The sequence below is a fragment of the Schistocerca americana genome, chromosome 2 (genome assembly GCF_021461395.2).
Source record: "Schistocerca americana isolate TAMUIC-IGC-003095 chromosome 2, iqSchAmer2.1, whole genome shotgun sequence".
NCBI classification, from domain to species: Eukaryota; Metazoa; Arthropoda; class Insecta; order Orthoptera; family Acrididae; genus Schistocerca; species Schistocerca americana.
In genome coordinates, this window is record NC_060120.1 from 1,063,958,547 (window position 1) to 1,064,246,904 (window position 288,358).

Consider the following 288,358-nt stretch of genomic DNA (forward strand, 5'->3'; position numbering starts at 1 on the left):
AAGAGATGTTGTTCAGACATGGAGGAGATACAGAGAGACAGGAACTGTTGATGACATGCCTCGCTCAGGCCGCCCAAGGGCTACTACTGCAGTGGATGACCGCTACCTACAGATTATGGCTCAGAAAAACCCTGACAGCAAAGCCACCATGTTGAATAATGCTTTTGGTGCAGCTACAGGTCATCGTGTTATGACTCAAACTGTGCGCAATAGGCTGTATGTAGCGAAACTTCACTCCCAACATCCATGGCGAGATCCATCTTTGCAACCATGGCACCGTGCAGCATGGTACAGATGGGTCCAACAACATTCCAAATGGACCGCTCAGGATTGGCATCATGTTCTCTTCACCAATGAGTGTCTCTTCAAACAGACAATCGTCATAGACGTGTTTAGAGGCAACCCTGACTGGGTACGTCGGTCCCACATAATGCCACCCCAAAACAGCAGGGAACCTCCACCTTACTGCACTGACTGGACAGTGTGTCTAAGGCGTTCAGCCTGACCGGGTTGCACCCCAACGATTGTCTGGTGGAAGGTATATGCGACACTCATTGGTGAAGAGATCATGATGCCAATGCTGAGCAGTCCATTTGGCTTGTTGTTGAGCCCATTTGTACAGTGCTGCATAGTGTTGTGGTTGCAAAGATGGATCTTTGGAGTGAAGCTGCGTATCATGTAGCCTATTGCGACAATTTAAGTCATAACATAACATCCTGTGGCTGCACGAAAAACATTATTCAACGTGGTGGCATTGCTGTCAGGGTTCCTCCGAGCCGTAATCCATAGGCAGTGCCCATCCACTGCAGTTATAAGTAGCCCTTGGGCGGCCTGAGCGAGGCATGTCATTGACAGTTCCTGTCACTCTGTATCTCCCCCATGTCCGAACAACATCGCTTTTGGTTCACTTTAAGATGCCTGGACACTTCCCTTGTTGAATATCGTAGACACACTATCCAGCAAGTGCAGCAAGGTAGAGGTTCCCTGCTGTTTTGAGGTGGCATTATGTGGGGCCGACATATGCCACTTGTGGTTGTAGGAAGCGCCATAATGGCTGTACTACACGTGAATGCCATCCTCTGGCTAATAGTGCAACCATATCGGCAGTATATAGGCGAGACATTTGTCTTCATGGATGACAATTCACACACCCATTGTGCACATCTTATGAATGACTTCCTTAAGGATAACAACATCGCTCGACTAGAGTGGGCAGCATTTTCTCCAGACGTGAACCCTATCGAACATGCCTGGGATAGATTGAAAAGGGCTGTTTGTGGATGATGTGTCCCACCAACCACTCTGAGAGATCTATGCCAAACTGCCATTGAGGAGTGGGACAGTCTGGACCAACAGTGCCTTGAGGAACTTGTGGATAGTATGCCATGACAAATACAGGTATGCATCAGTGCAAGACGATGTGCTGCTGGGTATCAGAGGTACCGGTGTGTTCAGCAATCTGGAACACCACCTCTGAAGGTCTCGGTGTATGGTGGTACAACATGAAGTGTGTGGTTTTCATGAGCAAAAAAGAGGGTGAAAATGATGTTTATCTTGATCTCTGTTCCAGTTTTCTGCACGGATTCCGAAACTCTTGGATGCGAGGTGACGCAAAACTTTTTTTGATGCATGTATTAAGCTCTTTGGAAATGGGCTTGGTGGTAGATCATATTGGTTGTTGTTGTTGTTGTCGTTGTTGTTGTCTTCAGTCCTGAGACTGGTTTGATGCAGCTCTCCATGCTACTCTATCCTGTGCAAGCTTCTTCATCTCCCAGTACTTACTGCAACCTACATCCTTCTGAATCTGCTTAGTGTATTCATCTCTTGATCTCCCTCTATGATTTTTACCCTCCAAGCTGCCCTCCAATGCTAAATTTGTGATCCCTTGATGCCTCAGAACATGTCCTACCAACCGGTCCGTTCTTCTTGTCAAGTTGTGCCACAAACTCCTCTTCTCCCCAATTCTATTCAATACCTCCTCATTAGTTACGTGATCTACCCATCTAATATTCAGCAAGCATTCTTCTGGAGCACCACATTTCGAAAACTTCTATTCTCTTCTTGTCCAAACTATTTATCGTCCCCGTTTCACTTCCATACATGGCTACACTCCTTACAAATACTTTCAGAAACGACTTCCTGACACTTAAATTTATACTCGATGTTAACAAATTTCTCTTCTTCAGAAACACTTTCTTTGCCATTGCCAGTCTACATTTTATACCCTCTCTACTTCAATCATCATCAGTTATTTTGCTCCCCAAATAGCAAAACTCCTTTACTACTTTAAGTGTCTCATTTCCTAATCTAATTCCCTCAGCATCACCCGACTTAATTTGACTACATTCCATTTTGCTTTTGTTGATGTTCATCTTATATCCTCCTTTCAAGACACTGTCCATTCTGTTCAACTGCAATTCCAAGTCCTTTGCTGTCTCTGACAGAATTACAATGTCATCGGCAACCTCAACGTTTTTATTTCTTCTCCGTGGACTTTAATACCTACTCCAAATTTTTCTTTTGTTTCCTTTACTGCTTGCTCAATATACAGATTGAATAACATCGGGGACAGGCTACAACCTTGTCTCACTCCCTTCCCAACCACTGCTTCCCTTTCATGCCCCTCGACTCTTATAACTGCCATCTGGTTTCTGTACAAATTGTAAATAGCCTTTCGCTACCTGTATTTTACCCCTGCCACCTTTAGAATTTGAAAGAGATTATTCCAGTCAACATTTTCAAAAGCTTTCTCTAAGTCTACAAATGCTAGAAATGTAGGTTTGCCTTTCCTTAATCTATTTTCTAAGATAAGTCATAGGGTAAGTATTGCCTCACGTGTTCCAACATTTCTGCGGAATCCAAACTGATCTTCCATTCATCTGTAAAGAATTCGCATTAGTATTTTGCTGCTGTGACTTATTAAATTGATAGTTCGGTAATTTTCACATCTTTCAACACCTGCTTTCTTTGGGATTGGAATTATTATATTCTTCTTGAAGTCTGAGGGTATTTCGCCTGTTTCATACATCTTGCTCACTAGATGGTAGAGTTTTGTCAGGACTGGCTCTCCCAAGGCCGTCAGTAGTCTCAATGGAATGTTTTCTACTCCTGGGGCCTTGTTTTCGACTCAGATCTTCCAGTGCTCTGTCAAACTCTTCACGCAGTATCGTATCTCCCATTTCATCTTTATCTACATCCTCTTCCATTTCCATGATGTTGTCCTCAAGTACATTGCCCTTGTATAGACCCTCTATATACTCCTTCCACCTTTCTGCTTTCCCTTCTCTGCTAAGAACTGTGTTTCCATCTGAGCTCTTGATATTCATACAAGTGGCTCCCTTTTCTCCAAAGGTCTCTTTAATTTTCCTGTAGGCAGTATCTATCCTACCCCTAGTGAGATAAGCCTCTACATCCTTACATTTGTCCTCTAGCCATCCCTGCTTAGCCATTTTGCACTTCCTGTCGATCTCATTTTTGAGATGTTTGTATTCCCTTTTGCCTGCTTCATTTACTGTGTTTTTATATTTTCTCCTTTCATCAATTAAATTCAATATTTTTTCTGTTACCCAAGAATTTCTACTAGCCCTCGTCTTTTTACCTACTTGATCCTCTGCTGCCTTCACTACTTCATCCCTCAGAGCTACCCATTCTTCTTCTACTGTATTTCTTTCCCCCGTTCCTGTCATTTGTTCCCTTATGCTCTCCCTGAAACTCTGTACAACCTCTGGTTTAGTCAGTTTATCCAGGTTCCATTTCCTTAAATTCCCACATTTTTGCAGTTTCTTCAGTTTAAATCTACAGTTCATAACCAATAGATTGTGGTCAGAGTCCATACCTGCCCCTGGAAATGTCTTACAATTTAAAACCTGGTTCCTAAATCTCTGTCTTACCATTATATAATCTATCTGATACCTTCTAGTATCTCCAGGATTCTTCCATGTATACAACCTTCTTTTATGATTCTTGAACCAAGTGTTAGCTACGATTAAGTTACGCTCTGTGCAAAATTCTACCAGACGGCTTCCTCTTTCACTTCTCTCCCCCAATCCATATTCACCCACTATGTTTCCTTCTCTCCCTTTTTCTACTCTCAAATTCCAGTCACCCATGACTATTAAATTTTCGTCTCCCTTCACTAGTTGAATAATTTCTTTTATCTCATCATACATTTTATCAATTTCTTCGTCATCTGCAGAGCTAGTTGGCATATAAACTTGTACTACTGTAGTAGGCATGGGCTTCATGTCTATCTTGGCCACGATAATGTGTTCACTATCCTGTTGGTAGTAGCTTACCCACACTCCTATTTTTTTTATTCATTATTAAGCCTACTCCTGCATTACCCCTGTTTGATTTTGTATTTATAACCCTGTATTCATTTGACCAAAAGTCTTGTTCCTCCTGCCACCGAACTTCACTAATTCCCACTATCTCTAACTTTAACCTATCCATTTCCCTTTTTAAATTTTCTAACCTACCTGCCCGATTAAGGGATCTGACATTCCACGCTCCGATCTGTAGAATGCCAGTTTTCTTTCTCTTGATAACGACGTCCTCTTGAGTAGTCATCTACATCTACATCTACATTGATACTCCGCAAGCCACCCAACGGTGTGTGGCGGAGGGCACTTTACGTGCCACTGTCATTACCTCCCTTTCCTGTTCCAGTCGCGTATGGTTCGCGGGAAGAACGACTGTCTGAAAGCCTCCGTGAGCGCTCTAATCTCTCTAATTTTACATTCGTGATCTCCTCGGGAGGTATAAGTAGGGGGAAGCAATATATTCGATACCTCATCCAGAAACGCACCCTCTCGAAACCTGGCGAGCAAGTTACACCGCGATGCAGAGCGCCTCTCTTGCAGAGTCTGCCACTTGAGTTTGCTAAACATCTCCGTAACGCTATCACGGTTACCAAATAACCCGGTAACGAAACGCGCCGCTCTTCTTTGGATCTTCTCTATCTCTTCCGTCAACCCGACCTGGTACGGATCCCACACTGATGAGCAATACTCAAGTATAGGTCGAACGAGTGTTTTGTAAGCCACCTCCTTTGTTGATGGACTACATTTTCTAAGCACTCTCCCAATGAGTCTCAACCTGGTACCCGCCTTACCAACAATTAATTTTATATGATCGTTCCACTTCAAATTGTTCCGCACGCATACTCCCAGATATTTTACAGACGTAACTGCTACCAGTGTTTGTTCCGCTATCATATAATCATACAATAAAGGATCCTTCTTTCTATGTATTCGCAATACATTACATTTGTCTATGTTAAGGGTCAGTTGCCACTCCCTGCACCAAGTGCCTATCCGCTGCAGATCTTCCTGCATTTCGCTACAATTTTCTAATGCTGCAACTTCTCTGTATACTACAGCATCATCCGCGAAAAGCCGCATGGAACTTCCGACACTATCTACTAGGTCATTTATATATATTGTGAAAAGCAATGGTCCCATAACACTCCTCTGTGGCACGCCAGAGGTTACTTTAACGTCTGTAGACGTCTCTCCATTGATAACAACATGCTGTGTTCTGTTTGCTAAAAACTCTTCAATCCAGCCACACAGCTGGTCTGATATTCCGTAGGCTCTTACTTTGTTTATCAGGCGACAGTGCGGAACTGTATCGAACGCCTTCCGGAAGTCAAGAAAAATAGCATCTACCTGGGAGCCTGTATCTAATATTTTCTGGGTCTCATGAACAAATAAGGCGAGTTGGGTCTCACACGATCGCTGTTTCCGGAATCCATGTTGATTCCTACATAGTAGATTCTGGGATTCCAGAAATGACATGATACGCGAGCAAAAAACATGTTCTAAAATTCTACAAGAGATCGACGTAAGAGATATAGGTCTATAGTTTTGCGCATCTGCTCGACGACCCTTCTTGAAGACTGGGACTATCTGTGCTCTTTTCCAATCATTTGGAACCCTCCGTTCCTCTAGAGACTTGCGGTACACGGCTGTTAGAAGGGGGGCAAGTTCTTTCGCGTACTCTGTGTAGAATCGAATTGGTATCCCGTCAGGTCCAGTGGACTTTCCTCTATTGAGTGATTCCAGTTGCTTTTCTATTCCTTGGACACTTATTTCGATGTCAGCCATTTTTTCGTTTGTGCGAGGATTTAGAGAAGGAACTGCAGTGCGGTCTTCCTCTGTGAAACAGCTTTGGAAAAAGGTGTTTAGTATTTCAGCTTTATGCGTGTCATCCTCTGTTTCAATGCCATTATCATCCCGTAGTGTCTGCATATGCTGTTTCGAGCCACTTACTGATTTAACGTAAGACCAGAACTTCCTAGGATTTTCTGTCAAGTCGGTACATAGAATTTTACTTTCGAATTCAATGAACGCTTCACGCATAGCCCTCCTTACGCTAACTTTGACATCGTTTAGCTTCTGTTTGTCTGAGAGGTTTTGGCTGCGTTTAAACTTGGAGTGGAGCTCTCTTTGCTTTCGCAGTAGTTTCCTAACTTTGTTGTTGTACCACGGTGGGTTTTTCCCGTCCCTCACAGTTTTACTCGGCACGTACCTGTCTAAAACGCATTTTACGATTGCCTTGAACTTTTTCCATAAACACTCAACATTGTCAGTGTCGGAACAGAAATTTTCGTTTTGATCTGTTAGGTAGTCTGAAATCTGCCTTCTATTACTCTTGCTAAACAGATAAACCTTCCTCCCTTTTTTTATATTCCTATTAACTTCCATATTCAGGGATGCTGCAATGGCCTTATGATCACTGATTCCCTGTTCTGTACATACAGAGTCGAAAAGTTCGGGTCTGTTTGTTATCAGTAGGTCCAAGATGTTATCTCCACGAGTCGGTTCTCTGTTTAATTGCTCGAGGTAATTTTCGGATAGTGCACTCAGTATAATGTCACTCGATGCTCTGTCCCTACCACCCGTCCTAAACATCTGAGTGTCCCAGTCTATATCTGGTAAATTGAAATCTCCACCTAAGACTATAACATGCTGAGAAAATTTATGTGAAATGTATTCCAAATTTTCTCTCAGTTGTTCTGCCACTAATGCTGCTGAGTCGGGAGGTCGGTAAAAGGAGCCAATTATTAACCTAGTTCGGTTGTTTAGTGTAACCTCCACCCATAATAATTCACAGGAACTATCCACTTCTACTTCACTACAGGATAAACTACTACTAACAGCGACGAACACTCCACCACCGGTTGCATGCAATCTATCCTTTCTAAACACCATCTGTACCTTTGTAAAAATTTCGGCAGAATTTATCTCTGGCTTAAGCCAGCTTTCTGTACCTATAACGATTTCAGCTTCGGTGCTTTCTATCAGCGCTTGAAGTTCCGGTACTTTACCAACGCAGCTTCGACAGTTGACAATTACAATACCGATTGCTGCTTGGTCCCCGCATGTCCTGACTTTGCCCCGCACCCGTTGAGGCTGTTGCCCTTTCTGTACTTGCCCAAGGCCATCTAACCTAAAAAACCGCCCAGCCCACGCCACACAACCCCTGCTACCCGTGTAGCCGCTTGTTGCGTGTAGTGGACTCCTGACCTATCCAGCGGAACCCGAAACCCCACCACCCTATGGCGCAAGTCGAGGAATCTGCAGCCCACATGGTCGCAGAACCGTCTCAGCCTCTGATTCAGACCCTCCACTTGGCTCTGTACCAAAGGTCCGCAGTCAGTCCTGTCGACGATGCTGCAGATGGTGAGCTCTGCTTTCATCCCGCTAGCGAGACTGGCAGTCTTCACCAAATCAGATAGCCGCCGGAAGCCAGAGAGGATTTCCTCCAATCCATAGCGACACACATCATTGGTGCCGACATGAGCGACCACCTGCAGATGGGTGCACCCTGTACCCTTCATGGCATCCGGAAGGACCCTTTCCACATCTGGAATGACTCCCCCCGGTATGCACACGGAGTGCACATTGGTTTTCTTCCCCTCTCTTTCTGCCATTTCCCTAAGGGGACCCATTACGCGCCTGACGTTGGAGCTCCCAACTACCAGTAAGCCCACCCTCTGCAACTGCCCGGATCTTGCAGACTGAGGGGCAACCTCTGGAACAGGACAAGCAGCCATGTCAGGCCGAAGATCAGTATCAGCCTGAGACAGAGCCTGAAACCGGTTCGTCAGACAAACTGGAGAGGCTTTCCGTTCAGCCCTCCGGAATGTCTTTCGCCCCCTGCCACACCTTGAAACGACCTCCCACTCTACCACAGGTGAGGGATCAGCCTCAATGTGGGCAGTATCCCGGGCAACCACAGTCGTAGTCCGATCAGGGGATGCGTGGGACGAGCTGGCCGTCCCCGACAAACCTCCATCCGGACCCCCACAGTGATGCCCATTGGCAACAGCCTCAAGCTGTGTGACCGAAGCCAACACTGCCTGAAGCTGGGAGCGAAGGGATGCCAACTCAGCCTGCATCCGAACACAGCAGTTGCAGTCCCTATCCATGCTAAAAACTGTTTTACAAAGAACGTCTGAACTAATCTACAGAGAGCGCAAACAAATCGACAAAATTTAAACGGTTATTAAAATACAAGATTGCCTAGTAAATGCAGTAATGCTGCTACTTGCGCACTGCTGACACTGCTCGGCGGCGGAAGGAGACTAAGCGAAATTACACTATTCAGGTACTAAAACGCGATGCTACACTCTCAAATACTATAATACGCCCGAAATTTATGAATTAAACAATGCAAGTACCAAAAACACGCAAAGAAATTAAGAATTAAACTATGTAACAAATGAGTGAGCTAGGAGTATACGACTTGCTGCTCAGCTGCTTATCCAACGGCGGCAGGGAGCACACTGACTGTGACTAACCGACACTGGCCGTTCAAAACAAAAACAGTAGACAAACGACTACGCGAATTTACACTATTCAGGTACTAAAACGCGGTGCTACATCTCTCAAATACTATAATACACCCGAAATTTATGAATTAAACAATGCAAGTACCAAAAACACCCAAAGAAATTAAGAATTAAACTATGTAACAAATGAGTGAGCTAGGAGTATACGACTTGCTGCTCAGCTGCTTATCCAACGGCGGCAGGGAGCACACTGACTGTGACCAACCGACACTGGCCGTTCAAAACAAAAACAGTAGACAAACGACTACGCGAATTTACACTATTCAGGTACTAAAAACGCGATGCTACAACTCTCAAATACTATAATACGCCCGAAATTTATGAATTAAACAATGCAAGTACCAAAAACACGCAAAGAAATTAAGAATTAAACTATGTAGCAAACGAGTGAGCTAGGAGTATACGACTTGCTGCTCAGCTGCTTATCCAACGGCGGCAGGGAGCCCGGAGATCCGAATGGGGGACTATTTTACCTCTGGAATATTTTACCCAAGAGGATGCCATCATCATTTAACCATACAGTAAAGCTGCATGCCCTCGGGAAAAATTACGGCTGTAGTTTCCCCTTGCTTTCAGCCGTTCGCAGTACCAGCACAGCAAGGCCGTTTTGGTTAGTGTTGCAAGGCCATATCAGTCAATCATCCAGACTGTTGCCCCTGCAACTACTGAAAAGGCTGCTGCCCCTCTTCAGGAACCACATGTTTGTCTGGCCTCTCAACAGATACCCCTCCGTTGTGGTTGCACCTACGGTACAGCCATCTGTATCGCTGAGGCACACAAGTCTCCCCACCAACAGCAAGGTCCATGGTTTATGGGGGTAGGTACACTCTTCATTATTTTTATTATTCTTTTTCCATATGAAGGTTTTTATTTCATGACCCTAGGTATGAGACGTGGCCAACTGTACTGTACATCTGTACCCTAGGGTGCTAGTGATACAGGGCTGCCAAGATACAGCATGGAACCCACCATTTCTTATTCATGTAGTTATCATGGGATTCCATTCAACACATGCAGCAGTACTGAAGACCTATAAACTGCGTTCTCGATATGCTATGGTCTTATTGCTGGCAATTTCTGACATCTCCTATTAGATATTTCTCCTTCCTACACAAGACAGAAAAGGCTGTTCTCATGAACAGCTGATGCTCAAGTGAAAAGCCTGCTGTATCATCTTCATCTTGCCTTACATACATATGTTGCTCCTACCTGCTTTCTGCAGCTGCACTATAATTATAATCATTTGCATACCCTACCATGTACTACATTGTTTGCGCATTTGTCATTTGTCGCATCCAATGTGTGTGTTTGTAAAATTTTAATAACTTTCAGTGTAAATTGAATGGATCAAATGGATAAACACTAAATTGAATAAACTGAGAGTTGTGTTGGAGTACCCCACAGAGTTATGAAAGCAACTTCTAATATAATAACATGTTGAAATCTTTGTCCTCAATAATTAATTAACCATTTGAAAAGATATTTATCAGATGCTCTAAGATGTTACCATACAAATGAGTTATACAAAAAGGAGGTAATGGCTCAAGACCCTGAAAAGATGTAGGAGACTACCAACTAATATCTCTTTCTTTTTTTCTCAAGCTTCTTAAGACAAAACAAAAAGAAGATTAAACATTTCTTTCAAGGCAAGACCTCACTCTGTTACATCAACAGATTTATAAAAAATTGTCCATACCAAAGGCCTCAGTGGTAGAGGAAACATCTATTACCATAAACAGACATTTGAGTCTTTGAACTACTCTGCACTCATCATCAGAGCTTCTTTCCAGGAAGCCAGGTATTGTGTAGCCCTCTTTTCAACCTCTGCTCCCAACCCCCTGCACTATGTGTGTGTGGGGTGAGGGGGGGGGGGGGCTCTTAACTGAACGTAAATGTGATGTATTTCTACATACATGTGCCCTTATAGTTCTTACACAAAATGTACGTATATGACAGTAGAATCATTCTGCAACGAAGATCAAATGCGATTTCTCTAAATGTTCCCAGTAGCACTCCTTGAAAAAAATGTCACCTTCACTCCAGAGATTCCCATTTGAGTTCCGAAAGAATCTCCATAATACTTGTGTGTTCTCAAACTTAACAGTAACAAATATAGCAACTTGCCTCTGAATTTGTTTGACGTCTTCCTTTAATCCAACCTGGTGTGGTTCCCAAATGCTTGAGCAGTACTCAAGAATAGGTCCCACTAGTGTCCTATATGTGACTTCTTTACACTTGGACCACACTTTACTAAAATTCTCCCAATAAACTGAAGTCAGTCATTCACCTTCCCTTGCTACAATCCTGACATGCTCATACCATGTCATAATGGTTTGAAACACTGTGCTCTTACGTTTAAACAACTCAACAGTGTCAAGCAGGATATTAATAATGTTGTAATTCTTGAGTTTCTCCCGGCGTATTTGATAGTCAAAATATCCACGGGTGTGCTGCCGGTCTATAGTGTCCAACGGGCACAATATTTCGGCGATCATACATGTCGCCATCATCAGATGATGGCGACATGTATGATCGCCGAAATATTGTGCCCGTTGGACACTATAGACCGGCAGCACACCCGTGGATATTTTGACTAATAATGTTGTACATGAACATCATGGTTTTTTTCTCATACTCATCCACATTCACCTACATTTATCTGTACTTAGAACTAGCTTCTATTCATCAAACCAAACTAGAAAATTTGTCTTACGTCATCTTGTATCTGCCCACAGTCACTCAAGTCTAACACCTTCCCATACACCACAGCATTATCAGCAAACAGCAGCAGATTGCTGCTCACCCTGTCCACCACATTGTTTATGTATGTAGAAGTTAATAGTGTCCCTATCTCACTTCTCTGGGCCATTCTTGATGATACTCTTGTCTCTGACGAGAACTCACCAGCAATAATACACTGGATTCTATTACTTAAGAAGTATTCGAGCCCCACACATGCACTATGTTATCAAAAGTATCCAGACCCCCCCCTAAAAACATATGTTTTTCATATTAGGCAGCATTGTGCTGCCACCTACTGCCAGGTATTCCATAGCAGTGACCTCAGTAGTCATTAGACATTGTGAGAGAGCAAAATGGGGCACTCCACGGAACTCACAGACTTCAAATGTGGTCAGGTGATTGGGTGTCACTTGAGTCATATATCTGTACACAAGATTTCCACACTCCTAAACATCCCTAGGTCCACCATTTCCAGTGTGATAGTTAAGTCTAAACATGAAGGGACACACACAGCACAAAAGCGTACAGGCTGATTTTGTCTGTTGACTGACAGAGTCTACCGACAGTTGAAGAGGGTCATTATGTGTAATAGGCAGACATCTATCCAGACCATCAAACAGGAATTCCATACTGCATCAGGATCCCCTGTAAGTGCTATGACAGTTAGGCGGAAGATAAGAAAACTTGAATTTCATGGTCGAGCGGCTGCTCATAAGCCACACATCATGCTGGTGATTGCCAAACAACACCTCGCTTGGTGAAAGGAGCATAAACATTGGATGATTGAACAGTGGAAAAACATTTTGTGGAGTGACGAATCGTGGTACACGACGTGGCAATCCGATGGCAGGATGTGAGTATGGCGAATGCCCATTGAACTTCATCTGCCAGTGTGTGTAGTGCCAACAGTAAAACTCAGAGGTGGTGGTGTTATGGTGTGGCAGTATTTTTCAGGGAGGGGGCATGCACCCCCTGTTATTTTGCATGGCACTATCACAGCACAGGCGTACATTGATGTTTTAAGCACCTTCTTGCTTCCCACTGTTGAAAAGCAATTCGAGGATGGCGATTGCATCTTTCAACATGATCAAGCACCTGTTAATAATGCATGACCTGTGATGGAGTGGTTACACAACAATAACATCCCTGTAATGGACTGACCTGCACAGAGTCCTGACAAGAATTCTATAGAACACCTTTGGGATGTTTGGGAATGCAGACTAGCTGTCAGGCCTCACCGACCGACATCGATACCTCACCTCAGTGCAGCACTCTGTGAAGAATGGGATACTTTTGATTGCATAGTGTATCTGCAAACCTATTCCACATGTTTGGAGCTTAGTTAACAGCCTGCAGTGGGGCATTGTGTCAAATGCTTTGTGGAAATCTAGAAATATGCAATCTGCCTGTTACCCATTCATCCATAGTTTGCAGGATGTCGTGAGATAAGCGCAAGTTTGGTTTTGCATGAGTGATGCTTTCTAAATCCATACTAATTCATGGACATAGGCTTTTAAGTCTCTAGCAAATTTATTACATTCAAGCTCTGAACATGTTCTAGAATTTCGCAGCATACTGATGTTAAGGATATTGATTTGTAATTGTGTTGATCTGTTCCTTTACCATTCTGATAAACAGGAGCAGGAGTCACTTGCACTTTTTTCGAGTCACTTACTTGGAACATTGTGCTGGTGACAGGTTCACAATAAATACAAGCTAAGTAAGGAACCAGTGCTGTAGAGTATTCTTTGCAAAACCAAATTGAGATTCCATTCGGACCTTGTGATTTGTTTGTTGTCAACTCTTTCAGTTGCTTCTCTATGCCAGGGATGGTCATTGAAATTTTATGCATACAGGACTGTATGTGATGGTCAAATGATCCACTTGGTGACTTTACAGAGGACTATAATTTTCTCTGGTTCTCAGACAGATCTTCTGCTAAAGTCTGACTGGTAGTTGTCGTATACTTCGTGCATAGGTATTTTCACAGACACACAAATCTCTACTAATCTATGCCTGTCATCATTTGCATGTTCTCTTTAGGACAGAGAGTGCAACAGCCTTTGCTTCCTCAGAATTTTCCAAATTTCATTGTTAAACCACTGTTATTGACAAATGTGGAAGATTTGTCCCATATATCCTCCCACTGCCACTTACCCCAGTCTTTACATGGGCATGACCACTGACAAGCTGTATGTCTGCACAAATGTCCACCATCAAACTGTAGCAAAGATACAGCTAAGCCACCCAGTTGCCAAGCATGACATCCAATCTCATGTGTGACAGCTCTACAGCCTGTGCCATCAGGATTATTCCCAGGAACAACGGCTTTTGTGAATTGTGTAGGTGAGAATCTCCCAACAACATATCATTTCTTCCAGCAACTCCCCAGTGCTCAAATATCACTAGTCAGTGCCCCCAGTCTCTGTCCCCTTCTCTGCCCCCTCTTGAGCGTCAAATACATCTTGTGTCTCCTGAGCACACCTTTGTAATCCCCCCCCCCTCCCTCCTGCTCCTCTCCTCTCGCTTTCTCACTCCCCGGCTCAGGCTTCCAGTGCTGCATCTAGCAGCCCACTATACTGTCCCCACCATGCCCCTGCACACTCGCAAAGGCAGCACTACAGCATCATCCTTCACCTTTAACCCTGCTCTCCCTCACACTCTTCTCATCACAACTCTTGTGTACCCCCACTATTCACCCCAGCTGAGACTGCTGGGAACCACCGTTGGCCTTAGAGCCCATGCACAACAGCAGCCTTGTATCAGTGTGTGAACTGTGCTTGTGTGCATGTGTGTGAGGCGATTCTCAGTTCGTACAGGCCGCTGGCAGATTTGGTGAAGACTGCTGGCCTCACATGTGGGGTGCAAGCAGAGCTCTATATTTGCAGCATCGTTCCCAGAGTGGATCGGGGTCCTTCGGTTCGGAGCCGAGTGGAAGGTCTCAACCAGAAGCTTCGTCGACTTTGTGATGGTCTTGGCTGCAGATTTCTAGACTTGTGCTATTGGGTGGGGAATTGTAGGATGCCCCTAGATAGGTCAGGGGTGCACTACACAAAGGAAGCGGCTACTCGGGCAGCAGAGTACTTGTGGCGTGCACATGGGGTTTTTTAGGCTAGGCAGTAGTGCGAGGTGTCCTGATGAACACTCACCAGTCATCGTGCAGGCAGGGAAATCAGGACGTGCTTAGTGTAAAGACACTTCAGCTATCAAGATATTAGCAGTAAATTTTCAGAGTGTTCGGAATAAAGTTCCTAAATTTACTGCCCTCCAGGAAGCGTGTGGTGCGCAAATTATTCTCGGGACTGAGACCTGGCTGAACCCTGAGATAGGAATTTCTGAAATATTTAGTGAGGGTTGGAACGTGTATCGGAAAGACAGATTAGACACCGTAGGAGGTGGTGTCTTCATTGCAGTTGACAAAAGTATTGTGTCAACTGAGGTTGAAGTAGAGTGTGATTGTGAAGTTATCTGGACACGTTTAACAGGGGTAGGAGAAATAAAATTAATTGTTGGGTGTTATTACTGGCCACCAGGTTCCACTGTGACAGTTCTAGAATCATTCAAAGGGAGTCTAACTCTGTATCGCAGAAGTACCCGGATCATGCTATATTAGTCGGAGGCGACTTCAACCTACCTAGTATAGACTGGGATGTCTATGGATTCATTACAGGTGGTACAGACAAGCCATTGTGTGAATTACTTTTGAACACATTATCCAAAAACTGTCTTGAGCAGCTAAATCGACAGCCAATGCATAATGGAAGTATTTTAGATCTGGTAGCCACGAACAGACCAGACCTCATCGACAGTGTCAGTGTTGAGACAGGGATTAGTGATCATGATGTTGCCATTACGACTATGGTTACGAAAGTTAAAAAGGCAGTCAAGAAGGCTAGGAGAGTATTCTTACTAGAAAGAGCAGATAAGCAGTTGTTAGCATCCCACTTAGTAAATGAATCGACTTCATTTACTTCAGGTATGGTGGATGTCGAATTTTAAACACATTGTAAATCATGCATTGGAGAAGTATGTGCAGAAAAAGTGGGTTACGGATGGAAAAGACCCACCGTGGTTTAACAGCGCAACTTAGAGAATGTTTAGGAAGCATAGACAGTTGCACTTGCGGTGCAAGAAAGACCGGGAAAATGAGGACAGGCAGAAGTTAGTAGAGATTCGTGCTGCTGTAAAAAGAGCGATGCGCAAAGCATACAACCACTACCACCATCATACCTTAACAAAAGATCTTGCTGAAAACCCAAGGCAATTCTGGTCTTACGTAATATCGATAAGCAGGTTGATGGCTTTCATTCAGTCACTCACTGGTCAGTCTGGCCTGGCAACGGAAGACAGCAAAACAAAAGCTGAAATTTTAAATTTAGCATTTGAGATATCTTTCATGCAGGAGGATCATACAAACATACCGCCGTTTGGGTCTTGTACAGATTCTCATATGGAGGACATAGTGATACACATCCCTGGGATTGTGAAGCAGCTGAATGGGTTGAAAATAAATGAATCGCCAGGTCCTGATGGGATTCCAATTCGGTTTTACAGAGAGTACTCTACTGCATTGGCTCCTTACTTAGCTTGCATTTATCGTGTTTCTCTTGTCCAACGTAAAGTCTCGAGTGACTGGAAAAAAGTGCAGGTGACGCCTGTGTATAAGAAGGGTAGAAGGACGGATCCTCAAAATTACAGACCAATATCCTTAACATTAGTTTGTTGAAGGATTCTCAAACATATTCTCAGTTTGAATGTAATGAATTTCCTTGAGACAGAGAAATTGCTGTCCGTGCATCGGTACGGCTTTAGAAAGCATTGTTCCTGCAAAACGCAACTTGCCCTTTTTTCACATGATATCTTGCAAACCATGGATGATAAGGTACAAGCATATGGGATTGGTTCCCAAATATGTGAGTGGCTCAAAGACCTCTTAAGTAATAGAACCCAGTACGTTGTTCTCAATGGTGAGTGTTCATCGGAAGTGAGGGTATCATCTGGAGAGCCCCAGGGAAATGTGGTAGGTCCGCTGTTGTTTTCTATCTACATACCATATTTACTCGAATATAAGCCGCACTCGAATCTAAGCCACACCTGAAATTTGACATTCGAAATTCAAGGGGAGAGAAAAGTTTTAGACCGCACATCAAAATCAAAATAAAGTTGGTCCATTGTAACATGAGACACAATTTAGGTTGAATGGATGAAGATACAGCTACAGCAGTTTAGTTTGAGTCGTAAGCTTAACAGTTAAGCTTTACCAAGTAACCATTGCCCGTATTTGTACGGGTACCCTTCCTTTTCCATGTGCTTCGTCTGGTTTGAATCAGTTGCTTATTTTACTTTGATCTGATAAGTGCCATTCTCTTTGTAATAGGTGTTTACGTCACTCTGCATTAGTGTGCTGTGTCATGCATTGTTTGTCGCATTATGGTAATGAGTATTTACGACCTGTCGCTGCTCACGGCATGGCTTGCTTTTGTGCGTGCAACCGCGAGAGAGAGAGAGAGAGAGAGAGAGAGAGAGAGAGAGAGAGAGAGAGGAATTGTCTCATAAGCAAAACAATGGCAAGTGACTGCCATTTGTTGTTACTTACACTGCTGCTTTCTTTGATAATGATCAACAAGAACCAAATAATAGACTGCGTATGATGTTCTGAACAAGAGTTTAGTGAAAATTTTCCTCTGTTTAAAATCTTTGCAGACACCTCTTTAGTACATTACGTTCTGCGCAGAAATTAGAGTCATCTTAGATTTAAAAATCTAGTCAGTTGCCTTGCTTCATTCTTGACTGTATCACTATTCAGCATAAGAATAATACTAATACAAACAAGATATTTACATTCTTCCGCGTTTGCTGTTGTCTCACTCTAGTTTCTTAGTTTATTGGGCAGACAGCATTTAAATGAGATAGCAGCAAACACGAAAGAATACATGGCATAATGTTCACATTCTTCTACATTTTCTTTTAATTTATTTACTGACACAGAGTTTTTGGCGCCATTATTTATCTTTGTGCCTGCAAAGTATGCCTGTGTAGCGCTACATATATTCGACGGCAGAAGTTAGTTGTGGCGGCACCTTCCAACCTTCTTCAGAACATCCGCTTACTTTGCACTCAATTCTAAGCCGCAAGCAGTTTTTTGGATTACAAAAACCAGAAAAAAAGTGTGGCTTAGGTTCGAGTAAATACGGTAAATGATCTTTTGGATAGGGTAGATAGCAATGTGTGGCTGTTTGCTGATGATGCTGTGGTGTATGGGAAGGTGTCGTCGTTGAGTGACTGTAGGAGGATACAAGATGACTTGGACAGGATTTGTAATTGCTGTAAAGAATGGAAGCTAACTCTACATATAGATAAATGTAAATTAATGCAGATGAATAGGAAAAAGAACCCCATAATGTTTGAATACTCCATTAGTAGTGTAGCTCTTGACACAGTAACATCGATTAAATATTTGGGCGTAACATTGCTGAGCGATATGAAGTGGGACAAGCATGTAATGGCAGTTGTGGGGAAGGTGGATAGTCGTCTTCAGTTCATTGGTAGAATTTTGGGAAGATGTGGTTCATCTGTAAAGGAGACCGCTTATAAAACACTAATATGATGTATTCTTGGGTACTCAGCAGTTGAGTCCCATAGTGCTCAGAGCCATTCTTGGGTACTGCTTGAGCATTTGGGATCCCTATCAGGTCGGATTGAGAGAGGACATAGAAGCAATTCAGAGGCCGGCTGCTAGATTTGTTACTGGTAGGTTTGATCATCACGCGAGTGTGAAATGCTTCAGGAACTCGGGTGGGAGTCTCTGGAGGAAAGGAGGCATTCTTTTCATGAATCGCTACTGAGGAAATTTAGAGAACCAGCATTTGAGGCTGACTGCAGTACAATTTTACTGTTGCGAACTTATATTTCACGGAAAGACCACAAAGATAAGATAAGAGAGATTAGGGCTCGTACAGAGTCATATAGGCAGTCATTTTTCCCTTGTTCTGTTTGGGAGTGGAACAGGAAGAGAAGATGCTAGTTGTGGTATGAAATACTCTCTGCCATGCACCGTATGGTGGATTGCAGAGTATGGATGTAGATGTAGACGTGAGTGCTTTTCTACATCTGAAGAAGGATTTTGTCTGATAGCTTTTAACAGTCTTCCATTAACAAACTATTTCTTCAGTTTATATGTATGAAATGTTTATTCATTGTTCAGTAATCTACATTTGTGTGGAGCAAACTGGTTTCAAAGTGTGTACCATAACAAAAAGGAAGAAAATTTCATTTTTCATATCACAGATTAAAATGCTGTCCACAAATAACACAATATGTGAACATGGAAATATATAGTAAATTAAGAGACTGAAATTCCCACAATAAGATGTTAATGCTGCTTTTTTCCTTCGTGCAGAAATGCTGCTACTCAAGAAGGAAAAGTGCTTAAAGTGCTAATTCCTCTGTCTGGGTGATTCTAATAAATTAAACTTAATTTAGTGTTTCAAATGTAAAGGCCTTAAATTCAACTAAATACCTGGGAGTTACATTTACAAACAACTTAAAATGGAAAGAACATGTAGAAAGTGATGTGGGGAAGGTGAAACAAAGACTGTGTTTTTATTGGCAGAACACTGAGAGGATGCAACAGATCTGGTAAGGATCCTCAGTACTCCAAAAGAGGATGGACAAACATAGTTTAGGTAAAACTACCTACACTATGCTTGTTCCAAAGAAGATGGACATGCATAGTGTAGTAGTTTTACCTACACTATGCTTGTCCATCCTGTTTTGGAGTACTGCTTCATGGTGTGGGATCTTTACCATATACGGTTAATGGAGTGCATTGAGAAAGTTCAAAGAAGGGCAGCACATTTTGTATTATCGAGTAATAGGGAAGAGGGCATCACAGATGTGATACAGGATTTGGGGGTGGACATCATTAAAACAAAGGGGTTTCTCGTTGGAGCAAGAACTTCTCATGAAATTTCAGTTGCCAACTTTCTCCTCTGAAAGCAAGAATATTTTGTTAATGCTCACCTACGTCAGAGAAATGATCATCATAATAAAATAATGGAAATAGAGCTCACACAAAAAGATATAGGTGTTTGTTTTTCTTGTATACATTTCAAGAGTGGAGTAATAGAGAATTCCTGTGAAGATGGTCCAATGAACCCTCTGCCAGACACTTTGATGTGATTTGCAGAGTATCCATGTGGATGTAGGTTTAGTTGTCTAATTGTGTTATATTTCTGTCCCATATGTTGCAGATCACATTACACAGATCACTGTTTGTCCCTGTTAGCCTGTACACTACATCATAGATTTAAATTTGCATATAAGAAGAAATTAGCAAAATTCTTATGTAATGGATTACTTAAGTTCTGATACATTGTCATGTTACAAGGGGGGCGGGGGGGGGGGGGGGGGGGGGTGACTGAATGAAGTTACAGAATGTGTTTTACAATACTGTGAAAGTACACACTCTTAATTTATTTTTCCACACAGTTTACAGCCACAGAGAAATACTCGTTGTAGGATTTGATGCACTTTGATATTCTGTGTCATCACCAGAGCGCTTTAAACTGAGCCACTCCTTCATGTGCATTATCTTAATCCCTAGACGCCAAGTCAGGGTTTAGAGGGAGGTTATCCAATATTTCCCATTGGAACTTTCACAATTTAGTCACAGTGCGAAGTACTGGCGGGTGTTGAAATCAAGCCAGAGCTCAACACACCGTGACATTTGTTGAATGGCCCTTCTCAAGTTTGTTAATGTGTTGCAGTAACTTCCAGCATTAATTGTGGTAATTCTCTCCAAGAAATCCTATTCTGTCCCAGATTGCAGTTGCCACAAGTTTCCTGCAGGAAAATGTTTGACAACTCTTTGTGGCTTTTTCAGTGATCCAGTATGGCCCCATTGCATTGATTGAAGTTTCATTTCTACATTCATGCACTGCACTCACATAGCATCTCCTGTCACATTCTGGTCAAGAAAAGCTGCACCTTCCCTTTTGTAATGCACTATAAAGGACAGTGCTGCTGAGCCTTTTGTCCTTCAGAAAACATTTAGGTACACATTGTGAATTAAATTTCTGTTAGCCCAAGTCTTTGATAATCCTTTGTACAGAGGAGTACAGCTAATCTGTGGAAAACAAATACAAAGCTCTGACATGGTGAATCTACAGTTTTCTCTAAACCTTTTGTCAACCAAATGTATCGGATTTGCATTCACAATACTCGGTCAGCCATTGTTCATTTTTGAACGTAGGGCACTGTTGTAGTATACCACCTTCACTTTTGTTTCATAAACTTCATGGAGATTGTGATGGATGTCACTAATTTTACAGTTTATTGCCACAAGAGATCTTACACTGACAGAAAAAAATCCATTCACCAAGAAGGAGATGTGAGAGACAAACAAACATGGGTAGGCATTTTTTCCACATATTATGCCAGTTGCATAAGAGTGGTACTAGTGGCACCACTATGAGGACACAGATCAGGTTTGCTTCAAACACATGTTGCAATGCTCATGAGCATTAGTTACCTTTGAGATTGGATGTAGTCAATGGATGTTAGTCAAGAATGCCTTTAAAACTACAAAGGTATTGTTATGAACAGATCACTTACTTTTAACAATCTAGCGTAATAGGGCTATCAGAAGCTGGATGCTCCTTTGGCAACATTGCAGAAATACTTGCCAGAAATGTACCCGCTGTACATGATTGCTGGCAGTGGTGATTATGGGAAGGTGTGGTTGCAAGAAGACCAGGCTCCTGATGGCCTTGTGGTACAACCAAGACGAAAGACAGTAATTTTCAGTATACGGCTGTGGCACATCTTACTGCATGTGCAGCAGCGCAGGGGCATCATGAACTGTTACAAATTGGTTAATTTAAGGACAGCTCTGAAACAGGCTCTCTGTAGCACGCACTCCACTGACCACAAACCGTCACTGTTTGTGACTTCAGTGGTGTACAACGAGAGCTTATTGAAGGGCAGAGTGGAAGTTTGTTGTGTTTTCTGACAGAAGGCAGCTTTGCCTCAGTGCCAGTGATGGCTGTGTCTTGGTTAGGAGGTGACTAAGTGACAGCTTTCAACCAACCTGCCTACAGCTTAAACACACTGGACCTACACGTGGAATTACAGTCTGGGGTCTGATTTTGTGTGACAGCAGGAACACTCTCATGGTTATCCCATGCACCATAACCCACTAATTTGTACAGTAGTCTGGTGATTCAGCCATTTGGGCTGACATTCATGAACCGTATTCCAGGGGGTGTTTTCCAACGGGGTAACACTTGCCCACATACCACCATTGTAACCCAATATGATCTACAGTGTGTCGATATGTTGTCTTGGCCTCTCAATCACCAGATCTGTCTGCTATCAATCATATACGGGATGTCATTGGACAAGAACTGCAGCATCATCCACAACCAGCATTATCCATCCCTGTATTGACTGACCAAGTGCAACAGGCATGGAACTCCATCCAACAAACTGACATCTGGCACCTGTACAACACAATGCAGGCTCGTTTGCATGCTTGCATTCAACATTGTGGCTAATACACCTGTTAGTGTACCAACATTCCACATTTTCAATGGATTTTCTCATGCTTACATTAACTTATGACATGTTACATATGTTACCTAGACAAACGTATTTCCAAAATTTCATTATGCTACATTAATTACGTCTTGGTGTTGAGACTTTTTTCCATCTGTGTATTACAGAATGTACCATACAGTTCAAGGGGCTTGTGTGATTGCAACACACATTTTGAAAACACATGGCTTGGGCAGGAACAAATATATGACCTTGATTCTCCGGTGCTCACAATGTAAAGGTTCAAGGTGCTTCCTGTCGCAAGAGTGGTGCCACTATCTCAATAGTTATACATGCTGTATGAAAACTGAAGTTATTTTACAAATAGCCCTTACATTTAAATGTTTAGTAACTGGTCACAAAATGTTTCTCTTCTCCTTCTCAGTAGTACACATAAGCTGAAACTTTTATACCATCTCTTGCAGGGTGTCAATGATAAACATCTACATAATGTAATATTTGCTCTAGAAAGTAATGCAGTGAAACAGCAGGGATGAGCAAGCATTTACTAGTAATATTAAGTTACTCTCCATGAATGTAGCACAAAATGTATTGAGCAATTGGTCTGTGTACAGCAGTTCTAATAATGATCTAATATATCAAGAAACACTAGCCAAACAAGCCTAAAGAAAGACACACACAGATTGTCAGAAACCTTTGTTCCTTATAGCTTGTTACAGAAGTTGGTCTTCACAGGCATATTTGCTTATGGCAAGGACCATGGTTTTAATCTTCAAAAAAGTTCTTAGCATCTGTGAAAAAGAAATTTGTTCACAGATTCTGAACAAGAAAATCTGAAGGAAGGTAATATTTGAAATGCAAGACAATCTCATTGCCGGGCCATAGACTGGGAATGTGTGCAGAAAAATGTTTTATGAAGTTTCTTTATCAAGAAAACAAGCACACTGCTGGTTTGGGAGATTACACATAAAATTTATGCTGTAAGAAGATAAAGGCACTCCAAACACTGCAGTGGAAGAATTAGAAATTGCAAGACCAGAGTAAGACATCATGATCATCAATCACATGTAATGTCTTATTTGGTATTTAAAGACTTACTTATGGCTGCGAGAGTGGTGTGCTGACCACATGCCTCTCCATATCCACATCCTGTGATGCCTGTGGGCTGAGGATCACAGGGCCCCAGTCAGTACCGTTGGGCCTTTGAGGCCTCTTTCGGGCAGAGTTAAGTAGTTGGCTTTTAGTATCAACTGTAGAATATGTTGGTTTTATTAATAAATAATAATTATTATTATTTTGGTAACCATTCTCTCAGCCTCAGTATTATTAAGTGACTTTTATTTATACATTTACCAGTACGAAGTCTTGAAAGTCAAGAGCAGAGAGATCACTATGTGAACCACACTATTTTCTTAAATAGACAGCAGACAGATGTACCATAGTTCATATGTAAAATATGGGTAGAAGTTACACCAGTTAAATTTAAATATAACTATTATTTCTTCAAATTAAAAAAAAATATGTATATAATTTATAAAGAAACCATTGTGCAGTTACGATTTGGTGAAAGTCGCACTATACAACATGATACATTTTATGATTTTTTCTCTGTACTTTGTCTCCCATGCCATCTTGTTATGGATGATGGAACTGATTTACATTTGGAAAGGTATCTGTAACGCATTTTGTCAAAACACCTTATGCTTCCACAGGTTTGTATTACCATCTTCAACAATTATTTATTTCTGTGTACAGGACAAGGATCAATTTGACATTCCTGCGGAGCAAACATATTACACAATATCTCACCTGGAGCTGCATCATCGATACGAATTTTGGGTAACAGCATCCACATTGGTTGGTGAAGGAGCAGCTTCTAGACGTGTCGTACAAGTGCCAGCAAGCCATGTACCTGCTCGTGTGGCCTCCTTCGGTAACCATATCACTGTAGCATTGCAAGAAGATTTACAGTTGCACTGCATTGTTGTCGGACAGCCAAGTCCAAAAAGAATATGGACAAAGAAGTAAGTTTTACTCCGTAGCTCAGATATCAAGGCATATTAGTGTGTTCCCGAGTAGAACATCAAGTTTTTATAAATTAAAATTTTACCTGTGGTATTTTATGAATGTTAGAAAACAAGGATCTCAGACACCAAAGACATTTGAGTTTTAGTTAATTAATTCACTGACATACAGTGTTTCATGTCTCACCAAGAAGGAAAAAATCCCCAGGGGTTTGGAATGGGTCAAAATATGTCTACCATACAAGAGAAAGGCAAAAAATTTTCATCCTGGCAGTAAAAAGTGTATTTTTTGATTCATTAAGCTACTTATTTCTAATCTAGTAACCCTGTAAGTCGATAAACAGGGTGTCTCATGAAAGACATCCAGGAGGGGTCCATGGATCACGCAGTGCATTTGCCAACAGTTGCCACTGCGTCTGCCAGTTGTCACTATGTGTAGTTCTCAGACATACTTTGCGCATGCCCCGTACACTGTACTGATTGTGCTGGTGTCTTCCTTTGAGTTTTAGTCAAGTTTAATCACTTCAGATATTGTTGCTAGATGCCATTATTGCAGCTCTGCAAAATCCAGTGCTTTCCCTGCCCCTATGTCGCTGGGCCTGGGCCTCAAACAAAAACACCATGCACGTGACTTCTATACTATGCTATCGAGTGTTTGGGTGTTTTGTTTTTGACTTTCAAGTCGAGTTTCCATTTGGTATGGTATACCAGAAGGGATCAATGAACTTTCTTGTGTTGAACTATGCAAAAACAGAACCATATGCGGAATGTCGGCTTGAATTCATACGGAAATTTCCCAGTATGCATGTTCCTAAGTTAAGGACAAAATTTCAAGAGACTGGGTCTGCGTTACACAAACAACGGAGTAGAGAACCTAGTGTTTTAACCAAAAATAAACTAGAAGAGATAGGTGAGGCCTTGGAAAGAAGTGCAAGAAAATCTCTGCACTGTTTGGTATTTCAGACTAACGTGTCACAGAACTGTGCACAAACTAAAATTGAAACATTACTGGTCTTTACCCAGGTTTCAGCTGGAGTAATCTAGCCTTCTACAGAAGCATAAAATAAACTAAGACATGCCAGAATAAGGCATGGTCAAACATAAAAAGCTAAAGTACTGTGGTACCATGTCAAGCTACATTATTTAGCTGAGAAATAGCCCCGGCCACCCCACTTTGTGGAAAGCAGTTGGTTAGCCACGGATGGTACGTTGGAACAGGCTTTGGCACGTGGATATGTACCAAACAAGATGGCGGATCACACAGATGTGTGTGCAGAAAGTCACAAGTGCCTGGCATTGGCTGTCTTTATGTTATGTACTGGGAAATTACCTATAATGTTAAACCATAATTTGTGAGAGAACAAGGCACTAAGTAGATAGAATCCCAATGGGCATTAACTGTAAACCGAGACCTTATTAACTGATAAGAAATTTACTTAGACGTTATGTTCAGCTTGTTAGATTAAAAAACCACATTTGATTATCGCTATGTTGTACGGTTCCGCATGATCTCGTGAGAGCATGAGCGAGGTTTTATGTCTGTAACATGAGAACATCTCAGAATTAGGAGAAAGTGGAAATAACATCACCACTCTCAGAACTCACCAACTGTGAGCTGTATTCTGGTTGTTAACTTGCAGCTTTGCTCTGAAGTTCATAAATATTTCTCAGATTTTTGACATTCTAGTATCCTAGGTTGAGGCAATACAAGTTCTGAGTGAGTAACAATATAACCATAGTTGATAAATATGTAAGGAGAGGACAGCTGAGCATAACAACAGAGAAGCATGTAGGCAGGCAAGAAAGTGTCAGCAGCAGAAAAGAATTAGTTTTGAAAAGAAAATTATAAGTAGAGAGTATACTTACCAAGACTCACGATTAATAGAGAAGCTGACAAATATATTGCACTTCTTTGCCGCAAGAGTACATATACTGTAATGGGAACTGAGAACCATGGTACACGCCTCAATTTTTCACATCCACTGTCAACAGTCCATTACGGGAAGTGGAAGTAATGTTAACTGGCAGCAAGAGTTGTACTACAATCCATCAAGTGATTGTTAATCACATTATAATTGTTATATACAGTTGTTGTTGTTGTGGTCTTCAGTCCTGAGACTGGTTTGATGCAGCTCTCCATGCTACTCTATCCTGTGCAAGCTTCTTCATCTCCCAGTACTTACTACAACCTACATCCTTCTGAATCTACTTAGTGTATTCATCTCTTGGTCTCCCTCTACGATTTTTACCCTCCACGCTGCCCTCCAATGTTAAATTTGTGATTCCTTGATGCCTCAAAACATGTCCTACCAACCGATCCCTTCTTCTACTCAAGTTGTGCCACAAACTTCTCTTCTCCCCAATCCTATTCAATACCTCCTCATTAGTTACGTGATCTACCCATCTAATCTTCAGCATTCTTCTGTAGCACCACATTTCGAAAGCTTCTATTCTCTTCTTGTCTAAACTATTTATCGTCCATGTTTCACTTCCATACATGGCTACACTCCATACAAATACTTTCAGAAACGACTTCCTGACACTTAAATCTATACTTGAAGTTAACAAATTTCTCTTCTTCAGAAACGCTTTTCTTCCCATTGCCAGTCTACATTTTATATCCTCTCTACTTCGACCATCATCAGTTATTTTACTCCCTAAATAGCAAAACTCCTTTACTACTTTAAGTGTCTCATTTCCTAATCTAATTCGCTCAGCATCACCCGATTTAATTGGACTATATTCCATTATCCTCGTTTTGCTTTTGTTGATGTTCATCTTATATCCTCCTTTCAAGACATTGTCCATTCTGTTCAACAGCTCTTCCAAGTCGTTTGCTGTCTCTGACAGAATTACAATGTCATTGGTGAACCTCAAAGTTTTTACTTCTTCTCCATGAATTTTAATACCTACTCCAAATTTATCTTTTGTTTCTTTTACTGCCTGCTCAATATACAGATTGAATAACATCAGGGAGAGGCTACAACCCTGTCTTACTCCTTTCCCAACCACTGCTTCCCTTTCATACCCCTCGACTCTTATAACTGCCATCTGGTTTCTGTACAAATTGTAAATAGCCTTTTGGTCCCTGTATTTTACCCCTGCCACCTTCAGAATTTGAAAGAGAGTACTCGTCAACATTGTCAAAAGCTTTCTCTATGTCTACAAATGCTAGAAACGTAGGTTTGCCTTTTCTTAATCTTTCTTCTAAGATAAGTCGTAAGGTTAGTATTGCCTCACGTGTTCCAACATTTCTACAGAATCCAAACTGATCTTCCCCAAGGTCCGCTTCTACCAGTTTATCCATTCGTCTATAAAGAATTCACATTAGTATTTTGCAGCTGTGACTTATTAAACTGATAGTTCGGTAATTTTCACATCTGTCAACACCTGCTTTCTTTGGGATTGGAATTATCATATTCTTCTTGAAGTCTGAGGGTATTTTGCCTGTCTCATACATCTTGCTCACCAGATGGTAGAGTTTTATCATGACTGGCTCTCCCAAGGCTATCAGTAGTTCTAATGGAATGTTGTCTACTCCCGGGGCCTTGTTTCGACTCAGGTCTTTCAGTGCTCTGTCAAACTCTTCACGCAGTATCTTATCTCCCATTTCGTCTTCATCTGCATCCTCTTCCATTTCAATAATATTGTCCTCAAGTACAACGCCCTTGTATAAACTCTCTATATACTCCTTCCACCTTTCTGCCTTCCCTTCTTTGCTTAGAACTGGGTTGCCATCTGAGCTCTTGATATTCATACAAGTGGTTCTCTTCTCTCCAAAGGTCTCTTTAATTATCCTGTAGGCACTATCTATCTTACCCCTAGTGAGACAAGCCTCTACATCCTTACATTTGTCCTCTAGCCATCCCTGCTTAGCCATTTTGCACTTCCTGTCGATCTCATTTTTGAGACGTTTGTATTCCTTTTTGCCTGCTTCATTTACTGCATTTTTATATTTTCTCCTTTCATCAATTAAATTCAATATTTATTCTGTTACCCAAGGATTTCCATTAGCCCTCGTTATTTTACCTACTTGATCGTCTGCTGCCTTCACTACTTTATCCCTCAGAGCTACCCATTCTTCTTCTACTGTATTTCTTTCTCCCGTTCCTGTCAATTGTTCCCTTATGCTCTCCCTGAAACTCTCTACAACCTCTGGTTCTTTCAGTTTATCCAGGTCCCATCTCCTTAAATTCCCACATTTTTGCAGTTTCTTCAGTTTCAATCTGCAGTTCATAACCAATAGATTGTGGTCAGAATCCACATCTGCCCCTGTAAATGTCTTACAATTTAAAACCTGGTACCTAAATCTCTGTCTTACCATTATATAATCTATCTGATACCTTTTAGTATCTCCAGGATTCTTCCAGGTATACAACCTTCTTTTATGATTCTTGAACCAAGTGTTAGTTATGATTAAGTTATGCTCTGTGCAAAATTCTACAAGGCGGCTTCCTCTTTCATTTCTTCCCCCCCCAATCCATATTCACCTACTATGTTTCATTCTCTCCCTTTTCCTACTGACGAATTCCAGTCACCCATGACTATTAAATTTTCATCTCCCTTCACTACCTGAATAATTTCTTTTATCTCGTCATACATTTCATCTATTTCTTCATCATCTGCAGAGCTAGTTGGCATATAAACTTGTACTACTGTAGTAGGCATGGGCTTTGTGTCTATCTTGGCCACAATAATGCATTCACTATGCTGTTTGTAGTAGCTAACCCGCACTCCTATTTTTTTTATTCATTATTAAACTTACTCCTGCATTACCCCTATTTGATTTTGTATTTATAACCCTGTAATCACCAGACCAAAAGTCTTGTTCCTCCTGCCGCCGAACTTCACTAATTCCCACTATATCTAACTTTAACCTATCCATTTCCCTTTTTAAATATTCTGACCTACCTGCCCGATTAAGGGCTCTGACATTCCACGCTCCGATCTGTAGAATGCCAGTGTTCTTTCTCTTGATAACGACGTCCTCCTGAGTAGTCCCCGCCCGGAGATCCGAATGGGAGACTATTTTACCTCCGGAATATTTTACCCAAGAGGACGCCATCATCATTTAATCATACAGTAAAGCTGCATGTCCTCGGGAAAAATTACGGCTGTAGTTTCCCCTTGCTTTCAGCCGTTTGCAGTACCAGCACAGCAAGGCCGTTTTGGTTAATGTTACAAGGTCAGATCAGTCAATCATCCAGACTGTTGCCCCTGCAACTACTGAAAAGGCTGTTGCCCCTCTTCAGGAACCACATGTTTGTCTGGCCTCTCAACAGATACCCCTCCGTTGTGGTTGCACCTACGGTACGGCCATCTGTATCGCTGAGGCACGCAAGCCTCCCCACCAACGGCAAGGTCCATGGTTCATGGGGGGTTATATACAGTATCATCCCTTTACTAACCAAACATAACTGGTCATGATATTTTACAGTAAAATCAAACAGTTGAAACTCCTGGTTGGAATGTCAGCAATGGAATGAAAAGGATAGACTGCTACTCATGGTAAAGATGGCAAATCAAGTTGCAAACAGGCACAACAAAAATATTGTTACAGATTTTGAGTAGCCTTCTTCAGGAAATAAAACACACAAACACACACACACATGTTCACATAAGCAAGCACACCTCAAGCACAGGTGAACGCCACCTTTGGCTGCTCGGACTGGACCAATCTAAGCTGCAGAAGATGTTAGCTATGTGTTCTTGAGGTGTGCTTGCTTGTGTGAACATGTGTGTTTTCTTTTGTGAAGAAGAAGTCTTTTGTCGAAAGCTAAATCTGTAATGTCTTTTCATTGCCCCTGTCTGTGACTTCACATGTATTTTTTCACAGTAACTATTTGATAATTGACATCTGATAAACAATTGTTTTATCATTCAACAACCTATACATCTTTCTTTCAATTTTTGTTCCTACAAACATGATTTTTAAGAAATCTCATTTGATGTGAAACAGATATCTAATATCTTTCAAATTTTTCAATTTTGATGTACTACTTACTAAATGATGTTCACTCTTATTGTATTTTGTTCTTTATACAATTTTGTTTTTCCAGTGGGAAAGCTGTAACAGAGGACTCCCATGTAAAAATTAATGATGAGTACTCACTGTTTGTTAGCTCAGTACAAACAATGGACTCTGGGAACTACACATGCTCAGCCGAAAACATGTTTGGGAAGGATGAAATAACATACTCGGTAAAAGTTCAGGGTAGCTATCATGCTTTGATCTGTTGTTGAGCAACAAAAACATTAAAGTTGACAGTAATGGTTTAAGTTTTAACTCAGAAGTTTATTATTATTAATCATAATTTTTATAAATTTATGATATTCGTTACAGTCCTTACTTTTCTGTTTCTTACATGCTCAACAGACAACAGAAACAGAGGAAGTAAGTAAAATAGATCCTTGTGTATGGTAAGTTAAGTACTCTTATAGTTATACAGTTTTCAGAGCTTTGTTGCTTTTTGTGTAGATGAATTGCCAAATTTTTATTTTGTTGGTAGTCAGCAATAGTCAGTACTAGTAACCCAACCTGACTTTGCAAGGGCAGCTCTAAGAATCTATGGGTGGACGATTTGTCTGATGCAGCAGTTATTTTGTTTATGGGTACTGCATATAACTATGTTAAAAAAATCAGAGAACAATTTTAGGTAACTGAATCTCATCACTTATGTGTAATTTAACCAATTTAAGCAGTACACAGCACTTGCCAGTGTACTGCTGTGCCTGAAGGCATCACTGAACTGTCCAACTACAACCTGCTAACCATGTGAGCCATGCATTGATGGCACTACTGCTGCTTCATGGTCAGCACTGGCTATGACCACCAGCTATTAGCTGGCAATCACCACCTGGCCTCCTCCTGCCATTGCAGGTGGTGCGGTAGCTTACGGCTTGCATCATTGCCATGAAATGTTACTCTGAACACCAATTAAATAAAGAACAGATAACATTCGTACCTCCTGAGAACTTAATGACTGTAATGCTTGCAGTGATGTGAAATTCCTGGGCATCTATAAGTTGGGGAAAATGCCCAGGATAAATGCCTGGGGAAATACCCAAAATTCATAAATTATCAGGCATTTATACATTTTAAAGATTAACTGATAAACAGTGCTCATAAAAATATATTAAGCTGATATTTTGTGTTTGAAAAGGTATTTTGTGACTTTATTTTTAGTTATTAAATATTTTTTATGTTAGTGTTCTTATTTTATCTTCACAGTAGTGTAGTCATACAAAAGTAGGTAAAGAAAGGAGCAGAGTAGAAAGCTATAGTCTGTCTCAAATGTCACTATATCTGACAATAAAACACTTATTTTCCACTGAAAACAGTTTAACATTTAAGAATGATTTATTATCAAACAATGCATGCTAGCCTTTGAATGCATTCACCGATAATTGTGTCATCAATACTCAATCTTCAATAATATTTATTTAGTGTATGTGGTGTGTGTGGGGGGTGGGGGGTGGGGGGGGGGGTGGGGGGGGGGGGTTGTGGACTGTGAGATATGAGAGAGAGAGAGAGAGTGAAGAGTAGAACTGTTTAAAAGTAAATGGGCATTATATATCATGAACATCTGTCAGCAACATGTGCCTTTCTTTGGTACAGAAAGTTGGAAAGCAAGTGTAAACATTTACTAACTGTTAATATCAGGTGCATCATCCCATCCCTTACTGCAATTCATAAATTATACAGTCTAGCAGTAAAAACTTTAAAAAGTACTTTTTTTTTATAAATGCCCAGAATTTGGGCATTTTAAAATACTTTAATCAAATTCCCAGGCAAATGACCACTTACAAATGTCCTGCCCACTAGACATGTGCCTGGCCCAGGTTTCTAAGTGTCTTCTGCTGCGAGTATCAAAACCTGTGCAGCAATTCCTGACAATAGCCTTTACATACAGACAGAAAAACATGTGGGGGACTGTGACGTATCTTAGCTCAACCAGTTCGACCAAATATTTATAAATTATGTACAGAAACCTTCCTTGTGGATCAGTGTGTCTATTAGTGAGGACCTTATCAAATTCCATGCAGTGGTTCCTAAGAACAGCCTTCAAATATAAGTGGAAGAAGGTGGCGGGGAAATTAAATTTGAAATATGTATATAAGAAGAATATTTATGTAAGTCCTGGTAATAATAATTTCACATGGCTCAGTGTCCAGGTGCAAGCCATTCAGTTGGATGTCACTTAAGTGAGTTGCATCTCCTTTGCCAGTTATCCAACCAGTAAAAGGTGATCCACAATTTAACATGGAATGCGGAATATGTTTCATTTCGGATGAATCTCCACACCATTGAGAGTTGATAAAGATAAAGGTACGTGTTCCAGCCAGGATTCGATTCCATGATCTTCCAGTTACTGGACACGTGCCTTACAGCTAGACCACCAAGCTTGGCACTGATGCTGCTTCAAGAAAGGAGACAAAAATTTTTAACATGGAATCTGAGCCAACTTCACTTCTGATGAATGTCCAACTGTGGAGAGGTAAATGCCTCGTAAAAAGACAAGAGTGAAAAAATCTATGGTCTAAGAAAAATTCGATCCTGTGACCTTTTGGTTTTCAGGGACGTGCTTTACCGCTAGACCACTGGGCCTGAGCCTGATTCTGGTCAAGCTTCCCTGCTCTCTGGAGTTGCTGTGACATTTGCACTGGATGGTAGTGTCATTTTTCTCACATTGACAGTGCCTTTTTTTTTTTTTTTTTGTCACGGTTCAGCAAATTTCCACAAAATTTTGATAAATTATATAGCCAAACATTCCTCATTAATCATAGAGAGAGAGAGTGCCTATGCATGGGTGTCTGTCGACCCTGAAAAATTTTACATCTGGTTTAAACTCACCAGAAAACTGTGCCTAATTCATCAAGATACCAACACTGTGGAGGATAGCCAAACACAGCATTAACATGGAATGCGGAATATGTTTCATTAAAATCTGGGAAAGATTGAAACAATCTAGAAAATTGTTGGCTAATTTTTGTCTTATGGCATCTTTACAGTTTTATGAAGATTGGCTCATTTCTGATACCACAACAAGCAGCATGTTGGATAGGAAGGAAACTGCACGTTTTTATAATCAGTCTGGTGTAACATATAGAAGGTGTATGAATGAAATCATATTACAAAAAAATTTTCAAATATGTGTGAAATCTTATTGGACTTAACTGCTAAGGTCATCAGTCCCTAAGCTTAAATAATCCTAAGGACAAACACACACACCCATGCCCGAGGGAGGACTCGAACCTCCGCCGGGACCAGCCGCACAGTCCATGACTGCAGTGCCTTAGACCGCTCGGCTAATCCTGCGCGGAATCATATTACAGGAACAATCACCGTTTCGCTGTGGATGGAACGGAGGGGCCATGACATGCATGACGCCGTGACGGGCACAAAAATCCGCAAAATCGGAAGAGGCAAATTGTGGACCATTATCAGTAACAAGAGTAGAGGAAGGCCTTCCAAAGAGAAAATGCGAGCGAGAGTATTGGTGGTTGCCACAGCGGTAGGCAACGTGCAACGGACAATGAAAGGAAAGTTAGTGTAGGCATCAATAACGAGAAGCCAATAAGTACCTAAAAAAGGTCCCGCGAAGTCAGCATGAACACGCTCCAGGGCTTCTCAGGCGAAGGCACCGGTGCCAAAGGTGACTTCGGGGCAGCGCCCTGTGACGCACAAGGGCCGCAGGCAGCAACCATGTATGCGATTTCAGAGTCGATGCCAGGCCAGTACACATGACGGCGCACCAGAGATTTTGTGCGAGAGACACCCCAGTGCCCCTGGTGAAGGAGGCGCAAGGCCCAAGCATGCAAAGACGCAGGTACCACAACACATGGCGAAGCATTTTCGGTGGAAAGGAGGATAACACCATCCCTAGCCGTGAGGCGGTAACGCAAAGCGTAGTAGCTCCGCAACGGATCAGAAGTCTTAGCGGACGGACAATCTGGCCAACCCTTCTGAATAAAGTATAAAACCCAGGAGAGGGTAGGGTCAGAACCCGTAGCAGCCGCCAGCCGGTCCCCGGTGATGGGGAACCCATCCACAACCCACTGCTCAGCAACACCCAGTTGGAAACACAAAAGTTCATCCCTATCGAATGCCAGATCAGGAACAATGGGAAGGCAAGGCAGTGCATCAGCATTTGCATGTTTAGCCGTTGGCCGGAAATGAATCTCATAATTGAAACGAGACAAATAAAGAGCCCAATGCTGGAGGCGGTGTGCAGCCTTGTCGGGAAGTGACGTTGATGGATGAAACAAGGAAACAAGTGGTTTGTGATCCGTAACAAGATGAAATTTGGATCCATAGAGAAAAACACCAAACTTATGAAGAGCATAAATAATGGGCAAAGCTTCTTTTTCAATTTGAGAATACTTTTGCTGGGCATCTGTGAGTGTTTTGGAGGCATAAGCATTGGGTTGTTCAATACCATCAGAAAAATGGTGCGCAAGGACTGCACTGACCCCGTATTGAGAGGCATCCGTGGCAAGAACAAGATGTTGGCCAGGTCGATAAGTAGCCAGGCACGGGGCCTGTTTCAGCATAGTCTTCAATTTCTGGAGAGCCGCATCGCATGACGTGGACCAGTGAAAAGGCACGTTTTTATGCAACAGGCAATGCAACCGCTGAGCCACCGAAGCAGCAGACGGTAAAAACTTGTGATAGTATGCTATTTTCCCCAAGTAGGGCTGTAGTTCCTTAAGAGATGTAGGGCGAGGAAGAGCATCGATCGCAGCGACAGTTTGCTGAAGCAGACGAATACCATCCCGAGAGAGTTGAAACCCCAAGTATGTGACAGATGTCTGAAAAAATTTTGATTTCTGAAGATTAGACTTAAGACCGGCCGTCTGTAAGACATGTAAAAGTGTGCGGAGATTTTGAAGATGTTCGTCAGTAGTGGAGCCAGTGACAACAATGTCGTCCTGGTAATTTATACACCCAAGTGAGCAATAATTGTTCCAAGAATCGCTGAAAGAGAGCAGGGGCGCTGGCAACCCCGAACGGCAATTGTTGGTATTGATAGAGGCCGAAAGGCATGTTAAGGACCATAAATTGGTGGGCAGTAGTGTCAAGAGGAAGTTGATGATAAGCTTCTGACAGATCAAGTTTAGAAAAATACTGGCCTCCAGCAAGTTTAGTGAACAATTCTTGAGGTCGAGGCATAGGGTAAGTGTCGAGAAGGCATTGAGCGTTTACAGTGACTTTGAAATCGCCACAGAGATGAATATCACCATTTGGCTTAGCAACGACAATGACAGGAGAGGACCACTCACTGGAAGTGACAAGAAGGAAGACCCCTAGAGCAGTGAGATGATCCAGCTCTCGTTTGCCCTGATCATGAAGGGCCACAGGAATGGGCCGATCCCAAAAAAACTTAGGCTGAGCAGTGGGTTTGAGCGTGATATGAGCTTCAAAGTCGGTTGCACAGCCTAACCCAAGAGAAAAAAGGGACGAAAATGTCATCGACAAGGAATCCAATTGAGCAGAAGGAATTGCATCAGAGACGATATTGACAGAGTCATCTATGGAGAACCCAAAAACACGGAAGGCATCGAAACCAAAAAGATTCTCCACGTTACTATGGTCGACCACAAATATGGTAACAGTGCGAACGACAGATTTGTAAGATACCTCAGCATCAAATTGTGCCAAGAGAGAAATCTTCTGTTTATTGTAAGTCTGTAATTGCCTAGTGACAGGTGACAGGTTTGGAGAACCCAACTAAAGATACGTCTGAGAATTGATGATAGTGGCAATAGACCCAGTATCCACCTGCATGCGAATATCTCTACCAAGTATTTGGACAGTGAGGAATAACTTCCCTGAAAGAGAAGAAGTACAATTGACAGACAATACAGAATCAGAATCAGCGTCATGTTCATGAACATCATGTATGCGGCTGGATTTGCAAACGGATGACACATGACCCCTTTGTTTGCATTTGTGACACACGGCCCAACATTGTGGACAATCTTCTCTTGAATGTTTCGTAAAACACCACGGACATGAAGGGAGTTGCCTTGGGTTTTGCTGCAGTTTCTTAGAGGTTTGCATACGGTTAGGCCAAGGTTGTGCTTGGGAGCGTACTGCGGCCACAGCGGCCGGCGGGGACATGCCACACGCTTTGTCAACATCACACAGAGGTTGTATTTCCCCGACGTCGCCCCATGCCTCTATTTGCACTCCAGCGGCGCGAGAAATTTCAAAAGACTGAGCGATGGATAGGACTTCATCTAGAGTCGGATTTGCCAACTGAAGGGCACATTGCCTAACTTCTTTGTCGGGCGCCGATCGGATAATAGCATCCCGTACCATGGAATCGGTGTAGGATTCTATGTGAACTTCAGTAACAAATTGGCAATTTCTACTGAGGCCGTGAAGTTCAGCAGCCCAAGCGTGATAGGATTGATGCGGTTGCTTTTGACAATGATAAAAGGCAACACAAGAGACTACCACATGCATTTGCTTTTGAAAATAGGCGGACAGAAGTGAGGACATATCAGCAAAGGACAAAGACGCAGGATCTTTCAAAGGAGCCAATTGTTACGACAACCGATACATTTGAGGTGAAATCCATGAAAGGAATAGAGACTTACATGTTTGTTTGTCCATGACATGAAATGCTAAGAAGTTCTGTCGAAGACATTTTTTGTAATCAGACCAGTCTTCCACCGTCTCGTCGTAAGGAGGAAAAGTAGGTAGAGACGACAACGAGAGATGCCCCGCATTTGATGCCGCAACAAAATCACGAATTGCATTTGTGAGAAGTGTTTGCTGTTCTATGGGACCTTGCAATATTTGCTCTAAAGTAGCCATGGAAACATGTGGGTCAATGATGGAAAAGAAAAATCACTACCTCGTCGCCAATTGTAATAACGTCAAGTTGAACAAATCTAATTCAAGGATGACACAATACATGAAAGTCACAGATCAACTAAACAGAGTAAGACGTGTGTACACTTTAACAGTGAAATCATAACTCAGTCCAAGTCTAGCGGCCGCTGGCTGGCTGGCCGCTTAGGTGGCAGACAGCGCCGCATGTAGAGGACGCGCGTAACTGCACGGCGGCACTTTGAAAGATTGGCGAGTCACAACACCTTCCATTACTTGTGAAGACCTGAAAAGTTCAGTTGCTATGATTTTGTCGTAGCTTAAAACTTTCATGGTGATATTTAAATGTAGATTCGAAAAACAGGAGTATAGCTGAGGCAATCATGTAAATAAGTCTGACCAAGTGGTTGATAGTTTGGACAATCCTTCTGAGGAGCTAACAGAAAACACCTGCACACCTACATTGTTACAGCCAGTTACTTTGCTCTGGCACTGCACATAGACTACAGTGCCAGCCTGTGCATAGTAGGCTGCACATATTTTCTATGTGTATTTTTTTGTCCTCTTACTGCACTTGGCATCAGATACTCATTCCCAAGCACTTCCAGCATTGGAGATTATGCAGTTGGTGTTGGAAGACAGCTGTGTTTTTCATGAGGAAAAGAGATGCCTTTGCTGACAGATGGAAATACTCCATCCCATGCTAGTCGTACCCATTGTTGGTATCCATGTGTGTAGACATGAATCAAACAGTTTATATATGACTTTGCATAGCACTTTTTAGTTAACCATTTGTCCAAATTGATATGTTTGAGTCCACTGCTACCTTGGTTGTGTTTACTAGGTCACTGGCCAAAAAAAGCTATTAAAAGGAAAATTGACTCAACACATGCCGACTGCAGGTGAAAGGTATAATACTATCAAATGGCATACATAAAAATGTATTACACACTATATCCTATCTGTTGTGAGGATGAAAGGTGGGCGTGAGTGACTGCACTTCCTTTTTCACCTTCACCAACCTATTCCTATCTCCTTCCCAAAGGAAGAAACAATAGATCTGAAAAGTTGAATATTGTGTGCACTTTTGTGTGCGTCTGTCAGCGTTACTATATGTTCCACCTCTTTAAAGTAAGTACTTCCCAGCAGTTATGTCCTGTACATATTTAGAAGACATATCAATTTAGTCTGTGCTCTCTTCCTTCCATTCATTTTTAATATTACATTTTATTATAATCTGACAGCAATTTGTGAGAAATTTGTTGTTATCATTAATTATAAATAACTTGAAAATTGTACATTAGATATCAACAATTGGATATTCGCTTTATCTAACAATCATAAAATCCTTTATGAGATTGCTGTTTTTCACTATTTATTTATTTCATGTTGTTGGATTTTGAATAATATGTTATTTGATTACTATCTTTCCTTGTCTATATCTGTTTTTCTTTTCTCTTTTTTATTATTGAATCTGAAAGTCATATGGTGCAAATTTTTTTCCCTTGCATGATGTTGTACGTTTATTTAGGATTTGTACTTTAGCCTTATTGATGTCCATAATAAATGTATTTCATCATTCATTTTAGATTTTATTATATAAAGTTTACCTCTATAACGAATCAAGGCACTTTGTGTATTATTGTGAATTAACAATGGAAGGATAACATATAATCTCTGTTTCAGTTCTTTCATCACCAGTGGCATTACATGTTTCATCGACAACTGTTTCGAGTATAACACTGCAGTGGCAGTCACCTTCTGCACATGTGAACCTCATCCAAGGTACGAATCTTGTTGTAGCTGGAATTGTGTGTAAGCCATATCAGTTCAGAATCATTCAAACCTATACAAGCTGAACGCAATAGGAACATCAGTAAGACACCTACATCTGTCAACACTTGACCTGTAATATGAACTGACATGAAGTGGCAGTGAAAGGCATTGTGTCTTACTATTTGTTATATTGTAAAGAGCCCACCCATTTGGGAGTTAATGACAACAAGATTGTAGAAAGACATGATTATTATGAAGCTTTTATTTAAAGAGGATTTATTTAGTTATGGGTGGGGATGTGGGTGGGGCGGAAAGAGGTGCCAACCAGTAGTTAAGCAAGGGAAGTAAGAGTAATTTGTCCAACAGAAAACTATTTTGCATGCACTTACTATGTACTGTGCCTCTGTCAGATTGTGAGTGGAGTGTTTGTATGCTCATCACATTCCAGAATTTACGCTCGGCAGATAGCTAGACTTCTTGCATCTTGATATTGGCCTGACTCTGAGGATTTGTTATGAAGACTGTTGGCAGTGTGAGCAACCTGGTGATGTTCATTGAACAAAACAAGTCGTGAGATAATAAATATACATTAATACTTTTACAATGGTTCTCATCAATATGAACAAGAATCAGCTGTGGAGTTCAAATGTACCATCCAGTTGCTTGCACACTTACCTGAAGGTTCCAGTACAGAGGAAAGCCGTAAGCAATTCCAATTAACACACCAAAAAATTGTGGCTTAGTAAAACAAATATCAGAGCTCTTTTTGCATGAAGCATTGGGAACTGCCATTAGATACAGTTCTGATTAGGTAATACAATAATATACATCTAACAGTCAAATGTCCAGGATGGAATATCAACAATATTGTGGGAAGGATAAATTGCAACTTACTGTAAAGATGGCACACTGAGTTGCGGACAGGTATGACGAAAGGACTGTCACATATTTGAGTTTGCAGCCGAAGTCTTCTTCATAGGGAAAACAAACAAACAAATACACACATGCACTCATGCACAAGCAAGCACTCCTTATGCACTAATTACTGCTACCTCCAACTGAATGCAACTGTGTTTCATCAAACGGAATCTGCAGTCTAGAGTGGGGTGGGGGAGGTGGAGGGATGGCAGGGTATGGTTGGAGAGGAGAGAAGACAGCACTACTGTGTGTGTGTGTGTGTGTTTGTGTGTGTGTGTGTGTGTGTGTGGTTTGAGGTTTTTGGGTGCTAAACAGCATAGTCATCAGCGCCCAAACGCATAGAAACAGGAACACATGCGGTGAAGGGACGAAGACGACAGCAAACAAGGAGAACGGCTAAAAGACACAGACCTGACACAGTTCCAAATCCTCACACACACAGGCAAAACAAGAGGAGAAGAAATGCACTAAAAAGGAAAGGAAACACAAGTAAAAGAGAACAGAAATCGAAGTGAAACAAGTAAGTAATCGTGACTGGCGGACCTCTTACCTAAAACCTGGGTGAGCCAGTCACCCAGCAGCACATTAAAATCCTCTCCCTAAAATCCGAGGAAACAAATTGGACAGGACACAAAACTGTAAGACCTTAACCACAGTCGTTGCGTCGTCTTGCAAGATAGTGGGCAAATCCGGTGGCAAGGAAACCACCGCCCTCTGGTCAGAGAATAAAAGACAGTCAAGTAAAATGTGGCGGACAGTAATCTGGACACCACAAGCACTGCAGATTGAGGGGTCCTCCCGCCAGAGTAAAAAAACAGCGTTAAGGGACTGTGCTCGATGCAGAGGCAAGTGAAGAGAACCTCATCCCGCCTGCATGACTGGTAGGACGACGCCACGGCCGCGTGGTGGCCTTGATCAGATGCAGCTTATTTTCACCGACTGCCAGCCACTCCTCTTCCCATTGACGCATAACACGAAAACGCAAAAGGGAGGTAACAGCATAGAGGGGGACGGCACATTCAACAACGTGAGGGAGGGAACATGCATCTTTGGCAGCCGCATCCGCCAGTTCATTTCCCCTAATACCCACGTGCCCCAGCACCCAGCAGAAAGAAACCTCCTTCCCCTGCCGTTACAGGTGGAGTAGGTCATCGTGGATGTTCTGGACGACTGTATCCGCTGGGTGCAAGTGGTGCATGGTCTGAAGGGCACTCAGGAAGTCAGAACAGATGAGAAACTTAAGACTGGGAACACATCTCATCTGCTCCAGTGCCCGCAAGATCGCAAACAATTTGGCATCAAAGATGGTAAATGCCGTGGAAGCCGTAACTTGATGACTCGATCAGAGAAAACAACAGCACAACCAACAGAGTGTTCCTGTTTAGGGCCATCCGTAAATACTGGTACATGGTCGGGATGCTGGTTTAAAATATTGTAAAATAAGGAGGTAAAATCAAACGGAAGAGTGCAGCTCCACTGGTACTCTGACAAGTCTAAAAGGACGCTGGGCCTCTGGAGCAACCAGGGAGGCAGGCGGGTAAAACCCTGGAGTTGAGGTGACACACGCTCCACACCAAGGGACTCTAGCAAATATTTGGCACAAATACCAAATGGTCTCGTTGCCCTGGGACGACTGGAAAAGAGACGTTCCATAGGCAGTCGGGCAACGGTAGGGTACGCAGGGGAGGTAGGACAGGCAAGGAATTGACACACCCGTCGCACCATGAGGAGTTTCCGCCGGATGGCGAGCGGCGGTTCCCTTGCCTCAGCACACAGGCTGGGGATGGGACTGGTATGGAAGGTACCAGTGGCCAGCCTGGTGCCCTCATGGTGTACTGCGTCAAGAATCTTCAGATATGAAGGCTTCACTGACCCATACACGGTGCATCCATAGTCAAGACACGACTGGACGAAAGCCCTATAAAACTGCAGCAGATACGCCTGATCTGCTCCCCAGGACCGATGGCTCAGATACTTCAAAATATTCAGTGCCTTCAGGGTCCACACCTTGAGGTATTTAAGGTGCGGCACCCACGACAACTTGGAATCAAAAGTGAGGCCCAGGAACCTCACAGTGTCGCTAAAAGGAAGAATGGTGTGCCAGTGAATCGAGTGAACTTTTCCGCTTCTCTGCGCCTCTGCTTCTCTGCTCTACATTCCTCCTATCCCTCTTACCTCTCCCACAGCCCCCTGATGTTGCATGAGGAAGCCTTTTCCTGCCACCATCTAATCCCTGCATGCTCTGCCAGGCAGCTGACCTCTCTGCTCCCACCCAAACCCTGCTGTTCCTCTTTCTTCTCTGTTCCAATCTAAATTGCTGTTTCCATTTGATGTGACACAGTGGCATTCTGGCAAGAGAAGTATGCATGAGGTGTGCTTGTTTGTAGGAATTGTGTGTGTGTGTGGTTTTTTTTTTTTTTTTTTTTTTTTTTTTTTTTTTTTTTTTTTTTTTTGCCAAAAGCTCAAATGTGTAACAGTCCTTCCATCATACCTACCTGCAACTCGACGAATCATCCTTAACACAAGTAGCAATCCAGCCTTTTCAAAATATTGTTAGTAACATTCGTCAGTAATTTTTATTGTGTTGAAGGAAAATTCAGTTAAGAAAACAAATAAATTGTCAGAATTGTTGACAAGCACCTAGCTACAGGAAGCAACATGTGTAGTACTGCTGACAAAAGTAAAAAGGGGAACACTGCCTAGCTTTCAGTTACTGCTTTCTCTGTATATCATCTTCAGATTGACTGGGGAGAGGCCACTAGATCTGAATTTCTTTTTTAAGTCTGAATTCTTCAGCTTTATTTAAAGTTCTCAGTTTAATTGATATCAATTGCAGAACTGAAAAGTATTGTCTTGCCCCTCAGTGATAAATCGGATAAATCGTGTACAAAACAGATAACCAGCATAATATATCTCAATAGAGGGCACAATCAAATCAATGTCCCTAATGGTGAATTCCTTCCTTCCTTCCTTTCTGCCTATCGTATTGACAGCATCAGCAAGTCATCTACATTGTAGAGAGCTTGGCTTTATAATCCAGATTACGAAGATGGACTGACCCTCTAAAATAATGGTTTTAATTTCAAGATGTCATATGTGACAACAGATTGTATGGATACTGAGTTGAAACATTGTCATTAGTAGGGCACCTCAGGGATATCTGTCACATCTTCTCGGTATTATGCTTGCTAAGGTATGTGAGGCTGTGACTGTGTTGACTTGTCCTTTCAGAGAACACTGTGATAATAGTGCCATACTTAGCAATCAAATACAACCTCTCGCTCATGGAAAGGTCTGTACCTAAAGATTGGAAACTTGCACAAGTCATACCAATACTCAAGAAAGTTTTTGTATCCCGCCTGGAAGGTGGTGCGTGGGTACAAACAGGAGCAGGAAAAATACCTCGGTACTGCAAGTAAGTAAAAGTGGTTTACACAAACAAACACAAACATACACACAAAATTCTAGCTTTCGCAACCAATGGTTGCCTCGTCAGGAAAGAGGGAAGGAGAAGGAAAGACAAAAGGATATGGGTTTTAAGGGAGAGGGTAAGGAGTCATTCCAATCCCGGGAGCGGAAAGACTTACCTTAGGGGGAAAAAAGGACAGGTATACACTCGCACACACACACATATCCATCCACACATACACAGACACAAGCAGACATATGTGTATGTGTGGATGGATATGTGTGTGTGTGCGAGTGTATACCCGCAACCGAGCGCCTCCCCAGGTGGTGGATAGGGGAATGCCTCCTAGATATAGGTGGTACCGAGGAAATGAAATACTCGGGGCGGACCAAAACTACTAGTAGCGTCTGTTCCCACAGTGGGCGGCTACAAGAGGCGTCTGCTCCACATGTCAGTGGCGGCCTCAACCAACCTCCTGATCTGGAAAGTCAGGTTGTACTCGGCAGCATGCCATACATCCAACTACTAAACATCATGATGGTACAACGAGAAAAATCTCATTACCCCGGGCCCCAGTCAATAGACTGGGATTGTCGTGAGCATCGGATTCCGGGGGCTCACGGACATCATGAGAAGAATCGGAGCTTCTCAAACTCCCTCAAGACCAACTGCAAACACTACATCGGCACACTCAACGTGAACACACTGATGAAGACAGGAAAGATGAAACGACTGACAGACACTCTCGAAAAATTTCAAATCAAAATATGTGCACTGCAAGAAACACGATTCACAGACGAAGACCATTTCAACACGGAGAATTTCAGAATATACAAAGGAAAACCATCGAGACAACTGAAAAACCTAAGGCTTTTTGGCACAGGATTTGCAGTACACAGGTTCATCACGGACAGCATAATAGACTTTTCGTCACCAAACGAAAGAATCAGCACCATCACAGTGAAATCAGCCAATAAATCCTACACAAAAATCAACGCACATGCACCGACTAATGACTACAACAGGAAAAACCCGGACGAAATTGATGACTTCTGGACCACAATGGAAGAAACTATCAGAAAAATTCCTGCACATAGAGTCAAAATAATACTGGGAGACTTCAACGCCAAACTCGGAAAAGAAAAGATATACAGACATATCACAGGAAAACATACTCCACACAAGGACACCAACAAAAGCGGAAAACATCTGATAGACATTTGCAAAAGCCACGACCTCGCCATTATGTCAACAAAATTCAAGAAACCAACACGAAAACTTACCACATGGAAATTCCCCAGCGGAAAGCAAGAACTACAAATCGACCACGTAATAGTGCAGAAAGACTCACAAAAAGAAATTTTGAACATAGACACCCGTAAAGGCTACTTCGACTCAGACCACCACCTACTACAGATTAGGATTTGTCTTTTGCCCAAGAAAAAGCTCCAGAAGAACAAAATTGTTAGACCAGACCCAGAATACGTTACTTTAAACCAGACACAAATATTACACAAAATGAAAATGGAGAAAACGACAGACTGGACACAACTTTCACGAAGAATCCGAGAGGCCATGAAACTAGCACAAGCACCACGAACACGGAAACACCGTTGGTGGAACCACACATGTGACCAAGCTATTGACCAACGAATCAGTGCATGGAAAAAATTTAGTTGCCATAAATCCCAAGAGAATTGGATGAACTTCTTGAAAACACAGAAGCAATCAAGCAAAATCATTCGCAGTGAAAAACGACGGTATGACAAACGGCGACTGACAGAGATCGAATCGGACTTCATGAAGAACAATACAAGAAACTTCTACAGAACGTTCAGAGAAAATATGACTGGATATCAACCACCCAACTTGTGCTTCAGAAGACCGGATGGAACCCTAGAAACCAATACCAAAAACAATTGTGACATTCTGGCAAAGTACTTTGAAAAACTGCTCAACACGGACCCCCCCATGGAAGAAATGATAACAGAAACGAGCACATACAATCCAGATAGTGAACCTCCAACTCTAGAAGAAGTTAAAGAAATAATAAAGTCACTCAAGAATCGTAGAGCACCAGGAGAAGATGGCATCATCGCGGAAATCTGGAAGTTACAAGACCCAGAACTCACCAAAGACATCCACAGGATCTTGGAAGACCATGAAAATTCCTGACGACTGGAAAACTGCCCTGATACACCCACTACACAAAAAAGGTGACAAGACTAACCCGAACAACTACAGAGGAATATCGCTACTACCGGTCACATACAAGATCCTCTCTAAAGCTTTACTGAACAGAGTAGAATGCCAAACCGACCACTTGATTGGGGAATACCAAGCAGGCTTCCGTAAAGGGCGGTCTTGTGCGGAACAAATTTGGAACCTGAAAATGATTTTACAACACAAACAGAACCTGATCATTACCTTTGTTGACTTCAAAAAGGCGTAAGACTCTATCGACCGGAAAACTCTCTTCAAAATTCTAGCAGAATACAAAGTAGACAACAAAACACGGGCTATCATAGAGCAAACTTTAACCAACACGACCTCCAAAGTAAAGTTCTGTGGGGAACTATCAGAGCCCTTTGAAATTCGCACAGGTGTCCAACAAGGCGATGGCCTCTCACCTCTCCTTTTCAATCTGGTGTTAGATAAGGTCATAAAAGAATGGGAAACATCACAACAGGGGATAACCTTAGGAAACCTACAGATTAAATGCCTGGCTTTTGCAGACGATTTGGCGATTGTCACGAAAGGTATAAAGGAAACAAAAGACGCTATTGAAAAACTGCACGAAATCGCTTCCAAAACTAGACTACAGATCTCTTACGAAAAGACACAGTTTATGAGCACAAAGAAACTCTCATCTCTGAACACAAAGTATGGCACGATTTACAAAACAGCAAACTTCAAATACCTCGGTGAAACACTACAAATGAGTGGACATAACAGAGACTCAAATGAAGAAAGAAAGACTAAACTGGACAAGGCATACAAAGTAGTGTGGAATCATTACAACAAGAAGTCTATCTCACAAAAAGCCAAATTACGCCATTACGACATGGTGGTGCTTCCCGAGGCACTATATGCAGCAGAGACCACACCAATCCGAGGGCATACACGTATCAGACAATTAGAAAAAGTAGAACGGAAAATACTTAGGAAAATATTTGGCGCAACTAACAACAATGGGATATGGATCAAGAAACCTACAGAGGAACTGTTCAAACATACGGAGACAATCACAGAAAAGATTAGAAAACGCAGACTACAATTCTATGGACACCTATACAGAATGCCATCACACAGGCTGACCAAACAGATCTTTGACTGGGTAACCACTAGAAACAACAAATGGGTGGCAGAGGTAGAAAACGACCTGAACCAGCTCAACATAATAGCAGACACAATAAACGACAGAATAAAGTTCAGAAACATCATTAAGAAAAGTAAACTACATGAGATACAATGCGACAAACGAACAGGCATAAAATGGACCGAAGAACGCAAGCAAGATCACAGCCAGTAGATGAAAGAAATATGGGCAACCAAAAAGGCAATCAAGATGAAGCCAAAGACACGAAGCCGACAAGAAGCATGGACAGAGGACCGGAAACAGAAACACAGCGAGCGAATGAGGGAAGTTTGGGCAGCAAGGAAGGCAGCAAAAGGAACTGGCCATGTAGTTTAGTCCAAATGCGCTCTTTAAGGGCAAAACACCAAAATATATATATATATATATATATATATATATATATATATATATATATATATATATATATATATATATATTTTTTTTTTTTTTTTCTTTCCTCATTACCTTAGCCAGCTTCATCCTGACCCACAACTTCTTCACTTTTGAAGGCCAGACATACCAACAATTAAAGGGAACAGCCATGGGTACCAGGATGGCCCCTTCGTACGCCAACCTATTCATGGGTCGCTTAGAGGAAGCCTTCTTGGTTACCCACGCCTGCCAACCCAAAGTTTGGTACAGATTTATTGATGACATCTTCATGATCTGGACTCACAGTGAAGAAGAACTCCAGAATTTCCTCTCCAACCTCAACTCCTTTGGTTCCATCAGATTCACCTGGTCCTACTCCAAATCCCATGCCACTTTCCTTGACGTTGACCTCCACCTGCCCAATGGCCAGCTTCACACGTCCGTCCACATCAAACCCACCAACAAGCAACAGTACCTCCACTACGACAGCTGCCACCCATTCCACATCAAACGGTCCCTTCCCTACAGCCTAGGTCTTCGTGGCAAACGAATCTGCTCCAGTCTGGAATCCCTGAAGCATTACACCAACAACCTGACAACAGCTTTCGCATCCCGTAACTACCCTCCCGACCTGGTACAGAAGCAAATAACCAGAGCCACTTCCTCATCCTCTCAAACCCAGAACCTCCCACAGAAGAACCACAAAAGTGTCCCACTTGTGACAGGATACTTTCCGGGACTGGATCAGATTCTGAATGTGGCTCTCCAGCAGGGATACGACTTCCTCAAATCCTGCCCTGAAATGAGATCCATCCTTCATGAAATCCTCCCCACTCCACCAAGAGTGTCTTTCCGCCATCCACCTAACCTTTGTAACCTCTTAGTTCATCCCTATGAAATCCCCAAACCACCTTCCCTACCCTCTGGCTCCTACCCTTGTAACCGCCCCCGGTGTAAAACCTCTCCCATGCACCCTCCCACCACCACCTACTCCAGTCCTGTAACCCGGAGGGTGTACATGATCAAAGGCAGAGCCACGTGTGAAAGCACCCACGTGATCTACCAACTGACCTGCCTACACTGTGACGCATTCTATGTGGGAATGACCAGCAACAAACTGTCCATTCGCATGAATGGACACAGGCAGACAGTGTTTGTTGGTAATGAGGATCACCCTGTGGCTAAACATGCCTTGGTGCACGGCCAGCACATCTTGGCACAGTGTTACACCGTCCGAGTTATCTGGATACTTCCCACCAACACCAACCTATCCGAACTCAGGAGATGGGAACTTGCTCTTCAATATATCCTCTCTTCCCGTTACCCACCAGGCCTCAATCTCCGCTACTTTCAAGTTGCCGCCACTCATACCTCACCTGTCATTCAACATCATCTTTGCCTCTGCACTTCCGCCTCGACTGACATCTCTGCCCAAACTCTTTGTCTTTAAATATGTCTGCTTGTGTCTGTATATGTGTGGATGGAGATATGTGTGTGTGTGCGAGTGTATACCCGTCCTTCTTTCCCCCTAAGGTAAGTCTTTCCGCTCCCGGGATTGGAATGACTCCTTACCCTCTCCCTTAAAACCCACTTCCTTTCGTCTTTCCCTCTCCTTCCCTCTTTCCTGATGAGGCAACAGTTTGTTGCGAAAGCTTGAATTGTGTGTGTATGTTTGTGTTTGTTTGTGTGTCTGTCGACCTGCCAGCACTTTCATTTGGTAAGTCACATCATCTATGTTTTTAGATATATATTTCCTACGTGGAATGTTTCCCTCTATTATAACCATATATATACACTCCTGGAAATGGAAAAAAGAACACATTGACACCGGTGTGTCAGACCCACCATACTTGCTCTGGACACTGCGAGAGGGCTGTACAAGCAATGATCACACGCACGGCACAGCGGACACACCAGGAACCGCGGTGTTGGCCGTCGAATGGCGCTAGCTGCGCAGCATTTGTGCACCGCCGCCGTTAGTGTCAGCCAGTTTGCCGTGGCATACGGAGCTCCATCGTAGTCTTTAACACTGGTAGCATGCCGCGACAGCGTAGACGTGAACCGTATGTGCAGTTGACGGACTTTGAGCGAGGGTGTATAGTGGGCATGCGGGAGGCCGGGTGGACGTACCGCCGAATTGCTCAACACGTGGGGCGTGAGGTCTCCACAGTACATCGATGTTGTCGCCAGTGGTCGGCGGAAGGTGCATGTGCCCGTCGACCTGGGACCGGACTGCAGCGACGCACGGATGCACGCCAAGACCGTAGGATCCTACGCAGTGCCGTAGGGGACCGCACCACCACTTCCCAGCAAATTAGGGACACTGTTGCTCCTGGGGTGTCGGCGAGGACCATTCGCAACCGTCTCCATGAAGCTGGGCTACTGTCCCGGACACCGTTAGGCCGTCTTCCGCTCACGCCCCAACATCGTGCAGCCCGCCTCCAGTGGTGTCGCGACAGGCGTGAATGGAGGGATGAATGGAGACGTGTCGTCTTCAGCGATGAGAGTCGCTTCTGCCTTGGTGCCAATGATGGTCGTATGCGTGTTTGGCGCCGTGTAGGTGAGCGCCACAATCAGGACTGCATACGACCGAGGCACACAGGGCCAACACCCGGCATCATGGTGTGGGGAGCGATCTCCTACACTGGCCGTACACCACTGGTGATCGTCGAGGGGACACTGAATAGTGCACGGTACATCCAAACCATCATCGAACCCATCGTTCTACCATTCCTAGACCGGCAAGGGAACTTGCTGTTCCAACAGGACAATGCACGTCCGCATGTATCCCGTGCCACCCAACGTGCTCTAGAAGGTGTAAGTCAACTACCCTGGCCAGCAAGATCTCCGGATCTGTCCCCCATTGAGCATGTTTGGGACTGGATGAAGCGTCGTCTCACGCGGTCTGCACGTCCAGCACGAACGCTGGTCCAACTGAGGCGCCAGGTGGAAATGGCATGGCAAGCCGTTCCACAGGACTACATCCAGCACCTCTACGATCGTCTCCATGGGAGAATAGCAGCCTGCATTGCTGCGAAAGGTGGATATACACTGTACTAGTGCCGACATTGTGCATGCTCTGTTGCCTGTGTCTATGTGCCTGTGGTTCTGTCAGTGTGATCATGTGATGTATCTGACCCCAGGAATGTGTCAATAAAGTTTCCCCTTCCTGGGACAATGAATTCACGGTGTTCTTATTTCAATTTCCAGGAATGTGTATATATATATATATATATATATATATATATATATATATATATATATATATATATATATATATATATATATAGACACACACAGAGGCATACATAACTTGTACAGATGAGCACAGTCTCAAGCTGAAGCTAAGTGTCTTGGCCGTCTGCTCTTGATCAAAATGGGCAGAATCTGCAGCCGAGCTTGTAGAGAACAGCGCCAGGTAGAGGGTGCTGTCGTTGGTTTCGTCGTAGTGCCAACTTATGAACTTGCCATGGCATCGTTGCTATTGATACCACATCCCTCCCCCCTGAAATGATGCACCATCGTTGAGTATGGCTTCCGAGGGTGGGTGGGGGGACTCAGGGGCGGTGCAGCTGAGGGGGCAGACAGCAGAACTGCCGGCGTGCGCTGTCCACCCGCAACCCCGAATTGCTCGCGAGGGGGTGAGGAAAACGCCACGTGGAAAGCATGCCCAGGCCATGCACCGCTACTGGTTATGCTCAGATGAGGAGGTGGAGCAATGACGTCCTTGGGCAATGGCGGTGGCATGACGGCAACCTCAGCGTCCATTGTTTCTAGCACCGCAGAGGAACACAGCAGCGGCGGTGGCGGCCGCCGCTGCCAGAGGTGGGGCCATGGTAGCAAGAGGCGCCCGTCTGGTGCAGATGACCAGACTGGTGGCGGCAACAATGGCAGGCATGCGTGTTGAGATGTGAGTGGCGGACGCGGCATCAGTAGAGTCATGGACTGAGGCGGCAGAAGCTGCGAAGCCTCCAATTCTGCCAGGAAACAGCCAGCAGCAGAAAAGGACGGCACAAATGTATCTGGTTCCAGTGTTGCTTGACAGTGCTGGAGGGACAAGAAATGAGAAATAAATTGCAGCTAAGCTGGCAAAGAATGCAACCCTGCTCCCAGCGCTGCCTGCCAGAGAAAATGTGAAACAACACCAAATCATGCGGTGCCAAGCCAGAACAAGGCAAAGCAGCGGGAGCTTGCGACGGCGGGTGCAATAGCTGCAGGAGCGACCAATGGGCGCGGCCATGTAGCAATTCTGCTGGAGAATGTGTGCTGTGTGGCTGAGAGCAATAGGTAACAAGGGAAGTTCAGAGCACACACTCGCAAGAGTGCGTGGTGCGCAACTTGCTCATTTGTGATTTAAACGTATTCACAAAGTGTTAAGCCTTGCTGTTCAGCTGGGGGTGCAATGAGGTTGAGGTCAGATGGCGAATGCCATTAGCAGCACAGAATGCTTCAAACTCTGAGGACACGAATTGGGGCCATTGTCGGAGACAATAACTTCAGGAAGCCCCTCAATGCAAAAAATAGACGTCAAAGCCCGAATAGTACTGACAGATGTTGCAGAAGACATAGATAGAACAAAAGGAAAGTTGCTGTACGCATCAATAACTATAACCAGCGGGTGTCCCAGAATGGACCCGCAAAACCAATATGAATGTGCTGCCAAGGCACAGTAGGAACCGGCCACACAAAGAAGCGCAGGTGGGGAGCAGATTGATGCTCCGTGCAAGAGCGACAGTTTGCAAGCAAATTCTCAATATTTTTATCAATGCCGACCTAAGTGCAGTGACGATGGGCTAATTGCTTCATCCGCACTATACCCCACTGACCAGTGTGCAGTAAACAGAGAATTTCCGACTGCAACGAACAAGGTACAACCAGACGAGACTGATCATTGTCAGTTTGTAACAAGATAACACCGTGGTGTTCAGACAAGTTGTGACGTTGCGCAAAGTAATGTCGAACGAGTGGATCCCGAATCTGCATAGCAGATGGAGGCAATTGAGTACGAATATACTGCAAAAGAATCTGCAAAGAAGCATCGGCAGCTGTCGCAGCAGCAAAGCAATGAAAATCCACCGGAAAACCATCCGCTAATTCCTTATTTTGTGAATCAATAAACATGCAGGACAGTTTGGAAGAATCAAACACTTCGTCAGGACTGATAAGGAGACAAGACAAAGCATCAGCATTGCCATGCCGGGCCATAGGCCAAAACAAAATTTCGTAATTGTAGTTAGACAAAAACAAAGACCAACATTGCAATTTTTGTGCAGTACGGGCCGGAACCGGCTTTGACGGGTGGAACAACGATGTCAATGGCTTATGGTCGGTGACCAAATAGAACTTGCGACCGTACAAAAAATTGTGAAACTTTGTCACTACATAGACAATAGCTAAGGCTTCTTTCTTGATTTGAGAATAGTTTTGCTGGGCAGAACTGAGCAACTTAAGACGCAAAAGCGATCGGGCGATCGACAGCATTTAATGCAGTGTGAGAGAACGGTTCCAATGCTGAGAGAAGATGCATCGACAGCCAAAACAACTGGTTTGGAGGGATTGAAAGGAATCAAACAGCGATCGCTCAACAAAGCAGATTTGAGCTTGTGGAAAGCAGCATCACATTCCGAAGACCAAACAAAGGGAATGTTCTTATGCCGAAGGTGATGCAAAGGTGCTGAAATCTGCGCTGTATTTGGTATAAACCGAATATAATATGTAATTTTGCCCAACACAGACTGAAGTTCTTTCAAGTTCCTGGGTGCTGGCAACTCTCTAATTGCACTGAGATGTGACGGTGAGGGGTAGATATCCTGTCCAATAATCATATGTCCTAAATACTGAATCTCAGTTTGAAAAAAATTGCATTTGTCTCTGTTACACTTTAGTCCTGCCTGCAAAAGTACAGTAAATAAGGCATGCAAATTGCACAAATGTTCGTCAGGGGTTCGACCTGATACAACTATATCGTCCAGATAATTGGAACAACCAGGGACAGTGGCACACAACTGCTGCAAATAAGACTGAAAAATAGCATGAGCCAAAGCAGAACCGAATGGAACGCGGCAAAACTTGAAAAATCCAAGGTGGGTGGTGATCACAGAATAGTGCTGCGACTGTTCGTCGAGCGGAATCTGGAAGTATGCATCCTGCAAGTCATTCTTGGAAAAGAATTTTGCCACACCAAGCGTATCAAAAATGTCTTCAGGATGCGGTAAGGGAAACGTAGCTACCACTGTTTGGGGATTTACTGTAGACTTAAAGTGAGCACAAATACGGAGACGGCAGTTTGGTTTCTTGGCACACACTATAGACAAAGCCCATGGCAAAGCTGAAACAGGTTCGATGACACCACTGTCTTGCAAATGCGTAAGTTCGTAGCATCACTAGAGCGGAGCACATGGAAAGACACTGTGCGGGTCGTCACACCATATATGACTTGCAAACTACACATGCCGAGCACTGAGAATTCCTGTCCAGTAAATACAGTCAGCATGGAATGCGAATAACAAAGCGGGAGCGAACCAAGCAAGTCATACGTTGATTTGCTCAGTAAAGAAACTGACACATCAGTGTCCAGATGCATGCCAACAGAATGTCCAGAAATGTTCAAAGTCACAAAAAGTTTCCTCACATCGCGCTGAATGCAAGAGGAGGTGTCTGGCAATGCTTGATTCATACAACGAACTGTCGAAGCATATGAAGCAGAAGGCTTTCAATAAATGGCATTAATGTCCATAAGCTGATGTAAATCATGATCATGGCGGTTGCCATTTCGGTGACACCCATGCGAGTCACGCGAATGGGAGACAAATTCGTAATTCTTGTTTCTCTTACTGCACACAGCTTGTGCATGTCCTTTCTTATTACAAAAATAACACTTTGCTTGATGGGATGGGCAACTGTCCCGTGGGTGGGCACGAAAGCTGTCCGGGCAAGATTTCAGTTTCTTAGTGGGTGCCTGATATGAAACATGTTTACTTGCGTGCGAGCAGTGTAGTGTGGCTGGCTGGGCTGGGCGGAAGAGCACGTATTGTGCTGCACTAACAGTACACACACCTGGGGTCACATCGAACGTGGAAGTAGTCATGTCTAAAGTATCTTGTCTGTCTAGCAAGTCTACTACTTCCTGCAAAGATGGGTTTTTAAATTTGAGGATTTGTTCACAGATGCGGTGATTCGCCACATTCTGCACAGTAGCATCTCTAATCATTATATCCACATATAAGCGTCCACATGAGCAATTAAAGTCACAATCAGATGTTAGTCGCTGAAGGTCTGCTAACCAAGATTTATTCAACTGGGTAGGGCCACGCCAGAGGCGAAAGAATTTGTAGCGTGCAGCTACCACATTGACACTATCACGGAAGTGGGTGTTCAAAGCATCAATCACTTAGTCGTAAGTTTTAGTTTCTGGGCGGGTGGTGGGAAACAATTTGATGAGCACACGGTATAACACAGCACCCACATTGGCAATGAAAAAGGCAAGCTGCTCTGTACCTTGTATGTTGTATGCTGTGAAGTTTGCCTCGAGCTGGGCTATGTATTCTGGGCAGCGTTCAGCGTCAGGATTGAAGGCACGAACTGGCGGCACTGTTGGCGGCGCCGAAACAGCTGCAGTTTGTAGCATGACCAGTCCATTTATGGCAGCTGCGTCTTTTGCTGAGACTGAAAACGTACAAGATCAGATAGTGAAGCATGTTCCTGTGGTGAAGCAAAAAAAGGAAATGGTAGGGAAAACCTCGTCGCCAACTTTTGTATCCCATGTGGAAGGCGGCGCGTGGGTACTAACAGGTGCAGGAAAAATACGTCGGTACTTCACGTAAGTAAAAGTGGTTTACTGGAGCCTGAATATATATACGGAGGCATACATAACTTGTACAAATGAGCACAGTTTCAAGCTGAAGCTAAGTGCCCCGGCCGTCTGCTCTTGATCAAAATGGGCAGTATCTGCAGCCGAGCTCGTAGAGCACAGCAGTAGAGGGCGCTGTCATCGGTGTCGTCATAGTGCCAACTTATGAACTTGACGTGCCATCATTGCTATCGATACCACAAAAATAAATATGAGCAATTCACTGAATTACAGACCCATATCACTCACTTTGATTTGCAGTAGGATTTTGGAAGATTTAATGTGTTGAGCACTATGAATTACCTTGAAGAAAATGATGTATTGTCATACAGCCAATACGGATTTTGAAAATATTGTTCCTGTGAAACAAAACTAGCTCTTAATTCTCATTAAGTAATGAGCGCTATCAACAGGCATTCATATCTTATTCCATATTTTTGGATTTCCAGAAGGTTTATGATACCATTGCTCACAAGGAACTTCTAACCAAATTGTGTGCATATGGACTGTTAACTCAGTTTCATGACTAGATTAGTGATTTCCTGTCAAAAAGGTCACAGTTTGTAGTTAATTGACAGAAAGTCACCTTGTAAAACAGAAGTAATACATGGCATTCCCCAAGGAAGTGTCATAGGCCCTCTGCTGTTTTTGCTCTACATAAACGATTTAGGTGACAATCTGAGCAGCCCTCTCAGATTCTTTGCAGATAGTGCTGTCATATACCATCTAGTAAAGTCATTATATGGTCAAAATCAGTTGCAAAATTATTTAGACAAGTTATCTCAGTGGTGCAAAAAATGGCAATTGACTCTAAACATGTGTGAAGTCATCCATATGAATAATAAAACGAACCTGCTAAATTTTGGTTACACAATAAATCACAAAAATCTAAAGCCTGTAAATTCAACTAAATACTTAAAGATTACAATTATGAATAACTTAAACTGGAGCGATCACATAAATAATGTTTTGAGAAAGCAAACCGAAGGCTGTGATTTATTTGCAGAACACGTAGAAAATGCAACAGGTCAACTAAAGAGACTGCATATCCTACACTTGTCCACCCTCTTCTGGAGTATAGCTGTGCTGTGTGGAATCCACATCATATAGGATTGATGGAGGACATCGGGGCAGCATACTTTGTACTATTGCAAACTAGTGGAGAGTGTGCAACAGATGTGATAATGGAATTGGGGTGACAGTTGTTAAAACAAAGCTGTTTTGTGGCGGTATCCTTCATGAAATATTAGTCACCAACTTTCTCCTGAGACAATGAAAATATTTTTTTGGTCCTCACCTACATAGGGAGAAATGATCATCGCTATAAAATAAGAGAAATCAGAGCTTACACGGAAAGATTTAAGTGTTTGTTTTTCATGCACACTATTTGGGAGTGGAGCAATAGAGAAACAATATGATGAAGGTGGTTTGCTGAACCCACTGCTAGGCACTTAATTATGAATTTTAGGCACTTAATTATGAATTGCTCAGTAATCATGTAGATATATGTATGTAGTCTTATGTGAACCAAATGTCTGTTATGAGTTACCAGGAAATCTCCATGCCAGCGGCTTGGAAAGGCTGTTGGGTAGTACTAAAACCAAACTGATTAAACATATTCATATGAACTGTCAGCCTGAAGATGAACTATCTAAGAAGGCAAAAACCTGTAGCAGTACAACATGTCATGTCTGAGAAAGGATTTAGAAAGCTTGGGAAAGATACATGTTTGTACATACTAAAGATACTTCATGGTTTTGATGGAAACTGAACTTAGGTCTTAAGAATGGGATGGTAGTTGTAGAAAATATCAGGACTGAAACATTACTTTCATTGGAGATATCTGATGATTACCGAGTCATACAACAGACTAAATTATATCAATGGAGTTGTAATATGCAAAGAAATCATATATCGCGGTAGAGATGAACGGAAACAAGAGTGGGAGTGTCTGTTTTTCACTGATGTTGGAAGTGATACCAAGGAGGGAAATGATGTGCTATGTAGGATAGTAATGTTTGCATTGACAGTTGTCATTCTGGTATTTCCAAGTTGTATTACAGCAAGTCTTATTTGCCTAGCTCTTTGAGATGTTGTATAAACCACATTTTGGTTATAGCACACTTGCATGTAATGGCCAAGAAATTTATGGCAGTCATGCAGAAGCTGTTAATGAAGCAGAAATGATATATTTATCAGTGAACCAATGGAAAGTCAAGGATGGAAAACAATAGTATTGTGAAAAGGATAGATTGCTACTCAGCATTCAGATGAGACTTTTAGTTACAGACAGGCACAAAGAAAAGACCGATATACATTTAAGGTTTTGGCCGAAAGGCGTTCTTCGGAAGTAGAAAACACACATACATTCACACAAGCATGACCCAGACACACATGACCACTGTCTGTGTCTGCTATCCTGGACTACTCCAAAAACTCTACAAACCCTACCCCACTGTTCTCCCTACCGGCCACTCCATTGTATCCACATGTCCAGAGAAGGCATTCTCTCTCTTTGTTTATCAGCATATCTTCAACCCACCACTTGTCCCAGTCATACACATTGACTATGGCAGTGGTCAGTAATGAGACAGTGCATTTGTGTTGTGAAGTTCAGATTCTTATCCAGCAATCCAAATTTAGATTTTTCCTAGCTTCCCAAAAATCATTGAGGCAAATGGTAGGATGGTTCCATTGAAAAGAACACAGTTAATTTTGTTGCCTATCTCTCTATAATCCAAGCATGTGATCCATCCAGAAAAATCTCATCATCTGTAAGACATTAAATCCTAATCTATAAACGAGAAATGCCTCCCTTCATAGCTTTTAATAATAAATATTATGAATTTCTAGCCACTAAGTCTCGTACCGGCACATGGCAGTTCCTACTGGCTCAATTGCACAAATAAAGTTTAGTTTGATGATGAAAATAATCAGTTTACTGGTTCTGTTACCAGTTGTGGAAAACCTGTTGTACAACTGACAACAGAACCAGTAAATCTATTGTTTTCATCTTTCCTTTTATGTGTAAGAATATACATAATCTCATCAAAAGAATCTGGAGACACTTATGTAATGGAGAATTTACAAATAGATATCACGAGAATCAGACCCACCAGTATAAAAGGTGGTATTGAAACAGTAACAGCAGAATGTGTTGGCCAGAAGATCTCAGTAATTTTGAAAGTGGGCTAGTCATTGAATGTCACCTGAGTAACACATCAATTGGACATTCAAACTCTTCTAAAACTTCCCAGTTCAACTGTTGTTTATGTGATTGTGAAGTGAAAATGTGAAGGAACTACCACAGCTAAACCAAGATCAGGTAGATTTCATGTGCTGACAAACAGGGACTGTCAGATGCAGAACATGGTTGTAAAAAATTACATTAAATGAGCAAAAGCAAACACTTCTGAGTTAGTTACCAATAGTCTCGTTGGCACAATGACTGTGTGTGGAAGTTAGAAAGAATGGGGTACAGCAGTCCAGCAGCTCCCTGTAAGCTACATATTTCTGTACTCAGTGCTAAGTGATGCTTGAGGTGGGATAAAGAGAGATGTCACTGGGCCGTGGATGACTGGAAATGAGTGATTTGGAGTGGGAACTGTGCTATATCATGTGGCATCTGATGTAAGGGTTAAGTTTGGCAAATGCCTGGAGAACATTACCCACCATCATGTATAGTGCCAACAGTGAAGTTCTGATGAAGGGGATCATGTTACAGTATGGGCTTGTTTTTGTGGTTAGGGTTTTATCCCATTGTTGCACTTAAGAAAACACTAAACATGGAAGGACATGACCGAATTCTAACATCATTATATATTGTGTGTAGTAGAAGAACAGTTTATAAACAGTAATTGTTCATATCAATATTACAATGCACTTTGTCATTCTGTGTGCCAGTGATTTGTGGACAATAACATTTGAGGAGTGTTTTTTGAAAAATTGATAAATGCTCAAAATTCAAATTTTTGCAGTTACAGATCAAGCTTCTTGCCACACATGACCTGTTGAAACAGTTTTGTTAAAAGCCAATATTTGCTGTTGTTACTGGGCATTGTAAACTACAAGTTCTTGCAAAACTTGATATTTGCCCTCAGCCAGTTAGGCAGAAGTCAATGAACACAAATTTGCTTTCTTGCTTAGAGACATCAATGGAGAATAACAATACAGGATGGCATTGTCAGTGATAATGTGAGAGTATTTTTCAGCAAAAAAGGAAAAAAAAAGTTTAAGAAGAAGAAGAGGATGAAGAAGAAGAACATGAACTGTAGCCAAGCACTAGCCACCAGAACCAACAATAGAAATAAATTAGTGGTTTACACAACAACATTAACTCCAGATTATTGCTCAGTTTGAGCTGGCTTTATCAGGGAGAAGGAACATGAAGAAAGAAATTAAAATGGAGAATATTATTTTGATTAAGTACAGTGTAGGGAGAAAAGGTGGCCAGACAGTACCTGTCAGTGCAGCAATGTTTCAAGCAACATCAAGGATGTTCAAAGGCAGACTCTCAAAAGAAACAAGATCTGGATAAAAATATCCAGTTAAAGAACACACCATATGTTGCACAAATTTTATGCAAAAAAAGCTTTTTGCAGTAACAGAGGAAAATCCAAATATGATTAAAATATTTTTTTTATATATAAAACAGAACTGGCCAGTACCAGAGCTCTCTGTAGGTGAAGTATTCTGTTCAGAGCAGGTTTGGCTATACAATGTGTGCATTATGTTTTATTGCAGACCACAGAAAAATTAAAAGGATTGCTTTTTATACTTGGCTTAAAACAAAAGGACCGAAAGGCTGCAACAGAATAGCGTCTCCCCTGTTAGATTTTTTCAGAAACCTGGAAGTGTTCCAGCCACAAAATGGTCTACGTGAAATTAATTTATTTCTGACTCAAAATAAAACTACAGTATTGAAGAGCACACTGATGGCCTTTACGGAAGAAAGCAGAAAGTTTAACGAGCTGGTACATTGCTTCCCTATTTGTGGTTACAGCTATAATCCTGAAAGAGTGTATGGTAGAGTAGATAAAGACTGCCAGAAAAAGGAAGATAGTCTTTCACCAATTGAATATTATAAAGTTTTAGATCAATATGACATCATCAGAACAATAAAATAAAGATTGGCATGCACAGGATCTCAATTCCATTGCACCAAAAGCAGTCCAATCTAAGACACGTTTCAAAGTAACTGCTCAGTGAGTTATGGTCTGTAGAAAGTCTAATAAGGATGTATTGTATTCAGTATCAGCCACTTAAAATGGAAGTCCTGGAGAGGTTGAAGTACAGAAATAAAAAAAAATACAGCCAGGAAGTGATGAAAGCTGCCACCCTGGAAAGGAAGAATGTGCTCAGAAAGGAAAAGAAAAAGTGTCCCATAAAACTTATGGTATGAGGCATTTTAAAATACCAGAATGAACAGAAGAGTTTTATAAGGACACTGGTAAAAGTAAAATATAGATTGTCAGTTTAGTATTGTTGTAGCCAATATATTGTGTTGTATTTCAATAGCGTTTGTTGCTACTGTGCACTTGTGCTTAAGAGTTGGATACTAAAGTACTATATTGTAGTACAATAATGTATTTATATGCAAAATGAAGAACAAAGTAGCTTTCTAATTAAATGTAAAAGTTAAAAAAGAAATGGAAAAAATCAATTCAAATGTGTATGTTAGCAAAACTTTCGTCTTTACATTTTTTACCAACTTTTGAAAAAAAATTGGGAACTTTGTGAATCTGTTCTGAAATAAACAGTGAAAATTTTGGAAAAGGCAAACACTCAGTTGGAATTATGCCTGCAAAAGCTCTGTAGATCTTAAATTATCTTCTTTATGTAATTAATATTTCAGTATGATATTTTAAAAATGCATTTTCCAAAAAATTTGCTTTTTTGCATTTATCAAGTTTTCAAAACATGCTCCTCATATCTGGAAGGGATAACCTGCCCAATGCCTCAACTTAAACCAATTGGAACACCTTTGGGATGAGTCAGAACATTGACTTGGCTCCAAATGCTAGTGTCTAACATCATCACTACTTTGCCTGGTTTCTGCTCTGGAGCTAAAATAGGGTGCCATTCCTCCACAGATGTTGAAACATCTCACTGAAAGTGTCCCCAGCAGAGTTCAAGCCATCTTAAAGGCAAAGGGTGGACACACCTCATATCAACATCTAGTAATAGGTGTTCTGATATTTTTGATCAGATAATGTACATCTGCTGTTGCTCTAACAGTAACCATTAAAGATAAAATTAAATACTAATCTCCCTCAATTTTCCCCTTCCCACAGCTAAGACTCTAATTATTTTTTCCTTTACTATTCCACAATTCCTGTCTCCTTACAGGTGGTGTCCTTGCTTCCCATTGTGGATGCCACCTTCGTGTACACAAATATCTCCCATTTCCATGGCCTTTTCTGCTATGGAACGTTACCTGTATCAGTATCCTACTGGCACCTGCCCCACCACCTTCCCCCTAAATCTTTTGCACAATTAAATCCTGACACACAATTATTTCTGCTTTTAATTACAAATCCATAGAACTTCAAGGTTACTTCCATGCCATCTCCCTATGCCAGAGAGGTATGGGCCACCTTGAGCAACCCTTCCTGCTCTCCTTGAATCTTTTGTTTGTTCAGATTCATTGATTAAATCTCCATAACGAGTATCCATGCCAAAGATAACCTGTGATCTTTCCTCCAGAACCCGAAAACTTACTCTCTTAATAGGCTACAACTGACTCTTCCCAATTCTACAAGGTACCTTGCTTTGACGTTGACCACCATCACTATTATGGTTCCGTAATAGAATCTTTCCATGTCAAAAGCACCAATTGTGGACTTGCAAATTCATTTAAGATGCAACACACACACAAAAGTAATTTTAACACATAGCAAACATTTCAAGAGTCACTGTCTCATCATGAGCTGTCATTGTTTAAATTATCGGTCAGAAGTACTTTAACATGCAAAGAAGCAATCATAAAGTAAAGTTATGTGGAGAAACAGTTCTTGTCTTACTTTAAAATTTCCACCTTGAGGGCACCTGTTCCATCTCAACACAGTACCACTTCTTCACCTGAATGCCTTCTTTCTTCAGGACTTTATCCCAATGCATCTGCTTTTTGTAAAACCAGCTGATTTTGGGTACAATGGAACAAATAGGTTATTACATTCTTTTGATGTTGTGCCCTTACTTTCCAATGCACAGGACACCAACTGTATAAAATTATGAGACAGTATTGGTTGCCAGGACTTATGTCAAGGAGAAATGTCAGTACTGTCGATAGACATACACCATCCTAGATTTTGGAACAAATAATTCCTTTCTCAGGGAGGAGAGAGTGACGAATTTGGGAGGGTAAAAAGGAAGAGCAGCTCACTCTGGCCCAGGATTAAGACAACACTTCCATTGCAAGGTTGAAGATCTGCCCTCAGATCTCTCCCAAAGGTGAGCAAGCAATTGTGTATCATGATTTTATAGTTTTATCAAGGGAATTTTTCTTAATTGTACTAAATATGCAGGGATCACTTTACTATCACACTGTCTAAAGGTCTTGGTAAATTCCCTGGGAAAGATGATGAGAGGTATTCTGGATCTGAATTTGAAGAAGAACAATGTGTATTTTTGTTTCCTAGAAGAGCAACTGATTTTATGTTTGCACTCAGATCAGTAAAGGAAAAATATTCGGAGAAAAGAAAGGATGTGATAATAGTGTTCTTGATTTTCAGAAGACATATGACAGTGTGCTGGGAGGGCTTAGAAAAATTAAATGCCCCATAGGCTCTAAGCAAAAATTGAGGTGCTTTGTAATAACTGTGAGGGATAGAAGGTCAAAGTTTTTTAGAGCAAAGAGAGAGATTCTCCCCATTACTCATTGTCACCCTCTTGGATACCTTAGTGAAGGACATCAAAGAAATCATCTTGTATTCGCAAATGAAGTTGCTATTCGGGATGAAACCAACATGAAGGTACAGAGAAAATTGGATCTGTGGGACAGCATGTTGAATTTGGATTAACTGTATGGTGATGTGGAGGGGTGGGAGTGGAAGAAAATGGTGGCAATGTGAATAAGTAGAACACTCTCTCCATGTAACCTATTTTTGGAGAGGAGAAGATATAGAGAATGTGAAGAATATCAGTACTTGTAATTTTGTGGCAAGCGATGGAAGAGCCAATCTTGAGGTTCTTAACATGTTAACCAAAGGATCCCAATTCTTCATCCTAGCACAAAGACATCTCTGGGATAGGCAGTTCCTCTAAGAACAAAACAGACCTTGTTCAAGGCTTTCTTTCTGCTCATCACAATCTAAAGTCTGTTGAGGAGTGTCATAACCAAACATGTGTAAGTCACTTACAGGTATGTGAAATTAAATGCATTAGGTCTGCTCTACAAAAGACAAAAAGAGACAAGATCACAATCAAGCACATAATAAGAGATCTGCAAGTGGAAGTGACCACGGAGGAAAGGCTAAGTGCAGAGAGACCGAAGTGGTTTGGTCTGTGTAATGGACGCAGCCTGAATTCCCCATTACTACTTGGAGAGGAATGCGCCAGGACAAACACCATCCAGGAAAGAGGTGGCCAGGTGAGTTTAAAGAAGACTTTGAAAAAGAAGTAGCATGAGATGCTGTGGTGAAGGTGGGAACCCACCAGGACAGAAACAGCAGTTTTTGAACACACACACACCAGCTGGAACAGCATTATGCAGACTTGGCATCCATATAACATTTCTGTCAAATTCACGTCTAAAAGGCATAGTTCTGTAAAATCTTAGTCGTGGTGAGCCATTCTTCAGGAAATGTCACAGAATACCATAAAAACTTCTGCATAATTTTTTTACTGTACTCTTCAGCCAAATGGTGTGACTGGTAGGACTGAGATACACATTTCACAATAATAATCATTTGACATAAGAACAGTACTCAAACGCAGTGTCTCTGGATGAATATCGCACAACTGAAATACAAACAGAAATGTCTCTCTTAGACATTGGCTGAAATGTGCCTACAATATGAAGTCCACAAGTTGTGCTAAGCAGCAAACCAGGAGTTGAGAGTGGTTGATGGCAGCCTCCAACCCGGAACTAAGAATATGTCCTTGAGGATGACAGCACTTCTTGCACATCAGCAATTTGCAGAGGTGTTGGCACAGTGATAATAGCAGCTGATGGGACAACAGCACTTCTGGGATGTCAGATGTTGGCACACGCCGGAGGTGTGGCTCGATGACACTGGCTGCCAGCGGGATGATGTGCGGTGTGACATGTCACCAGGGAGTGGTGGATGATACTCTGGCATAGCATCAGTGACAGGTGCTTCCAGTGAGGGTGATGACTGTGTTTGGTGAGCTGCTGGTGTGGTTGGTGTGAAGCCCGAACTGCCTGCAACATGCTCAAGTGGCAGCCTAAATAGGTCCTGCATAAGGATATCCTTGTGGTGCTGTTTGCACACACAACACAGTGTAGTAAAGTGGATCCTAGACTACAGTGGTCTCTGCTGTGACAGACACACTGACTATTGGTGAAGTCAGTGTGGCCAGATCGCATGGAGGCTGTGTGAAGCTGCGAAGTAAACAGCTGTGTGAGGCTAGACTTGTAAACAGTCTGGTGAATTAAATTCGTGAGAACCATTTATGTGCATCCTCTAGGAGAGGTAGCAGCCCACCTTGTGTTACAAAGGGCTCAAAATGTGTTAACCCATTTAATAAAAACTATGATCATAACAGATGGGAAATAATTTTCCTTTTTGTGTTAAGAATGTACACTATCTTATTAAAAGAAACTGAACACACATTTGACCACTAGATATCATAAGATGCAGACCTACCATTATAAAAGAGGTGGGGGCTATTGTGCTCAGTAGTGAAGCAGTAACAGCAGAATATTTGTTATGTGGAGCGGCATAGTTCCAGGTGGATACTATAAGTTTTAGAGGTGCATTCCATGTTCTCAATCTCTCTAATTAGATTTCGGGTGTAAAAGTGCCATGAAAAGTTGGGTGATCCCATCCTGTTCCGTAAAGATACGATGAATATCTGAGATAAATTGCAGACAGTTATCCATCACAAAAAGTATGGTAGTGATTGGTTGGTGTGTGTATGGTGCTCAACCCAAAAGTTTGGGAAGGCCTCTGATGGTGAAAACATTGAAAAGTGGCAGAATTGCTGTCCCTGAGGTTGCAGCACCGATCCTATGTTAGGCATGGAAAACAAAAATATGATAAATAATGTTAAGCTATATGCGATTCAACAAGGTGCCCATGGATCAAATGATGTTCTCTCACAGTTTAGTAGGTGTGAGTCAGGGGTGGATAAAACTTTCACTGACACAGCCTGGTTGGAAATGCAGTCCATGCAGCAATGGCCCAACTATCCATTCTGCCAAACCAGTGCTTTCATAGTTTTCATGAGATTAACTTCTCAACTGTCAAAGTGTAAGAGAATCAAACTCTGTGAATGAAAAAGAATTTCTTCAGAGAGCAACAAGATGGAGATGTAAGGAAAAGTAGCACCTAAGCAATGGGTTTGCCCAAAGTGGAATTAAACAAGGGAAACTCCAGGTTGGAATATGAACAATCTAAGGAAAAGATAGATTACTACTTACTATACAGATGACACTTGACACTTAAGTTGCAGACAGGTACAACTAAAAGACAGTTACACATTGCTTTTCGACCACAGTCTTTATCAGTAAAAGAAAGGCACAGCATTCATACACACACGTGAGCACACCTCGCATGCGCATCGCCAACCCCTCTGGCAGCTCAGACAAGAATTGGCATTCCTTCACTACTGCTAGAAAAGGGGAAATTTCTTTCACATATTCTATGTAGAACTGAATTGGTATTCCATCAGGTCCAGTGACCTTTCGTCTGTTGAGTGATTTCAGTTGCATTTTTATCCTTTAGTCACTCAGTTTGGTATCTGTCATTTTATTATTTCTGTGATGATTTATGGAGGAAACTGCAATGAAATAGTTTTTTAAAAAAAAGGCGTTCAGATTTTGGGCTTTTCTTTATTGTCTTCCATTTCAAAGGCTCTGTGATCACAGAATATCTGGACACATGGCTTCGATCTATTTACTGAATTGACATAAGACTAAAACTCTTTAGGATTTTCTATCAGGTTGACAGATAAAATTTTACATGCAAATTCGTTGAATGTGTCATGCCTGGGCCTCATTATGCCAATTTTGGCTTCATTTTATTTTTGTTTGTTTATGTGGCTTTGGCTACATTTAAATTTGGAGTCCAGCTCTCTTTGCATTATTATCAGTTTTCTAAAATAGTTGTCAAACCACAGTGTGTCTTTTCTGGCCCTCACAACTTTACTAGACACATGCCAGTTTAAAGCATATATTTTGTGCCCCTCACAACTTTGCTTGATACATGCCAGTCCGAAGCATAATGTATACCGTATTTACTCGAATCTAAGCCGCACTTTTTTTCCGGTTTTTGTAATCCAAAAAACCGCCCGTGGCTTAGAATCGAGTGCAAAGTAAGCGGAAGCTCTGAAAAATGTTGGTAGGTGCTGCCACAACTACCTTCTGCCTTCGAATATGTGTAGCGCTGCGCAGGCATGCTTTGCAGGCAGAAAGATAAATACTGGCGCCAAAACCTCTGCGTCAGTAAAAAATTTTTAAAAAAAGGTGGAAGACAAGCTTTTTTCTCCGCCCCGAGTTTCAACCACTTCATTTTCATACATTATCCAACGAAGCAAATACAAATTCCGTATTGTTCATCTTTGAATGTAGCAACATTTCAATTTGCTACGAAAATCCGACTGGCAAGACTAGGATGTTTCTCAATATGGCCAACTCTATGTTCTGAATTTTTCCCTACCTGTGAGAAGAGATGGTTGCTAATAGGAACTTCTATGAATTGTGAATCACACGCAGTATTCTCTTCATCATAAGAATAATACGAATATAAACATTTTACCATGCATTCTTTCGTATTTGCTGCTATCTCATTTAAATCCTGTCTGCCTAATAAACTACGAAACTAGTGTGAGACAACAACAAACGCGGAAGAATATACATATCATGTCATGTTTATATTCGTATTCTTATGCCTAATAGTGATACAGTCAGAATTGAAGCACGGCAGTTGACTAGATTTTTAAATCTAAGATGAGTAATTTCTGTGCAGAATATAATGTACTAAAGAGGCGTCTGCAAAGATTTTCAAACGGAGAAAAATTTTCGCTAAACTCTCGTTCAGAACATCTTCTATCATACGCAGTCTATTATTTGGCTCTTGTTGATCATTATCAAAGAAAGCAGCAGCGTAGTAACAACAAATAGCAGTCTCTTGCCATTGTTTCCATAATGAGATGATTCCTCTCTTTTTAAAATTGTAAGCGGCGGCAGCGCGCACAAAAGCAAGCCATGCCGCGAGCGGCGACAGGCCGTAAACTCATTATCAGAATGCGATAAATAATGTATGACAGTACAGTAATGCATTTTCAGCTTAGAGTGACGTAAACACCTATAACAAAGAGAACGGCACTTATCAGATCAAAGAAAAATAAGCAATCGATTCAAACCAGACGAAGCACGTGAAAAAGTAAGGGTACCCGTATAAATACGGACGGAGCGACTGACGCGTAGCAACGGCTACCTGGTACAGCTTAACTGCTAAGCTTATGACTCGAACCAAACTACTGTAGTGTACCGTCATTTATTCGGCCTAAATTGTGTCTCATATTACAATGGACCAACTTTGTTTCGATTTGGAGGTGTGGCCTAAAACTTTTCTCTCCTCTTGAATTTCGAGTCTCAAACTTCAGGTGCGGCTTAGATTCGGGAAAATTTTTTTTCCTTGATTTCGAGCCTCATTTTTCATGTGCGGCTTAGATTCGAGTGTGGCTTAGATTCGAGTAAATACGGTAGTGCTCTTGAACTTTGTCAGTGCTTTAGATGAGATCTTCTTGATGACCTGTCAGTAATCTGAAAACGTTTTCTTATGGCTCTTGCAAAATAGAAAGAGCTTTTAGCCTTTCTTTGTTTTTGTATTTATAACTGTATTGAGTGATGCTGTAATGGCCTTACATCACTGATTCCCTGTTTGACACTGAGTCAAAAAGTTTGGGTCTGTTTGCCACAGCAGGCCCAAGATGTTACTTTCTGTAGTTAATTCTCTGATTAGCTGCTCAAGGTAATTTTTGGACAAGGCATTCATAACAATTTCACATTCAACCTATCTTAACAATATACAATACAGCTAGAGTTTAGAGTTCCAGTACTATTTACATATAGTTTCAGTCGGCTTTTTGTCTCTAGTACTATAAGGGTGTTGTTTGCATATATAAGTACAACTACTATTGGGGTCTTGGCAATGCCCTTGCTGTAGTGGATACACCTGTTCTTGTCAGATCACCAAAGTTAAGCGCTGTCGGGCGTGGCCGGCATTTGGATGGGTGACCATCCGGCCCACCATGTGCTGTTGCCATTTTTCGGGGTGCACTCAGCTCGTGATGCCAATTGAGGAGCTACTCGACCGAATAGTAGCGGCTCCAGTCAAAGAAAACCATCATAACGACCAGGAGAGTGGTGTGCTGACCACACGCCCCTCCTATCCACATCCTCAGCTAAGGATGATACAGCGGTTGGATGGTCCCGATGGGTCACTTGGCCTGAAGACGGAGTGCTTTTACTGGGGCTTCCCACATCCCTGCAGTTAACTAATACTATATTAACATTGACGTGTATGAATATCAAGAGCTCAGATGGAAACCCGGTTCTAAGCAAAGAAGGGAAAGCAGATAGGTGGGAGGAGTATATAGAGGGTCTATACAAGGGCGATGTACTTGAGGACAATATTATGGAAATAGAAGAGGATGTAGATGAAGATGAAATGGGAGATATGATACTGCGTGAAAAGTTTGACAGAGCACTGAAAGACCTGAGTCGAAACAAGGCCCCCGGAGTAGACAACATTCCATTGGAACTACTGACGGCCTTGGGAGAGCCAGTCCTGACAAAACTCTACCATCTGGTGAGCAAGATGTATGAAACAGGCGAAATACCCTCAGACTTCAAGAAGAATATAATAATTCCAATCCCAAAGAAAGCAGGTGTTGACAGATGTGAAAATTACCGAACTATCGGTTTAATAAGTCACAGCTGCAAAATACTAACACAAATTCTTTACAGACGAATGGAAAAACTAGTAGAAGCCAACCTCGGGGAAGATCAGTTTGGATTCCGTAGAAATGTTGGAACACGTGAGGCAATACTGACCTTACGACTTACCTTAGAAGAAAGATTAAGGAAAGGCAAACCTACATTTCTAGCATTTGTAGACTTAGAGAAAGCTTTTGACAATGTTGACTGGAATACTCTCTTTCAAATTCTAAAGGTGGCAGGGGTAAAATTCAGGGAGCGAAAGGCTATTTACAATTTGTACAGAAACCAGATGGCAGTTATAAGAGTCGAGGGACATGTAAGGGAAGCAGTGGTTGGGAAGGGAGTAAGACAGGGTTGTAGCCTCTCCCTGATGTTGTTCAATCTGTATATTGAGCAAGCAGTAAAGGAAACAAAAGAAAAATTCGGAGTAGGTATTAAAATTCATGGAGAAGAAATAAAAACTTTGAGGTTCACCAGTGACATTGTAATTCTGTCAGAGACAGCAAAGGACTTGGAAGAGCAGTTGAATGGAATGGACAGTATCTTGAAAGGAGGATATAAGATGAACATCAACAAAAGCAAAACAAGGATAATGGAATGTAGTCTAATTAAGTCGGGTGATGCTGAGGGAATTAGATTAGGAAATGAGGCACTTAAAGTAGTAAAGGAGTTTTGCTATTTGGGGAGCAAAATAACTGATGATGGTCGAAGTAGAGAGGATATAAAATGTAGGCTGGCAATGGCAAGGAAATCGTTTCTGAAGAAGAGAAATTTGTTAACATCCAGTATTGATTTAAGTGTCAGGAAGTCATTTCTGAAAGTATTTGTATGGAGTGTAGCCATGTATGGAAGTGAAACATAGACGACAACTAGTTTGGACAAGAAGAGAATAGAAGCTTTTGAAATGTGGTGCTACAGAAGAATGCTGAAGATTAGATGGGTAGATCACATAACTAATGAGGAAGTATTGAATAGGATTGGGGAGAAGAGAAGTTTGTGGCACAACTTGACCAGAAGAAGGGATCGGTTGGTAGAACATGTTCTGAGGCATCAAGGGATCACCAATTTAGAATTGGAGGGCAGCGTGGAGGGTAAAAATCGTAGAGGGAGGCCAAGAGATGAATACACTAAGCAGATTCAGAAGGATGTAGGTTGCAGTAGGTACTGGGAGATGAAAAAGCTTGCACAGGATAGAGTAGCATGGAGAGCTGCATCAAACCAGTCTCAGGACTGAAGACCACAACAACAACAACATATTAACATTTTCTTTGTGCAGTCTGCTATGCGGACTACTACTCTGTCAGGCTCATAACGCATCTTATGGGGCCTGTGGAGATATTTCTCTAGTCTAAAAAAACCACATGTCCTCACGATATGTACTCCACTATCCTAGTAGCCACTTCCTGCATGTAGTGCATGGCTGACCTATTTAGGCAGACCTATGCCTGTGCCCTAGATTGTCACAAAGGATATTAATCCAGACTTCACAAGGAATCATCTACAGTCAAGAAACGGCACAGTGAACCAGATATATTTCAATATGCAACACCACATATGGAAATATAAATAACAATATTGAGCCATAAACAGTTTAGGTCATATAACACTTGAACACACACAATCCAATCAGTGAGCCAGAGAGAGCATCAAATAATGTTTGCATAGTTCATCTTAGTGTTTGATGATGTGTAGAGCACTGGAGCAGATCACTTGATGCTGATACACAGAAGAATGCAGGTGTCTTGAAGAGCTCCCGGTTCAAATGCCGGTTAGCACATGTGATGGCATGTGGTTGGCTGGTTTCTGGAGGCACGGCTCGGATATCATGCCACTGCCTGTGGGATCTGGCGTGTGCTATAGAGGCTCACTATTCTTCATTACAGCCTTTGCCCATGCTGTATTCACAGCAAGGGCTGTGCACGCTATGTGAATCTGCAGCCACAATAGGGGCCAGCAAATTATGCATCAGGAGCTGACACGACATCCCGCCCCTGCAGGTGAGTGGAGAAGAGAGCTTAGTTGCATAGATTGTCTGCTGGCAAGCTGCTGTTGCTTGAATGATGAGGCCAACTTGGAGGAAAGAGGGTCCTCATCCAGCACAGGTCAAACCCCAGTACACTGGGAAAGCTGCCAAAACTGACATATCCAGGGATGCCAGTGGCAGTGGCATGAGATGCAGCTGCACTGTCAGGCTGCAGTGACTCAGGCAGCTCGTGTTGAACTAGTGTGCTAGCCTTGGGCAGGGAACCCATGAAGACATCAGGAGTGTATAACACATGTGACAGCAGTGGCAATGACAGAAGGTGAACCGCTAGTGGAGATGGAGATGGTGCTACCAAAAACATGAGGTGCAATGATGCCTCCAAAATGTGACTGTCACTGAAGCTGCAATGCTGGAGGACTCTGGTGGTGACATCATCACGACATCATGCAGTCGTGACCCCAAGCTGCAGGTGTGGCAGCTGCATTGGTGATGGCAACTGTTATCGCAATGGGAGTAAAGTGGGCAGCTGCCTAGGTTATGTGGTAGTCCCAGCTCCTAAGGTTTACAGACCCAAAGTCTGACAGTGCTGCAGCAGCTGGTTCTTGTTGAGATAATACTATAGGCAAAGTCAATTTGGCAGCAGTATTGGAGCAGAAGGAAGACCTATGAATGTGATTCTGGTCCCGCAGCATCCTGCTAGAAGGGCCTAATATGACATACATCAAATGTCTACTGTAGCCCCAAGGTCCCACTTTTCGACAGAGAAACTGTAAACTTCAGATTGGTTACCAGGTGCTCTTTGCTAGACAAATGGTGCAAGAGATTAGCAATGTCCATTGTTGCCATCCGTGCAGTAATTCAGCTGCTGAATGCTGTCTGATGGGAATGTAATGCTAGAAACCTAGACAAATCAACAAAGCATCTTCTTTAGTGTGGCATTCCTTAACCTTGAGCTTTCGCTGGTTGAACATGTGAATGAATCGCTCTGCCTCGCTGTTCGACTGAGGATGGAAGTGTGCGGTACACACATGAAAAATGCTGTTGTGGTTGCAAAAATCTGAAAATTCCTTCAACATAAATTGTTGACCATTGTAAAAATATGAAAATTCCTTCAACATAAATTGTTGACCATTGTCTGATATGACGATGGTGGGCAGTCCTTCAACGGCCAAGACTTGAGCTACAATTCTGGCAGTAGCAGAGGATGTTGTCAACTGCATTGCTACAGCAATTGGAAATTCTGTATATGCATTGACAAGTACCAACCAGCATGAACGTAGAAAGGGTCTTGCATAATCATTATATATCCTCTGCCATGATGCACCTGACAACTGCTGCTACAGCATAGCCTGAGTCTGTTGATAAACATTGCAGCTAATTGTTATTGCTTTAGCCAGACTGTCCATGCGCATCTGTGACCCATGCTTTCTAGCTAGTAGCTTAGTGTGTACCACCCCACTATGGCATGAGTGAAGGACTTTTGAAACTTGGTGTTGCTGCCAAACAGGGATGAGTATGCAAGGCCTGTCCTGTGAGGTGTGCAGCAGAATTGTGAATCAATAAAGAATGCTGAAAAGCAAAGTATCTTCTGGCAGTGGCAACTGGAATATTGATTTTTCTGGCTGGTCATTCTGTGAAAACATAGTGATGGACATGCAGAAGTGTCTCATCAGCACATGTCTCCCAAGCCGCCAGGGAAGTATCCAGTGGAAAATCAACCAACTGATCATGGATATGGTCATCAATTTGAAGACATTTGTGTTCAGTGTGGTCAAACTCATCATCACATCCCACTCACAACCATGTTACAGCATCTACATTGGCATGCTTTGTCGATGGGTGATACATGTTGTCACAGTTATACTCATTTAAAATCAAGCCTAATCATTGCAATCTGTGTGCCATTCTTTCTGATATCATTCAGTCAGGGCCAAACAACATGACAAATGGCTTATGGTCTGTAATCACGGTGAACTTGCAGCCATTAAAATATTCGTAAAATGACGGACGGCACACATGATGGCTAGGGCATTTTCATCCGCCTGACTGTATCTGATCTGGGCTTAGTTCAACATCTCAGGGATGAATGTTGTCAGCCTATTGTGACTGTCAACTTTGTGTGATTAGATGGCACCAATGCCGTACTGGGAAGTGTAGGTTGCTAGCACTTGTCGGATCAAAGCGAACTGAGCAACATTGTTGCAGAAGCACTCCCTTCAGTCCAGTGTGCTGTGTTCTTTTGCTTTGTCTCTGTAATTTGTTAATAGGTGTAGCAATTTGTGCTGCATTTGGAATAAACTCATATAATAAGTGATTTCGCCCAAAAAAGCCTGAAGTTATTGTAAGTTCTTTGGGACTGGTAGATCTGTGATTGCTCAAAGATGCATGTTGAGTGCCCACATGCTGTAAATGTCAATGATGTGGCCCAATTATCCAATGTATGGTTAAAGTCTGACACTTGAGGCAGTTAGATCAAAAACATAAGTCTTGCAATAGCAGTAACAGTTTCTGAAGATTGGTGATGGGTTCTGTTGGTCCTTGCCACACACAATACTGTCATCCAAGTTTCTGGAACATCAGGAGCCTTCTTGCTGACTTATTCAAGATATTGTTGAAATTTTGCTGGGGCAGGGGAAATTCCCGAAGGCAACTATTATATCTGTATAAACCTATGATGTGTTAATCACCAGCTTCTGCTTTATCTCATTGTCCACCTCCATTGGAGGCATTCATCTTTCAGATCGATTGATAAAAAATATTTTCTCCTACTCAGCCTGGCTGCTAATTTCTTGGGCTTTGGTATCGGATAGGTATCCAGAATAGCTTGCATCTTGATTGTGACTTGAAAGTCAGCACACAACCGAATGTCATCATTTTTCTTGCGGCCAATCACTGGGGGCAGGGGGGACCACTCACTTTATGTCACTGTTTCAATGACCCTAAAGCTCATAATCAATACAATTTTGACAGTGTCCAGAAAAGTGAAAGGCACATTACATGCTTTGCAGAACTTAGACTGAGCATTTCCTTTCACTGTGATGTGTGCTTGGAAACCTGTCGTCATTCGGAATGGCCGTTGACACAAGGTGCACCACACCTGTAACAAACAGGCAAATTGATTGAGCACTGTCACTTCTGGGTCTTGCTGCAACTAATTATAAGGAGAAGAAACAGTACAGAATCCTTTTGTGGGAATGACTGTATTGTTATATTCAACCAAATCACCCTGCCTAGGTTGCAAAAATTGTGCGTCTATGAGCTAGCTGCAGCTCCAATGTTTAGCTGAAAGGCAATGTCCTTGTCATTAATTTGCATGATGAACAATTTCTTCTGATTTTCTGTGATTGTTGTTGCAGTAATGGGTTTGGCTGCATGGAATTGACAGGACTGACAGCCTTGTGACATGCCAACATTCGACGGCTGCTGGAACAAGCTACACATTTTGTGCATCGCATGGAAGTAGCCTGAGCTTTGCCTGAGTGATTGCTGAGCTTGCCATTGTGACCCTGGTTCACTTGGTAATCGAATTTATTGGGTCATTTGCCAGCACTTGCTCCAGAAAAACATAAATATCCATAATTTCCTCAGACAACAATATATGCTTCTTAGCTTGCAAACACACAGACTTGGGTATACAATGATTCACACAAATCTAGGGGCTGTCAATTCGATTAAATACCTAGGAATTACAATTACAAGCAACTTAAATTGGAAAGACCACATAGATAATGTTGTGGGGGAGGCAAAACAAAGACTGCGCTTTGTTGGCAGAACACTTAGGTGATGTGACAAACCCACTAAAGAGACAGCTTACATTACAATTGTCCGTCTTCTGCTGGAATATTGCTGCACGGTATGGGATCCTTACCAGGTAGGATTGACGGAGGACATCGAAAAAGTGCTAAGAAAGGCAGCTCGTTTCATGTTATCATGCAATAGGGGTGAGAGTGTCACTGATATGATACACGAGTTGGGGTGGCAGTCACTGCAATGAAGGTGGTTTTCTTTTCGGCGAGATCTATTTACGAAACTTCAATCACCAGCTTTCTCTTCCAAATGTAAAAATATTTTGTTGGCACCCACCTACATAGGGAGAAATGATCATCATAATAAAATTATAGAAATAAGAGCTCGAACGCAAAGATTTAGGTGTTCCTTTTTGCCACGCATCATTCGAGAGTGGAATGGTAGAGAAGTAGTATGAAAATGGTTCGATGAACCCTCTGCCAGGCACTTAAGTGTGAATTGCAGGGCAACCACATAGATGTAGATGTAGAGCTTGTTCCAGTAATCACTTATAGTATTCTGAAATTTGCAGTCTCTATGATGAAGTTTAAAAAACGCGTTACTGATGCCCAGAACCCGATTACATAGCGTCTGGTCAGGAAAGTGCTGAATAACCAAATACCAACTCATTTTATCCATATGTAACATGATACTGTGACTGGACACACTTAAATTTGCATTGCAGTGATAACCCTTCTAGTTCCATGAACCACTGCTTAAAAATTTGCACAGGGGTCTCAGAAGCTCAGAAGAATTGAAAGCACACCATTCTGATGGCCGGCTGGGGTGGTCAAGCTGTTCTAGGTGCTACAGTCTGGAACCGCGTGACTGCTACGGTCGCAGGTTTGAATCCTGCCTCGGGCATGGCTGTGTGTGATGTCCTTGGGTTGGTTAGGTTTAAGTAGTTCTAAGTTCTAGGGGACTGATGACCTCAGAAGTTATGTCCCATAGTGCTCAGACCCATTTGAACCATCCTGATGTGTGATGAAAGTGCATAGTAATCATGAAATGTTCTGGAGCAATTCATCATAACCAGATGTAGTAGGGTTCTGAAGGGGGCACAATTTCAAAGCTAATTTGTAAGTATCAGAACCAGCCCACACAAAGAGGCAGGTGCGGCATTGCGACTCACAAATTCCATACACCATGGAGTGCTGGTGTAACCTGGATATACATTTGTCCCTGTCCTCCAAATCAGAATTAAATGGGACAAAAGGAGGCAGCAGAGGGTCCCTTGTGGTGGACCAAGTCAGTCTTTAAGAAGTTAACAGCTGCACAAACTGAGTCTGCAAAGTGAGTAGTTGTTCAAGCTGGTCAGACCTTGTAAATTGTAGCACTATAAATGCCTTGAATCGGTAGATAGCTGCTGATTAGCAGTAAATCATTGTCCTATTTTCCTCATTCCCAGTAAAATATATCAATCAAGATTTCAAGAGGAATAATTAAACCAGCATCTGAAGTTAAGGAGCAGGGCACAGTGAACCTGGTATGTTCCAATACACTATACCATACACAGAAATATAAATAATGAGCCATAGACAGTTCAAGACATATAACAGTTGAACACAGACAATTCAGTCCATGAGCTAGAGAGAGAACCAAGTAACATTTGCCATGTTCGTCTTAGTGCTCACTTGATGCTGATACACACAAGACTGCAAGTGTCTTTAAGAGCTCCCAGTTCAAACATCAGCTAGTGCACATAATGGCATGTGTTGACTGGTGTGTGGAAGCATGGCTCACCTGAAGCACCACTGCTGGCAGGAGCTGGCATGTGCTGTGGAGACACACTGGTCTGCGTTACAGCTGTTGCCCATGACATGTTCTCCATGACAACAGCTATGCATCCTATGGGAGTGCATGGTTGGAATTAGGAGCAGGAAGTTAAGCATCAGGTGCCAACACCAGAGCAACAGAATCATCTTAGCCTCCAGTTTAAGTGTTTTACTCGACTCCAAACCAGAGGACCATGATCAGTTGCAGGAATGATGCAGCAAAATCATGTCTCTACTTCCAACCCATGAACAAGGCTAGCTGTCTTCACAAAATTAGCTAGCCAGTTATAGGAGCTGAGGATGGCCCCTGAACTATGGGGGCAGGCATCTGTCGTACTGACACGAGGCACAATTTGTAACTGGGTGCACTCAGTGGCTACTGACAGACCCTCCTCCACACTAGATTTCTTTCCCAATTTGCACTCTGTTTCCCTGAGGAGCTCCACCAGCTGCCTAACATTGGAGCTTCCAGAGGCAAACAGTCTCACCCTCTGGACTTGTCCAGACCTTTCAGGAAGATCAGCCACTGTTCCAATGGAGGAGGCATCCTGGGTAGGCTCAGGTGTACTTTCAGCAGTGGACAAACCCTAGACCTGTTTTAGACACTTACGGGGACAGCTGTGTGGCCAGTGCCTGCCCAGAGATTCGCAACCACTCCACTGTTTGCCAATCACTGTCAGGTAAATGTGAACCAGGTGGGATGTGTGAATTGGAAGTCACAGGGGTCGCAGTGATTCCAGAAATTGCTGTAGGCTCCACAGATCTCAAAGCATTCATTGTAGATGATCCAGTGACACTACAGCCCAGGACAGCCTTCTAGAAGCCTGTCAATCATGGCCAATACAACTTCCAGTGTTTACGGACCATTGCCAATTCCCCCAATGTCCACAACAGGTGCTGTCCTTTAATCAGTATTTGTCTATATTACATGAACCATAAACCATGTCATTGGTCAGGTGGCTTGCATGCCTCAGTGATGCAGATAGCTGCACCATAGGTGCAGTCACAATAGAGGGGTACCTGTTCAGAGGCCAGACTAACATGTGGATCTTGAAAAGGGGCAGTAGCCATTTCAGTAGTTACAGGGGCAACAGTCTGGATGATTGACTGATCTGGCCTTGTAACATCAACAAAAATGGCCTTGCTGTGCTGGTACTGCAAACAGATGAAAGCAAGGGGAAACTAGAGCTGTAATTTTTTCTGAGGGCATGCAGCTCTACTATATTGTTAAATGGCGATGGGGCACTCTTTGGTAAAATATTGTGGGAGGTAAAATAGTCCCCCATTCAGATATCTGGGTGGAGACTATTCAGGAGGATGCCATCACCAGGAGAAACAAAAGTGGCATTGCATGGGAGTTTGGAATTTTAGATCCCTTAATTGGCCAAGTTGGTTAGGAAATTTAAAAATGGGAACAGATATGTTGAAGTTATATCTAGTGGGAATTAGTGAAGTTTGGTGGCAGGACGAGCAGGACTTCTGATCAGATGAATATAGAACTCTAAATACAAAGTCAAAAAATGTAATGTACGAGTAGTATACTGAACACATTATCATGGCCAAAACAGGTATGAAGCTCACACCTACCATAGTAGTACAAGTTTATACGCGACCTAGTGCTGCAGATGATGACGAGACTGAAGAAATGTATGATGAGGTAAAAGAAGTTATTCAGATAGTTAAGGGAGAAGAAAATTTAATTATAAAGGGGGACTGGATAGTATTCGATAATAGGACAAGGAAGACTCATGTGACCAATTCTAGAATATTTCTCAAGTGTGTGGGATCCATACCAGATAGGAGCAATGGGGGACACTGAACATGTGCAGAGAAGGGCAGAATGATTGGTGAAAATTTTGTTTACCCTATGGGAGTGCGTCACAGAGATACTGAAGGATATGAACTGGCAGACCCTTGAAGACACATGTAAACTATCCCAAGAAACTTTATTGACAGAGTTTCAAGAACTTGCTTTAAATGGTTACTGTAGGGATATGCTACAACCCCCTATATATTGCTCACATAGAGATCATGAGGATAAGATTAGAATAATTAATGCACATAAAGAGGCATTCGGACAATCATTCTTCCTGCACTCTATATGTAATTGGAGCAGGAAGAAACCCTACTAACTGATACAATGGGATGTACTCTCTACCATCCACTTCACGGTGGTTTGCAAATTGTAGATGTGGAAGGAAATCTTCTTGGTGAATATGGACTGGGGGAAAGGTATGAGAAAGGAAGCCGCCTGCTACAGTTTGTGCAGAGCGTAATTTAATCATTGCTAACACTTGGTTTAAAAATCACGAAAGAAGGTTGTATACATGGACAGAACGTGGATACACTGGAAGGTTTCAGATTGATTATATAATTTTAAGACAGAGATTTCAGAAATAGATATTAAATTATAAGACACATCCAGGGGCAGATGTGGACACTTGACCACAATTTATTGGTCATGAACTGTAGATAAAAACTGAAGAAATTGCAAAAAGGTAGCAGATTAATGAGATGGGAACTAGATAAATTGAAAGAGCCAGAGGTTGCTGAGGGTTTCAGAGGAAGCAGTACGCAGATGTTGACCTGAACTGGGAAAAGGAATACAGTAGAGAATGGGTGGGATGTTTTCAGGGATAAAATAGTGAAGGCAGCAGAGGATCAAATTGGTAAAAGTACAAAGCAAATAGAAATCCTTGTACAATGCAGAAGATATTGAACGTAACTGATGAAAGGAGAAAATATAAAAATGAGGCAGGCGAAAAGGTTTAGAAATGTCTAAGAAATGAGACTGACACAAAGTGCAATACGGCCAAGCAGGAATGGCTTGAGAGCAGATGTAAGCAATTAGAAGACTATTTTACTAGGGAAAAAATAAATACCACCTGCAGGAAAATTAAAGAGGCCTTCCGAGAAAAGAGCAACAGTTGCATGAATATGAAGAGCGGGTAAATCAAATAAAACTTAGATTCTACAAGGAATCATTTAACTCTCTTGAAAAATGGCTTTCCAGGACAGCTCCCTGAAATTTACCTCAGTGATATTGACAAGGGGGATGTTGAGTCAATAATTAAATTGCTGAAGGCTGAGGACTCGCATGGATATGATGGGATATCTACCAGGTCATAATTGAGTGTGACTGTGAATTTATCTGGACATGTGTAACAGGGTTAGGTGAACTGAAATTAAATTTCTTGGAAGATTTTACCAGCCATTTGATCCCACCATGCCAGTTTTAGAATCATTTAAGGAATGTTTACACTCAGTAGCATGGAAATACCAAACCAACTGATATTTGGAAGGGACTTTAATCTAAATCTACAAAGTATATCCTGGGACGTCTACAGATTCATTGTAGGTGGTATGGACAGGCAGTCTTGCAAGGTACTTTTGAACACATTTTTTGAAACCAAATGTTTCTTGAGCAGCAGGTTTGACAGCCCATGCTCAATGGAAGTGGATCTTGTTGTTACAAACAGGCCTTATCATCTGTGTCAGTATAGAGATACAAATTAGTGATCATGATGTCATTATAGCAACAATGGTTACTAAAGTTAATAAATCCACCAAGAAGGTTAGAAGAGTATTTTTGCTAGAAAGAATAAATAAGCAGCTGTTAACATCCCACTTAGACAATGGATAAACATCATTTTGTTCCAGTATTATGAACAAAGAAGAACTATCGCCAAAGTTTAAATGGACTGCCTAATGGACTCTGGAGAAGTATGTGCCAAGTAATTGGATTAAGGCCAGAAAAGACCCACAATGGTTTAATAACTAAATATGGAAAATGCTGAAGAAGCAGAGTTAAAAAAAGAATGTGCAAATAGTAAGAGGCAAAAATGCATAGAAATTCATGTGTCTGTAAAAATGTCAATGTGTGTAACATACAATAAGCTCCATCGTTACTGTAACAAAAGGTATTGCAGAAAACCAAAAACAAGTCAGCTACTATGTCACATTAATAAGTGGGCAGAGGGCTTCTGTTCAGTCACTTATTGATCAGTCTCATGTGATATGGAAGGCAGTGAAAGGAAAGCTCAAACTTTGAAGTTCGTATTTAAGAAATCGTTCACACGGGAGGAACATAAGGAAATGTGCCTTATACAACAACAAAACAGTGCTCATGCAAGCATCTGCCAACAGCAAAGTGCCAAAGGCTTTAGGAAGACTATGCATTGCCTCCGATAAGTGTGACGTGACAACTGTTTAAATTAGATTCGTTTGAGCAGTTGGGGGGGGGGATCCTCTTGCACATGCGTAGTTGAGTCGCGTATGGGTAGTACCTTTTCCCGCTTCTGGTTGCAGAAGTGTGGCTGGGCACCACTACGTAATATTGCCCCAGTTCAGAAATATAGTAAATCTGGGGCTGATGCACAGAGCAGTCAGAGTTGTGGTGGGGAGGTTGTTCGTCTCCACGTGACCTCTATTTACGTTCTGTGATTTTGTTGTTTCCTCTTTGTTTATTGCTCTCACGTTAAATGATAACAAAATGGATTATTGTGGCTGGTAGCTATCAAATGAATTAAAATACATTCGCATAATTACGGAGGGCTAAAATATGTTATTAGTTTGAGATTTTATTTCCACCTTTCTGACAGTCAAGTATTAATCACCTTACAGAAGTATGAAGTTATTTTTACTGGTTTGCTAAAGAGATTAGGCTTTTGTTAATCTTTTCTGCTGAGGCACTCAATTTATTTGAAACGAAGTGTTTAATTTCGCACTATTGGCTAGTTTCAACAGTTCGTTGCATTTCAAGTGTGTGTTATGGCATTATGCCATAATAAGGAACCAAATATGATATAATACCCTACTGGTACTCCAAGAAAATTTATGTACGAATGTGCATTTTAAGCCGAATTATGCATTTTAGTATGGTTCATGAAATTCCGACGCTCTTGAAGTATTCTCTTTTGTCGTGTTTCTTTTATGACATAATGTAAGATCTTTTAATGTTTTACACGTGCGAATCATAGCTGCGCAAGTGCGGTGACACCTGTTATCTGGCGCTCTCTTGCAACTGCTGAAACAAACCTATTTCTGACAGGTCGCAGGAAATAATTGTTTTTGTGGCGGTGTTCGTAGCGACAAGCAATTCGCCATAGAAACGGCTTACGAAGTCACCGCCACACTTTTAATAGCGGGCCGACCGGTCCGCTGGAACAGTGAACAGAAAGATGAAAGCCCAAACACTCAGATTAAATAAAAGTCGGTACTTATCTTTATTAACGAAGATACAGAAGCAAGGTCGTGAACTCCGTGTCTACGGAAATCTGTCTAGCTCGAGTCGGAGCGGCTAGGTCAGCGTCGGCTGACGACAAACAACAACTCTGCTGCGATGAACACACAACTGACTAGCAAGTACACAATTCGGTGGCGAGTATACAACTGAGCGGCGAATCCAGAACTGTCCTAGCGCTCGTGACTCCAGCGCTTAAGAAGCCAGAAGCCAGCGGTGGCGCGCGCAGACTTGCGGCGATTTCCTGTATCGCTGGCGCTGCTTATGCGGACGGCGTCCGGACTCTGATGCTTCCAACCTTTTGGCAGCGGGCTCGGGTGGCATTACTGGCTAGGATATAACACTCCTCCCCCCCAAATCGCCACACCGTCGTTGAATAATGACGTGGCGAGCGTTGACGGCGGGGGAGGGGTCTGGCTGCAGGCGTAGCAGAAGAGACCGGGGCGGAGACTGTTGTCGGTGGCAGTCCCCGGTCCGCACCCCAGCATTGGCTGCGCGGGGCCTCGGGAAACACCGACTGAAAACCGAGGTCAGGGTGCACGCCTGTGACCACGGGCGCAGCTTCTGGTACTGCACGCGACGGGGCGTCAGGGCCCACGAAGAGAGGCAGCGTCTCCGGACGCTGCGTCGACGGCTGCTGAGTGGGCGCCAGACAAGGCGCTGCGGTGTCATACTCCCTGGGGGTACCCAAGGAAAGCGGCTGCAGGACAGGCTGCACAGCCACCGCTTGGGAAGGCGGTCCGGCTGAGGGGTCGACATCCATCAGCTCCGAAGGCGGTGGCGACTGAAGAGGGACCGCAGGTGCCGGAGCGACCACCTGGGGCTCTCCCGAATGAAGCTGCGCGGGAGGCATCAACGGGACGGGCTGTCGGCGTGGTAGCGGCGACGGCTGCTGCTGCTGCCCTGAGGGCGGCAGTGAAGTCGGAAAGCGCGGCTGGAACCCGCCGCGGACCAAATCTGTGGACAAAGAACGAGCGGCAGAATCCGGGCGGCCAGCGCGGCGCAACTGGTTCTGATGCCTCCTGTGCACCCCAGTAGCACCTTGAACAGTATAAAAACCGCGACCCTGGACACTTATCACGGTACCACGTTCCCAAGGACGGCGACCGTGATAAACTCTGAAAAAAACGGCGTCGTTGCGCTGAAAACGCGTGCGATGCTCAGAAGCGGCGCGTCGATCCGGGGGGTGCAACAACCGTAGTAGGGTGCGATGACGACGGCCGTGGAGAAGCTCCGCAGGCTAAGGGCCGTCGCGTGGCGTGGTCCGGTACGACGACAGGAACATGATGAGGGCCTGCTGACGAGAGTGCGTAGCACGAAGGCGGTCCATATGATCCTTGAATGTGCGTACAAAACGTTCCGCTGCACCATTCGATTGAGGGTGGAACGGCGGAGTAAGAACATGGCGAATGCCATTGGCAGAACAAAAACTTTCAAATTCATCAGAGGTAAATTGTGGACCATTGTCAGACACTAAATCTTCTGGAAGACCCTCAATACAAAAAATTGAAGTCAACGCCTGTATAGTTTGTGCAGCCGTTGTAGACTGCATGGGCACAACAAACGGAAAATTACTAAATGCATCTATCACGATGAGCCAACGAGAATTCCAATATGGACCAGCGAAATCAATATGTACTCGCTGCCAGGGACCGGCAGGGCGTGCCCACTCAAAATAGAGTTTAGGCGGAGCAGCTTGGTGTTTGGCACACGTCGAACAATCTGTAGACAGCTGCGTAATCTGCTTATCAATGCCGATCCATGTACAATGACGGCGGGCAAGCTGCTTGGTGCGGACCACTCCCCAATGACCTTGACGCAACAAGTCGAGGACCTTGGATTGGAGCACTTGGGGAACCACTACACAAAGCTGGTCATTCTCGGTGCGTAACAGCAAAACTCCGTGCGAAACAGACAACAGATGACGTTGCGGATAATAGCGACGAACCACAGGATCCGATATGTCCTTTGCCTTGGACGGTCAACCACGTTGAACAAAACGTAATAGTAAACTCAGATGAGGATCCGTAGCTGTCTCACGTGCCACCTGACGATAATCAATCGGAAAATCCCGGAGGGATTGATGCTCATCGGCGTCAATCTGATGGCAAGAGTCATCAGAGGAATCGAAGACATCATCCGCAGCAATCGGCAATCTAGAAAGCGCGTCAGCGTTTGCATGCTGAGCTGTAGGGCGATACAGTATCTCATACTGGTATTGTGATAACAAAAGAGCCCAACGTTGTAGTCTCTGAGCTGTCCGCTGAGGAACTGGTTTAGACGGATGAAACAGTGACGTCAGGGGCTTGTGATCTGTTACTAAATAGAATGGTCTACCATAGAGGTAGTGATGGAATTTTGTGACACCGAACACAATAGCCAACGCTTCCTTGTCCAATTGGCTATAATTACACTGAGCTTTGTTTAGCAATTTAGATGCGAACGCAATAGGACGTTCGGTGTTACCGACTCGGTGAGACAACACAGCACCGAGGCCGAAAGAAGAGGCATCACAAGCTAACACCAGAGGCTTGTTAGGGTCGTAATGGACCAGACAACGCCAACGACGTGTTTATGACAAAATACTGTTGTGATTGCTTGTCGAGGGGCAATTGCAAATATGCTTCACGGAGATCAATTTTGGAAAAGAAACGAGCTTCCCCTAACTTAGTCATCAGCTCGTCCGGTCTAGGCAAAGGAAAAGAATCAATGACAGTCTGAGGATTAACTGTCGACTTAAAATCAGCACACAAACGTAACTTGCCAGACGGTTTCTTTATAATAACTAAGGGAGAAGCCCACTGGCTCGCTGAAACGGGTTGAATAACACCGTTGTTTTGCCAACGACGAAGTTCATCTTCTACAGGTGCCCGGAGGGCGTGAGGCACTGGCCGAGCACGACAAAATCGAGGCTGAGCATTATCTTTTAACGTAATATGAGCGGCAAAGTTCGCAGCACAACCTAGTTCGTCTTTAAATATGTCACTGTATCGTTTACACAAATCGGTTATGCTGTCTTGAGGAACAACAACAGAATTAATTTGCAACACATTGTCTTGGATAGACAGGCCAAACAAGTCAAAACAGTCTAATCCGAAAATGTTTACACTGTCTGTAGCGCGGAGCACTGTGAATGAAACTGTTTTTGTATTGCCACGGAATGTGGCTGGCACGCTACATACACCTAACACAGGAATTTGTTCTCCACTATAAGTAGCCAAAGAATGTTTTACCGCTGAAAGTTTAGGGCGGCCGATAGCCGCATACGTAGCACTATCTATGAGAGTCACAGACGTACCAGTGTCTAATTGAAAATTGAAGGTCTTATCCTGGATGCGTAGCTTCACAAATAGTTTATTACACTGTCTCTGGATCGGTGCAGTGGAGGCGGAAGACACAAAATCAGCGCGTTTAGCGCGTGTTCGCTGCTTATGACAACTCGTGGGTTGGGCGGGTGGAACAACAACTCCCGCTTCACTTGCAGTCTTAACATTACTTTTTACAGCGTTTGAATTACGGTTGGGTCGCATAGCAGAGGGCTGGGTGGGTGGCTTATTGCGAACAAGTTTATTACCCACACGAACCGTGGAAGAGTTTTTAAACGTGACCTTCTGGGCGGGCTGGCTTTGAAGAACATGAATATCCATGCCCTGGGCAGCACTAGAATTGTTCTTGCGTTTACGCAAACAAACAGTCTGGATGTGTCCTTTCCTTTGACAAAAGTGACAAACCGCGTTTCTTAACGGGCAACATTCACGAGGATGAGCAAGAACACACTTAGGGCAAGACTTAACTCTATCATTTTTCACACGCGGCTGACGAATGTGTTTAACATGACGCGGCCGGCTAGTGTTTACAGTCTGACGCTGCCGGTGGGGCCGCGGGCGTGACATAACTTGCTTAGCACAGGCAATTTGAGAAATACATGGCTGATCTAACTCACACTCAGCATAGTCAAAAGTATCTTGGGCTTCAATGATGTTCATCACAGTCTCTAATGACGGGTCAGGCAACTTTAAGATAGCAGCACGAATACGAGAATCTGTAATGTTTTGAGTAATAGCGTCTCGTAACATGACATTACTGTAGGAAGCTCCACACACACAATTAAATCGGCACTGACGGGTGAGGCCCCGTAAATCTGTTAACCACTGCTTATTAGATTGATGTGGCAGTTTCCTCAATCTGAAGAACTTGAATCTGGCTGCTGCCACATGAACTCGCGACTCGAAATACTCAGCAAGCTCGTTAACAACAATGTCATAGTCTAAAGCTTCCGGCTGGGATTCCGGGAACAACTTACAAAGTAGTCGATAGACTTCCACGCCTGCAATGGAAATTAAATAAAGCTGCCGCTCAGTACCTGTGATTTTGTAGACTGTCATGTGCGCCTGCAACTGCGCGAAATATTCTCGCCATTCTTCTCGTGATGCATCAAAAGCACGGAAAGGTGGTGCTGCCTGTGCTTGTTCCTTTTGTGTTGGTGGATTAGCCGCTTGTTTGGCGATTGCTTCCACCAGACTTTGTATTTGCTGACTCTGTAACAAGATCAACTGTTGTAATTCGGCAGACATAGTGAACACAAAGTAAACCAGCCCCCAAAATTTTATCTCTATAACTAGTATAACAAGAAACAAGTTGAACCAGCCCTGCACACGAGTTCGGAAGTCCTCGTCGCCATTTTTGTGGCGGTGTTCGTAGCGACATGCAATTCGCCGTAGAAACGGCTTACGAAGTCACCGCCACACTTTTAATAGCGGGCCGACCGGTCCGCTGGAACAGTGAACAGAAAGATGAAAGCCCAAACACTTAGATTAAATAAAAGTCGGTACTTATCTTTATTAACGAAGATACAGAAGCAAGGTCGTGAACTCCGTATCTACTGAAATCTGTCTACTTCGAGTCGGAGCGGCTAGGTCAGCGTCGGCTGACGACAAACAACAACTCTGCTGCGATGAACACACAACTGACTAGCAAGTACACAATTCGGTGGCGAGTATACAACTGAGCGGCGAATCCAGAACTGTCCTAGCGCTCGCGACTCCAGCGCTTAAGAAGCCAGAAGCCAGCGGTGGCGCGCGCAGACTTGCGGCGATTTCCTGTATCGCTGGCGCTGCTTATGCGGACGGTGTCCGGACTTTGATGCTGCCAACCTTTTGGCAGCGGGCTCGGGTGGCATTACTGGCTAGGATATAACAATTGTGAATGGCGGTTTGAAAAGCTTTACATTCAAAGCAGATTTCCTTTTACACAAGATGAACTATGTGCAAGAATGGAACGATAAATTTCTTAAATCACAAAGCGTTTGACTCTCATTTAAAAATCAACTCTTTGAAGACGACCATTTAGAAGAATTTCGAGCACAGAAGATCAGACATTTACGTCATTATTAAAAATTTTACTGGCACATTTGTTTGATGTATCTTAAAGTGTAGCACACGCAAAAAAGATTAACATTATATGTGGAAGCTTAACTTCTCTTCCAGCTTATTAATCTTCAAGACCAATATTATATGTGAATGCTATGTCTATTAATTCAAACCATTAAATTTCCTTATTTGTGTGTTCACGCTACTTAAGAATAATCTTATGCTGTCATCACCTGGCGAGATCACATGACATGAGCTATGACTGGCTTACAAAAGAGCATCGCAATCATGATTTCAATGCTTCTGAAAGTGAGATGCGGTGTTTGGTGGAACTCAAATTTATACCTTCTTAATACGAAAATGTGCAGTGTACATGTTGCTGCACATCAAAGGTCTTTCAAAACGTGTTTTTACCCCCTGAGTTTCGTTTTCTGAAGTACCGGGAAATTCTACGTTGGTGTATAAAACCATAAACATTCAAAGGCTTGATGAGTTTTTTAGTGCCGAAGAAGAGTATACTGACACTTAACATGGAAAAAGTGTAGTTTCACCTGGGAGAAAATGTATTTTTAACTGGGAAATCTGGGAAAAATTCGGGAATTTTTTTTCCTTGCCCACGTATACACCCTGAAAGAAGTCACCAGATCTGGATGGAATCCCAGTTTGGTTTCACAAAGAGTACTGTGCAGCAATGGTGTCTTACTTAGTTTGCATTTATTGTGAATATCCCACCCAATGCAAAGTCCCAAGCAACTGGAAAAAAGACAAGTGACACCTTTATATAAGAAGGGTTAACAAACTGAACCACAATATTACAGACCAATGTACTTAACATTGGTTTGCTACATATTTCTTGAACATATACTCCATTCAAATTTAATAAATTTCCTTGAGACGGGAAACAGCTTCTTTTCACAACCCAGCACAGGTTTAGAAAGAAACTCAGTTTTCTCTTTTCTCACATGATATCCTGCAAGCTATGGACGAAGAGAATGGACAGAGTCCATATTACTAAATTTCTGTGACACACTGCCCCATTACAGACTGTTAACAAATGTATGAGCATATGAAATAGGTTCCCAGATATCTGAGATGCTGGAAGACATACGCAGTTCTCACTGGCAAATGTCCGTCGGAGACAAGGTTATCATCAGGAGTACCTCAGCGAAGTGTGATAGAACCACTCTTATTCTGTATACACATGAATGATCTGATGCACAGGGTGAGTGGCAATCTGCAGCTGTTGCTGATGACACTGTGGTGTACAGGAAGGTGTCATCACTGAGTGACTGTAGGAGGGTACAAGGTGACTGACTAGTAGTGGTACAAGGTTCCCTCTGCCATACATCATATAGTGGCTTCCAGAGTATGAATTTCAGTGTCGAATACTAATCCAATGTGCTGCATATGTTTTCCCAGTAATTAGCCACATCTTTTGTTTTCAGTTAGGAGGGGTGTGTTTCCTGAACAATTAAAATACTTAGTAGCAAAACCACTTTATAGTAAAGGAGAGAGGGATCATGTAGACAATTTAGAAGTATTTCTGTGCAATCAGTAGTTCCTGAAGTTACTGAAAAGACTAAAGGTAATTGATTGTTTAGTTCACATAATTTGCTTCAAATGTAAAGTTTGATTTTAGATGTGGCTTAACAACTGAAAATGCAATATTGTCATTTCTCTGTGAGGCACTGGACAGATTGAACAAAAAGATGTGAACACAAGGATTCTTCTTTGATTTAACTAAAGCATGTGTTTGTAAATTATTACTGCAGAAGTTGGACGGTTATGGAATAAAAGGAGTAGGTTACAATTGGTTCCTTTCATACTTTGACAGACAGCAGAAGGTCATTCTCCACAGTAATTAGAATGACTCATACATAAGTGCATAATAAATGTGTTTTTATTCATTTATTTTTTGTTGTATGTCAAATCTTAATTTAAAAATAAAAACTAATATTCTTTTTCTTTCTGATCAGTTATATACCGTAAGATCTTAACACAATTGTATAAACTATGTTTTTGCCCTTGCTTTCTTTTGGAAGGACATAAACAGATTTTATGGGTTTGATGCATGTGAGCGCACCACACAGAGTTGTCTGTGGGAAAAACACATTTTTTCTAAGTGCATACCAGCAGCTTTGAATGTTTGCGCGTGAACTTTATGTTCATTCCAAAACAAGTTTTGGGCGGATTCAATGTCTTAAATTGAAAAGGCAAATCTGTTGATATAATTGGATTTCATGGAATCGGAACACTTTCTCCTTTAGCTGAATAACTGTAGTAATACTAACATTATTTTGGCCCAAATGTGTAATTTGGAAGCACATACTATTACACAATCTAGTTGCACCAATGTTTCTTATTAAGAGGTGTGGAACACCAACTCTTAACCTCAGTTTATAAGAAGACATTCCTAACAATTCCAAAGAGATAAGAAACACTATAAGAAATGACTTGTTCAGTGTTTACAATGTTACTAACAGGAGCTACTCCAATATCTCCATCCATTTGTGACATAATTATTTAATTTACCTGCCCTAAAAAGTCATTATCTGGCACCAAAATTGCCCTTACACACAACCATTTTTTATTTCCCCCATGTTATAACTTCAAGTTGTTCAAATATATTTCAAGGACGACACAGTACATGAAAGTCACAGAGCAAGTAAACGGAGTGAGACATGTTTCACTTTAACAGTCAAATCATAACTGAGTCCGAGTCTAGCGGGCGCTCGCTGGCTGGCTGCTTAGGTGGCGCTGCTACTGCATGGCTGGCAGACAGCGCCACATGTAGAGAACGTGCGTAACTGTGCGGCAGCACATTGAAAGATCGATGAGTCATAACACTTTTCTCCCTTTGAAGTTTTTGCACAGGTCTTGATGGAGGTGGCCTGTAGATTGCTAACGTCCATAGGTGTTGTTTGACTGGTCGTAAAGTCTCGAGGAGGATGCTTTCCGTATGGACGGAAGTGTCCCTGATGATAACGGGTCAAGATGACAGGAGACGTGAGAGTCCAATCTGCTGGAGCCCTGTGCACCAATCTGCCCATTTCAGCAAGTACGGTTGTTATAACAGGAGAAATGGGCGATGTGTCCGCGTCCATAGGAGAAGGAGACTAGTAGAGTTGCTCCAACAGATGATGGCCATCTGGTTCCTGCATGGGCATGTCTCCTGGTGGCGTCAGTTCTTGTGCTGGCACCGATATGATGGTGAGAGGACTGCATTGTGAGTAATGAGATTCCAGGATCCCGAGCGTCAGGTAGAGCGGAAGGTGGTGTAGCAGCATCCGGAACAGCCGTTGCCGGCACACGAGGCCGAAGCTGGTCCAAATGCCACACTACAACACCCATGTCCATCTGGATTTCATACAGGTGCCAGCCACGTTGCCGTAAGGTGCGGCCAGGGCTCCATTTGGGCCGCCTGCCATATCCCTGTACCCATACAAGGTCGCTGGCGGTGAACCGGCCAAGCGAAGACACCTGCGGCCGTGAGGTGGAAGGCCGCAGAAGATGAAGTAGCGTGCAGGGCTGTCGGCCATGCAAGAGCTCAGCCAGGCTGTGGTCGCCCATGGGGGTGAAACAGTAAGAAGCCAGAAATTGGAGAAGCGCATCATCAGCCGCAGAAGAAGTCAGGAGTTTCCTCATCTGAGCCTTAAATGTGCGGACCAGTCATTCAGCCTCACCGTTTGACTGTGGATGGAACGGAGGGGCCATGACATGCATGACGCCGTGACAGGCACAAAAATCCACGAAATCGGAAGAGACAAATTGTGAACCACTATCAGTAACAAGAGTAGAGGGAAGGCCTTCCAAAGAGAAAATGCGAGCTAGAGCATTGGTGGTTGCTGCGGTGGTAGGTGATGTGCAACGGACAATGAAAGGAAAGTTAGAGTAGGTGTCAGTAATGAGAAGCCAATAAGTACCTAAAAAAGATTCCGCGTAGTCAGCATGAATAAACTCCCAGTGATTCTCAGGCGAAGGCCACAGTGACAAAGATGACTTCAGGGCGGCGGCCTGTGATGCACAAGGGCCGCAAGCAGGGACCATGTGTGTGATTTCAGAGTCGATGCCGGGCCAGTACATGACGGCGCACCAGAGATTTTGTGCGAGAGATAGCCCAGTGCCCTTGGTGAAGGAGGCGCAAGACCGAAGCACGCAAAGATGCAGGTACCACAACACGTGGTGAAGCACTTTCGGTGGAAAGGAGGATAACACCATCCCTAGCCATGAGGCGGTAATGCAAAGCGTAATAGGTCCACAACGGATCAGAAGTCTTAGCGAACTGACAATCTGACCAACCCTTCTGAATACAGCGTAAAATCCGGGAGAGGGTAGGATCAGAACCATAGCAGCCGCCAGCCGGTCCCTGGTGATGGGGAACCCGTCCACAACCCGTTGCTTGACAACATCCAGCTGGAAACACAAGAGTTTGTCCCTGTCGAATGCCAGATGAGGAACCATGGGAAGGTGAGACAGTGCATCAGCATTCACATGTTGAGCTGTCAGCCAGAAATGAATCTCATAATTGGATCGAGACAAGCAAAGAGCCCAACGCTGGAGGCGGTGTGCAGCCTTGTCGGGAAGTGACATTGATGGATAAAACAAGGACACAAGTGGTCTGTGATCTGTAACAAGATGAAATTTGGATCCATAGAGGAAAACACCAAAATTATGATGAGCATACATAATGGCCAAAGCTTCTTTTTCAATTTGAGAATACTTTTGTTGGGCATCCGTGAGAACAGTGCACAAGGACTGCACCAACCCCATATTGAGAGGCGTCCGTGGCAAGGAAAAGATGTTCGCCAGGTCGATAAGTAGCCAAGCAAGCAGCCTGTTTCAGCATAGTCTCCAATTTTTGGAAAGCCACATCGCATGACGCGGACCAGTGAAAAGGCACATTTTTATGCAACAGGCGATACAACGGCTGAGTCACAGATGTAGCAGATGGTAAAAACCTGTGATGTTGTTGTTGTGGTCTTCAATCCTGAGACTGGTTTAATGCAACTCTCCATGCTACTCTATCCTCTGCAAGCGTCATCATTTCCCAGTACCTACTGCAGCCTACATCCTTCTGAATCTGCTTAGTGTATTTGTCTCTTGGTCTCCCTCTATGATTTTTACCCTCCACACTGCCCTCCAATACTAAATTGGTGATCCCTTGATGTCTCAGAACATGTCCTACCAACCAATCCCTTCTTCTAGTCAAGTTGTGCCACAAGCTCCTTTTCTCCCCAATTCTATTCAATACCTCCTCATTAGTTATGCGATCTACCCATCTAATCTTCAGCATTCTTCTGTAGCACCACATTTCGAAAGCTTCTATTCTCTTCTTGTCTAAGCTATTTATCATCCACGTTTCACATCCATACATGGCTACACTCCATACAAATACTTTCAGAAACAACTTCCAAACATTTAAATCTATACTTGATGTTAACAAATTTCTGTTCTAGAGAAATGCTTTCCTTGCCATTGCCAGTCTACATTTTATATCCTCTCTACTTCGAGCATCATCAGTTATTTTGCTTCCCAAATAGCAAAAATTCCTTTACCACTTTAAGAGTCTCATTTCCTAATCTAATTCCCTCAGCATCACCCGACTTAATTTGACTGCATTCCATTATCCTTGTTTTGCTTTTGTTGATGTTCATCTTATACCCTCCTTTCAAGACACTGTCCATTCCATTCAACTGCTCTTCCAAGTCCTTTACTGTCTCTGACAGAATTACAATGTCATCGGTGAACCTCAAAGTTTTTATTTCTTCTCCATGGATTTTAATACCTACTCCAAACTTTTCTTTTGTTTCCTTTATTGCTTGCTCAATATACAGATTGAATAACATCAGGGATAGGCTACAACCCGAGCTCACTCCCTTCCCAACCACTGCATCCATTTCATACCCCTCGACTCTTATAACTGCCATCTGTTTTCTGTACAAATTGTAAATAACCTTTCGCTCTCTGTATTTTCCCCCTGCCACCTTCAGAATTTGAAAGAGAATATTCCAATCAACATTGTCAAAAGCTTTCTCTAAGTCTACAAGTGCTAGAAAAGTAGGTTGGCCTTTCTTTAATCTTTCTTCTAAGATAAGTTGTAGTGTCAGTATTGACTCACGTATTCCAACTTTTCTACGAAATCCAAACTGATCATCCCCGAGGTCAGCTTCTACCAGTTTTTCCATTCGTCTGTAAAGAATTCGCGTTAATATTTTGCAGCTGTGACTTATTAAACTGATAGTTTGGTAATTTTCACATCTGTCAACATCCGCTTTCTTTGGGATTGGAATTACTATATTCTTCTTGAAGTCTGACGGAATTTTGCCTGTCTCATACATGTTGCTCACCAGATGGTAGAGTTTTGTTAGGCCTGGCTCTCCCAAGGCTATCAGTAGTTCTAATGGAATGTTGTCTACTCTGGGGGCATTGTTTCGACTCAGGTCTCTCAGTGCCCTGTCAAACTATTCACGCAATATCATATCTCCCATTTCATCTTCAACTACATCCTCTTCCATTTCCATAATATTGTCCTCTAGTACATCGCCCTTGTGTAGACCCTCTATATACTCCTTCCACCATTCTGCTTTCCCTTATTTGCTTAGAACTGGGTTTCCATCAAAGCTCTTGATGTTCATGCAAGTGGTTCTCCTTTCTCCAAAGGTTTCTTTAATTTTCCTGTAGGCAGTATCTATCTTACCGCTAGTGAGATAAGCCTCTACATCCTTACATTTGTCCTCTAGCCATCCCTGCTTAGCCATTTTGCACTTCCTGTCGATATCATTTTTGAGACGTTTGTATTCCTTTTTGCCTGTTTTATTTACTGCATTTTTATATTTTCTCCTTTCATCAATTAAATTCAATATTTCTTCTGTTACCCTAGGGTTTCTACTAGCCCTCGTCTTTTTACCTGTTTGATTCTCTGCTGCCTTCACTACTTCATCCCTCAAAGCTACCCATTCTTATTTTACTGTGTTTATTTCCCCCATTCTTCTCAACTGTTCCATTTTGCTCGCCCTTGCTTACTTGTTTTAGTATGCTATTTTCCCCAAGTAGCCCTGCAGTTCCTTAACAGATGTAGGGCGAGGAAGGGCATCAATCGCAGCAACAGTTTGCTGATGCGGACGAATACCATCCCGAGAGAGTTGAAACCCCAAGTAAGTGATAGCAGCCTGAAAAAATTTTGATTTCTGAAGATTACACTTAAGACCGGCAGTCTGTAAGACATGAAAAAGCGTGCGGGGATTCTGAAGATGTTCGTCAGTGGTGGAGTCAGTGACAACAATGTTGTCCGTGTAATGTATACACCCAGGGACAGTGAGCAATAATTGTTCCAAGAATTTGCTGAAAGAGAGCAGGGGCACTAGCAACCCTGAATGGCAATCGTTGGTATTGATAGAGGCCGAAAGGCTTTTTAAGGACCAGATACTGCCGGGAAGCAGCATCGAGAGGAAGTTGATGATAAGCTTCTGACAGATCAAGTTTAGAAAAATACTGGCCTCCAGCAAGTTTAGTGAACAATTCTTCAGGTCGAGTCATAGGGTAAGTGTCGATAAGGCATTGAGCATTTACAGTGGACTTGAAATTGCCACAGAGACGAATAGCACCATTTGGCTTAGCAACGACAATGACAGGAGAGGACCACGCACTGGAAGTGACAGGAAGCGAGACCCCTGAAGAAATGAGATGATCCAGCCCCTTTTTGACCTGATCATTCTGGGCCATAGGAATGGGCTGAGCCCGAAAAAACTTAGGCCGAGCAGTGGGTTTGAGCAAGATATGACCTTCAAAGTCGTTTGCATGGCCTAACCATGAGAAAAAAGGGACGAAAATGTCATCGACAAGGAATAGCATCAGAGATGATATCGACAGTGTCGTCTGTGGAGAACCCAAAAACGTAGAAGGCATCGAAACCAAAAAGATTGTCCGCGTTACTATGGTCGACCACAAGTATGGGAACAGTGTGAACGACAGATTTGCAAGATACCTCAGCATCGAATTGTCCCAAGGGAGAAATCTTCTGTTTATTGTAAGTCCGTAATTGCCTAGTGACAGGTGACAGGATTGGAGAACCCAACTGAAGATATGTCTGAGAACTGATGATAGTGGCAACAGACCCAGTATCCACCTGCATGCGTACATCTCAACCAAGTATTTGGACAGTGGGGAATAACATCCCTGAAAGGGAAGAAGTACAATTGACAGACAACACAGAATCAGAATCAGCCCCATGTTCATGAACATCATGTATGCGGCCGGATTTGCAAACGGATGACACATGACCCCTTTTTTTGCATTTGTGACACACGGCCCAACGTTGTGGACAATCCTCTCTGTGAATGTTTTGTAAAACACCACAGACATGAATGAAATTGCTGTATGTTTTGCTGCAGTTTCTTAGAGGTTTGTTTACGGTTAGGCCGAGGCTGCACTTGGGAGTGTACTGCGGGCATGTCGGACAGCGGGGACATGCCACACGCTTCGTCAACATCGCACAGATGTTGTATTTCCCCAACGTCACCCCATGCCTCTATTTGTGCTCCAGCAGTGCGAGAAATTTCAAAAGACTAAACGATGGATAGGACTTCATCTAGAGTAGGATTTGCCAACTGGAGGTCACGTTGCCTAACTTCTTTGTCAGGCACCGACCGGATAATAGCATCCCACACCATGAAATCAGCGTAGGATTCTTTGTGAACTTCAGTAACAAATTGACACTTTCTACTGAGGCCGTGAAATTCAGCAGCCCAAGCGCGATAGGATTGATTCTGTTGTTTTTGACAACGATAAAAGGCAACACGAGAGGCTTCCACATGCGTATGCTTTTGAAAATAAACAGACAGAAGTGAGCACATATCAGCAAAGGACAAAGATGCAGGATCTTTCAAAGGAGCCAATTGCGACAACAACCATTACATTTGAAGTGAAATCCGTAAAAGGAACAGAGATTTACTTGTTTGGTCGTCCGTGACGTGAAATGCCAAGAAGTGCTGTCGAAGACGTTTTTCGTAATCAGACCAGTCTTCCGCCGTCTCGACGTAAGGAGGAAAAGGGAGTAGAGACGACAACGAGAGATGCCCCACATTTGATGCCGTGACGAAATCACGAATCGCATTTGTGAGAAGTGTTTGCTGTTCTATGAGACCTTGCAATAGTTGCTGTGAAGTAGCCTTGGAAACGCGTGGGACAATGATGAAAAAGAAAAATTCACTACCTCGTCACCAATTTTTATAACTTCAAGTTGTTCAAATATATTTCAACGACGACAGAATACATGAAAGTCACAGATCAAGTAAACAGAGTGAGACGTGTGTCACTTTAACAGTCAAATCATAACTGAGTCCGAGTCTAGTGGCCGCTCGCCGGCTGGCCGTTTAGGTGGCGTTGCTGCTGCATGGCTGGCAGACAGCACCGCATGTAGAGGACGTGCGTAACTGCGCGTCGGCACTTTGAAAAATCGGCAAGTCACAACACATCATTTGCTTGGAGTTCAGGATAAACTTCGTTCACCAACTGTTCTGTACTGTGAACAGAGTTACAGAAGTCATGATTTAATGTAATCATGCCATTGATATTTGCAACAATACCATCTTCACAAATTTTCGAAAGAGCATCCACATATTGTCTGTGTCATTGTACAGTTGTACATGCGTTTTTGGTGTTAAACTAAATTTTGTAATGTGCTGACATAAGGTTGGTGCCTTTAAACATGGATTTACTTCATCTGCTAGTGTGCCTTCAGTTATTACAGGTAGACTCTTTCTAAAGCCACCAGCCAATAAATTGACCACCCCTCCTAAGATAGGTTGGTTGCTTCTAATATCTTGCATGGTATGATATAGTGTTTCAGTGGTTTTTTTTGTGGGACATTGTACGTTCTTCCCAGACCAACAGCATAAGCTGCTGCAACATCTGTCCATATTAACTATTTTTATTGGTGTTACAAGTAGTTGTTTCTTTGTGAGCTAATTTCAGCAGCAGCATAAGTACTGAATGCACCACTCAGCCATTACTGAGTAGCTCAGCAGCTATTCAAGATTTGGACTAAGAGCAAATTTGAAAGAAAAGTCTTACCAGTTGCTTCCAGAGCATCTAAAACGAATGAATGTGCTTCATCACTCAGTTTGTTGCATAATGTTGTTGAAAACTAATGTCTGTTCTGGTCTCAGTTGTGGAAACATATTTGCTGAGCCACTTTTACAGTGAAATAGTGTCATATATCATTTGTCGTAATAAATTACAACTAACTTCCTCAGTTGTAGTTGGTCTACCTGATCCAAAGTCAGGTAAATCTTTTCCAGTTATCATTATTTGTGGTCTTCCACCTTCATGTGAGCTTAATTGTAGATAAAATCATTGTAAGGATTTAAGTCTCTGCACTAAATCTTCTGTTGTGTAAGGATTTAAGTCTCTGCACTAAATCTTCTGTTGTGCCTTTTCCTCTTTCTTTTTTTCTTTCTTTTCTTTCTTTTCCCCCATTTTGTTGTGGTTTTGGAAGCCCATGGGTTCCTATTAATATTACAAAAGCTGTGTCACTTTGCCTGTTCATCTGCATGTACAGCCTCCTCTAAGGGTAGATCCCAATATATTCATTTTCTAGTGACCTTTTTGTCTCACACACCTGTGTGAATGTTAATAATTCCTGACCATTGTGTTTTTTAAGGTCTTTGAAAAATGTTACCCTCGTACATGGTGTAGCATTATTCTCAAGCAAAACCATTCCATGTTGCTTGCATGCACCTTCCTGACTTTACCTAAAGCAACTCCAGGTTTGATACCCTGACAGTTGTGAACAGGGATTCCTTCAACTCAAAGTTTCCATTCTTCTCTTGATGTAATCTGGGTATAATATCTTGTTTTACCAATGTATAGAGGAGTTATTGTGAAATCATTTCTTGCACAAAAAGAAAAAAAAAAAAATTCAGTCAGTGCTGTTTTCGAAATGCTTGATAGGCGACCATAAAAATTATTTTGATTAAAATACACCCTTTTTCCCTTTCCTATGTAAACACACAGGTGTGTTATGGTGGACTGTCTTTCTGTGCAGTGGAAAGCCTAAAAGCAGCCACACAGCTTTGTTCCTGTTGACGTAACGGTCAGACTGGTATACGTGTACTTCACTTATGTGACTTGTGAGATCTTTGTTTCTGAAGTTGAAAATATCTTGACCACTGTCTTTGTTAATGTATTTACAAATATGTTTTATAACACACTCGTAATTATTTTGTCTTATCAGTGGCTAAACCAAGCATTTATGCACTGATGATATTATCAGTTTGATTGGGTCTCAATTGGTCTTGTAACCATAGTAAAACATGCACTTTTGCCATCCAGTGGAATACATAAAATATAACATTCCTCTATATCTTTTTCCCTTAGCTATAAATGACATTAGCATCTTTACTTTCAACCTAAAAACTCTTACAATCATATCATGTCTATCAAAAGCAGTGTCTTCTGGTAAGAGTTCATTGACTGCTTCCTGTCAGACCGGGTTACATGTAAAGGTTATGAATAAATTGGGACAACCATACATGTGCATGTAGGTGAATGCATCTTGAGTATAATCTTGCATGTGTCATGGACTGTTCACAAATGAAGAGCGTAGAGTTGCCATCTTGCCATATTAATAGGATTTACATTTGCATCACTTTCAAAAGTACCTTTAAGATGAATATATTTCTCTACTCTCAACTTAGCTCGATTTAACTATATGAAATTGCAGACGTTCATTGTACACTTTAATACATATATCAATATTAAAATGATTAGCCCATTGTTTGGATGTTGATATCATATTAAAATCATTTTCTCATATGATATGCATAAAAGTCCATGTACTGTGATGCCATTCCCCCTATTTGTGGTGAACAAAAATACAGCCATCATTTTCAAACTAACAGAACCTGTATTCATCCAACAACACTATCTGATGCCATTCCTGTCCCCAGTGATGTTGTTCCATACACCATTGCCATCTAGCATGTTTCTGCACATTTGTCAAAGGCAGACAGAGAAGTGGACAACGCATACGTAACTCACGCCGTAATAAACAATGTCCTACTGTCACTACTGATAGTGTATGATGTGTTACATTGTGCCTGAGCTGAGGAGCACATGGGTCTGTCCCCAATCCCATTTGTAGGAGGTGTTGATCTTCTTGTGGGGTTGTCTGGGTGCTGCAACTTGACCCATTCTGTCATGTTCCGTGGACTTCGATAAACCATTCTGTACACACCTGTTGCACTGCTGAAACGTCCCACACGAGCAGCAATTTCTCAGATGGATTCATCACATTCACCATTCGCCATTAATGCTTCCCCTTTCAAGCTGGCAAGGCATCCTAAGTGTCTGCTCAAATCACACTCACTTTCTGTTTATAGTGCAAACTAAAGCCCCAGGCTCACTTTTCTGGTAGGTGGTGTTGCTCCCCCCAATATCAATATTGACCTTGAACTGCAGGCCAATGTGTTTCAAATGCTAATTATTTCAGCTGAACATACTGAGGTCCATGTTCTGTGGATATGAAAGCCCTATCTCTAGTTGTTCAAGGTACTCTGTTTTTTCTGAATTTGAGTGTGTTAACATCATAGTTCGCCAACAATCGAGCAAGATTGTCTGCTTCCCACTAATGTACACCATATTTAAAAATGTCAGTAACATTCAAAAACATAACACAACTTTCTAAAGTAGCCTATGATCTTCCTTGGGGCTGAAGCTATTTCCATAGCAAATGTTATAGGAATCAGTTCAGTGGTAGAGACATGAAAACATAACAGTTACATTCACATTTGATAATATTGGTATTAGTATCAGAGTATGAATTAAACACATTGAGAATTGTGTAAGCATTGTATTTTAGCTGTTATCCAAGGCAGCACTTGTATATCACTAAAATTAAATGAAACACGGATGTTCGGCCACTTGATACAAGTTCTTTTTACTTGACAGAACAGTGCTGACTTGTGTGTTGATAATGATAAAATGATGATGAGGGCAACACAAACACACACACACACACACCCACACACACACACACACACACACACACACACACACACACACAGTGACAACTGGAATAAAATCTGATCCCATTGGGAATCAAACCCGAGATCCCGTAATCCAGAGTTGCAGTGCTAACCACATGACTGTGAGCTGTTAACATGAATCGTATGCATCTCAGAAGCTATAAGAGTTGTGTGACGTTCAGCAGCTATAATCAACAGCGTTGTTACTGATATTAGTATGGATTAAACATATAGCGGATTGTACAAGCTTTGTATTCAGCATGTCGAATACTATTATGTAGAACGTATCAACGTCAAAGAGTAAATAGCTTTTTCAAAGTGTAATTATTGTTCCATATTTTGTGTTATATTCTTCAAATCAATAATTGTGTTATATGACACACTTTCTAAAGTAACCATCTTCAGCATGAAAAATTTCATGAAAACTGGTTCAGCAGTCAGTCAGGAACGCATAAGAGAGAGAGTTACTTTCACATTTATAGTTTTACAATGAATATGCCTTCTAATATGATTCTAGAAAATTTCTGTTTGCTTGTGACACTAGCTTGAGAGTGAAGGATGGTAAGTGTAACATTGGAATCGTATCAAATAATGGAATTCAGGGCATAAGGTCATGACTTGTAGTCAATAAATTGATGCTAAATCACAGTAAGACCCAGTTTTTAAAGTGCATAACACAAAATTAAACTAAAACTGACTTTTGATTACACAGATTCCGTCAGAAATCCCATCTTTGCCTGTGATAGTCTGCTTCTTATGTCCTCCTTGCTTCATCTGTCACTTGTTATTTTGCTTTCAAGATCACTGAATTCTTTCACTTTGTATACTTAGTCTTTCAAATAGAAAACACTAAAACTAGTTACCAGATAAACTCGTAGTACCATAAAATTTTATTTTGCTCCACAAGCGTCTGAAAAAAAGACTTTATATATTTTCTGTTTGTGTCTTCTACCTCTTTCCTTTCCATTTCTTGTGTTTAATGGTGTCATGGTTTGCTGTTAATTTAACTTATTGAACTAATATGACTCTGCTTGATGCAACATGGAGCAACATATGAAAGACCGTGTCTCAAAGAGTCACATGATTAACAAAAATAGATTTCTTTCTGTCTAAAAGCCAGTAAATTATTACAGTTTAATATTCCACAATCAGAAGTAATTCTGAAATAAAATTGTTAACTACTCACCTTGAAGAGTGTAATGCAGATCATTTTAACTAAACAATTTTGTTGTTTCAGGTTATTACTTGTATTTCAAGCGAGAATTCGGTGAATGGGAGAAAGTGAGGATTCTGTCTAACTGCTCAAGTTACACTCTTAACAATCTGCAGTGTGGCACCAAGTACCACTTTTACATGCAGGCCTTCAATCAATTGGGTCAGAGCACACCTACATTAACAGTCACAACTCGCACACAAGGCTCAGGTGAGAATCCACCAGGAAATTATTATTAAAATTCTATAAGTTTGAAAATAGTGAATCAAAAGAAATATGAATTAGGGTTAAATGCTGCTCACCATGTAGCGGAAACACTGAGCAGAGGACTGGCACATTTAATGTAGACTGCTGGATAAAGTGTTGGACAGTGTCCTCCATCAGATACAGAAACACATAAACAGCCATACGCCCACACACCTCTCTCTCTCTATCTACCTCTCTCTCTCTCTCTCTCTCTCTCTCTCTCTCTCTCTCTCTCTCTCTCACACACACACACACACACACACACACACAGCTGTGACCACATTATATCTGGGTGCTGAGGCCTGACTGAAGTGAGAAGCGATCTTGGCTGGGATGATTGACGGAGATGCAGAAGGGGTATGGGGCTGAAAGGGAGATGGGTAACAGGCTAAGATTGTGAGAAGATGCTGGAGTCTTGTCTGTGAGGTTGTGCGAGAATGTGCCAGTGACGTGATGATGTGCTGCAGATTTCAGGGAGAGTTCAACACCCATGCAGTTCTGAAAACCTAGTGTTACTAGGAAGAATATAGATGGCCCAGGCTGTAAAGTGGTCATTGAAGTCAAACACTGCTTAGTTGCACTTGATGCGTAACTGGGTTACCCAACTGCTCAGCATACAGTGCAGTGCTTGACTTCAGTGATTGCTTTGGAGCCTGTGTCGTCTGGATTCTCACCAGCAACAACCGCACAGTTGTGCAGGAGCCCGCCAGATGTGGCCTCCTATGTGAGTGTAGGATAGTCGAAGTTGAGCGGTTGTACAGGAGGGGGGGGGGGGGGGGGGGGGAATTCCAAGTGCTGTGTTGGTGCACTAATGAAACAGCATTCAATTAGCAGACATTTATTTTCAAAGTTTTACAATCACTTTGTCTTCTTCCCAGTGCTGTGTTGAGCCCACATTGCATGAAAGTGCAGGGTAGCATGACAGTGCTCAGTGAGGAATCTGCCTGTGCAGGCACTGGCACCACTTGCGGGCAGTTCCCCTGTTGCAGGAGGGTACATTGGCCAGCATGTCGCTACAGCTTGGCATGGCTGTGGACTCGTGTCAGAGCCACAGCATTCTCGCCGCATGAAGCTGTGCTTAGGCTTGACCCCAGAAATTTGCGTGCCCCTGTTGTCATTTATCGAGATGAAGTGTCAGTGGTGGATTGGACAGTGATGTGAAAGACACCCCAAGAGGGGCTCATAGCATACAATCCTTGAGGTGGTACTTGTGTTCCCCAGGAATGCTGGCACAAGTAGCCTGCAGCAAAGTTGAATGTGTGTGTGTTGGGGCTTATGGGTGCTCATAATTGAGGTCATCAGCGCCCTGACACACATTAAAAGGAACGAATGTGGACAGGCCTAATAAAACTAAAGCACACACTCAAAGAAAGCAGGAAAAGAAGGACAATGCTACATAACAATGTAAAACCTAAGGAAAGGGGAAGCATAGCAACAAGAATGTCACAGGAAATTTTGATTGGCTGGCCACTTACATAAAATATGGGCGAGCTTGTCACACAGTGAGCAAATTAAAATCCTCTCCCTAAAATCTGTTTAAAAACATTTGACATGGCACAGAACTTTAAAACTTTAGCCACATTAGTCCGAGTGTTGCCTAAAAGAGATGGCAGGTCCGCTGGCAAGTCAGCCGCGGCCCGCTGGTCAGAAAATAAAACGCAATCCAATAAAACGTTGCGCACAGTGACCTGGAAGCCGTAAGCACCACATTGGAGGGTCCTCTCGCCGGAGCAGGAAGCTATGCGTCATAGGGCTGTGGCATATTCGAAGCCGAGTGAGGAGAACCTCATCCCGTCGATGGGGCTGAAAGGAAGTACACCACACACGCGTTGTGGGCTTGAGTATAGGGAGCTTATTGTCAGTCACTTCCAGCCACTCACCCTCCCACCGACGCATGATCCGTGAGCTCAACAGCGAGGTGAGTGCGTGCAAGGGGATAGCACACTGAGATACTTGTGGATCGAGACACGCCTCCTTGGCTGCGAGATCTGCCCTTTCATTCCCAGCAATGCCGATATGCCCCGGAACCCAGCAGAAAGCTACAACCTTCCCCAGTCGCTGTAGTCGGAGGAGAGCATCCTGGATGGTCTGGACCATTTTGTCTGCCGGATACAAATGTTGCAATGAGTGAAGGGCACTGAGTGAATCGGAACAGACAAGAAATTTAGGAGAGGAAGAATGTCTCATCTGCTCCAGTGCCCGCAAGATCGCAGACAATTCTGCATCAGAGACAGTTGAACGGCTCGTAAGCGGGCAGTTCATCCATGGAGAATCAGCCCAGCACTTGTTTTTGCTTAACTTGAACCCAGTCTTCTAATTTACTATTAAAAAGGGTTAGATGTTCTTCAGACTTAGTTACAATGAATTCTACATAACCAGGAGACATGATGTTAATTCTTGGTTATCTGGCCAACATGGGTTTCAACATCTTCCTGAGCTCTTAAATCCTTAACTTTGTTTGTCACTTCCTGTGACTCCTCATGAAAATTTTCCTGAGCTTGTTAGAACTGAAGTATCTCATTGGAGATCTTGGACTGCTTAATTGGAATTTCAGAAACCTTTGTAGACATACTCTCTTCTTTTGTAAACATTTCATTTTGTTCAGCTGAGAAATTTGCTGCAATTGTAGATATAAAGTCTACTATTGTAGACAATTGGGATTTTTGAACAGGCATTTGCTACAGTTGTACACACTCTACTTTTATAGAAAATTCCTTCTGTTGATCTGTTACAAGTTTTAACTAATTCAAAATATCTGCAAGCAGATCCATGTCTACTTGTGTATATGCTGTTGCCTCTTCTCCTTCTGAATGTTCAGTTATGGGTGGAACATAATTGCTTTTCATACTGCATATTAAACATTGCTCCAATTCTAAACCATAACACATCAAAAATTAAGTTTAGAACTGTTAATCCCACCAAGTAATGACACTCAAGTACAGATTCACTCTTAATCTAACACTTGACACATTAAAAATTCCTAAAATGAATTAACATAAGACGTAGAATACCACTACACTAAATATTGTTTGAACTACGTTCAACTTTCTACAGCTAAAATTAGACGTCTGCTTGACTGAACTGGCACAGGGGTGTAGTAGGTGAAAACACACACACACACACACACACACACACACACACACACAATTAGGTCTTGCTAAGTCCTGTCCAAAGAAGTCAACACTTCTTATATACAAATTGCTATGTTTAATTTGTTCTTTATAATTTAATTGAAGTTATTTGTTTAATGTTATCTGGAATTTTCTGGCAACATCAAAGATAATGTTCTAAGTATTCAGGTAATGTCTGTGTAATTATCAGTGCACTTATTAAATGGCACTTCCTTCCAGTAATTTCCCTCTGAAACTCAGCGAAATTGTTCTTTTGCTGTGCAACAGAACGTTCGGAAGTTGTCTATGCAATGACACAACACAAGATTGGAGTTCGGTAGAATTACCAGTCCAAGTAAAACCTTTTCGAATTAAATAATTATGTAATTTTCCATACTCTTCTTATGCAGCAGTAATTAGCATTTGTATTTAACTTATTTTGACTTTTTCCATTCACAAACTTTTAGAATTCCCAAAATACATGAAATGGCTGACTTTTTTAAAAATCAATTCCCCATCAGCGTCATACAGAATTCAATACACATCCATCTAGTCAGATAATTAACAGCATGATGAATTACTTTATTTCATTTGTAGCTTATTTGCAAAGTCCAGAGAGAAACACTGCACATCATGAGTGAATAGCTTCTCTCTTGTAGTCACAAATCAGAGGTTGTCCATTATGTAACACATTTTGGTTAAAGTTTACATGACTTGAGAATCACTGTGTATTTGCTGTACAGTTTACAACATTCCCACATTGTCTCCAGAATTTCGTTTATTGTGGTATAAACATTCGCACCTCACCAATTGAAGAAATATTTAGATGTGTGTTTCATGTACAGGATGACTAAGAATCAGTTTCCCTCTAGCTGTGTAGAATATTGTACAGAAAGTTATGTAGACTCAATCTGTATGATTTTCTTGTTGTTGTATTATTAGCGACTTATATCTCTATTCACTGAATTATTAACACACTGTATGGAAAATAAACAGATAGCTTCAGTCATCACTGACTGCGTTATTATGGAATAAACTTCCAAATTGTTCATAGGAAACAGGTTGAACATTAATTGTACAAAGATCTATTTATTTTATTTATCCATCTTTGAGCATTGTACCTTCTGTTGATGTTCACATTGGTTGTGCATAGTAAAAGAAGCCTTCATTATATGTATACACAAATGTAGAAGGCTTATCTGCTTGATAAGTTATCTATGTGGACAACATATTAATTTAAGATCTATGTGCAACATATGCAATAACCATGAAACATATTTGCATGGCTCAGTTCACTGGTAGACAACACACACATTAAGAGTAAAGTTATGGTTTGTAGCACAGCACTAGAAAATTAACAGAAAGAAAATGAATTGATAATATTAAGAAATGGGGTTACAGCAGCTCTAATAGAAAACATCACTTGTATCATGTGTTTTAAATTATGCTATAATGTGGAATGACTTTTGCATAACTAGGGACAGGAAAATACTTGACAAATAAGATGAATTTGGTGGTTTTTAAGGAAACAATGTGAATTCAGCAGTTTTTAAGGAAGTAATGTGAATTTGGCAGTTTTTAAGGAAGTAATGTAAAATTGCCATTTTTCAACAAAATTTCTCTGTGTCCTCATAAGAAGTTTTGTAAATATAATGATGTCAGTGACATTTAATGTTGAAATGTTCTGTGTTCAGCTGTCGCACTACTTTTTGCAATTCTTGTGGTACTCATGGCCTTTAGACTATCGACTTTCACGAGCATGTACAAACAACCATTGGGTGAATTTTGATTATTTATTTCTATTGTAATGTATGTGCTGCAGTATGCTGTTTCAAAGCGCTGGTGCAATTAAAACCTATCACTAACACATCACCCTGCCCATTAAATGCAGTTAATAATGAAGTAATGATATATGGCTTGAAGAAATTTGATCATTGAGACTTGCGACAGTAGCCAAATGAGTAAGCCATAACGTAACGAATAGTTTCATGGATTACTATATGAATGGATGTAGGTTTGTGTCCCACTGCATGCTAATATATATTTTTCTCCATCGTAGTGTTGCCAACACAGTCTGGCTCTTTTGTTATGAATGTAATGCAAGTATTCGGAAGGAGGCGAGTGTGAAAACTGCCAACTCCATCATCAATCATTGAACTTATGACTCTACCACTTTTTACAGTAAAAGTAAAGAAAAAAATCGGAAAGCATAACACAAGTATGTTCTGCAATAAATGATGTTAACATTTCCGTCTCATTAGAGATTGAAGAATGAAATAAATATTTGTAGGTTTATTTCCGAATATGTGATGAGAGTTCCGAATGATTGATGATTGGTGAGGCAAGTATCTTACAGAACAGCTTTAATGTCTGCAATGGAAACAAGCAGTTATAAAATTCATCTTCTTGGTTTTCCAGCAAGCTGGATTAATAACAGGACAGCAACCAGTTTGGTGTAGAAAACAGCCAAAGTTGCAAAATTCAGTTACTTTTCTTTAATTGAAGACCATTCTCACGATTCAGAACCCATTCTCAAATCATCCAAACAAGGAAAAAGGTGTACTTCATAATAGCACACAAACCATGTTAATATAGTGCATGCTTGTGTTTTTAGCCTTGTGTAGGTACATGATGAAAGACGCCCATGATATTGTAAAGTTAAAATTTATTAGAAACAAAAAATAAAACACAGAACAACCATAAGTGTGAATGCGCAGTAAGGCCTACTCAAATGAAAATAACAGCATTCTTTTTTTATACATGATTTTGTTTCTCACTCTCTTGTATGTTGAAGTTTGTTAAGAAGTGGCACTCAGAAGATTATGGGCTATGAGAGTTTTGTATCGTACATGTTTTGAAATAAGAAAAAAATTTTATACCAGAATTAAGTATTTTTATTCAAGGGAAGTGAAACCAAGTAAGGTCAGAGGTGAGTGTCGCAGGTGTGACAAATGATAGCAATGCTCCACAGCAGAATAACCATGATGACACAATGTTTGCAACTGAGGAGACAATATCACGCATCTCCCAGAGCGACATACTGCTCATGCATAAAACATTGGAGAGCGATTCGAATATGAATTTTCACAACACTTTACAAACACCACTTGGTCACAACTCAAACATTAATTCAGAAAGTACAGCTGATAGCAACCACATTAGTACAACTGGTGCACTGCTATGGCAGTTATTATCTAACATAAGCACGAAATTAGATAGTATCAATAGAAATTTCAGTCATATGAAATAAGATATGAACATGGTAAAACAGCAACAAAACGCTGTTACGCGAGATCTAAATACAATGAAACAAGAAAAAAAGCAAGTATTTAAGGATTTGCCAGACACGGTCTCACAGAAGTTTGATGACTTAGCCAGAAATTTTCTCACTGAAATTGCAGAAAATTAAATGATATGAAAAACAAGTAAAGCATGAAGTATTTTCTGAAATTAATGATAATATTACAGAGTTAAGACAGAAGGTAGATTATTTTAACAACCATCATGATCTAGTAGAGCAACAGATAAAGAAAATCACAGACACAAACATAAATATTGAAGCTGTAGTGTTGGCAGAAGAGCCAACACTGTGTTTCTAGAGGAGGCCAAAATGCACACGTTTAATTACACGCTGACTGGCGTGAGGTCTGGAACAGGAAAATATCTTGAGAATTGTAAATAAAGTACATAGATGATGTAATACTTAACTTTAATCCACAATTGTAGAACATCTCTCGTTTCGGTACATGCTTCATAATATTAATTATCAATTGAATACGGCGCCTTGCTAAGTCGTAGCAAATGTAGCTGAAGGCTATGCTACTATCGTCTCGGCAAATGAGAGCATAGTTGTCAGTGAACCTTTGCTATGAACGTCGGCTGTACAACTGGGGCGAGTGCCAGTATGTCTCTCTAGACCTGCCGTGTGGTGGCGCTCGGTCTGCTATCACTGACAGTGGCGACACACGGGTCTCATGTATACTAATGGACCGCGGCCGATTTAAAGGCTACCACCTAGCAAGTGTGGTGTCTGGCGGTGACACCACAGAAGCCACACAAAACCAGCTGTGTTCGACAGTAAAAAAAGGTAACCACTGTAGTTAATAAACTGAATAAAAACTATGAAAGTGTATCTCAAGCTGGAGAAGAGCTTACTTTAAGAGTAGTGACATTAGAAGTTGACTCAGAATGGCTAAGAAGGAGAGAGAGAAGATCAGTGAAAATCTGAGTGATATCATTAGTCGAGTTGAAACAGGTACCAATGTCAGTTGTAGAGTGCAAAATGTAAAAATACCCACAACACCTGACCAATTACCAACCGGAGTTACAGTTCATGTAAACGACTTGCTAAAAACCACATCCACTTTGTTAGAACATATCAGGCTCATTGAACAGGTGCTTCAACGATTTGCAGATTACGGAGTTCCAACCAATTTAACAAAAGTCTAGTTTTGATAGGGAGCAAGTCAAATTTTTAGGACATGTTGTGCAAACAAGGTATATTACCTGACCCAAAAGAAATTGATACTATACGCAATTGTCCAGCTCGAAGGAATAAAAACCAACTAAAAGCTTTTTTGGGACTAGCATTTTTTTTTCCCCTCTCCTCCATAAATTCGTACCACAACAACTGATTAACAGTGATGCATTGCTCAACTTGTTACGAAAAAAATAGGCCTTGGTTATGGGTTGATAAGTGTCAAGACAACTTCAGTAACATTAAGCAGGCATTAATCAATCAATGCAAATTTTCGTAGCCACTCTGATACGTTCAAGGATTTTGGTCTTTGCACAGATGACTCATCTCAGGTGCTAGGTACATGCTTGTCCCAGATGCGAGAAGGAGGAGGTAAGGAAGTACCCTAGGTCATCAATTTTGCTAGTTGCACATTATCAAAAGCGGAAAAATCGTACTCTGTGTGAGAATTGGAAAGTTTAGCTGTAATATGGGCATTTATAAAGTTTGAATATTTTTTTGTGGAGCAAGAATACCAAAGTTTACTGTGACCATCAGTCACTTTCATTTCTTTTAACATGTAAACTATTGCACCATAGATTAGTTAGATGGTGTCTATAATTAAAAGATAGTTTATATTAAAGGAAGTCAGAATGTTATTGCAGATGCATTGTCTAGGTTACCACAAGGTTTAGAGGAATTTGGTGAATTAACAGAGCAGGATGCAGAACTCAGAACATTATTAATGCAAGGTACAACACAACTGTCTGGTTACCCTAAGTCTTATAAGCAAATGAAAATTATACAACAGTAAGATCACAGATGGAGGAAAGTCATGCAAAAATCTTAAGCAGGATGAAGGTGGAAAGGTAAGTAAATGGTATAAGGAGTACAAGGGTGTTTTGTTTCATAGGAAACATGAAAAATCTGATCAATGGTGTGCGTGTATTCCCAAAGATTATATCGACGAATTTATGAGGCACACACATGGAGCGTGGGGTCATTTGGAGTAGGCAGATGTACTGAAAAAATTGCAGCATTTTGTTATTTTCCAAATTTGAGAAGGTGAGTCCTACAGGTGTTAAGAAAATATGTTGAAAATCAAAACAGTCCAATGTGTCCAAATATACTGAGCTACACCCAATACTCACAAAAAACCCTCTAGATGTACTACTCCTGGACATAGCTGGTCCATAGCCAAGAAGTAAAGGAGGAGTAAGATACACAGTAGCACTATATGACATTTTCTCAAAACATATCAAAATGTATGACATTAAAAAGGCAACAGCCAGAAATATCTGAGAAAGAATTGAGGGAAACTATTTGAGAAGAGTAGGTAAACCCAAGGTACTACTAACAGATAATGCTTTATATTTCACTGGGCAAAAGTGGAAACAATTTATGACCTCACAGGACATAAAGCACGTATTAGTAAACTTTTTTTACCCAGAAGCAAGCCCAGTAGAACGAGTCTTTAAAGAATTTAACCAGTTTAATAGGATATACACCCCTCACAAACACACCCGATGGGTAGCATATGTAATTCCTTTCGCGCAAATTGTCAATATCCTTCCACATTCTTCAACAGGTTTCACACCTAACTAATTGATGCTCCAGACAAAACAAACGAATGAGTGGGAGTCACCCATACCAAAGGTACCTCTACAGAAATGACACTACAAGACAAAATCAAACAAGCTATGGTTACACTAGAAAACAGGGTCAGATATAGAAAGAAAATTTATAATAAGAAACTGAAATGTGTTACACAATTTTTTGAAGGGCAATGAGTCTTCTTAACAGACACACCCTAAATCAAAAATAACTGGCAAAATGAATAAGAAGTGGCAATTACTCTATTCAGGACCATATGTAATTTCCAAAAATACCATACCCTGGCACGTACAGATTAGTCGACGAGTTAACAGGGAGATAGAAGGGTGTCCACCCTCACAAAGATATAAAAGCTTTTATAGAATAATGAAGCTAGGTAGCAATTTTTCTTTCGACCAAGAGTGCAATTTTCCTCCTGGAGTGTATTTTAAGATAAAGTAATGTGTATAGCCATAAGTAATTCTTTTGATTTGTACACATAGGCATAAAATTAACAGCAATGAGAGGAGGCATTGACCTGTGCACATGCACGACAGACTGGCAGAAAGCGCAACCAAATAGGAATGCAATATGTACAAGTACTTAACTTAAATACAAAGTAAACAGAAATACTACGCAAATACATTTACTGCCTAAGAATTAAGGAACCTATTGATATATGTACACAGAGATTTAATTAAATACTAAGCTACATACAAAATATTTACAAGCAAAAGGAAGCTTTACAAAAAACTATATGAGACATGTAAGCTAAGGACAAACGACAAAATCCCATAAGGAATTTCAAATAATTTTCGTTGCAGAGTAAATGATCATAATGGGTAACAGTAAAGGAATGTCTATGAATGTAAATGAAGTATGGAAATATCTGCCGACAGATGCAATGACCAAGCGTATCAGTGGCCACCTAGCTACATAATCCAATTAATTTTAAGTTAGTTTTTAAGTTTTTTTTCTCTCAGCGACCAGTGCATAGTCATGGCACAGAAGAAGAGAATTATGTTGAGAGTAGCAGATACCAAATGAAGAAATGGGCAGCACCTCGAGTAAACAATTTAGTTATAAGGATATTTACACAAATGTCATAAAGCAAATGAAAAATGAAATATGCATCGTCCTAGTGTATCTCTGTGACAATCATCAGTACTTATTCACTTCAGAGTACATATAAACATCTCAGCATGAGATTTTATAAAAGCCAGTTAATTTTTATCGTGCCACGTGAAAGCTTGAATAATGACATTTCCAGGTATTTGAGGAAGATAAGTCTATGATGGAACTATTTCACACTGAGCTAGACATGAATTGAAGTAAATAGCACTAGCACATGAAGAAACAACATGATAATACATAAATGATTAGTCAGTACACATTATTTCCATGAGACAAAAGTTCCTTGGCAACTAGTCCATGACTGTACAAGTAACATTTCCTCATAAATCCTTGAACCAGTAGATGAGTATTTCCGTTCTTCCCTCCCAAACAGAAGGAGGTGGCACTAAGTGTAGTTAGGCCAGAAATGCCTAATGTTTTAGTCCTATTTCCAACGTTTTTCTCTCTCCTGTACCTAAGGAAGAAATGACCTCCCATAAGTGATAAAAGCCTATTTATAAAACGAAGCATAAACGTATCATATGCTTGTATTGTATCATGATAATCTTTGTGTAATTAATTTGTATATGTGAAGTGAATGAAGATAAGTTGAAGGTAACAAACAAACTGTACTAACAGTGAATGAAAATTTTATGACATTTTAAAAGTTAAGAAATTTATGTTCGTAGGATAAATGATGGATGGAATGTCAGCCATAGGTATAAGCTGTCATGTTATGTATATGGCCGTAATTCAATACTTGTATGAATTTTCATTGGAAACCTAACTCCATTTGAGGAGATGAACCGTAATGGCAAACAATGTATACTTCTTTTTTTTGGATGGCTATATGTGTCTTTCAACAGGTAATGGTCAGGTGGGGTGACATGAACATGCATGTGCAACGAAATAGTTTCTGAGTATCATGACTCACAACACTTGACACATTAATAAGTGAACTATAGTTGTTCGAGCCAATACTTAACTCATCGACGGATGCTATTAGTCAGGGTTCTCTCTGTTGAAAGTGCAAGAACGATGAGTAATAATGACGCCCGGACCATAAAAATGGAGATCTTCTGCCACAATGTCGGATTTGAACAATAAGCACACACCCACTGCACCAAAAATGAAGACAAATGCCACGGCAATTTTTCAATATGTGACACTCAGGTGAGAGTGTGACACTCAATGTGAAATCAACACTAAGAAAATAAGTGCCTGCACAAGTGATGGTAGCAGCTGACAGGTTGATCATTGGCAACTAGTTCTTTGCTGCCAAATCTGCCGGTGCGCAAACGCAAAACATGGCAGCGAGAATGAAGCAAATTGAACATTATTGTTAGCATCCTAAATTCAAATATGCAGTGGACTGTTATATTATGTATATAATCTTTTAATTTCTTATAGAACTTTGTCATACTTAGGATAAGCTGACATACCCATTCCATTAAATAGAAGACAAGCCGACAAATAAAGGGCATTGACCCCTATCAGCAAATGTAAACATGTACAAGAAAAAAACACTGTACATCTCCATACCATGTCAACGTACAGTGTGGAGGCAGTTGCGTATGTACTTGATGAGAGACCCCCAGGATATTGTAAAGTTAAAATTTATTAAAAACAAAAATTGAAACACTGATCAACCATAAGTGTTGGCAAAGACGTTAATTATGAATGCACAGTAAGGTGGAGACAAATGAAAAGACCAGCATTCATTTTTTTTGTACATGATTTTGTTTCTCACTATTTTGTATGTAGAGGTTACGTTAAGAAGTGCTGTTCAGATTATTACGGGCTACGAGTATTTTTTATCATACATGTTTTGAAATAAGAAAAAAAATCTGGTACCAGTATTAAGTATTTTTTATTCAAATGAAGTGAAACCAAGTAAGGAGGATTTTCTTAATTATGACACGCACTGATGTACTTGGAGTCCACTGCCTGCATCTACAATTGGAATGTAAGAAAAGTAGTCAGATAGCCTAAAAATTTGTACAAGCACAGAAAACTTCTGAAAACACAATTCAATTGTGTTATATGTATATATATTTTATACAACACAGCCATTAGTCAAGTTTACAGAGACTATTCATTGGCAGGACAACTGTTTTGCGTATGTTCACTGCCAATCACTGTGAATAAACAATATTGTGTACAATACCAATAGCACTGTGGTATTCAAGGATGAGTGCATATTTTTCTATGTGAAATGATTAACTTGTGAAAATTTTAATTAATATCGATATGATTGTTTTCAAATTTCTTTGAAACTGCAGTCGACAATCAGGAATTTGCAGCTGCAGCATTAAAATCTGTTTGGTTCCCATATTCCAATGATGACAGCAAGAGGTTGTTTTCAATCTATAACAAAGTATTGACAGATAGGAATGCACAATGTGTCTGAAGACAACATTGAAATAATGACAATGCTGTCATTTGAAAAACTGTCTACAGAGTGTGTACGTCCCTTAGTGCTACTGCAGCCCTATCTTTGTTAGCTTGTTGCCTTATTCTTCTTAAAAAAGTTTGCGTTATCTCACTTCCTCAAATGTTTAGTAGTCTTTACTTCTCTGAAGTATGCTTCTTTTATTTAAGGATGGGTTTCTGTTTTATCTGTTTCTACCGCAGATCTTGGTAAAAACAGCAGAAAATGCAGTACATCAGTACTAGCAGTTGTATTTATGTGTAAAAAATAACAATAATAATAGTAAGAGACTAGTAAAAAATAATAATAGTAGACTAAATTAAAAGAAAGTATTTTTATTTTAAAAGACTGTGCTACTGATGGGAAATAGAATTTAAAACTTAAAACTTGTACTGAAACGTAATATAAACTTTGTTTCCAAGCAACATGTGAGTGAACATTTAAAAAAATAAAAAAAATAAAACATTTCTTACTTTTAACCCAAGTTTTTGTAAATGTTATAAATATTTTGTTACTTAGGAATACTTAAAAAATAACCTTCAAGCTTTCTTGGGGATATTCATACAGAAAAATCTCTTGGGGATGCAGCCAAGACATTTTATTTACTAACAATAGCACTGCAAAGGCAAAGATTTTTCTTCCCATTAAAAGATTTTTTTCTAAGTTTCATTATTGCTATTCCGTAAGAAATTTCAACCATTTAACATAAATATTTACGTTGGTGAGAAAAATTGTCAATTGTCAAAAATAGATTGTGGACCTCCAAAAGGGGGAGTTCTGTATAGTTTTTTAATCTGCTGGATACATCATTGATAAATAATTTTTTTTGCTGTATTTAAAATATGTGCATCACTCTCCGCCATTCTGGCCAAGTGCAACAACAGTATACAAATATTAAAAGTTGAAATAATAGTCTCTGTTGCAGATATTTTATTGATGACACATTTCACACTTCTAGCGCATCTTCAGCTCATTCTTGAGCCACAGAGACCAGCTTCTGTGGTCCCCACAGCTCAAGAACAACATGAAGAAATGCAAAACATATTACCAATAACATATCTGCAACATACTGTTATTTTCATTTTTACCTTTGGTATTTGTTTCTAAATAATTATTTGTGTCAAAATTTTTTGTTAAAATAATTTTTCTCTAGGTTTGTCTTGTGTTTGATCAACCCTGTCTTAGGAATAGTTCCATTTTCAACACAGTATTGAAAAATGGTTAAATATGACTAAAATTGATAACTGATAATAGAAAAAACTTGCCAGAAAATATCACTGATAAATAATACCAACAATTGCAGAAATAACACCAATTTTTGCCATAAAATAACACTGATCTGTCCCTATGCAGAAGCTATCTTTATCGTATTGCTTCGGAAGGCATTCAGTGACAAAGTACGTGCTTGGATTACTAGAATGTTAAATAATTGTATCTGTATACTCTGTATCTGTATATTTCTGTCTTCCTAAGTCATGTAAATGAGATGTCAGTCAATTGCCAATTATGTTTATTATGGTTGCATATAAACTGTTGCTGTGATGACTGCTGCAGGTTTTTCTTTCTGTGTGTGTGTGTGTGTGTGTGTGTGTGTGTTTTTCCCCCTGCAAGTTTCTTGATTTCTGACTATTAGAGAGACACATTACATCTATTTTTTGCAAATACAATTACTTTTTGCTCTGAGGAATTGCATCATCATGGTAATGCATAGGTTAGGTAGCTATGAAAAAAAGCTTAATAAGAGTTAATGAATAAACAGGCATTTAAAAAAGTCCTAGAGTTAGGCTCAGTAATATACCTGTTGGCACCTCCCTTGTTTGGCATTGGGAATTGTACATTCTTCTTGATATCTGAAGGTATTTCACCTGTCTCATTATCTTGAATATGAGTGGAGCTGTTTTGTAATGATTTATTCATGTAAGGAACTTAATAATTGTTAAGAAGTGTCATCCAGTAAAGGTGCCTTGTTTTATACTGGCTTGCAACCCTAGCTTTTGTTTATGGGGGATTTAGATTGTAAAGTTACTGACATGTTTGATGTTGTCTGTTTCAGCCTCATAGATGTTAATTTTCAAGAATCTTCCTCTGATGATAATTGGATGAATTAAACAGTTAGTAATGATTCATCACAACATTGACATGTTTAATTTCTATTTCATTTATGTTTATTGCTTTAACTGTTTAAGACCTGAACTGTTTCTGGATGAAGGAAAATCTTCCTTTACCGTATGTGGTAATGTTCTTAGATGATCTTTTAATAATTTTAGATGCAAGATTTATACAAAAGTAAGTACCCCTTTTCAAAACATTCTTTGTACACTTTGCTTTGTTTTATGGTCTAAAACAACTAATTATGAAATATTCTCTATTGCAATAAATAGTAAAATGGTCATTGAATAATTACCACACAAAATAACAATAACAATATTCCATTATATAGTGGAACATAGTGAACCAACCACACCAGTGTATTCTGGTGGTCATAGCTGGTGCATAGTTGGCAGTTCTTGTGCATGATGAAAAGGTTAAAAAGTTACAAATGTGTACCCTAGGTTTCCATTGACAAAAAATACTTCTGTTACAGCTAAGGCACAGTAAAATTTAATATACACAGTTGCAGTCAAGGGTTGTGAAAGGGTTAAACACATAACAGGGTGTATCGCTCTAGGAGAAATGGGAAATCTGGGAAAAAAGGAGGGAATTTTTCATTGTTTTAGTTTTCAGTTAAAGTTATGTAATTTTGACTGGTAAGAAGTGACACCCTAACAAAGAATTTTACTTTAGCCTGCTACTGCAAAATAACACAGCAACAATAAAACATAAACAAGAGAATAACACCAAAATAAAACTACAATTGCAAAGAAAATTGACCATACAGACAACAAAACACAGTGCACACCCAAGTGTGAGATGACAGCAATATGTTTCAAAGGCTTTAGGACAAAGACTATGCAATGCTTTGTAACAAGAAACTGCTTTTGATGAGTGTGACATAACAGTTTACTTATCTTACAGGTTGTGGGAAAATATTGTGAATGGTGGTTTGAAAAGTGATATTTTCAAAGAAACTTTCCTTTTACAGAAGATGAATTACGTTATGTGTGAGAATGTGCAATGAATTTTTTAAATCGCAATGTGTTTGTCTTTAATTCAGCCACTTCATAGGCCCAGAAGACCAGTCACTTATGTCATTATTTAGAATTTTACTGGCACATTTGCATTTGATGTGTCTTAAAGGGTAGCACACGCCAAAAAAGACCAAGGTTCAAGGTTAATTTTTCGTGTTTATTTTAGTTCATTCATAGATTACAAATTATGCAATAACAATGGCAGGAAGCATAATCATCCATCAAAACAAAAGAAAAGTTCAAGTTGGGTTCTCCAGCAATTTTAGTGTAACTGCCTTTTCTATGGAAAAGCCAAAGTTCTCGACACAATATTTATTCAGCCAGGTAACACTTGAAATGTTCTGAGCACAGCAGTGAAATTTACAATCGTGCTTGTCAGAAATATTCAGCTACTGCAATTTAAGCTGTGCTCTTGGGAGCCTGCTGAACCACACCCAAACAGCAAAAATTTTTTGATGTCCAATATCATATGTGGAAGCGTAGCTTTTTTCAAGCTGTACTGTATCTATATTAATTTAAACCATTAACTCTTCCTGTTTGTGTGTTCACATTACCTAGCATTGGTGTTGCTATTGACTGACTGCATCACTTGTCCTATGCTCTGAATATCTGCCGTCATTGTCTGGTGAGATCACATTACATGAGCTACGACTGGCTGACAAAAGCGAAACATGCGGTGCAATGTCGATTTCAGTGCTTTAGAAGCTGCCTTGCTGTATTTGGTGGAATTCATATTTATACTTTCATAATACAAAAACAAGTAGTGTTCAATGTGCTGTGTACCATAGATCTTTGCAAAATGCATTGTTTTTTGTTGTGTTTTGTTTCCTAAAGTGCCAGGAAGTTCTACAGCAGTGCATAAAACCTTTGTCCTTTGAAGGATTGACCAGTTTACAGCTCTAAGCAGGAAGTTCTTTGTCACTTAACATGGGTAAAGTGTATTTTTAACTGGGACATTGGAGATAAATCCAGGACCCCTTCCTTCTTGCCCGTGTATGCACTCTGCATGAGTATCAGCTTTTTAAGTAGTCATTATGACAGGTGCTATAACACGGGTCAGCAACTCACATAGTGTGTTAGTGGTCAACAACAATTCACAAGTGGCAACACAGATAATAACATTTCACATGTTCAAGCCCAACTGACTAACAAACTGGATGACGTAGTTTTGTAGTGACTGAATGCTCGCCACATACATAGTAATAACAAATGTCTGTGCTGACTGAATGTTCACCATCAGCTTACTGTCAATTTGTGTGTAACATAAAAAGCACAGTAATTACATTGTCATTAGACAATGAAGTAATTTTGTTTTAATTATAAGCTCCATAATAAAAAAAATGGTGAAAGAGATAGGTACTATTTTATGAGAGAGAAGTTTTAATGTGCTCTTGGAATTCCAGAGACCGCCAAGAATTTTCTGGATACTTAAATTTTCTAATTTGAATGTTTCACAAACTAACATGTTATCCTAGGAAAGTTATACATTTTTGTAATCATAAAAATCAGAGCTACAAAACTGTAGCAGTGGAATTTTGACAAGATTACATTTTAAGATTTGAACATTTAAATATACAATAATTTTGAATACTAGCACTCCTTAATTACAGTTTCTGGAAAGAGTAAAATGTTTGTTTTTAAGTAGAGAATGAGGGATTTTAGTTAACATATGTCACTCTTAAAACAGTTAGTTCTTAGCAAGGTCAATTTTTGAAGAGCACACAATTTTAGTGGAGCATAAATTTAGAATATTTCATCAGAGAAAATTTTTCTTCAAAAACTAATTCTGTTGTTGTCATCAGTGGTTAGAAAAAGTGCCTCCTGGCTTGTCTCAGGTTATTCGGCCGACATTTGTCTAATGATTTTTCTGACGTTTCACCAGAACAAGTTGCTGGCATTGTCCAAGTGTCACCCTCCATTGCTGGTGGTGGACTGAAGCTAGCTCACAACAGCAGCCTGTATGTACCTGGTGCACCAATGTCTGAGGGCTTCTCCATGGTCATTTCCGGTGTGGTTTTCTTGCTACCTGCAGCAGTTGTTCGCTGCAGCTTGGGAAGCCAGGATCTGTTTACCTTGAAGCTTTTTTCTTTCTTGTTGAAGCCATTCTTGTGTTTGTGTATTTCTATAGCTTCTGTGAACAAGTGGGTGTGATAGTTCTTCGGTACAGCCAGAACTTCCATGTCATCAAATTTTACTACATGGTCAGTCTCGCAGTGTGCTTGCTCTGCTGCAGCTGATTTCTCCAACTACCCATGCAAGAAAAGACTGTGGAGAAGCCCTTGGACATTGACACACCAGGATCATGTAATCTGCGGCTGTAAGCTTGGCTCCAGTCCACCACCAGCAATGGAGGGTGAAACTGTGACAATGCCAGCCACTCGTGCAGGCAAAATGTCAGAAAAAGAACTCGAGATAGAAGCCAATAGGCAGTTTTCAACAAGTGGCCACGAAAGCTTTAACAATTTTGTAGTGGTTAGAAAACTAGACATTGAATAATAAAGTTTAGTGAAATACCACACAAATAAGAATTTAATGATTTCGTATGCTCATAGTATGTGCATTACATGTATAATAGTTAACAGAAAAGAAAGAAATGTTATTTGAGGAGTGTAATGGTAGCAGGTGGAGATACTGGACCTCACTGCATTTGAAGACATGCCCCTTGTGCAAACAGCTGTCCTTTTTCATATAAACCACCACACATTTCAGCACCTTTGTGCCAAACTTTCTTATTTTCTAGAATGTTAGGTTCTTTACATTATTGTATAGCTTGTCATAGTTATTTCCATGGTATCTGCCCTCATCTGCATGATCATCTATTGTAGAAATAAACACAGAAATGTAATATACTCACAAATTACAACTTTAATTTCAAGGAACACAATGTTTATCTTGTACCCTCATCCTCAGTACAGGTTGCCAATTGTCTGAGTGACATGCTCTTCCTTTGCAACCTTCGCCAACCCATGCATCTCTCCTTCCTGAGGAATGAAGTAATAGTTTTGAAAGCTAGTTTGGTGCCATCAGTTTTACTTTTTATAAGTGTCTGTTGTCAGCACTAAATATTCCTTCATAACCACTGTTCCGTGTTACGTGGAACAGGAGGTTAAGAACCATATACAAAAGTCATGCAGTGCTCATAAACCATTTCACTGTCACAGATATGTTTGCCTCATGCAGTACCCTTTGATGTGTCATTATCATGTAAGCCTGTGTATGGACACTCTGCTGGGGACGGCTTTCTGCCTGCTGAATTACATGCACAGGTCTCCTGGCACCATTCTGAATATCTCAATTGATCTTGCGAGTTGCACGCTGTACAATCCTTGCATCCAGTCTCTCCAGTTTGTCTCTGCTCTTGGTGCATGTTTGAATAGTAATTCATTCACAAACAGAGTACAAGGGAAATGAAGTGCTCACTGGAGGACACTTTTGATTCACCTGGACATGTTTTGAATAAATAAATAAAATAAATTGTCCTCAGGGAAACTACAAGGCAATAAATCAATGTTTTCAAGTACAGAATCTTTCCCTTACATCAAAATAATATTATCACATCTTAATGGAGATGAATCTGTGTAATTTTTTATGAACAGATGTTTTCTGTGCAGTCTGTTTGCGTTATACATGGAACATATATTGTTGCAGATGAAAAAACAAATCTGTCTTATGCCAGCATCCTAATTCATCTGGAGAGATGCTTCAGACTTTGATTCTTTAAGCATTTGAATATTTTTACAATATGTGATATGTATTTTAAACCTTTTTTTAAACTCCTAGGCAACTTTCATGAACAAAAATTATGATACACAATGTGATTGTCTGCATTATGTGGGATAATTTTAGTCTACTGTAAGTAGGTGAATATATATAATTTCTGTTTTATTGGTCTTATGTGTGCTATATAGTTACATAATGTAGTTGGTGTATAACAACTCAAGTGAGCTCATACTGTGACTTATTACATGACAATAGTTTCAAGAATGGCTGTAACTGCTCTCAGTAAACATTCTGTTTTTGTATTTAATGCCTGTTCATTATATTGTCACTTTCAGAACTGTTGTGACTGTTGTGAAATAATCAGATAATAATTGCATGTTAGGAACTACAACACTTAAAAATGGCCCGTAAGGCCAAAGTTGCCTAATTGTATAAGTTTCAGCAAAGTAAATTCACGTAAGATGTAGCCAAGGTGCAAACTTTACAATGTTTTTCAACAAATCTGAGAAGAAGAAGAAGAAGAAGAAGAAGAATATTGCTGTACAAAAGACATGTAGCATCATCTAAAACACCATATTTCTTTCTTGACAGCATAATTCTTCATTTGAAGAGTTGCTCCAAACGCTTTTACAAAACTCAGAATCCATTTTCAGTCTTTGTTTACATCCTTAGGCAACTTTCACGGCAAAAAAATCAAGATACTAGAATATAATTGCTCTTGATATTTTGGAATAAAAAATCACATTGCAAAGTGATGAATATGTATAGCTCTTGTTTAACTTTCAAAATTAACCTTGTGTGTTTACATCATGTTGGACAAATTATACTAGAACTAACATGTGATTACATTTTCACAAAATTTGGACGCATAGATCGTGAGAAATCAGTACCAAGAACAACCACCTCTGGCCATAACAATGGACTTGATACACCTGGGCATTGAGTCAAACAGAGTTTGGATGGTGTGTACATGTACAGTTGCCCATGCAGCTTCAACACGATACCACAGTTCATCAAGAGTAGTGACTGGCATATTGTGACGAGCCAGTTGCTCGGCCACCATTGACCAGACATTTTCAGTTGGTGAGAGATCTGGAGAATGTGCTGACCAGGGCAGCAATCAACCATTTTCTGTGTCCAGAAGGGCCCGTACAGGACCTGCAACATGCGGTTGTGCATTATCCTGCTGAAATGTAGGGTTTCGCAGGGATCGAATGAAAGGTAGAGCCACGGGTCGCAACACATCTGAAATGTAACGTCCACTGTTCAAAGTGCTGTCAATGCTAACAAGAGGTGAGTGAGACATGTAACTAATGGCACCCCATACCATCACACCGGGTGATACGCCAGTATGGCGATGACGAGTACACACTTCCAATGTGCGTTCACCGCGATGTCGCCAGACACGGATGCAACCATCATGATGCTGTAAACAGAACCTGTATCCATCCGAAAAAGTGATGTTTTGCCATTCGTGCACCCAGGCTCGTCATTGAGTACACCGTCACATGCGCTGCTGTCTGTGATGCAGTGTCAAGGGTAACCGCAACCATGGTCACCAAGCTGATAGTCCCGCTGCTGCAGACGTCATTGAACTGTTAGTGTAGATGGTTGTTGTCTTGCAAACATCCCCATCTGTTGACTCAGGGATCGAGACATGGCTGCACAATCTGTTACAGCCACGAGGATAAGATGCCTGTCATCTAGACTGCTAGTGATACGAGGCTGTTGGGATCCAGCACGGCATTCCATATTGCCCTTCTGAACCCACCGATTCCATGTTCTGCTAACAGTCATTGGATGTCGACCAACGCGAGCAGCAATGTCACAATAAACCACAATCGCTATAGGCTACAATCCGACCTTTATCAAAGTCGGAAACGTGATGGTACTCATTTCTCCTCCTTACATGAGGCATCTCAACAACGTTTCACCAGGGAACGCTGGCCAACTGCTGTTTGTGTATGAGGAATTGGTTGGAAACTTTCCTCATGTCAGCACCGTTGTAGGTGTCGCCAGCAGCTCCAGCCTTGTGTGAATGCTCTGAAAAGCTAATCATTTGCATATCACAGCATGTTCTTCCTGTCGGTTAAATTTCACGTTTGTAGCACATCATCTTCGTGGTGTAGCAATTTTAATGGCCAGTAGTGTACTTTCCATCCTTCATTTTGATCTTGGCCTGGGATCAGCATTAGCAAAGTTAGAAAGATCTATATTATATTGTCTTTTTTTAATTATTTGTGGCTGTTTTTTAATTCAGTATTAATTAATTCCAACCATACATTCTGTGATAAGTCTCGGAACGTGGTACAACATGTTATGATTCATTGCAAGTTTTGCATTGCATTAGTATCAGGTTTCCCAGTGCATTTTCTGTTTTATACAGACCACACATAAGCACACTAACATACTTCTCTTTTGAGTACCTACTCACAATAACATCCAGAAAAAGGTTCAATAAATCATAGAGGATTCTCATCTTTGGAGCACATTCCTCAGCCAGCTTTTCTAGATTCTGTTGCATATTTTCCTACAATTTCCCTAACAAGAGATAGCTCAACACTGTGAGAGCTATTTTTCACACTGTATCCAACCTGTGGGGAGCATCAGTGTTTAAAATGCATGAATCCGGATTTGGGTGGGGGGGGGGGGGGGGGGTTAGTTCCCTAAAACATTTCCCAGTCTGACACTGAGCTTAGCAACATGTCACAACAGTCAACTGCACCTACAATTGCTTTGTAATTTTCATTAGACTGTGGGGTCTTGAGATTTTTGCCAGTATTTCTGTCAGTCTTCCCCGTTTCAACTATTTCTGTTGTGTTGCATATGGGCAACATCTTCACATTTATTTTGTCATGCCACTTGAAAGCAAGGATATTGTTAGATGAATTAAACTCAGTTTCTCCTTGTTTGTGTCCTCTGTGTTTTGGCATGTTGTTCCTATTCTTACAAACAGTGCTCCATGCATTTGTTCTGTGGTTGTGAAGCCAGAGGAACAGTTCTGGTCTGGAATACCAGTTGTTAACATATAGTGTATGCCCTTTTTCCAAATATGGTCCCATAAATGTTACTACTACACTGCAACTTTTATGTAAACTGTGAAATCTAATTTCTGTTATTGTGCCTTTATATAAATGAAAGCCAAAATGAACCCAGTCTGATAGTCACACAGCATGGATGTTTTCATTCTAAATGTATTTTGTTTGGATCTGTTGTTTAGAAGATAATCAGTCTTTGCACAACACGAGACTTTCGTCAGTGCAAACTTCTGATATGGATTAAATGTACTGTAAAATGTCATAACTAAAGTGAAAAATAAATAAAATGGTCTCAGGACAGAATGTTACTTAAAATTGATGAGTTTAAAAGTGTATCTCAGGGCCAGTAATCACTTACTTTCACCTTGTTAATTTGTACCATTAGAAAACAAATAGCAGCAGAATAATGAACTTCTTCAAGAGCATTATCTTCCCACATAGATAGTCAAGAATGCACACCTTCTGGAGTATTCACCCTGGTGTATACATAAGATCAGTTTGTTCTATCTTCTATAAACTGCAACAGGTATTAACCAGTGGATGTTTGTGTCCTGAAGCCAAATCACAAACACATGTTTCAATGGCTGGAAATCAGTTTTTTCCAATCAAAAGTGTTATTAAGACTCACACTTTTCTGAAGCATTTTGCTATCAGTTTCTAAATCTTCAGATTCTGAATAATTGATGATAGCATCTCTTGTAGAAACACCATACTGGTGTGGTGTACCAGCTGATGTATAGGGCAGAGGACTATTGCTTCAAGCTGCCATTGAAGACTAATCACTGCTACCTTCATAAAACATTCCACACTCACCATCACTAGTTGCGGATATCTTGAAGACCTTTGTATCCATGCAACTGTGGTGACATGACATAGAAAAGAACATAACGTTAAATCTGATGGTAACATGCATGGTGAAATCAAAATCTGCAATGAGTGACCACAATGGAAATTTATATGTACCCTTTAAGTATGTAGCTGGAGCAGCTACTGGAAGAATTGAGAGGAGATTCAGCTCTGTATGTTAACATTGCTAGGGCACACAGGTACCTGACACGGTATGCTTAAAGCCATCGGCAGCAGTCAGATATCAGATGACTTCATAGCTGCACAACAACCTGAAGAGAGTACAGAGTTGTTGTTGTTGTGGTCTTCAGTCCTGAGACTGGTTTGATGCAGCTCGTTATACATTTCATCTATTTCTTCATCATCTGCAGAGCTAGTTGGCATATAAACTTGTACTACTGTAGTAGGCATGGGCTTTGTGTCTATCTTGGCCACAATAATGTGTTCACTATGCTGTTTGTAGTAACTAACCCACACTCCTATTTTTTTATTCATTATTAAACCTACTCCTGCATTACCCCTATTTGATTTTGTATTTATAACCCTGTAATCACCTGACCAAAAGTCTTGTTCCTCCTGCCACCGAACTTCACTAATTCCCACTATATCTAACTTTAACGTATCCATTTCCCTTTTTAAATTTTCTAACCTACCTACCCGATTAAGGGATCTGACATTCCACGCTCCGATCCGTAGAAAGCCAGTTTTCTTTCTCCTGATAACGACGTCCTCCTGAGTAGTCCCCGCCCGGAGATCCGAATGGGGGACTATTTTACCTCTGGAATATTTTACCCAAGAGGACGCCATCATCATTTAATCATACAGTAAAGCTGCATGTCCTCGGGAAAAGAGTACAGAGGGTACAACAAAATGTGATGTAGGAAGAGGGAGAGGGGGAAACGGACTTGGGGAAAGGGGTGAGAGGCAAACTTGAAGAAAAGGGGAGGGGTTGAAAAAGGGAAAGAAGGAGAGGAAGAGAAGAATGCCTGAATTGTGTTGTGAGAAGGTAGTGCAGGATTTGGACGGAGGAGTAGTGGTGTGGACAGAAGGGAGCACGGAAAAGGCAAAGTGATACAGTGGCAACAGGTTAGCAGAGGTATAGAGCAGGGGGATTGCGAGAGCACAGGATGTGTTGGAGAGACATTTCCCGTCTGCATAGTTCAGAGAAATTTGTTCCGGGCCTCTTGGATGAGTCTTTAGTACCAGACAATTTGTTATCCAGCTCACCCATAAACAAGTCTCCCATGCCAGCAGCTCCTCTGACGCCAGTAAACCAGTTAACTAGCCACTGACCAGCTCTCCTCTGATCACTCAGTATAACCCTGGCCATTTAAAAGCTCTACCGGAGCCTCCACCAGGTCTTCGACTACCTCTCATCATGCCCTGACATGAGGTGTATCCTACCTATGTCCCCAACATAGGGTTTGTTCCCTTGTGGTCATCCCAGTTGCTAGACCTGCCCAATAGAACCACCCACCACCTCCTACTGCAGTCGAGCCACAGGCCTTTCCCATCCAATAAAAAGCAGGGCCACATGCAAAAGCAGCCATGTTGTATATCAGCTGTGTTTCAATTACTGTATAGCATTCTATGTGGGTATAACAAGTAACCAGCTGTCTTCTCATATGAATGGCTACTGTCAAACTGTGGCAAACCACAAATGACTTTAACAGCTACCTTACTACACAGGCAATTTAGATACTTACTTCCAATACAAGTTTCTCTGAGCTATGCAAATGGGAATTGTCTCTCCAACACATCCTGCACTCTCGCAATCCCCTGATCTAAACCTCTTCTAACCTGTTCCCACTGCCTCACCTTGCCTTTTCCCTACACCACTATTCACACCAACCCTATTCCATCCAGATCATGCACTGCCTTCTGCAAACACTTGTCGTCCCTCCAACCCCCCACCCCCCACCCACCCAATGTGGGAATTCTCCTTTTATTTTCCCCCTGTTCCACCCCTCTTTTTTCGCTCCCCACTACCCCTCCTTGTGACAATTCCTATTCCTCTGCATCTCCATCAGCTCAGGAAACTGCTTTCAGAAATTGAATATCAAGAATTAGTCTTGCCATGGCCACAGGAATGTGCATTTGGGTGTCTGTGTGAATGCACGCAAGGGTGAATTCTGGGCGAGGGTGGCAGGGGGACACATGGAGAGAGTGAGTGAATCTTGGCATAATCACAATTTTTACTTACAAGCAGCTTATAATTGTGAGTTTAAAAATTTCAGCCTTAGTTTCATTGCTTCTTGTTTCATGTTTGTCAGAATTTATGATAAAAGTATGATAAAACATAACTTTGTTTATCTTTTGTGACAGCGCAGTAGGTAAATGGGCCATTGTGTAGGTTTGAATCACACTGCAAAAAACGTTAAAATTTTGCATTCAGATATTTTCAGTGATCTCTGTGTATTCTTTTCCCACTTAGTACTGCCACCAGCTTTATTTGAAGCTAAAATTTCAATTTTTCATCATCATCAGGCTTCTTAAAGTCTCTGTTGTGCTATGTGCCTTGACATTTCACCCAGGTCCTCTTGTTAACAAATACTATTTCATGTCTTGTTTAACATTTTTATCAGGAACCATCATACTTCAAACTTCATAGAGCACTTTATTTCTGTCTGGAAGACTCTGTGAGTAATCTGTAATATACTAATATTATAAATGTGAAAGTAATTTTGTCTATCTGTCACATTTTCACAGCTGAACCACCAAACAGAATTTGATAAAATTTGTCATGGAGATAGCTTGAATCCTGGACGGGAATATAGGCTACTTAAAAAAATTGAATCAGGAGACAGAAGTGATAATAGGGAATCAAAGCAGCAACAAAAAGTTTGTTTTTAATGCTATGTCAAATTGGAAGGTACTGGAGTGGAGATCTCAAAAAGATCTACGTAAAAGTTGATGAAAGCATATGCTTATCTTTTGCAGCACACCCATAATAACCACTTTTGTCTTTTGATTGTGCCTCCTGTAGGGAATCCAAAAGACAAAAGTGTTGATCATGAATGAACCATAAAAGATAAGTGTAAGTTTTTGAAAACATTTTTTCTGGATATTTTTCAGATTGTGTTTTAGTATGACATCAAATTATGTACCACATATTCATTAAACAGTCTGTTGCTGCTGTCAAACTGTTTACTTTATGTAGCAGATTGTCTTTAAATGGCTGAACAAACTTTCAGCAAACATGCAAAATTGATGCATTTATGGTCAGATTTGTGATGTCATATACGTAGAAAGATATTCAACAGATAACACCTGACTGTGTGTGATCGGCAGCAGAGGGGACAGTGCACATCATGACCTGTGCTTCTCTGATACTTATTCATCATAACAGTACTACTGATATCTGAACAAAGCTGCAGGTAAAAGCTAGTTGAATATATAAATAATTAGTCACTATTACTAATCGATGGGGAACATCTGTAAATGCTTGCAGGTGGCATTTCCTGTAAGAAGCAGCACTGTGGAGAGATCTCTCTCAACTTTCTGCTGCTAAAAGACATATCTTCGCAGTAGGTTGACCAGAAGGTCATTTCAATGGACTGGCACCGATGCATATCCATCGAGATGTTGCATCACCAATGAATGCTGAGGAGGTATTGGGTAGCTTGTGTAGGAAACACAAGAGGGAACTTGCAATGATTGTGATAAAGTTATGAGTGTAATCAAGTTACGTTTTTAATATGTGTCATGTGATAATTATTATAATAAAATTAATATATTAGTGTGTGTGTGTTTATTTTAAAATTGGTCTCACAGAGTCTATAAGGACACATTCACCATTCTGATCCTTGTGTGCCCCCCCCCCCCTTCCGGAAAAAAATTCTTTATCTGCCCCTGACTTTGTGTACAAATGGTAGAAAAAATTTTGGGCTTGAAAGCTATTGGAAATACTAGTTTCTGTTTTGTGTTTCTTAGCTCCATGTATCGATCCACTCTAGGTGAATGGTTGCATTACTTATTGTGTAATTGTAAGTTTATTAAATTTACAGGATTTATAAAGCACAGAGATCACAGGCGCACACATACAACTGATGAATATACTGAATCCCGCATCCCCAGGAAGTATTTGGCATTAACACAGTTCAGGTTTTTTGTTTTGAAATCTTGTTTCAAAGAAAGTTAACAGGAGAGAATCATGCTGGTGCAGCTGAATTTCAGGTAAAACAATGCTTGTTCCCCAGGCAGGTTTTGGAAAATTTTGTGGTTGATTCCGTTATACAGTATTCTACTCAAAAGTTTATGTGCTGTTATAGGTAAAGCAATGGATCGGTAGCTTTGTGGTTTGTTATTTGGTTTACCAGGTTTTAAGATAGCTATGGTTTTTGCTCATTTCAAACCATGGGATATGTTATTAGTTTCCAGAATATCAGTGTGTGCCCCCCCCCCCCCCCCACACACACACCTAGCAAGCAGATCTCAGGAGGAACAGTAAGACTCAGGTACCCAGTGTAACAACATTTTAGTTACCAACTTGTTGGTTTATTTATAAACAAATCTGTGAGTCTATATGGCAGTGTGTAAATGTTTTTCAGAGACAAAATTAAGGTCAAATTACTTATAATGTTTTAAATTTTGATATGCATACCCCTTGTAACTTAACGGTATATTAGTTTTTGTTGAAGTAAAGTAACCTCTTTTTTTTTTTTTTTATGCAGCTCCTGTTTCACCTAGAAACACTGACTTAATACGAGTAAATTCTACTTCCATTTTGCTGAACTTAACATCATGGAATGATGGTGGATGTCCAATAACATCTGTTGTGGTGGAGTACAAGCTGAAGAAAGGATTTTCGTGGACTCTTGTATCAAATAACATTAAAATAGAACAAACTGAATTCATGGTATTGGATCTTGAACCAGAAACCTGGTATGCTTTGCGCGTCACTGCTCACAACAGTGCTGGCTCTACTATTGCAAACTATAATTTTGTCACTCTGACACACACAGGAGGTAAGTCACAAAAATTTAAGTCACATAAATTTCAATATCATTACAGATTTTTTATTCATGCATATTTCCTTTCATTTTCTGTAAATTTTGTGTTTCTTCTTCTATGAGTAGACACTGATGCATTTTTTTTTTTTTTATTGTTCTAACTTCCTGTATAGAATTTTATTTTATTGTTATTATTTGCCTGCTAATCTGACTGTACACACGCACACACACACACACAAACACACACACACACACATACACAGAGAGAGAGAGAGAGAGAGAGAGAGAGACAGAGAGAGTTAACTTTTAATTCTGAGTCAGAATAACTATGTAAGTTGAATATGGGACAGCTACCATATCAGCAACAAGTTGAGTATTTGCTTGGTCTTACCACCTTTTCTGTAATCCAGAATGAGATTTTCACTCTGCAGCGGAGTGTGCGCTGATATGAAACTTCCTGGCACATTAAAACTGTGTGCCCGACTGAGACTTGAACTCAGGACCTTTGCCTTTCGCGGGCAAGTGCTCTACCAACTGAGCTACCGAAGCACGACTCACGCCCAGTACTCACAGCTTTACTTCTGCCAGTACCTCGTCTCCTACCTTCCAAACTTTACAGAAGCTCTCCTGCGAACCTTGCAGAACTAGCACTCCTGAAAGAAAGGATATTGCGGAGACATGGCTTAGCCACAGCCTGGGGGTTGTCTCCAGAATGAGATTTTCACTCTGCAGTGGAGTGTGCGCTGATATGAAACTACCTGGCAGATTAAAACTGTGTGCCCGACAGAGACTCGAACTCGGGACCTTTGCCTTTCGCGGGCAAGTGCTCTACCAACTGAGCTACCAAAGCACGACTCACACTCAGTACTCACAGCTTTACTTCTGCCAGTACCTCGTCTCCTACCTTCCAAACTTTACAGAAGCTCTCCTGCGAACCTTGCAGAACTAGCACTCCTGAAAGAAAGGATATTGCGGAGACATGGCTTAGCCACAGCCTGGGGGATGTTTCCAGAATGAGCTTTTCACTCTGTAGCGGAGTGTGCGCTGATGTGAAACTTCCTGGCAGATTAAAACTGTGTGCCCGACCGAGACTCGAACTCGGGACCTTTGCCTTTCGCGGGCAAGTGCTCTACCAACTGCAAGGTTCGCAGGAGAGCTTCTGTAAAGTTTGGAAGTTAGGAGACGAGGTACTGGCAGGAGTAAAGCTGTGAGTACCGGGCGTGAGTTGTGCTTTGGTAGCTCAGTTGGTAGAGCACTTGCCCGCGAAAGGCAAAGGTCCCGAGTTCGAGTCTCTGTCGGGCACACAGTTTTAATCTGCCAGGTAGTTTCATATCAGCGCACACTCCACTGCAGAGTGAAAATCTCATTCTGGAGACAACCCCCAGGCTGTGGCTAAGCCATGTCTCCGCAGTATCCTTTCTTTCAGGAGTGCTAGTTCTGCAAGGTTCGCAGGAGAGCTTCTGTAAAGTTTGGAAGGTAGGAGACGAGGTACTGGCAGAAGTAAAGCTGTGAGTACTGGGCGTGAGTCGTGCTTCGGTAGCTCAGTTGGTAGAGCACTTGCCCGCGAAAGGCAAAGGTCCCGAGTTCGAGTCTCGGTCAAGCACACAGTTTTAATCTGCCAGGAAGTTTCATATCAGCGCACATCCGCTGCAGAGTGAAAATCTCATTCTGGAAACATCCCCCAGGCTGTGGCTAAGCCATGTCTCCGCAATATCCTATCTTTCAGGAGTGCTAGTTCTGCAAGGTTCGCAGGAGAGCTTCTGTAAAGTTTGGAAGGTAGGAGACGAGGTACTGGCAGAAGTAAAGCTGTGAGTACCGGGTGTGAGTCGTGCTTCGGTAGCTCAGTTGGTAGAGCACTTGCCCGCGAAAGGCAAAGGTCCCGAGTTCGAGTCTCTGTCGGGCACACAGTTTTAATCTGCCAGGAAGTTTCGTATCAGGGCACACTCCACTGCAGAGTGAAAATCTCATTCTGGAAACATTCCCCAGGCTGTGGCTAAGCCATGTCTCCGCAATATCCTTTCTTTCAGGAGAGCTAGTTCTGCAAGGTCCGCAGGAGAGCTTCTGTAAAGTTTGGAAGGTAGGAGACGAGGTACTGGCAGAAGTAAAACTGTGAGTACCGGGCGTGAGTCGTGCTTCGGTAGCTCAGCTGGTAGAGCACTTGCCCGCGAAAGGCAAAGGTCCCGAGTTCGAGTCTCGGTCGGGCACACAGTTTTTCTGTAATCCATTGCCATATCACTCAGAAATCTCAGGAGCAGTGGATTTATTTTGCGCTTTATTACTCTATATTATAGTGTATTTACTAAAACAAGTTTTCTGAAGCCAGAGGAAAAGCAGTAATGCAATTACGATCCTGTTGAACTTAGTAAGTAGCCTACTGCACATCAGCAAGGAGAAAATGAATGTATCCATAAGAGATCACACTGCTTTTGCTGTTGCAGCCCTGTTACATACCCAGGAAAGGTCAAACTTACAATGTCAGCTCTTCCCATGTTTAACCATCCTGAATTGTCAGTTACTGTGATCCAGATAGATGATTCTTTTCAAAATGAGTGTCATTAGTGAAAATCACACAAACTTAAGTGTAATTGTTGATTACCTAGATGCAATAACTACAACACAGTGGAATTAACATTATGGCTGAAAATATCTCTAAAACAAAAATAATCATTTTTTGAAAACATAATATATTAGATAGATAAAAAATCTACTCACCAATTGGTGTCAGGAGAACACACATATATAAGGTATTATGTGTGCAAACTTTCAGAGCCAATGGCCCCTTCTTCTGGCAGAAGGGTTGAACGGGAGGGAAGAGGGGTGAAGGAAAAGGACCGATGAGGTTTAGGAAAAGATGTAGAGTTCGTAAAAGTCACCCAGAACCCCAGGTCAGGGGAGACTTACTGTCCTGCAGGGATGGGCATGCAGCTGACACATAGCTAGGCAGCTGGGCCAAGTCCACATGACCGTACTGCCCTGGTCAGGTACCAGTGGTCAGGGTGGCCAAGTCACCATACGTGCGCAGCATATGTGCAATAGGAATGCCTGGCGAGCAGCCTGTACTGCTACCACTTGTCCGCAAGTGAGCTGTGTGGTCACCTGTTCCCCAGGGATCAGCATTGGAACAACCTGCACTAAAGCAATAACCACAGCATGTCCGGTATAATCAAAGCAACAGTCAATCATTATCTTGGCAGCATTTTATGAACAAAACACTTTTTCTGATGTCAGTTGATCTTAGAATATACACCAGCTGATTACTGCTAAGGGGGAGTTTCATTGTTTTACTTTGTTTCCAGCCAATATTTTCCTCAAAGGCAGCAATACTTTTATATTACTGAAGTATCTCTGTTAGTAACAAACCTCTTCTCTCAAATGTCTGTATAGGTGCATAATATGAACAGAAGAAGAAAACTTAAGTGATTTAGGTGATATATTAGGATTGACAGAGCCTGATACCCCTGTCCAGTGCATATGGAAGCCTAGAAAATGATCATCACTCACTTTTTCTTGGCAATGATATAATGAAATCAGAAGGTAGCTCAACTTCAGGGTCTTACAGACCTTATGACAGCTTAAGTGGTACACCAGTGTGTTTGTAGTATCCAAGTGGTGGCCTAAAGTTGGTTGGTTGTAGCTGACAGAACTTCCAGCTCATACATTTCCTTTCCATTCCACAGTGATTATAAACTTAAATTGTGATAATCCACAGTAAAGAATCTGTTAGCATGCACAGAAAAATCCAGAGTGGGTGGGCATCAGAAGTCACACAGTTAAATAAAACAGTTGAATAAAGTAAACTGTGGCTATATTCTCAGTACTCGGGGTGCAGTTTGGCTCCTTGAGGCAGAAGTAATGAGTGATTGCCAGTCTAAGTGACCATGAAATGAAGGCCGAGGAAGAGGAAGAGAGGTTGGATCAGTTCAAGTTCTGCTGGTGACTGGATGTGGAGTGCAAAGCCGGAGGTGTAGGGTAGGGAACTGTTCACTCTGTTGGAAGGCTAGATTACCAGAGAGAGAGAGAGAGAGGCAGCTTTGCTCTGCTCCTCAACCTGTGGTGAGCAGCAACCATGTGACCCCTTTCTCATGCCTTCAGTTGGTTAACATGGTGGTGTGGGTAGCTAGTTCATACAGCTAGCAACCCTTACCGGAATGAACTGTTTCTGTTCAAAGATGGACTGGCTTGGTACATAGGTCTCTGTGAAGATACACTGGGAGAGTGCTTGAAAGAATTGAGGGAAAAAAATTGCATAAAAATCCTAGATATTCCCAGACTGTCTGGCCATCCTGTACAACAGAAACTAATCTAGAATGAGTAAAAAAACAAAGTTTAATGAAAAGCATCAATAATTATCATATTGTGTGTAAAGGTAAATTAAAATTTACACTTTAAAATTTAAAAGAAGAAAGGGAAATGGTTTTATTTTATACTACACAGATGAGATGTAACAGGTACAAACAAAGTGCAACATTTAGAACAAAAATGACTGTTTTATTAGCAGTAGAAACGCTGTCCATAAAACAACGTGCACAGGTGAAAAAAACTGATGGACAGAACTATAGGGAAGCCCATGCAAAGTATAAATTTTGCTTCTTCTGTTGTGCATAAAAGTACAGTGTTGAGAAAGGAAGACAATATTAGGTGTCTGTGTACAGTTCTGTGGTGGCCATTACTTTTCCAGCTCATCACTATATTGTATCTCACCTTTCTGCCTTAAACTTAACATCAGTAATTCATGAACATCCTTCAGAAGCCTGTTCAAGACACTATGTATATCAACTATTGCTTCTCAGTATGTTTATTATTTTAATGAAGTTTCTTGTAAATAAAATATCCCTTCCCTAGAAAAGAACTCAGTTTTGAAATCGACAATAGGAGGAGAAGGCACTTAACTATAGGCCAAAGAAGGATCCACTTTCCAGGGACACACATTTTTAGTAACTTGCCAGCAATTATAGAAAGTATAGCTACAAATAAAGTTCAGTTTAAGAGGAGTCTGAAAGGCGTCCTTGTGGCCAACTCCTCCTACTCCATTGAATAATTTCTAAAACAGATTCAGCTGATGTATGTATAAGTGTATCATTATTATTCCTGTACTTTTTTTATTAATATCACATGATGTAAGAATGTATGACATGTACCAAATACATGAGGATCTCCACAATATGGATCCATGGAATGAGGAGTTCCTCTAATCTTATCTAATGCAAATAATGACCTGTACAGTGTTATAAAACTCAACTCTTTGTTAACCATATAATATGGTTTAGAATTATAATAGAATGACTCTATATCTATTTTATTTTCAGCTACAATTGCTCCTGACTTAATAGTGTATTCAAATTATGGAAGTAAACGGTTTTTTGGTGATACGACCCTAATAGCATTTATTGTTGCTGGAACTACACTACTCGTTGTGGCTATTCTGGGACTCTTGATTTATCTGAAGAAATGCCAGGAGATCTTCTCTTCACACAAATGTGACGGTAATTTCAACGTATATAATTATCAATTTCAGCAAATTTAAGGTCAACTAGACTCAGATTACAGTCTGGAACAAATTTTCATTTATCACTACATTCATTACAGTTTAAGTGCACAGTCCAAAGGCCATGAGAGTGCTTTTCATTCCAAGTTAAAACTCAGTTAATTATGCAAAGTATAACTAGTTAAAACAATAACATTCTAGCTGATCTCTCTGTTTCTGGAAGTCACCTTTGTTTATTATAATTATTTGTGATGTGATGTTTCAGAATTCTCATATTATTAGCCAGTTGTACCTCTTTTTCTGCCTTATCACTAACTGACTGACAAGACTTAGGTTTCACTTGCTGCATTACACTTTTTGTGTCATATCCCTAGGACACAATTTACATATCTCTTGACACTAAAGAATCTTCACAATTATTGTCACCATTTTGCACTTTCCTTATCTTTGTAATCCTTCAGTGTACTTTCTCATATCCTCAAAAACACAATGTTTATTTTACATTTCTCCTCTTTCTCTTATTCACACTCCTTCCCCTTCATCCTTTCTTTATTATTTCTTTCTTCAGTTTATGATATATTTCACCAGTCACATAATTCTATGCCAACACACTGATTCCAGTTCACTACATTTTAAATATTTTGGAATGTAATTTCTTGACTGTGGTATACATAAATTGTTTCAAAACTGCTTTTACATTTTAATTTTCCTCATTATTTATTAATGTAATATGAATGTAAATACTTTGAGTTAAAGTAGATCGCTCACCAAAAAGCAGAAGCATTGAGTTGTCGATAGGCACACAGGAAAGGAAAGGAAAGAAAACTTGCTAGCTTTTGGGATAATCCTTTCTGAGCTAGAGTAAAATGCACACAGAAAACACACACACACATTTTTTATTTATATTCAGATATGAAATGCAAACATAAGCACAGTACAGCCACAAGACATGACAGAGGGCAAGTGCGTTACTGGTGGGAAGGAGGCATTTATGCCCTGACATCGTGACTTTGGGGTGCTATGTGCGCCACAGAAGAAGAGTTCGGCGTGACAGTGGCTGTTGTTGTGAAAAGAAAAACGAAAGAAGATTCTATGGAATTACTTATTTACATACTTACTTCTTGAGTTTGGGATACCAACAATCCTTTAGTCAACAACCAACAACTTTGGTTATTAAGAGCTTACATATGAATGTTTTTTTTTTTTTTTTTTTTTTTTTTTTTTTTTTTTTTTTTTTTTTTTTTACATACACGTCAAATTCTGTGGGACCAAATTGAGGAGCAAATCTCCAAGGTCATGGAATGTGTCAGTACATGAAATTACAACATAAATAAAATATTTATGGACCCAAAATAAGTCAATCCATAAGTTGAAATAAACGCAATCAACAAAACAACAAGAATCAGCTTAATGCTTCGAGGAACTCCTTGACAGAATAGAAGGAGTGACCCATGAGGAAATTCTTCAGTTTTGATTTGAAAGCGCATGGATTACTGCTAAGACTTTTGAATTTGAGTGGTTGCTTATTGAAAATGGATGCACCAGTATACTGCACACCTTTCTGCGCAAGAGTTAAGGAAGTCCAATGCAAATGCAGGTTTGATTTCTACTGAATATTAACTGAGTGATACCTGCTTATTCTTGAGAATAATCTAATACTGTTGACAAGAAATGACAGTAAGGAATATATACCGGGTGATCAAAAAGTCAGTATACATTTGAAAACTGAATAAATCATGGAATTATGTAGATAGAGAAGTACAAATTGACACACATGCTTGGAATGACATGGGGTTTTATTAGAACCAAAAAAATGTAAACGTTCAAAAAATGTCCGACAGATGGTGCATCATCTGATCAGAATAGCAATAATTAGCATAACAAAGTAAGACAAAGCAAAGATGTTGTTCTTTACAGGAAATGCTCAATATGTCCACCATCATTCCTCAACAATAGCTGTAGTCGAGGAATATCGTTGTGAACAGCACTGTTGTCCGGAGTTACGGTGAGGCATAGGCATTGGATGTTGTCTTTCAGCATCCCTAGAGATGTCGGTCGATCACGATACACTGTCGACTTCAGGTAACGACAAAGCCAATAATCGCACGGACTGAGGTCTGCGGACGTGGGAGGCCAAGCATGACGAAAGTGAGCACACGATCGTCACCAAATGTCGCGGACAAGAGATCTTTCACGCGTCTAGCAATATGGAGTGTTTTGTTTTGTTCTAATAAAACCCCATGTCATTCCAAGGATGTGTGTCAATTTTTACCTCTCTATCTACATCTAAGTCAAAACAAGGCCCCGGCAGTAGACAACATTTCATTGGAACTACTGACGGCCTTGGGAGAGCCAATCCTGACAAAACTCTACCATCTGGTGAGCAAGATGTATGAGACAGGCGAAATACCCTCAGAGTTGAAGAAGAATATGATAATTCCAATCCCAAAGAAAGCAGGTGTTGACAGATGTGAAAATTACCAAACTATCAGTTTAATAAATTCCAGCTGCAAAATACTAATGCGAATTCCTTACAGATGTATGGAAAAACTGGTAGAAGCTGACTTCGGGGAAGATCAGTTTGGATTCCGTAGAAATGTTGGAACACGTGAGGCAATACTGACTCTACGACTTATCTTAGAAGAAAGATTAAGGAAAGGCAAACCTACGTTTCTAGCATTTGTAGACTTAGAGAAAGCTTTTGACAATGTTGACTGGAATACTCTCTTTCAAATTCTGAAGGTGGCAGGGGTAAAATACAGGGAGTGAAAGGCTATTTACAATTTGTACAGTCATAAGAGTCAAGGGACATGAAAGGGAAGCAGTGGTTGGGAAGGGAGTGAGACAGGGTTGTAGCCTCTCCCCGATGCTATTCAATCTGTATATTGAGCAAGCAGTAAAGGAAACAAAAGAAAAGTTCGGAGTGGGTATTAAAACCTGTGGAGAGGAAATAAAAACTTTGAGGTTTGCCGATGACATTGTAATTCTGTCAGAAACAGCAAAGGACTTGGAAGAGCAGTTGAATGGAATGGACAGTGTCTTGAAAGGAGGGTATAAGATGAACATCAACAAAAGCAAAACAAGGAAAAATTGAATGTAGTCGAATTAAGTTGGGTGATGCTGAGGAAATTAGATTAGGAAATAAGACACTTAAAGTAGTAAAGGAGCTTTGCCATTTGGGGAGCAAAATAACTGATGATGGTCGAAGTAGAGAGGATATAAAATGTAGACTGGCAATGACAAGGAAAGCATTTCTGAAGAAGAGAAATTTGTTAACATCAAGTATTGATTTAAGTGTTAGATAGTCGTTTCTGAAAGTATTTGTATGGAGTGTAGCCATGTATGGAAGTGAAACGTGGACGATAAATAGTTTAGACAAGAAGAGAATAGAAGCTTTCGAAATGTGGTGCTACAGAAGAATGCTGAAGATTAGATAGGTAGGTCACATAACTAATGAGGAGGTACTGAATAGAATTGGGGAGAAAAAGAGTTTGTGGACAACTTGACTAGAAGAAGGGATCGGTTGGTAGGACATGTTATGAGGCATCAAGGGATCACCAATTTAGTATTGGAGTTCAGCATGGAGGGTAAAAATCATAGAGGGAGATCAAGAGGCGAGTACACTAAGCAGATTCAGAAGGATGTAGGCTGCAGTAGGTACTGGGAGATGAAGAAGCTTGCACAGGATAGAGTAACATGGAGAGCTGCATCAAACCAGTCTCAGGACTGAAGACCACAACAACAACAACAACAAGTTTTCAAATTTATACTGACTTTTTGATCACCCGGTATATTGAGAGGCCTATGTCAAAATTCCCAGACTCGTGAACAAGGGTCGACAAGAGGTTTGTGAACTTACACCATTTATTGCCCAAACTGCCCATTTCTGAGCCAAAATTATCCTTTTAGAATGGGAAGAGTTACTCCACAATATAATACCATATGACGTAAGCAAATGAAAATAAGCAAAGTAGACAAATTTTTGTGTCAAACGATCACTCACTTCAGATACCATTCGAATAGTAAAAGTGGCAGGATTAAGTCTTTGAACAAGATCCTGCTGTGGGCTTTCCACATCATTGAAGGATCCCACTCCACATGCTGCAAGACAGCTTCCTCAAATTGCAGTGTTCTTACTGTGTGATGCTGTCCCTGTCCAGGTAATCTGCTAAAATGACCTGGTCTCACGCAGACATTGGTACACAGCAGCAAAGGTTGTACGATGCAGGATACGGTGATTAGGATATTGTTGATAAAACCGCTGTGGAGCTCATTGTGGTGCGCTACGTAGTAAGCACCAATCATATCAGTGTACTCACTCCAGGTGTATCGCTCCATTAGTAAACAGAAACAATGCACTACTACACTGGTGGACAGCAGTTGCTTACAACCGAAGAGCATAATACGACCTCTAACAACTGAAGATTGTAATGCAGCCTCTAACAACTGAGGAGCGTAATATGGCCTCCATCGGTTTAAATACTCCTCATAGGAAAAAATGACATTAGGTAAAAATATTTGTTTTGATGTCCCCTAAAACCTCCCAGAGTTCGTTGGTTTAAATACTTTTCTCCCTGTATAACAAACTGGGTGAGCTGTGATGTGGGCTGTAAGCATTTGTGTGTAGTGTTTGAGATTGAGACTAATTTTATCAGCAGTACTATATAATGGTTTCAAGGGGATAAAACATTTATTCAAAATAATTAAGTGTTGTTGAGTGTACACCCTTCACACTTTAGTATACCTGTAACTAGGGGCATGGTTACAAAAATGTTAGGTAAGGTTTTAAATAAGCTCTATCGGATAGACGATTCGTCTCACAATATAACAACAATGTCAAATGATGTGACAACACTCAAAACAGAGTAAAATTCAAGCAAATAAGTTGAAACAGCTGGATAGGATAAAAGTCATATCTAATAATAAAACAACACTTAAAACTACAGTAAGTAGAATTTCTCAAATTGACACAACCTTAGCAAACTTACCTAAGGAGTTGAAACTGAAATCTAGAAATGCAGTGATTTAGTTAGGTAGGAGGTAAGAAAAATTTTAGTAATGGCAATGTTAAGATCTAACTATTAGGCGCAGGCAGCCGAATTTTATGATGAAGGAATTTCCAAGCTCGTCCATCGCTACGATAAGTGCCTTAATTTAAATGGCAACTATGTAGAAAAGTGGTATTTAAGTGTGGCTTTCATCTGTATATAATAAAAAAAATTCCAGTACTTTATTTTTAATTCCAAAACGTAATGTACTTCGTGGATAGCCCTCGTATGAGAGTAGATGAGAGTAAATTGATTATGAAAGTAGGAAACTGTAAAGTAAGAGTAAAGAAATTTAAAGAAGTGTTCTCCAAAAATAGTTAAAGCATATGGATTTACCTGGTCAATGTTCATTCTTTCGAATCTTCATTTTTCTGTATATGATGTATGAAAGCAAATCTAAGAATTGAAGGTAGAAGAAGTAGAGTAAATGATAATGCAAAAATGTACCTCCTTATGGTAACTAAAATGTTGGAACATTGTGTATCAAACAAATTAAGGGAACTATGTTGCTGCAAAGCAGTTACATATGAGTGCCCATAATCAATAGATATGTAACAGGAAAATGGTTCTCATCGGTTTTTGCAGTTATGAACATATTTTGAAGCAAAGTGATCAACTGTCTCAAGGATTTTCTTTGAAAGTTGTTCATTAATCTGTGATAATATTCTGTTTAAAACAATGTTCACTAACACGTAGTGTGTCACATATTGTGAAAGAACAAAGGTACCAAGGAGGGCATATCTCATTAGGAATGAACATTAATTATGAAATAATAATTATCATACTTTGATATAAAGAGATTAACACTTTTATCTGATGAACCAAGGAATCACAAATGGAAAAAGTGCTAAGTTGAAAATATCTGAATGTGTATCGTTTGTTGTGAAAAGAATGGGAATAACACTTTATCTCAAGAGACCCTTGATGTGAAACTAATTGTAATTTATGGGAAGTCAAAGCTATACAATATTGTGTTTAATTATTTAAATTATTCTACATGGCATCTTTCATCCTAGTTGGGGAATAGGTGGTGATGCATTTTGCTACTCAAGGTAGCAACACATCCCACTTCCGATGAAAGATGGCCATTTAGAAACCATAATTTATGGTATTATTGGCAGAGGAAAGACCACATACTGCGCATTCATTTTTATTCATGCACAGATACGGAACACAAATCTGAGCACATTACGGCCACAAGGCACGACAGAGGGCAGGTGTTTTACTGGTGGGAAGGAACCATTTACACCTTGATGTGTGTTATGGATGTCAAGAATAGGAGGTCTGGACAACAATGGCTATTGTTCCAGAAAGAAAAACAAATTAAGATTGTATGGAATTACTTAATTACTTCTTAACTGTGGGATACTAATGATCTGTCTGTCGACAAGTTTGGTTATTAAAGGCTTAAATGTGAATATTTAATTTACATGTAGAAAATGTTGGAGACTGTTAAATGCAGAACAATTTTGAAAAGAAGTGGCTAGGTGATTTTGTAACTAATGGGTAGCAAACATAGTCTTCCATTATCACAGCACTTTCCATCTGGCAATAAAGAAGTTTAATATAGCTGTGCGTGGCACTGCATAACAGAACCACAACTTCAAGGAGTGATGCAAGTATGGAAAGAGAAGGTTTAAAGGTGAAGGCATTTATGAACATACAACTGACAGATCACATTCTCACTTTCACAGAATTGACACCATGGATGAGTACTCCAGCAGCAAATACCAGCAGTAACATTCCACAGTGCCAGTGGTGCATTTCAGCTGGTAGACTGGTTGTAGTGAGGGTAGTGTCAGGTTGGGTGGTTGAAGGGAGCGAGAAGCAGCAGGCAGGGAGAGAGGTTGACGGTGGGTGGCTATCAACTCAGAGGGAGGCAACTGGTTTGCTTGCTGGAAATGTGGGAGGGAGGCATGGCAGGTATATAGACCAGGCACGTCATGCATGATTCTAGGAGCTAGTCGGTAGTGGCACATGCTGAAGGTGACATGGTGAAGTGAACTGGGAGGGTGTGACAGGATGGAGGAAGGGGAAGCTGGTGGTGGGTGGAGGGTGAGGGGACATTGGATTACCTGAGGTTGAGGCCAGGAAGATTATGGGAGCAAAAGATTTGTTGTAAGGCTAACTCCCATCTGCTTAGTTAAGAGAAACTGGTTGTGGAGGGCTGGATCCAAATGGCCGGGGCTGTGAAACAGCCATTGACATTGAGTGTGTTGTGCTCAGCTGCATGTTGTGTGACCCAGTGGTCAACATTGTTTGTGGCAACAGTTTTGAAGTGGGCATTCATTATGATAGTGGACAGCTGGGTTGTTCTCATCCCAACATAAAACTGTGCAGTGTTGGTGCAGCCAAGTTGATATGTGAGATGGCTGCTTTCACCAGTGACATGGTCTCTGATGGGGTAGGATAAGCCTGTGATAGGACTGGAGCGGAGGTGCTGGGTTATTGGGCTGATCTTTCACCTTGGTTTATTGCAGGGATTTTATACCTGTGGCAAAAGGTTGGGAGTGAGTGTGGCATAGGGATAGACTAGAACGATGTGCGTGGGCAATGGAACACCACTTTAAGAGGGATAGGAAGTATCTTGGGTAGTATGTTCATCACTTTAGGGCACGATGTGAGATAATTAAAGCGTTGGTGAAGTTGTGGAATTTTGAGATGTGTACTTTCATAGACTACATTGTGAATACTCACACTATAAATTACAAATCTGCTAGAAGGCCTATACTTATGCTTAAAAATTAAGTCTCCGTAGCCACAAGAGCCACCATTTATCTTTGAATATACAGTGTGTTTACAAATGAATGTTGGGGTTTTACACTTTATAATATTTATTACATTAAACTTATAGTTATAAATGATATGTCAAATGAAAGAGCAACTCAAACAGTTTTACGAAGAACCTTATAAATGTTCAATGTGAGCACCATTTGTCACAAGGCATAAAGCGTTAAAGCTCCGAAATTTATTTATGAACACCCTGTATTAATAACAGTTTCATAGTGTGTCACTGCTTGCCACCTGGACCTCCAAACATATACGTTGTTGCCCAGAAAGCTGCGAGAGTGATTTCATTCCTGGCATGTAAGTAATATCAGCACAATAACTACAGTGACAGGTTGAACTAGCAGATGTAAACAACAGATATGCTTTCGACCAGTCAGTTGTCAGCAGGCAGTCTTAACGAGTGGACATGTGACGATATTGTGTCAATGTTGTTGTGTCACAAATCACAATTGACTAATGTCACTAACCATTATTAAGACATTCTCAAGAACGTTTTGAAGATGAAAGAAATGTGTGCAAAGTTTGTCCTGCACAGCTTGACTCCCAAACAAGAGTTACACAGACACCTGCCACGACTTGATTGAAATGCGAAAGACAAATAATTCTTTTCTGTAAAAGATCATTAGAGTGTTGCAGTATTTTTCTTTTTTTTACTTTGAAAAAGCGTTTTACTTGGTACCATAACAGCAGTTATTAACAAAAGAATAATTATATGGGGTATCAAACAAAATTTGTTACAGGACTGAGGATTTCTTCGTAGGAAGATACAGCATGTTATCTTAGACGGATCATCATTGGCAGAAGTAGATGTAACTTCAGGCTTTCCCTAGGGAAGTGTGTTGGGATCCTTGTTTTATCACTTGGAAGTTATAAGTAATGGAAATGAGCGTTTGGCGTCATTGGCCGGGAGGCCCCTCGCGGGGCAGGTCCGGCCGCCATATCGCAGGTCTTATTACATTCGGCGCCACATTGGGCGACCTGCACGCCGGATGGGGATGAAATGATGATGAACACAACACAACACCCAGTCCCTGAGCGGAGAAAATCTCCGACCCAGCCGGGAATCGAACCCGGGCCCAGAGGACGGCAATCCGTCACGCTGACCACTCAGCTACTGGGGCGGACGTTATAAGTAATGAAATAGGTTGGTAATTCTTTACTGATATTTTGCCTTCTTTTTGGAAGTAGAGTGACAACTGTGTCAAAGTCTCTCTGGGAAAGTGCCACTTCCAAAAGATTCAACGCCAGAATAAGTCAGTATATTACAGTGTTTTGGTGAACAATATATCATTATTTTACTACTGACATTGTCACAACCATCTGAACATTTATCTTTAAGGAAATTTGTAACTCTGGGAACTTCTTTTGGATATGTAAGATGAAGATGAATTGTATCAAACTTCTTTTGGAAAGCATTTATTACAAACTGTAGGCTATGAGCTAAAGAATTGTTCAAGCTTTAATTATCTGTTACTGACAGAAAAAAGATAGAAGTATCTGCAATTTTGGGACTGTGTTTTATCAGATTGTTCCATATACACTCCTGGAAATGGAAAAAAGAACACATTGACACCGGTGTGTCAGACCCACCATACTTGCTCCGGACACTGCGAGAGGGCTGTACAAGCAATGATCACACGCACGGCACAGCGGACACACCAGGAGCCGCTTTGTTGGCCGTCGAATGGCGCTAGCTGCGCAGCATTTGTGCACCGCCGCCGTCAGTGTCAGCCAGTTTGCCGTGGCATACGGAGCTCCATCGCAGTCTTTAACACTGGTAGCATGCCGCGACAGCGTGGACGTGAACCGTATGTGCAGTTGACGGACTTTGAGCGAGGGCGTATAGTGGGCATGCGGGAGGCCGGGTGGACGTACCGCCGAATTGCTCAACACGTGGGGCGTGAGGTCTCCACAGTACATCGATGTTGTCGCCAGTGGTCGGCGGAAGGTGCACGTGCCCGTCGACCTGGGACCGGACCGCAGAGACGCACGGATGCACGCCAAGACCGTAGGATCCTACGCAGTGCCGTAGGGGACCGCACCGCCACTTCCCAGCAAATTAGGGACACTGTTGCTCCTGGGGTATCGGCGAGGACCATTCGCAACCGTCTCCATGAAGCTGGGCTACGGTCCCGCACACCGTTAGGCTGTCTTCCGCTCACGCCCCAACATCGTGCAGCCCGCCTCCAGTGGTGTCGCGACAGGCGTGAATGGAGGGACGAATGGAGACGTGTCGTCTTCAGCGATGAGAGTTGCTTCTGCCTTGGTGCCAATGATGGTCGTATGCGTGTTTGGCGCCGTGCAGGTGAGCGCCACAATCAGGACTGCATACGACCGAGGCACACAGGGCCAACACCCGGCATCATGGTGTGGGGAGCGATCTCCTACACTGGCCGTACACCACTGGTGATCGTCGAGGGGACACTGAATAGTGCACGGTACATCCAAACCGTCATCGAACCCATTGTTCTACCATTCCTAGACCGGCAAGGGAACTTGCTGTTCCAACAGGACAATGCACGTCCGCATGTATCCCGTGCCACCCAACGTGCTCTAGAAGGTGTAAGTCAACTACCCTGGCCAGCAAGATCTCCGGATCTGTCCCCCATTGAGCATGTTTGGGACTGGATGAAGCGTCGTCTCACGCGGTCTGCACGTCCAGCACGAACGCTGGTCCAACTGAGGCGCCAGGTGGAAATGGCATGGCAAGCCGTTCCACAGGACTACATCCAGCATCTCTACGATCGTCTCCATGGGAGAATAGCAGCCTGCATTGCTGCGAAAGGTGGATATACACTGTACTAGTGCCGACATTGTGCATGCTCTGTTGCCTGTGTCTATGTGCCTGTGGTTCTGTCAGTGTGATCATGTGATGTATCTGACCCCATGAATGTGTCAATAAAGTTTCCCCTTCCTGGGACAATGAATTCACGGTGTTCTTATTTCAATTTCCAGGAGTGTATTTACTATTTTTCCTGATTAACTTTTCCTTATCTTGTTTTTTCTGTGTTCCAAAACTTTCTTGTTTTTTTACTGGGGGACCTTACTTTTTTGAATTTAAGTGCATTTTAATGATCTAATGACTTTGCTATGAATTTTAAACTTCAGTGTCTAATGTAATCATTCCCACAACTCTTGTTGTAAATTGTAATAACAAAGTTCAACTGCAATAAAGTTGACTGCTGCAGCATAACACTGTGTGTTGCTCCTGCAGTAACTGTCATATTGCGTTACATTTCATTCCCCTTTCAACAGCAGTGTATCTTGTTTGCATTTGCTGTAAATTTCTGCTATTTTTTAGAGTGATGCTGATCATAGCCCGTAGAGGTTTTTCTGTTGTTGGAACAGAAATCACTTCTTTGCTTGAGTTCTTATAAGGATCTTTGAATCCTTGTAGCATAATAAACCTATAAACAGGATGTATATGACCGAGGAGAGCCGAGAAAAACCCCGGAATTTTTTCATCCGGGAGAAAACCGGGAAAACCCTGGGAATTTTTTAGAATTACAGGAATTTTTCATTGTTTTAGTTTTCAGTTAAATTTTTGTAATTTTGACTGGTAAGAACCGATACTCTGACAAAGTATATTTCTATATACCGCTACTGCAGAATAATACTGCAGCAACAAAACATGAACAAGAGAAAAAAATGTAAATAAAGCTTAAGTTGCAAAGGAAACATGCCATGCACAACAACAAAACACAGTGCTCATACAAGCCTCTGCCAACAGCAAAATGTGTTAAAGGCTTTAGGAAGACAATGCAGTGCTTCATAACAACAAATTGCCTCCGATGAGCTGGACGTCACAAGTTTACATTAGATTCGTTTGAGTAGTTGTGAGCGGGCTCATGCGCATGCACGTATGGATAGTACCTTTTCCCACTTTTTGCTACATAAGTGTGGATGTTAGTTGTGCAAGCAATAGCAGCAAGCAGCCAGATGCTACGCAGAAAAATTTTACTGGTGCGCCCAAGCTGCCAGATACACACATGCGCAGCAGGGCGTGATCTAGGGGTTGGGAGGGGGATGGCAAACTAGGGTATCCGTCCTGGGCAGCAATTTTAGTGGGGACGCCAAATTCATATTCTTGAGGAAAAAAGCCTTGTTTCATAAAGCGCCTAGCATCAGTGCGTGATGGTCTATCGATTATTCATATTATTTTGAAACACATACCTGTTGGTTTTTGAACACATTCTAAGTTGATTTCTGAATGAATGAGAAGTTTATTTTTGAATGTGCTCATAGTGTACATGATGTCTCTGCCAGGGGAATCATGGTTGTATCTGATAATAAACTTTCCTGCAGACAAAAGGAGATGGACTACATGAACTGAGCAGAATAAACCCGACCAGGTCCATGCCAATCGCTATTTGTTTATATGGTTGACTGTGTTTGTGAATGATTCAAATGGCTCTGAGCACTATGGGACTTAACATCTGAGGTCATCAGTCCCCTAGAACTTAGAACTATTTAAACCTAACCAACCTAAAGACATCACACACATCCATGCCTGAAGCAGGATTCGAACCTGTGACCGTAGCTGTCACGCAGTTCCTGACTAAAATGGAAATGTCGTGTGGCTAGGGCCTCCCGTCGGGTAGACCGTTCGCCTGGTGCAGGTCTTTCGATTTGACGCCACTTCAGCGACCTGCACGTCGATGGGGATGAAATGATGATGATTAGGACAACACAACACCCAGTCCCTGAGCGGAGAAAATCTCCGACCCAGCCGGGAATCGAACCCGGGCCCTTAGGATTGACAGTCTGTCACGCTGACCACTCAGCTACCGGGGCGGACAGTTCCTGACTGAAGCGCCTAGAACCGCTCGGCCACACCGGCCAGCTGTGAATGATCAGCTTTGTTATATTTACTAGCGAAATCCATATATTCTGACTACCAGAGTAGAAATAAACGACAAACAGGAATAACAGGTAAGAAAGATTACCTATTATCTTCTCGGTGTACCCAAGCAAATAAAATTTTGCCCAAAAATTTTTGGCCACATTGCTAAGCTAGTAAGGACCATTTGTACAGTCCTCAGCTAGCAGCCGCGTAAGTTCTATTCTGGGAGTAGCGCAGAAAACGTGTGGTACGAACACTTAATAATACCTAACCGGAGAATAAACATGGGATAATGAAACCAGTGATTCTGGCAGGATGAGTGACTTTAACCAGAGAATAAGTTTTGACACTGGCAGAAATAGTTACAGAATTTGTGATGACAAGAAGAAGAATGGGGACATGACACAAATCATGGAAGAATATAAAGATCCCAAATTTATACAAAAATTTCGTACTACTACTTTTTGATCTCATGCTTGAGAAGCTCGAGTGTATGAATAAAATTTGAAACTATTTCATAACATAAAACTTGTTGCTTGTAGTAGGTCTAATAGGCATTTGATATTGGTGCTTCATGAATTATATTCTATCATGCTAAAAAAATGACCATTTGTGCCAAACAGTCTCATTTATTTGGTGTGTGTTACAATTGCCGCAGTATTAGATGGGCCTATTTTGTTTCATCTAGTGGACAGTGACAAAATAGACATAATCAGATTGAGAAATCACACCAGTCTTGGGTACTATTTGTATTATAACTTTTTCAGTACTAGACGGCATTTCGATTTTTCATGTAGCAAAATGTTTGATGAATTTTGATGAGGTAATAGATTCTTCCACAGACAGAAAAGCACAGCATCTAAAGCTGCTGCAAGATTACAGAGAAAACAGTGCTAGGACCTAAGGATTGAAGAAATGTGTACTGTCGTGCTTGTCTCTTGTCTTTTCTGTTTTTATGTATCCTGTATTTAATTTTATGTCACATAAAACAGCAGTAGGCAATAAAGAGTGTAAATATTCTGAAGAGTCCTTGTTCTCCTGGTTACAAACAATCCCATCCAGTACTAACTGTAAGTTTTATTTTGCATTTCAAGTGCACATTTTTATCTTCTTTTATATGCCATAATAAAGAACCAAACATGAGATAATACAGTACTGGTACTCCAAGAAACTTTACGTCCTGAAAAAACACACTGAAAAGTGTGGCCGAACTATGCATTTTAGTGCCTTTCAGTATGGTTCACGATATTCCGACATTCATGGAGTATCCTCGGACGTGTTGCTTCTTTTATGACCTAATGTAAGATTTTTTAATGTTTTACACATGTGAGCATACGGGCTTCCTACGTCAATATAGCTGTGCAAGCGTGGTGATACCTGTTATCTGGTGCTCTCTGGCAACTGCTGAAATGAACGAATCTCTAACAGGTTGTGGGAAAATATTGCGAATGATGGTTTGGGAAGCGTTACTTTTGAAGTAAATTTCGTTTTACACAAAGTGAACTACATGTGAAAATGTACGATGAATTTCTTAAATTACAGAGCATTTGACTCTCATTTAAAAATCAGCTCTTTGAGCATGAGTCAGTTATAAGAATTTCAAGCCCTGAAGATCAGACATTTATGTCATTCTTAAAAAATTTACTGGCACATTTGTGTGATGTAGTATCTTAAATTGTAACACGCGCAAAAAAGATTAACATTATATGTGAAAGATTAGCTTCTCTTGCTGCTTATTGATCTATAGGTTGAGGAGAGCAGGCGTGGTAATTATGACGATAAATAATCACTCGCACTCCTGTCATTTATTATGAATGCTTTTATTCTCGCAGCGTATACGCAATGTGCGTGGCATAGAGCGCGTACTGCAGAGAACTGATCTTGCTGTGGTAGGGCATCTATATTTCTGGGAGGAAGAGGCAGTGGTTCTACGTCCTCACAAATGTTCGAGACCAATATTATATGTGAAAGCCTTGCTTTTCTTGTTGCAACACTATGGATATTCATTTAAACTTAACAGTGATATTGCTATTGGCTGACTACATTACATGTCATATGCTCTGAATATCCGCTGTCATCGGCTGGCGAGATCACATGACATGAACTGCGACTGGCCTACAAAAGCACTTCACAATATTGATTTCAATACTTTGGAAAGAAACAGGGGGTGTTTGGTGAAATTTGGATTTATACTTTCGCAATACGAAAATATGCAGCATACTTTTTGCTGCATACCGAAGATCTTTCCGAAACTTTTTTTTTTTTGCTCCTCAGTTTCCAGGAATGTTTTATCCTTGTCCGCGTATACACCCTGATAAACTAGAAGAGACACAGAAAGTTTATTTTAAACTTATGTACAATATTTCACTAACCACAATGCAGTCACACTGTGAATGCTGTTCTCCAGCACTGGGTTAGTCAGCTCCTGTTCATAAGCAGCTGGAAAAGCTCAGACTGCTGTCAAGCAATTGGAAGCTGCTGTGAATGGGAGTATTGGAAGGGCTAGTGAGAGTCTTACTAGAGATACAGAAGGTATCGCAAATACTTTCCTCTCCTCTGGACACCCCCTCTATTAAAGGAAGTAATTGGATCTGTCACTATACATCACTTGGCTGTGTGTGGTATGTCAGTGGTACACTTTGTTCATCAAGAATAAACCTGATTTCAGCAAACACAAATGTGATGATTGGTCAGAAGCGTAGCACATGTGCACTGGTATTGTTACGCTCTTGGAAGTAGGTCCTATGTATGTGTTAGATACGTTATTACTAAGCTACATTAAATGGAACTTTAAGACATCCTAATGTATTAACAGCCATGAACGTTTCTCTTAAATTGTGCTTTAACTATGTAATTTTTATTTCAGTAATCATGTACAGTCACAGTCTCTGTACTGTTGTGCTCTGATTGTCATACTGTTAATATGCAGTAAGGAAATGGCCAAGACTGCTTCCTGCTCCATAGTGAAACAGAAACATGAGTGCAGAACGTGGTTAAAAAGGGCTGAGAAATAGGTTGTGTTCTATAAGTTTTTCATAAATTTACAGGAAAAAATCTGTTATGTAGTTTTCCAGTGGACTGTATTTGAGGTAGTTGACCTACGAATACACACTGGAAGTATAGTAGACTCAGTGGCATAGTAAATTGATAATCTGATGGAGTTTGTAGATTGCTGGTTCGAGTCTTGTCTTGGCCATCCTTTCTTTTCCAATGTGAAATTCCTACATCACATAACTAAAATTCACCATCATTTTTCATGAATAATACACGTCTTCTTGTTTCTAATTACATATTGCATGCACAATTCCTGTTTTTATTTCAAATATAAATTCTTAATTATTGATATTTTATGAAATATTGTTAATGAAGGCTGCTTAAATTAGGAATACGTAGGAATTTAAATTTTAGGGCAAAAGTGAAAAACTGAATACACTTTATTTCGACTATGTTCATTGTTTTACACCACAGATGTAGTCTGACACAAAGCAGAGTGATAAATGTTGTAGATCATTTTTCACAGCATTGACCACACCATAAAAATGTTGCAGTTTAGCATATGCCATTCGACCATTACAATATGAACCTAACAGAAATGATCTGGGGCCAAGTAAAAGGGTTTTCTCATGAGAAATAACAAGAGTGTTAAGCTGCCAGATGTACTCGTACTAATGCATTCAGCTCTTTCACATGTCACTGCCATATGCTGGTGGGATATAGAACAACATGTCATACAAGAAGAGGAGAAAATGTAGCACATGGGTGGCTTTATGTATCCTGTTGTTGGTTGACTTGTTATCAACGTATCATAAAATGGTTCAAATGGCTCAGAACTACTTAAATCTAACTAATATAAGGACATCACACACATCCATGCCTGAGGCAGGATTCGAACCTGCAACCGTAGCAGCAGCACAGTTCTGGACAGAAGCACCTAGAACCGGGTCAACGTATCTGATGACAGTTCCAAAACTAAAATGTATTTCTCAGATATGGATAAGGAAGGAGCTAAGAGATTACCAGATGACTGACTGTAATTAATACCTTCAGTGGCTTCAGTGTTCAACAATATGGTGAAATCACTGCAGCATACTTCTGCATCACACATAGCTTGCTAAGAAAAATTACCCTGTGCTTAAGTTAGGAATTTTCATCTCTCAACAGTTTTATGAAAAGGATATTTGCTACTCACTGTATAGTGACACACACACACAAACACATGAACACACGACTGCAGTCTCAGGCCATGGCTTCAGCTGCCAGAGACTGAAGTCGTGTGTGTGAGTTGCGTCTGTGTGTGTGTCTGTCATCTATTTTGACAATGGCCCTGTTGACCAAAAGCTTATTACGTGACAGTCTTTTTGTCATGCCTATCTGTGGCTCAGCCTCTCTGCTATATGGTGAGTAGTAACTATCCTTTTCATAATATTGTTAAATTCCATCTGGATATTCCATTACTTGAATTTTCATTACTCTTGTTTGTAATTAGAATACTATGTTAGGTAAGAATGAGTACATTTTATGCTTTCCGTCTTGTCACCTAAGTAGCGTGTGCTAGTGCTGGTGTTTTTCCAAATATTACTTCATTCTCTTTGAAAATTAAATTATGTTCAAAGCTATATTGTTTCTCTGCTCATCTCTTTTTACATCCGAACTGCAATTGCTCACATCATTGCGAGTAAGTCGGACCAGCTGGCAGGCCAGTGCCGTCCAAGTTAAATGCACTGGGAAAGCTGTTGTCTCACATTATTGCTCAGTATATGTGCATGTAAGACAGCATAAAATGTATCCTCATGATCGTACTTGACTGTACTGGATTCAGTTTGGCTTCCGCTCCATGTGAAACAATATCCAATGAGATTCAAGCTGTTATGACTCGCTGATCTTTCAAAGTGCCGCCGCAGCCAGCCAGCCAGCGGCCGCTAGACTTGGACTCAGTTATGATTTGACCGTTAAAGTGTACACACGTCTTACTCTGTTTACTTGATCTGTGACTTTCATGTATTGGATCCTCCTTGAAATATATTTGTTCAACTTGACGTTATTACAATTGGCGACGAGGATGGGATTTTTCTTTCATGGCTACTTTAGAGCAACTATTGCAAGGTATCATAGAACAGCAAACACTTCTCACAAATGCAATTTGTGATTTTGTCACGGCATCAAATGCAGGGCGTCTCTCGTTGTTGTCTCTACCTACTTTTCCTCCTTAAGACGAGACGGTGGAAGACTAGTCTGATTACAAAAAACGTCTTCGACAGCACTTCTTGGAATTTCATGTCACGGATGAACAAACATGTAAGTCTCTGTTCCTTTCATGGATTTCACCTCAAATGTATCGGTTGTTGTCACAATTGGCTCCTTTGAATGATCCTGCGTCTTTGTCCTTTGCTGAAATGTGCTCACTTCTGTCCGTCTATTTTCAAAAGGAAATGCATGTGGTAGCCTCTCGTGTTGCCTTTTATCGTTGTCAAAAACAACCAAATCAATTCTATCGCGCTTGGGCTGCTGAACTTCACGGCCTCAGTAGAAAGTGTCAATTTGTTACTGAAGTTTACAAAGAATCCTACACCAATTCCATCATACGGGATGCTATTATCTTATCAGCGTCCGACAAAGAAGTTAGGCAACGTGCCCTTCAGTTGGCAAATCCGATTCTAGGTGAAGTTCTATCCATCGCTCAGTCTTTTGAAATTTCTCGCGCTGCTGGAGCGCAAATAGAGGCATGGGGCGATGCCGGGGAAATACAACCTCTGTGCGATGTTGACGAAGCGTGTGGCATGTTCCTGCCAGCCGACGTGCCCGCAGTACGCTCCCGACCGCAGCCTAGGCCTAACAGTAAGGAAACCTCTAAGTAACTGCAGCAAAACCCACAGCAACTTCCTTCATGTCCGCGGTGTTTTATGAAACATTCACGAGAAGATTGTCCACAACGTTGGACCATGTGCCACAAATGCAAAAAAAAGAGTCATGTGTCATCCGTTTGCAAATCCGACTGCATACATGATGTTCATGAACATGATGCTGATTCTGATTTTGTGTTGTCTGTCATTTGTACTTCTTCCCTTTCAGGGAAGTTATTCCTCACCATCCAAATACTTGGTCGCGATGTTCGCGTGCAGGTGGATACTGGTTCTGCTGCCACTATCATCAACTCTCAGACGTACCTTCAGTAGGGTTCTCCAATCCTGTCACCTGTCACTAGGCAATTACGGATTTACGATAAACAGAAGATTTCTATCTTGGGACAATTTTATGCTGAGGTATCTTACAAATCTGTCATTCACACTGTTCCCATATTTGTGGTTGACCATAGTAATGCGGAGAATCTTTTTGGTTTCAATGCCTTTCGTGTTTTTGGGTTCTCCATAGATGACTCTGTCAGTATCGTCTCTGATGCTATTCCTTATGCTCAATTGGATTCCTTGTCGGCGACATTTTCGTCCCCTTTTTCTCCTGGGTTAGGCCATGCAAACAACTTTGAAGCTCATATCACACTCAGACCCACTGCTTAGCCTAAGTTTTTTCAGGCTCGGCCCATTCCTGTGGCCCTTCGTGATTAGGTAAAATGGGAGCTGGATCGTCTCACTGCTTTAGGGGTCTTGCTTCCTGTCACTTCCAGTGAGTGGTCCTCTCCTGCCGTTGTTGTTGCAAAGCCAAAAGGTGATATTCATCTCTGTGGTGACTTCAAAGCCACTGTAAATGCTCAATGCCTTATCGACACTTAACCCTATACCTCGACTTGAAGAATTGTTCACTAAACTTGCTGGAGGCCAGTATTTTTCTAAACTTGACCTGTCAGAAGCTTATCATCAACTTCCTCTCGACACTGCTTCCCGACAGTTTCTGGTCCTTAACACGCCTTTCGGCCTCTATCAGTACCAACGATTGCCATTCGGGGTTGCCAGCACCCCTCCTCTCTTTCAGCAATTCTTGGAACAATTATTGCTCACTGTCCCTGGGTGTATAAATTACCAGGACGACATTGTTGTCACTGGCTCCACCACTGACGAACATGTTCAAAATCTCCGCACACTTTTTCATGTCTTACAGACTGCTGGTCTTAAGTGTAATTTTCAGAAATCAAAATTTTTTTCAGGCATTCATCGCGTACTTGGGGTTTCAACTCTCTCAGGATGGTATTCGTCCGCTTCGGCAAACTGTCGCTGTGATCGATGCCCTTCCTCGCCGTACATCTGTTAAGGAACTGCAGGCCTTCGTGGGGAAAATAGCATACTATCACAAGTTTTTACCGTCTGCTGCTTCGGTGGCTCAGCCGTTGCATCGCCTGTTGCATAAAAACATGCCTTTTCACTGGTCCGCATCATGCAATGTGGCTTTCCAGAAATTGAAGACTATGCTGAAACAGGCCCCATGTTTGGCTACTTATCGACCTGGCCAACATCTTGTTCTTGCCACAGAAGCCTCTCAATATGGGGTTGGTGCAGTCCTTGCACACTGTTTTTCTGACGGTTCTGAACAACCCATTGCTTATGCCTCTGAAACACTCACGGATGCCCACCAAAAGTATTCTCAAATTGAAAAGAAGCTTTGACCATAATTTATGCTCTTCATAAGTTTGGTGTTTTTCTCTATGAATCCAAATTTCATCTTGTTATGGATCACAAACCACTTGTTTCTTTGTTTCATCCATCAACGTCATTTCCTGACAAGGCTGCACACCGCCTCCAGTGTTGGACTCTTTACATGTCTCGTTTCAACATGTGAATGCTGATGCACTACCTCACCTTCCCATGGGTCCTGATCTGACATTTGATAGGGACGAACTTTTGTGTTTCCACCTGGATGTTGCTGAGCAGCGGGTTGTGGACGGGTTCCCCATCACTGGGGACCGACTGGCAGCTGCTACGGGCTCTGACCCTGCCCTCTCCCTTGTTTTACGCTGTATTCAGAAGGGTCGGCCAGATCGGCCATTCGCTAAGACATCTGATCCGTTGCGGGACTACTATGCTTTGCGTTACCGCCTCACGGTTAGGGATGGTGTTATCCTCCTTTCCACCGAAAACGCTTGGCCACTTGTTGTGGTACCTGTGTCTTTGTATGCTTCGATCTTGCACCTCCTTCACCAAGGGCACTGTGGTGTCGCTCGCACAAAATCTCTGGCACGCCGTCATGTACTGGCCCGGCATCGACTCTGAAATCGCACACATGGTCGCTGCCTGCGGCCCTTGTGTGTCACAGGCCGTCGCCCCAAAGTCATCTTTGTCACCGTGGCCTTCGCCTGAGAAGCCCTGGGAGCGTGTTCATGCTGACTTCGCAGGACCTTTTTTAGGTACTTATTGGCTTCTCGTTATTGACACCTACTCTAACTTCCCTTTCATTGTCCGTTGCACGTCGCCTACCACCGTGGCAACCACCAATGCTCTAGCTCGCATTTTCTCTTTGGAAGGCCTTCCCTCTACTCTTGTTACTGATAATGGTCCACAATTTGCGTCTTCAGATTTTGTGGATTTTTGTGCCCGTCACGGCGTCATGCATGTCACGGCCCCTCCGTTCCATCCACAGTCAAACGGTGAGGCTGAATGACTGGTCCGCACATTTAAGGCTCAGATGAGGAAACTCCTGACTTCTTCTGCTGCTGATGATGCGCTTCCCCAATTTCTGGCTTCTTACCGTTTCACCCCCATGGCCACGGGTGCCATCGCTTGGCCGGCCAGTTCACCGCTGATGACCTTGTATGGGTATGGGGATATGGCAGGCTGCCAAAATGGAGTCCTGGCCTCATCTTACGACACCATGGCCAACGCCTGTATGAAATCCAGACGGGCATGGGTGTTACAGTGCGTCATTCAGACCAGCTTTGCCCTCGTGTGGTGGCAACACCTATTCCGGATGCCGCTACACCACCTTCGGCTCTACCTGATTCTCGGGATACTGGAATCTCTCATTACTCACAATGCAGTCCTCTCACCATCATATCAGTGCCAGCACAAGAACTGACGCCACCAGGAGACATGCCCATGCAGGAACCAAATGGCCATCATCTGTTGGAGCAACTCTACTCTCCTCCATCTCCTACGGACGCGTACACATCGCCCATGTCTCCTGTTATAACAACTGGACTTGCCGCAACGGGCAGGTTGGTGCATGGGTCCCCAGGAGATTCAACCCCCACGTCTCCTGTCATCTCGACCCGTTATCATCGGGGATACTTTCGTCCATACGGGAAGCCTCCTCCTCGAGACTTTACGGCCAGTCAGACAACACCTACGGACGTTAGCAATCTACAGGCCACTTCGATCAAGACCTGTGCAAAAACTTCAAAGGACGGAAAAGTGTTGTGACTCGCCGATCTTTCAAAGTGCCGCCACGCAGTCATGCGCGTCCTCTACATGCTGCGCTGTCTGCCAGCCATGCAGCAGCAGCGCCACCTAAGTGGCCAGTCAGCCAGCGGCCGCTAGACTTGGACTAAGTTATGATTTGACTGTTAAAGTGTACACACGTCTTACTCTGTTTACTTGATCTGTGACTTTCATGTATTGCATCTTCCTTGAAATGTATTTGTTCAACTTGACTTTATTACACAAGCAAATGTAGAAGAATACTTGTTGTAATGTTTGTATCAGGTTTATTGTTATGATGAGCACAACATAGGTGTAGAGGCCCTGTAAAGGGAAGGCCATCACCAGGGAGATCTCGGGTTACTACACTCAACCACATAATCACGAAAAGAGTTGCCTCCCACTGGAACTGAAACTGAGGTGGTGAGGAACACTTCAGCTGTTGGGAAGCTTGCTGTTTCCCCTGTTGAGAGGTAGCAACTGCAAAGGGAGTGACGGTGTGAAGGTACAGCAAAAAATGGTATGCATAAGAGAAATGGCAGCAGGGAATTAGAAGGATCATCCTGTGGACTAATTGCGCATACCTAGGGTTTCGAATTGAGCACGTTGATGAAGCTGTTAAAAACAGTCACAGAGGAAGCAGGGTGCAACCAACAACAAATTGTGGCACACATTGAATCAGTCAGTGCCTTTCACCTGGATTATGAAATCATACTTGCATCATTCCAGACTGCCAGAGGTTAGGAGGAGAAGCCTTGCTCACAGAATTGCAGCATAGTTAATTCACAGTTTGTTGTATGCCCCAGAATTGATCATGGTCCTCTGATTCTGAGCCAAAGAATAGAGGCTCAAACTGGTGACTTTGTAGGTTTTGTGACAAGCTAAGCTGTCACATTTCCTAGACTTGCACCAGAGTGTTGACAAATGTAGGGTGTCCCTAAATAGGTCAGAGGTGTACCACATACCAGATGGTACTTCTGGAGAGATGACACTGTGTGGAGTGCACAAAGGGTTTTTAAGTTAATCGGCTCTGCCCAGTAGAGCTGTAGGAGAACTTGAAATAATAATGTAAGATTTAAACAATAGCTTAGTGTGTGTGTGGTTTGAGGTTTTCGGGCACTAAAACAATAGCTTATAAAAATCCTTGTGATAAGCTGGCAAAACATTCACAACAAAGTGCTACAATTTGAGGCACTCATAAAAGGTAGTTGAGTTCACAGAATACAAGGTGTAGAAATCTGGCTAATTCATGAAATAGACGCTAGTGAGATTTTTGCAGTAAATCAAAGTGTCTATCAAAAAGATAGGTTAATAGGAACTGGCAGTGGTGTATTTATCACAGTATATAAGAATCTGTACTCCTCTGAGACAGAAATTGAAGCTGCATATGATAGCGTTTGGGCAAGATTCAATATCAAGGGTGGGCATAAACTTGTGATTCGATCTTTCTATCTGACACCAGACTCATCCACAGATGTAACTGGAAAGTTTAGAGAAAACCCTTACTCGTTATTACTTATGTTCATCACTCAGACTGTCATAATTGAAAGAGACATAAATCATCCAAAAAGGAACTGGGATCATTACAGTTTTGTAAGTGGTGAGCGTGACAAGACATCCTGTGAAGTAATATCAGATACCTTCTCTGAAAACTATCTAGAACAGATAACATGGAAGCCTTCTCATGTTGGAAATATATTGGACCTAATGGCAACAAATTAACTGTTCAGTAGACCAGTTACAGAAGTAATAGTGTCTTGTTACGATAAGTAGCTTGAAACATTCAGCTCTGGGCAGGAGCTTGTAGCAGAACTGTGGCTGAAGTTTCAAAGACTAGCTGACTGAGCCTGAGATATATACATACCTACATACATACATACAATTTATCATTGGAGGGATTCTCCATCGGTATCAGTTTCAGTATCCATAAAGAAACTTCTACATAAAGGGTGACCACTGCACCACAAGTGTGAATCAAATTGTGTGATTATAGATAGAAAGATGCTAAATGAAACACATGTGGCTTTCAAAGGAGCTCTGTGTAATGCTTTCGATAACTGCCATAGCAGAATCATGTTGAAAGAGCTATGACAAAGCCCAATGATGGTCTGTTGGCTGGACAGAGCGTAAAATTTGATAAGAATGAGGTTTCTTGTTTTGATGTTATCATGGTTATAAATGATTTTTGAGAAACTACATACACAATTTTACAAGCCACCAGTGAGGATCATACCTGAACAGTGGCTCAGTGGATACATTGCAGGTACAGATCATACAGTCAGGTTAAAGTCGTATTTTCTGTTTACATTTTGCCACAGCAAATCTTTAGAATTTCGTTTAATTGTTGTTTGCTCTCTCCAGAAATTTAACTGCAGCATACTTCTTCATTCTTTAACTCACATTTCTGGAATGTAGCATAAAGTTTTAGCTGTTGTTTCAGAAACTTTGCACTCTTGTTTTTGTGCTTTTGTTTACATACAGTTGCATATAGGCCAAATTTGTGGAATCATACTTTCGTGTTTATCTATAATTTAACTGACCTATTCTTAATAAACTATTACATTTATTGTGAGTGAAATGTGCTTGACTGTCCATAGAATGATTACGTCGGGGCTTCAGTGTGATGGATGCTGTAGTTTTTTCCATGTGGGTGACTGTAGTGGTGCGGGAATAGGGGAAGTAAATGAGACTCATCAGTGGTTTTGTAGGATGTGTAGTAGAGATAGGAAGATACTAGAACAGGAGGGGAAAATTGCCGCCCTTCAGGCTGAGTTAGGCAAGGCCATGTGAGACATTGACAGGTTAAGGAGGGAGAAGGGTAAAGAGAGGTGGGAAATGGCAACAGGAGGAAGAAGCTTCATGGTGAATGTGGAAAATAGATTTGACCTGTTGCTTCAGTTAGAAGCTGATGAGCCTCAAGCAGTTGCAGGTGTAAACAGGGCACAACAAACTTTCAGCAGCAAATTGAAAAGTAAGAATGTAGGGAAATCAGTAAAGAGAAAGAAAGTGGTGTTGTTAGGTAGTTCCCATGGAAGAGGTGTTGGTAAACTGGTATTCTGATCATAGTTCATAATGCAAAAGTTGGCCAATTTTTGTAAACCTAGAGCTGGTCTGGAGCAGGTGACAGAGGACTTAGGATCACTGTGCAAAGATTTCACTAAGTAAGACACCATGGTTATGGTGGGTGGGCTAATTAATAGTACTGACAGAGATCCTGGGTACAGTACACAGTGTGACCTGGCAAAGATTCCATCAGCATCGAAGCATACTAGTGTTGAGTTTGTATCTCTTCTTGGGCACCATGACTGACCCCATTTGAACTCTTCTGTCCAGAGAGTTAATTTGGAGTTGGAACGGCTGCTTATGTTGGGTGCAGGATCACACATTGGTGTGGTTCCTGTTGATTCTCTCAGTAGGTGGGATTATACTAGGCATGGCCTTCACCTCAACAGGAAAGGGAAGGGTAAACTGGCTGGGAAAATAGCAGGAAAGTTAAATGGGGGAGGCACTGTCACGAGTGATAAAATACCAGTGGTTATAGGGTTCAGAAACGACCAATTTTTAGGGTAGGGAGGACAGAAAGAAACCAAGTTTTAAGAGAGGTTAGGACTGAGACAATCCTTCAGTTTGAGAAAGGAACCAACAAACATAATTCTAGCTTGTTACATGAGCACAAAAAGCTATTGGTTAAGAATTTTGAACAATCAGCAGATATTTCAGCTCTACCCAATTTTAACTCAGCTATCTTTATTGCATCAAAATATTCAAGGACTGAGAAATAAAATTAATGAATTAATTATCTGCATAGATGAATTAGAGTCCTTGAACCCAGCTGAAACAATATGCTTCTCTGAACATCATGTGAACACTGTCTAACCTTGAGTAAGACCCTGAAAAAATTTAAAGAAAAAGGCATCACAGTGAAATTGTCTAAAGCACACTTTGTGCGACAAGAGCTTAAGTTTCTAGGATATATTGTAGGGGTGCAAGGCATTAGACCAGATCCTGAGCGCATAAAAGCTATTAAAGAATGTCCACCCCTTAGAAACATAAGACAGTTGAAGGGATTTATAGGAATGGCTGGATACTATAGACAGTATATATGAGGTCAAGAAGTGAATGACCCAAGAATTTTACATTTATTAAGAAAGGGAATACCGTGGCTTTGGGATCAAGAGGCAAATGATGCATTTGAAAATGTAAAAAGAGCACTGGTAGAATCACCCATATTACATCATCTGAGTATGGGTGCGCCATTTAAAATTTCAACCAATGCATCTGATTGTGGTATTGCAGAAGAACTTTTTCGAGGATAGTGGGGTCTAGATAATGTAAATCATAGATCCATAGCTTTTGCTAACCATAGTCTTAATAAACGTGAATTAAACTATGCAGCTACTCAAAAAGAACTACTGGCAATAGCATGGAGTATCCAAAAATTCCAAACACTAGTATGGGGGTCAGAAATCCATGTCTGTACAGATCATCAAGCTCTATCTTTTTAAATGAGTAGTTGGTTGTTACATAGGAGATTAATGTGTTGGATGTTGTTCCTACAGAAATATGACATTAGGATACAGTATGCAAAAGGTTCTGAGAATACTGTACTGAATGCTTTGTCTAGGTTACCAATAGGCACAGAAGAGTTAAATCATACGGAGGGAACTGACATAATTTTTGCAATTAATTTTATGACAGTATACTATCCACACACCAGGGTACTGTAGCTGGCCCAAAGGATAACAGAAAACATCCATCATGATCCCTATTTCACAGGAATGTTTGCTGTGTGTATCAGGAATTCCTTACCTCCTAATCAAGCAGGAAAGTGGAAAATTATAGGGCATAATTTGTTTTGGTTAGACAGTATAACATTGCAACGTTGCCACATTTACGTTTTGAAGTTAATGAAAGACAAAATTGTGTGGTTTATTCGTAAGGGATATGGATATGCGGAGTAAAAAAGTGTATAGCTCATATGAATAAGTTCTGTTATTTTAAGAAGCTTGGACATCTTTAATTAGGACCTGTAAAATCTGTCTGAAGGTGAAAGAGAGTAACACTCATGTTAAATACAAAATGTATCCAATTATTCCTAAATCGTTACACGATCTTACAGCAGCAGATTTTTTTGGACCGATTCCTAAATGAAAGGGAGGAGTGTCATACATTTTGGTCATCATATAGTGCTGGTCAAAATATGTTAAGTTAAATCCTATCAAAAAAGCAAATGCACAAATGGTTATACACTGTTTGTAACAGTACTTTTTGGAGTTGGGAAAACCAAATCAATTTCTCACAGATAATGGACCACAATTTGTCAGTAATGAATGTAAAGAATTTCTAGCTTGGGAAGATATTCGTCAAGTATTAATATCCAACTATAGCCCGGCCTCTAATCCATGTGAAAGAGCTGTGAAAGAAATTGGGAAATTATGCCGCACCTACTGCCATGAAAAACATACTTTATGGGCAACAAAAATTAAAAACTTTGAAGTTTTTTTAAATGAGTTACCACATTTATCAACTGAATTAACACCTTTGGATCTACCTGGACATCTTACTCTCTACTACGAACTGAATCAGAAAATAGTTTCTAGAAATTTAGTTGAAAAGGCACAACAAAGAGTGAGTAAGCATAATGAGAAAGCTGTAGAACTGCAGTACAAGGTTGATGACCTAGTCCTTGTAAAACAGCATCTTCAGAGCTCTGCCCTGAAGAAAGAGAGAAACAAGTTTTTCCAAGAGTATGAAGGACCATACTGAGTTCAAATGGTTATCCATCCCAAGACATTATTTTTAGTGGATCCTACAACTGGGTCAGAAAAAGGAAAGTACAATATAAGGACATAAGAAGATGGCACACTTTGGTGCCAGCAAAATTGGCTCAGACACAATGGTTACCTGACACCTCCACAGCCAGCATCATCTGCAGCAGACCCACCAATGTGCACCTCAGAAACAGCGGGTCTCAGTGCCAAAACGTGACACACAGGGTGAGAAACAAGAGGCCTCACTTTAACCAGGACAGTGCACACCATATGCACTGGTCAGAGTATCCAGATGATACCGTCACCCACACAGATGGCATGACACGGGGCATCACCATAGAGAGTGACGCAATACTAGCTTTGCCTGACTTCCAGTCACTTGTTCCGTACCACCTTGCCATCGTCATCATTGACTGGTACTGTGCTGGCCCTAAGGGCCTCTCTTGTAGAATAGGATATAACATCTGGCTGTAAGATTGACATCAAAAGTGAATCTGAGGGTATAGTACTCACTGGGATTCAGTTCATTTTTGTTAGTGTCTAGATGAAATGTGAATAACCCCATTACAAAATAATTATAAAATCAGTATTGACTCTTCCCTTTCTTTTCTTGTACTCGCCATACTGTAAACCACTGCAACCATTGAAACACTGTAGCCTTCATATGGTTCTCTTACTTGGTTTAGGGTTAATTTCTGTGCTGTGTGTCTGCGTGCCATGCATCAGACAGCAGTAATGTTATCTTCCTCATTTTTGTTTATTGTTCCCAGCTCAAAATTTCTATTATTGTAGTATGAATTTTTAATTGTTTTATTGGTATACATATAATCACATAAAGTTTTGCAAATATTGTATCTTAACATGTTCTTTGTTTATTTTGCAGAGAAAACGTCAGAAACAGGAAAAATAGAAGATTTGGATCGGGGAGCAGTTCCTATGAAATATGACAACATTGAAAGTGGCATTGCCTCAGCAAATCTCCAAGAAGCAGTCTATATTGCCACTCCAATGCGTGTTTCTCTGGGACAGAGACAAGATATCAGTCCTTACGCAACATTCCGTGTCCCTGTTCTGGGAGATGCAGATCATTTGGATGCTATAGACAATGTTGAATCACACAGGACTTCCAGCTGCCTCCAGTACAGTGAAAAGCCGCATCATTCATCAACAGTAAGTGTAAAATTGTTGTTAAGTTATACGTATCAAGTTGTGCATAAATGACTAAAAGTAATTATAGATTCTGATCTAATATTAATCATGTTGCCACATCACTCAGTGGCATTACAGTAAGACTTCCATCAACTGAAGATAAAGTAAATTTACACTTGAAAGCAATTGGTCAAAATTCATAGTAACAAACGGCAACACAAACATTAGCTTTGGGAACCAATGATTCCAGTAGTTGATTATTCTCACATTCCTACACAGATATTGGTAAGAAACCCCCAATAACCTTGAGTCAAAGACAGGACGAGGAGCAAAGTATCAGATAAAGACACTAAACAGGAGAAATTTTAACACCTGAGAAGTGGTTGAGAAAGGGAACAGTGTATCTGTATGATATAAATAAGAGTTATATTTTATGTCTGTATCTATCTTGTTGTACCAAGGATGAAAGCCCAATCTCCATTATTCACAGATTTTAAATGGAGATTTTCATCATTGCCTGGTAAAGCAGCCATACAGTCATAACTGTATTTTTTGGAAGTCTGTTTCACCATTTGTCAACAGTGGCTTTCCTTCACATTATTTCATCATAATCAGACATAGTTATCACAACTTCAGCTCTGAAATGCTCATGTTGTTGTTGTTGTTGTTGGTGGTGGTGGTGGTGGTGGTGGTGCTGCTGCTGCTGCTGGTGGTGGTGGTGGTTTGGGCCTCAGTCCAAAGACTGGTTTGATGCAGTTCTCCATGCTACTCTATCCTGTGCAAGCCTCTTCATCTCCTAATAACTACTGCAACCTACATCCTTTTGAATCTGCTTACTGTATTCACCTCTTAGTCTTCCTCTATGATTTTTACCCTCCATGTTTCCCTCCAGTACTAAATTGGTGATGCCTCAGAACATGTCCTACCAACAAATCCCTTCTTCTAGTCAAGTAGTGCCACAAATTCCTCTTCTCCAATCCTATGCAGTACCTCCTCATTAGGTATGTGATCTACCCATCTAATCTTCAGGATTCTTCTGTAACACCACATTTCAAAAGCTTCTACTCTCTTCTTGTCTAAACTGTTTATCATCCACGCTTCACTTCCATAGAGGAGTACAATCCATACAAATACTTTCAGAAATGACATCCTTACACTTACATCTATACTTTACATTAACAAATTTCTCTTATTCAGAAATGCTTTTCTCCCTATCATCAGTCTACTTATATATCCTCTCTACTTCAAGCACCATTAGTTATTTTGCTCCCAAATAGTACCTACTATTTTGAATGTCGTATTTCCTAATCTAATTCCCTCAGCATCACCTTATTTAATTTGATCACATTCCATTACCATTGTTTTGCTTTTGTTGATGTTCATTTTATATCCTCCTTTTAAGACACTGTCCATTCTGTTCAACTGCTCTTCCATAATATTTCTCTCAAGTTAATCTCCCTTGCATAGACCCTCTATATACTCCTTCCACCTTTCCACTTTCCCTTCTTTGCTTAGGTCTTGTTTTCCATCTGATCTCTTGATATTCACACAGGTGGTTCTCTTTTTTCCAAAGGTCTCCTGTAGGCGACTTTTTGTCTTACCTGTAGTGATATATGCTTCTACATGCTGACATTTTCCCCTCTAGCCACTTCTGCTTAGCCATTTTGCACTTCATGTTGATTTCATTTTTAAGAGACTTTTACCCTCCACACTGCCCTCCAACACTAAATTGGTGATCCTTTGATGCCTCAGAACATGTCCCACCAACCAATCCCTTCTTCTAGCCAAGTAGTGCCACAAATTCCTCTTCTCCCCAATTCTATTCAGTACCTCCTCATTAGTTATGTGATCTACCCATCTAATCTTCAACACTCTTCTGTAACACCACATGTCGAAAGCTTCTCTTCTCTTCTTGTTATTGTCCATGTTTCACTTCCATACATGGCTACACTCCATACAAATACTTAAATCTGTACTCAATGTTAATAAATTTTTCTTCTTCAGAAACACTTTCCTTGCTATTGCCAGTCTGCATTTTATATCCTCTCTAATTTGACCATCATCAGTTATTTTGCCCCAAATAGAAAAAAAATCATCTCCTACTTTAAGTGTCTCATTTTCTAATCTAATTCCCTCAGCATCACCTGCTTTAATTCAACTACACTCCATTATCCTCATTTGCTATTGTTGATGTTCATCTCATATCCTCCTTTAAGACACCGCCCATTCTGTTCAACTGCTCTTCCAGGTCCTTTGCTGTCTCTGACAATTACAGTGTAATCGGCAAAACTCAAAATTTCTATTTCTTCTTCATGGGTTTTAATTCCTACTCCAAATTTTTCTTTTGTTCCTTTACTGCTTGCTCAATATACAGATTGAATAACTTGGGGATAAGCTACAGCCCTGTCTCACTACCTTCTCAACCACTGCTTCCCTTTTATGCTCATTGACTCTTGTAACTGCTATCTGGTTTCTGTACAAATTGTAAATATCCTTTTGCTCCCTGTATTTGACCCCTGCCACTTTCAGCATTTGAAAGAGAGTATTCCAGTCAACATTTTCAAAAGCCTTCTCTAAGTCTACACATGCTAGAAATGTAGGTTTGTTTTTCCTGAATCTGTCTTCTAAGATAAGTCGTTGGGTCAGTATTGCCTCACGTGTTCCAGCATTTCTACAGAATCCAAACTGATCCTCCCCAAAGTCAGATTCTGCCAGTTTTTCCATTCATTTGTAAAGAATTCTTGTTAGTATTTTGCAGCCATGAGTTATTAAACTGACAGTTTTGTAATTTTCACACCTATCAACACCTGCTTTCTTTGGGATTGGAATTATTATTCTTCTTGAAGTCTGAAGGTATTTCATCTGTCTCATACATCCTGCTCATCAGATGGTAGAGTTTTGTCAGGGCTGGCTCTCCCAAGGCTATCAGTAGTTCTAATGGAATGTTGTCTACTCCCAGGGCCTTTTCTTGACTTAAGTCTTTCAGTGCTCTGTCAATTTCTTCACACAGTATCATATCTCCAATTTCATCTTCATCTACGTCCTCTTCCATTACCATAAAATCGGCCTCAAGTGTATCACCCTTGTGCAGACTCCCTGTATACTCCTTCCACCTTTCTGTTTCCCTTCTTTGCTTGGACCTGATTTTCTATCTCAGCTCTTGATATTCATACAGGTGGTTCTCTTTTTTCCAAAGGTCTCTTTAATTTTCCTGTAGGCAGTATCTATCTTACCCCTAGTGATATATGCCTCTGCATCCTTACATTCGTCCTCTACTCATTCCTGCTTAGCTATTTTGCACTTCGTGTCTATCTCATTTTTGTATTCCTTTTTGCCTGCTTTATTTACTGCATTTTTATATTTTCTCCTTTCATCAATTAAATCTGATATCTCTGCTGTTACCCCAGAATATTGTTAATAAAATATAAATCAGGATTGACAGATTAGAACAGTGTGCCAGCCAGAACTTCAACTCGTAACCTTGACCTTCCTGGGTAATTCTTTTAAAGACTACAGAAGTAGCTTCAATGTTGTCTGTTCTTCTTAACTGCTTTCCAAATTTCATAGAAGCTCTCATTGATAGCTTGCTGGAACAGCACTCCTATGAGGTAATATATTGTGAAGAAATGTCTCAGCCACAGCCTAAGGATGTCCTAAACTCCACAGTGGAGTGTGCACTCATATGAAACATGGTGGCAGAGTAAAACTGTGTGCTGCACGGGGTTGAAATGTACAGAACTTTGAGTCATTCAGGCACAACTCAGTTTGTCAGTTAGCCTTCCCTCAATGCTATTTCAGGTATTAAGTTTCCTCAAAGATTCTCTTTTTAGTCAGTAACTGTTAACTACTTCTAACATTTACTTGGAGAATGTGCCTTACCCGTCAATTATGCATTATGGATTTTAGGACGCAACTGCACATTTTGGTTTTCTCAGTGTTTATTTTATACCTACAAGTACCTAAAATTTCACTGAATCTCTTGATATTTGTCGGAAACAAGAACATAACTACTTACCATGGACTGGAAGCACTGAACAGAGGATAGGCACAGAAGCAATAATTGGGACTTATTAATCCAGTACACAAACCTTACAGGGTACACAGACATATAAACAGGTGCTGGGCATGAGGCCACAGAGCTGGGTCAGTATTTCTACATGCGTACAAGGGTCAGTTATGGATCTGTAACTATCTGAAGAAGTTCATAGGCTAAATTACGAGGGCAGTTCAATAAGTAATGCAACACATTTTTTTCTGAAGCAGGGGTTGTTTTATTCAGCATTGAAATACACCAGGTTATTCCCCAATCTTTTAGCTACACAACACTATTTTTCAACGTAATCTCCATTCAATGCTACGGCCTTACGCCACCTTGAAATGGGGGCCTGTATGCTTGCACGGTACCATTCCACTGGTCGATGTCAGAGCCAACGTCGTACTGCATCAATAACTTCTTCATCACCCGCGTAGTGCGTCCCACGGATTGCGTCCTTCATTGGGCCAAATATATGGAAATCCAACGGTGCGAGATTGGGGCTGTAGGGTGCATGAGGAAGAACAGTCCACTGAAGTTTTATGAGTTCCTCTCGGGTGCGAAGACTTGTGTGAGGTCTTGCGTTGTCATGAAGAAGGAGAAGTTCGTTCTGATTTTTGTGCCTACGAACACGCTGAAGTCGTTTCTTCAATTTCTGAAGAGTAGCACAATACATTTCAGAGTTGATCGTTTGACCATGGGGAAGGACATCGAACAGAATAACCCCTTCAGCATCCCAGAAGACTGTAACCATGACTTTACTGACTGAGGGTATGGCTTTAAACTTTTTCTTGGTAGGAGAGTGGGTGTGGCGCCACTCCATTGATTGCCGTTTTGTTTCAGGTTCGAAGTGATGAACCCATGTTTCATCGCCTGTAACAATCTTTGACAAGAAATTGTCACCCTCAGCCACATGACGAGCAAGCAATTCCGCACAGATGGTTCTCCTTTGCTCTTTATGGTGTTCGGTTAGACAACAAGGGACCCAGCAGGAACAAACCTTTGAATATCCCAACTGGTGAACAATTGTGACAGCACTACCAACAGAGATGTCAAGTTGAGCACTGAGTTGTTTGATGGTGATCCGTCGATCATCTCGAACGAGTGTGTTCGCACGCTCCGCCATTGCAGGAGTCACAGCTGTGCACGGCCGGCCCACACGCGGGAGATCAGACAGTCTTGCTTGACCTTGTGCCGATGATGACACACGCTTTGCCCAACGACTCACCGTGTTTTTGTCCACTGCCAGATCACCGTAGACATTCTGCAAGCGCCTATGAATATCTGAGATGCCCTGGTTTTCCGCCAAAAGAAACTCGATCACTGCCCGTTGTTTGCAACGCACATCCGTTACAGACGCCATTTTAACAGCTCCGTACAGTGCTGCCAACTGTCGGAAGTCAATGAAACTATATGAGACGAAGCGGGAATGTTTGAAAATATCCCACAAGAAATTTCCGGTTTTTTATACCAAAATTGGCCGAGAAAAAAAATGTCTTGCATTACTTATTGAACTGCCCTCGTGCTATGTTACACTTCTTATTTATATGGCCTGTTACTCAACACTACATCTCTTCTCATTGTATTCTGTTCAGGATTTTTCAGTACAATTTTGAGTCAGGTACACATTTAGTGTAAACTGCAGGTAACGAAACATAAATAATGATTTTTTTTAAATTAATGCAATGAAAACAATTAGTACATCATTCTTTTTCTCAGATATTGGAACTTTAACATGAGTCTACAAACATGGTTTTTCTTTCTGCTTATACTGTGTATTGATAGATCTAGTATTGTATACCAGTTGCTTCTTTTGGTTCTATAAACTAAATGCCAAGGCTGTATAGTTCACTCAGTGAAGAATGCAGTAGTTGCCTCCCTGTTTTGTTTTCAACATTTTTATCCGAAGTTTTTCCTATGCTTACAGTTAGAGTGTATCCATGCATGCTAGGGGGAGCATTTGTTCATGAAAATATGCATACATAAAGCACTCCATTTTCTGGCTACAAGTGGCCCATTGGGACCATCCAACTGCCATGTCATCCTCATCTGAGGATGCGGATAGGAGGAGCGTGTGGTCAGCACACTGCTGTCCCGGTCATTATTATGGTTTTCTTTGACCAGAACCGCTACTTTTCGGTGTAGTAGCTCCTCGATTGGCATCACGAGGCTGAGCGCACCCCAAAAAATGACAACAGCACATGACGGCCCAGGCAGTCACCCATCCGAGAGCCGGCCATGCCTGACAGCGCTTAACTTCGGTAATCTGACGGGAACTGGTGTATCCACTGCAGCAAGGCCATTGCCATAGATACATACATGGCAATCACAGGCTCTGCAGACCGTGTGCTGCTTCTCCAAACTACCTCCATTCCTTTTGGTTTTGTGTTCGGTTCCTCAGTGTCTTCAGTCCCCAGGGCTGCAGGTTCCTTTGCCAGTTTGTCCATCCAGTCCGGTTTGTCCATCCAGTGTTACCTTGGTCAAGCTATGTGAAGTGTCATGGCTTGGGGCACTTTCACAATAAATCAGTGATTACACTCACAAATCAATTTATTGACACAATCAGTTCCATAAATCAGGTTATTGAGAATGTCAGTTAAAGCAGTTCAAAACAAATCAGATGATTCCTTTTTGAAAGTGAAGGAGTAACTTTTTGACAATTTAAAGTTCTTGCAAAACAATATAATGTATGAGACTATCTTCTGAAAAGTTCTCTTGCAAATGAAAATGACTGTCTTCTTACACATGCACAGTAGATAGAAAATTGAAGTCCCATCTCTCGCCGGCCGCGGTGGTTGTGCGGTTCTAGGCGCTCCAGTCCGGAGCCGCGCTGCTGCTACGGTCGCAGGTTCGAATCCTGCCTCGGGCATGGATGTGTGTGATGTCCTTAGGTTAGTTAGGTTTAATTAGTTCTAAGTTCTAGGGGACTGATGACCACAGCAGTTGAGTCCCATAGTGCTCAGAGCCATTTAACCATTTTTTGAAGTCCCATCTCATGAGCAATACAAGGATTTCCAGCCTCAGAGTCCACAGGTAAAGCAACAGGTCACCATGCGCAGTAGCTCTGGATGGCAAGGATGACCTCGAGTTTGGGTGGCAGCGTGGTGCTGGCAAACTTCTGCTTCTGCTGAAAGAGAAAGAGCTACCTGCTGCTTGCCAGGCAAGGGCAGTTGTATCTATGTCGTGGTTGACTACCAGGTAGCTATTGGTGTAGTGATTGGGCTCAGACTGGTTGAGGAAAATGGCATGACGGATGCACCAAAAGGTCTGTAGATGTGGCGGCCTCTACTGCTCTTGTGTGTACCCTCTGAGCTAGCCTAGGCCAGGTGAAGTTAGCTGACTTCGATCATTGCACCTGCAGAGCTTGAATGAAAACATGCGTAGCAGTGCTACATTGTGGGTTAGCAGTGTTGCAGTAGATCCTGGAAACATGCTACTATGGGGCACCTGGTGTTTGGTTTCACTCCAGGTGCCTTCTTGACCTGTCTTTCTTCTGGCATATGGGCTACATGGTTCACCCATTGGATTCTTCTGCTCTTCAGCACTTGTAGAATTTTTGGTTGTCACATCAAGAGGTAGATTTCCTCATTCTTGCTCTTCCTCCTCCATACTTCTTTATCTAAGATAGGCTTCCATGTCTTGAACCTCAAACCATCTATCTCAAGAAATTGTTCCTGCTCTTGCTCATTTCCTGATACATTTCTTTCATCTCATTGTTTGATTCACTTAAAAGGACTATGTAATCTGCATATGTGAGATAACTGAAATAACCATTCATTTATACTCCAGCCCATTCCTGTTGCCTACAATCCTTTATTACTTTCTCCATGATGATACAGAACTGAACACATGAGAGAGCGTCCTCTTTTATGAGATCTGTCTCAGTCTCCAATGTCTCTGCTGTCTCACCTTTGAAATGCACTGTAGACCTCGACTCATCCATACAAGTTTGCAACATTTTCACTGGCATCTAAGGGATTCTGAAGTCATGCAGTGCATTGTATAGTTTATTCCTGTGGATGCTGTCATAAGGAGATTGAAAATCGATGAACAGACTGTACATACTTTTATCATATTGCCAGTGTTCTTCAAACATTTGTCTTAGAGTGAAAATGTGTTCTGTTGTTGATCGGTTTGGTTGAAAGGTAGCTTGGCATTCCTGTATGTTGGTCTCTAGAAATGGTTATAATTTTCTGAGGATGATGATAGACAGTACATTGTAGTTTACATTCAGCAAGCTTAAACCCCTATAATTATCACATTCCAATTTTCTCTCTAGTTGTATCTCAGGCATATTATGGGCAATTTCCTCTCATCTGGCAGTGCCTTATCAACTGGGTCAGGTTATATATCTGTAAGTGCAAGCTCTCATCTCCCTCTTTGATTAATTCTTGTTTTACTCTATCCTCCCCTGAGGCTTCAGTTTTTTTGAGTGTTTGGATTCCAGTTTTGGCATCTTCTTCAGCCACTTCCCATTCTTCATCATCTTTCCTTTCCTCCATGGTGTCTGCAGGTAACACCTCACTTTGTTCTGGGTGAACAAGGCTTCTGAGAAGTATTCTTTCCATCTTCCTCCAATTCTTTTCTTGTCAGTCAGGCAGTAGTAGCCAACTGAGACAGACACAGTAACAAGGAAGTAACCACTTTTGTGACATCTACGAGTTCCTAACCAGGAACGAATTTTATTCTATCCTCTGTGTGCTTTAATAGTTTAGTTTATTGAGTTTCTGCATGTATCTAATAGCCACTGTTCTCGCATTTTCATTTGCGTCAGAAAGTAAATGATTTTGTGATGTATTACAGGTTCCTAATCAGGGGCGAATTATTTAGTTTCACCTTCGGTAGTTGGGTTTTTGAATATCTGTGTATTATTAGACACAGTTCCTGCATTTTCATCAGAGTCTACAGTATAGTTGCACAGTCTGTGCGATAGTCTGTTTATCTGTATAGTTTAGTTTTCCATAGTCTTTAGTATGGACAGGCACTGCGCTTGTTGTGTGCGGATGCGAGCCGAGTTGGTGACACTTCGCTCTCAGCTTCAGGCTCTGATGGCTTCAGTTAAAAAGCTTGAGGCTGCAGTGGATGGGCACCAGTGTTGTGGGCCAGCAGTGGGGATCCAACGGACGTCTAGCACGTCCAAGTCCTCCGATCGGTCCTCACCCAGGGCCAACCCAGTTACTGCTTGCACTGAGACTGACCCTTCACCTGTGGTCGAGTGGGAGGTTGCCCTGGGGCAAAGCAGGTGGTGAAAGACTTCCCAGGTGGCCGCACATAAGGCTTCCCCCGTTTGTGTGACAAATAGGTTCCAGGTGTTGTCTGTTGTTGATACTGTCACTGAGCCTGATGCTGTCGCCTGTCCTGTTTCGGAGGAAACCACTCAGCCTGCAAGATCTGGGCAATCACAGAGGGTGGGATTATTGGTAGTTAGGAGCTCCAACATTAGGCAAGTTATGGAGCCCCTTTGGGACTTGGCTGAGAAGAAGGGTAAGAAATCCTATGTGCACTTCGTGTGCATACCGGGTGGAGACATTCCAGATGTGGAAAGGGTCCTCCCAGATGTCATGAAGAGCACAGGGTGCAGCCAACTGCAGGTGGTTGCTCACATCGGTACTAATGATGTGTGTCACTTTGGATCAGATAAGATTCTCTCTGGTTTCAAGCAGCTAACAGAAGTGGTAAAGGCTGCTAGTCCTGCTTGTAAGATGAAAGGAGAGCTGACCATTTGCAGCATATTCGACAGGACTGATTGCGGACCTCAGGTACAGAGCTGAGTGGAGGGTCTGAATCAAAGTTTCAGATGGTTCTGTGACCGTGTAGGCTGCAGATTCCTCGACTTGTGCCAAAGGGTGGTTGGGTTTCAGGTTCCGCTGAATAGGTCAGGTGTCCACTATACATGGGAGGCAGCTACACAGGTAGCAGGGGCTGTGTGGCGTGGACTGGGCGGATTCTTAGGTCAGAGGGTCTCAGGAAAACACAAGAAGGGCTTCAGTCTTGAAGGGTGCAGGCTGAACACAGGAAGATAGTAGATACAGGAACCATCAGTATAACAGCTGTAAATTGTCGTAGCTGTGTTGGGAAAGTCCCAGAGCTCCAAGCAGTAATAAAAAGCACTGATGCTCAAATCATTATAGGCACTGAAAACTGGCTAAAGCTCAGCCAAAATTTTTGCGAAGAACCTAACGGTGTTCCGAAAGGTGGTGGTGTATTTGTTGTTGTTAGAAGTAGTTTAACTTGTTGCGAAATTGAAGTAGATACTTCCTGTGAGTTAGTATGGGCAGAGGTCATTGTTGGCAACTGGAATAAAATAATAATGGGATCCTTTTACTGACCTCTCAATTCAGATGATACAGTTGCTGAAAGGTTCAAAGAAAACCTAAATTTGATTTCAAACACGTACCCGACTCATACAATGATAGTTGGTGGTGACTTTAATTTGCCCTTCATGTGTTGGCGAAAATATATGTTTAATTATGAAGGTACGCATAAAATATCATTTGAAATTGTGCTAAATGCATTCTCTGAAAATTATTTCGAGCAGTTACTTCATGAGCCCATGCAAATAGTAAACGGGTGTGAAAACACACTTAACCTATTAGCAACAAATAATCCTGAGTTAATAACGAGCATCAAAACCGATTCAGGTATTAGTGAACACAGGGTTGTCGTAGCGAGATTGATTATAGTAATCCCCAAATCCTCAAAAAATAAGCGAAAAATATACCTATTCAAAAAAGAAGATAAAAATTCACTTGATGCCTCCCTGAGAGACAATCTCCACTCATTCCAAATTAATAATACAGGTGTAGATCAGATGTGGCTTAAATTCAAAGAAATAGTATTGGCAGAAATTGAGAGATTTATACCAAATAAATTAACAAACGATGGAGCTGATCCTCCTTGGTACACAAAATGGGTTAGAACACTGTTGCAGAAACAATGAAACAAACATGCCAAATTTAAAAAGACGCAAAATCCCCAAGATTGGCGATCTTTTACACAAGTTCAAAATTTAGTGTGGACTTCAATGCGAGGTGCTTATAACAGTTTCCACAACAAAACTTTGTCTCAAAACCTGGCAGAAAATCCAAAGAGATTCCGGTCATATGTGAAGTATGTTAGTGGCAAGAAACAATCAATGCCTTCTCTGTGTGATGGCAATGGAGATACTATCGAAGACAATGCTGCCAAAGCAGAGTCACTAAACACAGCCTTCCGAAATTCTTTAACAAAAGAAGACAAATTAAATATTCCAGAATTCAAATCGAGAACAGCTGTCAACATGAGTAACATAGAAGTAAATATCCTCGGAGTAGTGAAGCAACTTAAATCACTTAACAGAAGCAAGTCTTCTGGTCCAGACTATATACCAATTAGGTTCCTTTTGGAGTATGCTGATGCATTTGCTCCATACTTAACAACCATATACAACCGTTCGCTCGACGAAAGATCCATACCCAAAGACTGAAAAGTTGCACAGGTCACATCAATATTCAAGAAAGGTAGTAGGAGTAATCCACTAAATTACAGGCCCATATTGTTAATGTCAATATGCAGCAGGATTTTGGAACATATATTGTGTTCAAACATTATGAATTACCTCAAAGAAAATGGTCTATTGACTCAGTCAATGTGGGTTTAGAAAACATCGTTCCTGTGAAACACAACTAGCTCTTTATTCACATGAAGTGTTGAGTGCTATTGACAAGGGATTTCAGATCAATTCCATATTTCTCGATTTCCGGAAGGCTTTGGACAATGTACCACACAAAAGGTTCGTTGTGAAATTGCGTGCTTATGGAATATCATCTCAGTTATGTGACTAGATTTGTGATTTCCTGTCCTAGAAGTCACAGTTCATAGTAATTGATGGAAAGTCATCGAATAAAGCACAAGTGATTTCTGGTGTTCTTCAAGGTAGTGTTATAGGCCCTTTGCTGTTCCTGATCTATATAAACAATTTCGGAGACAATCTGAGCAGCTGTCTTCGGTTGTTTGCAGATGACACTGTTGTTTATCGACTAATAAAGTTATCAGAAGATCAAAACAAACTGCAAAATGATTTAGAAAAGATATCTGAATGGTGCGAAAAGTGGCAGTTGACCCTAAATAACGAAAAGTGTGAGGTCATCCACATGAGTGCTAAAAGGAACTCATTAAACTTCAGTTACACGATAAATCAGTCTAATCTAAAAGTCGTAAATTCAACTAAATATGTAGGTATTACAATTAGGAACAACTTAAATTGGATGGAACACATAGAAAATGTTGTGGGGAAGGCTAACCAAAGACTGCGTTTTATTGGCAGGACACTTAGAAAATGTAACAGACCTACTAAAGGAGACAGTCTACACTATGCTTGTCCATCCTCTTTTAGAATACTGCTGCGTGGTGTGGGATCCTTACGAGATTGGACTGACGGAGTACATCGAAAAAGTTCAAAGAAATGCAGCACATTTTGTATTATCGCGAAATATGGGAAAGAGTGTCACAGAAATAATACAGGATTTGGGCTGGACACCATTTAAAAAAAGGCATTTTTTGTTGCGACGGAATCTTCTCATGAAATTCCAATCACCAGCTTCCTCCTCCGAATGTGAAAATATTTTGTTGAAGCAACCTATGTAGGGAGGAAAGACCACCATGATAAAATAAGGGAAATCAGAGCTCGTACGGAAAGAAATATGTGTTAATTCTTTCCACACGCTATATGAGATTGGAATAATAGAGAATTGTGAAGGTAGTTCAATGGACCCTATGCCAGGCACTTAAATGTGATTTGCAGAGTATCCATGTAGATGTAGATGTAGATGTCATTTATCAAGTTACTGTTCTTTTCTCTAAAAAAAGTTTGGGTCTGAAATCCATATTTTGGATTTTTGATCCATTGGAAAAATTGTCTTGACTTCTTGTTCTAACAAACTGGTTATCAAACCAAACTGTTCTCAGGATTTGCTTTGTTTTTCTTCTGATGTTCACTGTTGTGTTCATTTTCCTTGTCAGCCAACCACTTCTCCCTCACCTTCCTTCTCTTTTCCATAGCTTTCTGGTATGTCTCATTGAACAATTTTCTGTTCTTCATTCTTTTCTTTCTTCTCAATTTATCCTCTACTGCATTTGGTACCATGGTCTTTATTCCTTTCCACATTTCCTCCATGTTCTCTCTTGCTTCCAGGATTTTTGGGGCCTCAAAACAGTTTTTGATTGTTATAGCATGTTCTGTAATTGCGCTTTCTCACAGTTCCTCAACATTCAGAGAAGGTTCTAGTGTCACCTTCTTCATCTTCAGCATGTGGATGAACATCATTTTAGGTCCACACACAACAAGAGAGTGATGTGATGTGCAGTGAGCTCCACTGTAAGACCTGACAGCCATGGATATATGGTCATAATGCTGTTCCACCAATATGTGATGTTTCAGTTCGTAGTTCTTCCATCTGGTGAGCAAGATGTCTCGTATGAATTCTCTGGGGTTTGAAATAAGTTGAACTTACTCTCTCAGGTACAATTCATATCGCTTTCTGAGTTCGTGGTCTGGATCGCTCCTTGTCTGTATAGGGTTTGAACATAACAAGATCCAAAATTAAAATTTTGAAATCATAGATCATATTTCCTTTGTATTTTTAGATTTCCATTGTATCCATTCAGGTCCTAGGTAAGTTTATGTTTCGTAACTGTGGTATCACATATCAATACCACCCTACCGGCATGTCACTGTCTGACACTGATAGCAGTCATGCAGGGACCAACAGACCCAATGGAGCACACCCACTGAGCCATGCCTCCAGTGGCTCTGGACTAGAGTGTCTTCTGCCTCCATGATATAGGATGGCTGATGGCAGTGACTCATCTCACTCATTCTCGGAGCTTCATCGCACCGATACCATAGTGTGCCTAATACAGTGAGCTTTATCCTTGTTGACGCTGTGATAGCTGGATTCTCTTTCTTGATGCTTCACTTGTAATGAGTCTGTGTTTCCTGGGAGAAATACAAGTCAAGTAAATTTTCTGTTTGCTTTGTCTACTTGTATGCGAATCATTTCTGCTCCAGTCCAGCTTCCTATGATGACAGTTACCGCACCAGTCTGTAACCCACCACTCATTACCATTATATACTAAGCCATACACGACAGTAACAATGAGTTTTTTATGCTATTGGGTTGTAACCAAGCCTTCTCCATTATCCCAGCTTGAAACTGGCAAGACAAGTTGTTTGATCAAATATGCTAGTCAGGAATAATTTAGGAAGAAAGGAGACTACTCACCAAATAGCAGAAATGTTGAGTCAGAGAGGGGCACACAGGAAAGAGAATGGAACTTTTCTAGCTATTGGAAGATATCCTTTGATGAGATAAAGTACAAATACACACCCACCAGTGCACCTATACTGTGTCAGCTGCTCACACAATGTCAAAATTGCTGTTAGGCAGGTGGACTGGGATGGAGGTCGTAACAGGTGAAGTATGTAGAGGGGCGTGAAGCAGGAGGAGGGTTCAGAGGGCGATCACAGGTGCACAGGCTAGGGATGCAGAAGGGAGGGGAGGGAAGTGCACTGGCTATTCACATGGCACACAGGTACCAGATTTGGTGAGATGTAGCGCACAGGGAGGATGATGTGCGAAGAGGTTTCATGATGGAGGAAGGGGAAACCGTCAGGTAGAGGGTGTGGGGTCGACGGATTGGCAGGGATTAAGATTGAGAGAATTACAGAATCAAAGGATGTGTTTTAAGGATAATTCCCAACTGCGTATTTCAGAAAAACTGCTGCTGTGATGGAGGATCCAGATGGCAAGGTTTGTGAATCAGCCATTTGAGCATGTCGTGCTCAGTAGTGTTTTGTGCTGCCGGGCACTAAACTTGGTTCTCAGCAAACTTTTAGTGATGGCCTTTCACTCAGGTTGTCAGCTGGTTGGTGTCCCCTCCCAAGCATACCTTCACATTGGCTCCATCATGCACAGCACCTCAGTGATTCCAGCACCTGTGTGGGGCAGGCCTAGCCATTGCACCTGCCACCCTTCCTTCCTGCATTCTTAGTCTGCATACTTGCTGCCTCCCTCCGAGCCACTAGTTACTCGTTCCCACCCACTCCTCCTGCTTCCTGCCTCTTTTTTCCCCCTACCCACCCCATCTGACAACTGCCACCCCAGTCCCCCTGATGCATTGGAGTCTCAGCAATCTGTGTCCAACAGGCACTGTGTAGGTGCATAGTTGTGTGTGCGTGTGTTGTGTGTGTGTGTGTGTGTGTGTGTGTGTGTGTGTGTGTGTGTGTGTACTCTGGCTTGTAAAATTATTTCTTCTGAAAGCCGAAGTTTTCATTCTCTTTTATGTATACCTGTCGACAACTCAACACTTCTGCTGTTCAGTGAGTGGTCTGCCTTACTCCTAAATTATTTTCATTCTGCCAGAACTTTCCTTACTATAAGTATACTAGTCATTTGTTTGTGGATTATTGTACGCTATGAAGCAGGCCCAAGAAAGACAAAAATATAGTTCCCAGAACAGCACAAGCTGTTAATTTGCCAAAAGATTCATTTATAACACACACTTTACTGCACATTGAAAGACAAATCTTGGATGAATACTAATAATCTGTGAGACAGAACTGCTGGGTATGAATTACCTTCAGTAGACAAAGTGTGTGAAATGTGTGGGACTCTCAACACACACACACACACACACACACACACACACACACACATTGATATAATGCAATACACTTCTGAGGTTTTGGGACTAATAGTTCCTGCCTACGCTGACAAAGGGATTGAAGAAATGTATGACGAGACCAAAGAAGTTATTCAGATAGTTAAGGGAAATGAAAATTATTTTTCATAGGGGAATGGATGTCGATTGTAGGAAAAAGAAGAGAGAGAAGAAAAATTGTAGGTGAATTTCGGCTGAGAGAAAAGAGTGAAAGAAACAGCCACCTGGTTTAATTTTCCACAGAGCATAATTTAATCAACACTAACACTTTATTTAAGAATCATGAAAGAAGGTTGTATGTATGGAAGAGATATGGAGACACTGGAAAGGTTCAGATTGATTACATAATGGTAAGAGAGAGATTTCAGAACCAGTTTTTTAATTAAGAGTTTCCAGGGACAGATGTGGATTCTGCCCACAATTGATTAGCTATGATCTGAAGATTAAAACTGAAGGAACTGCAAAAAGGTAGAAAGTTAAGGACATGGGACATGGATAAATTGAAAGATCCAGAGGTTGTTAAGACTGTCAGAGGAGACTTAGCAACAATTGACGAAAAAAGGGGAAAGAAGTACAGTAGAAGAAGAATGAGTAGCTTTGAGAGATGAAATATGGAATGCAAAAGAGGATCAAATAGGTAAAAAAGGCAGGGCCTAGTAGAAATCCTTGGATACCAAAGGAGATACAGAATTTAATTGATGAAAGGAGAAAATATAAACATGCATGAAATGAAGCAAAAAGGAATAAAATGTCTAAAAAGTGAGATTGACAGGAAATCAAAACGGCTAAGTAGGAATGGCTAGAGGACAAATGTAGGGCCATACAAATAGGATATAACAATGAAAACAATCAATTTTTGACAGAATAATTTAATTTGATAAGTCAAAAATCTGCACACCAAGCGGCGGCAGCACACACACATAAAAGAAGATTGTAATTAGGCAAGCTATTGGAGCCGTGCCTCCTTCCTCAGGCAGAAAGGTTGAAGGGAAGGAAGAGGTGTGAAGGATGAGGGCTGGAGAGGTCTAGGAAATGGGGTAGATCTATGGAAAGACATCCAGAAGTGCAGTTCAGGGGAGACTTAGTGCATGGGATGAGAAGGAAAAAGTTTTTTCCTTTTTTAATTAAGACAGGTGAAGGAAAGGCAAACCTTTGTTTACAGCTTTCACAAATTTGAAAAAAGCTTTTGATATTGCCAACTGGAATACACTCTTTGAAATTATGAGGGTAGCAGGGGTAAAATACAAGGAACAAAAGTTATTTACAACTTGTATATAAACCAGACAGCAGTTATAAGAGTCAAGTGGCATACAAGAGAAGCGGTGGTTGAGAAATGAGTGAGACGGAATTGTAGCCTCATCCTGATATTATTCAAATTGTACATTGAACGAGCAATAAAGGAAACCAAAGAAAAATGTGGAGAAGGAATTAAAGGTCAGTGAGAAGAAATAAAAACTTTGAGGTTTGCTGATGATATTATAATTCTGTCATAGACTTCAAAGTAGTTAAAATAGCAGCTTAACAGAATGGACAGTGTCTTGAAACCAGGATATAAGAGGAACATCAACAAAAGCAAAACAAAGGTAATGGAATGAATGTAGTTGAATTAAAAATCAGGTGGTGATCAGGGAATCAGATCAAGTAACAAGGCACTGAAAGTAGCAGACGAGTTTTGCTATTTGGGTAGTAAAATAATTGATGAAGGTGGAACCAGAGAGGATATAAAATGTAGGCTGGTAATAACAAGAACAAGACAAATTCATTAACATCAAATATAGATTATTGTTACGACATTTTCTCTGAGGGAGTGTAGCCTGGAGTGTGACCTTTAATGGAAGTGAGACGTAGACGATGAACAGTTCAGACAAGAAGAGAATAGAAGCTTATTAGAATGAAGCTTGAGAAGAATGCTGAAGATTGTTTCAAATAATGGAAAGTCCACATTGGAGTATCAGTAATATAAAGCAAAGGACAGAGTGCTACTCACTGTAAAGATGAGACATTGAGTTGCCGACAGGCGCAACAAAATGGCTGTTACTTATCGAACTTTCTGTCAAAGCCTTCTTCAGAAATGTAAACATGACACACTCACACAAGCAGGCACATCTCACCCACACATGACTGTAGTCTCTATCCACTCTGTTAGAAATGGCCAACTATACCCTCACCCACAATTAGTTCTCCTTTGAAGGCATCACCTACAAACAAATCCATGGTACAGCGATGGGAACCTGCAGCACACTATCATATTCCAACCTATTCATGGGCCATATAGAGTGATTCTTTCTAATCACCCAGGATATCAAACACCTGATATGGTCCAGGTTTATTGATGACATCTTCATGATCTGGACTGAGGGTGAGGCTGTTACTTATCGAACTTTCTGTCAAAGCCTTAAGGACCTCAACACCTCACCCACTGAGGGTGAAGACGCTCTATCCACGTTCCTCCATAACCTCAACACCTCCCTTATTCACTTCCCTAGTCTTTCTGGACCCCACCTACTATAATGTATCATTCAAGTGTATGATGCCTGATGTAAGCTGATGTTTAAAATCATGACATTCATCCTAACAAATGCTAAAAGATCTCAGATGATAAACAAAAACAAATAAGAATATTTTAACCTTTTCTTTTATAGAATATAAAATTTGCTTTGTCTTGAGCGTTAATGTTCCATGTCTAAGAATAATTATTCAGAGAATGTTTGTATTATATTGTGGAGGCCTGTACATTAAAGATATGTGTCATTAGGTGCAGTCTTATGAATTCTATATTACAGTATTTGAGCTACTTTTGTGAGCAAAAGTGAAGTTGCCACACCAGAAGTCATTTCTGAATGATAAACAAAAGCAATTGTGTCACAGAAATGATAAAGACATCAACTGTAATATATTGCAGCTTTACTTACAGTAAGAATAGCGTTGCAAATGAAAGAAAATTAAGTTTGGTTCTTCTCAATAAACAATGCTGAGAAGGGAAGTTCATTATTTCAAATTATAGGTGACATGGCCAGCAAAGAAGAGATACAACATCGTGGCTGTAAAAAGATGTCGGAAAGATTCCTACTCATATCCACAGTAATAATAGCATTTTGTACTAAATATTGGCATTCTGATAAAATTTTCCTATTTAAGTGAACAATATTATTGAAAAACTGGATGAAATAATTCAGTCGAACAAAATGAATGTACTGCCAGTTGATAATGAATCGCCAACGGAAATTGTGGCAACACAAGAAAGCACTGAAAGTAGGACTCGTGATAACATGATTTTAAACTCAGTACAAATAACAAACAATGGTTTGTTGAAATTAGATGATATAATCATAATTTATGATATGTGGATTGATGCCCACGAGCATGTTCTGGTGTTGTGATAATTTTTATCATAATGATTTATGTGAATCACATATCTCTCCTAGTCCACAAATAGTGGAACAGGAAATACCCACTGAAAAGAAACAACAGCAAAGAGTAGGAAATCGTGTCTTACTAATATCTGGGGGGGGGGGGGGGGGGGGGGGATAGTTTTTTCCTATAATACATTGAGCAGATGCATAAACAGTTGGAACAAATACCATTTAAGCAGTTTAAACCAATGGCAGGTAACTTTAAAACAGAATTTTCTAGTTTTGAGCAAAAGTTAGAACACAAGTTTAATGAAAAAGTTTCTGTGCTTGTGGATGAACAGAAGAAAAACACTCACTAGCTTGATGAGCTTACTCAAAAACAAAATATTTTACAGACAGCTTAGCAAAGGTGATATCCGTGGTGCAAGCTAGCACATTAGATTTACATACTATGATGATTTCCTGGATCAAGTACAGAAATTATCAGAGGATATGTAATTTCTTGCATTAAAACAGAAATGTAACAGTAATTATGTACAAAAATTAAACAACTGTGCAGATGTTGGGTTATTTGACAGTGATAATACACTTGCAGAAAAGGTGACTGAGCAACATCACACTCACCTTGAGGAAATGGAAAGGATAGTTACTGAAAGGGAGGATACGATTATTATCAAACTTGATTACAATTTGAAGAATGCTGTTCAACAAATATGTATGGGTTCAAGTGAACCATTTGGTGTTAATAACAAAAAGGCAAATGGTAAAACAGTAAATAAGCAGATCCACTTCTGTCATATTGAACGATTCTCTTCAGTCATCATTGGTCCCATTCTTGCAAGATCTTTTCCCAGCCACAGCAATGTCAGAAATTTGATGCTATACATGATTCCTGATATTCACGGTCCACTTGTGAAATGGTCATACAGGAAAATCCCCACTTCATTGCTACCTAGGAGATGCTGTGTCCCATCGCTCGAGTGCTGACTATAACACCACATTCAGACTCGCTTAACTCTTGATAACCTGCTGTTGTAGCAGCAGTAATGATTTAACAACTGCACCAGACAGTTGTTGTTGTATATAGGCATTGCCAACCGCAGCATCATATTCTGCCTTTTTGCATATCTCTGTATTTGAATACACATGCCTATTCCAGGGAAAAGTGAACTTAATGGGTGGTCAAAACGTTTGCTAGGTATACCAGTGCATGAATCTTCACTGTAAGAGAAAATAAGACAAGCTGCAACTATTCTGAGTGAACAAGCACAATAAAGGAAAGCCAAGTATGACAAGAATTTAGACTGGACTTGCACCTTCCAGATACATGGTCAGGTGGTGTTATGAGAACATCCAAAATCTAGAAGAGTTAAAATGGTTAACAAGAAGTGGGAAATATATTCAGTACCTTGCATGATGATGGAAATTCCACATCCAGGAACCTATTTGCTAGCATAGTCAAAATCAGAAAGATCAAAGAACTGTATGCTCACAAAGAAATGAAGTTTGTTCAGTGAACATACGGAAACATGAAGCCTGGGATTGAAAGTAGGGAATTGTAAATAGTTAGTAATAATTATGAGCATTGTCTTGAGGAAGACATGTGGATAAAGATCCATTTTGCATCATCACTACCAGGGACCATACTTAAAAGCTGTGAATGTAGTTTATAACTTTACTATGACCTTTCACTGTGCAGTGCAAGTGCTGAGTAAGAGATACACATAGAGTAAACTACTATGTTATGGCACAATGGGAGTTAAGTGTATTTTATGAGAGGCAGTCGATGCACATAAATTGTATGGCATATTTCTAGGGTATGATTCAGCGGATAGCATTAAGTTTAACTAAAAAATATATGAAAGTATATGCGTGTATACAGCTGTATACAACAACAATCTACAAATACATACAGCTGTGGACAACACAGTGAGCTACAATGCAACTGCATCTAAGCATACACAATATGTACATGAAGTCTAAGTTAACAACTACACTAAACCTAAGGTACATACTGTACTTAGAACCTTAATCTATTATATAATACAATTTGAAAACGAGCTACTTCAAAGGAAAAGGTGTACTGTGTGGAGGAAAAATGGTATGAATTATGAAATATGTCAGAGAACAAGATGATGGTCAATGGACAACAGGCAAGAAGTACAAACTGAATTGAAATACTTGTAATCTGAAAGGATACACATATAAACATTATTTTATTGGCAGATTTTCTTTGCCTAGGAACCCTTTGTATGAATGAGTATGAACGTATGAACAGCTGGTTCACCTGAAGGAAACCCGAATCTAACTAGTTAGTTAAATAAATTTTGTTTGATAAAGATGATGAAAATGATGTTTTGCATGTTCCACTTTCTATGAAGTAAGTATATGATTAAGGTAGAGGAATCAGTTGTGGGACCCTCTTGCAGTGTAGTTGTAAGTATTTTGTGTGAAACTGTTTTATGAATGGGAAAATAACAATTAAGAAACGTTACTATATCAGTATATTTACCTCTCTGTAGAAAAAGAAATGTGACTGCTATTAGAGGCAGAAAGAATATTTTACTTAGTCTTGAAGAAATACAAAATACCATTCCAGTTACTAATGTTCTCTAAACTTTCATACCTCCATGTATGTGCAAATGCAAGTATCCCCATGTACATTACTCTTATACAATGTTATGATGAGAAGCTATAAAGAGAAGTGAGTATACAAAGTTGTCTTATCTACAATTGCTGAAAACAATGAACACATCAACGATTACATGAATTAGTGAACATTTGGTTGATAGACGAATCGATACCTTAAAGAGAAATAGTTAGTTGTACCAGGAAAATACATTTGCGTATGAGAAATTTCCCCATATGGATTAATAATAGTACTGCCACTCAACAGACAGATATATTGAAAAAAAAGGAAAAGAAAAGAAAAAAAGAAAAGAAAAGAAAAAATATCAACAGCCTCATTATAGAAGCTCACCTTTGAAAGATACAAGAAAGTACTTATGTCACACAGTATAGTGCTACACACGAGGACAGGTAATAACAAAATGCACTATTGAATTGCCACATGGGTGTTGACAATCAGGTAAGCCCTGGTTGATGGTACAAAGTAACTTCATGTTGAAATAGTTTTGTCTCTTTTGTATTCCATCTGATCTCTGTAGTATACAGTCTATACAGTCTCTTATACTGAATCTCATGAAAAGTTGTATACTCTGTAGTGAAATACAATGGATTCAAATGAGTCTGCTAATTTGTCTGTGAAGGTACAGGATCCTGACTCATGGCACGCAGATGTGGCCATTGGGATAGGGAAACCTGCCCTTGCCTGCAAGGTAGAATTGTATTATTATTTTTATGTGTCTGTTCTTAAATGTAAACCTGTATGTAATTATGTTGAAAATAGTATTTTGATTGTAATTCTTGTACTGTATTGTAATGTACTCATGGGAAATTAATGTTCAAGAGTCAAGAAAAGTGTGAGTGATCTAAAGCAATAAGCAAAGGCTATGTCAAAAGGCACATGAGTAAATGCCATAGTGCTATGTGGAGTGAATTGGGACAGCTTGCAAAGAGCTGGAAGAGGTTAGATCCTAGAAAATGAATTTAATTTGTGTACCAGAGAAGACATTTATTTATTTTTTGAAGGCCCAGATACCAAATTATGTTATTAACAATGCCTTGAACAGTTTCAAGAATTTCAGTGATACCAGATTACAGCAATCTCAAAAGGCATCTTACACTTTGAATTATACAAGCACCTAAGAACTATAACACAATATGTAATTCAAAAAAGTGGAAAAGGATAAGTAACAAATTGGTAAGAACCCAACCAATGTAGATGGAAACTTAACAATTAGTTCAGGCCAGGTAATTATAGATCATGAGAACAGTGGACAAAAGACCAACACATATGATTCGCAGTCAAGCAATGATGCCCTCTTCATTGAACTACTCATATAATGGGCAGTAATGATTTAACAACAAATAATCTTCTCCTAGTGATTAAAAGGCTTTAAATTTCACATGTGCATGCTTCAACAACCAGTCCTGTGCTGTGTCTTAATTTCCCAGTCAATAGCCTAAGAGAAAATAGTCTCTGAACTCTGTGTGTGTGATCTTAACTAAACAAAACGCCCCAGTGGGCTCACTTAATACAGTTAAAGGGAATAAATTCTTTCCCAAGAATACACTATACTCTCTCTCATTAATAATAAAGATTTGTGCAGAACACACAGGGAACACATCTTAAACCACAGCCTGAATTCAAATTCACAAATGTAGCCAAGGGGAAAAAACCTGTCTTATCATAGGGGACTTGCACTGCAGGTTACTATCAGCTCTGCAGCATTGAATGCAATTGTCACCAGATAAGTCCTCATTTTTGCGCCGCTCTACCGTGCCGCTGTTGCTGCAGGTAATCAATTGCATGGGCAAGGAAAACTGCCTTCTGCTGCTGCCAACACCTTTCTCAGTCAAGCTCTGAGACCTGGACATGCACTCTGGATCAGTAATCTCCCAGAAGGTATTAGTGACTCACAGCCACACCTCCCCACCAAGCTGTTGTCCTTTGAGGAACTGTTATTTGCTGGACGTAAGCACCGGATCGCTCTCAACCAACTTAGAGAGACCTTAGGCCAGCTCAGCAGGACACACGTGCACCACCTTATGCCAGAAGTTTTGAGACAGGCACCAAATAAGTTACGTAGTACTTCAATGTATGGAAGGTGCACACGGTTCAGTGTCATTAGAAAAAAAACTGCTGGTACACGCTAAACGACACATGAATGCTCATTTTAAGGAACTTTCTGAGCACAGAAGATAATGAATAATAAAATAAAAATAAAAAAAAAACAGAGAACGATCTGGTTACTTACCAGACGGAATTCTGCAGCTGGTGTTCTGTGCTTGGTTACTCTTCAGCTTTGTAACTCCACACAAGCTGTCATACGTCTTAGGATGGAATAGTTTCTCCTGATGCTGACAAGGCACCAACATATTCAACAGATAATATCCATTCAGATTGATGAGGCAACCAACACTAAGAATGGAGAGACTACACTCAACAATGAGAGTTGAAAAAGCACCATGAACGACAATAATCCGAAAAGTGCTTTTGAGAATGAAGGTAAAGAGACTTGTAGCAGATAAACACTGGATTGAACACACTGTGTAACTATAACAATGAAAATGATCAATTTTGGAAAATATAATGTAATTGGATGGATAAAAAATCTACTAGCCAAGCAGCTGCAGAAAACATACATAAAAGAAGGTTATAATTAGGCAAGCTTTCGGGGCCATTGGCTCCTTCTTCATGCAGAAGGGATGAAGGGGAAGGAAGAGGTGTGAAGGAAACGGACTGGATAGGTCTAGGAAAATGGGTAGATCTTGGAAAAGTCACCAACAAGTGCAGGTTAGGGGAGACATACTGGACAGGATGAGAAGGAAAGAATGATTGTTGGGGACTGAGTGGACAAGATTAGAAAACCTAAGAGCTTAAAGTTGGAAGACAGGTTAATATGCAAGACAGAGATTACTGCTAAAGCAATGTGTATGAGGTAATAAGAGTAAAAAGCTATGTGCATTGTATGCAACAGAGGTGGGAGGGGGATGGCAAAAAATAGACAGGTAAGAAAATGAAATATGTAGAAAACTAAAATGGAGTGAAGAAAGGAGTAGTTACTCTGAAGAATTGTTGAGCTGGAAGAAATTAATGTAGATTAAGACCATGTGGGTGGTAAGGACCAAGGACATGACATAGCGCTATTTCCCACCTGTGAAGTACTGAGAAACTGCTGTCTGGGGAAGAATCCAGATGGTGTGCATGGTGAAACAGGCACCAAGATCATGACTGTTATGTTGTAGAGCATGCTCTGCAACAGGGTATTGTGTGTTGCCAGTATACACCTTCTGCCTATGCCCATTCATCCTAATTGATAATATGGTAGTAATCATGCAGATGTAAAAGGCCAAACAGTGTCTACATAACAGCTGGTATATGACATGTCGTTTCCTTGGTGGCTCTCCCTTTGATAGTACATATTTTGCCAGTTACAGTGCTGCTATAGTTGGTTGTAGGAGGGTGCATAGGGCAAGTCTTGCAGTGGGGATGTTTACAGGGGTAGGAGCCATAGTGTAGGGAGATAGGTGCAGAAGGAGCATAGGGTCTGACAAGAATATTACAGAGATTGGGAGGTTGTTAAGAACTATTCTAGGTGTGGTGGGCAAAATCGCAGACAGAATGGACCTCATTTTAGGGCATGATTTTAGGACATCATGGCTTTGTCAAAGTAGCTGATTAATACGTTCCAGACCAGGATAATACTGAATGATCAATGGTATGCTTCTCTCAGTTGATACCTCCTCCCTCTGTACCAACATCCCCCATGTACAAGGCCTGTCTGCTGCTGAACATTTCTTCAATCAGTGCCTACCTCTTTTGAAACCTCTGACATCCTTCATACTTACCTTAATCAACTTTATACTTACCAACAACTACTGCACCTTTGAGGGGCAGAAATGCGAACACACCAGGAATACAGCCATGGGAACCAAGATGGCTCCTTCCTATGCCATCGCTTTCGTGGGTCACGTGGAGGGGGCTTTCCTGGAATCCATAGGTATTCAGTTCCTGGCTTGGTTTAGATACATTGATGACATCTTTACCATGTGGATTCATTGCAATGCTGACCTGTTAAAACTCTGGAATCTCTGAATACCTTCTTCCAATTAAATTTCACATGGCTGTATTCCAAATCCCATGCCACTTTCCTTGGTGTTGATCTTGTTCTCACAGAAGGCCAGCTAGACACTTACATTAAACATACTAAAATGCAGTACTTACATTTTGAAAGTCGCTATCCTTTCCATGTCAATGCAGTACTTACATTTTGAAAGTTACTATCCTTTCCATTTCCCCCCTCCCCCATGCAGACTCTTTACAGCAATACACCATGATTCTGACATCTGCTTTCACTGGACATAAGTACCCCAACAGTCTAGTTCAATAGCAGATTTCCCACACCATCACATCCAGTGGTGGTACTGCTGTTCCTTCAAAAAAACAACTTCAGAGCACACGCCTGGTCCCCATTATTATCCTGGTCTGTAATGTATTAGTTGGCTACTTCAACAAGGCCATGACTTCCTAAAATCATGCCCTAAAATGAGATCCATTCTGCCTGAGATTTTGCCCACCGCACCTGGGATAGCTTTTTGTCACCCTCCCAATCTCTCCAATGTTCTTGTCAGGCTCTACTCTCCTTCTGCATCCATCTCCCTACTCTGTCGCTCCTACTCCTGTGATAGTCCCCACTGCAAAACTGGCCCTATACACTGTCCTACAACCACCTACACCAGCCCTGTAACTGACAATATGTATACTGTCAAAGGGAGTATCACCTGTGAAGCGACACGTCACATACCAGCTGTTATGTAAACACTGTTTGGCCTTTTACATTGTCATGACTACCACCAAATTATCGGTTAGGATGAATGGGCATAGGTAGAGGGTGTGTACTGGTAACAAACATTATCTAGTTGCATAGCATGCTCTACAACATGACAACTGTGACCTCGGTGCCCATTTCACAACACCCACCATTCGGATTCTTCCCCCAGACACCAGTTCTCGGAACTCCACAGGTGGGAACTAATGCTGTAACATGTCCTTTGTCCTTGCCACCTGCCTAGCCTTAATCTACGTTAATTTCTTCCATCTCAACAATTTTTCACAGTAACTACTCCTTTCTTCACTCTATTTTAGTTTTCTACATCTTTCATTTTCTTGCCTGTCAATTTTTTGCCTCCTCCCACCTCTGTTACATACAATGCTCTTAGCTTTTCGCTCTTATTAACTTGTACATGATGTTTTAGCAGTTATCTCTGTCTTGCATATTTTCCTGTCTTCCACCTTTAAGCTCTCAGGTTTTTAAATCTCATCCAGTGCAGGCCCCAGAAATCAGTCTTTCCTGTTCATTCTGTCTGATAAGTCTCCCTTGACTCGTGGTTCTGGGTGACTTTCCCGAAATCTACTCAGTTTCCTAGACCTCTTTACTCCTTTTCCTTCACCCATCTTCCATACCTTCAACCCATCTGCGTGAAGAAGAAGCCACTGGCACCGAAAGCTTGCCTCACTGTACCCTTCTTTTATGTGTGTGTTCTGCCACTGCTTGGTGAGTAGATTTTTTTATCTATCCGCTGTGCAAACTGTATCATGCGAGTATTTAAACTTAGAAGCAGGAACTTACATCCGGACTTACTATTGTATTTCCTATATTTTTCTTTCACTTTGTTTCTAGTATGTAAGTTAGGTTACATGAAATAATTGAACAGACCTGTACCTTAAAAGAAATGGGCCATAGTAATGATTTTCCTATCCCTGGACCAAATGGTAAAGGAAAATTTTAGATGTAAGTAAAATTTTAAAATATGTAAAAGAATCTCATAAATGGAACTGTTCAAAATCTCTGTGAAGCATACATACACAACAGCCATAGCTTCTGTTTGTGATAGTCCATTAGAGAGCTAATATTTCTTATAGCAGACAGGGTGATGAACAAAATGTATTGTGTTAAGTGTGTGACACCTGACATATGCTGATGTTTAAAATTAGGAAATTCGTCCTAACAAATGCTAGAAGATCCCAAATTTGCTGTGCCTTGAGCATTAACAATTCGTCTCTAAGAATAATTATTGAGAGGCAATATATGTTTAATTGTAGAGGCTTATAAATTAGAGACATATTACTAGATTAAAAAAAAGTCATGTGACTTGGGCCTCCCGTTTGGTAGACCATTTGCTGGGTGCAAGTCTTTTGATTTGATGCCACTTCGGTGACTTGTGCGTTATTGGGGATGAAATGATGATGATTAGTACAACACAACACCCAGTCCTGAGCGGAGAAAATCTCCGAACAAGCCAGGAATTGAACCCGGGCCCATAGGATTGACATTCTGTTGCACAGACCTCTCGGCTACCGGGAGCGGACATATTTTTAGGTGAAGCCTTATGAATTTTATATTACAATGTTTGAGCTATTTTCGTGAGCAGAAGTGAAGTTGCTACACCAAAAGTCATTTTTGAATGATAAACAAAAGTGACTGTATTATGGAAATGGTAAAGTGTCAGCTGTAAAGTATTGCAACGTATTTATTGCAAGAATACAGTTGCAAATGAAAGAGAATTAAGTCTGGTCCTCCTCATTAAGCAGTGCTGAAAAGGAAAGTTCGTTATTTATAATTCTAAGTGACATGGTCAAGAAACAAGAGACACAACATCATGGCCATAAAGATGTCAGAAAAATTTTCCTTGCGTATGAACGTAAAATCACTGAATAAGATCTTGGTAAGGGAATACAAGAAATAGCTTTAATGAAATATGTGGGTTCCAAAATTGACTCAGAAATTAATTATGATTTTTGTAATACACTTACTTGGATGTTGACCTCTGCTTCAAGGATAGCTACATCAGTACCTCTGTCCACATCAGACCTACCAACCACCAGCAACACCTCAACATCGACAGCTGTCACACATTCCATACCAATAATTCCCTTCTGTACAGCCCACTCACCTATGGTCATTGCATCTGTAGTGATGAAGAGACTTATATAAATATGCCAAGGGTCTCAGTGAGGCCTTCATAGACTGTAATTACCCACCCAATGGAAACATGTATCCTGTGAACTGTCTCTCCAGTCAGCTACCACATTCCCACCATCTGGCCCCAAAGGAGCACTCCCTTCACGACTCAATGCCGCCCAGGACTGGAGCAGCTGTATCACATTCTCTTCCAGGGTGCCTTGAAATCAGGGTGCCCTGAAATGAGGAATAGCCTACCCTCTACATTTCCCGCTTATTCTCTAGTAATATTCCACTGCCAATCAACCTACCCAATATCCTTGTCTGTTCCTACACCACCCTGCTCCAAACCCCTTGCCTCATGGCTCATATCCTTGCAATAGACCTAGGTACAGGACTTGTCCCATACAGCTAACCACCACCACCACCACCACCACCTACTCCAGTCCTGTAACAGGCATCTCCTATCCCATCAGAGGTAGGGCTTCCCTTGATAGCAGCCATATAATCTACAAATTAAGCTGCAACCACTGTGCTGCTTTCTACAGGAACAAGCTGTCTGTGCACATGAACAGCCACCGCCAAACTGTGGCCGAGAGACAACTGGATCACCCAGTTTCTGGACATGCTGCCCAATACGATGTGCTTTACTTCAATGACTGCTTCGCTGCCTGCACCATCTGGATTCTTTCTACCAACACCATATTTCTAACTGCACGTGATAACTCTCCCTACAGCATGCCCTTCATTCCCACCACTGGGGGGGGGGGGGGGGGGGGGGGGTGTTTGCTAGTACCTGCCCTCCACCTACCAGCTCCTTCCTGTTCCCAATCCAGCACTACAATGCCTTCTGTTCTGCTAGTGCAGCCACTAATCTTTTCCTCTTCTCTACTTTTTTCCTTCACCCCTCTTCCTTTTCTGCTTCTCTAAAAGCCCCTGTCCTGTACCCTCTCACACACAGCACAACACCAGTTCACACCCCTATCCTCCTATACTTCCCTCTCCCCATCCCAGGTTACTGCTCACCTCAGACACAGTTGCAGTTGAGGCAAAGTGGGAGGAGACAGTGGTCATGTGTACATGAGTCATACTTTTGTGAGCATGTGTGCCTCTTTTATTTCTGAAGTAGGCCTTTTGGCTGAACACTTAAATGTATAACAGCCTCTCGAGTGCCTATCTGCAACTCAACACCTCCTCAATTTGATGAGTAGAAATCTATCCTTTTCATAATATTACAACGAAAATGTTGACAAAATAATTTAATTGGATAGATAAAAGAAATCTACTCTCCAAGCAGTGATAGGACACACACATCAAAGAAGCTTGTAATTAAACGTTCTGGGTGGCTTTTTCGAAATCTACCCCATTTTGTAGATCTCTCCAGTCCTTCCCCTTCAATCCTTCTGCCTGAAGAAGAAGCCACTAGCTTCAAAAGCCTGCCTAATTACAACCATCTTTTTTGTGTATGTTCTGCCGCTGCTTGGTGAGTAGACTTTCAAAATAATTATTCATTTTCCAACACTCAGAATCTCATTAGTGAAGTTAAAGACTTACATTGTTATCAAAATACCAAGCTGGTGTCATTTGGTATTAAAAACCTTTACACAAACTTATGTGGCAAACAGCTATAGATACAGTAGAAAATAATTTTACATCTTCGCAAGAAAGAAATTTCTGATGAGCAGATTACTGACTTCTTTATTTAATTCAAACTGTATACAAATATATTTTGAGTTCAATGAACAATTGTATCAGCAATCCTATGGTCTTGCAATGGGTAATCCATTAGTGGTTGTTGTTGCATAAATACCCATAAACTCCAGAGAAGAAAAATGTTTCAGTCTAGGTACTCTTTCATATTCAAGGTATGTAGATGACATTTTGATTATATACAGAGAGCCTAGTAACAGCATTAATCATCTCTTCAAAATCTTTAATGAACTTCAGGAAAACATTACTTTCACATATGAGTTTGAAAACGAATAACATCAGATAAATTATTTGGTTGTAACATTAATAATAGTTTATAATAAATTTTCATTCAGTATCTTTTGCAAAAAGAAAAAGAAAAAAATCTGCACTGCTCAAATAGTACCGTCCTGTGCAACACACCCTTGTTCTCACAAAAAAGCCTTTTTCCATTCTACCATCCACTCCTTTATCTAATGAAAGACTCAGTGCTGACATTAATATGATTAAAACTATTGCAGTCAATAATGGATACAAACCAACCATAATGGATAATATTTTCAGAAAAAAAAATGGAAACAAACATATGGCATTGTTGGCCGGGAGGCCCCATGTGTGGAAGTTCGGCCACTGAGTGCAAGTCTTAGTCCGGTCGACGCCACATTGGGCGACTTGCGTGCTGGTGATGAGGATGAAATGATGATGAGGATAGCACAACACCCAGTCCACGAGCGGAGAAAATTTCCAACCTGGCCGGGAATCGAACCCAGACCTACTTGCCTGAGAGGCAAGCACGTTACCACCCAGCTAAGCAGGCAGACGTATTTTCAGAAATAAAACCAATAACAGAATCCCCACTATTGACACTTCTAATAACAAATTTAATAGAAAGAAAAAAATGTTGACACCAGTTTTAGGATTCAGCATCTCCTCCTAAACAAGTACAGTTGAAAACAAGCACTTTCTACTAACAATAGTCCAAAAAATAATCTTATTCATAATCTGAAACCAGTGCATTCCCCCCTTTAAGAGCTCAGGTGTCTATAAAATTAGCTGTGATACATATCCAGTCTATTAAACAGGACAGGCAGGATGAGCAAGTGATGTCAGATTTGTTCAAAAGATGTCTGCATTTTTTAGGGAATTTGATTTCACAAATTACTCTTGATGTGCCTAACAAGTATTTAAATGATTGATTTCTACTGTATCTCATGCTATTGTTATGAATTACAATGGAATGAATGAGTAAAGCAGCAGTGAGAATAGAGATAAATCAATTTTATGATCCTCCTCTCAGTGCCCAGTTTTGAAATGTTGCAGCTGAACTATTGGCATTTTGTGCAGTAGTTTTGAAACAGTTCATGTTAGTCTTCACCAGAAATACAGATCATATGTTGTAATGGTGTCATGTAGGAGCATAATCAGGTAGTATTTTCTTTTTAGTTCTAATAATACATAATGGCAGCCTTGTTGTAGTTTGCAAGGAAATGAAATATGAGGGGACCTTTGATTGGCATGCTCAGCCAGCTGGATTTTGACACCCAAGTACTACACATATCACTGTCTACAAATTCTCTCAAGTAATCACATATTCTTTTTCTTTCATGTTTACATAATATATACTTGAAGTAAGAAAAAGGCAGTAGATTGGAGATAATAAACTGTGTAGAACATATGAAATAATACTGTTTCTGCCAGTGGTACATTTATTTGTATTTGACCACAGTTTGGTGGTAGCCACTTTTGCAGCTGACCAGCTTTTAGCTGTCGTGCTCATGTAAGTAAAATGACACACAGTGGTTGCAGCTAAGCTGGTAGACCATGTGGCAGTTTCCACAGGTGGTCCTGCCTGTGATGGGGTAGGAAATGCCTATGACTGGACTGCAGTGGAGTGGTACTGGGAGTGTATATCAGACAGGTCTTGCGCCTAGGTCTATTACAAGGCAGTGCGCCATGCGACAAGGAACTGGGAGCAGGAGTGGCATAAAGACAGCCGAGAATGTTGCATAGATTGGTTGGGTGGCAGAACACCACTGTGGCGTGGCTGAGGAGGATATTTTTTATTTCAGGGCACAAGGGGTAGTTAAACTCTGGTGAAGAACATGACTCAGTTGTTCAGTGGGTATGTGGGGAATGAAAGGTGTCAGGCAATGCAAGGTTGAGGAGAGCTGTTTCTGGACAAGGTGGGGAGTGTAGCTTCAGACTGCAAAAGTCTTAGTAAGACTCTTGACATATTTGGAGAGGGGCTATTCATCACTAGAGATGTGGTGACAGTGAGTGGTTAGGCTTCTGGCATTGTCAGCGTCGAGGTGTTGTTCATGGTTGGTAGGTTTTTATGTGAATGGAGGTAGTTGTGTGCACATCTGAGGAGGACCAGGTGAAAAAAAATGGGGAAGGGCAGCATAATTTGATTCAAATCATGATGGTGTCATCAGTGAATCTGCACCTAATGAGAGGTTAATATTCTGTGCTGTTAGGTAGGATTTCTCTAGATAGTCCACAAATAGGTTTACTTAGGATGGTGTCATGCAAGTGCCCATTGCCGTATCATGGGTTTATTTATAGTTGATCCTTGTATGGTTATCAACAACACTGTTTCAGTGTCAACTTTACCCTTACATGCCACTGCCTCTTTAAGGGAGCACTGCTGATTCGCGGAATTCCCATTATTCTAGGAGTGCAGCAGTTAAGTGGAGCACAGGGAGGCACTCTAACGTTAGCAAGGAAAGTGATAAGATGAAACGGAGGAGCTAGAGCCCAGGTATGTGCGTCATAGGGACAATGGCTACCTCTGTGAGATAAATAGAAAGTGCTTGTTAGTATGAAAGAACTAGGGCAGGTAGGAATGTAAGTGTGATATTATTTGCTTGAATAATAAAAAGGTGGTGCTTCAGTGACTGATGACCTCAGAAGTTAAGTCGCATAGTGCTCAAAGCCATTTTTGGTGCTTCAGTATACAGTCATTACCTTAGCCACCCTTTCACATTAATGATAATAAACTAAAGATTTTTGTTCAGGAGGTGGAAAGGAGTGAAAAGGCATATGCCACTAAGTAAACAGTCAGGCCTAATTAGGTACGCACACATTCCTTGGGAGTAAGATCCCCCTTTTAGCTGTCATATTGAACTTTAGTCTGAATGCCTAACATAAAACAAATGGCTTTTCCTTGGAAGAAGGAAAAGGCAGTATTAAAATGATTGGGGGAGGGGTTAGATATTGTTCTGTATGCTTTCTTTGTGTCATTTCTCAGTAAATCTTGTTTGGAGCTGCTGTAGCCATTTTCTATGGCTGTTTGTTTTATTATTTCCATTTCTTTTTGAATTTAACTCCCAAGGGTGATAGTTGGAGTATTACATTAAGAGTTCCAGTGGAAAAAAGATCCTCTTGGAGTGCAGAAAAGGTAAAAATGTTCCTCTTTAAAAGACTCTGACAGAAAAGTGGGAAGACAGCAGCCTCAATCCTCATTCTACCTTCCCCATCAAAAGTTTTGGCATGTAAACATATTCATGCTCTTTTAACACAGAACATTCTAATCCATTTACACAGTCTCTCTTTGTAGTTGAGCTTTCAAATGCAGCATCTTCTCCTTACTGCCACACAGTTTCTGTCCCTCCATCTCCTTTTCCTCCCATTGATTTACAGCATATCTCATTGCCACTGTTTACTCTCTCACATACATTGTCTCCTTTTGTCTCTCTTTCCCACTGCTACTGTTTCCACCATGCCTTAGCAGCTCACAGTTCCAATTATCTTTTCCTGTACATCCACATGTTCAAAGTTTTGGTCCAAAATGGGCCCTCCGCTGTACCGACATTTTAAAATTCGCTTGTCTGTGTGGGGTCCAAGCCCCTCTCCCCCCCCCCCCCCCCCCCCTCCCCCCATGTCTCTGCATTGTCACCACTCATCTCTACATTTCATTTTTACTCCCTCCTCTCCCTTTTGTTCCCACTGCTATTGTCTTCATTCATCCATCTCTCTTTCCCTTTCACAGCCACTGCCACTCCCCCACCTTCACAGTCTCCTCTCTCTTTTACTGTCTCTGACTCTCTGCTAATATCTTTAAGCACAAACTAGTGCAAATATGTTTGCAAGCAAACATTTTTGGTGAGGAAGATACGAGTATTGAGGCAGCTGATTCCCCCCTTTTCTGTCAGAGTCTTTTAAAGAGGAAAATATTTGCCTGTTTTGTGTTGCAATAGGAGCATGTTTCCTGTTGTTTCCTTCTTTTCCCTGATGCAGCAGAGTATATTTCTTATATAAAATGAATTCTATGGGTCAGTAAAGTTTGGACAGTTTATTTATATACTTCGATACATATATATATATATATCATGTGTCTGCAAAGTCTTTCCTCATGTCTGTTCTGCCATGTGTTCTGTGGACGTGCAGTGGGAAGGTAGACGTAGTAGTGTTGTATTTACATTGTAGCTGTTGTGTTATTGTCCAGTTCTTATATAAGCTTAGTGTAGTGAGAATGCTTACTATTGCAGGCAGAGCGTTTTTAGTGGAAGATATTTTCCGTGCAGAGGAAAATTTATTTTCCATGCAGAGGAAAGTTTATGGAGGTTTGAGATGTCCACATTGTGATGCTGTACATCTATACATGATTTAATTGGCAAATTCCAGACAACAGTTTTAGTTCATGATGCACCATGAACTGGTAGGCCAACAATTTTAACAGAACGGATGCTTGACAACATTTCAGACATCAATTTGCAGAGTTCAACAAAATCAGTGAGGAGATTATTGCAAGAGGCTAAAGTCTCTTGTTTGACAGCACATAAGGCCATAACCAAAGAACTGGGGATGTACCCATGTAAAATTACAACTGTATTGTAAGGACCATGGAAAATGAATAGTGTATTGTGAATGATTTCCGTGATTTGTTAACTGACATGGAGTTGGTTTTTAGATTGAACCTTTTCCACTGACAAGGCTTGGTTTCATGTATATGGCTACATTAATTCCCAAAATTTACAAATTTGGTCATTAGAAAATCTACATGCCTTAAGAGAAACACAATTGCACACAAAGAAAATTAAAGTGTGGGTTGCCATAATGGGAGCGCAAATTATATGGCCAAGCTCTTTTGATACTACCATAACTTTCGATGGCTATTGTTCCCAGATCATTTATCCATTTATTGCGCTGCTGAATGAAAATGAAATCTTTGGAGACCCACCAGATCTAACTCCACCCAACTATTTCCTTTGTGGTGGAGCTAAAACAAGTGTATTAAAGTAATACAAGGACGACAGTGAACTCAGGACAATGATGATAGATTATCATCTGCATTCAGTTACATGTGAAACATTGGTAAAGGTATTTGCAAATAAATGTAAACATTTTGTTTGCAGATGACACTGTCATTTAATGCCTAATAAAGTCATCAGGGGATCAGAACAAATTGCAAAATGATTCTCCCAACACATTTTTTGATTGTTATAATTATCATTGTACTACTTTTATAATCTCTATTTTTTTTTTTTTAACATTGATACTGTATAACATGTTATATGTCCTTAATGTTCTGTAGAAACTGAAATTTGTTGAATCTGAGCATGCCTGGTTAGGTGTAAGAGAGGGCCTGAAGGCCCTAATCTTGCCAGGTAAAATAAATGCATAAATAAATAAATAAATAAATAAAATGCAGCCACTAACAGTGAATCCAGCAACATGAATGTGCTGTCACCTTACAGTGCCCCACTAGGTGAGACATGTGGAGCTTGCCACTGCAGAGAGATTTTTTGCACATACACTTATTAGAAATATTTTATTGGATTTTCAGTCTTTTCAGTTTTACATAATTTTTGGCTGTCTTTTAAGTCATTTTCATGCCTGTAAAGACCTTTTTGGCCAATTTTTTCTCACTGCAGTATCACTATGGGTGTATATGTATAAGTGTGAAGTGCACATTATACAGAGACATATGTCAGAGTTTTTTGGTAAAAAAATGCTGGCTATAAACATAGTTTGATGGTCTCAGGACCCTTGTGCTAATAATAGAACTCTTGCCATGTGTTCACTATGTCAATTAAAACTACATTTATGCCTCAGACTGGATATTACATGTTTTATTTGCATAAGTATTATCACTTTGGATCCCAGTAATGGATTATGATATTGTAAAAAGTTTCAAAGATTCTGTAGATCATTAACTTAAGAAGATATGGTAAAAAGTTTGACAAATTGCCATGGATGGAAATTACAGATGTTTCCATCCTTGCAATTGGCATGTTTCATATCCAAAAATCATGGTCTTTGCTGGGCTGAAGGATATGTGCAATATTTAAATTTTTAACCTGTTCTGTAGGATAGCTACTGTCATTCTTCTGACAGGTATACAATTGGTCTCTAGATCAAGGTCTATCCAAAACACTTGACGCCTTATCTATGCAATCAATAGAAAACAAGGTATGACTCTGTGAAAAATCACGTTTTCATGTGCAGCTTATTGGAACATAGTGATATGTGCACTGTCATGCATAGACCAATACAGGAGTGCTCTCATTTTGTGGACTGTGAGATGACAAAAAGTATTGTAGGTAGTAGTTATTGTTGTGATAAGTTTCCAATAACTTGGATATTGGTATTTGTTATTCTAAGATCAGGTGCAAGAAATTTATGCTGTCATCTACTTGGTTCTCTACTGTGAACCTTGTATTTTCAAGGGAGCTGTGGAGCAGTTAGTTTAACTCACTGATACGGTCTTTTCTATTACTGATTAAAATGATATCATTTATACATCTATAATAGAAAATAATGTTTTTGATGTTATGGTGCTCAGAATCCAGAATCTTTTCTTCTAAATTGTTTATAAAAATTTTAACTAGCAACCTGTATGGTTTTGATCCATTTGACAGACTATTTGTTTGCTTGCATAAATTATTGTAGAATTTAACAATAGTTGTGTGAAAGTGTGAATTCTAAAAGGTCCATTAGTTCTGTAATATGTGTAACAGCTGCCTACAATATTAGATACATTCATGTACATTTACGGAATAAGGTCCCCACTGCCAAACTACAGTAAAGAACTTTAGGGTACCTCAGGAACAGCATGATCTCTTCTGTTGAGGCCAGGAGACCACATCCACAAGCACCTGTCCCTCCCAGGCTATATGGACTGCTTAAAATTCAGAAGAACAGCATACCAATGTAATCAGTTGTAAGTAATACCGGGGTGCCAACATACAAGTTGGCAAAACATCTGCCAATGTGTTTGAGATTTTTAGTAAGAGATTATGAGCACTATGTCTGCAACCTGGAAGACTTCGTTCATGGACTGAATTACTTGCAACTCACACCATCTTATATGCTCATGGCTTTTGATGTGGTCAAGTGCCATTGCTCAATGGTGAGAAGCTGGAAGGATAATAAAGTCACTTGTCACTTATTGTAGCTAATGTTTTTATGAAAGATATTGGAGAAAGAGCACTCTAGTTGGTGGATTTAAAACCTGGCCCCAGGGCACCACATCACTGGGTGCACTTTTTGTAACATCTAATTTCTCTTTTTTAAAACATTAAATTTATATAAAGAAGGCAGACTATTGGTAATGGATATGTTGGTGCAGAAAAAAAGAGGATTGGCAATTTGGGCTGGACTGCATTTCATAAACCAACATACACAGAGTTACTGTGGCAGGCCACCAGCTGTCACCACCCGTTGTAACAAAGAGGCATACTTCATCCAATAAACTGTGCTACCTCAGTACTGTATTCCTGCAAAATGGACATTCCGAATAGGAGATTTGCTGCACCCTCCACAGATACATGTTAGACAACCTAAAGAGTTAGAAGAAAGTGAAGACACAGAGGAGTGGTCATTTTGTCATACTTCAGTGCTAGTCCTTTGAGAAAGGAAAATTAACCAAAAAACAAAATTGAATGAGTCTTCCCTCCACCAACAGAACTCACAAGTTCATCTAGGTCCAGTGAAGGACAGTCTCAGTTTGAGAAGGTCCAGTGTTTATAAAGAAGTGGTGGAAATTCATACCACTCAAATCTTGTGAAATGCACACCACAGCATGGGACCCATTGCTGTCAGTATTAAAGTGACATTGATCACTATGGGAAAGCATTGGACACTAAGGGAAAGCATTGGTCATATAAGGGATTACACTTACATTGTCAGAAGACAATGGTGATGATGGTCACGTGTCAGCATGGACACATATTCCATCATGCGGCTTATGACAGAGAGCACCGAGGCAGCTGTCAGCAGCACACAGCAGGAACAACAGCCTCTGCTCATGTACCGAAGTCTCCGTTTTGTCATCTGATAGGTGGCTTAGCCATCCTTCCCACTACCAATCAGGATACCTTCACTGTTGGCCACCAAATTTGACACCTTTGTGTTTCCTACATAGCCTGTCATAAATAGGCTTCAGTCACAGTTCAGCCATGGGTATGTGTGTTGTCCTTAGAGTAAGTTAGATTAAATAATGTGTAGGCTTAGGGACCCATGACCTCAGCAGTTTGGTCTCATAAGACCTTACCACAAATTTCCAATTTTCACAGTTCAGCAGTGTGTTTGCCGCACCTGAAAATGTCAGTCAGGTGTCCCAAAACAATATTGTGGGTATTTCACTACAACATCGGACATCACCCCTGTGAACCATTTATACAACTAGTCCACCAGGAGAGCCTCAAACAATACATTTATATTGATATTTCTTTCCATTTTTGAAACCGCTTACATACTTTGTGACTTGTACTAAAACAATTTTTTTGTGTGCCATTTCTGTGATATTATCTATGCTACTAAACTGGGTGATTCAAGAGGAACTTCACGTAATTTATGAGATGATTTTACATGTGACAAATTGAAAACTCTTGTGAACATGTGTCCAATTCTCCACCATTACAGAACTGTAGTGTGTTGAACACATCCATGATTGATTACAAAGACAAGTCTGAATATTATTACCGAAATGCTGTGTAGGTGTTGTGGTGGACAGAATAATGGTGGGACAGATGACTGATCCATCCTACAAGAGGTGTTCAAAAAGTTCCCCACCCATCTCAGTGCACTTGCAAATGCGTTGGAGGGTATATTGTGTTAGACATTGAACACCATCTTGGCAGACTTTAATGTGGGCAACAGCATTGATGATGTGAGCAACAAGTTCTTCACATGTATTCATCTGTGTAGTGTACACATCCACATAAACAGAAGTCTAATGGGATTAGATTAGGTGCTCTTGCAGGCCATTTAATGTGTCCATCATGGCCAATCCAACATGTAGGAAATGTGTTATTCAGATACTGAGATATTTGTCTAGTACAGTGAATCACTGATCCATCACATATCAGCTTCATTTTCTGTCGTCCCCTAATTTCACATCCTCCAAAATGGCAGGTAGGTCTCCTGTCAGGAAATGTGTGTATGCTGCAGCTCTTACGCTATTTGGCAGGAACACAGACCACATCAGACGTTCACTGATAACCTAACTTAGAATCTTGTTCCCTAGTGTCATGTGGATTCTCCATCGGCCATCTATGAGAACTGCAGGTGTTCATGATAGCATTATGAGTAAACATAGCCTCATCTATAAATAAAGTGTATTGCACGACATCTCTATGTACAGCCAACCATTCACAAAATTGTTGTCTGCATACTGACTCACCTGGATGCAGGTGTACAGACTGCAAATGGAATACCTGGATGCAGGTGTACAGACTGCTAATGGAATGGATGGAAGCCTTCAGAATATAATATATGCCACACATGCAGTTGTGGAATATCGAGATGACGGCTAATACTTAAATTAATGTCTTCCTTTTCCTCAAATAACTGGATGGCCTCATGTTCTGATGTTACATGTATGCTGGGCAGTGTTCAGGATTCAAATAACATATGAAAAACTCTGAGAAATACAATGGGACAGGGGGTGTGTCAATCAGGAAAAACATCTCTGGTACCCTGTCAGAGCTGCACAGGCACTATTATTACAGTATCCATACACAAACCACATGTCTGCATATATTGCGTGGGTGAATGTGTGCGGCATGTTGGTATTCACATGCACTGGAACTTGCAATACCCGAGCACAACATGCACATGGCTTCAGGACTTTTCAACAAGTCAACACAATTCAGCACTGGGTACACAACAGCTGTTGCCTTTGTCTGACATCACAGTGGTACCATCTGTTGGAGAATCCCCACACCTCTTTTAGGATGGATTGATCATCTGTCCCACTATCATTTGGTCAACCATAGTGCCTACACATGATTTCAGTAAACAATGTTCACATTTGTCATTATATTCATTCATGGATGTGTGTAGTCTTCAACCTGCTCCAGTTCTGTAACAATCGAAAATCAGACACATGTTTGTGTGACCTTTTTGGTTTATTTTCACATGTAGAGTCAACTCACAAATTATGTGACATTCGTTCTGAATCTCTCTGTGTAAAGACAAGTGATCATTTAAAATTGTTATCTAAAATCTCAAAACTTACTCGACAGCTGTATTTCAGATTTTTACGCGATACTCTAATGAACATTCAAGTAGTCATCAAATATACTCAATATGTAACTTTATATATAATATATAAAGGAAAGTTTTGTTACCAAAAATCTCAAAAAGTTTTTGACTGATTTATTTCAAATTTTTACACTTTACTTAATGAACATTTGGACAGACATACAGTACATTTATTTAAAATATATAAAGGAGAAACATTGTTACTAAAAATCTCAATAAGTTGTTGACCAATTTGCTTCAAATTTTTGCATGATACTCTAATGAACAGTAGGAAATATATGGGAAATATATTTTTCGTACATAAACATCTATATGTAACATGTAAAGGGTAAACATTCTTATCAAAAATCTTGAATAGTTACATAACTCTTACATAAAGCTTTTACATGATACCCTAATGAACATTTGGACAGACATAGGCTATATGTTTTTCCAGTGTATATAACACAGGCTGGCATGCTAAGAACTGGCTCCGAGTACAGTCTGTTCACCAAGTACACAAAACTAGTTGTACGCTATGAGCAGATACAAAAAGTAAATAAATGTATAATAATTGTATACTAAAGAAATATGCTAATGCAAAGTGGATTGACCTCGTCTTTTACATTAAATGACATTAGGTGCTGAAAATGACCTTCTTGTGCTTTGCTGCACTTTTGTGCAAACCCTAACATGTTAATGTACACTTGGCACAACTGTGGCACATGAGTTCTCAAAATTTCATTGTAAATATTATCCTTCAAGTTTTCTAATGTTACTGGGTTACTTGCGTACAATTTTCCCTTTAGACTGCTCCACAGATGACAGGCAGAAATGCCTTTGTCTGATGAATGCAGCAGCCACAATCCTTTGTTGACAGTCCTTTCTTCTATGAATCTTTCATGAATTCATGCAATCAACTCATGTTAAGTGTGGCAGGTCTCCCCAACCTGCTGAAAGACAGCATACCTACACTCACAGGAAGTCAACCACGTGTAAAATTCCTCAAAGATTCTCATACACACAGCGGGTTTCATTATTGTTTCATAAAATATGAGACCCACAATCTGACTTGCTGTCACGGCACGCCACAAACTGTTTTTTTCTCTGTGACGAGGTTCCTCATTATTCATATGGGAATTTTTTGTTGACCAGTATCTGGTGTTCTAGGAGCTCACGTGTCCTGTCAGACTGAACTATGCTTCCTCACTCATGAAAGACAGCGGCAGATCCAACATTCCACTCTCAATTGTTTGTCATAGCCATATATAGTAATACACACATTTTGCTTACCTTCCTCATTGAGTTCTTGGACACATGTAATTTTCTAGGGCTTCATCCCTATATGGTGTAAAACACCTTGACAAGACCTACGGGAAACATTAACTTGTTGCACCATTGTACGTGCTGTTCGTGCTTGAATATCTGCAATCATTGCAGGTGTACAAATACACAGAGCTTGCATTTGCAAGTGACCCTGTATTATGTCACTTCATCACTAAATCCTGTGTACTGCCCTCTCTTGGTATGGAAGCACCAGAAACTGGTAGACACATGCACATTCACTATTCTGATTCTTTCTTGAAGAGGATACATCTCCCTGGGATATCTGCTTAACCAAGTCGCAATGGTTTCTGTACTGACACTACAGAACAGATACAATATCTTCAAAATAATAGATAAGAGTTGCTAGGTGACAATGAGCAATCCGCTACTCTGAGCCAGTTTTTCATGTGCCACCCTTTGTGTGTGATATATATATATATATATATATATATATATAATAGAGGGAAACATTCCACGTAGGAAATATATATCTAAAACCAAAGATGATGTGACTTACCAAATGAAAGTGCTGGCAGGTCGACAGACACACAAACAAACACAAACATACACACAAAATTCAAGCTTTCGCAACAAACTGTTGCCTCATCAGGAAAGAGGGAAGGAGAGGGGAAGACGAAAGGAAGTGGGTTTTAAAGGAGAGGGTAAGGAGTCATTCCAATCCCGGGAGCGGAAAGACTTACCTTAGGGGGAAAAAAGGACAGGTATACACTCGCACACACGCACATATCCATCCACACATACAGACACAAGCAGACATATTTAAAGACAAAGAGTTTGGGCAGAGATGTCAGTCGAGGCCTCTACACTTCTGCCTCGACTGACATCTCTGCCCAAACTCTTTGTCTTTAAATATGTCTGCTTGTGTCTGTATGTGTGGATGGATATGTGCGTGTGTGCGAGTGTATACCTGTCCTTTTTTCCCCCTAAGGTAAGTCTTTCCGCTCCCGGGATTGGAATGACTCCTTACCCTCTCCTTTAAAACCCACTTCCTTTCGTCTTCCCCTCTCCTTCCCTCTTTCCTGATGAGGCAACAGTTTGTTGCGAAAGCATCTTTGTTTTTATATATATATATATATATATATATAATAGAGGGAAACATTCCACGTGGGAAAAATATATCTAAAAAGAAAGATGATGAAACTTACCAAACAAAAGCGCTGGCAGGTCGATAGACACACAAACAAACACAAACATACACACAAAATTCTAGCTTTCGCAACCAATGGTTGCCTCGTCAGGAAAGAGGGAAGGAGAAGGAAAGACAAAAGGATATGGGTTTTAAGGGAGAGGGTAAGGAGTCATTCCAATCCCGGGAGCGGAAAGACTTACCTTAGGGGGAAAAAAGGGAAAAAAGGGAAAAAAGGACAGGTATACACTCGCACACACACACATATCCATCCACACATACACAGACACAAGCAGACATTTGTAAAGGCAAAGAGTTTGGGCAGAGATGTCAGTCGGGGCAGATGTACAGAGGCAAAGATGAAGTTGAAAGACAGATGAGGTATGAGCGGCGGCAAATTGAAATTAGAAATTAGCGGAGATTGAGGCCTGGCGGATAGCGAGAAGAAAGGATATGCTGAAGGGCAAGTTCCCATCTCCGGAGTTCTGACAGGTTGGTGTTAGTGGGAAGTATCCAGATAACCCGGACGGTGTAACACTGTGCCAAGATGTGCTGGCCGTGCACCAAGGCATGTTTAGCCACAGGGTGATCCTCATTACCAACAAACACTGTCTGCCTGTGTCCATTCATGCGAATGGACAGTTTGTTGCTGGTCATTCCCACATAGAAAGCTTCACAGTGTAGGCAGGTCAGTTGGTAAATCACGTGGGTGCTTTCACACGTGGCTCTGCCTTTGATCATGTACACCCTCCGGGTTACAGGACTGGAGTAGGTGGTGGTGGGAGGGTGCATGGGACAGGTTTTACACCGGGGGCGGTTACAGGGGTAGGAGCCAGAGGGTAGGGAAGGTGGTTTGGGGATTTCATAGGGATGAACTAAGAGGTTGCGAAGGTTAGGTGGACGGCGGAAAGACACTCTTGGTGGAGTGGGGAGGATTTCATGAAGGATGGATCTCATTTCAGGGCAGGATTTGAGGAAGTCGTATCCCTGCTGGAGAGCCACATTCAGAATCTGATCCAGTCCCGGAAAGTATCCCGTCACCAGTGGGGCACTTTTGGGGTTCTTCTGTGGAAGGTTCCGGGTTTGAGGAGATGAGGATGTGGCTCTGGTTATTTGCTTCTGTACCAGGTCGGGAGGGTAGTTACGGGATGCAAAAGCTGTTTTCAGGTTGTTGGTGTAATGGTTCAAGGATTCCGGACTGGAGCAGATTCGTTTGCCACGAAGACCAAGGCTGTAGGGAAGGGACCGTTTGATGTGGAATGGGTGGCAGCTGTCATAATGGAGGTACTGTTGCTTGTTGGTGGGTTTAATGTGGACGGACGTGTGAAGCTGGCCATTGGACAGGTGGAGGTCAACGTCAAGGAAAGTGGCATGGGATTTGGAGTAGGACCAGGTGAATCTGATGGAACCAAAGGAGTTAAGGTTGGAGAGGAAATTCTGGAGTTCTTCTTCACTGTGAGTCCAGATCACGAAAATGTCATCAATAAATCTGTACCAAACTTCGGGTTGGCAGGCCTGGGTAACCAGGAAGGCTTCCTCTAAGCGACCCATGAATAGGTTGGCATACGAGGGGGCCATCCTGGTACCCATGGCTGTTCCCTTTAATTGTTGGTATGTCTGGCCTTCAAAAGTGAAGAAGTTGTGGGTCAGGATGAAGCTGGCTAAGGTAATGAGGAAAGAGGTTTTAGGTAGGGCGGCAGGTGATCGGCGTGAAAGGAAGTGCTCCATCGCAGCGAGGCCCTGGACATGCGGAATATTTGTGTATAAGGAAGTGGCATCAATGGTTACAAGGATGGTTTCCGGGGGTAACAGACTGGGTAGGGATTCCAGGCGTTTGAGAAAGTGGTTGGTGTCTTTGATGAAGGATGGGAGACTGCATGTAATGGGTTGAAGGTGTTGATCTACGTAGGCAGAGATGCGTTCGGTGGGGGCTTGGTAACCAGCTACAATGGGACGGCCGGGATGATTGGGTTTGTGAATTTTGGGAAGAAGGTAGAAGGTAGGGGTGCGGGGTGTTGGTGGGGTCAGGAGGTTGATGGAATCGGGTGAAAGGTTTTGTAGGGGGCCTAAGGTTCTGAGGATTCCTTGAAGCTCCGCCTGGACATCAGGAATGGGATTGCCTTGGCAAACTTTGTAAGTAGTGTTGTCTGAAAGCTGACGCAGTCCCTCAGCCACATACTCCCGACGATCAAGTACCACAGTTGTGGAACCCTTGTCCGCCGGAAGAATGACGATGGATCGGTCAGCCTTCAGATCACGGATAGCCTGGGCTTCAGCAGTGGTGATGTTGGGAGTAGGATTAAGGTTTTTTAAGAAGGATTGAGAGGCAAGGCTGGAAGTCAGAAATTCCTGGAAGGTTAGGAGAGGGTGATTTTGAGGAAGAGGAGGTGGGTCCCGCTGTGACGGAGGACGGAACTGTTCCAGGCATGGTTCAATTTGGATAGTGTCTTGGGGAATTGGATCATTAGGAGTAGGATTAGGATCATTTTTCTTCGTGGCAAAGTGATATTTCCAGCAGAGAGTACGGGTGTAGGACAGTAAATCTTTGACGAGGGCTGTTTGGTTAAATCTGGGAGTGGGGCTGAAGGTGAGGCCTTTGGATAGGACAGAGGTTTCGGATTGGGAGAGAGGTTTGGAGGAAAGGTTAACTACTGAATTGGGGTGTTGTGGTTCCAGATTGCGTTGATTGGAATTTTGAGGTTTTGGAGGGAGTGGAGCTGGAAGTGGGAGATTGAGTAGATGGGAGAGACTGGGTTTGTGTGCAATGAGAGGAGGTTGAGGTTTGCTGGAAAGGTTGTGAAGGGTGAGTGAGTTGCCTTTCCGGAGGTGGGAAACCAGGAGATTGGATAGTTTTTTAAGGTGGAGGGTGGCATGCTGTTCTAATTTGCGGTTGGCCTGTAGGAGGATGCTCTGAACAACAGGTGTGGATGTGGGAGAGGAAAGATTGAGGATTTTTATAAAGGATAGGAGTTGATGGGCGTGTTGATTGGCTGAGTGGATGTGTAGGTGAAGGATTAGGTGGGTGAGGGCAATGGATTGTTTGGTTTGGAACTGGTATAGGGACTGATGGAAAGAAGGGTTGCAGCCACCTTCTAGTACCATGTCACCCTCACAACACCTTCACAACGACCCCATTAAGTTTTATTTACATTCCCTCCGCAAACATGCCTTCGCCCTAGCCGGATTACACTCCCATATTTTATTTTCTCAGGCTTGTCTGACATTTGGCATCACCCCCCAAAGGCCTCACACTTAAAGTTCCCATCTCTGGCTGCAACCCTTCTTTCCATCAGTCCCTATACCAGTTCCACCTAACCTTCGCAACCTCTTAGTTCATCCCTATGAAATCCCCAAACCACCTTCCCTACCCTCTGGCTCCTACCCCTGTAACCGCCCCCGGTGTAAAACCTGTCCCATGCACCCTCCCACCACCACCTATTCCAGTCCTGTAACCCGGAAGGTGTACACGATCAAAGGCAGAGCCACGTGTGAAAGCACCCACGTGATTTACCAACTGACCTGCCTACACTGTGAAGCGTTCTATGTGGGAATGACCAGCAACAAACTGTCCATTCGCATGAATGGACACAGGCAGACAGTGTTTGTTGGTAATGAGGATCACCCTGTGGCTAAACATGCCTTGGTGCACGGCCAGCACATCTTGGCACAGTGTTACACCGTCCGGGTTATCTGGATACTTCCCACTAACACCAACCTGTCAGAACTCCGGAGATGGGAACTTGCCCTTCAGCATATCCTTTCTTCTCGCTATCCGCCAGGCCTCAATCTCCGCTAATTTCTAATTTCAATTTGCCGCCGCTCATACCTCATCTGTCTTTCAACTTCATCTTTGCCTCTGTACATCTGCCCCGACTGACATCTCTGCCCAAACTCTTTGCCTTTACAAATGTCTGCTTGTGTCTGTGTATGTGTGGATGGATATGTGTGTGTGTGCGAGTGTATACCTGTCCTTTTTTCCCTTTTTTCCCTTTTTTCCCCCTAAGGTAAGTCTTTCCGCTCCCGGGATTGGAATGACTCCTTACCCTCTCCCTTAAAACCCATATCCTTTTGTCTTTCCTTCTCCTTCCCTCTTTCCTGACGAGGCAACCATTGGTTGCGAAAGCTAGAATTTTGTGTGTATGTTTGTGTTTGTTTGTGTGTCTATCGACCTGCCAGCGCTTTTGTTTGGTAAGTTTCATCATCTTTCTTTTTAGATTATATATATATATATATATATATATTATATATATATATATATATATATATATATATATATATATATATGCAGGTGTAGGATGTATATATATATATATATATATATATATATATACACACACACACACACATAGAAAAATCTCAAAAAGTCGTTGATTGATTTACTTTAAATTTTTATGCAGTAGTTTATTGGACACTTTTACACAATACTCAAATAAACATTCAGGTGAACACAGGATATATAGTGGTGGTTTCCTTTTTTTCTCTTCATTCCCCCCCCCCCCCCCCCCCCCTTTTTTTTTTGCAATGTACAGGTTTCTGTTGAAACCAACTACAGGAAAGAAAATGACATGGTGTATTGTGAAAACTTGTGGTTTCTATTTCCTTCTCGCTGTCTGTTTCACTTATGATGGGAGGCCATGTAAACCATTACACAAATTTGTTACTCACATAAATTCTTTTTTCTTAAATATATTTTCAAACAAAACTAATATGCAGAACAATGAGCTGTTTCATTTTCTTCCTCACTGTCAGTTGTACAGAAAATATGAAAGTTGATTTAATGGCTTGTCAACCTATAACTAGAACACTATGGAATCTGAATCAGTTGACACTTAGTAATCCTACATATTAACAGATAAAAACAATGCAAAACACTGATTTAAGATACTTTCTGCATAGATCCAGCAGTTGGAGGGTCTCTCATACCACTTATACCAATGGTTCCAACTGATATACAAACTCATTTGAAGCAGTTTCAATTCTCAATCAAGGTTTTTTTTACAACAATAAAAAATGAGACTCAGGGTCAGAGAAAGGGTAAGACAGGGCAGGGGAGGGGAGAATGAATAGAGAGGGGGAAGTGGAGATCGACAGAGAGAGGGGTGAGGGTGTGATGAGAGAGGGGGGGGGGGGTGAGGATGTGATAAGAGATGGGGGTGAGGATGTGATGAAGAGAGGGAGGGGAGAGAAGGAGATAGACAAAAAGGGGTGAGGGGGAGAGATTAGGATGTAGATCCAAGTCCCGTACTTATTTAAAAATTGCAAAGTGTTTCCATGCTTACTAGTTATTTTATATGTTATATCTAGACACCACCTATTCTTACTTCAGTGTCTGTATCACATACATTTTGTAACCATAGTGGAAAAAGGAATCTATGACCTCTGAAAGTTTTTACATTTATTTATTTGTTCATGTTTACAACAAAAGAGCTTCATGAAACTTTGTGCCATGGAATAAAATTCATTTTTTGTTTCCTTTTGATACTAGATAGTGCCATAGGATACCCCAAAATTGTACAAACACCAGGTGTGTCTTATTACTTCACATAAATTCATCTAAAGAGGGGGCTATAAACCACTGAATGTGCAGTTCGTTTTACAACCCAGCAAATGGTCTGTCAATGCCCCCAGTAGCCAGTGCCATTGCCCATTCCAGTCCACTTGCCCCTTCTTGTAATGTTGTTTTGCATACTTAAATATGAGACAGATTGTCTACCTTGTTCCTGTTGGATTGAAGATGTGCTATGGATAAATCAGCACCCCAGTGGGGCCACACTGTTGGTGTAATACATAAAGTTTCATAATAAAATAAATGCAGATCACAGTCTATATTCACCTAACTTAATTTTCCAATAACTCACATGTTTAAGGAATACTGCACTTTTTTAAGGCTGTTAATGCAGTTACAGTCAGTGCTTCATTGAAGCCAAGCAGCACTGGTGAGCAACTAGCATCTTCTAACATATTAAAACGGTAGAAAAGGAAAGTTCCATACTAACAGTAACAGACTGAAATTCACCATCTTTTCCCACCAAAGCACTTTATGCCAAGTGCATATTGATACTGTCTCATAAAATAAATATTTCAGTTAATTTTGAGTTATATACATGCAAATAATTAAATATTAAGCTTACTCAGTACTAGTAAAATGTGTCCTGATTTTAAACTCTTATTTAAACATGTTACAGTTTGGAAGCTGTCCTGAATCACCATATCCAAAGATACACAAGAAACCTCATTATGAGAATGAAACATGTGATTGGATTCCATTACACAACCTGTATCAGGCTCACAGGTTCTGACTTCCAGAAGCTTATGTGTACAAAGCTGAATCCACAGTTACTTGGAAAATTATTTGCAGGATTGTAACCAGTTGAAGAACAATGTTAAAAGAACATTTTTAATGAACTTTACAACTTAAGTGCCTTTGAACCAGTGATTGTTCACAAGTTAAAAAAATATTTTTGATGTTTCTCCCTGTCCTCAGGTAACTGATTAAAATATTTTTTGAAACTAATACTGTATTATGAATATTTACGTCTGACAATAATATTTGTGTCCGTCTTCAACATAAAACAATGAACATGACTCATAGGATATTGTGTAGTGCCCTCTGTAGTTACTTACATCCTATTGGTGTCAGTATATGTGTTAAAGCAGCTCAGGTTATATACATATTTTAAAAATGTATCAGGTTCAAAGCAAAAGAGTGGCGAGAAAAATTAATCTGCAGTGTAATTGTTTAGTTTTTTCGCTTCTTAGGTAAAAACAACAAAGTTGAGCATTATGTCAGACGAAATAAAATTATTTTAAGTGACAGTGGGGTGTGACATATATTCCCATTCCCTACAATGTTGCCACCTCCTCTATCCATATTCTGTGTGGCCCTCCATCAACTTCCCCTGACTTGCCCCGATCATCCTAGGTCACTGTTTGTGTAATTTATACAGCAGCATCAGAAGTATGAAAACTTCAGTATGTCAGTCCTCTGTTATTTAAGACATTATTAATAAATATTTATTTGGATTCTTGTATTTATCAAGTTAGTCATGCTGTCTCAATGAAGTTCCTTCTGTTCTATATATTGAGCCCGCTTTCCAAGAGGATGAATATTGTTTTTAACATAAATCTGTAGCAACCCCAAAGCTTTTTCTTTTTTTTTTTTTTTTCTCCACATTAGCAGTTTTGTCCCATATATGTAGTTGGATATTAATGTTTAGTTATGCTGTATGTTGTAACTACTCGTGTTTAGTTTTTTTATTTACTTATTTATTATGTAAACAAAGGACACTCAGCCGAAACTGCAATTACTCAAATCAACATCTGGTTTCATTCTGTCGTCTTTGATCAAAGCATGTACATCACATTTTCTTATATTTATTTTTGTCTGCATATACTCAGGCTTGCCTGCTGTAATAGATTGTACAGTTTTTTTCCAAGTGTGTTTTTCCTGGTTTTCAATTCACTAGGAAAAAAAAAAAAAAACAAACAAACAAAAAACGATATGAGGGTGTTATCTAGCCCTCCCTTTCTTGTTGTTGTTAATGTCCACAAAGGTGAAGTCTTTTCAGAAGATTCGAGAGGAGTAAGATTTACAATAAACTTTTTACTTACTTTTTCTTGCACAGTTGGCTCCAGTTCTTCATGTCTAGGAGTCTGATTCTTAAAGTTAAAATTCTCACATTTTAGGTTCTTGTGGTTCAATTGATCTAAATAATATTGAAGATTGTCTTTGCAGACTTTTTGTTTTCACTATAATTTATTCTGTCACAGTTTACTATATCACATTGTCTTGAATTTGTACATTAACAAAGCCAAAATTACATTGTTTGTTCAAAATACAAAAATAGATCCGATCACATCAGAGGCATGCTTACTACTACTTCATTCTGTGGTAAAAATATTGTGAAGGGATTACAGTTCATCTTGATAAATGAATTCCTATTATTTTATAAATGAATCAAGAAATAAACATAATAAACAGTACTGGATTGCATAATCAATAATAGAAATCTTAAGTGTGCCAAATATTTTGTAATTTCAAATGTTTCTAAGAAAACCAATTTTAACTGTACATTCACAGACACTAAGTATTGATTGTAATGAGGAAAATAAAGTAATTCCTTTTCATAAATTTTAACTTGTGAGATAACATATTGTGTATGAAATTACATGAATTTTTTCAGAAAAACAGCTGAGATAATACTGACCTGTCCAAAATTTGAAAAATATTTCTGATATCAAGTACTACCGTTGAGGAAAAGTAATGCTAGAGGACAATGTCCCTTTACAAGGGTCTTTTGGAAAGTAAAGAACAAGTTTTTCTACAAAAATTTTTATTTTGTGTAATTAAACGAAACTGTATTTTACATACAATTTGATACCCAAGCTACTTTCCTGCACTGTCACTGTTCTGATTTAAGTACTTTTACAATTTTAACAGCATTTCTAGTTTGTCTGCATACTCAGTAGCTGAGAAGTTGTTGAATCACTGATTAACAGCTTCTATAAGTTCATCACCACTTCTGTAGTGTTACCCACTCAAAACATCTTTCAGTTTGGGGGATGGATGATAATCACTTGGGGCTGAATACAGTCTGTATGGCTGATTTGAAACATTTCCCACTGAAACCATTGAAATAAGTTCTTTGTCACTCCTGCTGCATGCAGACTACATTATCATGAAGCAGGATGACTCCACTGGTTAGCATTCTGCATTGCTTGTTTTTAATTGCACAGCAAAGTCATTGAAGCATCTTAAAAGTAGGCCACTGCAGTCCACTAATTGTGAAACACCCATCTTCTTGGATTTTTGTTTCAGTCCTGAAGGCCAGCCCAAGCAATCTTCGTCATGAACATTCTTCTGTCCACCATTAAACACGATACACTGCTTCCGAAGTGACACTTCATTCATCAGCTTACTGTAAACATTAGTCATCTGTGTACAAATTTCAAGAGTTGGACTTACTGTGCATATAAAAAGCAGATGACACTGTACATCTCACACTTGGAGGATCGTCAGTTTTATCACACTTTTTAACGTTGCTCAGCTGATCAGTAATCAACCATATTGCATTGTAGCTGCTGCCCAAATGAAGCGGATGAATACCCAGTGGTCAGTCAGTATGGTGGTGAAGCAATGCATTCACATGAAAAAAAAAAAGAATGAATTGAGTTATGACTCGTTATCTGTATGACTTCTATGAGGGTACTGTAATTCACAAAATATCTGACATATCAAGAGCCACAATCAGTCAACAAACAAAACCATTTTGATTTTTGTGATTTCACATTCTGAAGGAGATGTATACAGTGTTTTCATCAGTCAAGTCTGTTGAAAATCTTCCAGAAACATTTTATTTCAGATATGACTCAGTTTTTGTACCTTACTCAGTGTTGGTCATTTTATAGCTTTTTTGTGTAGTTTTACAGATACTATAGCCTCACCAACTTTTTTGGGTCCTGTTTGATATCACTTATAGTATTTGATTGATGAAATCACTTACTCTTACCGGGCAGGTCATCACTTATAGTATTTGATTGATGAAATCACTTACTCTTACCGGGCAGGTCATAATTGTGCCCACAGGGAAGTGCTATTTCTGAAGGCTATTCCTGGAGCTTCCAACCCCAGAACAAAGAAAGATGAGTGACCTCCACACAAGCCAATTCTCTTCAGGCCCAAATGTGAATGTTTCCAATGTTGGAAGCCAGGTAGAGGATTCTCAAGTCGAGAGATCCACAGTTGTTTTCTTGCTGTAGCTTGAAGGAGTCTTAAGGAAATTCCTTCTGGACCTCAACCCTGGGGCTACTGGAACATGCACAGGTAGCGGACGGTTTTCGTCATGAACCTGATTTATCCTTTAACATTGGTTGCTGCTTAATGTAAACAAAGGAAACCAGTGTATTCTCTTACCAAATCTGTGATATGTCTCGGATAAAGGTGCTAAATGGCTACTTGTGGGCACTGAATCTAATACAGATAACAAGTTTCAATTCCTGAATGAAACATTACTACACGTTTAATAGAATATAACTTGCACATACTTTTTGTTAATAATATATATTACTTCATAGCAAATTCCAAAATCACATTGCAGTTGCTTGACAAGAAGGTGAAATTAAATTATCTCATATAAGAATGTAATAAACTATGACACTACTAAGGTAAAGAAAGTAGTCCTGTGGTGATTATCGTTTCACTGCAATTTTAACATCTTGATCTCAACTTACTCAGTTGAAAGTACATCAAATGAAAGTGTATAGGACTCTCACGCACATGACATATTAGTAGAAACCGGGCCTGTTTAAAGGCCTTAAATGACAAGTAGTGCGAAAAATTAGAAACAAGTCATCTGGTACATAGGTAGAGGGTAGCATAAATGTGAATGAAGAATTATTATGGGTGGGTGCATACCTCACTTGAATACAATAGAACCTCACTTTTACGTTCCCGCATTTAACATTTTCCTGCTTTTTACATTCATTTTTTTCAGGCCCAACAGAAGCCCTATTCTCTCAATACAATGCTTACGTATCCTTAACGATTCGATATTACAATATCTCCCCCATTTTAAGTTTTCTTTGATGTTATCATGACCTTTAACATGGATTTTCATACAGATTTCTGCAAAAAGTGCATCTTACACCTGCTGAAAGTTAGCCTTTGAACAAAGCAGAAAACGCAGACAGTATGCAGAGTTACTGATCATGTAATGTAGCTGCAGCGTTTCGTTTTTGGCATGTCTGGTCATGGCTGCCTGTGTTATAGGTTCACAGTGTTTGGAAGGATGGGAAAGTATACTGCCTTAATGATAATCATGATTTGATAATAGTGATCCTAGTAGCAACTTTCCTTCTGCTCATTGCATTGTATTAGAATAGCTTCCATTTCATTTCACAGTCATTTCACAAATAAACACCACTTTTGAAGACAGCGTTCTCTATAATAGACTTTCACAAATCGTTACTTGTGCAGCAAATATGCTAATCCGTACCAGGCATGAATCTTCCCTCTGTCTCACCCAGGATGTCCCTGAACTGAGTGACCTCCTTGTCGGCAACACGCTGTAAATTTTGTGCCCATTGTTCTCTTTTTATGAAGATTACCAATTTTAGTGCTTTAACTAATACTGCGTTACATGTTTTATTTACTGTATTTTATAATGATTAGCAATAATAAGACTGACATTACAACACAACTATTTTTTTTTTTAATGTGGTTTCAGAAAAGACTTTTGCTTCCATGTTTTATGTAGTAACACAGTTCACGTTTTCCGCCGCACTTCACATAGCGTAGACCAGGAACTGTCTCCTAGGCACGCCCGAAGTGAACTGACTGGGCACTGCCCATGCTGCCTGAGTTGTTCTTGTTGTTCCGCCGGCAGAGGTCGCGGCCGAATTCTCGCGTGCCCTCTGGTGGACGGGACTCTACTTGTGGCAACTACCGTCCGTGACGCGTCGTGCCGATGTGCACCTTCCACGATCTTTCTGGTGGCTACTGCATTTTATTTACACCATTGGACATGTATGGAATGTTTTGAGGCAATACATAGGCATGCACGCAGCACTGTCCATGTGGATGAAGGCATTGACAGTGCAATGCCACGTCAGTGGATGCGGTTAGAGGCCGGCTATGTTACTGTGCAGGCATTCTGCTAGTGGCAGCGCCTATGAATCGTGAGGCAGTGGTACTTCCTCCATGAATTCTCTGGGAATGGAGAGCGACTGGCTGTAGATGAAGTCTGCGGATGAAATGCTGATCTCTTCCTATAGGGTCACTCGCGGGCCGAGGAGTATGAGCGGGAGTGTCTTTGTCCAGGCAGTTTCATGGCACATCATTGATTCCTTGTACGTCCAATGGAGCCACTCAATAATGGTGTTAGGTGTGGGTGGTAGCCTGTTAAGCAGTACAGCTGTTCTCTACACAGACAGTGCACATGTTTGAACAGTGCACATTTGAACTGGGGGCCGCAGTCTGTACTTACGTGGCTCGGACAGATGAAGTGCATCATCTGGGTGTCAACAAAAGCAGTAGGAACAGTCACATTGGTGATATAGGCTACAGGGTCGCCTCCAGCCAGTGGGAGAAGCGGTCCACCAGTGTAAAGAAGTGGACCTATAGTGTCCTTGTGGAGATGTGTGAAGTGGCGTGTCGTGTTGGGGAAGGTGCCGATGGGTGCATGGCTGTGTCTCCTGACTTTAGCAGGCCAGGCAGGTGCATGCTCACTGGTGGCAGTCTTTTTGGAGTCCGAGCCAGGTGAAATGTGCAGCCACAAGCAACACCATGGTGTTTGCACCAGAATGTGATAACCCGCGGATATAGTCAGAAGCACTGTGCCAAATTTCTCCAGGAGGAAAGGGCGATGTGTGCCTTTCTTAGCAACAAACCTTCAAGAAGCAACCAGGGATGGGCACCAGTTCTAGACTTAGGCCGCTGGGGGTATCGTGGAAGATATTGTCCAGTTTTCCATCGCCCTCCTGTTCTTATGCAATGTATTCAAAGTTCACCAGGGTGAAGATGACTGCACAGTCACAGGACAAACAGTGTATGCCTTCGCACAGTCAGTTTTGCTAATTATAGTTGCAGCTGCCAAGAACTGGCTAAATAAAGTTTAGCAGATGTGGCAACAGATACCTGCCTGGCACTGCCCTTGAATTTAGCGTACTGTGGTCTCCTTATGGGCGTCACGGATTGTCTTCCTGAGGCACCAAATATAAAGCAGAAGACCACAGGATGCCTGATGGTTGAACAACGCCTTGCAGTGTCAGATTAAGCAAGCGTGGGGCCTGTAGCAAATTCTGACAACAGGCCTTTGGTTTGTGTAGGTCATATGGTTTTGGATATAAAATAAAACAAGATTCACCACCGGCAATGGTGGGTGAAGCTTTGACAATGCCAGCCACTAGTGCTGGCGAAACGTCAGTAAAATCATCAGACAAACATCGGCCGAAGAACCCGAGAAAGAGGCAAATAAAACAGTTTGTCAACAAGTGGCCACGAAAGTTTGTAAAACAAGATTGTTACAAATAAACTTTTCTAGATTAAACTTCGGCAAATTTAGAAATAATAAAAGTTAGATCAATTTCTCTGAGCAAATCGTATTCAATGTTCATTATCCTGAGGTCATTTAGACATTCCTGTCCCATCGTATTTCTTAATTCATTTTTAATATGCTTTAACGCTGAAAAAGAATGTTCTCCACTGCAGTTGATGATCATTAAAGATAAGTAAATGCGTAAGACTATTTCTACCTTTGGAAAACACGATCTTAACGAATTTTCCAATAAAAATCTGTAGCTCCCAAACTTCGTTCTTTTTTCTGTCAAAAGGAGCAGCGATTATCCGTTTTCAGCAACTCGGCGAACTGTAGCAGTTCGTCGCCTAGCGGCTCTTCTAAATCATCTGGGTAAGCATTCACTATATTAGGACTTCTTTTCAATATCTCTTCTGCTGTAAGAGATTTAAAATCCGTAATATTCCAAAAACATTACTCAGGTGATGGCATTTTTCATTGAGTTTAGCTAATGCAGCCAGCACAGTGTCACACAATAAACACCTGAAATTCAAAATGTTCTTCAGGTGTTTGATTTTCTACAACTTCGTCGAGTGTAGTTGACCCACTAAAATGGTCTTTACTCTGTATTTCGCTTGCGTCATCTTGAAGTTTGTTACAGATATTCTTCACAGTTAGTCAGGTATTTGACTTCTGCCTCAATTTCTGAAAATGTGAACCTCATTGCTTGGATGCATTCGTGTATGGACGTATAAAGTGGTGCATTTCCGATGCGCAGATGTTGATCAGACGACAGCAGCGAAAAGCTAGTGGCTTGCAAGCGTTCTAGGATTCTGTTCCATGCGACACACATTATTCTCGTTCCCACTAACTCATTTTCAAAACAAGTCCGTAAGCCTGACTGCGGCACTCTACCTTTTGATGCATATTAGTAGATACGTCATTCAAAACTTGTTTGATCGTGTGAAAACCAAATAAAAGCGCTTTTGTAGCATTAGCTCTGGCCGGCCACCTAGTATCCGATAACCTTTTCAAATTTGGAATTTTAGTACTACCATTTTTCTGTGTTTTTAAAAGAAGACCCCATCGATAGGTAGCAGCGGCAAAAAATGGATAGAAGTTTTCAAGGAAATCAAAGAAAATGGCTGCTTCTATACATAACATTCTGCAGCACACTTGGCGACCAAATTTAACGAATGTTAAAAACAGGGAATATATTCAGCTTACTTATTTGTATCTTTAATTCGTGCTTTTAAGCCGGTGTACTTGCCACTCATGTTACTGGTACTGTCATAGCGTTGCCCACGACAATCTTTGATATTAATGCCATTCTCTGTTAAAAAAGATAGTAAGCTTTGGGAGAGTTGTTCAGCAGTATGGCCTTCCATATCCAAAAACTTCCTAAATCTTTACACTGGTCCAGACGGTAGGACATAGCGCACTACCAGAGAGTTTATCTACGTGAAATATATCAGGAGTGGAATCCAACGAGACGGAATAGTATTTGAATCTCTTAATTTCGCAAATAATATGATCCAGTATGGCTGATGCAATTACATGGATAAATTCCTTGCACGTTGTTACAGGACATTATGCGCCATTTCTGTATTTGCATGAATACGTATATGCTGGGCCAGAAACACATTTTGCAAGTAATTCTAATAACCTTAAATCATTTCCATTGTGGGGTGAACCAACAATTTCATTACTACCTCGAAATGCTAGCGCTCACTCAGCCATAACTGCAACAATCGTTCTAAGAGTGTTCGCCAGTCTCCATCCTTCGTAAACCGTGGCGAGCCGTCAGAATGTGCCACTTTGCAAACAAAACAGAACAGTCTCCCTTTGCTTTCTGAATAGCACAAACAATCTCTCATGTAAGTTTTATTCGTTAATTCATGTTTACATGTGAAAAACGGCTTTCTACAGAATCTTGGCTGATTTTCATTCTCATATATTTTCACTGAAGACAAAGAGCTACTGTTCATATGCTAAACTTCGCTACTTTCTTTCATAATCCAATAATCTCTGTCAAAGTTGTCTGGTCACTCACCAATATCTTTAGAATATATTTTGCTTTCGCTTTGTGCTCCACTTGTACAAGATGCAGTAACATCAGAAGCCTGTAACATTTTTTGGACTCCTCATTGTCTTTGAAGACGACTCCTCACTGTCTTTGAAGACGAGGTCTCTAGCCCGATAGAACTTCCTATGCTTTTCAGTTCGATTTGGCTTGGAGACGATATCGCTGAACTGGGAAGACTTTCCGTAGGTTCGAATCCTGCCTCGGGCATGGATGTATATGAAGTCCTTACGTTAGTTAGGTTTAAATAGTTCTAAGTTCTAGGGGACTGATGACGTCTGATGTTGAAGTCTCATAGTGCTCAGAGCCATCTGAACCATTTGGGAAGACATTCCGTCTGTTCTGTTGCTGTATCACTAGTGAAAAACGTAACTACATTGGAAAAAGTTGCATATTCTGATGAATCTTGTGTAGTAAAACTAATATCCTTACAATCAACTACATCTTTTGTATTGTGTACTTCATTTTCTGTATATTCGGCAAAATCATTCTGAACATTAAAAAACTCAAACAGTTTACGTGTTTTAGATATAACAGCAAGTGTCTTTCTCTCCTTTTCTTCTCTTGCTTTACGCTTTGCACTACAGAAGCGTAGTGGCGTCCAGTATTTCTGTCTGCTACTCATGGTGGTTGGCTCGATCTGTGTAGAAGGGAAAATAAATTACAAAATAAAATGGAACACTATTACTTAATGCGTAAGTATCATAAATAATATACGTCCATTTTCTATTGAAGCCAGTGCCAGCTGACTGCGCAAATGCTGATATATATGATAAACTACAGCTTCCCGCCTATCGAGATATATTGAATTTCTGCCCATTAAAATTATGCAGGAAGAAGAAAAAAACGAGTTGAGAGTGAGCTCTCAGCTATTATCTACCCATCAGTACAAACTCAGCAACATCTTTAAACTATTCGCAATTAGCGCTCTCAACAGAACATCAGCCACTTGGCTTCATGTTTTGTATTTAACACGGGAAGCACGCTGGTAAAATGTCGGCTCCGACAAACGACTTAGCTTTGGAATGTGGGCCATATAGTGAAAGTATGCAGTTATGACGTAACTATATTCTCGTACGCACTGGTTGTACTGCAGCCATTTTAAGCCTCAGCGCGAAGTACATACGTAACTTCGACTTACCGGCTACCCCAGAGCTACATTGCGGCATTTCCTGGATTTGAATGGGAAGACGGTCAAATCGAAACGGTTGAACGTAAAATAGCGAGAGCCAGTAAAGACATAACTAATGTCATTATTTTCTGGCTATTTCACATACAAATGGAAGTGTATGGGCTTTTCTTTGAGCTTTATACGTTTCAGTTTCGTTGCAGATATCATAGACAACTCTCCAAACGAAGATGCGAATAATGAGCTGACGTTCGATGGTTCTTTACAACCTCCAATGGTGGTAAGGGCAGTGGCGCTAAAGTGAGGAAGTAAGCGATGATGAAAACTGTTCTGGAGATTTAAAATCATAAGTAATTGCTCGAGATGATAGCGAAGGAGTATGAGAAACAGTCTCTCACTTTCTGGAAGACTGAAAAGAAGAGAATCTTTCAGGGCTGTAAAGAAGATTTTTTAATTGTTATAACAAAAACGATATGTTAATTTACAGTAAATAGAGTAGAAAGGGATGTACGCGTGTGCAAATGTTTTCAAAGGTCAACATAATTAATCTATATGAATTTAATATATAAGGGGCGTTCAAAAAGAAACGAGCTGAAGTCTGGAATACCCAAACCGGTGGATACCTTGGGGTGTGTAACCAGGTGTGGTTCGTTCACAGCCCGTCGCTAGAGGGCACGCGTGCACGTCATGTGACTATACAGAGCTAGCAGCAACATGCATCAGTCGTCCAACGCTACCAGTCGCATTGTAAACAGTCACATGGAGGCGCCAACAGAAGAGCAAAGAGGTGTTATTCGTTTCCTGACAGCAGAAGGAGTAGGAGAAACGGACACTGGCGAATGTCGCAAGTTTACGGCGAACACTGCATGTCCCTTGCAAGGGTCAAGGCGTGGCAAAAGCACTTCAGAGAAGGACAAGTGTCGTTAGACGAAGATGCACGGTCTGGATTACCACACTGCATTACCGATTACACCGTCCACCTGGTGGATGCACTCATTACCCAGGGCCGCCGAGTGCAGTGAAAGCCATAGCCGTGGTCGGATTGAACGTCGGAAGTGTTCATACCATCATGAAGGAACGATTCCACATGCGCAAAGTGTGTGCCCAGTAGGTGCACCACAGTCTTCAACCCCACCAGGAAGCATATCTTGCTCATCTGCTGTGCTATGCTCGGGAAGGGAATGTGTTCCGGGCACGAGTGGTGGCTGGAGACGAGTCGTGGTGTCATCACTTCAAATCAGAATTAAAACGACAAAGCCAAGACCATCCACACGAGTGCAGGAAAGGTTAAGCTGATGGTCTTCTTTGACCAAGATGGACCCCTTTTGATTCACTTCCTGCAGCACGGGACAACAGTGAATTAACAGCGTTACTCGCAAACCTTGACCACCCTTCGCCAAGCAATCAAATCAAAAAGACCAGGCAATCTCACCCGGAGGGTCATTCTGCTCCACGGCAGTGCAAAGCCTCATACGGCCGACAGAGTGGTGGCACTCCTGCATAAATTCAGATTGGGGGTTCTCGGCCATCCTCCATACGGTCCGGACCTCCCTCCCTGTGATTACGCCATTTTTGGTTCCCTTAAAAAGACTCTGAGAGGCAAACGATTCACCTCGAACGACGATGTCCAGTTGTACTTACGGAACTGGTTAACATCGCAGCCCTGGGAATTTTATGAGACAGTCATTCACCGCCTTGAGTCACAGTAGGACAAGTGTCTCAATAGCCAGCGTCAATACTTCTAAAATACAGCTACTGGTTTCTGTAATTATGCCTCCGGCTCGTTTCATTTTGAACGCCCCTTTTAGTGTGCTACAATAACGTGACGGTATGCGACGTTAACATATTGAGCGTTAGGACGCTATAGCCATAAAACAAGTGGGCCCAATTTTTTTAAACAGTTAGCTGGGTTTACGTATTCAATAAGAGCTCTATTGTGGTGCGAAAAGTAACCCACCTTACTACAACAAAACAACGAAGCATCGTTACGAAAGTCATATTTATTGAGTGTGAAGAATTTTTCAACACTACCATAGCAACTATGCCTATGTGAATTTTCGATAGACAGAATATGTATAAGCGTATTTCCATTTTAGAAGTCACGTATGGTCGTCCTATCAAAAAGGGACAAAAGTCTGTGGATAAGTAATACTATATAAAGCTACACAACATGCCAACGGCGTCTGCAGATCGACACTTGCTGCCGCTTGTTTGTACTTTTTAAAAGAAGCGACGTGCATACTAGGGGCACGAGATAAGCAAAGTTTGTTATATGGGGATCATATTTTAGCGGTCAGGTAATTTTATAGACAAGGAATACCGACGGATGTCGCGAGAGTTTTCATTCTGTAATAGTTTTCAGGTCACAAAACCTTGCTAGCGAATGAGGAACATTGAACTAAAGAGCCTGCCGCTTTCGGAATGTCAAATGTTGAATGGTTTTCGCTGCCAATGTCTTGGGTTGCTGTGTGGACGTCACTCCAGATCACCATCCTTTGAAAAATTAAGGGAACACTTCCTCTGAATTGCAAAGCTGACAATATTAATGTAAAATACAGATTCAAGAGCTACGGATTCAACGCTACAGATTTGTAAATTATTAACCTGTTACTAAAATAGTTGTTTAACCAATTAGCTGTGTTCGTACTTCACGCTTTACTATTAAGAGGATACAGTAGGGTGGGGTATTGTAACGTGCTAATGCTTAACATGTAGATCACAGATGGTCATAGCTGCGCACTATCAAAATTATTGGTCAAATTTGGGAAATGAAACAAGGACTGAAGGACTACAAAGGCTTGCGATCTGTCACTAAATAGAACTTGTGACCATACAAATAGTGATGCAATTTTGTCGCACCACACACATTAGCGGAAGCTTCTTCAGTTTGAGAATAAATGCACCGAGTTTGAATTAACAACTCTGAGGCAAGAGCAATATCAATTGCTCTTTTTGCAATCTGCAAAAAGCAAAATCAATTGCAAGGTTGTTATTTCACCAGTATTCTGTTTTCCTCTTTAAAATATGACTTCAAGTCGATGACTTTTCATTGTGGTATTAAAAACTCTGGAGTATATACCAGTACTAAGGCCGTGTTCTACTTGAGCGACACAAGCGACCGATAGCTAGCGACTTCCGGATTCGCGAGACTCCAGCGAGAAGCAGCAGGAAGGGGCGAAAAGCTCGGGTGTCCTGCGTGCGAGCGACCACGTCGCGCTACAAGATAGCTGCTCAGAGCCAACCACCTGTTTCTATAAACCGGTGCCACTGAACTGTAGAATACTGTAGCTGAAGTTTAAGGCTACAAAATTAGATTTACTTAAGAAAATAAAGCGAAAAGGAATGCTGTGCATGAAATTTATAAAGGTTGGAATCTCCATGGAGAATTTCATAAATATCACCAACCACGAAGATCACCAGACAAATTCTTCGAATACACTTGAATGAGCAGAGGATCATTCGATTACCTAATCAGTAAATTAAGGACGTATGTTTTTTACATGATCAAGAACTTTTAACAGCCAATAAATGCGGAAGAATGACTGACTACCTTAAATACAGATATAAACACATAGGTTGACAACATTTTAAAACTGTTAGCTGTGGTGTAACGGTAGCGTTATAGACTGTGGATACGACCACGGAAAGGTGTTCGGTTTGATCCCATGTGCTTTTTATGTTTTAATTGACTCAGTTAAAATTCTGTATACTACGTTTTATGTATACTGTTTACACTGTATCGCTAAGTGTATTTTTAAGGTCTTGCCAAAGAACCTGATCTGTTTATGTGTATATATACACCTATCCCAGTATATCACAGACGTTTAATTCCTAATAAGTTGCAATTAACTGTAACATTTTGCAGATATTTGATATTTCGAATGTACAGGTAATTCATCAGCAGTCAATGTTAAGGCCAAGGGTTTCAATTAATCTAAATAGTCTGTAAAAGTGAATCATACAAAATTTTTGAAAAGAAAGTCAAATGCTTTGTGAAATGATTTGCCTAAAAGTATGACATAAATAATATTAGGGAAACGAATGGTACACCTCATTTTCTGTTCATGAATTCGAGCATCATTCAGAGGCACATAGAACGTTACTCTGATCTACTTATTTCTTTTACACAAATCATTTCATAAAACATTTGACCGATTTCATTCATTTTTTATTTTCAAGTTTTATTCAGAAAGCATGTTCTCACTGACTCCTCATTTGCTTCCTAACGTTTTCTCTACTCGAAAATCCTAACTTTGGTACTTGATTCGAAGGAAGTCGTTTTGACATTTAAATACTGCATCAATGTACCATTTTATGTGCAAAATAGCTAGGCCATAAATATATGAAATTTTTGACACTTCATTTACATAGCTGGCAGTAGCTTTCCGTGAAATATTTCAATTTCTTCTCAACTCATTAATTAAGTTTTCGTTAAATACCTGAATACCTTTAAGCAGTTAAATATTTTCGTGCAAAACTAGCCCTCACGCTGGTCAATTTGACACCCCGTTTACCTGTCTCTCTCTCTTTCTTTGTTTGGTTATGAAAATTCGGACAAAACCTGATGGTGTTATTTATAAGGAGTCTTGTTTCCGTTCACGCGTTTACAAAAACGTATCGAGTGTTAATCATACAATGTCATTTCCAAAAATCGTCGTTTCGATATGTTGAACCGTTTATGAAATACGACGATTTTTACGACCACTTGATTCCCGAAGTGCAGGAAAGGTTTGGACGAACCACGAGCGACCCGTTCCCGGATAAAACAATATCTGTTAAACGAAAAGAGATGTCATTCCGGTCTCAGCTTTAAATACAATTTAGATAATTATATTGGTTGCATTTCATACGCAATAATACTCGTATATGACCTTAAATGGACTACACAGAAAGTCTATGCAATGTGATTTTACCTCTACAAATTCTTAAAAAATTCGTGCAGCCATTTTCTCAATTTCGTGCAGCACAGTAACTATCATAAATAACGAAAATAAATTCAGATCTTTATCGAGCAAAGAAATCAAGCTATAAGATGAGGAAGTATGAAATTTTTTCACCGAATATTCGTGTTTAAAAAAGATGCAATAGTAATTCATAACAAAAATATAAACAACTTTCAGGTAAGAGCTCTAAATGTGCAAAGACATCAGTTTTGTGACCCGCGCCGCACCCTGAGTATTGGTGTATTAGCCTGCTTGAGACTCGACTTCTCTTAGCCTTTGCCTCCCTTCCCTTACCTGGCTGTGTGCGCCTGGGCGTTAGTGGTAGTCTCGGCTCCCCTCCACTTCCGCTCTTCCACGAAGGCTGGTGCGCTGCACTTACTAGAAGGTATCGAGACTAGCCTCTGCCGCTTCTATGCTGGCTTTCAACAAGGAAGTGAACAGTCGCACGGTTTGTGTTCATAGTCATTCTTGTGTGATTTTAGTGCATATTTTTATTAAAAACGCCTTTTTCTACATTAACGTACGAAGAATGTGCGAATTGAAGGACAAACGACCTACTCCTATACTCAGTGTACTTCTAAGTGAAGCCAAACAAAAACGCACTTTTCAGACAGCCTGGTACGAAAAGTATATTTGGCTGACTGCGAATGCAGTTAATAACAGATTATATTGTTATATATGTCTTCTGCTTGGTGGTGAAAAGGAATGGTGCAATGAGGGCATTTGTACAATAAAGAACTTCGACAGGAAAGCACCAAAGCATCAGACATCAAAACGTCACCTGCAGAACAAGAATCATTTCAGTTATTGGGCAAAAGTAGAAATGAGCTCACCCTTTCTGAAGCCGCTCGTCTGACAGCAATAAAATACAACGAACAAGTTGCATTCAACAGGAGAGTATTGGCTCGTCTTATTCAGGAAAATGTATTTCTTTGTAAACAGGAATCAGCCATTCGCGGCCATCGAGAATCCTCCAGCTACAAAGGTAACTACTATCTGGAATTGCTGGATTTACTAGCTCAAGGAGAGCAGTTAATCCGAAACCATCTGTCATCATCTCCAACCTTTAAAGGAACTTCTCCAGATATACAGAATGATGTAATAGAAATGATAACTCTGGCAGTTAATGAGAAAATAAAATCTGAAGTTCAGAACTGCAATTTCATTTCGATTCAGGCTGATGAAACATTAGACGTGTCATGCAAGAGTCAAATGAGTATAACATTCAGATACTGTATCGCAGAGAAAATTGAGGAAACATTCGTTGGATTTTACGATGTTTCTGGTGATGAAAAGTGCTGAAGATTTGTCAAACATTATTCATGCACTATTGAAAGAATGGAATGTGGAAAGAAAAGTGGTTAGTCAAACATACGCTACTAGCCATTAAAACTGCTACACCACGAAGATGACGTGCTACAGACACGAAATTTGACCGACAAGAAGAAGATGCTGTGATATGCAAATGATTTGCTTTTCAGAGCATTCACACAAGGTTGGAGCCGTTGGCGACACGTACAACGTGCTGACACGAGGAAAGTTTAACCGATTTCTCATACACAAACAGCAGTTGACCAGCGTTGTCTGGTGAAACGTTGTTGTGATGCCTCGTGCAAGGAGGAGAAATGCGTACCATCACGTTTCCGATTTTGATAAAGGTCGGCTTGTAGCCTATCGCGATTGCGGCTTATCGTATCGCGACATAGCTGCTCGCGTTGTTCGAGATCCAATGACTGTTAGCAGAATATGGAATCGGTGGGTTAAAAAGGGTAATACGGAACGCCGTGCTTCATCCAAACGACTTCGTGTCACTAGCAGTCGAGATGACATGCATCTTATCCCCATGGCTGTAACGGATAGTGGAGCCACGTCTCGATCCCTGAGTCAACAGATGGGGACGTTTGCAAGACGATAACCATCCGCACGAACAGTTCGACGACGTTTGCAGCAGTGTGGACTATCAACTCGGAGACCATGGCTGCAGTTACCCTTGACGCTGCATCACAGACAGGAGATCCTTCGGTGGTGTACTCAACAACGAATCTGGGGGCACGAATGGCAAAACGTCAGTTCTTAGGATGAATCCAGTTTCTGTTTACAGCATCATGATGGTCACATCCGTGTTTGGCGATATAGCGTTGAACGCACATTGGAAGCGTGTATTCGCCATCACCATACTGGTGTATCACCTGGCGTGATGGTATGGGGTGCCATTGGTTACACGTCTCGGTCACCTCTTGTTGGCATTGACGGCACTTTGAACAGTGGACGTTACATTTCAGATGTGTTACGACCCGTGGCTCTACCCTTCATTTGATCACTGCGAAACCCTACGTTTCAGCAGGATAATGCACGACCGCATGTTGCAGGCCCTGTACGGGCCTTCTGGATACAGAAAATGTTCGACTGCTGCCCTGGCCAGCACATTCTCCAGATCTCTCACCAACTGAAAAGGCCTGGTCATTGGTGGCCGAGCAAGTGGCTCGTCACAATACGCCAGTCACTACTCTTGATGAACTGTGGTATCGTGTTGAAGCTGCATGGGCAGCTGTACCTGTACACGCCATCCAAGCTCTGTTTGACTCAATGTCCAGGCGTATCAAGGCCGTTATTACTGCCAGAGGTGGTTGTTCTGGGTACTGATTTCTCAGGATCTATGCACCCAAATTTCGTAAAAATGTAATCACCTGTCAGTTCTAGTATAATATATTTGTCCAATGAATACCCATTTATCATCTGCATTTATTCTTGGTGTAGCAATTTTAATGGCCAGTAGTGTATGATGGCACTTCAGTAATAGCGGGCGGAGAAAGAGGACTACAACAACTGGTGAAGCAGTTCTGTCCCTATGCGCTGTTCATTCATTGTTACGCACACCAACTGAATTTGGTACTGTTACATGCCTCCAAAATCATACGACAAGTACGCATGTTTGTAAGTGATCTTACTGCATTCCATTCGCTTTTCAGCAAATCGACAAAGCGAACTGTATTGCTAACTGAGAAAGGATTTAAACTGCCATATGCAAGCAACACTCGCTGGAACTTTCGATCCGGGGTAAATTCAACTATATCTAGTCATTTCTCGGAGCTAAATAGTGTTTTTAATAATATAATTCATGATACGGACTCTCAGTGCGACCCAGAATCTTTGAACTGTGCTGTGCGAATGAAACGACGGATGGATGATCCTAAGTTTGTCTACTTGCTTTGTTCCTACCGAGGGTGCTTTGTTTATGTCGTTCGTTTCTTTAATGTTCTTCAGTCAAAATCTGTCAGTATAACTGCTTGCCACGATGAAATAAGAACTGTTTTGAGAAACGTACGACGATTAAGAACGGAAGCATTCGTTGACGAATGCATTAAATGCAGCTTGTGTTTGAATGGCAACTTATCATTCTGTGACAGTCAAAAGACATTTCTCAGGGCACTAACTTACGAGATACTAGATTTGCAAATTGTTCAGATGGAAAAAAGATTTCAAGACTTTCCCCAAATTCAGTTTGTCGAACTTTTGAACGAAAAGTGTTTCCCAAACTATCAAAAAGAATTCTCAAAGTTGAAACTGCTTCAGTTATTAGAACAATACCCTTTTTTCAAACAACAACAACTTGAAAATGAGCTGTGTAACAGATACGCTGATGAGAGAAAACACTTATCTCCTAGAATCCTCTTAAAATACATTGTCAACAACTATTTAGACTCTGTTTATGAAGAAACAACGAAGTTCCTGCGTTTGGTTTCGACCCTACATGCAACTACAACAAGCAGTGAACAAAGCATGAGTACTCTTAAACGAGTGAAGAATTATTTAAGGAATTCAATGTCCAACACCCGGCTGTCGTGTTTGAGCACGTTAGTAATAGAAAAGACACTACTTGGAGAGCCATCCAGTGATCACATCTTTATAGACTGAGTTATAGACTTATTCGTGGAAAGAAAAGATAGGCGCATTGCACTTGCGTACAAGAAAATGTAAGTGCTTGTGCTCTTGCTGCTGGAGTTCTACAAATTTTTCATCGTTTCTTGAACTAGTTGCTAGTGGCGGTGGTAGTGGTAGTAATGGTGGTAGTAGTAGTAGCAGCAGTAGTAGTAGAATAGTTCAATTCTTTTATCTTGGCGGCTCGCGCATGACCGCCCAGACGCGGGAGATTGCTGCGTTGCTAGCTGCAAACGACGCACGCGCCAAGAGAAGCAGCGCCATAGTATAGTATAGTTCGCAAACTGATGTTTAGGGAGGAGCGCGCAGTTTATAAAGTAAAGCCACCACTGCCACATTAAACCTTTCGCTGCTACAGAGACGTGCTCCCCGCATTCCGCGCTGTGCGCGGTTTTATCATCACTTCACTGCACGCCTCCACAGACACATGGTGTTCCGGCTGCTTTGACACACTTATTCGGTTTCACAAAAACTATTTGGCTCAAAAATTTGATTTTTACACATCTTCTTACTGATACCTTCCCGCCATAAATGACTTAATTTTGTTTCGGTGTTCAACGCAGTTATTTTGCAGCATTAAATGTAGTAAACCATTAAACGAAATTTTGAAGCGTTTGCAGAGGTAAAAGTCCATAGCGTATACTTTCCGTATAGTCGATTTTAGTTGCCACAATGCTGAGAATGGAATGTGGACAAGATACCTAAATTTCATATAAAATTTACTGTATAACAATATCTCATTTAATTTAAGTGCCAGATAGGTGTCGTATGTAGTATTGAGAAATATTCCATCTTTCGCGACTGTAATAAAAGTTTTATTTATGCCAGAGTCATTTCGCTTTTTTCTAAAAAGTTCTGATTAAAACAAAGTTGGAGAAGTACACAAAACTGAATTGTGGACGTAATAAAACACAGAATGTAAAATACAGGGTGTTACAAAAAGGTACGGCCAAACTTTCAGGAAACATTTCTCACACATAAAGAAAGAAAATATGTTATGGGGGACATGTGTCCGGAAACGCTTACTTTCCATGTTAGAGCTCACTTTATTACTTCTCTTCAAATCACATTAATCATGGAATGGAAACACACAGCAACAAAACGTACCAGCGTGACTTCAAACACTTTGTTACAGGATATATTCAAAATGTCCTCCGTTAGCGAGGATACATGCATCCACCCTCCGTCGCATGGAATCCCTGATGCGCTGATGCAGCCCTTGAGAATGGCGTATTGTATCACAGCCGTCCACAATACGAGCACGAAGAGTATCTACATTTGGTACCGGGGTTGCGTAGACAAGAGCTTTCAAATGCCCCCATAAATGAAAGTCAAGAGGGTTGAGGTCAGGAGAGCGTGGAGGCCATGGAATTGGTCCGTCTCTACCAATTCATCGGTCACCGAATCTGTTGTTGAGAAGTGTACGAACACTTCGACTGAAATGTGCAGGAGCTCCATCGTGCATGAACCACATGTTGTGCCGTACTTGTAAAGGCACATGTTCTAGCAGCACAGGTAGAGTATCCCGTATGAAATCTTGACATCGTGCTCCATTGAGCGTAGGTGGAAGAACATGGGGCCCAATCAAGACATCACCAACAGTGCCTGCCCAAACGTTCGCAGAAAATCTGTGTTGATGACGTGATTGCACGGTTGCGTGCGGATTCTCGTGAGCCCACACATGTTGATTGTGAAAATTTACAATCTGATCACGTTGGAATGAAGCCTCATCCGTAAAGAGAACATTTGCACACACATTGTTGGATGAACCATTCGCAGAAGTGTACCCGTGGACGCCAGTCAGCTGCTGATAGTACCTGCACACGCTGTACATGGTACGGAAACAACTGGTTCTCCCGTAGCACTCTCCATACAGTGACGTGGTCAACGTTACCTTGTACAGCAGCAACTTCTCTGATGCTGACATTACGGTTATCGTCAACTGCACGAAGAGTTGCCTCGTCCATTGCAGGTGTCCTCGTCATTCTAGGTCTTCCCCAGTCGCGAGTCATTGGCTGGAATGTTCCGTGCTCCATAAGACGCCGATCAATTGCTTCGAACGTCTTCCTGTCGAGACACCTTCGTTCTGGAAATCTGTCTCGATACAAACGTACCGCGCCACGGCTATTGCCTCGTGCTAATCGTGCTAATCCATTCATCAAATGGGCATCTGCCAACTCCGCATTTGTAAACATTGCACTGACTGCAAAACCACGTTCGTGATGAACACTAACCTGTTGATGCTACGTACTGCTGTGCTTGATGCTAGTACTGTAGAGCAATGAGTCGCATGTCAACACAAGCACCGAAGTCAACATTACCTTCCTTCAATTGGGCCAACTGGCGGTGAATCGAGGAAGTACAGTACATACTGACGAAACTAAAATGAGCTCTAACATGGAAATTAAGCGTTTCCGGACACATGCCCACATAACATCTTTTCTTTATTTGTGTGTGAGGAATGTTTCCTAAAAGTTTAACAGTACCTTTTTGTAACACCCTGTATATTGTGTGAGGCGCAGTGTGCAAACAATTTGTTTGTCACAACGGACAGCAAATACTTGACAAAACATAGATCAGTCGACGTAAACATTGAATATGATGATCTTGCCAAAGCAGCGAAGCAAAGATTCGCGTCAGACAATCAAGTAGCTCGGCAACGTACGAGCCGAAATTCTGATCTATATAGTACTTTTAATACTGTCGCAAAAGAATATATCTCAATATGAATAGTAAAACAGCGACTGCGGAAGAGAAGATATGCAAACAAAACAGATAACATGAATATTGTACATGTGCCATTTCTTTGTTTTTAATTGCTGTGAAACGAAATATTGGAGGACAAAATTAGAAAAACTGAAAACTTATTATGATTATAATGAACAGACAAAGCACTAGAAATTTCAAAAAATTACATTCAAACAAATAAAATTTATGAAGTAAGACACTTCAATATTGTTTTTAAATAAAGAAAATATTAATCATCAAACAAGGTTAGAAATCAGAACAGCCAATAACGCAGCTTCTCTTTCAACAGAATTTCTGGAGGACTCTAAAATACATACAAAATACCGACAAACACTGTTGGTATGACTATGAATTACTCACGTTTCGTCGAAGTACAATAGGAAATAAACAATTACCACTGTTCTTTACTGCGAAAAAGCGGTTCGTGAGAATGATACAAACACCTTTCCTTGCTATCGCCTGAATTAGGAGGCTTATTGCTTGTTTCGTTTAATTAATTAAAAGAATATGAAGCAACTGGGATAAAGAATGCTTTTTCCAAATTTTCTATAAAAGAAAGTCTGCTCTCAAGACATTGCTTTTTTCAGTTACTTTATTTATGACTTATCTTTTCTAAAACTGAAGAGACTCGACTGTGCTCTGCACTGCAGTCGAGCTCAGGCAATGTCGTTCTCTGTTCATTGGCTGACTGTGTTTTGTGACGACAGATGCGCAGAACGAACCTAAAGTCGGCCGCCATCGTAAATGATGCGCACTATATTAGTTTTGTTGGTTTATTTGATGCGTTTTGTTTAATTTGTTTAATTTATTGTTTAATGTACTATTTTGTCTCCATATAATAAATGTAGAGTCTCCCCAACCTTTACAACCACGCTACGCCACTGGTGTTTGTCGCTTGAAGCTGTCGCTTACATAGGACGCGTCCCAAGGGTGAACAAATTCTGAGCACTAAATAAATGTCTACTGTATTCTAAATCATCCAGATAAGAACTACAGTTTTTTATGATGATATCAAACAGAAATAGCTGATTCCTAAATAGTTACATACCGAGAACCAACATACTTTTTTATTGTTTAAACTTCGGGATGTATTTGAACAAACAAGGACCATACCTTATGCTTCAGTGGTTCCCTCTTTTCAGTCAGCAGCTTTGAAATCACTCTATGAAATCGATGTCACCCACTTAATAATCTTCTACTGTGTAAAATAAGTTGACGATTGGCCTCCAAGCACCGACTGTTAGATGTATGTACCTCTCGGGACTTTTGTCGACTGCTCTTTTTGAATCACTGTTGCAAATGTCAACACTCACGCACTTTTACATTTCTAATTGTGCTGTGTGGCATTGGTCGTATGAACTAAAAGTCACTAAGAAGCTATTGCTGGTCATCAAGGTTAGCTCCGACGCACCGATTACTTTGTTCTTCATTGTGGCGCCAGAAACATTAGTAATCAGTTGGCAGAATGTTGCGAACTTAACCAAATGGTGAGGTAATTCACCTTTTGCACTAATCTACCTACAACAAATAAATGCTATACTTAAATGACCGTGAAGAAAAGAAAAAAAAAATCCCTTAACTTGACAAGAGTTTTCGTGCCTCCCCTCCCTTCCCCCCATGCCTGGGGCCCGTAGCATTTGTTAACTCCTGCTACGTGGCTAATCTGGCACGGATGCCTGGCCACAATTTTGTGTCGTCTCGTTATCACTAGGCTTGTACCATGGGAAGAAAGGAGAGGATAGTGATTGGTGGCCAGTTTGTATTAACTGGCTTCTTTATTAAAATAAACAGAGAGACACTTATCGTAAAGAAAGTAGTTGTGGTACAAGCTCTTCCGTAATAGTCCACATTAGCCTCACTGCTCTAGTCTGGATGAGCTGCCTGAGACATACTTCGATTGCAACTGCGACTGCAACTGACTGGGCTGTGAATGATGACTTGGTGGCTCACTGGATGACTGACTGAGCCCTCCAGTCCACGGCAGCGATCTAAATACTGGCAGTCAAGAGGGCGTTGGCGGCGCATTCCTTGTGAGTGTGTTTTTGGCCTCTCTTCTGATAGGCTCTCTTGCAGCAGTGCCTACTATCTACCTACTCGCAGCCTCTTTGCCAACAGTAGTTCTAGTGACAGCGTAAGGCAGCACCTTCCTCTGCCTTGAAATGCTGCACCGTTGTCATGTAGTGAGGCTGTGAATGACAGTGGGGAGGGAGGCGGTATGCTGGATGTAGAGATGAGCCAGGAGCCGTAGCTGTGGAGGACGGCAAGAATCTACCACTATGAGCCAACGAGTGTTCCAAAATGGTCTTGCATACAATTAAAAGAAAACAACCCTCGGTCACTAATTTTTAACGAATTAACCGGGTTTCGACACTGCTAGGAGTGTCTTCCTCAGAATTTACACCAAAGAATGGTCTGTAACATGGTCACAGAATTATGACTAAAAACGTATGATACAGATTATAAGTACGAAATTATCGTGAAAGACTGGCAGTACTTATATGTCATTTATAAAATAATAAATATACCAAAAGGGCATTAGTCACAAAGACATTTAAGAAAAAAACTGTGATGGCGAGCCACTAAGGGCTGCTCGTTACTTGCGTGGTGCAGGTTGTAAATGGACTGAGGTGCCCACGGTAACAAATGCGGCCAGGTGAACATGGCACTGCAATGAGCGCGCCATCTAGTAGCCGTAGATACAATTAGGCTACTTCACATTGAAATGTAGGCAGAAATGATTATAAATAAACAGTATTTGGTACATAATTGAAAGTAATGTTTGTTTGATAGTAGCGTACAACATAACATTTTGTCTACATCAAAGCTTCTAACAGAAAGGTAAAACATGAAAGTATCATTATGAAAATGTAGATAGGACTGAATGACAACGCTTAGAAAAGAATATTGGCGTGAAATACAGCTGAGAAACATCTGATAATTAGAAAACATAGGACTACCTTAGAAGGAAAAGAACATTTCAGCAACCTGCGGATGTCCTTTTGCAGGCTGTTTTCTTTTAATTGTAACTATTCACGGTCTCTGAACGTGCAGCCACGTACAAAATTTTGGTCTTGCAAAGTTTGTGTGCACTAGTTGCCATGGCGATTGAGTCTTAGGCCAAGCTGAGAATGTTTGTGGCAGAGCGGACTGGTTTTCAGCGCATGAGCGACACTGTGATGTCATGTGTTAAATGTGAGCGTCCATGTCGTGCAAAGTACAGTGCAGTCACGCTAACTGTTTAGTGTGAACAATTCCCCAATGTCGGTCGTGGAGCAATCGCAGCACTTTGGGAATATGTACACGCGTTTGTCCACTGCCATTCTGAACTAGAATCACACCCTGTAGAACTGGAAGGCTATGCCGACGTGCAAAATATCGGCGCACAACTGAGTTCTGGATACTGTTCAATGAACAAGACCAAGACGTGCGAACATAATGCAACAAAATCTTGAGGTCTGGGTCTGCTTCCGTGGCCTGTGCAATTTATTTGTAGTGCAAGGGATAAGATTCCAGCAATTCAGAGTCTTGTACATCGATTTGGCAACAAGATGCGGCAGATGCATCACATTCAGAGTCGGGGCCAATAGGAAGGCATTGCCACGCTTAGCCATATGCCTGTACACAATTACATACTGATACTTAGAAAGCAACAAAGTGCATCGTTGCAATTTTTGGGCAGTGTGTGTAGGAACCAGCTTTGACGGATGAAACAAAGAAATTTGTAAATTTGTGGTAAGATCTTATGGGACCAAACCGCTGAGGTCATCGTTCCCTAAGCTTACACACTACTTAATCTAACGTAAACTAACTTACGCTAAGGACAACACACACACCCATGCCCGCTGGAGGATTCGAACCTCTGACAGGGAATGAAACAAGGACTGAAGGACTGCAAAGGCTTGCGATCTGTCACTAAATAGAACTTGTGATCATACAAATAGTGTTGGAATTTTGTCAAACCATACACATTAGCGGAAGCTTCTTCAGTTTGAGAATAATTGCACCGAGTTTGAGAAAAACTGAGGCAAAAGCAATAGGCCTGTCTTGAACACTAATTCTGTGTGAAAGCACAGCGCTGATCCCGTAGGAAGAAGCGTCGGCTTGGCAGGGTCAAAATGCACTAAACATCTGTCACCAAGCAAATCATTTTGGAGTTTCTGAAATGTGTCTTGACAATCTTTAGTCTACGCAAAAGGCACATTTCTGCAACGCAAGCGATGCAATGGAGCCGCGATCTGAGCGGCATTCGGTATGAACCGAATGTAGTAACTTATCTTGCCTGGTACTGACTGCAGTTCAGACACATTGCGAGGAACTGGCAGGTCACGGATTGCACATTTGAGATTGGAGGGGCTGCACACAGCGACTGTTTATCACGTGACCTAAGTACTGTAGTTCAGTTTGGAAAAACTCACACTTTCCGAGGTGGCAATTGAGTCTTCCTGATAACACTCGAAAAAGAGTACCCAAACTGGCAATGTGTGCCTCTGGCGTAAGTCCTGAGATGACAATTTCGTCAAGGTAGTTTGAACAAAACGGCGCTTTCGCAGTCAGTTAACGTTGAAAAATGGCGGGTACGGAAGCACTGCCGAAGGGCAGACGCAAATATTTCAACAGTCCTAAGTGTGTATTTACAACCAACACTTTCTGTGATTCTTCATCCAATGGTATTTGCAAGTAGGCATCACGTAAATCTATCTTAGAAAAGTAACGTCCTTCACGAAGCCTGTCCATATGTTCCTCAGGGCGAGGTAACGGATAGGAGTCAACTACAACCTCTGGGTTGACTATAGGTTTCAAGTCAACACAAATGCGGATGTGACCAGAAGGCTTAGGCAACAGAACTAGTGGGCTTGCCCACTGACTCGCTTGAATGAGAGCAGTTACACCATTATGCTGCAGTTCTTTCAATTCATTTGCTTAAAACATTTTGAATGGGGCCAGCCCGAAAAAACTTAGGGTGTGGATTGTCTTTCAACGTAACATGCTCTACAAAGTTATTAGATTTTCCCATTCCTTCTGAAAATAGATCAGGAAATTCTTTAAGCAAGCTATCTACATTATCTTTTGGTGCAAAAGCTGATATGTAAAGTAAATTTTCATGGATGCTAAGTCCAAACAAACCGAAGGCATCTAAACCGAAAATGTTCTCACTGTCTATGGATTTCATCTCGGTAAGATTCACTGGCCTAGTGTGAGATTTGTAAGTGGCAGGCAAACTACACTGTCCAAGCACTGGAGTTTCCTGTCCGTTGTATGCAGTGAGGTGGTTGCTAGATTTAGAAAGGCGTGGTGAGCCTAACTGTTAGTAAGTGGCACGATTAAACAAAGTTACTGAGGCACCTGTATCTAATTAAATGTTCACACGACAGCCAGCAATTAGTAATGACAAATAGTTTGTTAGAACGTCGTTGACAAGCACTAGGGCGAGACTGAGGCGCAACCTTAATCTTACTTTTGTCAAACCCTGTTGTAGGTTTGGAAAACACAACGTTCACTGCATGTGCAAGAGCGTGTTTTTTTTTTCTGGGAGCGAGCAAAATAGTCGCGTTCGTGCCGTTGTAAACAAACTACTTGGACAAGGCCTTTTCTCCCCAAACGTGTAAGACGTTGCGTTACGTGATGGGCAACCCCTTCTTGCGGCGAGCAAAACATCTAGGGTAAGGCTATACTAAGGTCACAGGCCTGTTTACATGTCTACGCGGCTGTCCACATGGCTCTGTGCACGCGTATTGTGACTGCTAGGGGCAGTCGCGAACAAGGGGCGACTCGACCCAACAAATCGGAGCTTGGTCAGACTTATCGGCCGCTAAGGCAAGCCGAATCATATTGCTTAAAGATTTGCAACACTTTAGGAAGTTCTGGATCAGAGTACTTTATGATGTGTTCCTTTATTCTCCTCTCTGAGACATTGAATGTTATTGCTTCCTTTATCATTAAACCACTGTCAAAGTTGCCACGACTACAATGAAATTTGCACTTCCTAATCTTCCCGTTAAATGTGTGTACCACTGACGGTACATCTGTTCCGGCTTTTTCTGCAAGTGAAAAAAAAACTGATATCTGGCTGCAGCTACTTGAACTTTCTGGTCATACTACTGAGTTAATGTAGCGATTACTTGGTCATAACATTTCGTCAGGAGACGCAGCTGGGAATAGTTTTTCAAAAATGGTTCAAATGGCTCTAGGCACTATGGGACTTAACATCTGAGGTCATCAGTCCCCTAGACTTAGATCTACTTAAACCTAACTAACCTAAGGACATCACACACATCCATGCCCGAGGCAGGATTCGAACCTGCGACCGTAGCAGCAGCGCGGTTCCGGACTGAAGCGCCTAGAACGGCTCAGCCACAACGGCCGGCTGAATAGTCTTGTATTAATCTGAACACTGGGGATTCCACAATCGAAAGAAAGTATTGTAGCTTTACGGTACCTTGAACCCGAACTTCACAATCTGCATGAAACTGTGTCAGATATTCGAGTCATCCCTCTTCAGTGTCGTTATATTACCAGAACGGTGGTACGCTGGTCGGCGGCACTTGTTCGGCTGGTCGGGTTGTCTGTTCAGCTTGTGCAGCCAGTAGTAGTTGTACCGATGCTAACAGGGCAGCAGTTTATTGCTTCTGAAACTGAAAAGATTGTCTTAGATCCACCATATTGGCCATCTGCGGCTGAGGTGCGGGGTAGGCCGTGGAGAGGGTTGGGTAGCCAAAGTTTACACCAATATGCTATAGCAAAAAAGCAAGCAAAGCCTCTAAAAAGACAAATTTGATTAGTTCTGCGACTCCCCTCCTGAAATACATGCAAGAAAACAACAACAATTTAGCAGTGAGAAATGAGCACTCCTGCAAGCTAAAACACAAGAGAAGGAAGCAAAATCTGCTCTGTATTATACTCGTCGCCAGTTTTGTGTCGTCTCGTCAATGTAGGCTTGTACCATTGGAAGCAAAGAGATGATGTCTGATGGCCAGTATCCTCTTTCTATAACACAACTGCATGCATGTTTTAACTGGGTTCTTTACTAACATAAACAGAGAGCTACTTATCGTAAAGCAAGCTGTTGTGGTACAAGCTCTTCCGTAATAGTCCAAGCTACCCTCACTGCTGCTGAAGTACACTTCCGCTATGCACACTACTCTGGTCGCTATGTGTTGGCGGAGACTGAGGCTCCAATTGTGCCTGCGACTGCAGGTGACTGGCCTGCGATTGATGACTCGGTGACTCACTGCATGACTGACTGGGCCCTCCCGTCCACAGCGACGATCTAAATACTGGCAGTCGAGAGGGCGTTGGTGGCACATTTCTTGCGAGTTTGTCTTTGGCCTCTCTCCTGATAGGCTCGCTTGCTTCAGTGGCTACTATCGATCTTCTCACAGCCTGTTTGCTGGCAACAGCTTATGCCAGCACACACAACATTATCATGAGCGTGTTAGTTGGGAGGCAACGTGGGTGGCGCGAGATGCGACGACCTGGAGAGATGATAATACGGTGGAGCATTGATTACCAGAGTGCAGCACACTAAACGGGTAAGTTAGCTCCAGAAATTTGCTTAGTATGTCTGGATGGTCTAGAGCACCCCATAGGTTTGATGATGGAGAAGACGGCCTACTGTAGAGTCAATCAACTGGGTGTTTGAGATATCCATCAGCAACTTGCAGTGTCCAAGGAAATCTGCACCCAGTATCAGCTCATTGACATTGTCTGTGGTGAACCCCCATGTGAATGTGTGGTTCAGTCAAAAATCCACATTCCAATTTGTGCCATAGATCTTTATGTCGGAATTGTTTGCCGCTGCAAGGCAGTGTTTCAGCTTTCCTGTCATCTCTTGGCATGGTTCTAGGAAAAATTGATAAATCCAACCCAGTTTCTATGAGGTACTGCACACTCCCACCGTGTTCTGCCACAAACAGATGCTTCAACATAGTACCGCAGCTTGATGCATTTAAGCCCAGTCACAGTTGGGGTTTGGGTGCAAGCATGGGGTGTACACCTTTGTCACTTCATTTCCGAAACGTTCTCCAGTATCAGTGGGATAGTGTGAAAGTGGCTGCTGCTTTGCCACTGGCTGCACGAGCCGTGCCACCCGTCATCTGGTTTACTGCTGCTCCGATGGCCTGCTGCCTTTTGCCATGGGCGCGGCAAGTGGTTGACCTGTGTGCTGAGTGGTGCCACATAGACGGCCAAGTTCTGCAAGAAGTACTGCAGGTTGGTGTCCATAGCTGGGGCTGCGGGATGTTAGCATCACCACAGAGTGAAGGTGGCTGGTGTGGGTAAGGGGTCGTAGGCAGCTGTGGTTGCCGTGTTTGGTGCCATTGTCAGCGTATCGTGCACCCTGTCTGCTAGGTCCACTGTGGTGTCTAGTAACATGTCGATCTTTGAGGCTATGACTACTTGCACCAGAGTGGCGAGGGTGTACACCCAGATAGCACACAACAGTGAATCTGGTGCTGCTTCTGTCCGAGGCCTTGAATGTGGCACAGGAACTGCGAAGCTCTGCTGTTGCTGCATGCTTCCTGATGCAGCTGCTACTGTAGTCGTTGCTCCTCAGATGACGAAATACAGTGTTTCAACTCTTTCTTAAGCAGCTTTTAGGCGAACTGCGTTGCTGGGGTGGTTATTATGTCCCAAACTTCGGCCACGGAATTCTGATGGAGCTGGCTCATGGCATGTTAACGTTTTGCTAGGTTGCACGTGGTATCACTCAGGAAAACTGCCTCCACTTGGTTGGATACTATGAACAGGTTGTGGGGCCTAAAGGGGATTAGACTAATCAACACACATCCGGCGCTTGTTGCCTCTCCAGGGGCTTCAGTGTGGTGCAGTTTTGCATCCTCAAATTTTTGTGGGTTGGCCATAGGTGAGCAGAGTCTGTGCGCATGGGCCGTGCCTGGAGCTTGGTTTCCAAGAACTGATTACATACCAGTCTGGGCTGTAGGGACAGGTGATGACAAATGTCTTTGGAGATCCTCCATAGTCGCCATTGTCCCATTGCATTAAGTTCTCATGCAAAAGCGGACACACTAACAGTACAAAGACACACACAAGGAAAATACACACAAAAGGAATTAAACATTCAGAGACCAAATGTTGTCTACACGAGGCTACAGGTGAGAATAGAAACATTCTAAAGTGAATCCACAAGCGATTCATGGTGACTCGCGCTAATCGAGTCCGTCACAGGTGTTTTTGCATACCAATGATCACGTCAAGGTCGCCACTGAAGCGAGCAATGAGTGGTTCTTGCTGCCTTCAAAACTGTCGTGCTGTGAGCTGGCTTACAGCTGCGCCCACGCACCAAGTCCGAGCTGTAGGGACAGGTAACACAACAAATTATTTATTGACAGCAATGTATGCAAACCAAAAATCTCTTAATAGTCACACTCTAAATATCCACTAGGGTGATCGCATGGGCTGTAGAGGATGGCTTCACTACTGATCCTCGAGTGCACGCTCCTCAGTGATCAAGCATGCAGTGCAGTCTCATGGCTGCAGCAGGACAATTGGTGTGTGACCAACCGAGCATGTGAATTGTCTCCCATCCTGCATATACTGTTTAATTCGCAGACGTGAGAAACTTAACGAACGAGTGGCGGCTGTCCTGTCTGCATACACCACAGTTGGATTGCCTGGTGTGCTCAGTCCATGAGATCGAAGAATGGTGTAGGCGTCCATGCGGTATCAGCTGCTAGCTCTCTCTTTGGGTCCTGCACACCCGTGGGCACCGCATCATTGCCGAGCTTTGGTCTAATGGTACTTCTGCATAGGGGCATGTGCGGGCGAATGTCAGTCTGTTGGCTGTGTCGTCTGCAGTTGCTGTCCTGTCATCCATGGCTGTGGTAACGGCTGCTTTGTATACTGTGGAGAGACAAGTAGAGCTAATTGCTGTTAGAAGGAAACAAAAGCAGTTAATTATTTCAGATTTTTTAAATAGCAGAACTTAAATTGTTTTAATTTCGTATTGTGAACAATATGAAGAGAAAGGGAGAGTAATTAACTCATTTTTACTGGTTATATTTCCTATGGTTTCCTGTAGTTTACGCTTTTGCAGATCAGTCCACTGGAAAGTGTAAAAGGAGAGTTTTACTGTACTTCTAATTGAAAAGGCTATTAATTATCACTACTACTGGCGTATGTAACTGTGAGAAGTGAGACTTCAATCATTATATGTAATCCATTGAGGATTTCTGTTACTAAAACTGTAAATTGTTTTTTCTCAATATGTCAATAGAAAATATAAGGCGGAATACAAATATCTATCGGTAAGATTATTGGTTAGGCTTTCAGGCGAAGGCTTTCTTCCAGGTAGCTTTAAAACATCATGTTGACAGCTGCCACTGTTCCATATGGAAAATTTCCTTCTGTACAGTTTGATGGTGCATCTGCAGTGATAAGGAGTCCTTCTCAACTATAAGAACAATCTTGCTGAGGGTTTATACTGACACTGCTGCCAAAGCCTCCGTGGGTCTACATTATCCTCCCTGGTTTGCCCAGAAACCAACCTTCAATGATTTATCCTCACATATATATGTTGACCATTGACACATGAATTTCCCACTTATCACAGTGTCACCCATGACAAGAAGTGAAAAAGGAACCTTTGGGTATATTTGACTAACACTGTCCTGAAATGTGTTGTAGCCTTGCCACTATCCACCCCACATCTTCCAAGTATTATGTTGCCAACCACCTCCGTGCCACTCCTGCTTCAAATCCCTTGTCCCTTGGGTCACAGCCGGTCGAAGTGGCCGTGCGGTTAAAGGCGCTGCAGTCTCGAACCGCAAGACCGCTATGGTCGCAGGTTCGAATCCTGCCTCGGGCATGGATGTTTGTGATGTCCTTAGGTTAGTTAGGTTTAACTAGTTCTAAGTTCTAGGGGACTAATGACCTCAGCAGTTGAGTCCCATAGTGCTCAGAGCCATTTGAACCATTTGAACCTTGGGTCACATTTCTTTGAAATATCCAGTGAATACCTGTGCCATAGATCTGATCATCGCCTGTTATTCCAGCTCTTTCATGGAAATTTCCTAACACATCAGGAATACAGGTGCTGGTAAATGCAACCACATTTTTCTAGTAATAGCTGCAACCACTCTACAGCATTCTGCCTTAGTTTGAGTAAACATTACATCGAATGGCTACAGTTAGTTGTGGAATAAACGGCAGCCTTTGCAGTTAACTGGCAGCCAATGATCTCTGAACCCACCCAACTTCCACCAAACACCTGCCTTTTCAGGTGCTTATGCAGGAACTCATTTCCCAACATTCTCCGATTTTCCACTAATTCCACTATCCTCAATCTTGGATAGCCCTTGCCTTTTCTCCCAGTTACACTCTCCTTCCCCTGAGTCAGTTTCACACTCCTCTTGTATCGATAGCCACGGCGTAGGTGTAAGTACCCAAGTTGGCACTAAGACCGACACCGACGATAGCGCCCTCTAGCAGGCGCTGTGCAGATCTACGAGCTCCGCTGCAGATTCTGTCCATTTCATCGAGAGCAGACGGTCTGGAACATCGCTTAAACTACAGTGTGTATTGACTTGCCATTGAGACGTTGTACTACTCACGACGGGATGTACGCAAAGTTACGTAACCATTTATTAACTTGTTTTTGCCTACAGTAAACATCAAAGACTTTAATTGCAGTACCAAAGTGCTTGTCCCCTACTGCTCCTACTCGCTTTCTTCATTCGGCCTACTCTTCAGTTTGCAGGGGCAGATCCACGCGCTGCCTTCCAGGCGGGATGCAAAACATCTGGTACTCCTTAGCCCACCTTAGTTGACCCATACAACTCGTCCTTCCACTTTGGGTTGTCAGGTCCCCTGTCAGTTTACCCTGTAGTATTTTTAACACTTTTCACAGTGATCCCATATCACACTCCCTGCCTAGCTATGTAGGGGCCACACAGATACTCCATGGTCACCTAAACATTTTGCACCAAGACAGTCTGTCCGAAACCACTACAGAAGTTTACGACCTAGAGGGAGAGAGAGAGAACTAGTATCTGATCTTTTTTACATAGCTGTCTGCTCTTCATTTCGTTGCCTAATGTATCCTCGTAAGGTACTTCAGTGCTAGTGTTATAGCTTAGTAAATATATATGAAAAATTTACATGTTTTGTTAAGTGTTGTTATGACAAGTAGGCAGAGGCAGCAGAAAGTAATAAGAGTGTTATTAACCTGAAAGGCATAAATTGTCATTTTTCCATCAACAAACTGTCACTAAGCAGTGTTAGAATAGCATGTTGTTTAACAACCTTTGTTCAAGCAAAAAGATGGTCTACAAAAGTTAAAAACTAACACGAGTAAGATAATTATTTTTAGGTGTTAATCCAAGCTGTGCGTAAACAATTGCTGTTCCAAAATTCAATGTCATGATCCATTATGATCACTCTTATAACAAATCAGTTAAAAGTAACACTTAATGTAAACAGTTCCTGAAAACACATGCATTTTCTCTTCTTCTTACTTTAAAAACATTTTAGACATAAAGTAAATTCTAGCAGCACTTGTGGATGCAAATTTTTAATCTGAGTTGCTACAGCATGTTGAATAACATTTTTTGTCTTATATAACTGATACTTATCGCGAAAAACAATAGATTTAAAGCAGACCAAATTTTTGCATAAATGTTGTTTAAAAATTCTACATACATACCATTTTATTACAGATTTCAAATAAAAATTGTATTACTCTTCATCTCTATATGTGCTCATTGCAACAGATTATTCACGTAATTCTGTGGGAAACACGCTAGACTGTGAATTGAAATACAAGTAATCGTGAGGATACCACAAATTATAACACCAGTTAAAGACAAAGTATAGCATATGTGTGTCATGGAAAGACAGTGTTCATGTGCTTGTGTGAATGTGTGTGTGTCTTCAGAAGGAGGCCTTTTGGCTCAAAGCTAAAATGTATAGAAATTTTTTAGTTATGCCCGTCTGCGACTGTCTCCTCTTTATGGTAAGTAGCAATCTATCTTATTGATAATGTTGTTGTTATTCCATCCTCGACTTTGCACTGATTGATACATGTGATGAAGGTGTATTTCGAAGACGACAGCCAGTGAAAATAAAAATTGAACTTATGCACTTAGGTATCATAGGAAGAAGATTAATATTCTTATTAATATTTTGCATCAACTGAACATTTCCTTGAGGATTTATTTAATTCACGCATGGGATTGTGAATTAAATTAAGTCTGTTGTGGCATTTATTGTGTTTCATGGTGTTCCCGTGCTTCCCTGTACTTGACACCAGGTGTAGCGCCTCCTGCTCTTTAGCTCCTTAGCCTTTAATAATAGTTATGAGCTATGCTGTTAGTCAGCTCCAACTTTACTTCTTACCATGCTTGGTATCATCTTTTCCGAAGTACGAGTGCTTCACTGGAAAAGAGTGAGGTTTCTGCTATCTTTAGCTACGTAAATTATTTTCAACAGCGACTTCGCTTTAAACACTGTAACTTCTTACACAATTACAGCGTACAGCTATTTAACAATAATTTTCAATCTGGACCTTTACCCATAATCAACCAATCTCTTTCGTGGCTGTATTAGTATTGACATTCTTGAAGTAGTCTGCTTCTGTATTGTATGATGCCCCTTCAACTAATGGCATTATGGAATACTTCATCAGCAAGTCTAGTTGCCTGCCCACCACTCAGACAGCACACACAGTTAGCACCTTACCTCCCTTGACTCTGTACAAAGAGACACCTCTCGTCAGTAAACTATTTGTACAAAGTCCATCTAAGCTATGTATAATTTTTGTTTCTCATTCATGCAGTTATCCTCCATTCCTTGAATAGCCAAATGTGTGCCATGGTCTTCCCCACAGAAATGGTACGAGACACCACATACTCCCCCCTACTTCAACATATGGAGGATGTTGCATTAATGATCCTTTAGTCTTAGATACTAATACAGATTCAGTATTGATTATTTTCTCTAATCCTTAATAATACTATGCGTTTGGTTTCTTTTTGTATCTCCTTAACGTTTTCATATTTATTTAAGATGAAAATTCATCATATCCACTTTCTTTCTTTTATTTTTAATTACAATTTTTCATTAAAGTACAATCTATTGACCAAAGGGAACTCTCCACTCCAAAACCAGTAATGTTCCAAATAGTATTTATATTTATCATGTAAAAATACCATGTTTGGGTTAAATTTGCTTTGTAACTCAAATACGGCGGATTCAGATGTGTCTGCGCTTCAGCCTCCTCTTTAGGACCAAACCACAGAACATGGTACGGCCAGCACAGTGAACCTCAGAAGCAGGCAAGTCTCATAGATCAGTCTAAACAGGTAAGTCTCATGATTCCATTATTACTGCTGCGTCAACCTTTCTTCAGTCTAGAGGACAACTCATTTCTAATAAAATATTTGCCCTTCACTAAGTTTTCTTCCTCTACAGCATTTCCAGGGATAGTTCACTCTTTCCCCCTCGTGCACAAGCTCGATACGATGAACACCATGCGTACGACTAGATGGGTGCACCAGATCTCGAGCACCCACATACATAATCTTGCAGGTGCACTGCAGTTTTTGGTCTGATAAAAACAAAATAAAATAAATATTTCTCACTTGACCTTGTCAAAAAGTAATGAACTACTAAAACACTGAGATGGAAGCTATAATTTCTGACCTCTGAGACACATCTGTTTGTTTCATATGTCTTTGTGCAACACATTCCTCCAGTCCTTGTCTTTCTCTGGCCAAGTCAAAGGCACTCCCCAGAATAACAGTCCCACAATGCCATCAAGGGAATCCCATCTTTAAGGATTGCTTTCATGTTTTCTTACACCTGTCACTCTACAATACGCCCACTTCATTCGTAAAAGTAGCACGAGATACAAGGATGCCGATTGTTACAGACTACATCAATAGTTTTTTTGTAACGTAACAGCGGTGTGGTTTAAGATTTCAGTGAAATTGTTTTCAGGTAATCTGAATTGTTAGTACCGTTTTGTTTGTAGAGACAATGCCTTTGAAGGACGCGGGAGGTTATATAGATATTAATAGCTTGTACAAAGAAGAGGGTATGCTGACGGGATGCATGAAGCAGAAGCATTTCGCCTGGCAAAAATTTTCGCAGCTTTCTAACTTTGTGCGTTTGTCATCATCCGAGGTGGATATTACTACCGCCGACGATAGTGAAAACATGTTCAGCAGAAAATAAGGAACCCGAGAATGTGTCTTCTGTCTGTTCCTGTATTACATCAGGAAGAAGTATCAAGAAACCGTCAGGCAGGTCCTACCATAAAGGATAGAAAAACGTTTCCTTGAATTTATTACGACAAAGAATTGGACAAAGTTTTCTGTGGTGAATGTAAAAACACTTTTGATTCCAGTGTAGTGCTTCCGTCGGCAACTGCTATTTCTGTAGGCAGGGATTTGTGAAATGCATTTGTTAGAAATGGATTTTCCCACTGACAAAAGACAACTGAACGTTTCCAAGTTCATGAAAAATGTACACTTTAGCATTCGTCCGTGACTGCTTTGGAAACTACGAAACAAGGTACCAATGTGTCATCCGTTATCCCAACACAGAAATTAGAACATATGAAAAAGACACGCAAGACGATTTTAAACGTCCCTCCAGTTTTTAGCAAGGAATAGGAATTCGTGGTCACATACCGATGTAGCATCAAATTCTCGTCGGTTACTGCTGCTTAGAGAAGAAGATGCTTCTGACTTGACATTTTGGCTGCAGCGAACTTCGTATTCAATGGGTTTTTCACGATATATTGAATGAAATTGCCTCGTTATTATCCAGCGATGTACAGTAAAACATTGTGAAATCTATTAAGGAGGCACTATATTTTTCTTTTGTTGTAGATAAGACTTCCGGTATCACTGAACAACAAATCTGAAGTGAAAGTGTGTAAATTGTGTGATTTTGAGTTAGTTATGTTTATTTCAGTATAAAATGATACAAAATCATCATCTTCATAAATATTTAGCTCTAGTTTTTTTGAAAAAGTACGTAATATATATGTTTGTATAAATAACTCACTAACTAAATATGCATTCGTGTTCCGAGATTCAGCATAACAAATTTTAAGTGAATAATAACTCCGTTTTCGCTTGGCTTGACGTTTATACACATTCTCATGAACATCCCTTATGACAGTCCAGCAGCAATCTGCTAAAACAGTAGAGGTCCCCTTTCCGGCATACCTCTTCTCAAATATGGCAACATTTGGATTAAATCGCTCCCCATATTCAACACTTACTGCACAACAGTCTTTGGGGAAGATGACTATGTAAGAAATGCATTTTCAATGACATGTTGCAACCAAGTTCTTCATAATATGACAACATGTTACCTACAATCTCCTTGTAATTTATTGCTCGTATGTTCCCTAAGAACTGTAAACAGACTCTCTTAAAACATTCCCATGCATACTTCTCATCACCTTGTATGATTCCATCAAAAGTATGGTCTCCAAAAAGCGCTTGAATGTGTGGGAATTCAAAGAGTCCCTCCTTTACTTTGGCATCACTTAAGTAATGGAATTCTTGCCTTGACTACATAAACGCATCGCCATCTTTGTTCATTCTCTTAACAAAGTTTTTCATGAGACACAACTTGATGTGCTACGGCGGGAGCAGAATTTTTTTAGGGCCTACTAGAGGTTCACTATTAATGTTCTTTATATTTGATTGAAGAGATTTTGTGGTGGGCCATTCATGTTTACTGTAATGAGATGCACACGAGTAAGACCAGGGACAATAATACACTCCTGGAAATGGAAAAAAGAACACATTGACACCGGTGTGTCAGACCCACCATACTTGCTCCGGACACTGCGAGAGGGCTGTACAAGCAATGATCACACGCACGGCACAGCGGACACACCAGGAACCGCGGTGTTGGCCGTCGAATGGCGCTAGCTGCGCAGCATTTGTGCACCGCCGCCGTCAGTGTCAGCCAGTTTGCCGTGGCATACGGAGCTCCATCGCAGTCTTTAACACTGGTAGCATGCCGCGACAGCGTGGACGTGAACCGTATGTGCAGTTGACGGACTTTGAGCGAGGGCGTATAGTGGACATGCGGGAGGCCGGGTGGACGTACCGCCGAATTGCTCAACACGTGGGGCGTGAGGTCTCCACAGTACATCGATGTTGTCGCCAGTGGTCGGCGGAAGGTGCACGTGCCCGTCGACCTGGGACCGGACCGCAGCGACGCACGGATGCACGCCAAGACCGTAGGATCCTACGCAGTGCCGTAGGGGACCGCACCGCCACTTCCCAGCAAATTAGGGACACTGTTGCTCCTGGGGTATCGGCGAGGACCATTCGCAACCGTCTCCATGAAGCTGGGCTACGGTCCCGCACACCGTTAGGCCGTCTTCCGCTCACGCCCCAACATCGTGCAGCCCGCCTCCAGTGGTGTCGCGACAGGCGTGAATGGAGGGACGAATGGAGACGTGTCGTCTTCAGCGATGAGAGCCGCTTCTGCCTTGGTGCCAATGATGGTCGTATGCGTGTTTGGCGCTGTGCAGATGAGCGCCACAATCAGGACTGCATACGACCGAGGCACACAGGGCCAACACCCGGCATCATGGTGTGGGGAGCGATCTCCTACACTGGCCGTACACCACTGGTGATCGTCGAGGGGACACTGAATAGTGCACGGTACATCCAAACCGTCATCGAACCCATCGTTCTACCATTCCTAGACCGGCAAGGGAACTTGCTGTTCCAACAGGACAATGCACGTCCGCATGTATCCCGTGCCACCCAACGTGCTCTAGAAGGTGTAAGTCAACTACCCTGGCCAGCAAGATCTCCGGATCTGTCCCCCATTGAGCATGTTTGGGACTGGATGAAGCGTCGTCTCACGCGGTCTGCATGTCCAGCACGAACGCTGGTCCAACTGAGGCGCCAGGTGGAAATGGCATGGCAAGCCGTTCCACAGGACTACATCCAGCATCTCTACGATCGTCTCCATGGGAGAATAGCAGCCTGCATTGCTGCGAAAGGTGGATATACACTGTACTAGTGCCGACATTGTGCATGCTCTGTTGCCTGCGTCTATGTGCCTGTGGTTCTGTCAGTGTGATCATGTGATGTATCTGACCCCAGGAATGCGTCAATAAAGTTTCCCCTTCCTGGGACAATGAATTCACGGTGTTCTTATTTCAATTTCCAGGAGTGTATAATCCATTGTTACTAGTTGTTATGACTCTGACAAAGGATTATAATATTTTATTTGAAACTTAACATAAAAATCTGTATATAATTATCTCACCACAGTAAGAGATTGTAAAATGAAAACTAGAACTAATTTTGAGTTGTTTTTGTGATACTCGCGATCAGCACATTAGAATTGATAGGAATTGGCTATTTTCATTCAATTTACATTTTCGTTGTTGCAGAATGTATTCAGTGAAGGAAGTTGAAGTTATTTTGGTTCTCTATGAAGTAGGTTCTTCTGGGATATTGTTCGAACTTGTCCAGAACGTCATAAGACGTTTATCCCTCAACATAAAATACTGTCGGCGTCAATCTTATGGTGATGCGAGCAATGTCATATAAGGTTATAGGGTACTTTTCTGGCTCAATATTGTGTAAAAATCAACACCTACTTCTTTCAGACACTGTTTATAATGTATATGTTTTACAGATTTTTTGTTCATGCCAGGTAATGCAGCACACTTTCTTAACAAATTAGAAGTATTTTGAATATTTTTTAACCTGCTTAGAGTTATTAAAAAAATTAGAAATTAATGGATTTTTCCAAAATGCTTCCTCAGATTCAGGTACACATTTTAATCCAATGTTATACATTTGAAGGAGACCAAATGTTTACCAGATATGCATGACATGATGGTTGAGATACTACACCTATTTATTTCCACTTATTATGTATATTAGAAGGATAAAAATGTCACGTCTTTCATTTTAATTTTTTATAAGTTTTTCCTTATAAAAATGTAAGCTTTTATATAATTTAGTTGGTTCTGCAATAAAGCTTAGGTCTACTACATAAGTATGGACTATTGCGAGTTACGGAACAAAATTAGAGCAATGCTTTATAAACTTTAGGTGATATTTGTACCTGAAGTCTGGAAAACACAGCTTGCGGGAATTTGGGAATGAAGATATGAGTCCAATTAAACGGTGCCTCAGAACATTCCTGAAGCATAGTCTTCGTCCTGCAGCATTTCTTTATCTTGGCATTCCTTTTAGTACTTCTTACTTGTGTGGTAACTTGAAGAGCGAATCTTTCAGCTTCATGCACACGTTGTCTATCACATGCAAGCAATTGATCTTCCATAGTAGAGCAACTTTTTATGCCTAAATTTCTCAGGACTTCCAACATTCCTATCATTCCGTCATTGATACATATCACTGCATCTACTACACAAACGTTTAATGTATTTAGTCCTACAAAAACATTCTTGGGTAATATTTCCCATATGGAATGGTTGGAACTTTCATTTGTATTCAGAGTGCCCCCACAAAGACATTTACTAAGCAAAACATGGTCACTCAGATCTCTAAAAATAGGTTTTATTTCATTCATAACAGGCTCAGGAAGAGACTATGTTGCTATATTTTCTTTTGCTTTTTGGCAACCATACCAAGAATCTGCTCATTTAGGGCAAAGTCCGTGAACAGGGTGGTCATCTGTGGACAACTGATGAAAGTAGGTGGCCCATACAGCTTTTCTCATTGGTGTAACATCATTCAGAGGTGCAGTTCGTCTAATGGCCAGTCGATAAGAACTCTGAAGAGGATCTATTTCAGTTTCTATCAATCTGCCTCAGTCAGACAGAGATTTTCCATCAGATAGCAATTTTCATTTCTCTTTGTACCTTCCTCAATCTAGCACCCATCCTCTTTTGCACATGTCCACAACACTCCAGTTTTGTTGCCAAAGTATCACCATAAACATTGAACTTATTACCAGAATGAGATTTTCACTCTGCAGCGGAGTGTGCGCTGATATGAAACTTCCTGGCAGATTAAAACTGTGTGCCCGACCGAGGCTCGAACTCGGGACCTTTGCCTTTCGCGGGCAAGTGCTCTACCATCTGAGCTACCGAAGCACGACTCAGGCCCGGTACTCACAGCGTTACTTCTGCCAGTATCTCGTCTCCTACGTTCCAAACTTTACAGAAGCTCTCCTGCGAACCTTGCAGAACTAGCACTCGTGAAAGCACTCCCCCAGGCTGTGGCTAAGCCATGTCTCCGCAGTATCCTTTCAGGAGTGCTAGTCCTGCAAGGTTCGCAGGAGAGCTTGTGTAAAGTCTGGAAGGTAGGAGACGAGATACTGGCAGAAGTAAAGCTGTGAGTACCGGGCGTGAGTCGTGCTTCGGTAGCTCAGATGGTAGGGCACTTGCCCGCGAAAGACAAAGGTCCCGAGTTCGAGTCTCGGTCGGGCACATAGTTTTAATCTGCCAGGAAGTTTCATTGAACTCATTAGTTTTATTGAAAGGTTTAGAGTCCCCATCACCTAAATACTTCGTATATCTAACGTTATAAATCGGCACCGACCTCTGAAATATTTTTAGAGCTCCATCACACTTCATACCTCGACTGTAACCATCATAATTTATAACACTGATATTCAGTATGTCCTTCAGTGTTACCATGGAAGGTATGGCTGTACTTAGATAAGCACTCAATATCAACATCTTTTCAATTCTCCAGAGAAGTAGCACTTAACAACACCATTCAAGGAACGATGTCCTCCACGTTGCCATGTCCCATCAAGTGCAACAGCAATTCCCTGATTCCACTAATATTTACAGTTTCTTCTACTGCACGTTTCATTCACAGACACAATCGTCAAGGCACGTAAAAGTATTTTCTTGCTGAAGCTACTGGTAGGGGGGGGGGGGGGGGGAAGGTCCATCAAGCCACAAAACGTTTGAGCAGCCTTCTTTTCCTTTTGCTATTGCATGCACTGCATCCACTAACTTCAAATTCATATCATATGAATTATGCACAATGTTCGAAGTTATTTTCGAGGTAGATTTATTGCAGGATCTACACAGAACAACAAATTTTGACGCTAAACCCTTTCTGCTACGCCGTGCGGTTAAAGGCGCTTCAGTCTGGAACCGCGTGACCGCTACGGTCGCAGGTTCGAATCCTGCCTCGGGCATGGATGTGTGTGATGTCCTTAGGTTAGTTAGGTTTAATTAGTTCTAAGTTCTAGGTGACTGATGACCTCAGAAGTTAAGTCGCATAGTGCTTAGAGCCATTTGAACCTTTCTGCTACTTTGTTGTTCAGACAACCTACACCATCACATTGTTAACATTTCGCCACTTCCTTTATCAAAGAAGATAAGATGCCCACATCAACAACAAGAAATCCACTACAAACAGTGTCACTGTTACCACAAAAATGTGAATCACCAGGAGGCGTGCCATGTGGGAGTTTCTTTCCTCAAGAACTGATACATAGGTTACTTTCAGCAGTGTGGCTTGCTTTGTTTCTGAACTGGTTACCACGGAATTTCCTTTTATTGAATTTCTTGATGCGTGGCATAGTTCGTATTTCTTGCACACTAAAGGATATGTTCTTCCACAAATATATGTATCACTTGTGCAATCAACATTCAGTAACACGTGAACAAAGTAAATACTAGCAAAGATAATCATTTACAGGCACTAGAAACCTGCACTGTTACCAACATATACAATGTATCGTACGTATAATCGCTGGAAACTGAAAGTTCACAGTTCTTTTCGAAATAATGCTGCTTTATTTAACCGAAATAAATGGGGATTGGCAGCATACATGATCCTAACTTTAAAATTTGGTTTATATAGGTCATTTTTCATTTGAAACCCTATAATGTATATATCAGCGTAATCAGGAAAGACTATAGAATTTAATAAAGTCATAAAAAATTCCATTTTTCCACCATTTATGAGCACCATGTATCCTTAACAGGATTACACAGTTGGAGCAGAGACGCTGAAAAGCCAAAGAAACTGGTACACCTGCTTTATATCGCGTAGGAACCCAGCGAGCACGCGGAAGCTCCGCAACATGGCGTGGCATGGACTCGATTAAAGTCTGAAGAAGTGCTGGAGGGAATTGACGCTATGAATTCTGCAAGGCTGTCCATAAATCCATAAGAGTACGAGAAGTGAATAGCACGTTGCAAAGTATCCCAGATGTGCTCAATAATGTTCATGTCTGGTTAGTTTGGTGGCCAGCGGAAGAGTTTAAACTCAGAAGAGTGTTCCTAGAACCACTCTGTAGCAATTCTGCAGTCCGTCGGAATGCATAATGGACATGTATGGATGCAGATGATCAGACAGGATGATTACGTACGTGTCACCTGCTGACATGCAGGGCCCATGGATTCATGACGTTGTCTCCATACCCATACACGTCCATCCGCTCGACGCAATTTGAAACGAGACTCGTCTGAGCAGGCAACAAGTTTCCAGTCATTAGCAGTCGAATGTCCGTGTCGACGGTCTCAGGCGAGGCGTAAAGCTTTATGTTGTGGGCCCATCAAGGTTACACAAGTGAGCCTTTGGCTCCGAAACCCCATATCGATGATGTTTCGTTGAATGTTTCGCATACTGAAACTTGTTGATAGCCCAGCATTGAAATCTGCAGCAATCTGCAGAAGCGTTACACTTCTGTCACGTTAAACGATTCTGTTCAGTCGTCGTTGGTCCCGTTCTTGCAGGATCTTTCTCCAGCCGCAGCTATGTCGGAGATTTGATGTTTTACCGGATTCCTGATATTCAAGGTACTCGTGAAATGGTTGTACGGGAAGATCCCCGCATCATCGCTACCTTGAAGACGCTGTGTCCCATTGCTCGTGCGCGGACTATAACACCACGTTCAAACTCACTTAAATCTTCATAACCTACCATTGTAGCAGCAGTAACCGATCTAACAACTGCACCAGACACTTGTTGTTTATATAGGCGTTGCCGACCGCAGCGCCATATTCTGCCTGTCTACGTATCCTTGTATTTGATGCCGATACCAGTTTCTTGGGCGCTTCTGTGTACAAGGAGCAACATCTACTTCGTTGTCACGCCAAACACCTTCGGACCATATAGCAGCCATAGATATGTCGAGCAATTTGCTTTGCCGTTAACGTCTGGACGCATCTTAATCGTGTCTTCCCTGGTCGATGGATCAGATGAGTTGCGTAGCCTGCTCGTTCACTGGATCTCAACCCGTGCAATTTCTGGACTGGTTAGTAATGTCTCATACGTTATTCAACCTTGTTGAACTCGGAAGTGTAGGCTACTCAGTATAGCTCAGAAACAGTGCGTAGAGTGAAGCAAAGTATTTAAGAAAAATTTGATCATTTCATGACTCGTGTTTGAACATATGAAGAGGAAGAATACCATCATGCAAATAAATGCTTTGCATTAAAGATGCATGAAGAATGGATACGAGCATTAATGCTTGAACATATGAAGAGGAAGAATACCGTCACGCAAATAAATGCTTTGCATTAAAGATGCATTACACAATGTATGGAAACATCTGTCACTGCTGGAACTGTCTTTCATTTCTAAAACCTACATATAAACTCCCACCCCACAAAAGACAACTGCCTCCAATCCACCATATCAAAAACAGAGCTAGTTCGTGAGTTCACCGTTTGAGTGCACTGTGTTAGGTCTCATGATCATGCAGTTCATTCAATGGGAGCACAACATCATGATTATGACAGTCAAGTGTCACGTATTTTTCTCAGCTGCACATGTACCCCAGCCTCCTCCCCCCCCCCCCTCCCTCCCTCGGTAGTGGTCTAGAGGGGAAAATTGGCAGGAAAAGTATTCAGCCTGTTCTGGGCTGCTGGAGAGAGGAAGGAGTGTACTTTATTTATTTTTGCAACAGTTTATTTGGGGATAGATTTCAATTAGTTTATTTACTATGCTGATACAAAACATTCACCCTGACATGCTTGGGGTCACAATATACAGTTTATGAACCTGAAACGTCTCGTAAATAATGCAGTACACTGATGTGCAGAGACGCAAACAACTCGTAAATTACCGAAATTATCCAGTACACAGCATATAGACGTGCAAACTACTTATAGATCACCGAAATAATGCATGTGCAACATAATGCAAACATGCTCCCAGTGCTTAAACACCCGAAAATAATGCAGTGCACAAATACTCATTACACATAAAAAACGCAATGTATCAACCACTCGAACTCCAAGTGTACCCCCTAACATATGGAAACTGTCCAGATGCCAGAGAGGTAGGTTAGGTTAGTGTACTTTATTTATTTTGGTTGGGAATCCGACGCAAAAATCGATCCTAATTACGTAATTAATCACAAAGATGAGTCATAATTACACAACTACATGTACAGCGCTGCACAAGGGCAGCATAAAATCGCAATATAGCGTAAAAAAACTAACGATACCATACAAATTCTATTATCCTACTGGGAAAAAATTTCGCAATACCACGCGAAATCAGCGACAGAAACACTCAGACTTCACCCCACATCTACAAGCTAGGGGGAAAAAGGCTGGGGTGTAAGGTACTATCTTTAGTCTTTTTAGTGGGAAATACTTTCAACTGATTAGATGCTGGTGTTGGGTAGAGAGGATTTTAAAAAGTATATTACCTGCAAGCGTGGCAGATCCACACTCGAACGCTAACTCGGGTCTGCTGCGGGTCCTGGAAGCCATCTGTGACACATGCAAAAACACAGATATGCAAAAAACAGAGCAAACACACTGCAAAATTGGAATATGAGGATGGAGGCGACTGGATGCAATCGAGTACAGTGCTATAGTACGCCTCCCGATCATGAAAATAGTGAATTTGCGCTAGGTGTTGCAGCTGTACTACATTTACAAGCAGTTTTAGAACACAGAATGAGAGGTTATGTCATGATTGCTTGGGTAAAAGTGACATAAAAAAATCGATAGAATTGCGAAAAATGATGGAAAATACATATAAATTGAGAGAAATTACGCTGAAATGTGAGGAAATTGGGAAGTAATTGCGTGTTTTCTGGTTGGCGCAGAACAGTTCTTGTACATGGGAGTAGTGGGACAACCTATGTGTCATCCCAAGTACTGTTATCCAATATGGCGGCCGTGACGCAAGTACGTGACGTCACGTGACGTCAGGTGGTGACGCGATTGACGTCATCCAAGATGACGGGTAGTTCCTCGGAACTGGCGGGAAGTCTGAATTTTGGTGGGGAAGGAAAGGGCACTAGGCCTACCTCTACTAACCTAAGAAAATGGTGGGAAGAAAGGGCTTTTGGGCTACTTCCACTAATCTAAGTCTCCTCTTCCCAGGAACTAGACATAAGTCTTTATTTAAACAATTAGAACCAGTACCATCATCAAGTGTGTTCGCCATCCTCTTGGAAAATGGGCATGAATTTTGCTCTTAGAGCTTATGCCTGCAGATAAGGCGAGTTAGTATGGTTTCGCCCCCACTAGAGGCTGTTCGAATATAATTTGTTTAAATTCGTTTACATTTATTATCTACCTACAGCAATAGAGACTTAGTTCGATGTTACCAAATGAGGCTGAGGTATCAGTGCTTATTGAGCTCTCGGCGCTCATATAGGTAAGAAAAGGGGTTCGCTGCACTTTCAAATACCTTCAACTACTTTTCAAGGTCATCCAAACATATGTCCTACATACATCAAGTGACGGATGTCACCCAGTTTATTTATTACGCGGCCGGCCGAAGTGGCCGTGCGGTTAAAGGCGCTGCAGTCTGGAACCGCAAGACCGCTACGGTCGCAGGTTCGAATCCTGCCTCGGGCATGGATGTTTGTGATGTCCTTAGGTTAGTTAGGTTTAACTAGTTCAAAGTTCTAGGGGACTAACAACCTCAGCAGTTGAGTCCCATAGTGCTCAGAGCCATTTATTTATTACGCTGATACAAAACGCTCATCCTGCCAGCAGTCTGGAGGAGGAAAATTGGTGTGAGAAAGGAATCATTCTGTTCTGGGCTGTTAAAGAGAGGAAGGAGTGTACTTTATTTATTTTCTGAACAATTTATTTACCTATAGATTGCACCTATTTTATTTATTTATTATTCTGATGCAAAACACACACCCTGACGTGCTTGGAGTCACAATATACAGTTTAAAGACCTGAAACTACTCCTAAATAATGCATTAAACTGATGTGCAGAGACGCAAACAACTCGCAAATTGCTCAAATAATCCAGTACACTCAATGAAGATGTGCAAACTACTCGTAGATAAGAGAAATAATGCATTTAAACTCACTCACAACGGAGACTCGAACTCGGGACCTTTGCCTTTCGCGGGCAAGTGCTCTACCATCTGAGCTACCGAAGCACGACTCACGCCCGGTCCTCACAGCTTTACTTCTGCCAGTATCTCGTCTCCTACCTTCCAAACTTTACAGAACCTCTCCTGCGAACCTTACCGAACTAGCACTCCTGAAAGAAAGGATACTGCGGAGACATGGCTTAGCCACAGCCTGGGGGATGTTTCCAGAATAAGATTTTCACTCTGCAGCGGAGTGTGCGCTGATATGAAACTTCGTGTCAGATTAATACTGTGTGCCCGACCGAGACTCGAACTCGGGACCTTTGCCTTTCGCGGGCAAGTGCCTTTCTTTCAGGAGTGCTAGTTCTGCAAGGTTCGCAGGAGAGCTTCCGTAAAGTTTGGAAGGTAGGAGACGAGATACTGGCAGAAGTAAAGCTGTGAGGACCGGGCGTGAGTCGTGCTTCGGTAGCTCAGATAGTAGAGCACGTGCCCGCGAAAGGCAAAGGTCCCGAGTTCGAGTCTCGGTCGGGCACACAGTTTTAATCCGCCAGGAAGTTTCATATCAGCGCACACTCCACTGCAGAGTGAAAATCTCATTCTCGCTCACAACGATTAAACACGTGAAAATAATTCAGTCCACAAACGCACAGTGCAAGTAAGAAAACGCACTTATCAGCCACTTGAACCCCGATTCTACTGAATGGAAAGCCTAAGTCCGCCCTCTAACACCTGGAAACTGTCCACATGCGGTAGAGGTAGGTGAAGTTAGTGTACCTTATTTATTTTTCTCGGGAAACTGACTCAATTATCTATCCTAATTACTTAATTAATCACAAAGATCGGTCCTAATTTCACAACTATATGCATAGCGTTGCACAAGAATGGCTTAAAATCGCAAAAAACTAACTATACCATACAACTCGCGTTATCCTGCTGGGAAAAAATATTTAGGAATACCACACCAAACGTACGCAGATGTATATCCTAATTACGTGTGTGTGTATGTGTGGTTTGAGGTTTTCGGGCGCTAAACAGCATGGTCATCAGCGCCCAAACGCATAGAAACAGAAATACATGTGAAGGGACGAAGACGGACAGCGAACAAGGAGAACGGCTAAAAGACACAGACCTGACGCAGTTCCAAATCCTCACATACATAGGCAAAACAAGAGGAGAAGAAACGCACTAAAAAGGAAAGGAAACACAAGGAAAAGAGAACAGAAATCGAAGTGAAACAAGTAAGTAATCGTGACTGGCGGACCTCTTACCTAAAACCTGGGTGAGCCAGTCACCCAGCACCACATTAAAATCCTCTCCCCAAAATCCGAGGCAACAAACAGGACAGGACACAAAACCGTAATACCTTAATCACAGTCGTTGCGTCGTCTTGCAAAATAGAGGGCAAATCCGGTGGCAAGGAAACCACCGCCCTCTTGTCAGAGAATAAAAGACAGTCAAGTAAAATGTGGCGGACAGTAATCTGGACGCCACAAGCACTGCAGATTACGTAAACAGTCACAAAGATCCGCCTTAATTACAGAACTATATGCATAGCACTGTACAAGAATGACAATACTCTGCAAAACTGAAAACTAGACTTATCCTGCTGGGAAAAAAATTGTATATATATACACCAGTCGAAACCAGTGACAGAAACACTGAATTATTTTCAGCCATAATGGCTATATTTGTAAGCCGTTACTGTGTGGGAAAATTATTTATTTCAAGTTTCTGCTATCAGTCACTTTTTATTTTATGCTTAATCTAGCATAATGCAATGCTTTTCGAACATGTTTTGTTCATCTTCAAGCGTTTGTTCATACATACATACATCGAGAAATGTTACTTAAAAATATACAGTCTTAAACTAGATTAATCTAGAACACTGTTTTTTACTGTAGCTGCTGGTGTGGCATTTGGGGGGAAGGAGAGGGGCAGTGTATATCTAGAAATCGAAGTCAGTGATGTCTTCTGCTGGTTTTCTCCTTTGTTGTTGACTATGTATATCACAGCAGTTACATCATCTTGCTGCTTCACTTGCATCACTGGTGTAATGGCGGAACTGTTGAATGACATTACACTATTGCACATTATATTTTGTCACTGATTGCCACTGCACAAATTGCTTCGATGTTATATACACAACACAACATGGCGGACTGTAGCATGTCCACATTGGGGCTAGGCTGGTTCTATTCTAAAGTACCGTTATCCTAGATGGAGGCGATGACGTCATCCAAGATGGTGGCGATGACGTCAATCAAGATGGCGGATTTTGGCAGGAAGTTTGAACTTTGATGGGAAAGTGCCATGCCCCCATTGCCCATAAAAAAGGTGCAAAGTTCAAATTCCAACATGATAATGCGTCACACCTAAGAAAATGGCGGGGAAAAAGTACTTGTCTTTATTATTTAACCAATTTCTAGCACACGTGTTCGCTGCTGGGTCTGGACTGCAACTGGCTTAGTTCATATCGGTGCCAGCAGAGGGATCCACCAAGACATCAGATCATGACACAAGTACCGTCGTTCAAGATGGCTGCACCCAATGTACCCACCACATGGATTTGGTCTAATTCCTATAGCCGCCACGAGAGGGCTCTGTCATGGTGTCAGATCATGACCCAAGTATCAGTATTCAAGATGACAGCACCCACTATGTTCACCGCAAGCTCCAGAACCCAAATTACTTAGTTCATATTGTGGCCGCCAGAGGGCACAACTGTGAAGTCGCGTGATGACACAAGATCGTCTGCTGTCTCGCGCACATGAGTTATAACCGGACACACGCCGCGTCAGCGGCCCGCGAGCGACAGCTAACATCACAGCCTGAAGCCGGCACCTTTATACTTGCGCCAGACATAGTCTTCTGTAAATATGCTAACGAATTCAACTGAACCTATCAATTGCCCAAGTACTTAATTCCATTTCAATTTTAACCATGTTCAATAAGTCAATTTATAATTTCAATATTCAATGATCAAATGAGGAGTTACACATTTTCCCACTATCAGCGCGGTGTTCATTCATGACCTAGCACCCCCACCCCTAGAATGCTGCACTCCTATTGGCTGCTGCATTAGTCACTTGTTTGAGCTTCATTGAATCTAGGACTTGGAATAAATTTTTACCAATGGCACACCCACCTGGACTTGGAATCAAATAGTTAAAGTCTGCACCACGATCCTCAACCCAGCACCATGCCCCCTTACCGACCCATGTTGGCAGGCTAACGTATGATAATGTGCATTAATGGACACTAACCTGCACTAACCTGTACTAACGTGCACAGCGCATGACATCATCCAAGATGGTGGGGCGAAATGACACGAAAACAGGTTAGAACACAAGTCTTTATTTTGTAGGCGGTGTCTCCACCACGAGGTTTACTGTCCAACTGACATAGTACACATTACTGCCATCAGATCATACTGTCATCCCTACTATTACCTAATCCCAGATGGTGGTCAGTAGGGGCGAGAATTATGCTAAAATTACTCAGGCTGCGTTCGACTGCTGGGGAGAGTAAGGAAGGAGTCCACTCTATTTACTTTCGATCATTTTATTTAGAGATCGGATATATTTATCACACTGAGGCAAAAAACTCTCCATCTTATGCTTGTGCTCACAATACACAATCTCCAGACACGCAAACAACTCCTAATTTACGCAAATAATTTAATTACACACGTTCGTACTCCTAAATAATTCAGCACAGGTATGTCTAGACACGCTCGGTACTCGTAAACTGTCCAAATAACTCATAGCACAACCTACACACCTGCTCGCAAAATAATTCAGTCATTGCCCGCAAGCACCCTCCACCAATCCCTCTCCAGTAGAGTGCACAGAAAATCCCAATGACGTGGCGCGGCCGTCAGCTGCCAAACCACGCGCAGGCACCCGCCCGGGTCCTGCAAGCGGCGACATCTCATACATACTTCATTTTTGAGAAATTACAATCCAAATACGTGTTCATCTAGACGCCTATGATGAGGTGATCGGTTGGGAGCGAAGACATATTTACAGATCGCAACCGCTAGAACGAGCACCGTTATACCGACGTCACAGAATTCCGATGCGCAGACACATACGCGATAAACTTCCTAGCAGCAGACGTCTACACCGCCTATGACACAATAGCACACCGCGAACTGCTCCTAGCGCGATATCTCACACCCCTTTAACTATCCATAACAACACAGCCTTGTTCTCGCCACGTTGCGAAACGTATGCATCGCGACTCGCCATCTAAAACGTTCTCAGTATTATTCTTACTTCACAACACCAGCTCTACCTCATTCTATAGTCCCCAGAAATAGTTAACGCTCGCTTTCTTAATCTTTCACTTTCATGAACGGAAATTCTTCTCCTAACAGAACCTCTTTACCAAAACAAGATCCAATTCTATTGTCCCACCGCACCTAACCTGATACCCTTCCTACTCTCAAGATATGCAAACGTCCTCTACCCTACCTTGACGCTCATATGTCCCACCAAAAACAATGTCAATCAATCAAGCTAGCATTCTCATTCTCTCTTATCGAATTTACACATTAAATTACAAATGCCGCCTCTATCCAAACACCATTCACCTTTCCTTTCTCAGACTTTCAGCGGTAAAATTATTTTTACACAGATCGCTAAATCCCAACGACAGTTAAACCCGCAAACTTGTATACAGATCATCAAATACATGCCACACTCACAAGAATATTGTAAGCCAGGACCATATTTACCACTTCCAGCTACAATTAAATATTATTACCACTGACGCAACGCTCTGTCGGCGGTCGATTTACACGTAATTTCTACTCTTGACTGTTGTCGTTCGTGGTCGAATATAAGTATCTATAGAGCGCATAATTTTCCACATAAAGAATCTCGCGTCATTATCTATGTGCTGAATCTACACGTCCCTCACGATTGCATACATACTCATTTTCTCTAGTCGTTATACAACGTAAGCCAATCAAGTTTTGTCATGCACATGCGTCAAGTGCTATCCGTGACAATGAATACCCGACCAGCGGACGTAACGCTTGTGAAGACCTCACCGACGTGCGCTTGTGTACTGTAATCATCATCAGAATCGGTAGAACAACAAGGAAAACACGAATTCGCTCGTCCTCGACGTTATAATGCGGCACTGTTTCCATCATGCATTACATTTCATGCTTTCACCATACGCATTCGTTCACGCCGCTGTTTAGAGACTCCTATATCCGAACACAGAGCATCAATCAACCATTATCATTTCCTCTTATGTAATTACTCATGCATATGGTGTGGAAGCAAGGTCCACCTTTCGATTCTTTCTGCAGACGTGACTTTCAACAGCAAACAACTATTTTACACTGACCGCTATATTGCACCGGCAACTAAACATCGCCAATTGCCATACATATCAATACCTAAATACTCTTACTCAATTACACGGCGTTCCTGCCAAGCACATGAGCTTAAATATTACAGTTCTGAATGCAATAACCACCAAAACAACTACTAAATCGTCAAACCATATTTAATCTCTAACGCTCACAGCCCTTAAACAGCTCGTGGAGAAAAAAAAAATCAATACATAAACACTCTTTGCATATACAAAAAAGGTTGCGAACTACCATCTAATGCAATATCGCATATTCCATCACACCTTACAAATCTAGCGTCGGAGAGCCGCCGCCGGCATGTCAAAGTCAGATATCTGTACATATAAATAGCCGTCCAGTCATCCCCCGGACCAGCCTGCTGATGTTGACTCTCTCTATACCTGCTCTCCAGCGAATGCCTAATTAGATACACTGTGCAAATGGATTCCTGAATAGCCCAGGTCTCTTTGTTCCCCTGCACCTCCAACGGGGCATGTAAACTGTGTCTTTCCCAGCCAGCAAACCTGATGTCATTCACGCTTCGCACCGAATTGCTCATTCTGCTAACAATTTACCACTCACAAACGTTAAACAGTCACACAGATTAAGTGCGAAAACACACTTAATCGTAAAAAAGCGTTCTCCCTGTCTAAGCATAGATGGGTGTGCGTTTAGAACAAACAGACAAACATAATTCCAAGCAAAGTGATACAGAAGAGAAAAATGCCTTCAATTTCAGTTATCCTACATGCTCGTAGATGTCCTAATGATACAGTGGTAGATGAGTCGCGTCATCCATTCATCCATTCCTTGAACACATACTTTCACAGAATTTGTTTTTCTTATATTGCGTCCAAGCATTTACGTCCCCTCACACAACCCATCTCACGTAGCTCAATAGAACATAATAATTCTATTTTCCACAGATAGTCATATTCCATGAACAATTAAACCCAGTAAAGCATGCATGCATATAGCCAAATACGCAAAGACAGATGGTGCTGATGCCCTTTGGTACACAGCCGGCCGAAGTGACAGCCGGCACGGTAGCTCAGCGTGTTCGGTCGGAGGGCTACGTGCCTTCTGTAATAAAAAAACTGAGTCAATCGATCAACAACGAACATAAATGGATGTCTTACGGCGTCCGCCCCGAGCAGACACAACGATCAAAACCGAACAAAATGAGGTTAAAAAAAAAAAAATAGAAAAGTGGCCGCGCGGTTAAAGGCGCTGCAGTCTGGAACCGCAAGACCGCTACGGTCGCAGGTTCGAATCCTGCCTCGGGCACGGATGTTTGTGATGTCCTTAGGTTAGTTAGGTTTAACTAGTTCTAAGTTATAGGGGACTAATGACCTCAGCAGTTGAGTCCCATAGTGCTCAGAGCCATTTGAACTATTTTTGTACACAAGATATATCAGAAACCTGTTGCAGATGAAAAGGAAAAAAAATTCCAAATTTAAAAGAATGCAGACTCCCTTACACTGTCAAAGTTGAACAGAAACTTCAAATTTAGCGCGAACTTAACTTCGAAATGCTTATAATAGTTCCCACAACTTAACTCTGTCTCAGAATCTGGTGAAAACCCAAAGAGATTCATGTCGTGTGTAAGGTACAGCAGCAGCAAAGCGCAATCGATACCTTCACTGCACGATAAAAATGGCGGTCTTACTGACAACATTACCACAAAAGCAGAATTACTGGAGACGGTTTTCCGAATTCCATCACGAAGGAAGACGAAGTAAATATTCCAGAATTCGAATGGAGAACCACTGTCGACATGAATAACTTAGAAGTAGATATCCACTGTGTAGCGGAACAGCATAAGTCACTTAATAAAGGCGGGGCTTCCGGCCAGATTGTGTGCCAGTGAGATTCCTTTCAGAGCATGCTGATACAATAGGTCCATACTTAGCAATCATATACAGCCGCTCGCTCGTCGAAAAATCCCTGGGTAAAGGCTGGAAAGCTGTAGAAGTCGCATCAATAACCAAGGAAGGAAATAAGAGTAATTCACTGAATTACAGAACTATACCACTAATGTCGTTTTACTGTAGTATCCTGGAACATGTACTGTGTTCGAACGTTACGGATTACCTTGATGAAAATGATTTATTGACAAATAGCCAGTAAGGATTCAGAAAAGATCGTTCCAGTGAAACAGTGTTTATTCTCACGAAGTACTGAGTGCTACCGACAGGGGATAGAAGGCTTTCGATACCGTTCCCCAGAAGTGACTTCTAATCAGATTGTGTGCCTACGTACTGACGTCTCGGTTGTACTATTAGATTTGTGATTTACTGTCAGAAATGTGTCAATTCGTAGTAACTGACGAAAAGTTATCTAATAAAGCAGAAGTAATACCACGAGTTCCCCAAGTAAGTGTTATAGGACCTCTGCTGTTCCTGATTTTCATAAACGATTCAGGAGATACTCTGAGCTGCCGTCTTTGAGTGTTTGCAGTGATACTGTGATTTACTGTGTTGTAAAATCATTAGATTATCAAAACCAATTGCAAAATAAGTTACATAAGATACCTGTGTGACGAGAAAAGTGTCAATTGACTCTAAATAATGAAAAGTGTGAAGTCATCCACATGAATAATTAAGGAATCCACTAAATTTCGCTTACGCGATAAATCATACAAATCTAAAGGCTGTAAATTCAGCTTAGTACTTAGGAATTGCAATTACGGATAACATAAATTGGAACGATGACACTGATAATGTTGTGGAGAAAGCAAACCAGAGACTGCACTTGTCCGCCCTCTGCTGGGGTGTGTGTATGTGTATTTGTGTATTGAACCAGGCTCCTCGAAATGACGGAGAGGATTCGTCCCCATCATTGCCATCAGTGGTTCACAACCACACAACGGGTTGCAGCAGTCCACTCACCCCACCGCCACACCACACCTAACCCAACGTTATTGTCCGGTTTGGTCCCCAGTGGACTCCCCCGGGAACGTCTCATACCGGACGAGTGTAACCCCAAATGTTTGCGTGGTAGAGTAATGATGGTATACGCATACGTGGAGACAGTGTTTGCGCAGCATAATTGAGGCGGAATAAGTGTAACCTACCCTCATTTGCCGAGGCAGATGGAAAACCGCCTTAGAAACCATCCACTGGCTGGCGGGCACACCGGACCTCGACACTAATCAGCCTGGCGGATCCGTGCCGGGGACCGGCACGCATTCACGCTCGGGAAGCAGTGCGTTAGACCGCGCGGCTAGCCGGGCGGACCTCTGCTGGCGTACTGCTGTGTGGTGTGGGATCCACATCACACACCACTGACGGAGGACATCGAAAAATCTCCAAGACGGGCAGTTCGTCTCATATCATTGCAAAATAGGGGAGAGAGGTCCACTGATATGATACGCAAATTGGGTGGCAATCATGAAAACGAAGGGGTTTTTCGTTGTGGAAGTACCTTCTCATGAAATTTCTCCTCAGGGTGCAAAAACAGTTGGTTGGTTCCAATTTGGAGAGATTATCGTCATAATAAAGTAAGTGAAATCAGAGGCCGCACTGAAAGATTTAAGTGTTCGTTTTTCCTGCTCGCTGTTAGAAAGTTGAACGGTAGAGAAATAGCCTTAAATGTCACTTAAAGAGCAATCATGTAGATGTAGACGGCACTGCAAGTTCATGAAGTATTCATAAATGGCATTTATGAAATGTTCTGTGGACACGTGGAGGAACACTGACATTAAAATTTGATATACGCAGTAGGCCTGCTGTTGATCCACAATAATATTTATTATATATTTCTTTGTGAAGTAGCTTCCGAGGCCATTCTCAAAGCACTTTATGAACACATAACTGTGTGATCGTTCAGTGCACTGTTCGAGACAGTACTGTGTAGTAAATGGGCAAACCAAAAACGAGATTTTGGTATTACATAACAATGTACAAACATTTTAGTAGTTAAATATCTCATTCTCATCATTAGTTGTCACACGTGATATGAATTCTTTTACAGGATGATAGATATATTTATTTTGTAACTGAAGTATATCTAAGGTTTCATCTTTTTCAATATTTTTAAAATGCAGTCCCATTGTTAAGATGAGAATAATTTCTGTGGAACGACATGTAATAGAGTCGTTGCGTAACGGAGCCAATTCATTTATCTTACGTCTTGTGACGAAACGGGTTACTATCTAATGAAACTTCTTGCCTTAAAATGGCTGTGAATGTGGAATAATTTTGTTGAAGCGATCATTCAGATATGGCAAAAATCAGTAAAATGCCATGAGAAGCCGTCGTAACAACGAAGAAACCTGATTCACCAGTTCTGCAGTATTGGCGAGTTCAACAGCCACGCGTGTTCCTAACGTAAATGCCACAAATGCCTCACATTTTGGAATGTACGCACAAATATAAGAGTAGAACTTAAGAAGTATTGGATAATGTACAATTAAACATAGGGAAAGACGAGGATAGCAAGAAGCTGAAATTTTACGCGGATTAGCAAGAAATTTTCGGGAATTAAATGATGTTATAAAGCACGTAGACAAATCGAATCAGTTATCACAGTTAAAATAATTTACCTACAGAATTAGTTTCGACGACAGAAGAGTTGGTTAAAGTTAACAGAAGAGATTTAAAAGGTAGTGGAACAATCGTCAGTCACAAAACTTCTGCCTAACAGTCATACATTCATTAATTAAATCTGTGCTCAAACGAATTAAATAAATAGAGAGAGAAAGTTCAAACAAGTTAAACTGTTTGTGGCGAAAACGCCTTTTAGCAGCCGGAATATTTAACGCAAATTACTTTACTGTTGTAGGCATCGTGATGTTGTCTCCTGTCTGCGATCTGATTATCACAATCCATACTCGACACTGTAAACTTAGCGACACTCCTGGAAATTAACATATCAGGATACGGCAAAAGTTCTTGTCGTTTTCTCGCAGATCAGATAATAAACAGCTTACAAAATGCATACCGGGTGTTCGGAAATTCCCGTTTGAGACTTCTAGGACATGTAAAGGAGAACGAGTACATAATATTTTGAATGGGAACGCATGCCCCAAAATAACAGCACAAGTAAAGTGTAAATTTTCAGACCACATTTCGTTGCATCGCCGGAGACCATCGAGTCTCACAGCCTTTTTAAAAGATTTCAGACAATAATTCAAGAAAGATTTACTTATGACGATGAACGCGTAAACACACTTTGTTGTACACCCAAAAACTAGCACATTCATTTACACATTTACGACACAGAGGCCATGCCTCGCATATTTCAGACAATTATGAATATGTAGATTCATAGTTAGTTAAGGAAGTATTACGAAGCCCGTCTCTCACGAGAATTATTACTTCCTTCAAATTTATCTCTCGAATACAGCAATTCATGGACGCAAAAGTAATAACTTGTTATTAACTTTGTAATTCCACAACAGCACAAAATGAAAAATGGTTACTCCTTAGATGACAACTACAGAACGTACATAGCAAACACAAACCTCACGTACGCTATCGCAATTTTATCTTGGATGAGGAGGAAGAAAAAAGGAAGACAAATTTATATTGGACTGTGGTAGTAGTATCTTAACAGCATTCTTGAACTGAACCAAAACACTGTACAGCTGGGTGACCTGGCTACTGCATCTGACTTACCTGACAGAAATACGGTTGACGGCAGTTGGCGGGAAACAGATGACCTCTGCAGTGTCATCTAGGCAGCTGGAGGTATACAATCTTCTAACGTCAACGAATCAATTTTACTTTTATTGCAGCTCACCGTGAGACAATGCGGCCGTGCTGACGCTTTGTATGCTAATTACCGCCAACAGTTAGAGCTGAATCATTATCGCTTACGAGTATATTGTGCTAGAGCTCTCATTTTTTATGTATGTGAACTTAACAGTACTACGGCTTTAGCATATCTTTCTACTGAATGGCCATGCACATCTAGCTTCTACCAGCACACGCAAGTTTTTAACTCTCACTTTCCAGCTCCATTGTTATGATAACGAGCTGTACATCGCAGAATCGATGTTCTGAACCAGTCTCATTTCAGCTGACGCTTTTTCACAGACGTCATGTGCGTCTGCTAGATCGAACACTTGTACTTAGCTGCGCTTCAGGAACAGGTTTTGTTTCCGGTAGCAACGGGATGCAGTTCACCATCCGGCTGTTCTGATCGTAGTTTCCCAGTGGGTTACAAAAATGACGTTTGGTGAACACGATGCGGTTCTACCATTGCATGTTCCACTCCCTTGGTTCTCCAACTGAGCTGGTGGCACATTTCCAATATCTGCACCAAACCTTATTCCTACCCCTCGTTATGTACGTCATTTTCGACACACTTCTGTAATATAAGTACCTCAAGTATGTCTCACCCAGCTTTCCCACTGTCCATAATGCTTACCCACATATAGACGATTACTCTGCGATACACGTTTAAGTGTTTGGCAGATGCTTCATAAAATCACTTTCAGACTTTTTTCAACTATTCCACTCTAGAATAGCACTTGACAGAGAAAACAGCTTACTTGCGAGGTCTGAGTTCTCTTATTTTATTACGAGCGTCATTTCTACCTCTGTATGTTGGACTCAACAAAATATTTTCACCTTTGGAGGATAAAGTTGGTGATTAAAATTTCTTGAAACGTCTAGCCGCAACGAAAAACGTCTGTTTTACTAAATGACTCTTCAACAAGCATATCATTTCCCTTATACTCTCTCCATAATTTCGCGATAATACAAAATGAGCTGCCGTAACTCGAACTTTTTACTTTTTCGGTGTCCTCCGTCAATCCTATCTCGTAGGGGTCCAATTGCGCCCAAAAAAGCTCCAGAAGAGAATGAAGAAGCGTAATGTAAGCAGTCTCTCAACTAGATTTTTCGAACTATGACTTTCTGTGAAGTGCCTAAAACGTAACTAAAAGGTCTGTGTTCCTTACATGCGATAATACGTTTACGTTTTTCACAGCAAACATACCGTCGCTGTTCAATGATATTAGAGTAAAATGAATGTGCCCAGGCACTGCTACGTCCATTGCTGTGACAAACCTAGAACATTCACGAGTTGTAATCATCAAGAAGTGCTCTGGTGACGGAGGGTGACATTTCCGGGTGTGAATGGGCATAATATTGGAGATAGCCTCCAGATATTTTGGAAACAGATGGAGGAGCGTAGCTTTTATCGTGGAACGTGAACATTCAATTGAACCGCAGAGACTATATTTATATCTTAAATTTATTCCTCTGACGTATCTGTCTGTGGTAACCGGTTGACTAAGGCTGATAGCAGAATATTGAGCTTTTGGACACAGCATCAACAACCGTCACTTTGTCATCTAACTTACCTCAGTTTATACACATTGAAATTTTATGTTACTAGAGATGAAGCTGTCCATAAACTTCATTCACTCTCACCCCTAATCTCTATTACAGAACATTTTGCTATAGGAAAATAGATACCACTGTTGCAAACTACGACTTGTAGATAAGACCTTCACAGTGCCAAGGACGAGGGGGGGGGGGGGGCCAAGAGTAACGGGAACTGGGCTGCGGCGGGGAGGGAGAGGGGAGCAACCCATCGTTCGACCAGGTGTCCGTTACGGTCGCGCCACCTAAGCGACGAATATGCATGTGAGTAACGAATTTGCGTGTCGCATTTCTGTTGGTTTTCTGTCCCATGCTATTTTCTGCTGAGCTCGTCCTCTCTCTCTCTCTCTCTCTCTCTCTCTCTCTCTCTCTCTCTCTCTCTTCAAGGTGTTGCAAAATGCTGAGGCCTGGCGCACCTGCGACACACTGCTTATTTCCTGGTTCTGGTTCTGGTTCTGCCTCTGACGTGACTACATTTTGCTTGTAGCAAGAAGAGTGAGTTTTAATAAAATTTTCTAGTTTTCAACCCCTTACTATTTCATGTCGTAACTGAGCGGAGAAAGTAATTATGAAAAACATTACGTATTATTGTCAGTAGCGAAAACTGCGATGTTGTGAACTTGCAGGCAGATTAAAATTGTGTGGTGGAACACAGCTCAGCAGTATATACCAAGTGGTCATAATTAAAGTGGTGTCACTCTCAGAGGTCTTGTATGGAATGTAATTATCACGTGGTAGCGAAACTTGCTAGACATTCAAATGCATTAACACAGAACCGATTTTCGCTCGTTAGTTGACTGAGGACAGGGGTCCAAACAATAAGGTCATTAGCCCCATCGGATTAGGGTAGGATGGGGAAGGAAATCAGCCGTGCCTGTCAAAGGAACCATTCCAGAATTTGCCTGAAGCGATTTATGGAAATCACAATGGCCGGACGCTGGTCTGAACCGTCTTCCTCCCGAATGCGTCCAGTGTGCTAACCATTGCGCCACCTCGCTCGGTAATTACGCTGAAAAAAATTACTTCCAATTTTGGCCACCAGGTGCAAATCTGGCGTTATACAGCTTTTTGAAAGAACAACATTTTGTCTATGGAGTGCGTGATTGATTCTTTTGTAAAATGTTTTTTTTTGTTTATTTATAGACACAATCACATGTTTATGACACGGTCGTAACCGGTTTTGGCCATACAGTGACCATCTTCAGATGTTAAATGCGGCATACGCTGAACATAGGCTAATGTGCTGCCAACGCATGAGCCTGTGGTCAGTGTATGCCGCCTTTAGCATCTGAAGATGGTCATTGTATGGTTATGACAGTGTCATAAACATGTGACTGTGTCTATAAATAAACAAAAAAAAGTTATACAGCTTCTCGTCGATGTCTCCAGTGCTTATATTGAACAAATTGTGTAATCGGCAGTTAATAATGTCAACATTGCACCTTTCTCGCTTGTTTGACCTTTTCTACCCACGTCTCGTTCCTAATCCATTGCGTATGGAAACATTTCGATACGTCTTTCTTGCACAGACAGCGCCAGATTTGCGCATGGTGGCCAAAACTCGTCCCTCACTGATGTATTAGAAATTTACCAAATTTCACTGCCATGGCTGCACTTTAATTATAACCATCTGGTACATGTATTTAGTCTTCTGTAATAAACTTAACTGGGCAGCTTTAACTGCCCTGCATCTCTGAAGGCCACGTAAACTCGTCGTAAGATGGCACCCAACCGCTTTTAATTATCTGCCATTTGCTTCTGGAAGTGTCACTATATATCCAGTGCTGCTCGCTACCTTTGTAATTTCCTACCCAATGCATGTATAAGCCACCTTACCGGTTGCCTGATACGTTAAAATATGCGTCACATTTGTGACTGCTGAAGTTGTTCTCTTTTCAAGTAGTGGCTGATCATGGGAAAAATGCGTGACGCATTTGAAGAGGGGTTGCGCTGTCGAATATCCGGTCAGAATCCATAACGAGCCAAAGGCCATCCTTCCTCAGTGCAACAAAAGACTGACCCCGTGTGTTCCGTAGACTGAATGCCGACGTCCTGAATGTTATCATTTTATTATTTTAATGAACACTGAAACTCAAGGAACAAAATACTCTGGAGCGAAAACAAACACTACATTCACATGCGACACATCTTCTGAAAGACGAAAACCGAATTTTGGAAACCATTTTTCGCTGTCGTGTTTACTTCTTGAGGTCTGAAGCGGATTTGCTAGCCCAGTTAAATACGGCGTCTGGAAGACAGCTTTTCAAGTTTCTGATTTAGTCATCACAGTTACTGTACCTCTTCATTTAAATATTAAAGGTATACATCATGCTCAGTCTGATATATCTACTTCTTTTTCGTTGCACAATAAATTACTCCGTCCGTATTAGTCGCCTATTTTGAACACAAGACATAATCTGACAGCCCAGGGACGTTTCAAAACTGTTGTGTGTTTACATGGGAACGAAAATTGATTTTGGATTTCCAGAATCGATTTTGGAGTGTTTAAATGGCCGTCCTTTAACTGGTTTACGAAATTCGGCTTTGGGAGCACTTGTAAACACGGTGAAAGAGAACTCACAAAAGCAAGGTGAACATACAAAAATGCTGTTAACTCGTCACTCATGGAGACACAAAGATATTACGGTTAGGCTACTTGTTAACTGTTTACATCGTCACAAGACTTATCATAATTTGTATGTCCATGCTAATGGAATTAGTTTGGGGTCCAATTTTGTCAAATAAGCGTGTTCGCTTCATTGTATAAAGCTTACAACATCAATAAACGTTTACTGAAGACTACGAGATAAATATTTGCGCTGGATTGCCATATATCGTATTTTGTGGAGACGACGGAAATTAATTTCTTCGGAAGAACAAGTTATAATTTTCACAATACGTTCGAGGGTGGAGAGGTGTTTCATGAGTCGTGCAGCAAAAGATTAGTGAATTACTTACGTATCTGAAGACAGCTTAAAAAAGAACAGGAATCTGATTTAATATATACCTAAGCCGTGCGCCTCTCAACGGCGATTTAATGAATGCTATTGACGACAGACGTATTAGCTGCTTATCACGGTCGTCAACGTTGCTCTGCGTATGCTATTATCTTTCCCTTCGCTCACTGTAGAAGGCCCCGCTACATGATAAGGGACATTTATATGCTTAGTTAATGAAAAACTTTGGTGCACAGCCTACGTGCTGTCTAAATTGTTATGTGGCGTTCAACAATTTGAGCTACAAACTCAAACGGTATAAAACTACTCACATTTGAATTTATGATAAGCTCAGATGCTCCTTTCATCAATGATTAATCCAAATTACTGTTTAGTTAAATAGTGGATAAAGAACTGATGAAAAGAGTTACGTGTTACTGTTAGACTAATCTTTCCCTGTGCAACGAAGTGCACGGTAGGTTGAAGTGTCTGGCAGGTTAACTCTGTGTTACGGAACTCAGCTCAGCCGTATATACACTCCTGGAAATGGAAAAAAAGAACACATTGACACCGGTGTGTCAGACCCACCATACTTGCTCCGGACACTGCGAGAGGGCTGTACAAGCAATGATCACACGCACGGCACAGCGGACACACCAGGAACCGCGGTGTTGGCCGTCGAATGGCGCTAGCTGGCGCAGCATTTGTGCACCGCCGCCGTCAGTGTCAGCCAGTTTGCCGTGCCATACGGAGCTCCATCGCTGTCTTTAACACTGGTAGCATACCGCGACAGCGTGGACGTGAACCGTATGTGCAGTTGACGGACTTTGAGCGAGGGCGTATAGTGGGCATGCGGGAGGCCGGGTGGACGTACCGCCGAATTGCTCAACACGTGGGGCGTGAGGTCTCCACAGTACATCGATGTTGTCGCCAGTGGTCGGCGGAAGGTGCACGTGCCCGTCGACCTGGGACCGGACCGCAGCGACGCACGGATGCACGCCAAGACCGTAGGATCCTACGCAGTGCCGTAGGGGACCGCACCGCCACTTCCCAGCAAATTAGGGACACTGTTGCTCCTGGGGTATCGGCGAGGACCATTCGCAACCGTCTCCATGAAGCTGGGCTACGGTCCCGCACACCGTTAGGCCGTCTTCCGCTCACGCCCCAACATCGTGCAGCCCGCCTCCAGTGGTGTCGCGACAGGCGTGAATGGAGGGACGAATGGAGACGTGTCGTCTTCAGCGATGAGAGTCGCTTCTGCCTTGGTGCCAATGATGGTCGTATGCGTGTTTGTCGCCGTGCAGGTGGGCGCCACAATCAGGACTGCATACGACCGAGGCACACAGGGCCAACACCCGGCATCATGGTGTGGGGAGCGATCTCCTACACTGGCCGTACACCACTGGTGATCGTCGAGGGGACACTGAATAGTGCACGGTACATCCAAACCGTCATCGAACCCATCGTTCTACCATTCCTAGACCGGCAAGAGAACTTGCTGTTCCAACAGGACAATGCACGTCCGCATGTACCCCGTGCCACCCAATGTGCTCTAGAAGGTGTAAGTCAACTACCCTGGCCAGCAAGATCTCCGGATCTGTCCCCCATTGAGCATGTTTGGGACTGGATGAAGCGTCGTCTCACGCGGTCTGCACGTCCAGCACGAACGCTGGTCCAACTGAGGCGCCAGGTGGAAATGGCATGGCAAGCCGTTCCACAGGACTACATCCAGCATCTCTACGATCGTCTCCATGGGAGAATAGCAGCCTGCATTGCTGCGAAAGGTGAATATACACTGTACTAGTGCCGACATTGTGCATGCTCTGTTGCCTGTGTCTATGTGCCTGTGGTTCTGTCAGTGTGATCATGTGATGTATCTGACCCCAGGAATGTGTCAATAAAGTTTCCCCTTCCTAGGACAATGAATTCACGGTGTTCTTATTTCAATTTCCAGGAGTGTAGATGCTAGTGGAATCCTGTAATACTACTTTGTTAGCTGGCTACAGCTGCTCTCAACTTTGAAGACCACGCTAACTAAGGTAACACCCGGGTTCCGCTGGTGTGGTTACTGCTTGTAACTGTGTGCCGGACACACGTCACGTACTTCCTTCATGAGTTTCGTTAGCACCAGGGAAATAAACGTAGTTAACTCTAATATTTAATACTTAGAAGCGTGCAGGAAGAAAGCGGTGGCGATCAAATCTTCAGCGAAATTATGATTTATGCATCGTGAAGCATCGCAAGAAAAAATTTATTGCTACGCAACGAGGTAATTTCCAAGATCACTTGCATGCGATAAATATCAAGCACGCGACTGTCATGGCGGCAGGTGTGGATTAGTTATTGCTTTTGTTTATAGCATTCATAACAGAACATCTCTTAACAGTGAATCTGTCAGCAGTGAGAGCAAGTGAGAGATCTGGAGCCGGTGCAGTGCCGAATTTAACTACTCTTACCCGGCGGAGGTTAATTCCGAGATTGAGTACTGTGTAAAGTGGTTTAGACTTATGTTGGGAATATCATTTACGGCCTTCGAGATTTTAGTAATTGGGGGAATTCTTATTTGGAGACAAGTATGAAACTTGGTACAAAAAAAATAAAAAAGAAAAGACGACCGACGTTGATTTCCCCTTTCGATTACATTATTGTACGAAAAGTCAGAAAAGACCTACGATCAGGAAAAACACGTGGTTCGATGGAAGTAAACTGACGGTGCAGAGCCGCTCGGGATTAGCCGAGCGATCTCAGGCGCTGCAGTCATGGACTGTGCCGCTGATCCCGGCGGAGATTCGAGTCCTCCCTCGGGCATGAATGTGTGTGTTTGTCCTTAGGATTATTTAGGTTAAGTAGTGTTGTGTCTAGACAAGACAGCCTAGACACAATGAGAGGAAACAGAAAGACACGCGCTTAAACTCACGCAGGCTGGCGTGAGGTCTGAAACAGGATACGTAATGAATGCTATAAAGAAAAGTACGTAGCTTCTGGAATACTTAACTTTAATCCATAATTGTAGAACATCTCTCTTGATGATACATGCTTCACATAATAAATATCAATTGAATACGGTGCCTTGCTAGGTCGTAGCAAATGTAGCTGAAGGCTATGCCAACTATCGTCTCGGCAAATGAGAGCGTATTTGTCAGTGAACCATTGCTATGAACGTCGGCTGTACAACTGGGGCGAGTGCCAGTACGTCTCTCTAGACCTGCCGTGTAGTGGCGCTCGGTCTGCTATCACTGACAGTGGCGACACGCGGGTCCGACGTATACTAACAGACCGCGGCCGATTTAAAGGCTACCACCTAGCAAGTGTGGTGTCTGGCGGTGACACCACAAGTAGTGTGTAAGCTTAGGGACTGATGACCTTAGCAGTTAAGTCCCATAAGATTTCACACATATTTGAACATTTGACGATACAGCATAGTTTTATTTTAGTCTCTTTATGGGCTGAAGAATATAAGTTAGAAGTAAACAGCTTCAGAAACTCGATTGAGAACAAATACTGATGAGGTTACTATGGTTTTTGCCGTGAGGTGTGTTAAGTGATTGTGAGGAATTCATAGATATTTCAGTAACTGTAACCACAGAAAAAAAGGATTGCTCCCGGCTGCGTACACAGCATACGGAGCTGTCGATAGTGAAAATCCGAACGACAGGTAAGGGAAGTTAAACTGCTCTTATCATTTTTCGTTCTCGTTATTGTCAATGGTACAACAAAATACTTGCCGTGCGCTCGACATATACATTATATCACTTGCAGCTATTCTTGGAAATCACCCTTAATAAATATCCCACTGTTTTTTCATTGCATCCACTATAATCTAAGTACTCGAACATTATATGTATGGACCAAGTAACCTGTGTGTAGGTAACCGACTGGTCCACTAAGCTGTAACGCCATTTATGCTCTTAATAATCGCCGTACATTAAAAAATATAGAATAACACTGTCACATACAGCAGATTAAGTGCAAGTGAAGGTTTGCACGGGTTGATTGGTCACATAACGCGAATAGAATTTCAAGTGACCACAAAAGTTCAGGATCAAATACTTCTCTCCCTCATTTCATTCACAACTTTACATCACACCTCAAGCATCATTCATTTTACTTCAATCTTATAACGTATTCTATTCAGTATTCGGTTAGTTAATATGTGTGAGACTGAGATGCAATGACGTCATTCTCCTTGAGTTCACAGTTCAAGGTCACAAAGGTTTAATGTCCAGGTCACGATCTAACAAGGAGATCACACAGCAATGGGATTTTTTTCTTTTTTGTATTTGTTTACGTGAAGATCAGAACTAAACTACCAATCAGCCACAGCTACGTGATACAAGACACAAATCTCAAAAACTCTCCAGGAATTCGACCTCGTAGTTTTCTGATCTCCTTTAATACTCTTAAGTAATATTGATTTTTCACGACAGGAGCATCGCTCTAGGGTCGAAAACTCGTTCCCGAGGTACGTGTCCTGGGTTGTCTTCCTCGCTGTGGTAACATTTCCATGAGGAATTCCGTGAGCATTTCCGCGAAGCATAAAATACAATAGGGTGAAAAAAACGTCATTTTTAATGTGCAGCAACAGTGTAAATGTAATAGACGGAATAAAAAGAGCCACCGGTTGCGGAAGGTAATAGTCAAAAGCTCTGGACCTAGCTAGTACAGGAAGTAATAGACATATCAGATGTGCCGTGTCTAACCAGCAGTGGATAAACATGCAGCTGACGGAGCAACATCCGTGTGTGAACAAGAATCGAGAAAACTGCGCCTAGATGGCGTTATGATGGACTCTGCGGTCTATAGCCGCAGCTAACAGCTGAAGTAACTGTACACCACATTTTTGCAACAGAAAACCTGGAGACAGTGAGTGACAGAAAGAATCAAAAATTGTTGCAATAGGACAAGTAAGCTTATGAAAATTGCATAAGTAGTGACGTGATTATACACACAAGTACAACATTTTATTGTGAAGAATTTGGCATTCAGGAAACAGTACAGATTTAAGAATTATGCTAATTCGAGCACGGGCCAAAACCATCGGAGAAATTTTTATTTTTCAGGTGCAGCTGGTTTTTCAATATAGAACCCTTATTGCTGAAACTGTGATTAAAAATATGTTCTTCCAATAAGTGCAACCTATATCCCTTCTCCTCTCTACGCAAAATAACAGTGCCATCCAAATTACTTGGGGAACGTCCACTTTGAACGAGCTGTGCAGCATATGTGGAACCATGAACTGTGATAAATGGTTCTTGCACCTAGTTTTAATAGCCCGCCCTGTTTGACCTGTATAAAAACGTGGGCATTCATTACATTTTATCTTATAAATATCCGAAAGTGAAAATGGACCTTCCTTACGTTCTAATTTTTCTAACGTTACATTTATCAGTATGTACTTATTTCTAGGTAACAAGACTTCCGAAGTACGTCCATTTATATGGGTTGAAAACTATGTCGAGAGCTTTCGACTGCTACGTTTTGCAATTAGTGGCTGTTTTTATTCCATGTATCGTTTTTTTTTAATTTAAACGATCTTTGATCACAATATTTTATAAAAAAGCGATAATCAAGAATTAAAATTTGCACTGAAAACTCAATTTTTGAGTGCAATATGTGATTAGAAATTCTTCGGAAAAAAGAAGAAAGTAACAACCGAAACAAGACACGAGGTAACGATTACCAGATTGCAGTGCTACTGATTTTAACCATATTCATGTATTTTACGCTTCGCAGAAATGCAAGTTTAATATGCACCTCTGTTTAAAAACTTGTGTTGATCGGGAAACGAAACCAGAACTCTTACATGGCAGGTGAACATTCTACCACAAAGCAACACTGCCTGTGGAAAAGCATGGACTCTGTTTTAGGGTGTTATAGACGGTTGGAAAACTTCAAAATCTATTTTCTCTTTTATTTCTCATTTCTGTGATTTGCATGGAACTGCTTTGGAAAGCTGGTATCTGAGTTCTGAACTACAAGTACGATAGATATAAAAAAATTACAAAAATCCGACTGCCATTGGTGAAAGCTGTGGTCAAATTTCAGATTTTATCAAAAAACACCATAGATTTCCTAGAGCAAAAATGTGGTGTATTCTATTTGGTGATTTTAAAAAATATATGTTATATGAACGTAGAGCATTGTATCATCCATTGCATCTGCGAGAGTTTGGGCAACTTATAGTATCAATAGTCTGTCATTTGGAGATGAAATCGTAATATTGAAGAATACCAACATTCCAGTTCGACAGCCATAAAATCTTGAATGACATCTAGCATTGACATAAGTGCTTCATCATTTTAGAGAGATATTCTCTCTCAGAATCGACAGGAAAACCACAGCACATGAAACGAATCGTTACTTATTACGATAAATAACTTCCTTTCGGTGTCAAAGCTTTTACCTTCAAGATATCGACTTTTCATGTACGGCATACTGCCCCATCATCTTGACCCAGCACTGGCATTGATCGTATTCTGTTGAACGTAATCGCAGCAGAGCTTCTCCTTGTGTAACGGCAACACACACTTTAAGTGATACATACCAATAAAGAAAAATTCTTCAAAAATCACTTTCTTCGTTCCTAAAATCATGTTTGGTCAGTTCGTTTGTCTTTGGCCAGGTTGTGTCTGTGTTTTTTGTATCATATATGATAACTATATTATGGCTTTATTTTGTGGTTGACTACGGAAAACTCAGTCTGTAAATGAGTTAGAGAACCTTGACACCACAGTTCTGCTTGGTAAATATTGCAGGGTTTCTTGAAATTTCGTTTTGCAAAGTATCTCTACTAGGCATAGTTTAAATGCAAACAGAGATCAATATTAGGGTGTTAACAACATCGCTTGTATTGTCTAGTGTAGAATATAATGCATCATCTTCCGCCCAACAGAGATCAATATTAGGGTGTTAACAACATCGCTTGTATTGTCTAGTGTAGAATATAATGCATCATCTTCCGCCCCCCCCCCCCCTTCCCACCGCATAATGGTGATCGAGAAAAAGTTGTAGAAACGCTGGGTTATGTCAGATCGTTCTGTAGATCAGCAGAAACATATCTTCAGACTGAAGTACCAGCACCCTTTATGTATTTTACACGTAGAGACAACATTGTAACATTTGAGAAGCATCATAAAACAAGTGGGCCTAAAACATGTAATAAGTTACATTCTTCTACTAGCTGGCAGTTATTCCGATTGCCTATTTGTTCGTGCTATTCCCTGCTTAGCATACTACGTATTCAGCCAACATGTGTGTGACCCAGTCATAAGTTTTGTCAGGTTAGTTTCACTACATCCCCCAATCAGACCTAAATATGTTTACCTCCTTGTTTACAGTGTTACAAGCTCAGAAATTAACCACACCTACTTAAATCATTGCGCGCGACTGCTACGGTCGCAGGTTCGAATCCTGCCTCGGGCATGGATGTGTGTGATGTCCTTAGGTTAGTTAGGTTTAAGTAGTTCTAAGTTATAGGGGACTGATGACCACAGATGTTAAGTCCCATAGTGCTCAGAGCCATTTGAACCATTTTAAATCATTGCAAGTACCATTTAACAGCACGTAATTCTGTCCCTGGACAAGGGGGCCACCTGGATTAGGTTGGGAAGTGAGTCCGCGTGGTCGCGCAGGTACGTCGCATCCAGGTTAAACCCACTCGCTGAGAATCTGATCTCGCAGTTCCACCAAATTGCGGAGATGCTGACGTCAGCGTTTTACGCCCTGTTCAAACATGTACCATAGATTTTCTGTGGGGTTCGAATCAGGTGAATTTGCGGGCCAATCGAGATGTAATAGGGTGAAGAAGTGTTCAGAAAATCAGTCTCGTATTCTTCCAGCCTATGGACTTAGCCGTTGTCTTTACGTGCCTGTGTGACCAAAGACCCCTTGCAAGAGGGGTCCGAATCCAAACGTCCATTGCAAGTAGTTCCCGTCTCAGTTTTCCCTTTGTAGCAGGATGGGATGGATCTCCACTCACTGTCTCTGTCAGGGTCTCTTTCCTATCACAGTTATGACGTCGTTCTTCTTGGGTCCTGCTTGAAGACACGTTGAACAGTCCGCCGCGAAACAGATCCAACAATTTCGCTCATCGTATGGCCACGGGTATGGCCAAACACGATGCCCTTTTCTAGCCATTCTGTGCCATGTCGTCACATTTACCCACATTTACACATGATGTCTGCGTGAACATAAATTTCTCAGTGATTGCTATTGTCTTATTCTCACAAAGAGGTAATGTGTGTGCAGTTGAGCACGTGACCCGATCGCTGCGCCATCTGTAAAGATTTAGCGATTCATCTGTGTGCGCGCATTGCGGTGACCAACTTTTAGCCCTGTGAGCTGATATGTCCTAGGTGCTTATCACTTGGCTCCAGGAGACTACACACGTCAAAAAAAGTTTTGCATCACTCCGGTTCCCAGAACTCCTGAAGAGAGACGTTGACCGTGGATATTGTATGATAGACACAGTTCCTATATCTGTTCAGAGGTGTCACTAAACCCACCCAAGGATGTAAACGACGATACACGAGGAGAACCTATTAGAAGGAGGGGCTCCGACAGTCGATCAGTTCCAGTAATTTCGCCAGGAAGGAGGTACACGGCTCGTGTTGTCTGTAGTTCAACCATGCCTAGACGGTCAATACCGCGATTCGATCGCGTCCGCATTGTTACTTTGTGACAGAAATGGCTCTCAACAAGGGAAGTGTCTAGGCGTCTCGGAGTGAACCAAAGCAATGTTGTTCGGACATGGAGGAGATACAGTCAGACAGGAACTGTCGATGACATGCCTCGCTCAGGCAGCCCAAGGGCTAGTACTGCAGTGGATGACCACTACCTACGGATTCTGGCTCGGAGAAACGACAGCAAAGCCCCCATGTTGAAGAATGCTTTTCGTGCAGCCACAGGATGTCGCTTTCCGACTCAAACTGTGCCCAATAGGCTGCATGGTGCGCAACTTCACTCCTGACGTCCATGGCAAAGACCATCTTTGCAACCACGACATCAGGCAGTGCGGAAAAGATGTCTCAACAACATGCCGAATGGACCGCTCAGGATTGGCATCACGTTCTCTTCACCGATTAGTGTCGCATATGCCTTCAACCAGACAAATGTCGGAGACGTGTTTTGGAGGCAACCCGGTCAGGCTGAACGCCTCAGACGCACCGTCCAGCGAGTGCAGCAAGATGGTTCCATGCTGCATAATATCGGCAAACCCCGAATATCGATATGGAGGGAAGGCCTGAGACACACAGACTTCATACGTCGGTTGCAGCTCGCTCCCACAGAGTGCTCTGCTGCAGCAGTATCCATGGCAGAAGGGTTGTAGTAAATGTCGTAGCCCTGCACTTGTCCGTCACCTTCCGTTTATTCTCTGAAGCCTCCGATAAGTACCAATGATACTATAGTATTTAACTTTTGCCTGTGTTTTAGTTTTTCGATTCGGATTTGTGCATGCTTAGAACTACTTTTTCTACGCTCTGGCTAGTTGTTCACGTCCTGACCTCTGCCCTCATCGATGACAGAAACGACCTGTTGCTCCCACTGCTCTGCATCAAAGACAGTGAGAGTCATCGTAAACCGTGTTCCACACGGCCAAGCAGGACATAAAAGTGGAGACGAGTAATTGCCCACCGTGCAGCTATTCACTGTGAATTCCTACAGTTTTGACAACGGCAGTTGCAGCTAGAGCAGCATCTACAGATAAACAAGCTGTGAGAATAGTAACAGCAACGAAAAGAACTGCAACGGATGGGTTTGCAGTTACAACTACCGCAAAACCAACAACAGTAGGAAGTGCAACATCAGAATCTTCCCATTACCGATTTTTTTGCTTTGGTGGGGAAAACTAGTTTTGACGGGCTTATCTACGTTGCTTTATTCTTCGATGTAAAGCAAGTCGAATAACTGACGCAGTACATCAGAGCGCACTTTTACTATCTTCTAGTAATGAACGGTGCTCAGTGATGCAAAAACTATGCGCACACTCACGCTCCAGTTGTTTGAGCTTCGCTGACTGCATATACGGTAACCAAATGCACAGACTTGCACGTAGACTAGAATTTGATCTATGTTTAAAGCAACGTAAGCAGGAATTAGCAGTATTAGCTCCTGCCGTGCAAGGGTTAGCATACAAGTCTGATTTAAGCCGGCCGAAGTGGCCGTGCGGTTAAAGGCGCTGCAGTCTGGAACCGCAAGACCACTACGGTCGCAGGTTGGAATCCTGCCTCGGGCATGGATGTTTGTGATGTCCTTAGGTTAGTTAGGTTTAACTAGTTCTAAGTTCTAGGGGACTAATGACCTCAGCAGTTGAGTCCCATAGTGCTCAGAGCCATTTGAACCATTTGAACAAGTCTGATTTTCTCCTTAAACAGTGTTACACATCGATTATACGTCTAGCTCCTGATAGTGAAGTTGATGCAAAGGCTTCAGAGGCATGTGATCCAGGTCAGAGCGAAGTGCTAAAACTGACAAAGGTCACGAAGTGACAGCGTCAACGCAAGTGTCGACAGCCTTATTATTAGTAGTCATCGTTGTAGTCTACGGTTAACTGATGGTGGCATCATCATCCGATTTACTACGCACTCGATCGTCCGGTAGTCCGGCAAAGTGGGGGATCAGTGGTTACATGAGTAGTCAGTGGCCACCCCCCTTATCGTGGATAGACGCACACAAAAATAAGGGGTTCGTTCACAGCCTGTGAACCTCAAAGCAAGTGGAAGCTCATACGAAAGCTCTTCCGCATCATTGTCAAAGAGACGCAAAGAAGTTAGAGCGACCAGAGCGTCTCCAGACTGCAGTGCAACGCATCAATAACGTATCTGCCAGAGCGCTGCACGCTATCTTGTCGTTGACAACAGCAGCAGCGGACTGGGTCGGAGCCTCATGCTGTAGCTGGAAATTAATGCACCAACGGCCAGAACTTCACTTGCACACAGTCGCGGCTATATTTCTGATTAGTTTCGACGTGTACAGGCGCATTGGCTACCTACAGCTATGATACCCGCAGTGCAGAGTTCTTCAGTACAATGGACAGTCGACGCCAGTGTGAGACGACATCATTGT

At 41.4% G+C, this 288,358-nt stretch overlaps 1 protein-coding gene across 1 annotated transcript; it reads left to right on the forward strand.

Annotated features, from left to right (window-relative positions):
- The first annotated feature begins 30,318 nt into the window (after positions 1 to 30,318).
- LOC124596559 (Down syndrome cell adhesion molecule-like protein Dscam2) lies at positions 30,319 to 213,923 on the forward strand. The gene is made up of 8 exons (XM_047135744.1): positions 30,319 to 30,394; positions 30,557 to 30,574; positions 38,708 to 38,806; positions 101,253 to 101,438; positions 129,583 to 129,876; positions 135,168 to 135,344; positions 163,981 to 164,267; positions 213,737 to 213,923. Exons 1-8 carry the CDS (start codon positions 30,352 to 30,354, stop codon positions 213,848 to 213,850), a joined length of 1,218 nt encoding a protein of 405 aa, XP_046991700.1. The 5' UTR covers positions 30,319 to 30,351; the 3' UTR covers positions 213,851 to 213,923.
- The last annotated feature ends 74,435 nt before the right edge of the window (positions 213,924 to 288,358 follow it).

Excerpts from the sequence above, each read along its gene's own strand:
- LOC124596559 (XM_047135744.1), top strand. The coding sequence starts at position 30,352 with ATGTTTGGGAAGGATGAAATAACATACTCGGTAAAAGTTCAGG. Across the intron at positions 129,877-135,167 it reads CACTCTGACACACACAGGAG|CTACAATTGCTCCTGACTTA; the intron begins GTAAGTCACAAA and ends TTTTATTTTCAG. Across the intron at positions 164,268-213,736 it reads AGCCGCATCATTCATCAACA|TTTGGAAGCTGTCCTGAATC; the intron begins GTAAGTGTAAAA and ends AACATGTTACAG.